The 288,358-nt window shown below is 37.4% G+C and overlaps 4 protein-coding genes across 4 annotated transcripts; 2 read left to right on the forward strand and 2 right to left on the reverse strand.

Annotated features, from left to right (window-relative positions):
* Window positions 1-6,293: 6,293 nt before the first annotated feature.
* PIBF1 (progesterone immunomodulatory binding factor 1) lies at window positions 6,294-123,846 on the reverse strand. The gene is made up of 18 exons (XM_065643125.1): window positions 123,706-123,846; window positions 122,246-122,561; window positions 121,328-121,428; window positions 118,787-118,985; window positions 113,065-113,184; window positions 103,976-104,109; window positions 101,871-101,979; window positions 97,571-97,752; window positions 92,771-92,896; window positions 88,681-88,779; window positions 53,380-53,545; window positions 50,565-50,715; window positions 46,943-47,033; window positions 43,638-43,740; window positions 38,169-38,299; window positions 28,495-28,579; window positions 8,660-8,836; window positions 6,294-6,434 (listed from the first exon to the last, which is right to left on the reverse strand). Exons 2-18 carry the CDS (start codon window positions 122,495-122,497, stop codon window positions 6,378-6,380), a joined length of 2,283 nt encoding a protein of 760 aa, XP_065499197.1. The 5' UTR covers window positions 122,498-122,561; window positions 123,706-123,846; the 3' UTR covers window positions 6,294-6,377.
* An 84-nt stretch (window positions 123,847-123,930) lies between these two features.
* On the forward strand, window positions 123,931-145,408 carry DIS3 (DIS3 homolog, exosome endoribonuclease and 3'-5' exoribonuclease). The gene is made up of 21 exons (XM_065643138.1): window positions 123,931-124,199; window positions 126,538-126,695; window positions 127,421-127,614; window positions 127,730-127,803; window positions 128,945-129,112; window positions 130,038-130,202; window positions 131,138-131,251; window positions 131,340-131,477; window positions 132,562-132,708; window positions 133,944-134,060; window positions 134,875-134,976; window positions 135,538-135,602; window positions 135,701-135,785; window positions 136,400-136,527; window positions 137,025-137,111; window positions 138,124-138,280; window positions 139,935-140,149; window positions 141,186-141,354; window positions 141,904-142,062; window positions 142,446-142,568; window positions 145,084-145,408. The coding sequence occupies exons 1-21, from the start codon at window positions 123,966-123,968 to the stop codon at window positions 145,171-145,173; spliced, it is 2,889 nt and encodes a 962-aa protein (XP_065499210.1). The 5' UTR covers window positions 123,931-123,965; the 3' UTR covers window positions 145,174-145,408.
* A 1,371-nt stretch (window positions 145,409-146,779) lies between these two features.
* BORA (BORA aurora kinase A activator) lies at window positions 146,780-164,088 on the reverse strand. The gene is made up of 12 exons (XM_065656745.1): window positions 163,933-164,088; window positions 162,852-162,958; window positions 158,966-159,011; window positions 157,299-157,380; window positions 156,415-156,480; window positions 155,534-155,590; window positions 153,994-154,211; window positions 152,354-152,507; window positions 150,763-151,346; window positions 150,213-150,344; window positions 148,517-148,694; window positions 146,780-146,823 (listed from the first exon to the last, which is right to left on the reverse strand). The coding sequence occupies exons 1-12, from the start codon at window positions 164,086-164,088 to the stop codon at window positions 146,780-146,782; spliced, it is 1,824 nt and encodes a 607-aa protein (XP_065512817.1).
* Window positions 164,089-165,269: 1,181 nt separating this feature from the next.
* MZT1 (mitotic spindle organizing protein 1) lies at window positions 165,270-172,717 on the forward strand. The gene is made up of 3 exons (XM_065651157.1): window positions 165,270-165,350; window positions 168,714-168,859; window positions 170,354-172,717. The coding sequence occupies exons 1-3, from the start codon at window positions 165,302-165,304 to the stop codon at window positions 170,375-170,377; spliced, it is 219 nt and encodes a 72-aa protein (XP_065507229.1). The 5' UTR covers window positions 165,270-165,301; the 3' UTR covers window positions 170,378-172,717.
* Window positions 172,718-288,358: the final 115,641 nt, after the last annotated feature.

The raw sequence follows: 288,358 nt of genomic DNA on the forward strand, positions 1-288,358 counted from the left end.
AGAAAGAAAGGTAAGCGCCCTCCTGCTGCTGCTAAACACTGTTATTGTTCTCTGCTCCCTGCTGAATGGAACAAATGCAATTCTGCAAAGTTAATTACTGCAATAATGAAAGAAATGACACAAAATGATGAGGAATGTGCTAATTCAGTAAGACTCAAGTCATTGATGTGCTAGTCCCTTTACTGCTTGTTGTTGTTACTTTCAGGCATGTACTCCTCTACTCATAAATACTGAGTGGATTTTGGGGACTTAGTATTTAAGTAATAAGTTAATAAAATAAAGACTAATGTGTAAGAAGTGATGCCTAATGATCTCTTAGGAGTGCTCTCATCAGTACCTGGGACCTGAACACAGATCATCTCTGATGAAGTATCTGAAAAAAAGGACTCAGCCATCCTTGCAGGACTCGCCGCATGTTTCCTTTCCAATGTCCAGGAACGATGACTCACTAGAATTTTATTTATATGCTAAACCAATTTAACTCCTGAGAAGGAAAAGGTGGCAAGTGAATAGACTGCACCAAAATACTGTATTTTTTCCTTGCTTACACTTCCTGCAGTATCACAGAGGAGATGAGTGATATTGATTTTTGTGTGAACACCTTACACGTAGCTTCAGATGACAACCTGTGAATTTCTTTACAGGGCCCCACTGGCAGTGGGAGCTCTATGCTTGGAAACCAGAGGCCAGTGGCACGCAGAGTGACAAGTCTCCTGTGTATGTGGCACTACACCAGTGATGGGGTTTGGGCTCAGAAACGACCCTCTCTCAAGGTCTCGGAGAGAACTCGGTGGGAATACTTCCAGCTCTTTTTAGAAAAGGGCCACAGCACTTAGGTAACAATCCTGTTTTAAAATCCACATATAAATTCTAGATGACAACTCCATCGTAGAAGTCAAGCACTGCCCTGCCAGGCTCCACCTTTTAATAATACAGAAATAAACAAATTCTTCTAAAGAGCTGAATAAGAAAGCAAAAGAGAAAGTCTTGCATGCTGCAATACGTATCTCTAAAATCATGATAAAATCTAGTGCTGGGAATTGCTAACAATTTCAGCTACAACACTGAATAATATAAGTAATGCTGCTTCTATTTAACCAAAAGGAAAAATGAAAAGACTTTCATTGAAATGCAGTCATAAATTCCATCCATGAGACTTTTCCTGCAATTAAGTTACATTTACTGATCCACTACTCCTTAAAAGAAGCATTAACACAAAGACTTCAATTATTCATGGTCAAACAAAGTTGATTCTATTGCTTCAATCAAAGCGGCATTCTCTCTTACAGTGGTTATTTCTGTAGTATCTTCAAAAAGGGCACACAGTCTACGAAAACATGTAAGTTTCTGAGTAAAAGCTATTTCCATGATCAATCGTAACTTTTTTTTTTTTTCATTTAATACTTCTGTCATTTTCTGCTTTCATGGGGATGAAATTTGCTGGGGCTTTTTATACCCTTCATCCTTTAAAGGGTAAGCTGTTTAAAAAAAAAAAAAAAAAGGTATTTATTGCTATGGGAAAACTTATGAAGAAAGAAACCCAGGGAACTCTTCAAAATGAACTCTGTGGAACAAAGTTGGTGGTTCCTGTGCTGTCAGCAGAGGGCTTAAAGAGCTGCCGAGGGTCTCACGTCTGTGAGCCGTACCTACTTCTCCTGCTGCTAAAAGTTCCTGCAATACCCGCCACTCCATAATTCCCAAGTGCTGCCCGTTCCCACCAGCGATGCCACCCCCAAGAGTTTGCACCTTGTCCCGCTGCTGGTGGCTGCCCAGCTTCGGTCTGACATACCCGCACTGGAACTGCCTTAATTAAGCGGCAGAAGTATGTGTTTTAAAGGTCAAGAGTTCCCAATCAATCCCAGGAATTTAAGAAGGGGATAATATTGCCCAAAGACGCTAAGCAAAACTTGATCTTCTAGAGATACTTGTTCCATTTGCAAAGGTCGAGAATGAATGCAGATTCTCCATATTCTTTGGTATAAGAAAATAACACGGATACATTCCTTTGACTCAGTAAATCTGGCACGTGTTCTATTAAATGTAATGTTAACAGGGAGATAAATTCTTTCCTCAGTAGATCTCCCTAATGGGAGCAACCCTGAAAGATGACAGGCAGTTACAGACTCAAACTGCTGTGTATAATTCTGTTTGCAAGTAAACGTGCAACGGATCGACAACTGATCGAGGCACGTACATAATAACATAAAGATTTCTTTAAAAAGTCTTTTTTTTCTAGAAAGTCATGCTCTCTGAGTCATGTCTTCCAAGACACAGCAGTTGATGAATGCACACCAGGAGCAAAAGAATTCGATTGAACCATCTTGCAGATGTCAGAGGTTTAGCAGAGTCAGTGTTCCTTTTTTTTGCTTAAACCAGATATCATACACTAGGATAAGTGAAACAGAAAATAACAGCTAAAGTGTAAGAGGCAGCAAATTGTATCCCAGGGATACCGACAAATATTCAGACAACTAATATTTGAATTTAAAGTTGTTCCTCTTTTATAAGGTTTCACCACTGTTTCGTAAAAGAAGTCTTGAAGGGGAGGAAGACTACAAAACCCAATGAGATACCTTTGATTTGCCGAGGAAATATTTAGAAACTATGATGCCGCCGAAGTGTGACCACAGGATTCAGCAACAAGCCTTAAAAGTTTAAGTCCTTATTTAAAAAAGCAATTTCATGTTTTCAATTTTTTCCTCAAAGTATTTCCTTGATACTTTAGAGCTTCGTTGCTTCTAGCAAGAGACAAAAAGGTGAGAAAGCAATTATACTGTTAGAAAAAAAATCTAACCTGCTGTAAACCAATTGTCCTTCCTTCTTTCCTTTTCAGCTCATATACTTATGAAACTTATCACTTAAGTAACACCAACTTAATGTACCAAGAAATGTAATAGCGCATAGAGATTTTTCTCTCTTTGCTCCCTTTGGTTTGAAAAAGAGGAACTCAGGATGATTATGTGGGTTGGGCACTTAAGTCACAAGTTGCTTACATGCATGACTCCCCTTAGAAATTTCTCTTTACTTCATTATTTTTGACTCATGCATCATTGACACAAGGCCTACTACAATGGGAAACTGCGAAGACCATTTCATGAAGAAGAATTTTGGCATAATTTATTTGACAACTACGTTTGTGGGAAATAACATCAGTAAAAATGATGTACAGGTAATGCAACTCAACCTTTTCATTACTTAAAGAGCAAGAAGGTTCATTAATTTTTGCTGTAAGGCATTTCACATTTGAGTAATTATTTAAGTGACATTCTAGCTTTCACATGAAAAGCTTAGAAGGTCTCCTCCTAGATAATTAATTACAGCCTTAGAGTCTAGTGAGGAGACACAGGAAAAATACAAAGTCTTCAACTGGAAAAAAAAAATTACATACTGAGGAGATCTACACATGGACTGCATGGATTACAAGAATTTACCAACAGCTTTATGCGTTATCAGTATAGGCTCACAAATTACTTTTATTTTTGCAAATTTAAAGATGGACCTTGTTAGCAATTTTCTAAAAAAACCTCTTTGCCAGAATACAGCTCTTTGTCATGTGAAGAACTGTTTAAATAGCAATAAAATTTCACCACAAATCAGCCCGATTTTCTGTCAGCCTTCCTAGAAAATCAGGCTGCCTGGAGGACACAGAAATTTACAATGCACAATTCATTCTGGAAGCATCAGAATGTTCTTGTGTGTTGTATTTCCATGGAAGAATTAAACACTTTGTGTCTTTTGGATGCTAAGAAATAAATGAATATCACTATCTTATATTAGTATATTTAGCAATATTGCCATAGAGTAATTTAGGTTGGACAGGAATTCTGAAGATCAGTCATCTAGTCCATCTCAAAGTCAGGTCCAATTATACCAGGTTGCTCAGGACTTGGTCCAGTTGAGTTCTGAATATGTCCAAGGATGAAGACTCTACCACCTCTCTGGACAACCTCTTCCAATATTTTACCACCTCCACAGTAAAAACATTTTTCATAATAGCTGAATTTTCTAGTGGTCTGTCTTGTGTCCAGTGCCTCTTAGTCTATTTCTGTGCATCTCTGAGAGGAGACTGTCTTTGTACCATCCCATTAGGTAGTTGGAGACTGCAACAAGTTTCCTCCTAACCCCTCTGTTCTTAAGGTTGGACAAGTCCAGTTCTTTCTGTCTCCCCTTCCACATCAGGTGCTCCAGCCCTCGATCATCTTGGGGAATCTCTGCAGGACTCACGTCAATATGTCAATGCCTGTCTCGAACCAGCCCAAAACTGGATGCAACACTCCAGATGTGGTCTCCCATGCACCAAACAGAAGGCAAGGATCACTTCCCTCCATCTGCTGGCCATTCTGTTGTTGATACCAGCCAGGATGGGTGGCATATTGCTGAATCACGTTCCATTTGTTGTCTACTGGACCTTGAGGTCTGTTTCTGCCAAGCTGCTTTCCAGCCAGTACTGGCATACAGGGTTACTTCCTTCTAGATGTAGGGCTACAGTTGCTTTTGTTGAACTTCATGAGGTTCTTGGTGACCCAATTTCCAGCCTGTTGAGGTCCCTCCGAGACCCTGCCCTCCAGTGTACAGCCTACTTCCCCAAATTTAGTGTTGCCTGTGAACTTGTCGAGGGATGTTACTATTCGCTGGTTGCCAGTTGGATGTCACATTGCTGATCACATTTCCTCGAGCTTGGTGTGTCAGCCAATTTTCCACCCACCTTATAGTCCACATCTCACCAATTTGTCTGCAAGGATACTATAGGAGAACAAATTGTGAATCATTAAGATTCCAAACAGTATCTTGCCTAAAATAGCTCACAGTCCTTCTAGATAATACAATTTACTAATTATTGGGTGACAACAGATAAACAGGACAGTTGGGGAAGTTAAACTAGGGACTGTGAATCATATAAAATGTCTATCACAAATTACAAAATTAGTATTTGCATATGGAAGCTGTTTCCCATGAAAGACATGTTAATGATTCTATTCACATAAAAATTCAAGTTAGATAAATCCGTAGACTTCAGGAAACCAAAGTTTATTCAGGAATGTCTGTACAGATAGATTTCCGAGCCCAAAGGTTTGTCTATTTTTTTCCCCAGTGAACACCAGTTAGTCTAATAAAAGATATTAACTCTGTCTATGCACTTGGCCTCCCTCACAGAATGGTGATTTTAATCCTGTGACATGCAATCGCTAGCCTTTTAACCTCATTCTCTCAGAATTAAAAAGAAAATAAAAATTAAAAAATAAAGAAACTGAAGCTTACCTGGAACAGAAAGTACTGCTGTGCTTCAAACTGCTGTTTGGAAAATAAATAAAAGTGCAACTAGGAATCATAAGCTTGATATAGCTCAGTATTATATAGTAAAAAATATTGTTCATGTCCAGGTAGGAACGGCAATTCAGTTGAAGACATATTATAATGGAAAAATGAGGTAAGAAATAAGAGCTTTGTCTTAAACGAAATCTGAGCAGTATTTTCAGTACACAGTCACTTAAACAATATTGTTTATATTTATGTGACATATAGAAATGTACCATACACAGTGAAAAGTGCTTTAAAATATTATCTTTTCTATATTCTAAATAGACGGCGGAGTGGAATAAACAACTAGACTGCGTTCTTGGAACATGTGGCCTATTTTCATACAATTAAATATGGCAAGTTACCCATTTCACCATTACATGCTACAGTATTCACACATCATGGTTTGATTTTCATTATTACACTGATGTAACTATGCAAGAGGAAGTGTATATAGCCCATTAAGTATCCGTGCTGATAATTAAAATGTATTTTATTGCTTCTTTAGAATACTTTTAATGCCTCTTTGGTAGAACAAGCGACATCAAACAACAAACTATACAAATCAAGGCTGATAAGAAATGAACTTTTTTTTCCACCTGACGTGAAATTCCTTCATAGAAAGCAGGATATAGTCTGATGCCAACCAATGTATATTTTTTAAATTTCCATGAGCCAGAATAGTTGCAAGGAATGTGGCATGAAACACAGGATCCAAGAAAAACAATATAAAAAAGCTGAAACGTGCATGAATTTGAACACTCTGAATAACACACCCTTTAACTGCCCAGATTATAAATGTGTACAATATGCTAGTGTTTATTTATGTTTTAAAATTCAAATATATGTTAGTAAAATCATTGCATGCATTATTTCCACACATTTTATTCACATGACAGGTCTAAAAATTATTTTATGAAGCATAAGATCATTTGATAGATATAAAAGAACAGCTAAAAATAAAACAGTTGTTTGCTTTTACAATAAAAAGGGCATCATTATGGTGAAAATAGCTTTCTTCAAAGAAAAGCTCCCCAAAGGATTATTTTGAATAATTTTTGAAAAATTTTGGAAAAATACTATGGTGAAGTTTTCTTCTGTAGTTTCTTGTACCATACGGGTGCCTCTTTATTTGTCTGTAAAATAAATAATGTTTTAATTGTGAGACAGTGAAAGTCAGAAGAAAAACATGCAATCTACACTATGTCTCTTTCCTTCCTATATAGTTAGTTCACAGTGATAACTGAGTTATTTGCTTAAATGCAAATAAATTAAAAACAATTTAAAGTTATTATTACTATATATCTGTATTAAAACCTATTTTTAGGTTATAAAAAGCAGATTATATAGTAAGAAATAAATGATTTGTTTTAAAATATCTATCACAATGAAAACACGCGTCAGCTGTGCTGTAAATAGATTTCATTTGAAATAGCATCATCTGACTTTTCTATTTGAGAACAGGATGGAACTTAGAAAAGAGATCTTAGGTGTGCCATATTGACCAACACTTTATGCAGAAATATAGTTCTTAAAAATATAACTAAAAAGAAAAGAATTCTGCAGTTTTCTGACAGCGTAGAGAGTATTTTTATCACAAATAATTATCTGTGAGGAGCTTAGCCTTGCCTTCATAATCCTATGGGCTACTGCTACACTGTCAGGATTTCATAACATTTTTGTGGCAAATTCAGTGGTTGCTTGTACAGAGAAATACAACTAAAGAAGTGGAGGTGGAACAAGGTAAGGACTATTCTGCTTCAGGGTTGGGTATAATCTCTTGCATTAGTGGGCACTGTATCTTTTGTCTGTTGTCCCTGAACTTGTCCCTTTCCAGTTCTGTTTTCTGTCTGCTCTCTATTTGTTCTTTCCTCCAAGACGAAATAACCATTCAATTTAAAAATTGACTTTATTCAGCTGGCCTTGTGGTGGGGGTTCTCATCACAAGCTCTATCTTTTTCTCATTTAAAGATTTCAGTTACAAAAATAAATCTGCTCTATTTGTCCAAGCTTTTAAAATTCTGGAAACGGCGCTAAACTGGCAGGATTTTCACAGGACTACTAACTTCTTTCCCCATCTAAGCAGAAACCCTGCCATCTGCCTATTTTCGGTCCCCTACTCCAAAGTTTGAAAAGATTAGAACTTCTCAAAGACAAATTGGTCACAATTTCTAAATGTAAAAGCATTCTTTTTCTAGATTCCTACAACATTTCTGTATCCGCAAGAAAGACAGGACAGATCAAACACTGAACCCTGGATCGTCTACACAACCTAATTGTTAGCTCACATATTTGCTCTGGTTTGGACCACTGAGTAGCTCTGTCACAGACAAAGTTCGGACAGTATGAGAAAAGACTGTGGGTGAGACAACACTGAGTATGCCCGTGTTTAGTCTCATAACACTATCCAAGCAAATTTTGAACCCCTAAAATCTCCAAATGCCCTCATATCATGTCCAAGAGGTGCAACCATTTCCTATGTTTTGTATTATAAAAACAATATCTGATGTCCTGCAATAGAAACCTCATATTGTTTAAGACACTGAATTTTAAAGTCTTCATCAGGAAAAAAAAAAAAAAGAATTGTATTTGGTCCAAAACAGCATATATGCAACGCAGTGTGGCTACAAGCACTCTATTCTAGGGAACAGTAGCCTCAAGAAGTGTAAATAATAGTCATGATTTATTTTGTGATTCAGCGTTGCAACTTGGCTCTCTTAAATTTATCAGTTCAGACATAGTCATAGTCAGAAACTTCTAAACCATTTTAATGAAGCTTTCAAATACTAGAGGCACTAAATCTGAAGGAGGCCACTTGAAATGTTTAAATCCAAGCATGTAGTTTCTAAAGGAATAAAAGAGGGTTTTATAATATCAGGCATCCTTAGTAACAGAAGTGATGTCAATACTAGGCATGTATTTTTTAATATCTGTTTAGATGTACACACATATTAATACGCATGTACACATGAATATAATATACATAAATACACCTATTTCCTCACTCCTGCTCCTTAATATATATATATGCACACACTCAACCCACACACAATCAGGGTAGATTTAAAATTGTATACACAGTCTGTGGATTCCTTCAGCTATTAAAATTTTGCCAATATTATAATGTCATTTAAAAAAAAATCTAGTTTGCTCTGAATTTAAGATGCAGAAACTACCAAATAGCTAAGTAACATCATAAACTGTAATTTATCTCCTCAAGATTGACCATTCCCATAGAGAGCTGCAAGTATTCAGCTAAATTAATTATACATTCCCTTGAAGTATGAACCCACATTTTTCTTTTTAAAAAGTGAGAATTATCAAAAAAGCTTATGGCACTTACTCTTAGCATGGTACTTACAAATAATGTTGGCTTAGGTGTAAATACATTTTCTTCCTCATGTTCTGGCAGCAGTTTTACTGAAGGGTTTGATCTGTTTTTTGCAGTCGCACTTTTTACATCAATATGAGACTGAGGTAAATGTTCATAGCGTTTACCATGTAGACTAATTAGAATCTGTTTCATTGTGGCTAGTTCCTATAAAACCACAAAAGAACAATGCTAAGTTATTCAGTAAAATTACATTTGAACCTATTAAATATTTATTTGTTAATAATAAATCTGCATTCAAACTCAACGCACAAGTGGATCAGTAAATCTAACAAGCATGAATATATACTTGCTATAATTAATAAGATTACTAATTGGACACTAGTAAAAGTAAGAAAGCCACATAGGATTTATACAACTCAAATTTTGTATTGCTTAAAGGCTTTAAAAGTGAACATTTACTGTGTAATAAGCAACCCACTATCTCTTTTACCTTAAGCTGCCATTTAATTTAAAAGAATTCTTTTTGATTTGTTTTGTCAGGCTGAGGGAGTTTACAGATCTAATTTCAATGACCATGACAAATTGTACTTTTGAGCGCTAGGTCTTGCACAGAAGTCTTACAAATACATTACCAGAAATATGTGTGTGTGTCTTTATATATAGATCAGAAAAGAAAAACCAATGAAAAACCTTATGAGGACCTACAGCAAAAACGGGATCACAGTGGAAAAGAAATTTTGTGAAAAATGAAAGTTCAAACATGGGAAAAGAAAAACAAAAACATATAGAAGTGCAAACTTTTTCCCATATTCTAATAATTTGCTTTGTAAACAATTTGGATTAATTAAAGAGAAACCTTTTCTTACTACTTAGCTGAACAAAACAGATTACTCAAAATTACAGTAAAGTGAGAAAAAAATCATATTTTGTGACTTTAACTGGACAGCTTCTTTTCTCATCTTGCATCACCACGTGCCAAACGTTCTCTCCCCACACACGTAATGGGTGTAATTACTATAAAACAAGTTACAGAATTTAAAGTATTATTTAGTATTATTATTTATTGTATTATTATTATTTTGAGCACTCATTATTACAGCACTAGAATGGCATTGTCAGTAGAAAAGCCTTTGAAAGTAAATTTTAAGACAATTTTACATTTTTTTAACTATTAATATTTTTGTTTGCTTGCTTTTTACAAATGTTGTCATCTTCAATAAGCAATACTGTTAATGTATTAGCATTCTATATATATAACATTCTATCTTATCTCTCAACCAGAACAGGGTAACTCATATTTCTAGCTGAATGACAAACATTTGTCGTATCTTACCTATTTCTTAATACTTGCCAGAAAATTACATTGATGCACGTTCTGTTTTCATTGCATTATTAGTAACGAGTTCAAAAAACCCCTCAGCCTTTTAAAACATTCTTGCCATACACATTCTCTCTGTCCACTGCTGCCTTTAGTACAAGATATAAAGTCAAAAGAATCATGTTGCTGCCTTTAAACTGTCCCGGGCTAACTCGGTTATATGAATGGACGTTACACACCACAGCCCAGCTTTATCGAGTGTACAAATTGTTCTTGTATCTCAGTCATTTAATATTAACTATTTGCATAATTCAGCCATGTGTGGTGGCATGTTGAAACAGCATGACTGCGGAGCAGCTGTTTGAAAGGACTGCATAGCTGGTGCCAACATGTTTTTCAAAGTTGTAAACTCTGCAAAGATGTTGCCAAAGCGACACATAGACAGAATTTCTTGATGAAAATAACTCCAGCAAGTATACAGCAAGCAAATACACCATCGCAGGAGATTAAAGTGTACCTAAGCGATGTTTTGACAAGTGCTGTTCCTCTACTTAAGCTGTGTTGTTCTGTGGACCAAATAGTTGCACATTTGAATAAGGCAAAACCCAAAAACTGTCACGCAGATTTATTTCAGAAACAGAGCTGAAAGCTGTATGTGTCGGGTCAAATTCTCTTGTGTCAAGATCCACTGGGCAGCCTAAGGTCTTCTCTGCTTCACAGAGTCCGTCCTGTACTTGACGGCCCTGTCTGTTTCCAGACTTGGAGCAGGCTCTGGAGCGGCAGCTCTCACACGAGCTTCCCCTGTGACAGGAGAATTCTCCAATGTGAAGCCACGCGAAGGAATGTCAGGGAGTGGGGATGACAAATTAGCCCACAATGAATAAATTACTCTGGCATCACAGCCAAGTTTATCACAAGAATTTAGCAAAGTTGCCTTGATATTTGTTCTAAGATCCTTCCATGTTTAGTGAGAAAGACCTTAACAAACTTGGCAAAATAGCACAGGAAACACTGAATCCAATCAAATCATTGGTATGTGTACAAGAAAAGAAAATTAGCCCAGCACATTTGCGAGAGATGTGCTGTTTTCAACCAAGGAAATACTGAAAACTTCTGTCTTGAACTGCAATAATTTTACTCATCTCTTTAGATTTCTCTCCTCCTGAACACGATTTCAATTCTTTGCTTTACTTTTAAACTCTAAACAAAGAGTTATTAGCACTACTTGCTACTGTTAGCATGCTACCATGAGTCAATAATACTTTCCAATCCTAAAAACTGGCAAGTTGGTCTAGAAAGCTAGGAAGGAAAAAACAGCTCTGGAGCTTGTGCTTGAAGAAATATGTGAACTTGTGCCAGTGTGAACAGGACCTTGAGAAAAAAAGAGAACATAGGTATGGGGTTCAAAATAGATGGGAAGAATCTTTTGTGCGGAAGAACATGTACTAATTTCAGGATAAGCTAAGGAAAGGAAGATGTGAAATGAATTATTAAAATTTTTATACATTTCTACCATGTCACGTCCACAGTCCTGTGTCCAGGCAGAGCTATGCAAGTTGTTTACTTACAGTATTCACTTCAGTTACTGAGTGCGTTGTAGAAACAGTTTTGGTAAAGCTCTGCATGTCCCAGTTTCTCCGTGGAGGTATTTGGTCCTGGCCACGCTAGCTCCTGGACGTATAAGCAAGCCGTGCTATGCAAGCCACGTCACTCTGTTGAGGCTTCCAGGTCTGAGGGCTTTGGCTTTGGAAAGCCAGACAGCAATCCTTCTTGGGAGGACTATGAGTACTAACACCTCTGAGGGGATTCACCCAGCTCCTCTCTGCGCTGGCTTTACAGCTTCAGTCTCCCTGTCCCAAACTTTGGGAACATAAGCACCCCCTCCTCACTCACACAATATTCTGTGGGGATGTGGCAGTGCAGATACATGGAAAACAATGCAGTTAGCAAGAAAAGGTGGGTTAAGATGAAACAAGGAAAAGATTAAAGTATGCAGCTGGCACAAAACCACTGTTTATGTACGAGTGTCAACCATACAAACAAGTATCAGGGCTATACTGTATTATTAAATGTTTTGAAAGTCTGTCCACAGAAACCTGGTGAATTTTTGTTAAGGATGCTAACCTGCTCTGCCTACCAGCACAAATGCCGAAAAACACGGTAATGAGCTGTGTGACACATTAAATAGGATTTAATTCAAGCTTATAACACCTGCATTTATGTGTCTAAACTTAAGTATCTACACATGAGCTAGGAATCTAATTTTCCATTACAGTCAGTGTATATTGGAAAGTGATTCAACTCATCCAGAAGTGTGTGTCGGCTGAATGGTTTTGGAACAACGCTGCCCATGTTGGTTGGGCTGCTATTGACTATAAAGCGAAGTCAGATGCTTACCTCGCTGCAGCCACCTCCATTTAGGTATCAAAATCTAGCAGTCATAAGCTGAATCCATTTCTCACCTCACCCTCCTTATAATTTACTTTTTTCTCAGCCTTCTGCTTCGCCTAAAACAACTTTCATCCTGAATAGCCAACGTGCAATCATAATTCCCCTCACACACATATCTGAAGTATTGAATTGCTGTGTTAAAAAGAACTGCATTTTTAGAACAAGCATTCACACCACAGATCGTCTGCTCGTGTAAGCTTTCCTAAACATACATAGCTTCATATGTTAGAACAATCCAACATCCTGTATTGCACTTACTATGGACATTAATTCACATTTAATGAAGATTACTTGAACTATAAAAGAATCATTGAAACCTTTGCATACATGACCAGAAATTAGTCAGAATTCAAAATGACGAATGGACTGAGAACAATGCGAGTGAGGTAGCAGGAGGTGAGGTAACATGTATCGCATAGTAAATAGTATCAGAAGAACTTATTTGCTTATTTCCATTTACTTTTGGTACTGTGATATCCAGCAACCTTAGTTAAAAATAGCAAAAGCAATTTTGTGTGCCAATACACAAACGGGGTGATATTTAAGTACTGAGAAAGGATAAGTGCCAATCTTTTCCATGATGTTAATTAATTGAAGTGTTTTCTGTTTGGGGATTTTTCCCTAATTCCACCTTGTTAATTTAGTAGGCTGAATGCTTTCAGTGCTGTTGTTTTGGAACTCTTATAGTCTGCAAAAACTGTATATCTTATTAAAATAATCAAGTTTTAAAACAGTGTTAAAGGAACCAAACCAAAGAAGTCTTAATCATTTTAGAAGGTAAAGTAAAAAAAGGCAAAATAGTTGGATGCTATCTCCTCATATTACTCATATTTCAGAAGAAGATTCTTATGACTATCTTTGAGCTTGAAGCAAGTAAAAATAAGTTATATTTTATCTAAAGTTGCTTTAACCTGTTCATTATGGATAATTGAAATAGTACCTAGAAAAATGGAGACTGGAGATCCTTCTTAGAAGGACAAAATTTGATTCCTTCAACTAGCAATGCAACTAGAAGATAGAGATGAGCAAATGCAAAAATAAGGCAAACAGCAATATGAAATATAAATGTACTTTGAGTTATAGATACTATAAAGGGATCTCTAGTAACACTGTTTTTGTTGTCCTGGATACATGCTCAAACATACATGTACCAGAAAAGCATCTTCTATTTTCCTAATTCAGTACTACAAAAATCCCAAATTAGTAAAATATTAAATATTATACTGAAATAAAAACTTAGATAATCAAAACAAAATGAAAAAATAATTGCCTGATATGGGAAATGATTGAGGCATGGAAAGGAACGGTGTTTTATCAAGTAAATAATTGATGAAGTATATGAAAAAATTGCCTACAATAAGCACAACAGATATTTTATGAAGCTAGTTATTCTGTTTCTTTTCAGTGGATTTTCAACAAGTATGATGACTTTTCTTTTTACTCTCTCTGTCATGTAGCTATAATCAAAGCAAGAAAAATCCTCTCTGTGCACTCAAGAGATCTCAAAGGCACACAACATCATATATGTGTGTATATAATTATAATAAATATTTAAATTTATAAAAGCAGTTAAAATGATATATATTTATATATCATGCTCTGGAAGCAGATGCAAAATAAGTCTCAAGAAAAAGCAACTGGCTTACAGGAATCAATTACATAAATGTCAGTTCTTATGTTCTTATGGCAGGGATGTCGTGCACCTTCAAATAATCTCCATACAATGATCTTAAAAAGATACTTTACATAGATCAAACTGAACAGCTGGAAATTCTCAGTAGGAAGAGACACCTACCTTTCTGGACTGAAGATAATTCCTTCTGGTGGTAAATTTAATGGTTTTTTTTCATATCACAGAAGCCAATGGGTGTTAAGTCCATCTGGCTTGTTCCTCACACAGTGAAGCCCAGGGTTACTGCACTCAGATAAATATCCTCTAAAGCAAAAGTGACCCTAACAATAGCACGTACAGTTAACTGAACCTCTACCTTGACAAACGGTATTCTACTTTTAGCTTTCCATATAGAATTTATAATTGCAACTTCACCTTGGATTAGAACTCCATTTTGAAGCACAGAACTTGTATTGTGGAAGCTGAACAGGAAATCTCTGTCCTAGAAAATGTATCAGGTTCTGGCAGAATCACTGAATTTTGACGACAAGTGTTCCCAGAGAAGAAAACTGCACAAATTCCCAGTAAAAGAATGGAAACACAGAAAAGGTGCTAAATATTATGATCTTTACACAAGAAAACCAATTTCACTGACAAAACCAGAGAAATCAGCCGAAGGTAAGATAAAAACTGAGGTCTGCCTCCCTCAAAGACGCTGATCAAAACTTAAGTTCTCTCAGAATTTTTGAGTCAGGCACTAAGATGACGATTTTAGATGTGTGTCCCCACCCCCAATCTGTACAGTCTTCTGTACTGTTAAGAGTAAAGCATGTATGTTCAGGACCTCCTTTGGAAAACTTGTATTCCTCACTTTAGCTGCCATATGGTCCAAATGTGGTCAAATTATAACCGAAAATAAAAACATGTATCCAGTCTTGAGAAACTTGAGAGATTACAGCACTGTCTTTAGGTTCAAGAAAAGTTGACTGTACAGCCCCCTTTGCATAAAGGGGACTTGGACAAAAAATCGCTTCATGAGGGACTTAGGACATTACACCTTGAGTCCAGAGACTGGACTCTTCTCAACGTGGGAGTCAAATAGCAGGTTTGAGTTCAGCAGCCTGGTGACTATTCTGGCTGTATTAACTTCTAAAATAACAACAACAATAAAAACAATAGCTACGGTAGAACATGCAGGTGAGGGAAGACAGCCGTACTGGGATGAAAGACATGTTGGTGCTAAGTCAATGCAATCTGTCTTCACATGCACATCCTCCCATTTAGGCAGCTATTGTAGTCATCAAACAACAAGTCAGCACAGGGAAAAGCAGAGTTCACAAAATGAGGTTATGGGTATGTTAAAGAATACTGATTTGAGAAACCTAAACCGGCATTTAAGAATGCTATATCCATGTAGTAGTATTTTGTAAAGAGCACATTTCAGAAACGTTTTCTCAGTCTCTCAAGAATTAAAAGTTTGTGTTCAATATACAAATGTTCTTGAGAGAATTCAGAGAAAAAAGAATATACTTCCTATAACTCTCTCTTAAGAGAAAGCGATCTCAAATCTAGAAAATGGTAGGGCAGGGTGGTTCAGAAGGAACCATCTTCACAGTTGTCTGTCTCAGACTGTTCAGTAGGGTCAAGCTTGATGGGCATATAAGGTGATGGCAGAGAAAATACTAAGGATATTTTCCACTATGAAGTCTGTGTGTTTTCTTACTCTCCTCCTAGGCAAGCTCAGGAAGTGCGGGCTGGATGAATGCACGGTGAGATGGATCATGAACTGGCTGGACGGCAGAGCTCAGATGATTGTGATCAACGGTGCAGAGTCTGGTTGGAGGCCTGTAGTTAGTGGGGTTCCCCAGGGGTCAGAACTGAGTCCAGTCCTGTTCAACCTGCTCATCAAGGATCTGGATGAAGACACTGAGTGCACCCTCAGCAAGTTTGCCGATGATACCAAACTGGGAGGAAGGGCTGACACACCAGAAGGCTGTGCTGCCATTCAGTGACACCTGGATAGGCAGAGAAGAACCTGATGAAATTCAACAAGGGCAAGTATAGGGTCCTGCACCTAGGGAGGAATAACCCCAGGCACCAGTACAGGTTAGGGGTGGACTTGCTGGAAAGCAGGATTTCAGCTAAAGACCTGGGAGTTCTGGTTGACAAGAGGTTGACCATAAGCCATCAATGTGTCCTTAAGGCCAATGGATCCTGGGGTGCATTAGGAAAAGTGTGACCAGCAGGTTGAAGGAGGTTCTCCTCCCACTCTAATCTGCCCTGGTGAGGCTGCATCTGGAGTACTGTGTCCAGTTCTGGGCTCCCCAGTTTAAGAAGGACAAGGAATTACTGGAGGGGGTCCAAGCAGTGGGCTACAAAGATGATTAGTGGCCTAGAGCATCCTTCTTATGAAGAGAGACTGAGAGAGCTGGGTCTGTTCAGCCTGGAGAAGAGAAGGCTGAGAGGGGATCTCATCAATGCTTATAAATATCTCAAGGGTGGGTGTCAAGACGATGGGACCAGACTCTTTTCAGTGGTGCCCAATGATAGGATGAGGGGCAACGGGCACAGACTGAAGCACAGGAGGGTCCATCTGAACATGAGGAAAAACTTCGTTACTTTGAGGGTGCCAGAGCCCTGGAACAGGCTGCCCAGAGAGGTTGTGGAGTCTCCTTCTCTGGAGACATTCAAAACCCGCCTGGACACATTCCTGTGCGATCTGCTCTGGGTGAACCTGCTTTAGCTGGTGGGTTGGACTAGAGGATCTCTCTTAAATTCCTACTGCGACTTTCTGTGAAATTAAAGGTGTGTTAAAAATAAAGTTGTATCATTTAACAGCTGATACTAAGATGGAGAGGGATCTTTGTGAGAACTCAGGTTGCAGTCCAGCTTTGGAACATGTGACCTGATATTTCGTTGGACTTCCTAACATCGACCTTTAAATATCTTGAGTAATAATATTTGAGGGGAACTAGCTTGTCTGACTCCTCTATATACCTGTTGGTGACAAATTTATAAGTTACAATGTTTGCTGGTTTTAGATGAGCATTTGGTAAATCACTAGGCGATTTTCAGATGTAGACATCTACACTACAGATCTTTAAAATCCATCAAGATCCATCTCTGCTACTTTGTCACTTGACAAACAACTTCTCGGATCATCTTTACACTGATAACTCTTCAATATCATTGGAATTCACCAGTTAAAATGGAGATAAACAAACAAGAGCCTTCTGTACAGATTGCTGGCACAGAACATCAAGTCACTGACATATTTCTGGAGAACAACAGACCAGAGGACTGAAATAGAAACTGGTTCCACCTTTCAACACATGCAAAGACTTGCATACAGCACTTTGAAGAAAAAGTTTAAGTATGGTACTCTAACTTTGGAGTGTACTTAAAGAAATGAGACATATATGTGTCATTATCAAGGAATGAGAGTCTTGAGCAAAAGTAGTACCTAGAATGTTTTCTCTTTAGAAGTACTGACAATTCACACAAAGAACTATTTTAGAACTGTTCTTCACAGGTTTTATTTCTGCCAAACAGCTAGAAACACACAGCAGAAGGGCTAGAGCCTATAACCTCAAATGAATAATTTGTCTCCCTTTTTTGGCTGAAAGTGGAAAAACGACCAGCACTATTAGCACAGAATTTACAACGCTGGATGTTAATATTAACGATGACAAAGTGTGAAAAGGTAGAAAGACACCACAGAAGCTCAATTTTAATGTGAAAGCAAAATGAAGCAAATAGTAAGTCAGTCCATTCCTACTATTTATGACTGCGGATGGACAGGATGCAATGGCACAAATGGTACAAATTCAGCTTCAATTAAAGGAATGCTCTGGGCTTGTGCCTATCAGAAGCAGAGCCTACCTGCATTACAGAGCTCAAAGAAGATTTTAACAACCACCTAGGCAATTAAGAAAACATCACAAGTCATGGTTCAATCCCTCATGTAAAGCAGAGTGTATTTGACATAGTTGCATCCTCTATTGCAGCTGTACTGAAAATATGAGAAGTCAGCAAGCATCCTGGTGTGAGATTTGCACATATGGTCATCTTAGGCACATGAATATACACTGGAAAGCTGGAAACTAGAAGACAGCATGAAATGTCCTGATCAAACAAATGAACCTGATAACGGGGTGGTGGAAAGATGCCAGACCATATGCAGGATGATGATAGCTCCTCTGCACTACACTTAATTCAGGAGTTCTCTATATCCCAATGCTTATAAAAAATTAAAATGAGCTGACTGTGACTATACGGATCTACAAACTACTTCTAGTTTTATAAGACGAATCCATCAGAGCTGTGGCAACAATAAAATGGCACAGTCTTTGCAGCGAACAGCATCTGTCTTTCTAGATACATAAAAATCTCTGCCTATTTTAGCTGTATCTTGAATTTGGTCTTAACAGTTCAATCTTTTGAAGTTCCTAAGTAAAATGGAAAATAATTTGTCTAACAATTCAGAACTTGCATGACAAATTCTGAAAGTTTTTTTCACTTTTTGTATTAAAGACCAGAAATATATTTGCAATTATAACTAGGACTAAATCTCCTAATTTTTTTTAATCCGAGCCATTGTGACATTCATTTACTCAAATTCAAGTTTAATAAAAACTACGCCTTCTTGAGTAAGTTCTGCTTACAGGAAAAGGATGCTAAACCTGCTAATATGTGAAAACAACCTTACTTGCCTAAATTATTATGTAGAAATTCCTGCATTTTCTGAGAGGGTAGCATTTTAGTTTGATTCTCCCTGTCTTTGGTATTTCTTACAGATTATTTAAATTCGCTTTCCACTTGGTAATATTCAAATGCTGCCATAAAGTGAACAAAAGTAAATTTTTTACACAGGCAGATAAACAGCAGAATGTGATGGAAACATTCACAGCCAATACAGAAAAAATTAACATAACAGAACATCGATTAAATGTTCTGAAAATCTGAACAATTTTAGATTGCTCAACAGCAAACAATTTCTTGTTTAAATGTTTATCATTTTAACTGATTCCAGCTCTCTCAAAGGCAAATAATTTAAAATACACATGCCAATTCCACCCCATAATCCATAAAGAAGTTGCATTTTGCCTATGCAACTTCCTATTTTTGAAAGTGAAAAATATATTTATGTTTGATTTATATTAACTGACATAACTTAACCCTGTGTTATTACCATGTTTTCTAAGATTCTAAAAAAAAAAAAAAGGAAAAAACTGCTGAGTAGAAATCACCATTTAGTACACAATTGTTTAGTGTATACCATTGCAAATGGAAAGATAATTCTTTATCGAATATACACAAATATATGTGAATACTAGCAAGACATTCTGAATAACACAGTTCCAAGAAAAGAATGAATGTACCCAGCTGTTAAGCCCTTCCTCTTCCTAAATTCAGTATTATTTGGAATTTGAGTTTTATTAAAGCTTGGCAGCAACAAAATAGATAACAAAAATGAGAAATACTGCTTAGGAACATATTTTTCCTTGTAAAAAAAGAGCCAGAAACTTCTCTACACTCATTTAGCGATGTAAATGTCACTTTGTTTCTCCAAGCTTTAAGCTGAGAATAGCTCCAGGGCTTACTTGTGATGCAGAAATGTCCCTGTAATCTACTTAGAAAACATGCAGAACATTAATAGAAACTAGAATCTTGGAACATAAACGTAGCATAAGAAAAATGATAATTACTCTGTGGCTTAACATTTAAAAAGAGAGCTAAGCATTGTACATCAGCATTTTTTTTATATAGAACAAGTTGCAGCACATAGATGTGGAGGAAGTCATTCACTTTAGAAACACAAATAATTTTGACATTATCATGTACAATCTTTTACACAGAAAAGAGGGGAGCGAGGCAGAGCTAGAGATTGTTTGAAGGCACCTGTTACCAATCACTTCTTTTCAGTCGTGTCTTCCCAACCCCTGCAGTTACCCCTTCCTTCCCCTCTCCCCCAACAAAGCACTGTTCTGCTTTTATCCACTAAGCGTCCATCCCCGATTAAACACGTACTGCCCTCCCACTTAGGACTCCAAAGCTTTTTATGAGCCTCTGAACTTCTCTCTACCTCTGTTTTTTGCAGATGGCAGCTGTTGCTACTCTCCAGGTTCCTAAATCCTACACAGTGGCTTTTTCTCCTGGGTTACTTCTAGTCAATCTTCTTCAGCATAACTTAATTACAGCTAAGGACAATATTAGCCATACTTTAAAGTTTGACTAATAATGAAATGATGAAAACTCATCTGGAATCCTCGAGGTCGTTGCTGAGATGGAATGAATGTGTGGGCGTAGAGAATTTAGCAGTGAGGGGCATCCCCTAAGTGGAATACAAAAGTAAGATAAAACACAAGAATATAGGAGTAACTGGTCAAAGTGAGGTAAAGCACAGATACTTCAGGAGACCTTGCTTCTCCTCAGAAGAGGAAAAGAAGAATAAAAGCACCTGCTTTTTCTTTTATTTTTGTAGGCCAAATAATGGGATAACTACTAAGAAGTAACAGGGTTTTGTGCAGGATACTGATGTGAGATGAGTATGTTGAAGCACAGAGACTCCTAGATTCTCAGACACTGGAAACACTAAAATTCTGCAACAATGTCATGGCCTAACAGGACTAATTAGTAGCTGTTCCTCATGCTTGATAACGAGGAATTACTCCAATCTTATACACACTTGGAAAAAGCATTTGGCAACCATTTACTAAAAAAAACCCAAAACAACCAAAAATCCCCAAACAACCAAAAATCCCAAACAAACAAAAACCCAAACCAAACAACAACAAAAAGTTAATTTTCTACATTTTAAAGATAATGAAATAACTACTTTCTGTTCTTAACCTCATCTTTCCCTCTCATTTGTTCTGTCTTTTTCTCTGTTCTTATTACCTATGGAATGCTGCCTTATGTTTATCTCCTTTTCTTGCACCCCATCAGATCCTCTGTTTGCTTGGACAAAATAAGCTACACTTTTATTCTCATTCACGTAAGAGATCCAGCCTGCTGTTATTGTTTTTATCTTTTTTTTTTTTCAGAAAATATATCTATATTAAAAAAATCCATTCTACATTTCAACTAAAAAAGTCATTAGATTTCATTTTTGAAAGACTCATGGGACTTTGGAAAGTGGCCTTTTTCAGGAGATGTGGATTAAAAAATGAATATAAATGTAAATTCTTGGAACAATACAAAGTGAAAACATAATTTGTCTGTGAAACTACTTTCAAATTACAATCAGTTCATATATAAGAAGATGACTTAGAGAAATGAATTAATTTCTGTCTAATTAGGACAAATAAACACTAAGGAGATTTTCTTTTCAGGCTTTTGAACCGAAACATGTAAGGAAAGAAGAGCGGCTGTGATTAAGATACTGCATTAGGACACATGAACTCTTAACCTCTACTACGAACTCTGAGAAGTTTTGGGCAAACCATAATTTCTTTCATTGTGGTTTTTACTTCTGCAAAACAGGGACAGTGATACTTTTCTGCTTTAATTTGTGAGGATAATATTCGCGAGGTGTTCACTTACTGTGGTGAAGGTCAGAGAAATATTCAATTACTAAACAAGGTTATTTTGACACAGTTAAGAAACCATGAAAACCTGGAAAGGGGGAAGAGATACATGGTAGTAAAATAAAAACATTAGCTTTACTCATAAAAGGTGTTATACATCACATTTGGGAAGCTTCTGAGCTGCCAACTGGAAAATAAGTTCCACATTAACAGTCACTTAGGCAATTAGCATTTTAATATTAAACTTGTAGACTATTCTCAGCAAGAATAGTTCAATAAGAATTTTATACTTGAATATGTTTTAGAAAGAACAGGAGCTTGCAATGGCTAACCTAAATAAATTTTAAGTCAGTCTAGTTGAAGATTCGTACCAATTCAGCTACACATATTTAGACAGATTTAGCACTCACTTCAGTTAGAGTCACACAACAATTTATTGACATAAGCTGTCTGGATTTAAGTAAACAAATAGCAATCAAACCCCATGTGTCTGTATCCATTTAACTGATCGATATCAAATAGGTTTATTTAAACTACTACTGCACGCTTTCTACTTTATGCCACAGCAGCCAGCCAGAGCCTGGTTTCTGGTTGCCAGTGTCACTTGAAGAGCTTTGGCACAGTAACACATGAACGTGTCAATAAGGCAGGTGACTAGTGCAGCCAGTTGACATTCTATCACTTGTATGCACAGCTGCTCATGTACCGCAAGCACACAGATGTGTAACGGAGATAAAATATCAGCAGGTTTTCATATCTTTTTAACCAGTATATAATATTCATGTGCTGATAACTAATCATGTCTGCATAAACAATTGCGTTATGGGAAATTAATGAGTGTTACAAACAGCCTTCATTTACACCACTTATGTCATAAATTTTACCCTTTTATTTCTTACTACAGTAGTTTCACAGTATTAGTTTTACCTTTATAGATTAAAAAATACTGTATCGCCAGACTGCACCGCATACGGGTGATTTCAAGCAGTTGAAAAAAATTAACTCCCTTATATTCACATAAACTGAAGCTGATCTTAGCGCTTAGAGGAATACTTGTTTAAAGCCTTCTATTGGTGTCTCTTACACCACTGGCTCATTTTCGTTTCTTTTCATGCCTCTGAGAATACTTCTATTTAAAACATAAAAGGAACACTTCCATTTGTTATACTTGCTCTGTTTTTGTTTTCCCCCAAAACCAATGGATTATGAACTCCACATTAGGAACATAAACAACAGTTTGTTAATTTTCAAGATTTGAGAAGTCATTTTCTGCACTCTGTACTTTGAATCAGAAAAGCTAAAATAAATAGATTTAATTGTGCACATTATTGGTTTTCTTTAGTATGATACAGCTGCATCTTAAATATCTGAAGAAATAGTATGATGCCATACATCAAAGCATAGCAAATTTATAACCTCTTAAACGTAACCTCAGAAAATGATTACTAATACTTCTTGCCAAACATCTGAGTGCTGACAGACTGCCCTTCCAAGTTTTCATCTGAAGTTTGCAAGCCAATGGATAAAGTCTAAAATTGCACTTCTGATGTTCCAAAATACTAACAACTGCATCAAGCATGAAAGGCAATGGAAATGCTGAGATCACAGAGCTCATGGTAAATATTTCTTTTAGTCAAAGGCTGACTGTTGGAAGAGAAGGTAAAAAAAACTCCAAACCAACAGATAAAAAGAATCATGGATCAAGAGCTTCAGCTAAAAAGATTCAGTAGATTCATCCCACTTTAGTACTTAACAGAGAACTACACTCTGGTGTCTTTAAGCTATAGATTCCCGTTATATGCACAAAAGGATACAGTTTGGATGCAGATAAAAGACGGCACAGAAGCTTGGTGTGTTGTACTCTACACTTGTGAACACAAAATACCCTCTTTTTCACAGGCAAGTAATAGTGACATACAAATATTTTTACTTGCTCTTTTCCTTGCTGGACCCTTTCCAAAGGTGATTCAAACTGCTAACCCAACAGATAGCAATCCACTTCTTTTTTTCTTTTTTTTTTTTTTTTTTTTTTAAATTTTGTTTGTTTGTTTTGTCTGTCAGGTTAGGTTTCAGTTTAGTGATCTGAATGGTTCCAGTGCAGCATTAAAGATGTGCCAGAGCTGGTGCAAGTGGAGGAGGGAGGAGGAGGATCAGGAGTAAAGATGTAAGACAGTGTTATAGCTGTTGGGTCAACTAGGGCATAATGTATAAATTCATCTTGATTTATGCCTTGAAAGAACATCCTTCTTACTCATGCTCCTCTGTCTATACAAAGACACTAAGACAATGAGGATCCAAATTTGGGGGTAAGTGCTGAAGTTAGAGTGGGAAGAATCAAGACTACAAGCCTTTTTTGTGTGTATGTGTGTTTTGGTTATCCACAGTAAAAGACAGAGGGTCAAAAGTGTAAAGTTCAGCTGACTAAAAAGAGAACACAGACTACAAATAATGATGGAAAAAAAAAACCCCTAGATTTGAAATATCCTTTTAAAAAACCCCCAACAACAACACTGTTTACTAGATGGTTATTAACTGGAGACCCTATTGTTCCTCCAAACAATGTTTTATGCTCTTCTGATGGATCTGGAAAAACAATTAAAAACTCTGTTGGTTATCTTGACAAAACATACAAAATTCCTTAGTCTGAAATCAGCTCAAACATCTGTCTGTGCTAACTGTACTGGCTAGCATGCATTGAGGGGTTTACAAATGGCATCACGATACTGTGTACCCCAGTTCCTCCTGGTAGCTCTGTGAAGGCTCCATTATGAACCCCTAAGAACAAAACCTCAGCATGATCCTGGATACTGGTCCTTCATGACAAAGTCACTGAACTCCCTCTCAAAGAGTGAAGTTTGCATTTATCCACATGAAGAAGATACGAAATTTTACCGTAGCAGTTGATTTACAATGATCTAAATGAGAACCAAGACTTAAAAGTGTCCCACATTCTTTCACTAATTCGGGGGAAAAAAAAAAAAAAAAGAAATAGCAGGTCAAGAAACAAATAAGAATTTGGGCTAAGAATACAGTCCAAAAAAAAAAAAAGATTCGATTTTTCTCCTTCATGGGTGGACTCCACCTTTTAAGAATGTGTATAGTCAAATGACCAATTTTCACTTTAATTTCCCACAGCAAAATATAATAATAATCATCAAATTAGCTGTCTACATAATTTAAAATAATGAACTATTTTATCACATGAATATCTCGTGTCATTTTTTTCCTGTAATAAAAGCGCTCACATAAGAGCCCTCTATAAATTCTTCCAAGATTCATAGTTGAATATTTAACTTTTTCTTCCATAATTAAAATACGTAAAAAGGGAAGTAAGATTAAGTATAAGTTCTTTATTTAATAAGTGTATAAAATGCTATAATTACCTCCAAAGCAAGCATTATGAATCCAGCTGATATCACAAGGAGATAAAAATAAAAAACCCAACCCCTCAAACTCTAACATTTCATTAAAATGTGTTAACTAGTGTCTGAGACCACACAGGCTGGAATACCTTAAGTCAAACCTTGTACTTATTGAAACACGTTGCTGTAAGACAGCATTAACATTGTTTTGGCTTTTTGCTTGTACTTGTAACATACCTAAACTTCATTTTATGGGAACTATGAATATCTTGGGTTTATCTGTTCAAGAATTCTAATGTTTTTACTTGCAAACATGAGGGCAACAAGGTAATTCCTAACAAGACATGACAGTTAAATATGTGCGATGACTAAACAAGACTGATAGCAATCATATAACATGATAGCATGCACAGAACACAGAAACCCATAATTCATATTTTTCAAATTGCATAAATCTGTATTTGCAGATTGCATGTTACTTCTGTTTAAAAACACATACCTTGTCTAAATGAAGCTAAGTCTTTAGTAACCCAAGATTTGAAAATTTGGATTGTTTTTTTCTATTGGCAGAGATAGTTACTGCGAAATTGTGATGTTACTGCATATTTAACTGTTTATTAATATGGCAAAAAAATTCAGCTGAAGACTAACTCACTGTAAACTAAGTTGTCCTATCCTGAACAAAGATTAATTACATGAGATAATTGCCTTTTAGAGAAATTAATAAACTGTAATACTACTGGAAGAGGTCTGCATAAAAAGTAAAAAATGAAAGGCTGGCTGCATTAGGAATAAAAAGGAATAAAAAAAGTTAAATGTACACACGCACGCATACAAAAAAAGCACTACTTGTTATTTTCACATATTTTCCTAACACAACTTCAGTTTATTTTTGTGTTTCTTAGGGTTTTTTTGTGCATTGTACTAGCATTTCATAATTTTCTTCCCCCAAGCATGCAACTTCTAATGTTTCTTTTTTGGTATTTATACCCTTTTCTGCATAGGTGACTTGAAAAAACATTACCGCTATTATGTAAAACAATATGACTAATATGGCTTATTTTTAACATACATTAAAAAATGTCAAAACTGTAATAATTTTGGAAATATTTGCTCCATTTCTTAACATCCAGGGTATGAGGAACATTCAAGATGAAATCTGGTTCAGACGTAAGTATTTGCTTTCTTTTCTCCAAAGCCTGCCTCACTCAGCCTCGCTTGCATTGTTTGCCACAGTCGGAAAATTTTAAGTGAAGAAAAGACACAAAGAACCAAACTGCTGCATATCAGGAACAGCTTGTGAGGGTACTCATCGGGGCAAACATTGTTTGGATGTAACCACGTCACATAGCTCTGAGGTAGAAATTGTACAATTTTCTTGCAAAACATTGTTAAATTTTTCCTTTATCACATTCTACTACTGATTTTCATCAGCTGCAGTGCGTGTTGGTGGACATGACACTACTAAAGCTAGTCACCCAAGGGGTAACTACTTTGAGAGCACAACTACTTGGCAGCAGCACTACTTGGGAGAGAAGGAGTAGGAAGAAGACATTTTGAAATAAATCAATTTGAAATTAGCCTGCCAAGGGCCTATCATATTGGAAATTTAGAAATTTCACTACATGTTCACACAATTAAGTCATGTTTCCTCAGAGTATTTTTCATATCATTAATATAATGATATTACGATGTATCAATACAATGATAAGGTTTACAAAATATCTAGAAATGTTTTAAATGTTTCCTGCTACATCGAGTGGGTCTCATATAAACAAAAAAAATCACCAAAAACCAAAAGGAAAAAGCAACCCCAAATATAACCCAGACTGAACATTAGCTTTTGTCTCAGTCTTGAACTTGAAATTTCAATATATGATGTGGGTACAGACACCAGAAATAAGAGCTATGGAATGTTTACTTCTGATGCACCTACAGATGATTCTGCCAGGTCAATGACACCTGCAGTTCGGGGAAGCATGTTCAATTATTCTCTTCTGTAATTAGACTATTTTAATCTCCATGCATGGAACTTCACAAGCACTACGATCACAAAAACTGTTCTAGGAGGCAATTGCACCAGACAAACATGCAGCACAATTCAGCATAGAAACTAAACAACTCAAGCACTTGTTTTCTTTTTACTTTTAAGGTGATTGTTTCACATTTGAGATCTGCACTCAGGGAACAGAATTAGCACAGTTTTCACTTAAGTTGAGCCTCACTTAGACTCAGCTGTCAGTGAAATTGGTTTGGTATGTTCTAACAAAAAATGGTTTTGTAAATGGTCAGCAGAGACAAACTGGTTGGGACCAGACATGGGTTTTGGTTTACTGTTCTAAGAAAGGAATTTGAGGAAAGAGCAAGGAAAGGAGATGGAGGAGGTACATGGACAGTCAGTTTTCTATTGAAATAATGGTATTAGAATGAGTGATAATGCAATCTCAGGATAATTTAGGGGAGTTGGAGATTCCTTGAGAGGAATCTCCCCTTCTTCTCTCTTCCCAGTCAGAGAATTGAAAGGATATTTTCAGAGAACTATTGATATAATGACTCTATGATGATCCTTCTGAACAGGTAACTGGCTATTTAGGTCCTGTCACTGCATATATATAACGTGTTGTTTTTCCTCACATTTAAAATTTTTAACTCATTAATGTTGGGTATTCTCTGCAAATCCTTGCCAAATCATTCAGCAGCTCTGAGAGATCTGGTCATGGTCAGCTTTTGATTTCATATCATCAGTATTCTGTAGCTTCAGCAAACTTTCCATATTACTGTTCACCCTTTTTCAGATCATGTGTGTATGAGACTCGTTTGGTAAACTTATTTCTATCCTTCGTTTCAGACATTTAATCTGCAAAAAGATTTTCTCTCATACTCCACGACATGTTAGTCTCTTGAGATAGTTTAGACAGAAATCTTGAAAAAGGCCTTGTAGCAATCCCCATATAGAGCATATATGTCTAAAAGGCAAGATTTTGCATACTTTTAGATTTAAGAGTGTACTCCAGTAGCACCCTGACTCCTTGCTTTAATGAATCTCAGGTTAAGTAAATAAAGAAGTACTCTGGTTCTTGTCTGGATGAAACCTGTGTGACTACCGTCCTGTTTCCTCTCCCCAAATCCTATTTTGGAGTTGAAAAGAAACTCAGATGTGCACACTGGAAATAAATTGCCCAACGGTTTGTCCAGGTTTTTTGTCTTGGTGATGGTGGAGCAGGAATTGATCCTGGGGCCCACCATGGCACACGCAGGCCTTGCAGATTATGTATATTAATTTCATGGCTTTTATCTAAATATTTGTTAAATGCTTGCAAATGCCAAGCACTTTGCAAGGCATGTCTGTTGTGTGCATAAGAAAAGAAAGGACAGTGAGAGCAAGTCATTAGAGAGAATTTAGCAACTGAGAGCACAACTGAGAGCCTCCTGAGTGCCTGACAGACACCAGCACTTGTGTTTCTGAAAATGACACAGGCAAAAAAACCCCAACAAATCAAACTAAAGTAAACTGTTTTTTTCCCCCGTGGTTTAAGGCTGAGGAGAGAAAAAACATACTTATGGTAGTAATGCTAAAACAGGAAGATTACCTCACGGTGATTTAGAAGTTTCTCCAAATCTGCTGCCATTTGATTCTTGACCCGCAGCAAAGCTGTCTTTTCTTTCTTTAAAAGACTGGTAGAAAGAGGATAGGAAATACAGTAATAGCAACAGATAATCTCTTTTAATCTTGTATTCTGGCTGAAACACGAATTTTCTAAAGCTAAATACTGGCGACAATGAAAATCTGCTCAAACAATTGTATCGAATGATTCTTCTCTATGTTCAAGCATTGCAATTTTTATAGAGGGGCCTGAACATACCGATATATAAAAAAAAAATCTATTTTAGTCAAACAGAACTACTATTGAAAATCTTCATAAAATATGTGGGGTTTATTTGTTCGGTTTTTATTCTCTGAAGGGTAATTGAAATTATCAGAATCTTCTATTATTATGCCTTGGTTTCTTCTAGGCAAAATGAGATCATTTTATAAGCAAAGGTTCCTTATATCTACACTTCTACATCAAAATGCAGATTTCTTTGTTGCATACATCACTAGTAGCAGAAAACACTGTTCTCTCAGTATCATCTCTTTTTGTACGACTGTGTTTAGAATTTTGAAAATAACTAATACAAAGAAGAACAACATCCAGCTCTCCTTTTTAGCTGTGTAGTTTCTGCAGAAACTGTAAATTTAGTTTTGCTGTTTTTTATTTTATATTCCAGGGCAATGCATGGGATTAAGTTTGTCCTGTGAACCAAGTATGAAAACTGTCTTAGCATGAAGGCATGCTTTTATAGCACAATGTCAAGTTTAATTTTAATTGTTCTTTGTTTTCTTAGTTATAGAATATGAACCTCTGAAATGTTTAGCATACACATTCTGATTCCATGCAGCAATTCTAATATAATTAAACGTATTTTCATATTTAGCCCCAACATCAGTTTCCAACAATAAACTTCAGACTAATGCATGCATAATGCCAGTATATAATCTAGTTTGTTGAAACAGTCACAGCAATTTTCTTGGAAGACCAATGTTATATTTGCCATTAGCATGACTTATCTAAATAGGATGTACAATATCAATTATAATAGATCAACAACTATGCAAAAAACAATTCCGCGTATGGAGTTCAAATATGCAATACTGAATACAGGACAGGAGTTCAAAAGCAAATGTATTAAAATTTTATAAATTGAATGGAGCAAACACAAATTATTTCATATTCCCAGTATTTAATCCAGAAATGATCAACAAAATAAATCAAACTTTTCTTTAATTGGCTGTGTATCATCCACTTGTTTCAAATAAGCAACATCATCCTTTGCCCCAGAGATTTTCTGGCAGTTCCTGCAAGCTCCGTACTGTAAATTATGACTGTCAATTCCTTCTAGGCATTCATTAATTTTCAGAAAAATTGTATGCTTTGGCTAAATTGCTTAGTTGTCTGAGTTATTTAAAAGGAAAATATTAACATTTATGAAAAACTACAAAGATATTTTTATATTTTCAAGAGCTTTACTTTCTATGATATTTTTAATCATGATGAAATTGTTGTACTTTTTTTTTCCTGGGTTCATGTGTTTTAACTTACTGATATGTCAGTTTTTCTTGGATTTCTGTACTTCCTAACAACATAAACCAATCCTTTTAGAGAATGACTCACAAACTTATTACAGAAGCAATAATAAAAGTTCCTTTATGCCTTAAATAGTGCACTAAATAAGCATAAACATCAGTGTTCATGACTAAACCAGACATTCATGTTCAAGGTTCAATTTAATCTACAGAACAGAACCTATTATACTAGTTATATCTTCTGAAACAATATGTCATGACTGATCCATGCTGAGCAAGTCTAATTTTCTTCATTTATGGTCAAATATAGGAATTAGATTGCTACATCATTCAGTAGCACTTGATGTGTTTTCTGCCATACATATGAATACAGAACTACTGAAGCATGTTTAGACTTCAGATTTAGCAGTTTTGCAATAGTTGTGCTTTTTCATCATTGCGGATAGAAGGAAATAATTCATCTACTTCAGAAAGAATAGTGCAAAAGAGACATATATACATTTAACAGAGCGAGAAAGCAGTTACCAAACACAATGATAACAAATTCACACCTGTAATGACCAAGTAAAGCAGAAATATCTTCAGAAGTTCAATTCTGGGAAGAAGACTGACCATTTCAGTCCATTAATGAAAATGTTCTGAACGGGCATGTTGGATATCAGCAGTCAAGGAAGTTTTTGAGCTTTAAACTACCCTCCACTTCCATCAAACACTAGTTTAACCTAATCCACTTTTAATTGGCAGGGTAACAAACGGGAGAGCAGCCTTACAGTTTGTTTCAGCTCACCTGAATGAAAACTGTTGCTGAAACAACATCTTTCCCTGAACACATTCTGGTAACCTGCTCTTTGTGCTGGTACTAGAAAATTTGTGACCACATAAGTAGGTCACTTCACTGACCTGGATGGAAGCGGGATTCTTTTTAAAGGTTATTTTTTCATGTGGATCACCAAAACAAGTTGATTTACCATGTACGGTGGAAACCCACAGCTGAAGGTAAGGATGAGACTGCTTCATTTGGTGACAGAAAGCCTTAACTGCCTTACTGTGCTTCTGAAACCACAATCTAGGAGTCCAGACAAACCAGCTTCTCACACCCGAGCTCAAGGTTTATAACTTTCATCTGAAGAGAAGGGATCTCCTTGACCATCTTTAACCATACTTTTAAGTTTTCATGATCTAGAGATGTATTAAAGTACTAGAGTACTAAACATTAAAAGAAATCTTCCAATGACTTGTTCCAGGATGAAAACATGTGAACACCCAGGAGAAACGGACTGTGTTGAAATGATCTAAAACGCCTGGAGTTATTTAAGAGCACAAACGGCTATTTTCACACTGCAGGACAAATGTTGCTCCACAGTCCTGGTCACTGATTGCTCTATTCTGAGCATGGAGAAGGTGCCCGTTGCGGTGCACCATGTAACTGTGGCCCCAGAAATCCAGGTTGGAGAATGAACTGAAAAGCGGCGTGGCTCCTGCTTTTTTCTGTGTGCCTGGGTTTCCAGAAGAAACCAAAATGTCTGGGAGGAGATTCAGTTTCATTCCATCATGCTTTCAAAACCTAGCCAGGTATGAATCCAGGTACCAGGAATGCAGGACTTACCATGGAATACACTTGTCATATACATTCCCATTGCTCACAGCAACCACCGGCTTGTTCTGTTTCGCTTTACTCAAGATCTCAAGCCAAGGTAGCTTGGATATTGTAAATAAGACATTTATAGGTGACCTGATTTTTCTGGGGAGTGGAAACTAACATTTCCTAGTCTCAGACTTTGAAAGCTTTATGAATTTGGGTAATTAAGCCATCTTTTAAATCTCTGGTCTAAATATACTAGGTACTATCCTGTTCAGAAGCTTGTATTATTAGATACTCTGGATAATACGCTTATGCTGGACATACTAAATAAACATGGTTTTATATATTTATATTACTGGTTTTTATTATTACTTCTGTTCAGTTTGAAAAAAGTAGGTTTCTTTTTCGGTGAACTGTGTACCACAAATACTACAAGAAATAAGGATTGTGCCTCTCTACTTCATGTTACGGCGTGATGAAGTTGAAAACTGAAGTCCAATCTTCTGCTAATTTTTGCATTTTATGTTCTTATACGAATGTTACCATCAAAAAAATCAAACACAGAAATAGTTTATGTGAAGGTTTTGTACTGAATATATAATATATATAAAATATAAACTGAATATATCATATAGGCGTACGGTGCAGCTATCCTTTCTCTGCAAACTACAGATGAATAGCTCAGAGCAGAGCAGAGAGCTAATTTTTGAAGTCTAAGTCAAATTTTCTTTTTAAGTCATGTAGTTATAGAGAGAGGTACAAAAAATTCTGCAAATAAAAGTTATTTAGAAGAGAAAATACATTAAAAAATTGCGATTTCACATTGTGTGGTTAAATAACCACAGATCAGATTTTTAAAGGCATTCAAGAGAATGCTTAGTGATTTTAATTGGACTGATTCAGGTAGCTTAAAACCTCATGTGTGTAGTGTCCAAATTAAAAAGAAATTACTTTTTTAAATAGTAAAAAGAGAAAAAAAACACACCGAAAAACCCCCAACTTTTAAAAAGTTGTAATACACTTCAGAAAATGTTCATTTGTAGGAAAAAATATGTTTCTACAGATCTTGTTTGGAGCATTTCTCTGGTAAACTGCAGTAGCATTGGAACAGATGATGCATATCTCACAGAACGCTAATGTTCTCATAAAAACCTCATGAGAAAACCTCAGTTAACACTGTATGCTGAGCTTTATAATGTTTGGATGGCAATTAGAGAACCCAAAATGTTTAGGTAAGGAACATTTCAGTACATAGCTTCTTAGTGAGCAAAATCCTTGTACTGCTTCTAGATTTGCCACACAGTTAGGCTTTTGAGGAGTGCTTTTGGGTAAGGGAACCACTTTTAAAACCAGCCATTGGTACTGAGAAATTTGAGTAACTGCATTTAAAATAAATACCTTCTCTTTATGAATGAAGTCTTGTCTAATGTCTCCAGTTATTTATAAACCTAGATGTTTTTAGCAAAAAATTATGTACTAAAACTACAATTACTTCACTACACACATAAGAATGAAATTCAGAGATTTGTTTTCCTACAGCATGACATAGTCATAAGGCATTTCTTTTCAAAAGGAGTGCTAAATGTGATGTTTTAATTTCTGGTTAAAGAACTGTATGCTAGAGAGATTTCTTTATAGCAGGAAGGAGTCATCCTCATCCCCTGCTCTTATTAACCATCGCTATTTGCTTTTATTAACAAGAGTGCTATGTGGACTAACATAAATAAGAGGTTACTTAACAGCATATTTTGAGATATGTGGACCACCTATAAATTCACCCCGCAGATGCTCTGTCACTCAAGTCCGAAGGTTTTGTGTAGGAAGCGTATCTGCAGGTGCATGGCTCAGTGCACAAGTACACGTGGTGTTCTGCTCCCAGGGCCACCTTGGGTCTCTCCATGGCCAAGTGCCAGCACAGCCCATGGCCTGCCTGGGTTCTAAGGGGATGGGAAGGAGAGTGGTAGTGGACATCCCTAAACAACCTCTCTTTTTGTGTTTGAGTGATAACACAATTGTGCCTTCACACTTGAACCTAAGCAGTAATGTCACACACCTGTAATAACCTGGAGATGGGTCCCAAAGTCATTGATGCAAATAACTAACAGCAATGACAGCTGCTCAGCTAAGCATCTACCCCAACCACAATGGCTGTTGCAGTTCTTAGTGAAGGTATGGCTGAAGATCCACAGAGCTGGGTGAAAGGCACACTTCTCAGAAAGCCACCAAAGCATCTCCAGCTCTGGTGGAATACACTACTTTAAGGCCTTGATTAGTCTGGTATCTACTTTGACTATTCGTCTCCTTTCAAGGAGAGGTTGGATGGAGCTTTAAGTAACCTGATCTAGTGGAAGATGTCCTTACCCATGGCAGGGGGCATGGAGCTAGATGACCTTTAAAGGTCTCTTCCAAGCCAAACCATTCTGTGATTCTATGATTCGGTTTGACAGCTATTGACATAAGCAACCTTGAGTACTATTTGAATAGTCCTTCCAAGCAAGGAAGACATTTTGATACAAACAGCCTGAAAGACGGCCTTAGCTCCAGAGCAGGGGCGTCAAACTCATTTTCACTGGGGGCCACATCAGCCTCTCCATTGCCTTCCAAGGGCCGAATGTCATTTTAGGACTGTATAAATCTAGGAGTATTTACATTTATAGAGTCCTAAAATGACATTCGGCCTTTGGAAGGCAATCGAGCGGCTGATGTGACCCCCAGTGAAAATGAGTTTGACACCCCTGCTCTAGAGGTGTGATGGTTAAGGATGAAGGCATAAGCTGCTCTGGTTAGAGTGAATTTTAAGACCGCGTTGGAAGGAAACATATAGGTCTGTAGGACTTCTCAAGAGTATTATATCAAAATGATCTGCCTGAATCTGTCCCACTCCTCTTGTGGAAGTAACTGCCGTCAGAAATGACACTCACAGAATGTCACAGTGTGGGGAATTCTGAACACGTCTGTTGCCTGTCAAGGGACTGCATTATAAGTGACTTTAGGTCATTTTGCAAAAAATCGGTAGAAATATGGCACAAGAACACCCACAGCCCTAACTAAGGAGGTTGCTGTCATAGACAGCCTTCCTCACAGTTGCCTTCCTCTTGTGATGATTTCATCAAGACTATTTCATCAAGTCTATTTCATCACAGAGTCAAAACCACATCCAACGGCAACCAACAGCCTTCTCAATAGACAAGGAAATACACAGCACTGCAGGTTGCTGCAAAATATTTATAAGGTTGCAAGAAAGTACTGACTCATCATCCTGGGAAATCTGCTGGAACTTAACCACCCAAGGAGCATGTTCTAAAAAGATTACTGGCCGTCATCACTGTGCATAGAAGCCAATTAAGTCTAAAAAATTAAATTCACTTGCAAATTAGTCCTTGCTGATCCCTCCACACTCAAGTTAAATGAGAGGTGATAGAAAACACTGGCACTGATAACACAGGTGTGACTGCTCTGCTTAGGGAATCCATGATTTACATAATGCAGAACCATCTCTCTTGATGAGCAGATAAGATAAAAACATAAGGCAAAAAGAACACTTCTGAATCATAGATTCTGCACACTAAACATGAAGGAAGGCAAAGCATGATCAAGCATAGGGTAGCTGTGAGGATAAAACGAAGTATTCAGTCTTGATTGGGAGGGTGCAGGCATATCAACACTATGTTAATTTGTTTACAATCTGGTACTCAAATATGAAATTTTTTTAATAATATTTTGAATAGTATTTTTAAATAGTATTTTTGAATAGTATTTTTAAAGGTCTGTCTGAAAACAAGAAATTGAACATTATTTTTCCATTAGCTGGTACTTGTGAAATTGATTTTTAGAAATAAAACTAATGCATGTATTGGATGTAAAATTAAAAAAATTATAATATGCTTTGTGTAACTGTAGTATAAATTAAACCTCAAAGAGGCTACTACTGCAGAACTGCAGTATTAACTATTAATTATAGGTAATGGTTGAAAAAAAATTTCCTTTTGAAATATCTTTACAAATATTAACTTTTTCCCTCAGAGCTAAGATACAGAGAAACCAGGCTTCATAAGCCATGTTTAGTGTTTTCACTATCACTTTTCTAATAGCATCAACATCATCTGCAGAATTTAGGGCCCTCCTTGAGGAGCATTAATTCTCTGAACTCATCCTCTCAAAAATATTCCACACGCAAACCAACAAAATACCATTTAATAAACTGAGAAAGAAGGATAGGAATAGTGGTCTAAATCTTTTGATCCAGAAGAGCTTCACTCAGTATATATTTGGTAGGGATTATCACTAATTTACTTAAATCCCATTCTGATTCAGTTCTGGAATAGCTGGGAGCTAGACTGGTCCACAAAGTAATCTGAAATCACCTAAAGGATATTTTAATTTAAAACTGGCATCAGCAGATTCCAAAAGGCTATCCTCATGACAAAAGACTGCAGGAATGTAATGGTTCTCTGGTGAGAAATCCTGTCCCCTAACGTTCCTCTCACTTATGGGAAAGCAAAGGAGCAACATTATCAATTTTATACTAGCTTATATTTTCTCCTGTGCCCCAGGGAATATCAGCTAACAGTTTAGGACGTTTGATTTGAATGTGGAGTTATGAATAGCAAAATTAGGGACTAGTGATATGTACCAGAAGCCCTAAGACATTAGAATTTCACTGGCCTATGAAACCACGGCAAAGTTGAGGCAAACTTGTGATAGTTGAATGATGAGTATTTTTAGTATACAAGGAATGTTGGAAACTACAGGAAAAAAACTTCTTACCAAAACATTTGATGTGCAAAGTAGGTGTTACTTTTTTGCGACGAAACCATTAAGGATAAAAATATTTTTTTGTTAGACCACACTTTTATTTACAGAAACACGGACTAGTGGTGAGCACACCCCAGCTCACCACAGGACAGTACTGCTGGTATGTTTACCATGAATGCTCGCACTGTGGTGCGGATCCATTTTCTTCCTTAACCTCAGGCACTTTAAAGATGCCAAAAATTCCCTTTATATTTAATGGAGAGTAACAGGCATCTCTAGCAAATGACTCACTCCATCCAAAATCTGAATTGCTTTTTGGAGATGCCACTTCCTCTGTGAACTACTAAGGAAAGCTGATGTGACTAAGTTCCTAATTTAGGTGCCTTAATTTGTAGGCTAAATTTAGGAAGAATATCTGGGCATACAGATTATTTGTAATGAGCCATAAAAACTCAAGAGGATCAATGCTAATAATGCGTTTAAAAGTATTACATATTTTAAAGGCATGAAACATACACTTTCAGAAATGACCTCACCTATTATATTTACTCCCCTTTTTTCTAGCTCTTCAGAGACTTTCGAACTGCTATGTGAATAATGAAAGATGTTTTTGTGTTCCCGTAATCTGAAAATTTAATTTGCTAGTGATCAATTCTTTGATGATTTTTTTCACAATTGGCAAGTAAGATCCTGCATATATAGAGAACATTGTGATTTTTTTGTGTCCTGGAAAAATTTGTAATATATTATTTATAATACAATTTAGAAGTTTCTCTTATATCAAGTCCAGGAAAATATTAAAAGCACTTGATTCTCGAATAAAAAAAATATCTATTCTTACTGAATCAAAGTTCAGCCCAGTGAAAGATATCTTGTCAGGAAGTATGAAAGAATATTTTAGTTTATTTATAAATGTATTGATTTATGTATTTATTTACCTAGATAATAAGCATTTTTAGGTATTCCTCAAGGCATAACAAATACTATCCCAAACCACCAAAACACTCTGAATAGATACATATCTAACAGAGTATGCAGCATAAAGTATTTAGCTATGCTGAGTCCTAATTTTTCTATTTTCATTGCTTCAGCAGCTTTGTCAGAAAAAACCTGTATTTTTCATATAATTGCTTCATAATACAATCACATTAATGTGTCATAATTGTTAACCGTATGCGCTTCCTAAACCAAGATACCACATAAACGCTTAATAGTTAAAATGCTAATTCTTCTGTAGTGCAGTGGGACGCAGCTATTGACTTCCCTGAAAATCAAGGGTTATAACAGTTCACTTGGCAACCACATGTTAAACATAGTCTATAAAGCTACATGACAGTGGCAAATTGCTCAGTGGTCAGAGAATTCTGACAGCTGGATATAACAGCAAATCAGAGTCTCCACTAGAGGAAGTCTGCTCAAGTTAAGCCCAAAATACCCTTTGCTGGTGGACTAGTCTATTATTTTTCTCTGACTTTATTTCTTTATTTTTACTTTGGTACATCTGGTGTGTCATTCTTTCCCATCGCTCTTCTGAACATCCCTCTACTTCATGAGAGCTCTTCTCAACTCCAAACTCACTTTAAACTTGACTGATGTTGCTGCCTTTCCAAACCTTGAGTGACTTTTTTGACAGTATGTGAGAAATCACAGATGCCAGAGTTCCAGCATAAAGACTGGACTTAATCAATGAGGGAGTGTCAACATCTCCTACTTCATGGCCAATAACATAATTGTTTTCTAATGATAAACACATAAGTGATTTTACTTTCAATTTAAAATAAAGAAACAGTGATTTTAATTACCTGACATCTTTTTCAAGTTGTGTAATGTGTTCCTTCTGTAGACTTATTTGAGAATCTCTCTGTTGCACAATTTCAATGAGGTATTTGTATGGCTGTTGTACTTGACTCAACAAAGAATTTGCTCTGTCGAGCTGCCAAAAGAAGAATTATTTCTACTATAAACTTTATAATTCATAAAGTACAATTATTTGATTATTAGTAAATTAGTATTGGATATTATTGATTATTACCCATTGCATAATAATATAAAAACCAAACCTGTTATTTCACAAAAAAAAAAAAAAACAAACCACAACTCAAATTACTATCTAGTATATTATTCTCTCATTTTTCTGTTCCAATCATATGATATTTTCACTGCAATCATGCTACCACTCTCTACACTTCCCTAACCTGCATTTTCAAGAGTTTTCATGTAACAGCTTCCGTTGATGAAAAGAATTAGTATAGACAAGGCATCTGTCTGTTCACCTTATTGACCACAAGTGACTTTTTAAAAACAGTATACCATTACAATAGAATTTTCAGTTTGGAAACTTAATCTAAATGAAAACACAGTAATAATGGAAGAAAAGTCCCCTTTCCTCAATCAATTACTGTATATGAGCAGTGAAATCCAAGGGGATGTTTACAAGAGTATTATAAAATAAGTGTCATACTCATAAGTAGGAAACAAACCTTTCTAGCCCTATTCTCTGAACAAATTAGGATCACTAGGTCTAAAAAGCTTGCATGATATGGCTTGCATCTTGAGCAACATAACAAGATAATGCACTAAAATACGTACAGAATTAAGATCACATATCAAGACTTAGCAGTTTCAGCAGCTGGAGTACATATAAGTCAAGAACACTAATAAAATAAAATTTTATTTAAAAAAAATAAATTAATCTTTTATTAAAATTTTTTTTTTTTATTTTATTAAAAAATAAATTAAAATCTTTTAAAAGTTTAGATACAAACAGGTCTAATGGAACGAATTTAATGGAAAATGGTTAAGCTTTCCAATTAGTTTATAAAATTTCTTGATAGATTAAACAATCTACATTTGCCAAATCTGACTCTGGAGACAGCTTTCTTATTTTATGTTGTTCCACAAAAGCAGAGGAAAAAAAACCCAACCCAACCAACCAACCAAACCCTTCCTATACAACTAGCCCATTTAAATAATATTTCGGGACTTTCCTAAAATCAGATTTCCCTCCTATTCACAATTTTCAAAACATGAGAATGTATTTCCTTTTTTATCTGATGCCATTATATTTTTATTGAAGTTTTACTTTTGCCCTCTATACTGTATCAAATGTGCAAAGAACTTATAATGGTTCACATTTATGAAAAAACAGAATATAGACAAAAGTTTGCTTGCTCACCTTACTAAACTTACTTAAAGGGGAGTTAACTCCATGTTTTAAAAAGTGAAATGAGAGACAATAACATTGTACTTCTTCCAATTAATGCAAATCCTTCAGTATTATTTAAATACACTAGTTCCTTCAGGAAACACCTATTCTAGTTCACAGTGAAAATCCAAGTTTATTGTAGAGAAGTAAATAAAAGAGACAACCATCTTCTTGAAGAAACTCGTTATCTTCAATAAATCGATAAGCAATTTAAAAAGCTATTATTTTTTTTAAGAGTACAAGTTATCAAAAAAGATCTCTTTGAGGAAGACAACGGAGAGTCTTCACATGACAAACTGGTAATTTCAAGACATGGAGTAGTTATCTCTAGGATGGTCTAAAAATTGCAGTATAAAACCTTGAGGCTGCCATTATAGGAGAACATTAATCAAACTGATCTTGTTTGGAATCCTGTTCTTGATAGCCTAAGAACTTTCAAAGGATGCTGTCACTACACTGTGAAGCTCCTCATTGTTCTCACTGATAAGAATTAAAGTACTTCAGTGGGACAAGGGAGGTGGTGTAAGCTTGGTTTGATGCTGCTAAGTCATCTGTTAACTTGCTAACTTTACCAGCTAAAAGCATGTTGCTGTTCTGAAGAAAGGCTGTACCTTCCCTCTCCATGGTGGTGCTTTTTTGCTCATTTGATTCCATAAAATTAAAAGAAGCTGTCATTAAACTTTAATCAATTAAGCATTAAATGCATTTAATGGCTCAATTTTACTAATATACACAAATGTATATAAATTAAGCATTATCCTTGAGCAAAAGCACATTTTTTTGTAGGCAACTTTGATTTCTTCTGCCTTAAAGTACAAGATTTACTTAAGTATTTCTGTGTCATTCTTTTAAGAGACAAATCTGAGACCTTGTAATTGGGCATTTATTATTTACCCCTCAATGGACATCTCTATCAAGCTGAAGGATTTCATCATTGATCTATACTCTCTTTCAGAGCAAGATGAAAACCTGCTTTTGGTAAAAGTGTTTCAATCAAGGCATACGAAAAGCACAAATACAATGTTATGATGAATGCTCGAAAAAGCCATTTAGCAGCAAGCCAAATATATCGGCTTAGCAAAATTCTTTATCTAGGGTATTGCTTTTACTATATACTGACTCGGTATGTGATTTTTAAGCCTCCCAAAGACTATATTAGCCTTCTAGACACAAGGGACTGTCTATCCATCAGTTCCGGCACTGTTCTTCAAAACCTCTGCAAAGTGAATTCATTCCAAAATTTAGATTGGGCACTAAATGTAGTAATTGCAGATCACTACTTTGCAGAAGCTATGTATAGCCTTCCTCTTATTGAGAGTAACACACAGCGAGCTGCAGAGGCAATAAACTGATCTATAACGAGCTGAGGATCATTCTTGTAACAGGTCATTAGAATTCCTTTATTCTGTTTGTCCTAGACATTGTCAACAAACCTTCTGTGGTATGAAATAAGTCTCAATACCTTCTTTGACATTGCAGATCACTGCTATACAAAACAACAGAAAGAGGACTTCAAAGGAAAATTGTTTTCTAATGCTGTGTCACAGACCTGAAAACAGATAGGATCCTGCAGTTAAATAAAGTCTGACAAACTATAATGGGACTAACTGAAGCCCAACAAGTTGCTTTCAACATCTGAGCTTTTCCATTTGGTTCCAACTTTCAAGCAGGCACATTATATCAGACTTCCATCAAATGAATGAAATTATGCAGAAGTCAATATTTTGTCCTTGGTAATGCTTAACTTTCCCAGAGGATCAATATGATCCCTTTCTATAAAGCTCTACAGCAATTAGTTGAAGACAGTCTAAAAAATAATCTTAGAAAGAGCATCACTTGTAGTTATTTGAATGTTTTTCTTTTCCTCCCTAAGAAGTTTTTTTTTTAAAGTTGTATCATAAATACTGCAGTGAAATCCCAGTATTTAATCAAAGTTCGAAAGAAAAGTGTGTCCAATCACTTTGGCATCAGCTTTCAATCCATCCTCTTTTAATCTAGATGACTGAGCAAACTGTCAGCCAAAAGCATAATAATTGGCTACCTGAGCATGCTGTAGTCAACAGGATCTCTATTTTGCCCTTAGAAAATATATACATGTATATCTATATTAAACAAAAAAAAAAGGAAAGACGATAGCTTGGAGTAAAAACCTATCCCAGCTTAGGGGATGCAGTAAAGACAGCGAAGAGAAGTTTAAGAATTTTAACTACATAAGGAAAGATAATAGATAGTAATCAGTATAACATACAAAATCCAGAAAATTTACAAGAGGAGCTACAGGCATAAAACTCTTAGAATAAAAAAAATGGGAGTGAATAAATCCTAGAAACAGTACAACCCATTATGGCAGAGATACGGTAAAACTGTATTAATGCTGAAGAAAATACACAAGTTTTCAATAAAATCTTCTGCCCTCTGTTTGAGAAGAAGTCAGATGATCAGTTCGTACAACAAGAGAATGATGAACTATTTTCCAGACCATTAATAACAATTGTAAAGTCTTTGTGCACATATTGAAGGATGGCAAGCAGAATTTCTTCAGTAATTTATAGCAAACTAAATGGTCTAGAATCATTTGCAAAATTAAAAAAAAGAGGAAGAAAGAAATCTGATTAAGTATTCAGACCTGAATGCCAGACATGAGTTTAATAGCAAGCAGGTCTTAAAAGATTTTACTTAACCTTATGAATTTGATGTTAACAGGCTTAGTAGCTGTGGATTAGCTATCTGCAAGACATTAATGTAACTTAGTACTGGATGACATTCCAATTTAAACTATACAATTATATGACAGAAGATCAAGAAAGGGCTACACAACATGTCATGGGAGAATAAAAATGAGGTGAAGATGTTCTAGTGGAATTTTGCAGGAATTGCAACTAAGGTCACTGGTACTGAATCTTTTATCGGTGATCTAGAAGCAAATATAAAACCACTTTGGGTAAGAAGAAATGTATTGAAATGGAAACCAGACAGATTTAAGTAGGAAATAAAGCATAGATTTTAACTATAGTGAAAGAATAGTGATAGAGAAAATTACCAAGGATAACATTGGATTCACAAATCTCTTGAAAGATACGTTCATCAAATACAAATTACTAGGCTATATCTAAGAAGAATTCATAATAAATTGTAGCAATGATTAAAAAAAACTTTACAAAAACTTCACTGTTCATGTATCTTCCAGTGAAATAATATATACAAAATAATATAAAATACATAAAATTAATGTAATTTTAAAATATATAGAAAATGCAAGTATTTGCATTGTAAAGTACATTGGTGTAGTTATACTAAATTATAATTACCATGGCTTTAAAAAAATCAAACTGTTAACCACATTCCTGAAACAGTCAGCCTAGAAATTCTATATGGTGACAATATCTAATAGCAAATCCAGAAGTTCTTTGGTTCCTAAGAGAAACTTAGAAGACAATCTTAAAAATATTTCCAAAAATTAGTTCGCCCTAATTCTGGGAGATTTCAAGCTGAGTTCTGTTTAGTGTTTGTTCTCTGTGTCAATGTAATAAGTCATTTCAAGTATTATATACAGAATTCTAAAATATCATGAAATCAAACTAATTGCAACAAAGTAAAAAAAAAAATTTAGCTGTTTAAAAAAGCAGCTTATGTTAAACATTCCCTAGATTTGTATATTCAAAAGACTCAGGAACTGAACAATGTAGAAAAGGACTTACAGAAATATCTTAAAAAGTGATTTAAGAGAAGAGCTGTGTAAAAAGTAATGAGGTATTCATTGAACAATTAAGTATCAAACAGAACAAACTAGTTTGGCTAGCTGGTCTCCTCTTCAGAAATCAGAACATTGTCTGTCTGGTTTACATTCTTGTTTAGCCTGTAAAGTAATCCCTCTTTTGATCTTCATTTCAAAATATAATATAAACTTCTTTGAAAAAGTTTAACATAGAGTTTTGGCTAATTATGAGGCCATTTTTTGACATCAAATAGATAATAAACACTTTAGAAAATATTTCATTTTATGAACAGCTGTTCTGCAGTGTTTATAGTCTCTACAGATTTGATTTTTTATGTAGCAGTAATTTACCTCTTGTGAAATCTGTGTTACTTGTTCCTTCTGATGTTCCAGATCTTTTACAAGCAACGAGTTTTGCTTTTCTAGCTGCAGTAACCTCCTTGCCAAGTGAACACTGTTCCAGTAAAAAGGAAGATCAAGTTGAGTTTTTTCCAAAATATGCAAAAGAAATTCCCACATTTATACTTCAGAACTTGATTGCCTTAATTTTTCACCAATGCTTAAATACTAATATATAAAGTACATGGTGAAACATGCATAAAGGTCAGTTAGAAGAACAATGAAAATATTACAAAATTTAGCAGCACTGAAATAGCATTCCCACAGTCATGCCATTGTAATATTTTGCAAAGTAATTACCTATAGAATTCTTACAATACTACACAATTGCAGTAACCAGGCCAAAATGTTTAATTGTGACTATTTACTTTTTAGCAACTTTAGGTAACACTCTAAATGGCTTCTCTTTACATAATTTTTTAAAAATGCATATTAATTTATATTTTGTAGTGGAACACTGAAAAATATAGTATTTTATAATTTTCAAAACAGAGGCACCATTGTTTTGTCTGACTTTTAATACGCTAAATAATTAATGTTCTTGTCACTCAAAAATAAACAAACCAAACCAAACAAACTCCTAAGCAGATCCATAAATTAACTTAGAAGAGAAAGGATTACTGAGTTACTTAAACACCTCAGTTAAAAAATTAGATCCTCAAGCTCTTGCATGTTTCTTGTCCAAAGTCAGAAGAGTTTACAATCAATTCAGCAGCATAGTTCCATAGGCAGCAATGCAAAGATTCTGTACGCAATTGCAGAGCATAATTCCAGACATCTAACCTGGTCTTTCAAGCTGTTCTTAATCACCTCGTCCTATTCCATACAGTCTGTAGAGCCTGACTATATTCCACCGCAATGGACTCCTGGATGGTGAACTGAAATGTACTCCAAACTCCATTGACAGTATTGATTAGAATTGAATTGGTTATAATGGGACATTAGACGTCAAGTCTCTGCATTTAACCTATGATTAGATCTCTAAATGTATATATCTGGTAATGAATCCTGCCATCTTTGTAGGATTCAGCAGCTTGGTGGCTTATTATCAAAATTGTATCTAGAGAACTTATCGCTGTTCCCCTCTGTGTTTAGGTACGCTAGTCACCAGTCTGTTTCATGACATGACATGGGAAATGCAGAGCCCTAAAAATGAGAAAGATATACAGAGCTAATATCCCTTTTTAGTGTGCCTTAACCACTGGACTAATGGCTCTCCACAACAATCTATCCTTCCAGTTAAATGTGTGCCATTTTTCAGAAACTTATATATTGAAGAAAGGGAGAAGTCCCTCCAATTTAGTCTTAGCCTCTGGATGTATACCGTCCATAAACTGAAAATGTAAGACTCTAAGTCTCCAAATAATGGTCAGCAAAGTGTTATCAAGTTCTTCTAAGCTCAGAAAGTGTCTTCCAAGCATATCTGAAGTTCTGGTTTATTCATTGTCAGATTCACCATTCGAAGGTGACTTAGCAGAATTATTTTATGTGTAAATAATAACTGACCCTAATAAGGTGGGGGAAAAGTAGGATCTGAGTTGAAACTGAGAAAAGTTCCCAAACTATTGACAGAGGAGGAAGGAACTGAAGTTTTAGGAAATGATGCTATAGTACTCTCAACAGTCTCCTGAAACAGACGTGCAACAGTATTAGGGAGTTCTGCGCCCCCCCGCCTTTTTTTTTCCTTGAATTTTATGCAATATAAAAAGAAATCTTACAAGTAAACAATCCAAAGAGGCTAAAAAACACGAAAGAGCAAACTAAGCCATGCCAAAGTTAGGTACCACATAAAATCTTTATGATATTTGTCAGCAATATGTAACTCAATGCACAACAGGTCTAATCTGATTGACAATCGTATCAACAACACTTTCTTGAAAAACAAATATAAAGGACAGAAGAAGCAATACGTGGCCCATAAATCTTTGTTGCAACATTAATAGACCATCATTTGCCTGTACTTCTCATTAGTAACTTTTGATGTTAAATAATCTTTGTCATGGAGAAGGTGGAGGCTAAGAGGACAAAAGCAACTAAACTAACAGCTATCTGTGACAAAAAATTCACTTCCAGCTCCTGAATAATAGAAATGTACACTGTGAAGCTCTGGTTACACGTTAGCTGTGTTTTTCTACTCTTTTTGTGTGTCTACCAATGATGGTAGAGTTTCTCAGTTTGCTAGAAGAGAGCATGGTCACAATCTACCAATAACACAAACTATGCAGTTGACTTTCCTGCATTTGAGAAAATTGTAGGCACACTCGAAATGCAAGGAATGAGTCTGATTCTGGGAGAACCACCTTCTTAATTGTGGTGTCTCCTCTGCCAGGCTGGAGAGAGGATTCTGGACAAAAAAAAAAAGAAAAAAAATCGCATTGCTCTGACCTAATATTGTGAAGGATGTGGAATCTCTATCCATAGTTAAAATCAAAACTTAGCTGGACAAGCTGTTGAACAACTGGATTTGCTCTGAGCAGGGTGTTGGACCTGATATTAGCTCTGATATTCCTTCCAACCTAAATCATCCCACTGCTCCATTATAAAAATCTGAGGTTATGTTTTCTTTTTATACTACTTATATCTATTTCAAACAACTGCAAAATAAGTTTTGCTGTGGTCACAGTTTAAAAATAGTATAAATAAATCCTCATTCCCTATACTTCACAGTGGGTTGTAGCCTTTATGCTCACAATGAGCCTTTCAAATGTCACTATTATTTCTTAAAGACAGTGCGTAATATAAATTTATTATTTAAAAATTACTGTGATCAAGAAGTAAGTTATTCAGCCTACGCATCATTTTTATCTATTGATCAAACGGTACCAGAGCAAACTGAAGAAATACAACTGGAATCAGATGCTGTATTTGCAAAGATGAAATAGTGATGCTTGGAAATCTTGGCCGCCTTAATTTCCTGACAGATGTGTTTTTGTTACAATTACATACAATCATTTTTAGGGTATTAAAAACTTATTTCCTATTATATAAATGTAAACCATATAACTAGTCCATTTTTACAGATGTTTAGTTTTATACAATTAAAATTAATCTTTATGAACGACAAGGACCTAGAAAAATATGTATATGCTCACTTACATGCATCAACCACACCAACAGGTCCTAGTCTTCATTCTGTTCCTGTATACTTAAGTCATTAAAAAAATTCTTAATGTTAATCAAACTGGCTGGATTCTAAGACAAAACATAATGCACATATCTTTAATTCGAACAAGTAACTTCAGGAGGCACTTTTTTACCTTTGTTTTAGTCGCCTTTTAGCTGTTGTAGGAACATTAGCACCGTACCCATATGAGAAGAGGACCCTTTCAGCTTCAACTTCATTTTCCACTGCAAAAAATTCCAGAAAGGTACTGTTGAAGAACATAATTACAGTGCAAGAACTTACAAACTTCTAAGCAATTCTATTTATAATTATGCACGAATGTTTTTCTACAAGCTGGATTTTCAGTTGGTATAACATTCTGGACTTCAGTAGAACAATTTTGTTCAGAATTAGCATTAATATAGTGCCATACATTAATTTCTCACAACACTGGCAGGCTTTTCACTTTTTATTTTTCTGATTAACATTACGGAATATGAAAGTAAAGGAAAAGAGTTTGGTGTCCTTGAATATTCATATTACTGGTATAGTCACGAAATACACGTTAATAGTGTAAGTTTAGTTCAGTAGTACAGGGTTAGGTTGCTTAGGGTTTTTTTTCTGAAGAATTAATTTTCTGTGCATGCATGAAGTAGTAGACGAAGATAAAATTAGGGAGTGCTTAAGCCAACTGGACATAAACAAGTCCATGGGACCATAAGAGACACATCTGAGGTTGCTGAGGGAGACGACATCACTGTGAGGCTGCTCACTATCTGTGAAAGACTGTGGTGATCAGAAATTTCTGATAACGTGAGGAAAACAAATGCCATGCTCAGCCTCAGAGAAGGGTAAGAAGGAGATTCTGGGGAATGACAAACCAGTCAGCCTCACATCAGTCTCTGGGAAAGCTATAAAGCAAATCCCCCTCAAAGCTACTTCCAAGCATGGACAAAGAGGTGGTTTGGAACAGCTGGCAAAAACAAATGATGTTTGACTAACTCGGTAGCTTTCTGAGGCCCAGTGACTGGTGGTGTTGGTAAGAAGCAGCAGTGGAAGTTGGACACCTCAGCTAGTGTAAAGACAAAGACATTGACACAGCCTCTCACAGTATCCTCAAAGCCAAACTGGCAAGATATGGAATTCATAAATGGGACAGCGGCTGCATGGAAAATTAGATGGACCCCTGGGCTCAATTAGTGGTTATCAGTCATACAAAGTGCGACGGACAGTCATTTACTATTGGCATCGCTTAGGAGTGAATACTTTTCAACATCGTTACTAACAATGCAGATGATGGGATATTGTGCACCATCAACAAGTTTGAGACAGGCAGCAACCAGACTGGGGTGGGAAGGAAGCACGGGAGACTCGGGGCAGGGCTGCTATTTAGAGGGACATCGACAGTCTGGAAAAATCGGTTGACAAGAACCTCAAATTTTAGCAAAGCAAATGCAGAGTCCTGCATCAGTTGTAGATTATCAAGCCAAAGTAATGTTCTGTGTCAGTGTGTGATTCTCTTGTCTTCTTTTATGTCTTTCCAGGCCCTTCACCTGACTTCATGGCATAAAATATACATTTTACAAGTTAATGGACACTTAATAAAGACAACTTTTTACACTACTCAGCAAAAAAGTACCACTGTGAGGATACAGACAGGTTCAACCTTTTTCTTAAAAAGATACTAACCAACGGAAGCAAGAAAATCGGACAACTAGCCTACAACAAAAATATCCCAAAGTGAACATTTTACTCCGAAAAGGAAGAATAGACAAATAGCCAAGAAAGTTTACTATTGTCATTCATGTGGAAACCAGTCAGATGCTGTAAGGAGTGGCTACATAAATTCTTGATAGTTTCCTGAATATGCTGTTGTTTCAATATTAATGAAGTGAGGCATAATGATGAGGGAATAACAGTCACAATTCACTGATGTCTTCCACATGCACATTCTCCAAAGGAAAAATTAAAAAGCTCATAAGAATATATGACAAAAGCCACCTCACATGTGCAAATACACAGTTTATTAAAAAATCCAGAGAACCCAAACCCCACCAGCACCTCCAAATATTGTAAAAAAGCAGAGGCTTCATAACTCAAGAAAAAAATATTCCATGGTATTGAAATGTAAAGGAGTGACCACAAGACTGAAGAGTAAAATCTTATTGTCACCAAAGTCCATAGAAAATTCTAATTGTCTTCCACACAATGCTTCAGCCTAAATGATATTCTATGAAAGATAGACTGGAGTATTTCCAGAACACATTAAATTTGAAAAATAATTATATTTCCTTCAACTATTTTTCTACCTTTAGCTGTTTATGACACTTAATAATAGTAAGAAAAAACAAAGTTATTAAATAAAAAGTATATTAAAATAATATTGAACTGTAACTCCCTTTTTTCTCCAACAAAATTGGAAAATAAAGTAATTATATTCTAACAGAACAGGCCATTTGGAAACATTCTTTAAGTCATATTCTGTAGCACAGAATATAAATCGTAATTGAAATAAATACTTTAGATGAAGAATTATTTAGTTCTGTTAAAAACTTTGCTGCCATCACAAGATGCATAAGAAAACGTAGATCAGTGTACACAAAACCCAGCATTCTGAACTGTCTTCTCCTTGGACAAAAAAAGAAGGTAAGGTCCAAAAATTCTGTATCAATACATAAATACTCCTTAGGCAAGTTTATATATATACACTTCAAAAAACATGTTACCGACTAAAACATAAGCATGTATTTAGTAAACACGCTTATGGTCAGACTGGAACCTTTGGGTAGTCATGTTATTCTAACAAGTACAAGATGCAGTGTATAAAATTAATAAAGTATGTACAGTCTAATTTCAAAAGATATACACACATCACCGCATTCTAGTAATACATCCTTTGCTCTACATTACTGTTTATATACAAAACTTATGCAGTGATCTTCTACCTGGAAAACATTATTTATAAATTGTGATTATTTTTTGGAGGAGCAAAGAAAGAAAGAAGGACATGGAGATATATGAATTAGTTTGAAATCTTAAAATGTCCTACTCTGTTTACATATAGGCTAAAAGACTTGAAGATTAGAGTCTTAGTTTCAAATTAGAAATTACTTGCTTTGTGGATTCATTTAGGCTGAGAGTCATATCAATAGAGATTTCACAGAAATTTTGCTGTGTTTGAGAACAGATATTGTTATTTTTGCCAACCAGAGACAAAACTTTTCAAGAGTAATCAGGCTTGAATTTAATCCAGGGTTTAGTACTTGGAACAGACAGATCTCCAATAAGCAACTACTTAATGTCTAATTATTATTAATTTAACACAAGAAAAAGGGTTTTTTCCCCGTTCATTCAAAAATTCACATTAATCACTCTATTGTATTATGCAACATAATTGTCTGTCAACAAAGAGGGTTTCTTGATATTCAAAATAAATAATAGGAGAATCCTAAAAAACATATCTAATGATAATGGATAATGAATCTAATGATAAATCCTTAATGAATAACGAAAAGATAAATCAGTGAAAAAGAAACAGAGATGATTTTTAATATCCCAATGTCTAAGTTCATGTTTATTTGATGCATATTTACAAATATATTTAGAAACTGGTCATTAATATTTTCTGTCAAAATAATGACTGGATCTTAACTGTCAGGCATAAGTAGGGAGAATGACAGGCACTGTAACACTTTCCAAGTGCCATGAGAATCAAGACACCTTGTCATAATGCCAGAAACACCTAGAGATACAATATAATTTGTGACAGAACTTACTTTCTGCTGTCTGCAATATTATCTCATCAAGCTCTTTTTCAAGCTTTTCGTAAGTATCTAGCCTTGCTTGAATGTCAGAATTCTGTGTTTGAAGTTCAATAACGCGTGTTTCACTAGAAGACTGAAGACTATAAAATTCCTTAGTAAGCACCTGTGAGAACGAATAGCGGAAAGATCAGGAATTCAGCATTACAGCTACTTATGAAAGATGCAAAATATAATACATGTAAAATGCTTAGCGGTATGATACCACATATTTGATGTAACTTCTCCACAGGAAAGATTAAAATGCTCTAAAAAGTGGTTATTTTTTCAACTATGTTATCTTGCACAGATTACACTCTCAGGTCACATCACTTATGCCTACCTTGTAAGGCCTTAGTAATTCTAAGAATATATCTCTGAAAAAGCTACAAGAATTTTAAAGGAGAGTTAGGAAAAGCAAGGTAACAGATAAAATTAATATACAGCAGTCAAAACAGTGTAAATGCATTTATTTTCATTGTTTTAACTGTATTCAGATTTCAGTTATCAATTTAAAAAAAGAAGGTTCCTTCACAGGATGGTAAATCCACGAATATCAAAGTTTGGTATTTAAGACACTGCAGATTTTTATTATTTACTAATTACTGAAAAGTAACACGCCATTAACATTCAGGACTAATGTAAATACTTAATCCACTAAGCTCAAACAAAATGATACATATTCAAAAGTTATGAAGGTCTGTATAAGAACTAAAGCTTGAAAACAGAAAACAACAGTGACAATATAAATATTATAAAAGGAACTAGAATAAGAAAATCCCTGGTAAGTAGTAATCTACATGTTTCACAGAAAAAAACAAACACACACGCATCAAAACAGGTAAAGTAATAACCAAGTAGTACTGTAGCTAAATTTAATAGTAACTTCCCAAATAAAAATCGTAAACATTCAAAATGATAACTGAATATAGAACTTGAGATACAGAAATATATGTATAGTGTATACAGCAGTAAACTAGATTCACTGTCAAAACCACTAAAGAATGCACGAAGGTTAAAGAAACAAGCCACTTGAATATAAAGAAATTGGTCTAATGTCACAGAACAATAAACGTATAGGTTAAAATTCGGCAACATATAAACCATCTGTTTCCTAGTTTAGCATGCATAAGAAAAGAAACTAGTCTATGCTGAAATCCAAATAAAAGCAAGAGTTGGTTCACACAGCAGTTGTAGCTGAGCCACAAGATACTAGCGACTACGCTATTAATTAAGATCAATATCCTGTAAGAAGGGTAAGAAAAAAACTCTCAGGACCTCAATACTATATATAAGAAAGTAAATTAAAAAAATAAGAATTCAGTCAAAAGGAACAAAAGTAAAAGATTCAGACATCAAATATTTAAATTCTGCAAGAACACTTCTTAATGAAAAAGCACGGGTTTCAAAGCCTCTCTCTAAAAAGAAAAGGAAGTGCCAAAATTCTTAGTAGAACTGAATGCCAAATACTCAAGATGTTATTCAGATCAAATAAATATCCACAAAGAAAATGGAAATGTAACTCAAATTTAACTATCATCTTCTCAAAGTTTAGACATATCTGTGCCAATTAATAATCTGTTCAGCAACCCCAAAGGCCAGCAAAACTGGCACTCTCAGTGCTCGTGACCACAACCAACCTCATCAGCCGGGATCTGAATGTCCTAATACAGACAAAACAAGAAATTACATTTTATCTAAAACTCTCTAATTCTGTTTTTACTCCATAGTTCCTTTTCATAATCACCCTAGGCAGGTTCAGGACTAGAAATTTGGGGACATGAAGAGCAGCATCCTTCCCCAAAAAATGAAGGCTGCCATAGCTGGCACTTCGAAAAAGTTTTTTATTCTGTCCTGTCCAGTTTGTATCCTGACATTCGTTTTAGACATATGCTGCCAATCTCATTTAAATCTTACAAATTGGGCTCAGTAATATGATTTTGGTACTAATTTCACACAGGTGAAGAAATTTTGTTTTAAAGTAAGTTTGCTCTGCTGAATATTGGGAGGGAAGTTAAACCCAGAAGAGAAAGCGGTGGGGAAAGACGTTTTAGTATTTGTCTTTGTTTCTCACCATCCAAATCTATTTCAATTGGTAATGAGTGAAACTAATTTTCCTCAGGTCAAGTCTATTTTGACCATGATGGTAACTGGCAAGTGATCTCCCTATCTTTATATCAACGGAGGAGCTTGTTCAGCTTATTTACCACTCCCAGTCCTCTTGAGGATGGGGAATGAGAGAGTGACCAGGTGGGTGTCTGGCAGCTGGCCAAGGTTAACCCACCACAAGATTAGCAACATTAGGTCTTTTCAATGCTGTATACACCATGCTCCCCTTGACTTCTTTAGCTGTAAAAATTTCTTCCAAAATTGCATATCAATAAAAAGTATTTTTATTACTTAAAAATACTATTACAAATCATAGTTTTAATGATACTGAATTCACCATAGCTGTTCCAGTGTAACTGTCTTCTCTCCCTACAATAATCACATAGACTGACATAAGCAGTTTTGTGATACAAGCATATATATACCACGCATAAACGAGGTACTGTCTTCAACATCTCTCCGTGAGAGATTGTTTTGCCTTCTTCCTCTCCCTAAGTCTTGTTTTCGATTGAACTGATCAAACTTAATAAGCTTTGTCATTCGATTCTGCTTCAGCAGAATTGGGTGGAGATACTAATTCAGCCATGTATGTTCTTTGTTATTTTTTCCCCAAGCTTTTCCATTTACATTCTAATTGAAAACCACTATGTAATGCCCCATAAAATCTCTTTATATGACATACCTCCAGCTTTCTCTGATATTTCTCACATTCCATTTGGCACTGTGAAAGATTCTTAGCTGTTTCTTGTTGCATGAGTTGAATGTGTTCATTTTCAAAGGACTTTAACTTACTTTGGTGAAGAAGTTCAGCTACTTTGCTTTCTGTGCCAAGTTGCATTTGTCTATATCTCAAAGAAAAAAAGAAAAAAAATTGTTGATGATTGAAAAATAAACAAACTTAAAACCCATGCTAGTTCTGTTCATTACAGGTATAAATTTCAGAAATTATTACAGTATTTCTAAGAGTTTAATAAGTATTAGTTTGGTTATCTATGTAACAATTGAACCTGTATTTGAAACTTTATTAGGAAAATTCAATCCTATAATGACAACAAAACATGGAACACTTAGTCCATAGCTTTTCAGAGTATGTAGCTAATGCATAATCAAATCACAATGACCTTACAGTATACCTTATTTTTAAAAAATCTTAGATCAATATGAATCTCTTTCTCAGTACACAATGTGCACTGAAGTCTTTTCATGGAAGAGATACTAAGGAGATGTTGTCTCCTGTCTTCACTACCATGTGTTACACATGATAGGGAGAAGTGGTATTAGACATCGGTGATACCAATGCTGCATTCCTTGGGATATCCCTTTGGGATATCGTGGATATCAGCTACAGTGCTTTTTCCCATACCCAAAGACGTGAAGAAATGTGAGACCACAATGGTGTATTAATTTCCACATTTGGAACCAAAGGTCCTTCTCAAAAAGCAGAAATGAAGTATATTTTTGAGAATATCACTGTAAGGTAATTATAGGTGGACTTCACTCATTTTACTTATATAGGCAACCTCAAATAAGAGGGGTAAAAAAATTTGCTGATAGAATACTAAAATACTGGACTGTAGAAAATGAGGGTGATGCGAAGAACAGTAGAAATCCTTATGAATCTCAGCATTAAATAACATACGAAATTCAAAGGAGATACATGCAAAGTAAATCCCAGGTTGTAAAAATGATCCTAGCCACACGCATAAAATGATCAACTCCTAGCTGACTGTTTTCATTCACGAGTGATATCTTGGGGTTATACCAGATAAATCCATGAACACTTCAGCTCAGTTTTAAATAAAGGTCAAAACCAATATTTTGGGAATTACTGTGAAAGTAATAGAGAAAACACAGAAATCACTGTGTCATTTTACGATTGCATGCTGTTGCCTGGACACTGAATGTTGACCACTGTCCTATTACCTGACCTCACAAGGAATATAATAGAACGGGTAAAGCATCAGAGAAGGGTTATAAGGCTGACCCTTGACAAACAGCAACATCATGCACTTACACAGTTGCATTGTGTGGAAGAAATTACTTAAGCAAACTAAATCTCTACAGCTTGGAAAAGAGATGGCGTTAAGAAAAATGGAGAAGGCTTGTAACATCTTGAGTGGCATGGAAAATGAGAATAGAATCTATTATTTTCCATCAGATAAATGAGAAGGCATCTAACAAAGCTAGCAGATGCAGAACGAAAACAAATAGAAGTTGTTCTTCACGCATGAAAGCTGTGAAATTCCTTACCATGAGATGATGTAGATGCTAAAAATTAACACTTACTCAAGAGGATACTGAATAAACTCAGCAGAGAAATCCTTTGACAACTATTAAATGCAGGATTGTACTTCTCACACAGAAGTCACTTATCAACAAATTGTTCGAATGCCAGACAAACCTTTACACTAACCCAGCATGGCTGTTATGTTAGCTGTCATTTGTCAAATAGCAGTTGCAACACAATTCCATCCTATTTAGCACCTGATCTTTAGGTGGGATTGAGAGCTTTTAACAAAAACAAGGGGATTACTTCAAATATTTTCCCTGAGGATTTCAGATGTAGGAGTGTTTCTAAGGCACAAAGAGGAAGCAATTTTCACTGGAATTAACCTGAACAGAACAAACAGGTGTCATTATGATGCCCTTTATAATCACTCTGTAGACATCCGTGTATGAGTAAACAGTCCAATGCATGAATGAGATTGTTCCCACACAGGCTGTGTGAGCAGAGATTGAAAATTCTGCCTACTGAGCTCAGGAAAAGGTCACTCTTTAAAGAAAAAAATTCTTTTTCAACAGTATGGCATTTGTTCTCAAACAGTTATTGCACTCAAACTGCTAAATGCCAATTATCTATCTGGTTATCGACTACTGCTGTCAATTCTGCTTGAGGATGCTTTTCAAATGCATATATTTTAAGTGTTTCATCACCACTCCCTGACTGTATGTTCCTGTTTTCATTTTACCACACAAAAATAATTTCAGCACTTTTACATTCTCCACACTTCGTACATGATTGGCTGCAGACGTGACACTAAATCTGTTCTGCTCTACACATTGTTTACAACCTTGGGAAGACAGTTTTGTTCCAAAATGAGTAATTCTTCACAAAGACACATGTCATTCAGCCAACTGATGTGCAATGCAACACACAAATGAAATTTAGCTACAAGTCATACTTACTGACTTTTCACAACAAATTCATTATCTTCTGCCTCTATACAAAATAAATGGCAATGCTTTCCTGTACATGGCTTTAGACCTTAAATTAATCTGAGGTTCAACGATCTGTTCTGTGCAGAGTTTACACACTGGAAACATGCATAAACATAGGCTATGCATAATCCTCTGTACCCACTTTCTCTGCTTTCCAGAGAACTTCATGGATCTCTGACGATTTTGTAAGTCTACTCGATCAGCTGGGTGCTTCCAGAACATGCTTATCAACCCCATCATGAACAGTAACTTCAGGGGAAAAAAAAAAAAAGGTATTTTTTTATTTTGGAAATTTGAAGTAGCTTACATGTGTATGATCTGTTTTGTACTGGTGAGGTTATGAAGAGCCAGTTTTCTTTTGACATTACTACACTGTTGAGCTCACTAGTAACTCCTCCACTGTAGCCCCATTCAGAGTTTCTTTGTCATATTTGTATTTACTTGGCCAGATAGTATCTTTGGTTTCTTGGCTACTATTTCAGCACAAGTGTGTGTGCATGTGTGTACGTAGTCATGTAACAACGTCAAAATACATTCCTTAATCTGCCTAGATGGTTTCTAAGGGAAAACAAAAGAAAACAAAACCACTCTATGTCTTAACACTACTATTATGGAAAAAAAAATAAAACAGTGGAATGCGGAGGTACGGGATTTTTCTCCATCAAGAAATTTTAGCAAACTTGATGCAGTGAAAGAGCTCACAGAAGAATGTGGGTTGTGAATGAAAGGGAAATTACAGACTGAGCTAATATAAAAAAGGAAAAAAACCTCACATGTAAGAATCATCTGGAATGAGGTCCCAACTATGTTATGCTTCCGTGCCATTAGGATGATCAGTCAATAATGCCTGAAGTTTGCTAAAGCAGAGTGACACTACGGTTATCAAAAAGGTTATTTCTAGAGTAAAGTAGAAGAGAGAATTTTCAGAGAGGGACTTAAACTCTGGTTTGTAAGGATGGTTTTAAGATTTTTCAGTCAGAGGAGTCTGTTTTTGCAAATGGTGGATAACAATATAATAACTTTTCAAAATCTCCACACAATGAGAGTAAACTGAAAGATTTCATGGTAGTTTGTATAGTGAAGGAAGTACAGCAGCCAACTGGTTTTTGAATGGAGGACCTACAAAAATCCAGCATAGCATAATCTAACACTGATATTCAAAGATTTCTGTCATCTATGTGTGTAAAGAGAGAATCACTTAACATTTCCAACTTGTTATAAGCATCCCATAAGTACTGAGATAGCAACTCTACTCTGTTTTTACTTAACAGAAATAAACTCTCTTTTTTTAGCATTGTCTGTCCCATTGACAAAACTGAGATGTACAGCAGTACTCCTCAAAAGTGTAACTGAACAATGAAGTCCATTAGAAGACAATAAATTTGTAAAATTACCCATTCAAGAAGCAGCAAATTCTAGAATTAAGCTCGTTAATAGGAAAGAATGCCAAGCAAGAAAATACAAATAATACATCTTCCGAAGGAAATCCTACCAAAATTATACAGAACATCAACCCTTTCTAATTTTGCAAACTTGATTATACAAACCCTAATGCTTTTTAGCATACATTTTAGACACTGTTTTCAAGTCTAAAAATTGAAAAAAACCCTGTAAATTGTGAAATCATCCTAACTCCACAGATGGGTCAGTTCCAGATCTAAGACCTTTTAGAGTAATAACAATATACTCTCCTATTTGTACAAATCTCTGCGCTTTGGTTCAGTGCCAGATTTGCAGAGAAACCTAAATGCTACAGACATTTCCTCCATCACCTGTCATATTGCAAACCTCCCACTTCCAGCCCCAACATGTCCCCTAATGTTCCTGTCCTCCTCCCTCTTTGTCCCAGTGCCAATCTCAGATTTCTCCTGATTTCGAATTCTATTTTCATTCTGTCTACTCAGGTTATCTGTTTTTCTTCTCACCTGTGTTCCTAGACTATTCAGCTTCCATTCCTATCCTGTAGCCCTATTTTCTACCTGCTGTTTTTCTTTCTCTCTATTCCTATATCACGCTCACGGTTTGTCATTCTTTGTCAAATCCTGCCCATACTTCTTTCACCATGAGGTTTAAATCCCAGTTTAACTTCCTCATCTTTTGCAACCGAGTCTGGCTACTAAGGCTTCCTCACTTCCAAAGAGCCCAAAGCTAAGTAAAAAAGTACAGAACAGAATTCTCCTTACTCTTCACTGTACTACTTGGAGTTACAGAAGGAGGAACAGCAGCCTAGATGGGCCTAAATTAAATTCAGTCATGTTACAGATGGCACATACGTTGTCCATACATGCAGCAAACTGTGAGACTCCAGTTCAAACATGCACTCAAAGGATCTCGTTTTCACTGGTTCTCTTTTTGATCCTTGGTACTAAAAACTGGTTGGCTTGTTTCTGGGCAATCAAAAATTTCCCATGAATTGAGTTCACATGCTACTCACTAAATAACTGGAAATGTAAGAACTCAGATCCTTAGTTTCAAATGCTTTCATTGCTCAGCTTCTGATGCACTGAATGTAAGTCTGATGCATCATGTATCTGGCTGGTTTCATAAACTGAAAAGTCCGTTTAATATTTACTATAAAATGGGTAAGAAAATTGTCATTCTTCATTTAAATATACATTTTAATGGAGATTGTTACACTAACTTTATACACATTTTCAGTCTTTTGTACCATTTATTGCTTCTCTGATGTCTATCAAATGTGTTAAATTATTTCTAATCTGGACTAAAATAACAATGCACTTAGTAACAACCAATTTAAGTACCTCCAACAAAAGAAAAAAAAAAGCTCTGAGGATAATGATTAAACAGAAGATGAAAGATGTCATCTACAAATTGTTTAAACAATGAAAAATTTGTCTGCTGAAATAGTTTTCGCTTCGAATTTATTTTTCCCCAAATAGCACGCTGAGAATTTTTTTCAGCATGGTGTTCCTGTTTTAGATTGTTATTAAAAAACTACAGAAACATATAGCTCAAATGCTAAAGGGTAAACATGATTTAACATGCAAGTTCTTGCCAGATGTTACATTTGCTTCGTATCAAGTAATTAAACATACAGTACTTTTGCATGTGGTTTAGTAAAATCTGTTTGAAAAAGCTTAGAAGCTTTGATTAAAGCTGCTTGCTTCAAAGCAGATTTTTGTGTTTTGCAGCATTCTAAGCATTTGTTATGTCCTTGCCTCTGATCCTTATTCTGTCGAAACAACTTCCTTGGAGGTAACACTTCCAAATATCCAGATTCAGCAAGATAAACAGCTGGTTTACACTACCTGTAGTTTCAGGACACCAAAATCCAAAATGACCTATGCCAGGGGTGTCAAACTCATTTTCGGCAGGGGCCACATCAGCCTCACAGTTGCCTTCAAAGTGTAGAATGTAATTTTAGGACTGTAACAACTTCTACACTTATACAGTCCTAAAATTACATTCTACACTTTGAAGGCAACTGCGAGGCTGACGTGGCCCCTGCTGAAAATGAATTTGACACCCCTGACCTATGCAATAAGTGGAGTTCTTCAGTACGTAGAACCCATGTTTTCTTGCTACCCTAACCAGACCAATGCCCAGCGTACACTAGATTGGACGCTTGTCCCTAGAGTGTCCCATGACAATGTGCACACTCGACATGTATTCTTGTGCCTTACACCAGAACAAGAAACATGTTGACTGTTGCACATATCTTCTCACTAACCCGTAACGTGAATGACTCATAAAGAGACAAGTTAAAGGTGGGGTTGTAGAATATACATATAAAAGGTACATCTTGAGAAATTACTATAAAGGTAGCTGCTTATCTTTGTGTTTATTCCACTACGACAGCCACAGTGACCTAATGATGAGTGTTCCATCTCTTTTAAGAATTGGAAAAACGAACATTATGAAAATGAGTCTGCTTTCAATATATCTGCTAAATCATGCTGACTGGCTGGGCCTGAAATTCATCGTTTCCTTGTCTCTGGACTATGCAATCATGCTTCCTTTATTTGAGTCTGTGAAACTTAAGATTCATTCCTGCATCGAGACCCAGCTTCAACAGTAAAGGTAGAGGCTGCTTCAGCCTTGCCTGGCCTGTGCTTGGGAGTTAACAGTTCAGTCATGAGAATTTAATAATAAACCTTCACTAGGGAGTGTTCTCTCAGTCCTGGAGCTCTGATGGACATTTAACCCAGCCTTGCACTTCCTGAAAGTGTGCCTTACTTTTGGGCTACTGGAAAAAAAGATGAGCAACTCCTGTCATCTTTTTTTTAAAAACGGAACAGGATGTGGTTGCTCCCCTGTGTTAATTCAATGCTGCTGACGAATGCTTAGTTTGGTCAGAGTCATTTGCCTAGACTGTTGTTACTTGGTTTAAGTAATCAGCATCTACATTGAGTTAACTCTTATTTCATTCAATTAAACAAACACAAGATGTATTCAAATGATCTAACTGAACTTTATCAGTATAGTGACATTATGTCTTGGTTTTGCCTGGGATAGAGTTAATTTTCTTCATAGTAGCTGGTATAGTGCTACGTTTTGGATTTAGTATAAGAATGCTGATAACACACTCGTGTTTTGGTTGTTGCCAAGCAATGTTTACACCAAGTCAAGGACTTTTCAGTGAGGAGGCTGGAGATGTACAAGAAGCTGGGAGGGGACACAGCCAGGACAGCTGACCCAAACTTACCAAAGGGATATTCCACACCATCTGACATCATGCTCAGTATATAAACTAGGAAAAAAGTTAGCCAGGGATCACTGCTCAGGGATGGGCTGTGCATCGATTAGTGGGTGGTGAGCATTGCACTGTGCATCACTTGTCTATTCTGTTATTATTATTGTTATTTTTTCTTCCTTTGCTGTCCTATTGAACTGTATTTATCTCAGCCCATGAGTTTTGCCTTTTTTTTAAAATTTCAATTCTCTGCCCCACCCCACCTGGAGGCACAGGGAGGAATGAATGAGCAGCTGCGTGGTGCTTAGTTGCCAGCTGGGGTTAAACCACTACACATTAATAACAGCATCCTTAACAAAAATAAATTATCTGAAGAAAGCAATACACATATAATAAGGAATAGGATCTAATTCCACCATTTCCTCCACAAAACCTGTTTTTTACATAAATTAATAGGAAGACAGAGTCACCCCAGTAATTTTGAGGAGTCTAATAGTAGTTGTTTTTCTGACTATGCATCTTAGTCAAGATCTATATCCTTGTATTCTCATTATGTTTCTGGGGATGAAGAATTCTAAATCTATGAAAAGCTACAAACTTGAAACATAGATATCATCAGTATACACAGTTGGTCAGAGAACACCTACCAGATCAGGCATTTCAGGAGATGTAGGGCCAAAGATATCTAGTTTGTGAATCCAAAATTGAAATTATCACCTCACAAGATCCCTTGAATAAAATGTCAAAATAACCCCGAAGAAAGATACAAGATTCCTCTTTTTCAAACAGGAAGGCTATTAAATGAGTTTGTTGAAGCCTAGTGAAGAGATAACAAATGAAACAAATTTATAGAATTCCCCTAAGTACAGGACAACAATCTAAAAGGGAACCACAGCCAGGCTAAAGGATGTAGACACCAGCAGCTCTACCTCAAGCCAAAAGAAGTCAGAAGAAGCTGAACAGTTCTATTGTTTCTGGCACAGCCTCAACACACACACAAAGCTATCTTTCGCATCTGTGTGCACCAGCACATAAAATGGCAGAAGTCTCCAATCTTGAAAGAATGAGAAACATGCTGAATTGAGGTGGAATTCATATCTGGACAAATATGATTAGATATCTCATTGCCTAAGCGACATCTTTGCTCAAACAGATAAATACTTTAATTTTTTCTTAATTCACTTTGAAGTGACAGATTTAAAAGGATCCCTTCTCTGCAATATGGTTTTGTCTATTGTACATATTTTAATCCAAGAGCAACAAACCTGAATTACATTTATTAAAACCTCATTATGTCTTTAGTCAAATTTTCTGTGCACACTATTCTCTATTTGATTTCCCACAGCATCCCAAACCATTAACTTTATCAAAGCAATATTTTTATTTCAGTTTACTTCAGTCCTTGCAAAAACTGACATGTTAACAAAGCTGAATTTTGTGCTAAATCAACAAAAAGGGAAGGAATAGTAGAGAGACTTATTCCCCAATAATGTATATTGATTGGTATAGAAAATAATTAATTTGAATTGTAACTGTGAGAGGCTTTGATATGATAAACATATAACAGATCTAAATAAAGAAAATACCAGCAACTTCCTCACTATAAAACACTAAAAAAAAAACCATCAACTTTTAACTCTATATTAAATTTCAACTCTATATTAAATTTCAAATTTGCAACAAACACTTAGAATTCTGTCTTGATCATGTTTTCTGCTCTTCATAATTATTTTTTTAAGCTACCATACAATTTCAGTAACAATTCAACAACTTACCTCCTTAAACCAAGTATTAGCTTTTCCAGTAATATTATTACTTCATGAAAATATTATTTAATAATAGTAATAATAGTACTACTTGTGTTTCTGTAATGTAATTCAAAGAAATCACTATTGTAGCAGATGAAACATACCTGAACAGATTTGGGGGATATAGGAAGCTACAGAAACTGTTCATTACATTTTTATTATTGCACTGTGAACACTGTTCTTCATTGCTCGAGCAAACTAAGAAATTGGATTCATCAGTTACACAAAGACTCTGTTGCTTGAATTGTATTTTCCTTGTGGATAAAACATGTAAAAATGTATCTTTTAAAACTCTCCTCTCCCACTAGTCACAGAAGTTATTTTTCATCAGATATTCATTTAAATTAATATAAATATTTTCAGGTCTTTCTTAAGATTCTGGGTAGGGCGATTATTTCTTGCTAGGCTAATTCAGTGTTCCGAGAGCTGTCAGAGTGCCAGTATGTGCATGCAGTTCTATTTTAATTGGCTCAAATACACTTTGATGTAGCATTACTGACCCTCTGGCTCACAACTGGCCCTTAGCATATCTGCATACATTCCTTTCATTGAATGTTCTAGAGCAGGAATTTTTCAAGATCGTAGGTGAAGCAAATATAAGATCGATACTTACAGAAACTTGACATAACTTTAACTACTGAATTTGCATGAAATTCTTGAGGTAAACAATCAATCGATATTCCCAATATCCTCTCCAGGCAATAGATTTCTTTTCTTTTTCTTTAATTAATCAATCCACATCAGCGCTGTCACCATGAAAAAGAATACTGCATTCAAATATGCATATGCATGTATAAGTATACACACACACACACACACAAAACAAACTCCTAAAAAAATCATAAATTAAAGCTAGTAGATGTTTTGACTAATTTTTTTTTTTGGTTAATATCTTAAGTCACAAACTTTACACCTCTGTAGACACTGAAAAGAAGCTATTGAAAACTTCTGATATATACCTATTCGTCAAATCTAAACCATAAATAAACAAGCGGAAGAGGATTCAATGAAATAAACTCTCCAGATGTTCATGTTGACAAAGTTTGTTACCTTTTCTATTAAAGTACATGATTCACACTGTGAACACACTGATCTCTAAATTGCATATACTTTTGCCTCCAATCCTTTCCCTTTGCTACTTTTCCTACAAACTAGGTTGTATAAGCAGTTTACATCAGAAAATTAAAATTGGACTGCAAAGATATTTAAAAAAAACCACAGACACCTACAAACAGAAGAAAAATGTTTGGAATGCCATATACCTCCTTGAAACAGTCAGAAATGAACATACAGATTTTTAAGTTCTTAATTCCACAAATGTAACTTGTATGTAATTAATAATATCAAACCTAAAATTCTATAGAGTGATGATGAAAAAAGGAGCTTTTTTATCAGCAAGGAAAAAATAAGAAATACTGAAGCTTCCCAGAAAAGGACATGGAGAGAAATGGGAAAGCAGGGACAAATCTTTTGAGAAAGGGCTGACTGGGAGACCATCAGACAAAGCTCCTTCGACATCTGAAAAAGTAAAGATATATGTAACTAGTGTATCAGCAGAGAGACTGCACCCCGCCTCCATTTTCACCCCTGAAAGTCTGGCAGAGTAGGTCAGAATGTCAGAGTTCAAACTGCCATAACTTAGCAAATGATTGGTATGTCCTTTATATCACACATAACAGGTTTGATTTCCTGATAAGGAGAGTTCAAAGTACAGGCGTACCTTGCTATCTGCCGAGGATGTGTTCCTAGCTGTGGTAAGCAGTGATGGACAGCAAAGCAAGTTTTCCCCTAAGAATTAATGTAATGGAGGGTCTTGGTGTCTGCAGTGACTTAACAAATAAGCAACATTTATATACGAGAGGCCAGTATATTGCTGCGTAATTTTCCATTTATTCCCCAGTAAGATTACCTGTTAAAAATAGGACCTCAACAATGCAAATGCAGAGCACTATTACTGAATAGTTCAGGTTGGAAGTGATTTCAGAGGGTATCCAGCATCCTGCTCTGAGCCAGGTCAGCTCTGAAGTCAGACCAGGTTGCTCAAAGCTTTAGCCACTTTAGTCTTGAAAATCCCCAAGGATGGAGACTGCCCACAGTAATGCTTAGCTGCAGTGAAAAAGTTTTTCCTTATAGGAAGTTGGAATCTCCTGTTTCAACGGATGTTCTCTCGTCGTCCCACCATGCTCTGCTGTGAAGGGCCTGGCTCCATCTTCCTGGTGACCTCCTTGTAGGCACTGGGGGTGCTGCTGTCAGATGCCCCAGCAGCCAGACCGAACAACCCCCCCTCAGCCTCTCCTCACGGGACAAGTGCTCCAGCCCTGGCCATTCTGGTGGCCCTCCAATAGATTCACTCCAGTTTATCATGATGTTACTTGTACTGGATGTCCCCAAACTGGTCATCCCTTGATGTCTTGACTATTCTCCTGCAAATACAGCCCAGGATGCTGTCTGGGTACCCTGCTGGCTAATACTGAGTTTGGTGTTTAGAAAAAAACATTTGTTCCCTTTGAAGACAGGAAGGATGATGTGTAGTCACACACAAGATAATTTGCATCTCCTTATTAGCATTTGAATACTACATAAAATCTATTAAAATATTAAAAATCATGTACCAAAGACTACTATAACTGTACTTCCAGTAGTTATTTTAAAAATACACGGATTTCCATCTGTCTTTCAGAACTTAAAGGAACTTCCACTAAGCCTCGTGCAGGATACCAGGCGTGCTTCAGTGCAACTGGGCAGCTCAGGGAAGTTTTTCTTAGAAGAGTGAAGGATGGAAAGACACAATAACAGTAACAGCTATCAGAGATGGGTCTTACATACTCAAAGGATACTAAAATGACTGACAGACAATGAACAGGTAGGGGAGCATTACTGGATCTGTCTTCTCTCATGTCTAAGACGTGAAATATCCTGCAGTGAGAGTAACTAGAACCACATTACCACTAAGAGGAAAACAAAGGAGACGGTGCGAAAACCTCTCTTTATTTGTATGACTTAAAAAAACCAAGCTCATCAATTGCATTTCAGCCTTAGAGACAACTATCAAATAATTAAATGTTGCATACTAGCTAGTTTGTTACAAGTCTTAAGATGGGGCTGTTTAGCCTGGAGACAAGGAGGCTGAGGGGAGATCTTATCACTGTCTACAACTACGTGAAAGGAGGTTGTAGCATGGATGGTGTTGGTTTCTTCTCCCACGTAGCAAGTGATAGGACAAGAGGAAATGGCCTCAAGTTGCACCAGGAGAGGTTTACGTTGGATAACATGAAAAAATTCTTCACGGAAAGTGTTGTCAGGCATTGGAACAGGCTGCCCAGGGCAGTGGTGGAGTGACCATCCCTGAAGGTGTTTAAAAGGCGTTTAGATGAGGTTCTTAGGGACACGGTTTAGTGCTAGAGTTTGGTTAGGTTATGGTTGCACTCAATGATCCTGAGGGTCTCTTCCAACCAAAATAATTCTACGATTCTATGTAGATACCTGTGTGTGTCATTATCCAGAAATGAAACATATATTGCTTCTAGAAACTATTTTCTTGAACTGCACAGGTCCTTCAAATCAATCAGATACTCTTTTCAGATACTGTAAAAACAATAAACACACTTAAACGGCATCAACAGTGTAAAAGAATATGGAAGATACTCTTACAGCCCAAAACAAAAGGAAGGAGCTACAGTACATTCTGCACACTCTTAAAAGCTTCAAGCGGAGTAATATATGAATCCTGAACAGATATATCACCAAGCTGTTTATGAGACTAATAAAACAATCTCATTGCATTTCTAAGCAGGAAAAAGTCCAATTAATCTAACTTTTCTATAAAGCAGCCTATCCCAATAAATTCATCAGTTATCAAATTATCCTACATTACCTGCAGAGGCATGTGAAAAATGGAAATACTTGAAAAATGCAGTAACTTTTTTAAAAAATAATCAGTTAACTCCAAGCTGTCTCTACTCAAACATATTTGCTTTCACAACATACTTTTCCATATTTTATCAGTTGTCTGACAAGTTTAACAAAATTTTTATAGACAGACACAACTTTGCCACAATACAGCTCTTCTACATTTTCTACTACTAAAGTTATTGATTTGAGATGAGTAGTACTGTGGGAAGCCGTTAAAAAAAGAGAAAAACTCCAGAGTTGAAAAGAAGAAAAGGAAGTCAGAATTCATTAATTATGGGGATACTAACAGGCTTTGCAAGAAAAGTTTCAAGCGTACCTTCTAAGAAGAATCTTAGATGTGATACAACCATCACCTGGTTCCTGAGAGACCACAGCAAAACACACCGAAATTTTAGTGCATATAATTCTTAGACTAACTTTTTTGTTTCTCTGCTTCCTCTAATTATGTCCAGCTCTGTTCTCCCTTCCTAAATACCTTTGTCTTAATTTTTATATTGTCCTCCCATCTTCTTCATTCTCTTACCATTCAAACAACTCTTTCTTCAGCTGAACTATCACAGTCCCTGCCATCGCCACATCTGAGAAATACAATTTTTCTTCTTCTTGTAGTGGACTTGAAAACAAATGTTTGTTCTTTCAGGTCTTTTCTCCTAATGGGACCTGTAAACAAGACACTTATCCTTAAGTATTCCTTGTCCCAACTGAGTACCTGGAGATAATAACCTTTTCTTTTTAAATTTTAGATTGTAGAATATCAAAGTAGACATATTTTTACTGTGGAATAGAAAGAGAAAGCTCCTACTACTCTGTGTGTTCAGTGCTTGTATCATTTCATCCCTGTCAACATCCATTCTTTCTGCTAGGAGCCCTAGAATATGGCTCCATCTCTCATGCAATGAATGAAGCCACTGAAGATACAATTCTGGTACTCACTGAGCAGCAGCTGGAAAGTTCCCTCTAACATAGCCATACTATTAACTCCTTTGATAAAATAAAGGAACTCACTCACTGAACAGTATGTTAAAATATGGCTTTAACCCTTTGTATTCTTATGGTTTACAAGAAAGACTTCCATTGACTGGGACTTACATATAGATTGAAAAAGTTCATTTCCCTTTAAAATTTGAAGAATGAACCGTTGCGCTTCAGTCTGACCATGCCGGTTACCAGCTTTGTGTGAATACATAGGTCATGACTGAAAAACAGTCTAGTTACTGCTGCACTTCTGTTAACCTTATTTTGTGTGATGTGCAATTCTTTTGCCTTCTTTATTACAAGAAGGTTTAAGTAGATGGAGGTGTTTAATATTTTCCACAGTATTTTAAACTCTGTTCCACTCTGAGCTCCATTCTCAACATTCCATTCTTCCACTGTTGAAGTCTGAAACAGGTTGGAACCAGACTCTAAGCTTAATCCAAAACCACTCAGTAGGCTAATAGTTCAACTTGCCTTAATTCAAAATGGAGTCAGGCTTTCAGAAAACAAGAAAATCTGCATACTGTCAGCTGTTCTTGAAGATGCAGTGTTTAAAGGCACATGACACTGAAGCATGCTTGTCTTAGCAATACTCATGGGGTACACAGTCTAATATTTTGACTGCTGTTATATAAAGGGGGTGGAGTTTGGCCCATATTTTTACTTCTTCCCAATCTCAGAATTCCTGGTAACCATAAATGGATATCCAAAGGCAAGCAATAAAGAGGGTGAGCTGCAAATGTGCATATAGAAAACACATCTTAAAGAACAGTTATAGGTAAATTTGATTTCTGCTTTAGGATATCCACAATGTTAGTGACTCCAGGCTGTATTCCCCACAAAACCGCCTTGAGTATGGGTAGGGAATCTTCAATAAGAACTACAGAATGATCATCCTGAAAGCAACATAAAGCCTAAGGGTTTCAGGAGTTAAAACATGACAGTGCAGATCTCAGGGGTGAACTTGTGCTGTGAACCATCATTGTGACACAGGCTCTACTAGATTATGATTACAAATATTAGAGCTTTTTCATCCAGTGATAAAGCTCTGAGACATCAAGGTTCCCTAGGATCACTCTGCCACACACGATGAAGTATTTAAAAGTTTTGAGTCCATTAACATCAAATAAAGGCATGTCAGATAAACAAGTGGCGTAGAACTTCACCACAGAAGAGGGAAAGGAATTCTTCTTGTTGCCTGCAGAACTAAAGGGCAAAACATATCAAACTACAGTATGTAATGAAGCGCTAGTCACATTACCTCAAAAAAGGTAATCAACCTAGCTATAAAATAAGTCAAGAATCTGACTGATTCAGCCACACACACATTAATACTTTCTCATATCAGGCTACATACTGCCTGCAATGAGTAGGAAATCTCTACTTCTGACAATCTAGCAGTACTCCTGATAGGGGAGGGATCTGAGGCTTAAATGACAAATCTGATCCAATTTCAAAGCAAAATTTTCAAGAATACTAGCGGTCTCCTCAAGCTCTATGCAGAAAGTCTTCTTATAAGAACTTTATTAGTTACATTTCCATTAGCAGAATCCCCACTGTTACAGGGTGTTGGGGATTTACAGTACAGATGATTCTGGTCAGTAAAAGCAACACAGGAAAAACACTCAGCAGCTTTCCCAGCTAGGAAATAAAAACAAACAAACTAACAGCTTCTCAAATTAATTCCTGACTCATCCAAATTTGAAGAGAAAGATTTACACTTAACTTCCTGCTGGTGTCTAAAGTAAGATGACCAATCTTGTGTTATCTACAAGTTCTTTGAAAATAGCTCTTAAACCATCACTCCTCACTTTAATCTTTTAACTGTGAACAAGCAATCCTGTTTGCTAATGTGTTCAACACTCCTGTCAGTTGATGAACCAATTCCATTTGATCAGTGAGCTCTCATTTTGACTTTTGTTAGTAAATGATATGAAAATACGTGTCACCCCATCATTATTCATATTATGATACAGAACTTAGAGGCAGAGGACTTTGTGAATGTTTTTTTCCCATTCTTAAGTTCCAGAGATATGGAAGTGTAAACTGCCCTCCAGAATGAAGCTTAAGCCTTATATCAGCAGATTACTGGAATGAAGTCCTTAGATGAGGTAAAAGTTCTCTGTCATGGGAGTGGAGATCTTAGGAACTGAAGATCAAACGCACTTAGTCAAAACAGGACCTCCATCCAGGTTTCCTGTTTTTGTCAAGGATCTCATAGACTCGTTCAGAAGAGACTCCTTCTGGAACTTTTAATAACAGGTTTTTTTGTCAAAGTTTTGGACCTTGCACAAATTGTCCATTTTCCCTCTTTAAAACAGAGTAAACAAAAGTCATGAGTGTTAAATCTGAGAAAGTTACCTTCAATGAGAAAGCTACTGGTGGAGGTGACACCCCTGGAGAAGTGAAAAAAAAACCCAACAGAAATCAAATTATAACTCTGGACCTCATGCTTTGTACCCTCAGCTTCGTGTTGAAAGGGACCAAGTATGAGAATGTAGGACTGTTAATTATAAGTGACATGCATGAATACTGATAAACAAAGGAAACTGTCCTTAGACTTGAGTGTATAAATGCACACATGGGCAGACAAACACCTAAGGGAATCAGTATTTCATTTAAAAGTTGTTACTTCTGGATTTATGCTGCTAGGATTTGTAATTCTTTTTGCCACAGCAGGTTTCCAAAAAGAGGTCTGGGCTTTCAATAATGAAGAGCATTTTCCAAGACTCCAGTCAATACATAAGCAGAACAGTAAGTTAGTCTTCACTTAGCTTTGTTCTGAAACTAATCACAGCATACGAGCAGACCTGTATAAAGCTAGATCAGATACATTCAAAACCACAATGAACCGTGTATACGTGGTCTTAGATAGAGCAAAAAGTAACCACAGAATTTGTTTGATCCACATAAACCACAGGACTTTCCTGAATTAATTCAGGAATTAATTCAAATAGGTCGGTAAAAGTATGGAATATCTACTGTAAGAGACATAGTATTTTAGATACGTGTCAAATACTAAACAGGGATTATTTTGAAGTGGTCTATGGCTTAAACTGTTTGAATTTTTTTTTTAACTTTCAAGGGAAATTCTCCCCTTCAGAGTAATAAGAAATATCAAGCTAATTCAACTGTCTGTAACACCACCACTGGGAAGATGTGTAATATTCAACATTTTATCCCATCTTAAAATTGCTTCCTTAAAATCAAAGAAATTCTTCTTTATGGATTTCTGTTCCCTAGTCACAAAGTACAACACAATTCAACAGAACTTGCTTGTTTATATAAAATATATATTTTTAAAGTCAAATAAATTATTGATTATTTGCCACTTACCATCACATACATTATAAATCAATCGAAGAATAAAACTTGTTACAACTGCAGAATCACACCTTTTTCATCCATTATAGATTTTTTTTTTGTCAGTGACAAGAAATATCTTTCCTAAGTTTCTTTGCTGGACTGTAAATAATTACTTGTAAGTTTATAAAGTTAATAACTTTGACAGATTTGAGAAATAATTGCTTCCATGCCATCTTTAGGGGCTTTATAAAATATTCAGAACAATATCCTTCTTATTGAAGTAAAGCTATACACATGTTTAGTATTGTAGAAACCAAAATTGTCATCGCTTAAGTGGAACAGTGTGTGCCAGGATTTTTGGTACATTTAGTGCTACACTGTTGAGTCTGTGCCACTACCTCTCTTGTGTTTCTACAACAATGCTATATAATTCAGTACCTCTGTCTTACTAATACTCTACTTTTCAAATATCTACTTCATTATCTTACATTATTGCTAAAAATGACAATCAAACTCTTATGTGAATTATTCTCTGATGCACATGGAATGAATTTAAAGACTCTAGTTGATCATGTTGACATTAAAATAGGACAAATATGTTGCTTTGGCACAGTAAAGTCAAATCCGGGCCACAAAAGTTTGGATTATGTACAGACAACTCCCCTCTTCACCATTCCTTGGGATGCTATCATTTACACACACTTTACAATATGAAAATACAAACAACAACAACGAAATTGCAAATACATTTACTGAAAATGAAGAATACAAGAAATTAGGCACATCTGAAATCAATAAAAGCAGAGACCAGAACTATTTATTTCATTCAGATGTTGCAGATTTAATGAATTGGAACATAATACTTGACAGTTTGTACAACCAACATCCACACCTCACGTACCTTTAACTCCAGTTTAGATTAAGGCATCTTAAATTCATTTTTTCTACTTTGACCTAAGTTAACTACTGTTTGAGTGTTTTCCTAAAACACTACATTACTCAGCTGCAACAGCATCTGTCATTCTTGGCTTCGAAGCAAACTCTTGTATGAATGTGAGCAATCTTTTTATGCTTCTTTAGAAATGCAGGGTATGTTCAACAACTGTACTATGGATCTATAGGAATCTAAAGCATGTGTTTAAAGGAATTCAATGCATCTCTCAGATCATGATCAAATACAGCATGCAATCTGATTAATAAAATAACAGCATACTGCAGTATTCGGTATTCAAGACAGAAAATAGAACCATAAACTTTGCAGAGAGGAAAGCAATTAAAATATACAGTAGAAGGAGAACTATAACTTGCATATTCATTTATCTTTATGGATTTAAAAGAGAAAAGTCTATTGTTATTGCAAATATTTTTGTCAAGTTTTATACTTTAAATTACAACAACAAAAGTAACAAAGCTTAGTGCTCTGGTACTATTCTCCTATGAACTCCACACCTCTAACATGAACAGCACTTACAATTCCCATTCTTACACTTCTCACTGACTTCAAGTTAGTTTATGCAGCTTCAAAAAAACAGTGGAAGTTGGAATTGTTCAAAAGAATACCAAAGACCGAAATAGATTTAAAAAAAAAAAAGGCAAAAAAAAATTTAAAAAGACAGACCATTTGACATTGAAGTTACTCAAGAACAGAAAAGAAACCTTTCTACAGTACTATTTAAAATATGTTTCTTTCACTCTTTGTGATTGAGAAACCATGTGGCCATTTTTTGCCACTGAGTTTCAATAGTAAAATTGTAAAACTGCGTATATTGTATACATATTTTTGACTGTATTAAAAAGACCTTTTTCTCAAGGCCTTCTCAAAGTTATATTACTTCTTTAAGTGTTATTAGTTCTCCAAGTATTATTATTATTATTAGCATGCAATGAATACGAAATTTCTGAAATTGTAGTGTGAAAAAAGACAAAAATAGCAAAAGGAAGAGGTCTTGAGCACAATTCAGTTGGTAGGACTAGAACTCAGATATTTGTAAAGATCAAGAAAATAATTTATATGCATCAGTGTCGTATGGGCAAAACTATTTTTCATTTGGCACAACCACATTTCAGTTACCTTTTAATTTTGTTTTTCTTATTTTAGGAGATTCTTCTTCAGTATCTTGCCTCAACAGATATCAAACTTAACTTTTATTTTGGAAAATATATAATGGTTCTAATTTTCAAACAAATTTAGTTTAGTATTTCAGAAGACTTTTTAAAAATGATTCATTTACTATTTTAGTATTAATGTGGCCATAACAGAAAATAACTCCTTTCTATTAAAGATAATGGAATTCATATGGAATGTACACACATGCAAGATCAACAATCTTTTTCAGTGATCTTACATTTACATATAAAAATTTATCTGACTTTGTCATTTCATAGGAATGTACTAGTGCACCAATAAATGCTCTATGAGTTTGTAATATGAATCATACATTATAATTTGTACTGCTGGCATCTTGGCAGCAATTTGAATATACAAAGATTTGTTTTGTAGGGTAGTAAGCGGAGTAGAAAGACAAAGGCAAGTAAGTACAAATACTGCTGGAAGTGCAAACATTTTGGAAAAATAAGAAGTACTAATATTGTAAAAGAGAATTTAAGAACTTAAGAAGTGATGCTTAAACATGTCTAATCATTTCACAGATGAGCTATAATACACAGGTAAAGTATGAAAGTGTATCAGGAAAGTGAAAGGTAAACCTATTGTTTGAACTGTAACACAATTTATATCTACTCTCTTCCTTAGACCCAGAGTATATTAAAAAGTTATTTTTACAGATCAAACGTTTTCTGTCTAATAGGACACAGATAGTCCACATAACTAGTAATTAGCAAAACAAATGTGATTAAATCCTACATGTTTCTACAAGACAAAAAACATTAGTCAACATTTTCATAGCAATTAAATCTGGTAGCTGCTAAATAAAATGTACAGAAGAGTTAAAACTTATGCAAGTACAAAACTAGAGAAACCCATGTAATTTGCTTTATGCTTTTTCATAACCAGCTAATACAGAAAAAAAAAATGCCTTGAAAGGTTTGTATGAACTCACAAATGATAAAAACAAGGAACTGATGTACAAGTATTTGCACTTTTCATAAACATTATTTTTCCCCCACGTTTCAGTAATGCAGGTTCACATTGGTTAATATCATACACCAGAGCTACAGTTATAATTTTTGAAACCTCCTTCATTTCTTTTTTTTTAGCAATTCGATATTTCTATGCTATTGACACATCATTGAATACGTGAAGATTTGGAAAAAAAAATTTAAAAAATGTAATCCAGGACTTAGACCAGGGCTGGAAAACTTAAGGTAGTGGCTCTTTTCATCCAGACATTTAGAAGACAGAACAGATTGAGGAAAATGATCTAGTTTAATATTAATTACATGATATCAGGATAACTAAACTGGTAACGTGATCCAGCTATGCAAAAGACATACAGTTCCAGGAATCGCTAAGGTACATCTAGTGGGAACTATGGTATCATACAAGATAGAACAGGAAATTATCTGAAACGTTGTTCAGAATTCCGGTTATCTGTGTTGAAGGAAGGTCAAGATTAAAAGAAATGGTACTTGGATGTTCAAGAGAACAACAAATTTAGCCCATGAGAATTCAAATCAGCTACAACCTAGGAAAATAAAGTCTGACTAAGATTTAAAGTCGGCAAAACCAACAGATATTTAAGGACTAATGCTGGCATCAGAAATCCTTGTTATAAACCAGAAGAAAATAACCTTAGAACAGAAATTAAAGCTCCATCTGAACAGAACAACTAAAACAGCTTCCGCTAGGAATAGCAGAGATCAGAGTTTAATTTATGAAAAGAAGGTTACATGCAATGACAAAGGAATCAATGATCCAAAAGGCTCACTCTCAAAATTATGTTTATAAACCTTATAGGCAACTACTTTATTGCTAATATCCACATTGGTAGGTTTGTTCGTATTTTTTTAATAATGGAAAAAGAAATGCAAAAAGGCAACTACTCTAAAAGTTATATTTTAGTTTACGAGTTGTATTTTAATTGCAGTTTTATAATTTTTTTGAGAATTTGTATAATCTGCTTTTGCTAAAAAAGTCCCCTGAATTTGTTTACTTTTGCTCTTTTGTGGCATTTTGCTTAAGTCATGCATTATATATACCCATATTTATTGCCAATAATTCTGGGCAAATTGACATAACTCCCAGGTAACACCGAAACCTGTTTAAATACTACAGGAGACTGAGAGGGAAAGGATCAAGGTTTTGAATTTCCTGGGCAAATGCTCAAAGCACGTTACAAAAGAGGCAAACTTTGCTGTTACCTCCTCTTCTAACAGTGTTCTGGAGTGAACTCAGTGCTGTTGAACGAGTTAGCCATGATCTAATACAAACAGGCCCTTCAGGGACTTGAACCAAGTTCAAGCACCTCCCTACCAGTATCAAAATAATAAGCACTTAGCTTTTCAAACCAGGAGACTTCCGAGCACGCACAGGGATCTCTACCTAGATGTGCTCCAACTTGGAATGCAGACTGATGTCAAGTGCCTCTGAGGTTAGGTGGTGCTTGAGAACAGGAGGTATTGGTTAAGACTTCAGTGGAATCTAGTCAAGGAAAATCTGCCCTCAGATACCACTATGACAACCTGCTGGAAAGCCATTAGCATGTGCAAAACCTGTACTTCTCAACCATGCGTTACATTTAAATACAGTTATTGTATTTTGTTTAATGCTGCTGTCACATTTAGACCCCAAGAGACTTAGAAACATTTTCTATTATGGAAACAGTATGGTGTATTATCCAATTTTTGTCTGTGTTCTCCCCCCTTTTCTCTAAAAAGACAAATGCAAGCTTCCTCTTGATTTGGATGTGGTATCTCTTCTAAGAGTTACTGTAAAATAGCTAAGATTGAAAATTTTGAAGGGGCGTGGTATCTTCCTACCTTCTGTAGTTTCATTAACCAGATCTAATCCTTTGCATAATTACAACTGTAGACCTACATAATCTCAATGAACTTCTGTCAATCAAAATCTCTTACAAACACAGAAGACAGCAGAGTCCATTAAGAAAAAAAAAAAAAAAGGAGGCTAAACAAAAGCAGCATATAAAGTATATCATACCTCATAAAAAAACCATTGAATTTTATGACCAGCATTTGACAAATGCTTAAAGGATTAAAGATTCCGCACTGGAAGAGGACTCAGTAAGACTGATGGTAAAGCATAAAAGCTCCAAACCCCATGAATTTGTGAAAAGCCTATGTTGAACTCATTTAGCTCAGAAAAGACAGGTGGACTCACCTCACCTAGCTTCAGTTGTTTACAATGTGGGTATCTACATCTGAGCTAGTCATGTAGACTCCCTTATTAAGTCAATGGAAAGAAAGAAGTACTTTATACAGTTTCAACCCAGCACAGGCATTTAGATAAGACTGATGACAGTCACAGTAAAAGCTGTACTGAAATCCATGTTGCATTTACTTTTTTTTCTCAGAAATTAATGTTTGAACTCATCCAAAGTCTAACAGTATATTACATTAAAAAATGCTTTAAAAAGATCACAAAATTCTGAAAGAGTGGTATGAATGAAACCGAGATCTCTGAAAATGGATGTTCAAGGGTTTTCAGTGTTAGAACTGGAAGGAGATGCGCACCTTGTACTGAACAAAATGCATATCAAGTAAGTTACCATCAATAAGATTTACAGTTTCCACCTCTGCAAATAGCTATACAGAACTAACTGGATGGGCAGGATGGAAGAAATGGACTCTGCCACCATCCCCAACACTTCGTTTTCCACTCCCCCAATCCCTTCTCACAACTGTTTTCTTTGCCTGGCTTAGACTACTCTTCCAAAGAGAAAGACTGACAAACTGCACTATATATTCTACACTCAGATGAATCCCACTTAGTAAAGTTTTCATGACTGCTACCTCTTTTGTCTTACCTCTTTTTTTATTCACATTATGCCCTTCCTCACCCCTCGTCTTTTCCCCTTTCCTCTTTTGCCTGTCATCAATCTTCAGCAAGTTTCACAACAACTTAGACTTATTAATTCAAGTTTTAAATGTTTTCCCCATCTTCTGCTCAGTCTAATAAAAAGCTAAACAAATTTTTAAGGGTGGTAATTACAGTAAGAACAACTTACTGATAATGTGGTGTTGCATCGTGGACAACATACAGATGGTTAAAGTTGGAACAGAGGATAATCACAGACTTGCAAAGTTATCCCTACCATGCATATTAAACTGACTAGACAAATGCTGCCAACAATTGGAAAAAATTTAGGGTGGTATCCAAATCCAGACTGCAGAAATGTGTGTCTAAGCATAGGTATCAACATGGGAGCAAACTACCTAAGGTCCCATTATAATAAATGTTCCAGATACCCTGAAGCCAGGACAAGGAAGTTAATATATGAAATATTCTTTAAGTAACAGATAGATGAAAAGAAACCTTCTCACAAATAGAACACTGGTGATTCTGAGTTGGGGTTTTTTGGTCTGGTTTTTGTTTTTCCAGTTGTTTGTTCTTTTAAATCTAAGTAGGCCTGGTCTAACTCCCCCATTTTTGTCTTACTCCACTCCCATCACTCCTAAGTCCCTTTTAATCATACAAACTATTTAGTCTTTTCTAGTATGTGGACTGTAAAGGTAAAATTTTTGGAAACAGATTCAAGGGTGGAATGGTATATACAACCTTAAACAATACCATATTGAAACAGAAATGGCACTATATTTATTCTGAAAAAACTGTAAAATTGTAAAATAAAATAGCATGACATTTTTCAAAATTCGGGTCATATACCTAAAGAAAATTATTACTTGCCTGGCTAAAATACTTCATTTACAACTCTTTGCCTGTAAACCTTAAAGCTTTTTCACTAAAATATTCTCCCTGTTTTACAGGATGGTTAAATCAAAACAAGTTTTAAAAGAAGACCTCTGCAAATGCTTTTAGGCTTATCACAAAGGACACTTCTGCATTCTGAAAAGTCTATTCACAGTCATCATGTTAGTAAAATATTACTTGGAAGCAGTTTCTAAAACTGGATGTAACATTCATTTACATGTATCTGCCAAGTTTTAAAATGTTTTAGAAGCTAAGCTAAAACATGTTGAAAATGACTCATTGTGGTACCAGAATATGTACTGTAGGAAATAAGAACTCATTTACAAGTGGGAGAAATACACTCACACTTCATCTGTGGGAATTCACTACACTTCCCTTCCAGTAAACATTATATTTTAAAATAATCATGGAAAATATGTTTCTTTTAACTGAAGTTTATGAAAAGATTTAGACAGCTGGCATAACAAAAGAAACTTACAAAGATAAACATAAAAACTATCTTTAAAAATAATTCACAAATAATTCTGCCAAAAGATATTGATTTAGCAATAAAAAAAGGTTGCAATTACTTTTGCTTACTCTAATGGATAAACTGAAACTGTTTAATACAGTTGTTCTTTATAAACAGATAACTATTTGAGACAAAGGATAAAAGAAAGATTTGATTATTTTGCAAAGTAAGAAAATGCTGGGTGGAGGGGGTGGGGAGAGCCCTGACAGGCAAACAAATTACCATAAAGTAGCTCTTTTCAAAGTAGCTCTTTTCTAACTTGTAGCATGTCAACTACTTTCTGTTCATTTGCATATTTTAATAACACAAGTACGTTGCAGCAAATGCACTACTTCAAAAAGGGGTTTTTCTTTGAAAAGAGGCATTCATCTGGCACTGAGAAAATACAGCTGAAATGTACTCTATTTATCTACGTGTATAGAATACTTTGAAAAAAGCCCAGAACTTTGAAATAACACAGAAATTAGACCCAGATTTCACAACTTGTGACTGGGAACAGAGTGTCATAAGGGACAAATCTAAAACCAAAAAACCCAGCCCCACTAGCTTCTAAAAGTACACTGCCTGTAAAAACAAAAAATATCCTAGATTAACATGCAACAGACAAAAAGATATAATGTTTCCTCACATGGTTTTACATCTAAAAGTTTTAGAATTAAGGTATCAATCAAGGTTTCACTCCACCTCATTCTGGGCATTTCACAGGGGCATGGGATTTACATCAGTCGCACTGTGCTTGTTCTCTACTGTTTAGAGAAACAGTCTATAGTGAGTACACTCAGAGATTAGAGAGTCAGATAATTGCCTGAAGTGAGGGGCATATGAAGACAAGAGAAGGACCAGGGCTACAAAGTACTTTCATCTCCATTTGTTTCATACCATTTTGCATAACCAAAACTTTCGCCCCTTCCCACAGGGTTTTAAATGGGCCAAATTATTCCCCTCTCTACAACCCACAACAATTCTGTTGATCCCAGCAACGTATCCAAGGTTAAATGGGAACATGTAACTTTTTGAAGCATCTTGAAATTTATAATCTAGATATTTCTGGAAAGGAAAAGGTTAAGATCTTGGAGAAATCAGAGCAAACTCTAAGCAAAATTTCAGAAGGGATGAATCAGTGCACTTCTATATCTGTTTACCCATGGCAACGAACACTTTCCATGAAACAATTAGAATATCCACAAAAACAATTCCAGATGACAAGTTCCACATGAAATCTTAAACTAGATTATATACGTACACATGCAATAGTATTTAAGCTAAAATACCAGCCAACAGTTGAAGCGTTTTGACAATACATCCAGTATTTAAATTTTAGAAGAGATATACAAATAGGCTTGTAAGTGCAAGTATGTACATTTACATTTTACATGTATATTATGAAATCTAACATTTATGAAAAGACTAAAATGACTGACAGATATAAGCATTTTATATAACGCCCAAGCTTCACCTCAAAGGAACCTAGATTATATTTCTAGTACACTTATTTCTAAAACTCTACTGTCCCTTGATAGAAGTTTACTTCCCTTTAAGAGAAAGTTTCTCAAGTTATGCTGCCTCTATTAATATCTATTTTATGGGTGAGATGCTGGCATAAGCTATAGCAATTTTTTGCTTCTGGAATAAGCGGCACACACACACACAATCCCTGCCTTTCTCCATGCTTCATGAAAGGAGTTTGCAACATGGTCAGTGCAACAGCATCTTCAGTCATCAACATTAGTTTCCTTGCAAGCACAAAAACCTGCTAATAAACAGGACTTACAAGAAAGGCTTGGGCAGTGTATGTTCATACGAGCAATATCTTTATGAATCCTGCCTAGTGGGAAGAACTACAGAAGCCCGTTATTGCTTGTAGTAAAGCCCCCTGATTTACTCTTTCGTGTGCAACTCTGTTGGGTTTCTTCAGTTCTCAGGTTCTCTGTCCTTACTGCCTCTCACCACACTCCTCCTACTACAGGATTACAAATCCTCTTACTAATCATCACCAGCTACCATCAGCACCACTCCAGCATATCTACTTTCATGCAGTGCTCCCCTCGGGGGCCCATCCAGAACTTGCTAATGTTCTGTTGGTAACTTTTTTTTTTTTTTAATATGAGTTTACCCTTATATACTCACTGATATAAATAACTCAAAGTAGTATCACTCTCTTGGTGCCTCCACAATTCAAATGTCATGTCACATCTAAGTGCCACTGGCTATATGATGTTCTGTAAAAATGCTGCTAACATGTGACATTACCACCATACAGCTACCCAAGATCAAGGTATTTCTTAGCAAGCTCTTGAACTCCGGTTAACTATGCATTGAACATCAGTTGCACGTTCATTTTGCTGGTTTCACAGAATATTCCTTACAGAGTTACCCAGATAGTCATATAAGAAGACACAATTGTGCCTTTAGATCCTTTAGCTAGAAACACAAACAGCTGTAAAAATTATCTAAATAGCTTTGCACTGAGTAAACTAAAGGACATGGCCTTCCCACTATCCAATATGTGATGCAATACTTCAGTGGTGAAGGCATGTAGTTTCAAAAAAAAAAAAATTTTACTGGTGTCCCTGAATGTAAACAACTCTCTGAACCAACCTTGACAAAGTCTGGGATACATTCTTGAGGAAATCTTATCTAGCAACAAGACCATACAAAAGGGAAGTCAGCCCTCCAACCCTGGTCTTCCCATTCTCTCCTCGCCGAGGCACCGGTCACCAGACAAGACAACCTCATGGAGAGACAAAGCAGCACACAGGCTGCCAAGGACTCGCATGGTTGTTTCATCAGTTGTGAACGGTGGTTTCTTCAGCTGTGAGCACTACATGTAAATATATTATCCCTCTCTCTTGGGAAAGCTTCGATGTGATTAATTAGGCATATTCAATGCTGGACGCCCTAATGCCAAAGGCAAACAGCTCCCTGTGGTTTAGGACCTGACAGTACCTTGGCTCAATGATGTTCACTGTTTTGGTAGTGTGTTCATGAACACAATATGATGGTCCTTCATTTACTCATGGTCCTTCCTTTATTCGTTTACAAACAGACCAGCTACCCTCAATTCCAGAACAACATGCTACCGTTTTCCTTATTACTTGCATGAAACAGGTACCACCACTGTGCGAGTGAGCACTAGGCTGAGAGCAGCAGAGTTGGGCTTCCAGTTATAACTAACATCTTCTCAACACTTCGAATACGATTCTGTAGAGGATAAGCTCTGACCAAAACACAGCCCAAAGCTTGCTCTCATAAATGTAAGTCTTCATAACTAATATTTCAGAGTCTCCCATGGGTTTACTGTGAGGTCCACTAGGTTGCAAAGTTGTAACTTCCTTCTCAAGCCACATAAGCACCTATTTGGACAGACTGTTCTTCAACAGATAGTTACCACATCCTTTTCCAGAGGGTAATCAGAATCTAGCCATAGATTCAGAATCTAATTCCAGAAGAAAATTACAATTAAAAGAAAACTTTTATAGTTTTATTAGGCTGAAATATACTACATAATATTACATAAATAGTCATCATTTGAGTATCAAAATGTTTGTAGAGTCATACAGAAAATACAATTTTCCTGCTTTGAAGAATTTGGCTTTTGAATAGGCATTATAATGTACAGTCTTGGTAGACATATGCATCTAACAACCACTGCATGCATTTACCGTCATATTGTTATTTGTGACTTGTTTTTCTTCCATATTTTAAAAACCATGTACTTGGAGTTTCCTGTAAACAGGTTCTTTTCTCATCTGCCATCGAAGTGTTAATGTTTTGGGCTACCTAAAGCTGCCAGGAGCTTTGCACACAATTTAATCCTTAAAGCTCAGATCATTAGAAACATTCCAGAAATAAAGATTATTTGCATAGATAACCTGATATATGTAACATTATTTTAAAAGAATAAAAATAAAATCACACTAACTTCACACTCAGATAAATGCTTTCATTTATATCTTCTTGTTACATCCAACCTAGACTTTTCAATGGGACACAAAGCACATGCAGTAAACAGGCTGAGAAGTTTCCCAGTGTTTCATAGCTTCTGTTCTGTTCTACGTAGAATAGCTGTACATAATATAGCTGTATTGTAACAGACGAAAGGTCCATGTAGCCTGATAATCCTGTCTCCAGCTGTGGCCAAAAGTGTGTGTTTTGAGAAATGCAAGAAAAACTTCTGCATAGATTGTATTTCTCCCTAATCCTCTGTCACTAGTGTTCTACTATTTCTAGTTCAAGGATTTCCCGAATGGGATGTTGTTTCTCCTTGGTAAGTAATTCTCAAATTTATCTCTGAGCTTTTTCAGTCTCCTTTTGAACCCATATAAACTTTTAGCACCCAAAACATAATTCAGTAATGAATTCCAAAGGACCCCATTTGCTTATCCTGTCAGTGCTCATCACTAATGAGATGCTGAGTGCAGCGAATCACAAAAATGTGTGTATACATGAGGGATGATAACAATCATAGCAAAATCATGGTCTACAGTGGAAGTTTCTACCCTGTGATTCAAGAAATATACGAAGTCTAAGCAGCAGCACCCTTAAATGCCTCTTTGAAGGAATTTATAACTGCTTTCAAAGTTGTTCTCAAAGGACAGGAATACATTTTCAACCTTTCCATGCCAACAAAAAACCTACAGACTTAAAAGAATAAAAAATTTCTTAGGTATTCAGCATAATAGTCATCACAAAATTTTAATGTTTTGTTTTTACTAATCTTAATGTTTTAAGATTAAGGCATTTTGTCTAGCAGGAAATGAACAGGTAAAACAAGAATGTCAAGGCCAGAGGAAAATATTTATCGATATGAGGATATGTTCATATTACAACCTTCCCAAAGCACCCTTAAGAGGCTAACAGTATTCTGTGAGAATTAGTTCTTAGGAGCTGTGGCAAGAGGAACTGAAATAAAAAGATTTCTAGAGCTATAAATATAATCATCGAACATTCCTTGCACAGTAAGAGAACAAACTTCAAAGCCTGTGTTCCAGATGTAATGAAGCTCAGAAAGGTCAGCCATCAACCTCACTTATCATTCCTACGAGTCCTGACATCGATAATTCAAGACATCAAGACAGTTACAGTTACGAGGCGACTGGTTACAGGGCTTAAAGCATTCGTTCTGGAAGAACGCTATCGTAGCTAAGAATGCAAAATTTGGAGATCCTTATTAGGGAACAACCAAAGACAACCAGGCATGCCCTAGCAAGTGTGCAGTCTTCCTAACACTACTACTCATCTGTTTGATGAAATCAGATAATTAGCTTTTCTCCTTCTGTTTATTAAAATGCATTCCAGTTATAGCGCAATCTGAAGTAGGCTTTGAGATACGTCAGACTTCTTCTTATGTAGAATCATCACTGAAAGACAATCGCTCATTAGAGAGCAGCTTAAAATCATCCATTAAGATGTAAACTCCAAATAAACATATCCTCAGAAGAAAAGAGGAAAAGAGTAGGAGCCCTGCTAGTCATTTCAGTAGAAATACAGCATGCACACAAATGTTTTTGTTATGGATTTCAGTACTTTTTCTACAGCTTGGAAACAAACTAGACCCAGTCACCTGGGAAATGGGCTTTTTCTCTGCTGCTTCATAATACTATTGCTCATGGTCCTTTCACTGCCTTCTTTGCGTTGATTCTGGATTTCCATAACATCCACCTTTTCCCTTTTAGCCGCACCTTGTACTTAACTTTCTCATCAGGAGAACACAATGAAGATAGTTCTTACGGGAAATGTGTAGTAGTTACACTGGCTAGGGCTGAAATCTGGACAAGGTCTAAAAATGATAGTGAAGGGCTCGGCTTTATTCTGAAACAAATATTAAAGTTATGAAAATTACATGTACACATCATACTATAGAAGTCAAAATTAATACAGCAGCAGCAAATGATTATTACCAAAAAAAGCATTTTAGAAAACACTAAAGAAGTTAATCGAAACTGAAGATTTAAAGGGGTAATAATTTTCAAGACCTACACAGGTCTTCAAGGGCTCACAAAACTATTCGTATACAAAAGTAGAAGCCATGTCTAGGAACTAAAAGGCTATGGCAGTAGTTTTTATATACGGTCACAGCAGCTTTGGCAAGGAAATATTTTGGCCAGAAGTTTCCAGCATGGATATTTTTTAAATTAATTATTTAAATCCTCATTTTACACAAATACTCTTGAAGAGATAATAGGTCCTCATTTAAATATTAGCAATAAGTCCAGCACACAAATACATTGACTCAATCATTTTAAGATTAGAATCCTGTAATTGCAGTTAGCAACATCTGGATTATAAAAACATGTTAATAGAAGGGGCAAATAATTAATTTTAATGTTTCTATTAACAATTAATATATAATGTAATAAATTCTAATCTAATAATGAGATTCCTGCATACACAGCAGAGATTCTAAATGCAAAGTAGAACATTTATTTATTCGGTAAATGTATCCAATTATCTTCTAGTCTAAAATGGTCCTCTAGGCTTGTCTGCAATTAATAAGATACAGGAATCTTAATCTAATTTAAACACCCATTTTATGAACAGGATTAGTCACCTCTTTCCATCACCTACAAAGTTTAAGACAGATGACTACAATCAGATAGCATTAATCTCACCTCCAAATGAATTCTAAAAAATACTACAGTTACGAAGAACAAAGAAAATAAGGGGGAAAAAAAATTCAGATTATAAAGATCAATGCATAGACTAACAGAAGTCTCCAAAATGTATACACACAAGCTTGCAACTGACTGGAAAGAAAAGCATTAAATAGGTAAACACACACATACAGAGAACTTTTTGCATACTTTTTTAACCTATGAAGCACAGACAAGTGCTATCAAGAAATGTAAACGACTTTTATTCTGTTTTGCTTTTTATTTGAGAAAGGCATTTCTAAATAAAAATATTAGATATGTCTAAACGTAGATACATCTAAAAAAGATTCAGATACATCTAAAGGTATTTCTATCTATAGCAGATTTTCCATTACATATCTAACAGTTTTAAATATCTAAGCTATATACACCAATCCAGAAATGTTTAACTAATAATCCAAAATCCTTTGAAACCTTTACAGAACAAATCTAAGACTCCAAACTTGTTTTTTTTTTGTAGCCATCATCCTCATTTTACTCAAGACAACTATAAAAATATAATTTAAAAATGTTCTTTCAGCATCTGTACATATTCAAACAATAAGGAAAAAAAAGTACATACTTAAAAATATCCTATTACCTCATAGACAGAGGCAGGAATTTAAATGTCCCCAAACTGAGGTTTTTTATAAATACTGCCCACTGCAAAGCTGAAGGAACAGTATTGCCATTACGCAATTTTCTTGAATATTATTTTTCTGTTTACTGCATAGCTACTTTGTTTCTATTCCTTTTTCTACATTTTTCATTTTATCATTACAAAGACGAAAAAAGAAAAATCACCAGAGTACACCATGTGAGCAGCAATCAACTGTAAAAGAGTACAGATTAATTTTTTTATTGTCACTAAGAAAAATAAGATTTTTGTAAAAATCACACATTTCCTTTGCGTTCCCAGTAATTCTGGAATTTTTAAACCAGTTTCCACTGATAGAGCTGAGCTGTACAGTCCTGGAAATTAGACTCCTTCAGCTTTAAAGGAAGTGAACGATCAAAGGCAAGAGCTGACTGTTGCAGGCATTCCCTGAGGTGACCTTGGAGTCCACTTTGAGCAAAGGAACCATTTCAGTTTGACGTTTTGCCTTATATGAAATCAGACTCTTTAATCGGTAGGAAAAAAGCAATAAGAAACCAGGATGCATTTGTTCTATTTTTGGGGGTTGTTTTGTTGGCTTGGATTTTTTTTGGCAAGGAGAAGTGGGTAACAGATTAACAGTCAATAGTTTGAAAGTAACACTCTGGGAATATTGAAGAGAAGGAAAAGTTGGAACCAATTTAGTATCTACATTTTTCTGTCGTAGTAGATGACGATAGAATTGCTCTCCTCATTCAACCCTGAGACGCTTTCGATTGAGGTAATATAGCTTTAAAATTACATAAACATTTTAGTCACATTACCAGCAGTTTAAAACAAATTGAAAATGTTTCCATTCAGTCATAACTTCTTTAGGACACGTGTGACATTAATCACAGTTTAATCCAAAATATGAAATCGGTTGAGTTTTTTTTCATTATCACAGGTAAAGGAAAAGTGGATTCTCACACAGAATTTACAGCCGTATAATACCAGAGAGAGCAACAAAACTTACATCCTGACATCATAGTGACCTATTCTGAGGTTGAAACAGCAAATTCTTTCTCAATATAAATCATATTCGTTTCATGAATATTATCACTTCAGTATTTTCTTGGCATTTGTAAACAGCTGTTTACAAAAAAAGCTATCACAAACATCACTAAGAAAAATGAAAATAACTGCATTTGACTAGAAAATTGGGTATTAGCTACACTTCTGATCACAAGATTTGCCAGGGGCTTTATTTAACTACCAGTCAGGCCAGTCAACATTCCACATACTTCTGAAGCTTTCAAACATGTTTGTTTATACAGATTATGATATCAGTGGTAACTACGATGAGTCACCTTGTTTTCACTAAAGTAGAACGAGTTGTTATAATGACTTAAATAGAGAACTGGACAACACAGGTATTCCTTTTTTATCTTAGGCAGTTTTGGTGATATTAGAAATTGTATTTGTTCCACAGAACTGCCACATGTCAGTCCACAGTAAATTCAGAACTTGGGTCATGCCAGTTTGTTACTTTGCAGTTCATTTAGGTAGATGACTTGGACTGTGGAAAAAGTCGCGGTCTTGCCACCTGTACCATGGTTAGAAAAGAGGTAGTTTTAAGGAGAGACACCTACATCTTAAAGAAGGGAAGTATGGGGTTTCCGTTTTCCCAAGCAGAAGTTTTTTCTCTGAAAAGGATTATCTTCTGAGGAATAATCGACTTCTTTGAACTCCAAAAAACAGTATTAATCAACTTATTAACTTATTTAAATTGAGGAAAGGAGAGTTTTACTTATGTGGAAAGCTTATAGGTAGAAAATGCTACAGGAGGAAAGAAGCATGAGTGTATCAAACAAGGTAACAACAGATAGCGTATTGCTAACTTTCTTTTTTCCCCCTCTAAAGCTCCAAAATCTTCCTATGTTTCTGGTTGCAGGGCAACTTCCCTCCTCAAACAAATCCACAATATGAAAAAATGATAAGATTTTATGAGTAGGAATACAGCAGAATAGAAAAAGATTTTCTTCATGGTTAACATTAAAAGACGTTAAGAATTATAAAGTTGATCTTTTCATTAAAAACAAGAAAGTGTGCATACTCAAATTATTATCATACTCCAGACCTACCTTCCAGAAGAGCTTCCAGTTTGATATGAACTCCCCACATGTAATAGTAAGTTTTATCACAGTGAAAGGCAGGAGTCTCATCAGAAAGAAACACATTGTTGACTCACATTAGGATTTTATTTTAACTCAAGAGATCAGTCTTGAACCAAGCTTCCTGGTTGTCCTCAGTTAACCAGCTTTGATTTCCACATTTTGATTTGCATGGTGGAGCCATCACCTCAGAGTTTGCTAACTTAACTCATTTTTGAGAATCCAAGAACACCTACGACGCACTCTAAACACTAAAAGGCATTGAGCACCCTTGGGCCCATTGAGCCCAAACTAGAATTAATCTGAACTCAAACGTCTTAAAATCAGCGTGGCTATCATGTCCTCTGACTCATTTACTCCAGAACTACCCCTATTGTTCCACTGCCCCTATTGTTAGCACTGACATTTTTTTCAGTCCTTTGTGGCTATGCTGGGGGAGCAATATTGCCACTAGAATTTAGGAGTTACACATTAAAATTAAAAGCTTCAATTACTTTGTGCCTATGCTTAAGCTAACAACATTTTAACAGATTACTACTTATAATTAAAAACAATTCCAAGCAAAACCAGCTCACGTCAAGTACTTTCTTTGAGTAGATGACTAGGTGGCACAGTTGGTTAATGAACTGACCTTTTCATTTGAGAAAAAAGGAGTTGATTAAACAATGAATCAAGTCCAAAATTAAGGACACATGACAAACCCTGAATACCTTTGATTACTGTCCATAGTTTTAAATTACCTCATAACTTACCATAGCTAATATTCTAAATTTACAAAAAGTAATAACAAGGTGCTACAGAGCAGGATAGTGAGACTGCTTGTAAACAGGCAGAAAAATCAACCATGGTTTCCTTCTCCATATGAACAGAATTGTATGTTTGTATAGACACTATTTTTTATACATGAAAGACTGAGAAGAGACAGCAGTAAAAAGAGAAGCATGTAACAAGCATAACTGTTCATGACTACTGCTCTCTATCCACACTTTACAAAAACTATTAATTGAAGTCATCATACAAGATCATTTTCTACTTGCAATTAGATTAAAAAACCCAGCAGAACAGGTTCAGAGTTTGACCACTGCTAATATAAAATATGAAATCCACATTTTTGGTGAGAGATGCATAATTATGTTAGCTTGTCTTTACAAGATTGTAGGATAAGAATCAAACTTTCATATTGTTTCTGCACTCCTAACAGAAAAAAAATACCACTAGAATTAAATCTGTAATTTCATTTAAAAAAAAGTTTGTAATTCAATTTATTCTTTATAAGCAGAAAGGCAAAGCAGTCATTCCTCCTACCTAAAACTGCTTAGATATATAGTTATAGCTTTAGATGTCTTTATTTGCATGTTAAAAGATACTTACTGTTCTAAGAGCTGATCATATTTTCTTAAAGCATCCTTTTCAGCAATAATCGCTCTTTCTTTTTCAGCGACAGCATTATCTCTTGCTTCCCTCAAATTTCTGAAGGAAACAAAAATCATTATGTCAAGAATCTGTTAGAAAAAAAACCTGTTTTGCTTCATGAATTACTACTGACTGATCTTAACTTCAATACCACTTCCTTGAATTCTCATAGAATGATAGAGGGGTCTGTCTACCTATGGGCCTATTCATTACAGAGGCTTTACTTCAGATTGTTACACTTTCATACATACCAGTAAAGTTTCCTGTTCTGAAATTCTAAAACCAATGACCAAATCACTTGTTTATATGTACAAATATATGAATAATTCTAGAATACTAGAACTACATATTACGTATGTTTTGTAGGAATTAAATAAATTCCAATAATATGGCTTGGTATTTCACTAGTAACTAGGGGAATGCTATCTTCCTAGCTGAGATGATTCACAACTTCTATGATAGAGCAGGAGAAGATTAGCTAGGCATTAAAATCCTACTTCCACATACAACTACTTCGCTAGTTAGTCGGATATATAGGTTATTGCATATCATTGATGTCTCCTGGCTTCTATTACTGGCAGCATTTTTGATCTGCACAGAACCATAAAATAACACAAACATTTTGTTGCAGACATTCTACACCTTTTCAATTTTTTATCAAAGATTCAGTCAAGACTTGCAAACGACCTCATTATTATTTCACTGACACATAATCACAGAATGTTAGGGATTGGAAGGGACCTCGAAAGATCATCTAGTCCAATCCCCCTGCCAGAGCAGGAACACCTAGATGAGGTTACAAAAGAGAATAGTATGATATGAAGAATAATACACGTAGTATTTGTGTTAAAAATTTATATAGGTATTAATAGTCTGTTAATCTGTAGTCTGCCTGTAGCACACCACTGCAATACACTGTACTAAGTGGAAGTACTGCTTGGATAGTGCTTATAATCTTTACTGTAATTATTTACTGCAATACAGTAACAGTCAAATCGCAGAGCAAATAGTGGTTGTTGAAGACCAGACACCTACGTTATGACCTTTTTTTAGGATTTTACTTTATTCCTGGTTGGCTCTTGAGACTTGAACACTCACCAGCATTTGGAATATATTAGGTGATCTTAGAGACCCCTTTCAATTTCAGTTCATCTAAAAGGAATCCTGTTCATGTGCTACAAATGTGAGCAAAATATCGCAAATTCAAGCACACTGTGAGGCAAGCAAAAACATGGCAAGCAGCAATGACCAGGGGGTTTTACTTCAAAATCAAGTGTTTCGCCTGAACTGTTAATGTAAATGCAACCAAGCTCTTTCCACTGAAGTTGTTTCTTTCTCCCTTCCCCAGAGGAACAAACTTTTCAAATTAAAGCAAAGCGAAATTATAGTCTCAGGCAAATTTTGAAGAAAAAGTCAAGATACAGAGGTAACGGGAAAATTATTAAGCCCATGTTAATGTTATCCTAGGTCATTTTAGTCAGAATAAAGGTATATATTTTTGGGGTGAAAGACCTTTCTAGACTAAGGAAAGGTTACCAATGGTACTTCTCTGAACTCTGAGTAATTAATATGAATAAAAAATAGTTACTTATGAATAATCAACATCAGAATTAGGTAACAGTTAACTGGCTACGAGAGAAAGATAAAAAAAAATTTCTTTAAAAATTAAGTTACTCTTCAGAGTAGATTCTTTAAAACTGACTCATACCAAAAGATAAGAATATGGCAATTAATAGTGTTAACAGCACTAACATCAAGCATATTGTCTCGACACCTAGTCTGAGAGTAGGAGTGCAATGTTGTACCCTTAAGACTGGTGTAACAGAAGTGGGATAAAAATGAAATGGTAGGAGATACACAGCGACTCAGTCAGATAATAAACTATTTTGCTAAACTGAAGAGCCAATCAGTTGAAAATGCAATAGAAAGAAAACAAACACAAGTGAGGTACTCCTCAACCAACAAGACGACAATCGCAGATTTGATGTAACTTCAGTTGAAATTATTTTCAACAGAACTAGGAAACACACTAGGCTGTGTGACTGCAGTTTTAAAAGAGGTAAAGCACCTATCTGCTGGCTGCACATACAGGCCATACAGACCATCAGGCATCTAGCAAGCCTACCATACACAAGCAAAAGTACCCTTCTAAAGTGGGACAGAAACACTACCTACAGATTCATGAACAGGTAGGGGGAAAAAAAGGTGGGATGAGGGCAGGGGAGGGGAATCAGAAGCACAAAGGCATCCATATCAGCTTTTGAAATAAACCTCTTAGCAACTGCAATTATTGCACATCAGTTCACATCCCTAAACTACTCCAGAGTGCACACACTGGATTCCAGTTCGTTTGAACCAAGTTGGAAGATGTGCTCAGGGAGAGCACCTAACATGCTCAAAACTAAGAAATTGTGTTTGATCTATGGGAACAGACTACAGCTAATCCAAAGTCAAACCTCCTGCAGACAACCAACCAAACAAAACTGATCCCTAATAAATTAAGAATGAAAGTATCACCTTTTCACTGGTTCTGCCCCATTTGAGCTTCTTGAACTGACTCATCTAAGTGTAAAATAAGTGCCAATAAATTCAAGGGAAACATCATGCCCATCAGGCTCGGCAAAGTGCTAAGGAGTAAGAACAATCAAATATTAAATCAGCTTAGCTGTAATACCCTTTCATGCTTTGAGCCTGAAGATGAAACCAGCATCTTCACTTTATTTTCAGTCACAGGCAGCATCTCTTCACATCACAAGTTCATTGCAAACCGCTTTGCTCACAATTTGGGGTTCCATTTGTCTCATTATTGAGAGGCACCTCAGACTGGAAAGCACTGTCTTCTGGTGCAATTTTTTAGTATTTTACAGAAAGAGCATATGCTATTTTTTTTCAAAATATGAAGTAAAATCTAAGGGATTTACATTTCAGAAGTAATTTTTTCAAAATGAGGAACAAAACTTTTGTAAATTAGTTCCAGATACAAATGAAATACCTATCAGTAGCGTTCTCAATGATACACAGACTCTTGTCAAATCTCCATGAACAGTGGAGGTTTAAACTCATACTTTGTAATTCCAAATAGATTTGCATACAGGAAGTGGTGTGTATGTATGTATGTGTGTGTATATATTTTACTGACACTTGCAAAACTACACAACAATGTAATTTTTTTTAATTAGAACCTTTCAGTTGACTGGAAGACAGACAGCAAGAGTCATGTTCTTTTTTCACTCTTCCAAGCAGCAACAAAACGACCTATTAGAGGAACAGATGCTGATGCCACAAATATCTTTTTACTACAGTCATTTCTTTCTCCACACAAGACACTTTCAGGACATCTACAATGAAGTCATAATGAATTATTAAGCACTCCTGCTATTTTAAATGAATAAAAGGGGCAAAAAACAAGCTCAAAGAGAAATCTAGTGTCAGAAATCCAAATCTTTAGATCCCTAAAGGCTTATGTATGTGCCTAACTCTGCATATAATTCCATGGAACTGAACAAGATGACACACAAGACCAGGATCTTCTTCAAGAAAGAATTTTATACTAATTTGTGGGAAATCAATGCTTTTTTGAATCATAATGCTGTAAACAATCTCAAATTGATTTACTTTACAAAGACTTAAGTCTTATTGGTTTCCCTCATTTTTTCTACTTTCTGCATCAACACCTTCTCTCCTGGTTTCCTGGCACAGTTTCAAGATCACCCATATAGGTAAACCAACACATTTTGTATTAATTAACTAGCACTATATAGCTGAACAAACTTCAAACCACTAATGTTTATACAGAACATGAATTTTAATAATACTGTTAACTGACAATGTTGGATGTCCATCATTTAATAATATAACACCATATATTTACTGTACAAGTAAAATTCCATTTTAGTTTTTACATGATTCTTATCAGTTTAATAATTGAACTAAAATTCTCACATTTTGATGACCTCTCAAAGAGCCAGTCAGTTAGGATTGTATCTAAGCAAAAAACTGTACTCAGTTGGTTTTGTCTGAATTAGGTTGTTGCCTGCATGTTATCTACCTGTTTTCACGCTCATACATCTCTTTTGAAGTGCCTCGTAGTTGCTCAATTTCTTGATTTGTTTTCAACCTTATTTGTTCCAACTCTTCATGCAGTCTCTTTTCATATTCTGTTTTATAGTGGTCTCTGTAAATAAACAAATACACAACATGGGAATTTAAAATTAATTGCGCTGGCCAAAATATCAAAACTTCAGGTAGAGCTGTAAAAGTACGGCACAGCACTTCTTTATTTTAGATTTTATTTTAATTCTTACACATTTTCCTCCCAAGATGCTTGAAATACTTATTAGCCTGTGTTGTTATGCAAATTGAGTGAAAATCAGGAATAAATAATATCTAGTTGGGAATAAATAAAAGCTTTCTGCACACTGTTTTATTTTTTAAAGTAATTTGACATTGATTAGTCAAGCAACATTATGCTTAACATTATTCCAGAAATTCTTTGTCAGCCTCTACATGAGAGTTTATATTAATTAACCACATTAAAAAAAAAAATAATTAATTCCCCACTTTCCAAAGTCTTCTAGCTTCTTCATCACTGGGTAAGACTTGATTAACTTGCTAACTTGCAATACTGCCATGCTACTACAAGACTTTGTTGTGTGTTATTGGCACCTCATATGGGGAAAAAACATCACGAGAAACATGGAAGATTACATACTGTGGAGATTTACAAGTCAAAAATCCCCAAGATTTTGGAATTAATTCTGTCAATGTGATATATAAATTAATTTAAATGCACACTTAAGTTTTTAAGCAGCAGATATAAAAAAAAAATCCAGGATAAAATAATTTCATTTCAGAGTAATATTGACATATTTTTATAACTTTGGAAGCCCACGACAGACTGCAAGGAATCCCATGAAGAATTTCTCCTACAAAACTACAAAAAAAGGTTTATGTTGTAAGTACTTAACCACTAAGGAATGTTAACATTTTATAGCATCTAGTTAACGTTCACAAATAGTCAACCAGCAAAGAAGCAACTGGTAGAAATTACTGGTTTGGAAATAAAAACATATTTAGAAAGAAATGAGCATTTACAACTATAAAAGGTTTCAGATTTCTTCTGATTTCCAGTTGTGTGATAGTCCATAATTTTTAGAAATCAGCACCTGAGCCAGCCAAATCTCCTTCATATTAATTAAAAGCCCCAAAATGTTTAAATGTCAGAATGCTTGCTGTCCAGGTATTCCTGTTTTCTTTTTATTGAGACACTGAATTTTAGCAAATCCTTCACGGCAAAAGTAAATTTATCTCCTCTCCTTCCTCAATTGTACCACATTACAGCAAAATAATTTATGAAGATCTTTGGTACAATGAAGAGGTCTATAATTAAAAAAACAAATCAAAACTCTCACACACACCAAAAAAACCTAAAACCAAACCAAACACCCCAAAAAATCCCACACTGCACTGGAATACAAGAATACTGGAATACTGGAATACTATTAGAATCTTTGTGTTCTTTATGTATTATATGGCTCAATATGTAGAAAGAAAAATAAGACTGCTGAAGATCAGGAGCTCAGGATACAATTCTTATGTGCAGAATCAATGACTTAGACAATAAGCTATTACCATTACTACTTGCCAGAAAGAAATTTGTCGTGGCAGAAATTATACCTTCCATTGGATGACAAGACTGCTAAAAGTCAGGAAAGGTCACTGAAAAAAATTAGAAGAATCTGGAAAAGTCTAGAATACCCACCATGATGTCACCAGACGACAGTTCAAAGTGATGCTTATCTTTAAGATGACTAAAATAAACAAATGGTATAGTAAAGGGCATCTTCTGAGTATATAACTTGTCTGACCTGACAATGCCTTTTAATAAACACCGAGTTGCTGCTGAAGGAAAGGACCATAATTTGAGGTTTTTATTCCTGACATGCTGTTACAGTAGTAATCAAAAAAGTTTTTGCCTTATCAAGTTGTTTTGTGTTCCTCAGGCTGCAGGCTTCAACGAGCTTCTTCCTAGGTCTATTATTCATAAGGCTTTACACTGTAAATAAACTAAACGTGATCTGAGCATCTCAGTACAACTATGGATTGTATTTGAAGATTAAATATCTAAAAGCAAATCTTTTGTGGTGGTCTGTCCATATAGATTCCCAAGAGCTGTAGCTATGAGCTGCTGCCATTCATCTTGCCACAATCTCAACCTAATTTGAAGTGTGTCTTTTTTAAAATTTGGTAGGTCAATCCCTCAATTTCCTAAAGCCTGTAATTTTCTAACTATAGCACCCCAATGCCAGCAGTGCTGACAGTGACCAGAAGGTGAATTATTCTTTATTCCTAAAAATAGATACTTGGGTTTATTTTCATTATCTTCATTCCTGAACTACAGCAACCATAAGATGTGAAGCGAGGTTTACAAAGCCTCAAATTCTTCAACAGGTAGCAAACAGAAGCTTATTAGCCAAGCTGATGTCACCTCCAGGTAGCACTGAGGACTGTAGAACATCCATCAGTTGGTACAGTTTTCTCCTAGTCTACCTTTGTACCTCTCTAATTTATCTAACAAATAAATAGGATTCTGTAGAGCTCTCCATAAAAAACCTAATACTAATACTATAGATACTTGATCAGAGATAAGGATGGTTTAAATTACTGAATAGATAGGAATCCCTGCTATGGGATGCTGTCTCAGAAGATGCACCCAAAATCGTACACATGTATGGGAAAATGTGAAGAAGGGATAACTTCTGCAACCTTGCAGATCACATTCAGGTTTTTAAGCACTTTACAAAAGGATGCTATTACCCCCGTTTTACAAAATAAATCTTACATCAACATTTTTATATTTTACATTACATTTTTATGTTATGAAATGACTTATTCAAAGTTCATCAGCAGGTCAGAAGCAGAACTTCTGCTGCCCGAATTGCAGTTCAGTCCTATACATGCTGCTCAATACACTGTCTTCCCTGCTGTGCTACACTGGACCTGCAAAAGACAGTAACACTCACTAGAGGAGAGCAGATGTACCTGCATTATTCATGACAGTTAATATCTGTCCTGTGAAAATTAGCATCATTAAGAGAGTCACCAATACCTATGATGTCAAGACACAGATTTGGTAACAGTACAGTATCCCAATGGCAGTATCGAGACCTCTAAAGGCAAAGTAAGAATCACAGAATTTCTCTTTAGATGGTATCAAAATGTAAGGGATGGAGACCTGTGATACTCCAGAGGACAGTGAAGCAGGCTTGCACAGTATCCCAAATGGTGTAGAGACAAGCTACCTTCCTAGGTTCCTCTAACAGAGACAGCTCTGCAAAAGTGCCTCTACATCATTATTACAGGATAAGGATTTCACAGTAATTTTCTAGAAATAGAAATCTAGCTACAAGAGTCACTACTTACAAGCACATATCTAGAGGAAGACTGCTCAGATCCCTGTGGTTTTCTAAAACCCAATTTAAAAGCAAGTCCTAAAAAATTATTTTAAATTATTTAAAATGCAGTTCCAGATGAACATAGTTCTGAGATATACAGATGTAAACCAAAAATTTTTAAAAAGTTTAAGTGACAGCATTGAAAATAAAAATAGTATTAAAACTGCTCTGATATGGGCTAGGACTCCATAGCTGATAATTTTAGTAGAGTGCTCTTCTATTTTTATTCAGACAACAATTTATCTTTTAGTTGTATTACAGGAGAGTCATATTAGCACACTTTATCTTAGTTATACATGGGCATAAGATTTATAGAAACTGTTTGCAGTTCTTGATTCAAACAGAACGAAGCAGCTGAAGAGAAGCTGAATTTACTTCATACTCTAACCTTATTAATTCAATCCACGGGTGTTTTTTCAAGGACACTACCAAACAAAAAATGGTTTTATGTTCATTAATGAAGTACCTACAGGCAAATATTTGGTGTAACTTTGGGATATATATTGAAATGGGTTTTTTTGGCATGTAGATGTAGGGAAATAACATGAACTGGATAACCTTGAATTCTGAATAAGAAAAATCTAAATGTGGTTTGAAATTTTATGACACTCTTAGTCATATGATTTAGTTTTAGGTAGTCCTGTGAGGAGCAGACAGTTGGACTCAATGCTTCTTATGGGTCACTTCCAACTATGATTCAATGAAATTTTGTAGTATAGCATTACATGTGTAGCAAGACATGTAGCTGAATAGCATAGTGTTTCTTGTTCAACATCTCATACATATAGCTGTACCAATTCAAATAGCATAAGCATTTCACACTGTTTACCATTGTGGATAGCGTACAACGATCACTCTGTTTCTCAAGGCTACATCTAGAGAATTTGCATTTGAGCTCGAGACATGAAAGACTGATAGCTCTCACAGCTGACACAAAACATACTGTGTCCTATTTTAAACATTTGTGAAAATTAAATACATTTTATTCTGCAATAATAATTTAGATTGTCTTTCAAATACTCCTGGTTTTAATAAAGGTCATTTGAGGTGGGGTGGGGAGGTAAGATAATATAACATATGCCCTTTAAAGAGTTTTTATCTCCTTTGTAATTAATTACAGTTACCTCTGTAAATTTCTGTATATCCCTAAGAGAACAGTTGCCATAAACTTTCAATGCTGACATCTTCACTACTATGGTCTTACATCAAAGGTTTAACAAAAATTTTCTCATACACATTAAGACCCAAAAAAGTGTTCTGTTTCTAGTTACACAAATATGGACTAGCTTTCTGAAAGCTGACATTACTTTTAATTAAACAAGACGTGTTCAAGAAACAAAAGAAAACAGTTAAATAACTTGTCTACTGATAGAGGTGAACACACAATAAATTACCTGGATGCAACATATTTTTCATACATTTCTTCCCTAGCTTTTTTGGCATCCTCTAGCTGAATCTGAAGTCTTTCAAGACGGTCTTCTTCATGTGCACAGCGAACACTAAGCTCCATGTTCTGGCGATTAAGATAATCTTTATCTTTTTGCAACAAGTTGAGGGATTGTTGTATGGTTGCCAGCTATAAAAGGCATTAAAAAGAACACTTTAACATGAACTTCAAGATAAGTTTTTAACCTATGTATGCATATTTGCAATTTCAACTCTCCTCTGTGAAACCACATGAACCAAAAAACTCTGTTTACACTTCTGTTTAATGTTAGTAAATTGGTGAAGATTTGTGCTGAAAAAAAGACTTTAATAACTTTATAATTTTATGAGTTTTCATGATTTATTTCTGGTAGTTGGCACCTGAAAAAAAGGTAAAGTGTCCCTTAATGTACCTCATTATCTAAATAGTATTGAAGTATTGAATATTGATAGTACTGAATACTATAATGTCAGAAATACTGATGTCAAGTCTTGGTGCCAATCTGTCATCATACCGGCTACAACATTCTCAAAAACAGAAGTGAAAAGTTTAAGGGCACCGGAGTGATCATTACTCCATGAAGAAACAGTAAAACTGCTAGTTCTGGGGCTGAAGTATATCATGATTGTTGTGGACAAAGTAACGTTCCAGGCCAGCCCCAAGGGCAAAGAGGGTTATGCGTGCTGTGTTTTGACTTTCATTTAGCATGGTTTCGCTACAGAAGGCTGACCTGATGCCAAAGTAGAAACATTAATATCTTGTGAGTCTCTATGACAGTCTTCCCAATCACCAGACTAGTCATCTTTATTGCTCCAAGAAAGTGGTTTGAGAGAGAGTAGCGTCCATCTGTTTGAGGTGAACATTGTCAGAAAGCAGCCACAGAGCATAATGGCGTTGGTGCAGTGGCCCAGCTCCTTACTCACGAGAACAAAATGCACTTTTATTACCTTACATAATTTTGCCATTTAAGCTCCTGAGGATGTCACAGGCCAAGTTCAAAGACAGACAAATTAATAACTTATCAGAAATATGTTGCCCAAAGATATAAAGGCATCATGTACGTGTTTTAGATAGAATTCATCCTCCCTGAGTGACTCAAAGTTACTCAAGGGAGACACACGAGTCAAAGACATGGAACACCCAGTTAAACAGCTGAAAATCTGTGGAAAAAAAAAATGCTCTTTGAGACATGCTTCTCTCCATCTGCCCACTTGCTGAGCATCACAGAGGGTGAGGTACAAATGCCTCTCCTATATTTTGTTTTACTTAAACAAAAAAACCCCACAACTCTCTTCAAGTAACAGGTTATATGTATATCCATAATGAACACAGACATCATGGTTTACAACATCAATACAGAAATCTAGAAGTTACTACACCTCCAACTGCTTCTCCCCTGGAATAAATACTGTGTAAACACTTAGAATTGTATGCTCTTCCAATCCAGAACCTGTGATACCGTATCAGCATACACAAAAACCACCATGGACTTTCCAGGAGATTCCAGTAATCCCACAGTTTTAAGTGGTATTTTAGTTTAAAGTAGTGCTACTTTTATTCCCTCTCAGATTAATTTAGTATAAAGTTCTTGATGAATAAATAGCCTAACAAAGCCTTCAGACTGATATAAAAGAGGTGAATATAAAAGATATTTTCTAATAGAAACTTAGTTTCTTCTCTAGTGTTTCAGAAAATCTCTATGGCTACCTGTAAAATTAGGCAGTGGTAGTTATAAACACTATTTTAGCTGTAACACTGTTAGTGTTCCTTAGTGTTTCTGTATATCTCCTCTGAATTCTCTCCGTCGTAACTAGTCTCATTTGCTCAGCTGCCAAAGTGCTAACACACAAAGATCCTCAATTTGATTCTTGCTTGGACCAGTACGGAAGTCAAGAACAACCTTCTCATGCAGTGCCCCTTTCATATCACATCAAAAATACATTCAGAAATTAATTCAGAACAGCCAATCAATTATTTCTCTACTACTTTTTTGTGTTTCCTGGAAAGATTTCTATACAGAAACACTGCTTAAAAATAGTCTTATTTTTGCATCAAAGTTGTACTGAGCTACAAATCATCTGAAAACTAGTCAAGGATGATACAAACTGAAAAAAGTTTCTTTCCTGAGATTCAGTAAAAGCCTTTTCTCCCTCCTGAAAAGCTGTTGGAAAACTACACCTACATCAGACAGAGGGAAAAATCCCTTATTGATACCCATAATTTAGAATGGTTCCACCCTAACTATCTTACTTAAGGTAAACAATTAATCCTGGAGGTTTAATCCTCCCTATGAACAATTTAGATGCAGAAATGGTGAAAATGGATCCTGAGTAATCCAAGCTTGTACTGGTACAAATCACCAAGAGTCCTATAGATCAAGGCTGTGGACTTAGAAACATTACGTTTGTCTTTGAGTCCCTTGACTCAAAAGTTATCATATATGCTTAGTAAGGCAGCCATCACTCAACACAGTTCGTGACTCTTGCATGAATGAACTACTGAACAGAGAAGCGGGAAGGGATATTTTTCTTGACCTGACAGGCCTCTGGCTCTTGGAATGCTTTGGAGCAGCAGAAACACATTCCCCTGCGCAATATTAGTGCTACCAGAATGGCAATGACTGAGATCTGAGTGAAGTGACTGAGCTAACAGGATCGGGAACTCACCGGAACCCTCACAAACATGAAAACCACTCTGTGCCTGAAGACGCATTTATTCATTTTCCCAGCAGAAAGATTTTCAAAGACTTCTGGAGACAGGTTAGAGAAAAACAGTCCATCAGCCTAGTAGACAGTCCTGCCCAAAAGGGAAGCAGCACTGGAATTCCCCTTGTCAATATGCACCATCATAGAAAGAAGAGGTCCAGAATAGCAGTCTCTCTATTCCTGACACATAAGAGATACAGTAGCTCTGCCCTACTGTCACTATTGCTCAGAAAGAGCTAAAGCAAGTTACAACTAGTTCTGCGTCTTTTTAAAGATGGAGCACGCTCACAGTATTCAGCCTTTACTGGTAAATGTTGCCGTTGGGCCTCCCAGGTTTTGGAGAATATGGGCAGAGTTTGGAAGGCTGAAGCAAAGGAAGACTAAGCTAGAGACCTAGGAGAATGGCATGTACCCAATGCCTAAGGAAAAAGAGAAGGCACATGACCAGTGTTGAGGGAGATAGCCAACACTGCTGTGAGGTTGGTCAGCTGTTTGAAAGATCATAGCAGGTGAGTAAGGCTTTTGATGACCAGAATCCACCTTCAAGGAGGATCCAGGGAACTGTGGGCTGGAAAATCTAGAGTTCAGTCCCTGCAAAGACTGTGAAACAAATCCTCTTGGAAGCCAAATCCATGCATATGGAGGAAAAGGTGACTGAAAACAACTAGCATGGATTTACCAAGGCCAAATTGTGCCTAGCAAACCTGACAAGAATATTGGCTCTATGGACAGGGGGACAGCTGCTTATGTCGTTTACTTGGACTTTTGCGTGGCTTTCAGCCATCTCCCATAACATGTCTGTGGGAAAATTGGCAAATATGGATTAGATAGGCAAATATCAGTTGAGCAAACTAAACATAAGCCAGAAGTGTGACCTGAAAGCAAAGAAGACCAAGTCCCTGCTAGGCTGTATTAGCAACAATGCAGACAATAGGATGAAGGAAATTATTACCCTGTGTTCAGTTCTCATGAGACTCTATTTGGTGTGCCATGTCCCATTCTGAGTTCCTCATAAGGACACACATTAACATACTGGAGCAAGACCAGAAGGGCTCTACCAAGACAGTCATGGACTGCAGCACATGATGTACAAAGGGTTGAGAGACTTTTTTTTTTTCAGCTTTCAGAAGAGAAATCTTGGGATTTCTTTGGTGGGAAAAATCTTATTGTTATCTTCACCTATCCAATTGCCACACACAGAAAGAGCCAGACTCTTGGAAGTGCCTTGGAAGAGGCTACAGAAAAAAATGCAACAACTCTGATTAGATTTTACAAAAACTTTTTTCACAAAGAGGGTGGACAAACAGTGGAACAGACTCTCCAGAAAGGCTGTGGAATCTCCATCCTTGGAGATACTCAAAACTTGACAAAGCACTAAGCAACCTGACCTAAGCTGACTCTGCTCTGTATTGAGAGGGTCTGATCAGCTGGTCTCCTGAGGACTATTCTAACTGAAATTATTCCACTATCCCAGAGGTGATCCTGACAGACTTGACTGGACAAAGAATAAAATTCCTGAGGTGAAGAAACAGACAATTACTGAAATAAGAACTTTACATTTACCTCTTTTGATAAGTCATTTCTTTCTTTAGCTTGTGTTTTGTGTGACACCTCTAGTATTTCATATTTTCTTCTTAGTTCTGACAATTCATGTTCAAATACATCACGTTCACTGTTAAAATAAAGTGAAACTATTAGATGCATAAAATATAATAAACAAGATTCCTTAGCATTTGTAATTTCTCAGTGTTCTTTCAGTTCATGACACCAACTTCTTCCGACTAGTCACTCATACAGCAATTAGCGATAAACTTACCTTTTTGAGTTAACACCTGCAATAGTATCTTATTATATGAAAGAATTTTCTTCATTTCTAAGCATCTAAAATAATACTCAGTTATAATACAATATAATCCTGAATTCCATTCTCTTCTGATTATTCTTCTTTAGTGTAACTTGGGGCTATACATTTCTCCTCTTAGCAATGAACTACGGGTATCCTTGTCCATCGTTTTACCTTTATCAAGCTTTTGATGCTATTTCCCATGACATCCTCTTGAATCTTTCGCAGATATTGGAGTCTGATGAAAAAATAAAGCAACTTAATTCCCACCTTCCTAATCAAACGGAAAGCAACGCATACTTTTCAGTTTCTACTCTCCCTTGTATACAGTCCATTGATACCTGAGGGTGTTGTACTGCTCATGTTTAAAATATACATGACACGGCTGCAAAAATTATGTTAGTGTCCTGAATAAGAGTGCTTTCCATTTACACAAAGAAGCAGCTCTGTGTCTCCACTTTATCTGACCCTGTCAGAACAGTGAAATGAATGAGCCAGTATGAGCTTGCAGTCTGGAAAAAAGTTAACCGGTTTTATATTAAGCATAGCATAGCTTTAAAGCTGAGAAAACTTGTAGTATGCCAGAACTAAAAGATTTGACATAGCATTTTTAAAGGCAGAAATGAGCCTGGAAGTGATTAACTCCTGCAATGCTCCTAAATATCCTCATGCAGTCATGCCAGCAGTGCTCTCCCCTCCCCTTCATCTGTGCCTACCCAGATGAATACAACCTACTCTCTCAAATACAGTTTTGGCACGTTCATTCATGCCTTTTTCAACTCAAGACTATTTTAAATGTATGCTGTTAAACACTGGGGCCATTCACATGAACATTATTACAATTCACTTATTAAGATGCAGTTGCACATGGGAAACAAACCATAGCAGCAATCCATCCTGTTTGCAACAAGTTTCCAGGTAGATTCCAAGGTTGATTTGGTACATACAGCTGTGAACAGGAATCCAGAAGACAAACTCTCCTTCAAATGACTTAGTGGCAAAGTCATTTGTGTCCGTAACTGTGCCTCAGTTCATTCAGTATGAACAACTAAGAAGCTGACAGGGTGTTTTCTATTAATAATCCCCATTTTTTAATCCATTCCCCAACAAACATGCCAAAAGCCAGATTTCTTGTACTTGCAAGCACACTGAAAAAGCTTTTTGGGAGCTGGACTGCAAAGTACATGTCAATGAGTATATTTATAAGAAGTCCACCTTCACTATTTTGCAATTGTTGTTTATAAAAAGGGCATTCGACACGTAGGCTAAAACTGTAACATCTCTGTTTTAAAAATGAAGACAGACACTTGAACTTCCTGCAGCTAAGCTGACTCACTAAGGTAATCCTAACATTCTCTAACGAAGAGTTCTCATAACAGCCCTTTCAAATTTATGGTTACAATGATATGTTAAGTTGTAAATATTAATTCCCAAGGTCCTACCCTCTTAATTCACTGTGTAGGCACCACACAGCAGAGCACAGGGCCTTTTGTTAGATCATTGCTTTTAAACTAGCAAAAAAAGAGTACTTGTTCTAAGATGCTTGGAATCAACAGCTCCCACTACTTTAGTTGCAATGAGACTGGAGGCTCCTTTGAAAATACACTAAATCCCTATAAAGAAAGTTTTAGAAAGATAATTCGATGCATCAGATTTCAAAATGTTGTTTATCTTATGACTGCAATATACTACAGAAGATAATTGAACTATTAGTGGATTGAGGTAAAGAAAAATACCTGTACTGTGCATAAGCCAAAAATCAAATTTAAAATCTCTAGTCAATCAAGGTTGAAGTTTAGAACACCTGAACTATAGAGATACCTACCATTTTACTTTATCATAGTTCTCTCGTCTGTAATCACCTTGCTGAATCATCTGCTTGGTATCAGCCAGTTCCAGTGTTAAACGCTGGCATCTCACCTCAAGTTCTGACCGATTCCTTGTCTCATCTTCATAGCTCTGGAAAGTAAGACATTTCGAAATTATCACAGCTACACTGATATTTACTTAAAGCAATCACTGACTGAGTTTTGTGAAGACCTCTTGTGAATATTCAAGTGGTAGTATTTTCATTTGTCTGAGTGCTTGAAATCTGGCACACATCACAAAGTAATCAGCTATACTTATATTCAACTTATTTTTATCTTATTCTAAATAGTTGATTAATGTACTTATTTTTCCTAATGCATTTGTCCATTATCACAACTTCCAAGACCAGTAATCCTCATATATACAGCCAGTGGTCTACAAACCTATAGTAGGAGCACAAAAGTCACACCACCCTTACAATATTTTCAAACAAGTTTCCTTGTGAAGATACTTGCTGATCCATTTGAAAAAGAGAAAGAGGATTGGTCGTTCAGAAAGTTTGGAAACTTCTGTCATCATATAAAAAAATGCGGCCCAAATTGTATCTGGTAACTTACGTTTGCTGAAACATATCATCCAAAGCTTTGGTTGAGGAATTAAAAACAACAACAACAACAACAAACCAAAAAACAAACCAAAACAAGGTGCTTATCAAAAAAAGGTCTATGAGTATTAATTTCCATTTTATTTTCTTTTTCATCCTCATATACTTTGAGAAACTACTATGGGAACTAGATAAAAGGGGACCATAGCAAGAGAACACACAGAAAGCACTTGTCTTTTAAAACACTGGTTATTCCTTTTGAAGATAAACAGATTTTGTAATCATCATACTCTTCCCTCCCCCTCCCTACAGGAATAGCAGACTTTTCTACCTTAATCCCAAATCTCAACTCTATTTCTCAGATTTTTCTACAAAGTAGGTTTTATTTTCACAAACTTAGCTTACACGCTTGTCCTAAATGCTGTACTACTTAGTAATTTCTCCACAAAAACAACAAAAGAATAATGCTCACCCACCTATACTAGGGGAAACTGATAGACAGCAAAAAGAGTTGCTTGCTAAAAATTTGAAAATGCCCCCCGGGAATCTAGATTTTTTTGGTATATTCTGTTTCTCAGCATACTGCTGAGTTGTGTTTTTTTTTCTGCTAGGGTTGATACATGGCAAGCTTAATGATGGATGCTTGATAAACAGTAACTCCATCTCGTTACCCTGAATGGACATCACAATATTATTCATTGAAAGCGAACACAAAATCAAATAACTGCCTTAAGATGTGATTACTGAACTAATCATTTAGACACTGCAAATTAAATTTATTTTGCAGTGAAGAACACTGTATGAGTGCATAATTTTTCAAAATAAATGGAAAGCTATGCTTAAAAACAGTTCTAAGAGAGGAAGCAGTTGTGTCTAGCTAGCTTTTAATAGACAAGAAAAGTTTAGGACAAGAGCATAAATGTAGTGGATGGCTCCTAAATACAGCTTCCTATGAGGAATGAACACAAGGATAATAATCTAGGATAGAGATGCGAAGATACAAAGAACACTCTGATCAAAATCACAGGCACCATAACTGAAAGACTGACAGAATGCCTTCTTGAAAGAACACTTAAAATGCTTGTAAGACACTACAGAAAACCTCCCTGAGCTACTAAACATACTGTAACTATTCTGTTGATAAGATTTTTTTTGTTTATATTTCACAAATCTAGTAATTGTCATTTTCACTGAAATCACATTAGACCACAATCACAAAATCACAACACTGAGAAAGTTTTCATGAGGACTTTGGATAGTATATCATCAAGAACACATGATCTAAAGACACGATAGTTATTCATTCTAACATATTGGTATATATGGATTATTTTTATGTTTACCCTAATTAATGGATATACATCAAGCACATTTACACTATAGGACACTTGTCTCAAAACAATTAACATGCCATCATTTATAAAGATGGAATTATTGTAATGGTAAAGCCTCTGTCAGATGTTTTTAAAGGTGTTGCCTACAAGTTAGCTAGAGTTTCAAATATGCAACATACAGGTGCAAGTACATCGTTACACAGTTCACACACGACTCATCTTGCAATAGGAAATGGTGGTAAGGGCACTTAACTTTTAAGTGCAAATTGAAAGATTAAGTTTGGATACAATTCCTCTGTGGATATCCTGTGCCATTCTGCTGCTAATACCATGCTGGAAGTCATACGCCCTTCATAGAGCAGGCTATTGAAGCTCTTATAGTATTACATACTTAGCAGCCAGAAGACAACTACCAAAAGTAGAAAATCAAATTGGTTAACCTCTGGACAAATTGGTCATGAACAGCTCTACAGCAACAATTAACAGAACTCTTAAGTATCTACAAAATTAGCTCCTTCTTATACCTGAGACCTAAACTAGGTTTTGAATTTTATTAACAAACCAGTTGTTAATGTCATGTTAATGTCATGTAACAATAGGATAACTCCAGGGAAGGGAAGTTAAATTCTACTTTTGAAAAGTGACACTAGGACACGCCTAAAGTATCAAACTGTTAAACAGATAATTATAAGGTAGTTTGTTTAATTTTGTTTGGTTTTTAAAGATTTATTATAATTCTTGAAGAAATACTAACTCTACTGCATAGGTCACTGTTTTCCAACCACTTAATCTTTTAGGTGTCGAATTTGTATTTTAATCACAGGAAGAAATGTGACAAGGCGAGCTATGAAACAGTCTACAGGGTAACTCACAAAAAACTCTACATGGTATGCATATCTCCAGGTAGCAGATACACAAATTTCTGGATTTTTATAGCAACATATCTTAAAGACATAAAATCAAGCTGCCTGTTCTTAGGAAGAATAAGCCTTGCTTTGCATGTGGTGAAGTTAATTTAGTCTATAACAATGTCGATATACCCTGAAACGACTTGAAGATCTCTGCAATGGAACAGCTTTATCTTTCAACTTATCTTCAAGAGATAGCTTGGAAGTCTTGATGAACAGCTTTGTCCTGCTGAAGCAAAAGAGGAGGGCTTTTAAAAGGATCAAGATACAGAGCACTTTGAAGGACATGAATGAGGTCTGGAAATAACACCAATAAATAAAAATAAACTTAAGCAAGCCCACAAACTTTAAAAAAATTAGAGGACAAACAGTACTTCCCCACATGGGATGTGATTGCGATGATCCTGCCAACAATGCATGGCTTTTCTTCAGGGTCTTACTAATTTTTGCTACTGCAGAGAGTAGCAACTCAGACAGATGGGGTGGTTAAAACAAACCTGTCCTGTGTGAGATGGGCAGGCAAACATTGCCTATAGAAATTGTTAACAGAGCTGTCTGAGAGACCCAGTATTAACCAGTACAGGTGTTTTCTACAGAGCATGTGAATCAGTCCCTACCAAGAAGCACTTCCATTTGGTTTACAAACACTGTCGATGGATGTTTCAAGCAAGAAGATTCTGAACTTGCCTGATCTGCACTATTTAAAACCCAAACTGGTAGAGAAACTAAAGATCTAATGAGAGACCTCAGTTTTATGATATGAAGCTTCACTGTTATCCTCCATTTGGAATGAACAGCAGCTTATTGCAGTCACGGAAATGAATACCTATTATTTCTAAATTATACCTACCTATAATATCTAAATGTCAAGTGCAAAAACTGGGTGACATACTTTTTGAACAAAGTTAGTGACACACAATGCATGGTAGAGATTAGCTGATCTTTCAAAAAGCCTTTAGGGATAAGAAAATAAACAACAGAAATGCAGGGAAAAGATTAATCAGCCAATCAAGCAGAAGTAGCATGACTTCTTCACACAGTCTACAGATAAGCCTGTGGATGAAAGTGATCCTGCTTTTAAAAAGAACAAAGAACATCTTTGAAGGATCACTTACACAAGCCAGCACTTTCTGTTCATATGCTAACGTACCTAAGGGCCATAGGCAAATGTAAAGCTACTATACTATTGTGATGTGGAAACCAGTTCCCTCAAGCTATTTCGATGAGGTACTGCTACTTAGTAAAGACAACGTTTTGCTTCAATCTCTCTACATAGTTTGCATTCAAAAATACATTATTTATTTGAATGTAACTACCCAAATGTCAGGAAGAAGTTATCCATAATTGGATGAATAAGACATCTCTGCTAGTACGTTGATATGAAATTGGAAATCTGTCAAGGACCGTAGATGGGGCACAATCTGCCACTAAAAATTAAAAATAAAAATGCTGAGCTACTTTCAAAACAGGGAAGCTCTGCAAGAAAGTAAGAAAAGGTAAGAAAGAGAAGCTTTGGCCTAAGTGCCTCTATTGGAAAAGAAAGTGGGAGGATAAAAAGCTCTTTCTCTCTGGATCTGAGCTGACTAGAATCTTCAGTGAAATATTCTCAGATGAAAAGGATCCTTGAGATCATTGCACTAGGATTAAGCCATTTGGTACTTCTGAACAATAACTAGCACCCTATATAAGCCATAGCTGTATACCAAAAGAGGTAGAAAGACATCGGATAGAAAAGGGAACTTTCATAGATATGTAAGTTTTATAAGAGTCTTGGAAATGTTAAACTCCTGTACCAAGCTAAAAGTTATTGGTAGACTATTTTTCTTTGCAGCTTTTTTCCTGGACAAGATAAATATTAAAAATAATGAAGGAAAGAAGGCACATTCTCATCTAAGACTGAGTCCTCATCTGTACTTTCTAGAGAGAGATGTAAAGACCAAGCAATCAAAGCACTACTTGAAAGAATTTGTGTCAGGGGGCTGGAGAAGGATTCTAGAGTGCAGTCTTTAATTACAGATGTGCAAACTTCAGAAGAAATCTTGGGGAACACAGTCCTTCTGGAGTAGCAAGGGCAGCCTCAATTTTACAGCATTCAGATACATCTAGTGCCAACTGATCCTTTGAGTGCAAAAGCTTAGTTCATTCTTTGAAGTCTATAGAAACGTTTTTCCTCCAGCTGGGAAACATTATCACAGAGAAAATTGTTAGGTATGTCTAGCAAAACCTGACAGCTACTAATCCGAATTCAGAGATGAGGTCTTAGAAGAGATCTTTGTCCTACATACAACCAGCTTTGTCTTTAGGCTAACCATAGCTTTTAGATAACTGTCATACTATAAATTTGATTGTAAGTCCCAAAGGCAACTTTACAGAAAAAAATAACTAAAGAAAGGAAGCCCTGATAAAACAGTATCAAGACCAAATTCCAGGAAAACATTGCCAAGAAACTCATAGCCAGAAGAAAAAAGCAATACTTCATCTTCTGGAGCTACAAAGAAAAGCAGAATTTCACTCTCTCCCAGCCTTGAGAGAAGCACACAAGTAGTAAATTACATCTGAGGGAACATTCTAACCACTTTGGAAGCAAACAACTCTGAAAATAGTACACTGATATTTAGCATGGGAACACACACATCAGAAGCTAGTTTTGTTTCTGGGAAGCTCCTGGTAATACAACACTATATCTGGACTTTCTTCTCTGTACCTCCAAAGTTGATGGTGCCAACATTGTACTTCAAGTACAGAGCAGTGTAAAAGAAGGACTGAAACGAGTCTGTACCGTACATTTGCTAACAGATCAGTCAGAACTGCCATACAAGAACATCACTTTTACCAGTTCCACTGCCTCCTTCCAGTCTGTTGCTGCTGCACCTAGAATCAGAGGAAGTGCACTGGTCTAAATCACAGATGCGACCACTGAGTACAGAGATCCATCGACCTAGTGGTTAGTACTGCAGAACCACTTATACTGACCACTTTAAAACCAGAAATTGGTGACAAAGATCTTTTGACACTATCTGTGTTTATCAGATTATGTTTCAGTGCTAGAAATCAGGCTTCACACACTGTTCTCTGCTACCAGTCATCACAAACAGCTTCCATCCCTACCGGGTCTGCATTACAGATTCAGCAGGATTTTATTAAGTGCTAACTCAGAACAGCAACAGACAATCAACAAGAGAATTTTGTTACAAAGTCGAAGAGTTTTAGTGGTCTTACTCCTCAGCATACTAAGAATTAAAAGAGTGCTAACAGAGGCTGATACACACTTCTGCCCCTTCTGAACAAACAACATATGTATTTATATACCTAGACTACAAATACAGGTGACAAACATTTGAAAGACATCTTTTCTGCCCTAAAGTCAGAAATAGAAGTTTTTCTAATACAAATGAATTAACTAATTGCCTAGAGATAAACAAAATGTGGATTTGTCAAGTCTTAGGAAATGAGTTTCTACAAGTTTCTACAATTCCACTTTTACAGAACCAACCTTACGAGCTGGTACAGCTGGATGCTCATAAACTCAGTTGGCTGAGAGGCCACAATACCAGGCCACAGCACACACTCCTGTGCCAGGCTAGGTCTGTTGTGCTAACAACGGGTTTTGTTTAGTTTTTTGTTTAGTGGGTTTTTCCCTCCCCAATAAACAAACAAGAAAATAGGACAGCATGTAACAACAAAAGATTTAGTGGGTCTGAAGATGTAACTTCACATGTAACTGATACTGAGCCATATTGGCTCATCGTAATAGTGTTCAGAGAACATAACTGTACAGCTTTCGCTTTCTCACAAAACAGTATATAAAGGTTTATGGGCAGAGAAAACAAAATAACCAATCTGTCTCACATTCACACTCCAAAGCAAGAATTAGTAAAATTAGAGCTCATTTCCTTTGGCCGAACTAAAGGACTGCAGCCATCTAGTCACAAAATAATGAAGCTGATGTTAGGCAATGGTTGTCTTATTTGATGAATTAATTTCACACTTAAATTTTCCTATATTTGGCTTAACATATTACATAAGCTTGGATTTTCCTTTAAACTTTTTCAATTCTTTGTTGGCTAGATAGATTTTCCTATGAGTTTATACCTAATTCTGTCGTATTTCTCATTATTTTATTCCTGGGTAAATGTCTGCATGTATAAAACTTACTCAAAGCTAGTCTGTCAGCCATGAACAACCAGAAAAACCAGCAAAATCCTCCTCCCCCAAGTCATTAGTAGTTAACAGAAAGATTTGGGCTAAGCATGTATGTTAGTTTTTTTCCTTATTCCACAAAGAGGAAAAAAAAAAACATGTTGAAACTCATTAGGAAGAACCTTAATTACCTGCAATATTAGAAAAAAGGAATGCATTGTAGGAAGTGTGATATTCTCACAGAGAAATGAAGTTGTCTTAACTTCAGTGACGACTGTATTTCAAATGTCTGTATTAGTAGCTTCCTAAAGAAGTTTTAAACTCAGAATAGACACTTTGTTGATAAACAGTGTAGAAAACAGAAATATTTCAACCATTGGAAAAAACTTGCGCACCTTGAAACCACTTCTTTGTAAACTGCAAGAGATGCACAGGTTTGTCAGCTTCAGTGCACTAAGTCTCTATGCATAACAGATCGGCTGAAGACTTGGGTTTGTGGGTTTTTTTGGAAAATATGGAAGAACTGTAGTAAGTGATCTTATCTGAAACCAGAGAATCCTAAGGAATAATTTTTATTAACAAGTGCAAGCCTTTTTTTTCTTGTGACATTTCAATATCTGGATGTCTTCCCTGATTTTTTTTTAAATGAGGTATTAATTCTCACTAATTGTCTCTCATTTTATGCATGATTATGCAAACAGAGCATAACCATTCAAAGAACCACCTCAGTTCAACATAGGCAACATTCTAGTGCTTTCTCATCAGCATCAAAAGAAAAGCACAGTCAACTTCAAACCTTGAAAAACGAATCAGTGGGAAAGGTGGACACTGCCCCTATGTGGTATAAAAAGAGAACAAAATTAGAAGTTGCTATCTCAAAAAAGGTTAATGAACCAAGAAAATTGTTTCTAGCACAACTTTAATTATTGTTATCTACTATCCTGTTAAATTGCTGCAGTAAAAATTAACACAGATGTCAGTCAAACCTCAGAAGGCTGAAATCCTCCCATAGAATTTTATTAAATTGGAGCACATTAAAGTACAATGAAGGAAAATGCCCACGTAAATCAAAATTAACAGGATTAATTTAATCTCAATTATGACCAAAGATGATGACACAAAATAATGCTGAAGGACACATATGTGCAAATTTTATTGGCTACTTTTTCTAATTCAATCAAAAGGAGAAATGAAAATAATTTGAATTTCACAAGATAATCCTGTACAATTAATATCTCTTTACACTTGATTCTTCCATAAGTAAATTTTGAGGAGACAAAAAAAGGTGGTAACTGAAGAATAATTTCAGAACTACTAAAATAACAGTGGCACTTAAGTCTCTGCAGCCATGACTTGGATAAATATACTCTGTGTACCTGAAACTGTCTTATCACAACCCCATATTTATGCAGAACTAAGCTAGAACAGAAATCATCCTAGCTTTATACATGCTAAGAATACTATAAATGTTTAAAAATACTTTAAAACCAACATTCTCCTTATATTGTTTCAACTCCTTTACTCTTTGAAAATGAAAATTAAATATATTTAGATAATTTGTTTCTCTGCTTCTGGTGTTTATACATTACCTGAAATCAAATTACCTTTTTCTTTAGTATAGAATGAAATAGGAAAATTAAAATATAAGAGGTTGAAAAGCATGACAGAGAAGATGCAACTCAAAAGAACTATTAAAGAATGCATTTTTATATTATTAAAACAAAAGGTGGAGCAAATTGCCACCAAGACATCACCATCTCAAAAACTATACACTGAACCACCATTGTGTCTTCAACTACTGCTGGATGGATCTCCTGTCTCAGCTTCCCTGCCTTGAAACTTCCCCCAGAAAGCACAACAGAGCTGGTAAGAGTCTATCCTGAATGGTCTCATGAATAAATCTTGCAGGGTTGCCATAAAGTAAAATCAGCTGTTATACAAAAATGTATATAGCATGTTTCCCCTTACCCTCCCTCCCTGCACCTTCCTCCCCCCAGTACTTTTCATACAGCAAAAAAGCTTTTATATCTTATACATGAATAATGATTTGGATAATGTTTTTTTTTGCAGTATATATGTATTTACGGTTTCTTATTTGAGATAATTAAGGTGCACAGACCTCTGTCAGACACTTCAATTGGGATTTGTATCCACTTAGTTCTTCTGTTAGGCTCTCCTTTTTCATCTGTAGATCACTTAGCTCTTTTCTTAAGGAACGGACTACTTCATAGAATCGGATCTAGAAAAACAAGATACATATTCAAAATTGAGACTAGCAAAACTGTAATCACAAAACCACAATCCCAAACCCAAATCAGCTAAATATTTTATGGCAAGAATTCATAAAATAATTTCTAGTGCATGTCAGGAACCTGGTTGGGGGTGGGAGGGGGGACTCTTAAAGCAAAGACAGTGACTTTCTTTAGCCTTTGACAGCAGCAGCTAAGAAATATTCAATTTATGTCTGATACTAAATAAAAAACCAGGAATAAAAGTAAAGATATACATTTCTGTTCAACTACGGCAGTTCTCAGTCAGGCCCCCCGATTAAAAAAAAAATACAGCTGCTAATGGACCGCATGATCCCACCCTCTTACTTGTACCAGCTCTACAGCTTATTAGATTAACAGTGTAAAAAGAAAAAAAAGTGTCTATTTAGCAATAGAACAACTTAACTCGCTAACCTCCCCCAAACCAATATACATTTTTATGGGGTGTGTAGAAATGGAGAGAGATTAGCTTTGTTTTCTGCCATTTCAGTGTGCTGAATCTGCACCAAGAAAAATGCAAGAGCCAGCACAGGACAGGAGAACAGCACATAACCAGAGGAACCGTGAAACACCCCCAGTCAGCAGCACCGTGTTGCTATTCAGCTGCACCATGCAACCAAGCCTCCGAAACAGTCTGCTCTGCCAAATTAGCACTGCAAAAAGCCTTGTAAAAGTATTTTAAAAATAAAATTGAAAAAATAAAAATAGAATAATCTATAACACATGCCCCTCTCTCTTCTTCCACTCCAGTCATAGGCACAGTCTCAGACAAGTGTCTCATATCCATAAAACTTTTCCAGAACATTAATACTGAACAATAAAAATTACTACAAAACACAGTAGTTAAAAAAAGAAAAAAAGACAAAGAACAAAGAGCTTTTTTGATATTCACCCACACACACGTACACAGAGGTTATTGCTCCCAGATTAACCTGATACCTTAAAATGTTTGTTTTGGGGGATGAAAATAATAGATAATTAAGCACTATGTTCATGCAAAAGCTACTCTATCCCCCCATCATTAATGCTTTGTTTGATATATGATTAAAGAAGAAATACAAGCAAGAAAGCACAGATAAAGTAAGCATTCAAGAGCAAGCTGTACTACACTTCCATGCAGAAGGAAGACAGGTCTCTGTTTTGCTACCTGTTAATAGCAGAAGACACAAACGTTCCAAGTATATTCCATACAATTGACAGTATACAACTCTAAAAACCACAGAAGTCATAGAAATTTGTGATGTAAACATAGGTGTAGCTTGCTTTATCCAATAAAGCAGGTGTGCAAGATGACTTGAAGATTAGTATAATAGTAAGGCAGAAAAAGGAAATTTTCTAAGAAGTGGTGGGGTTTTTTGGTTTTTGTTTTCAAGTTTTTCCAAATATTGTGCTTGTTGAAAGTTGCAGTTGTTTGTTTACTCAACAAGAGATCTCCACTTTTCATCCTTACCTTTAGATGCAAAACAAACATAAGCTAAAATGAGACATATGCTATAAAGTATTTTTTATTCAAAAAAATGCAAGCTTTCCCAAAATATAGTTGCCATTTAATTTTTTTTTTAAGATGGTAACAAGGGATTCTCAATTTGTTATGTTACAGATTACACGTAAAATAAACAAAATTAAGGATGTTTTTTAAAACTACAATTCAATTAAACCCAAATAAGCTATGATAATTTTTTTATTCATGTTCTGAAAATTTCAAATGACAAATCGAACCATCAGATGCTACAGTTAAAACTCCCAATTGTCTTTCTATTCTGGGAAGTGAACTAACTGTGTATTATTGCCTTATTTTACTGCTTCATTACTATTTTTTTCTTGCAGTATTCTCTTCCTTCAATATTCGAGGACTTTTTTACGTCCATCTGTGAAATGACATTGATTTCGTGTAAACCCATTAGAAGCAAACAGTGAAGTTAGTTTTGTGGGTTCTTTCTAAGTTCTGAACCACAACAGGCTTCAACTACTTCCTTAGGGGAAAAAAAAAAACCACAACCAAAACAAAAAAACACCAAACCAAAAAAAAAAACCAACCCACCAACCAAACCAAAAACAAACAAAAAACCCACACCAACAAACTTCAGAAATGTGCATGCAAAGCAGTGAGTACAATTTTAGTCTCTTAACGACAGCTTCTGCTGACTACAGTTTTGTCTATCTGGATTCTTTAAGAACTTGTCTGATTACATCCGAAACCAAGCAATAAAATTTGAATCAAATCCTTTTTTCCTCCCCAAAAAAGTGACATATTTCCTCCTGCCAAATCAATATAGCAGAAACAAAAATTACTGTAATGGCATTTCAGAAACAACTGCATATAATAAAAATTATAAATTCATACAGATTGAATACAAATTTATATAGATACATATAGATTACCTTTCCAGGCAATTTTAAAAAAACTCTTAGCATGTGTCCATCACTTTTAAAGGAAAACTAGATTTAAGATAAAAACGGCTCAGTGCAGAGAAAGATAAAGTTGGCTTCTGTTAGATGAAGTTATGTGAAAGTAGTTGCATCAGTTAACTGCCTTCTTAAACAAAGGGCAACTAAGCTCTGGTTTGCAAAATGATACAACTGAAAGACATGGCAATTACAATTAGATCAAACAGAATTCACAGACACCATTTTTAAACAACTTGGTGAAAAAGTTTTACAGAAGAGTACACAATAGGTTCACTTTACTGAACAAATCAAGTTGACTGGGCTGCCAAGCACCAGTTCAAATGACCTGAAGTCCTTTAAAATTTTGCACATACTCTTTCTAAAAACTCATTCTTATAAACGGTTAAAAAAAGAAATCTAAATTTTCACATGTAAGTTCAAAACAAAAGCGCGATTTTAAGAGAAAGATGCTTAAAACATCATTTTTCATTCATCATCATCATGAACATTAAACATTGCCTAGTCTTTGCTCTAACATGTAACTATTGCACCCCTTTGTGGAAGAACAGTGAAAAGCATCTCACATTTGTTTTAATTCTAGTATTTAAATCTTGCAATATCTCTAAATAGAAAACCTGTATTTAAGCAGTTTCTGCTGTTTGTCCAGTATACCAGATTTCAAACAAAGTGTAAGCATTACATATACATTTACTTCTATCCTGGAGAACTGTAAGGCGGTATTTTAAAACTGATAAATAGAAGCCTGGAAGGGTCTGGAAATGTCTTGCTCAAGTTTTCTGTAAACAGAACTCATTCTCAACAAGAATTTTACCCTAATATCAGCAGACTATACTATTAGTCTGCACACAGATCTGGACCCAGAGATTTTATCTGCCTGAGAAATACACAATTCCTCCTTAGGTAAGCAAAGCAGAAAACTGCATCAGAAAAACTACTTTTTCCTTCAACATCCTTTTCCTAGCCTTCAGAAGCCAAATGGATGCATAGACAAGATACGCAAAACAGTTCTGTGGCCTCCTAGCATCTGCATCATCTGAATATCTCAATGATAAAAAAATCACTGAGCTTAACTGATACTGTCAGGTTCACACTGATCCTGTTGCCAAAAGAAGTTGAGAGAAGCAGCATAAACAGCATCTTACTACAGTATATCTGTAACACAAAAATCTGACCAAAAAAAGGACTTATTTCAAAAGAAAAAAAGTGATATGTGTAAAGAGGAAAGGGGCTCCATCGAACACATAAGTAATGGAGTTTGAGTCACAGATAAAAGCAAAATTTACTGGTTGAATACAAGAGGAAAAGAAAGGTACATTAGGGATAGAAGGTGGCTGTTACTTTTCCTGCTCCACATCTTTTTTAGAGCCCCTTTCTACTCACAAATATAATCTAAGCACTCTATTTGTGCTGTGATAGCTTCACTTAAAGCAGCTGGCAAGGTTACGAACTCCTGGTATCTGAGTCACTCGGTTACAGATTTTTTTGTACTGACTGCCAATCAACTCCTGAAGTCCTTGAGCTTCCTGCACATCAATTTCAAGTAAGCTGACATGGATTTCAGTTTGTGTTAAAAATCTGCTTTGTCAGTCATGGTGGCGCAGGAATCAACAAAAATACCTCAAATACTTCTACAAAGAACAGTAGGTATTGTAGACAGCTAGAGGGTAATAACCTAATAAGCCCTAAGCTAAGTGTTCTTGTTTATCACTCAGAGCCTTAAGAGTTTCCTAGTACTTTCAGAAGTTCAAGTTTTGGAACTTTTGAAAAGATGTTCCCAAGAATATCCTTTAGATAAGTATGACAAGTTTTACTCCTCTGTACTTGTCTAGAGCACAATATACCATGACTTTCATCCAGCAAGAGAACTCATTCACACAGCATTTATACCTCAACAAATGCACCGGGTTTTTTACCATAATATATTTACAGCTTCCTTAATAACTAGCTCTGTAGAGAAGTACAATGCTAGTACTTTGGTGAATTAAGGTTAACGTGTCTAAACCCTCTTCATTCCCAGAAGTGAGCCAGGATGCTCTGGACATGTCCCACAGTCTGTGAAAGCATTGTCTTTTTATTGCAAGCAGAGTACCCCTCTGTCCCTCCATCTACCCATAAGCCAAAATTAACAAACTTCTCAAATCAATAAATGAGTCTTAAAGTATACTTTAAGGTACAATTTATCTTCTGCATTTAGTCAGATAGGAAAAGGCCAGATGCAAAGCATGGGGGAAAGGTAAGGGATATTTGCAAGAGCCATGTCAACATGTGGTTCTGGCAAGCAGAGTTTCAAATTCCTGTTTTCAGCCTGCAGTGTTTCATATTGTCAATATGTGCCCACTATTTAATTGTAACACCCCATCTGCTTAACCTTCTTAAAATACATACTCTCTTTAAGACATCAGAGCCTGGGATTTAAAGGTTCCCCTCTTTACTGGAATCCAGTCATAACAGACTGATCCAGAAGCGCGTCTGCCTCTGAAGGTCCTTCATCTCTAGTTGGGGAAGAATAAGAATTCTAGGAGTACAGACTGGCTTCTACCATATGCACATCCCTTTAATTCTAAACAAAGCACTTTACAGCTTGTGGTGGGCTGATCCTGGCCAGCAGCCAAGCACCCATATGGCTGCCCACTCGCTGCCTCCAGTAGGAGGAGCAGGACAGAGCAGAAAGTGGGAAAAACAAAAGCAACAAAACTCTCAACGGTTTAATCAGTGAAGAAAAGAGAGAGGTGAATTTAAACAAACAAAAAAAACCCCCTAAACACACAAAGAAAATCACTGACCAATCACTCACGACCTCCCACAAGCAGACGGATGCCCAGCCACTCTCTGAGCAGTAACCACCTCGGAAGCCGCCCCTGCACTTCCTCTTTCTTCCTTTACCTCCAGTTTATATCACTGAGCATGATGTTAGATGGTATGGAATATTCCTTTGGCCAACTGGGGTCAGCTGTCCAGCTGTGTCCCCTCTCAATCTCATGACCACCCGCAGCCTGCTCACTGAGGACAAGGGGAAGCAGGGTGGAGAAAAGAGGAAGCCTTGATGCTGTGCGCTGTCCTGCAACAGCCAAAACACTGGTGTGTTACCACCACTGAGAACTCCAACCCAGGCAGACCAAGGATACAGCTATATTTTAAACCAATACAAAACACACTACTCACAGAAACATATTCAGGGATAGAAAGCTGATCTTCAGGAAGAGACTTAAGCTTCTCATAGCAATCATCTGTTAATTCCAAGTCTCGCAAGCTACGACGGATATCTCCAGCCCTCTCCCTTAACTGATGATTCGTTTCCTCCAGTTGCTTCTGTCTCAATAAAATAGTTTCCATTTCTTGTTTCATTAGAGCCTGATGTTTCCTTCAAGATTGATTTGAAAACAGAAGACATTAAGCAGTGCGTAACTCACGTGACAAAGCTTCACAATATCTTGGAAAGAGTGAGTTATGCTCATTTTGTAGAGGGGAAAATTTACAGAGAGATTAGGTAATTAGCACAAGAGTGTATACTGCCATAGTTATACAATCATGTCAGACACAGTATATATAAAAATCCAGGAACTTCATAGCCATTGACAAAACAAAGCTGAATCTGAGAAGTGACAATCTCCACATATGCTGACTTGAATTTATAAATTACTCTTAATTTACCAATTAAAGGATTAAAAACATGAAAAAGCAGAATGTATTTCCACACAAACCCCAAAGAACTAGCAAATCACCAAATAAAGCAATATTAACTTCAATTTGTGTCTTGCCAAGTTTCAACAGATACACGCTTATGGCCTATTCCACACACAATCCTTCATTTTCTACCCAGTGTAACGAGACCATTAAAAAAACCCAAAAAAACAAAACCCAAAAAAACCACAAACAAACAAACAAACAAAACAAAAACCAAACAAAAAAACCCAACCCAAAACAAAACAAACAAACAAACCAAACAAAAAACCCCCACAAACACCACTACACTTAAACAAGCAAGCTTACTTCCGGACTTAAAACATTATCATTACTATTATCACCAGTGACAAGGTACTATAAGGTGAGATAAAATGCACATCACCTACAGATGTTTCAAAGTGCTTTATGTTATTTTATTATTTTATGTATTTTATTTACATCAAATGTGACCGACCTACTTCTTTGGAGGTTCTAGATGTAACTCTTGAAAACATGTTCAATTTAAGTCTTTCTTCAAAATTCAATAATTTCTAAATTATTTAAAAAGCAATATTACAAATAGTAGCTCTGCTAGTACCACAAGGCAATGTCTGCCCGTCTTGTTGCAAAAACACAAAAGAAAATCCCAGGTCAGCAAAGCAGCCACACAAGGACATAGTCTGTACATATGCACATAGTGTACAAGCCTGTTAAATGGGGATGAAAAGGGAGGGTGACAGACAAGAAAAATAATGAAAAGACTGGAGAAAGTAGTTCAGTCTTTTTATGCCCACTAATAACATTTTGCACATCAGTACTTTTTTTTTTCTGAGCACTCCTCAGATAACTTAAGTATGGCCAACATAAAAATAGTGTACCCTGGTGCAAATAAGCATATAGAATGAGAGACATTTTCCTGCTCTTGGTTGAAAGATTTTTCTGTAATTAATCTCAGGTCTGTCTTCATGTCCCTAAATCTGTTCCAGGCTGACTACAGATGATGACTGAATTAGTCACATCCTGTAAGCAGGTGCATATTCTACCATAACATGAGAATATTAAGTAATGCTCTTCCTTTACAGCCTTACTACAGGTATTAAAACATTTAATTGTAAGTAATTGTAAGTAATTTGGAGAAGCCTGCTAGCCAGTCTGTTTTCAGCTATAGGTTAATTCAAAGTGTTTCAGAAAAGCCAGGAAAAAAGTAAGTTTCTGCATCATTATGAGGAGCGGCTAAAGTCACTTGGTTTGTTCAGCCTGGAGGAGACTGAGGGGAGACCTTGTCATGGTCTAGACCTTCCTCATAAGGGGAGGAGGAAGGGCAGGCGCTGATCTCTCTGGCAACCAATGACAGAACCCGAGGGAATGGCACGAAAATGTGCCAGGAGAGGTTTAGGTTGGACATTAGGAAAACGTTCTTCACCCAGGGGGTGGTGGAGCACTGGAACAGGCTCCCCAGAGAGATGTCACGGCCCCAAGCCTGACAGTGTTCAAGAAGAGACTGGACAAGGCCCTCAGACACATGGTGTGAAATGTGGGGTTGTCATATGCAGGGACAGGAGTTGGACTCGATGATCCTTGTGGGTCCCTTCCAACTCAGGACATTCTGTGATTCTAATTGAAAGCATTTCTGACCAATAAGCAATCCTAAATGGAGGTGCTAAGCATTATCCCCTTACCTTTCCCAAGTCACCCAGGCTGCAGGGTTATTAAAAATGTCCTTTAAGTTGATGGAAAGTCTGCCTCCTCTACCTACTCCTTTTGTTCTTTACTGGTTTTAAGAACTCCAAGTTCCTATTAAATTTTGAATCCAGGTAACAATAAAACCTAAACCACAAACTTCCGCAAATGAGAGCTTACTTCAGATTTATTTATACATAAATTGAATAAATTCCATTTTTAAGATGGAAATACTAATATAATCTGCAAAAGAAATCCTACTCCTGTAATTCATAATCATCACTTTCCATTAACTACCCATTAATCTGAATTCATATTAATAAAGTTATTAAAGATTAAGTTGTTTTATTTCCATCATACCTAGCATCTTCCTGCTGTAATGCCAGCTGACTATCCAGTCGTAAAGACAACAGCTGCTTTTGATGGATTGCATCATTAAGCTTCTCTTCTAGCTCTTCAATCTAAACACAATTACAAACATAAAATGAAGAAAAGAAGTTACCTTAGTAATTTTAAAAATATGTTTGACACTAAGAACAACTTGAAAGAAAAAAGTGGAGAGCCCAATGCACTGAGAAGTACAATAACAATAGTCTAACAAGAACTCTATGCTAAGGCTTCATAAAATACAACATAGATTTTGCTCTGATGAAGTAGAAATAAAAAAGACTTAGTTCTACAATTCATCTTTTTCAGCCAAATAGCTACTTGTTCAGCTGATTTCAAACTAGGCTTAAACTGAGAACAGCAAGCCAATGAAAGCCACAGTTAGCATACAGTAGGTTGTAAATGTGGACAGCACACAAATGTGGCAAAGCTTTTACACCTTTCTTAATTTCATATCTTAGTGGAAACTGTGCAAACAAAACATAGTATCAGTATATTGGTATAGTCTAGACACATCTTCATTAATAGGTCATTGAGTAGCATACAGATGACTTTCTAGTGTTCCGCAAGTTCAGGTTAAAAGCTCTATTTAAGTTGCTTACATCAGTGACAAAATTATTCATCATTTCTGAAAGAATACAAGTCTTTTCCCTTTGTTTTTGGAAAAGGAAAAACAAATTCAATCTCCCTTATCCATTTATAATACGTTGGACAAATCAGCTATGTTTTACACATCTTTGTTTCCTCCTTTTCTCATTTAATAAAAGGCAGCCAAGTAGGCTTCCAGTATGTAATTCACAGGAATTCTTTTCAGAATGGAAGCTGCTACCATACTCTAAAAGCACGAGAAACAAGAAAAGATTATACAACAGAAGAAGCAACATTTCTTACCTTGGTTAAATATTCTACTTTCAAGTTGTCAATCATCAAGTTTTTCTGAGACAATTCTATTTTAAGCAGCTGAAGATTATGGAGCAACTCCTTCCGCTCGATCAGCTGCTTAGTGATTTTAACAGTACCTTCTCTTTCTTCAGAGGACGAAACATCATCGGTTGGTATTGTGGTTTCTAAGCTAATATCTTCAGACTCCAAGGAGCTAGAAATGTTTACTTTCCTGATTTCCTTAGAGCTTTTCTGTGACATTTTGTTTCACTATTTGTAAAGCTTTTCAGAGTTGTACTTCAAGACAAGCCCACGGAAGAATCAACTGCAAAAATCAAAACAATTAAATGAAAGGCATTATGTCATTACAAAAAACTAACCAGTTAAACAAAACCACTAATCAATACTTCTCAGCATCATGTGGTTATATGTTTTTGCTTACCCAAGAAAAACATTTCAAGAAGCTCAGAAGAGGGCGGTTGCCTAAGGACTCTATTTTTAAATAAGTAACAAGGGTTTTGACTGCAATATGCTAGACAGTGATGCGAGTCAAGCTTACTAGTAAGATGTTATAGCTCTTATAAATAAAGATGTGCACCTGCCATTCGCATTGTCAGAAGAGCATGCACCAAGAACTTATGAGACCCATGAGGCATACAGTGCAGGAGAACATCCAATAAAGGGCATAACAACACTAGATAGACAGTAAAGGAACAGTTTGATGTCCACCTTTGTCTCCTCTGAAGAAGTAGCTCCTTTGCTCTTACCAGGCTAACTTACTTAATAGTCACGCATACTTTTACAGCCACTTGGTACAGATCAGAGCTTTTACTTAAGAGATGCACAGACGTTCGCTGTTCAAAGCCCTGCAGGGAGAGGAGATGCTGCACCCGGAGCCCAGGCCAGCGCCAAGCCGGGCTGCCCTACTGCGGGAGGGTGCGGGGCCCGAAGGGGACAAGGGGCAATGGGTACAAAGTGGAACACAGGAGGCTCCACTTAAATATGAGAAGAAACTTCTTCACAGTGAGGGTGCCAGAGCACTGGAACAGGCTGCCCAGGGAGGTTGTGGAGTCTCCTCTGGAGACATTCAAAACCCGCCTGGACGCCTTCCTGTGTAACCTCATCTGGGTGTTCCTGCTCCGGTGGGGGGATTGGACCAGATGATCTTTTGAGGTCCTCTCCAATCCCTAACATTCTGTGATTCTGTGATCCTCCCGGGCCGCAGCCGCCTCCACAGGGCAGCGCCGCCGGGCAGCTCGGCGGCGGCGATGCTGCTGCATCCGCCGGACGCCCAGCTCTGCGGAACGCAGCGAGCAGCTGCCCAACCGGTAACGGCACACAGCGCCGGGACAGGGGAGGGGGGGAGCGGAGCCCGGCCCGCCGATCCCCGCGCACGCCGGGCGGGGAGGAAGGAGCCCGGGCAGCGCCACGTACCGCGGCCCCGGCCCCGCCAGCCGCTCATGCCTCACCTCACCCGGCGGCCGCCGCCCCGCTGGCGCACGCGCGCCCTTCCGCTCGCCTCAGGGCGCCGAGGCGGAGGCCGCGCGGCGCCGTCACCACGGCGACCGGGGAGGGCCTCCGCCGCCGCCGCGCGCCGCTTCCCGCGCTCCGCCGCGCGGCACCATGGGCCAGGCGTCAGCGGCCCCGTCCAGTCTCCGCCTCCTCCGTCTCTTCCCGCGGTGCATGCCGGGAAGGCGGCGGGGCGGCGGCGGCAGGCGCGGCGCGCGCCATGCTGACCTCGCGGATGTTCCTGAAGCGCACGCGGGCGGGCGCGGTGGTGAAGGTGGTGCGCGAGCACTACCTGCGCGAGGACATCCCGTGCGGCGCCGCCGGCTGCGGCCGCTGCCCCCCCCGCCCCGCCGGGCCCGGGCTCGGCCTGGAGGCCCGGCCCAGCGGCGCCGCCAGCAGCCTCTGCCCCGGCCCGCACTACCTCCTGCCCGACACCAACCTGCTCCTGCACCAGGTGAGCGGCCGCCGCTTCGGCGGAGACACGCGCCTCTGGGGCCGGCCGTGCCCCCTGCGGAGCCCTGAGCCCCGCTTCAGCCTTGATTGAATCCGTGTGGGTGGGATGCGCCCTGCTGCCGTTAGGCGTGGGGTTTAGGCGTCGCTCCTGGACGGGGCGGGTTTAGCAGTGTGCTGTCTTCCCGGTGTTGCTTATGTCTGCCTGATCCCTGCCTAGGTTGTCTTTTCTTTCCCTGCCAGCTATTGAGGAGGCCTTCAGCTGGGTCTCTTTAGCTTGGAGAAGAGGAGACTGAGGGGTGACCTCATTAATGTTTATAAATATGTAGAGTGTGAGTGTCATGAGGATGGAGCCAGGTTCTTCTCGGGGACAACCGATGGTAAGACAAGGGGCAATGGGTGCAAACTGGAACACAGGAGGTTCCACTTAAATTTGAGAAGAAACTTCTTCTCAGTGAGGATGACAGAGCACTGGAACAGGCTGCCCAGGGAGATTGTGGAGTCTCCTTCTCTGGAGACATTCAAAACCCGCCTGGACGCCTTCCTGTGAAACCTCATCTGGGTGTTCCTGCTCTGGCAGGGGGATTGGACTAGATGATCTTTTGAGGTCCCTTCCAATCCCTAACATTCTGTGATCACCAAGGTTTGCCTGGTTTTAGGCTATATTTGGGTTATATATTTTGCTGCCTGAACAATAGAAATAAAGAAATAGTAGGGTTTTTGTGTTTGTTTGTCGTGGCCGGATATGAGTATAGAAGGTCACACAAGGAGAGTGAATAGACCTTGAAGCAGTGATTGGGATCTCCAGGTAGTCACTGAATTTTCCTGCCAACCTCAATTTCCTGTTGTAGGTTCAGGTTCTTTAAACTGTGATGTTGTTTACAGGTAATGAGTGAAGGGCTCAAAATCATCCCCTGTACAATTCTGGTAGCATGGGATGAATTTTACTTTGCAGCCCATCACTAGTTGTGCGAAGGCTTGAGTCTGAGCAGTGCAGACAGTAGAGCTCCAGGCTGAGAGGCAGTGAATTCCCAAGCTTGATGTTTGACTTTTTTTTTTTTTTTGATTGCTTTTGAACACATCTGTGGGAAGTAGAATAGCTCTGTGCAGATATTGGAGACTGGAAGTAATTAATGAATCCTAACATTAATTACTCAGGAGAGGGGCACAACACTCACAAGTTTTAGTAGGTACTCATCCCAAAAGTTGTAAGTAATGATTTTCTTCCCAAAGCAGCAAGTCAAAGAATGTTTTCAGCCTGTTACCCATGGACTTCTTGGTGTCTGTTGGCAAAGTTCATATACACATACTATAGACCACTCAGGTTGTATGTCAGGGTACACTGCTGTGAAGCGGAGCAGGGGGGAATTAGGAAGTCTTGTTAACAGTAGGAAGGGGTTTTGCCTAGCAACTGGAGCAGGATTGCAACAGTAAGACTTGGCCTGATAATTCAGCTTGTGCATAGAATAATATTGGATTTCTTGCCCTATGAACATAGCTCGAAATCTTTTAGGTCATCTGAACATCAAGTGCTGAGAACCTTGGTCTGGCATTGCTTTTAATTCTTTTAGCCATGCCCTCTAGAGCCTTATTGCTATCTCGTTTTGGAGATGGGCTTGCCCAGTTCCTTGCCACAAGCTTAGAAAATTAAGCTTACCTTTTTCTTCTGACAGGAGCATAGATTTTTGTTGTACATTTTTCTCTCTTGCACACCACAGCTGTTAGGAGTTGACATAGAAAAGTGTTGAAAAATTCTTAACAAATTTCCTAAAAAAAAAAAAGTCTTTGAAAAGGTGAAGAGCAGTTAACAGAATTCCAATTGATTTGAATCTGTGGAAATTAAAATTGCAGTGCAAGAGTGGGGTTATTTTTGGAGAATTTAAGCTTACACATCCACAGGCATGTCTGTATTAGCTGTGTAACAGTGATCAGATGCTATTTTATGGTTTGCATTGCCCTCAAAGACATACGCCAGGCAGCCTTTAAATTATGTTGGATTACTGCCAAATTGTGTGTAGATGTATTTTGTTTATAAAGACTAAAATTTACAAGAACACATCTTATGTAAACAAAATTTCTAGTGTACACTAGTGTATTTGGTGGAAGTCACAAGAAGTCCTTATCTTGATTTCAGCAAAATTCAGGTCACAGGCTAGAAAATCCTATTTGAACTTTTTGCCCACAAGCAGGGGGAAGCAGCTTAATATACTGTTCAGTTTCCCAATGGTGAGAGAAAAAGGCAGTAGTGCAACTCATTACATATTAACCAAACAAACATTTGAAGTCCTGTTATTGGATAGAATTAAACAACAATTTCGATTAATTTCCATTTTGTTCCTCAGATTGATATACTCGAAGATCCTGTTATTAAGAATGTCATTGTGCTACAGACAGTCTTACAAGAAGTCAGGAATCGCAGTGCACCAGTATACAAGCGAATTAGGGACGTGATTCAAAACCCTGAAAAACATTTCTATTCTTTCACCAATGAACATCATAGGTAAGGTGTGCAATATGGTGTAACAAAATTGTACTGATTTCTAATAAAAGACATGGAAACAGACTGGAACATGTGAACTAGGAAAAAAAAGATAGACTGGGGTGCATAGGACTGTATTCTTCTAAGGGATCCTATTGGGAAATAGTTGCATGTTCCAGGAGCATATATATTATGAAAATGTGATTAGAATATTGAGTAACGTTTACAGACAAGACTGTTAACTTGAGGAATGGAATAATGCTTTTCCATTTTAGTGTCTCTTTTAAGCATATTCCAGTGCTTTATTAATATTGCCAGCTAAGTCTGTAGCAGAATTAAAAAATCTGTTAGGCAGCTATGTAAAACAGAAAGTTTTAAGAAATGAAGATGCAATTAATTTGCCTTTTTTTTTTTTTTTTTTTTTGCTCACAAGTAGTTTCCAATACTGCAGTATTGTAGTTCTAGGAATCTTGATTCCATAGTGCTAGCATCTTGAATGTAGTCCTCTTCAAATGTCAGTGGGAAAGCTGTGTTAGAAATTAGTGCTTCCTTCCTATGTTTCTTTACCCTTCTGTCTCCTGACCCTTCAGTGGCCTACAGAGTGTTACACATTATAAAAATTGGTACAGCAATGATTCTTTTGACCTCACAGTCTTGATCTTGTTTTTCTGAAAAAAGATTTAAGTATGGATAGATATTGGGATTTGCTGTGTTTTGTTTCCCCCCCTCCCTTGAAATTTATGTAGAGAAACATACATAGAGCAAGAGCAAGGAGAATCTTCCAATGACCGCAATGACAGAGCCATTCGGGTAGCAGTAAAATGGTACAATGAACACTTGAAGAAAATAGAGGATGAGGAGAAGATTCAAGTTATCTTTTTAACAAATGACAGAGCTAATAAAGAGAAAGCTCTAGAGGAAGGAATAACTGCTTATACATGTAAGTGAAGTGGTATATATGTTTAACTTGTTGCTCAGATAAACAATCTCAGTATGTTTTCATACCTAAATCCTTTGCATCTCTTGCATAAATATTTATGTATGTGCTTTTGTAGGTGAGGAGTACATAAAAAGCTTGGTAGCTAATCCTGATCTTGTAGATCGTCTTGCTTGTGTATCTGATGAAGGGGTATGTTTTTATTTTCTTTTTATAAAATAAATCACAAATGGTTTGCAGTATATTATTGGACAACATATGTCAGGCTATTAGTATCAGTTTAGAATATGAGGACTCTGGACTTTACGCCATTTTGGCAATATAACTTTTTGACAAGAAATATTGCAGCTGTTTTTTACTGCTGCTTATATGCCAATTAGTAGGTATCTAGTTATTTATAGGAACCTGATATTTATAGGTAACTGATATGAAGATAAAAGTAATAACACTTGGTTGAAGAAAGTGTATAAATATTAGAAATAAAGGAAACAAAATGAAAACTATGAAAGTATGTATTGCAGACCATTTAGATCTTTGTTTTCTGTCTATTATTTGAAAGTTTTTGTTAACTTATTATTGATTGAAAGTGTTTTCTATCAAAAGTTCTGATTTTTGTGGTCAGTTGAGTTGACATAAGTGCAGGCTGCAGCTCAAAGATGAGCTACATCCTCTTCTATTTCCTTGTGCTTTAAGTTTGTCAGTAACCAGACTTAAATTTTCATATAAGTTTGATATAGCTGAAAAATAACACCACCAAAAAATGGAAAGGTTGATTTCATCAGCTTATTCTAACAGAATGGAGTGGGACATGCGAGCATGGGAAGAAAGTGGAGGGGTCAGCTGATCTTTTCAGTAGTTAGCTGTAGTTCATTCCATGTTAACTAACTGCTCCAAAGTTCAGGGACAGTAATGTGTTTTCATAATGTTCCATATATCTTACGGTATATGCTTACACTATGTGCTGTACTCTTTACTATGTAGTACTTTGCAAATATTTTATTCACTAAGTGTATGCGTAGTCAGTATATCCAAATCAATGTAAAATTGTATGTCACTTGCGCAGTACCTTTTGAGTAACTGCAGGCAAACAGGAAAAGAAAAATAGGCATTCCTAGAATTGTCATGTTTCTGTGTTCTACACACTTTTTATGCTTCATTAGAAAAATACTTCTTAATAGTAGTTTTTCATTATTATGTGCATATTCATACCTAGTTAAATTTTAAGAGTTTGCTGGCTTCAGTGTCATGTTCCTGACCTTGCTTTTGTGGAATAGTTATGAATACAAAAGACTGAAAATGTCCTTTATTTTTTTCTTTTTTTTCCTAATTAAAGAAAGAAATAGAAAGTGGAAAAATAATTTTTCCAGAACATATTCCTCTTAGCAAACTGCAGCAAGGAATAAAATCTGGTATTTACGTCCAAGGAACTTACAGGGCAAGCAGAGATAATTACCTTGAAGCTACCGTTTGGGTTCATGGAGATGCTGAAGAAAACAGAGAGGTGAGTTTTTCATTTTGACTTCATGCTGTGAACTTTAATTAGCCTCAGTAATGACTTAAAATGTAGTTCTTTCATGGTGATATATGTTGTTAAAAGGGAGCATTATACTATTTTTTCCTCTTCCATGTTTTTCTGACTTTTTTGCTTTGCTTTTGTTTGTTTATTTATATGGATATAGACTACTGAAATGTTGACTATGCTCTTTCTGAAAAGAGAATAACGTGTTTAAAATGATAATTTGTGCTTCGATAAAGTAATTGATAAAATAAAGCTGAATCCCAGTTGTTAATAGTTTTTCAATTGACTCAAATATAACACTTTTTCCTTTTTTTAAAAAAAATTAGTTTGAAATATACGATGAAAGACAGAGAAACAAGTTTGTGGGAGGATTTTTAGCAAAACTGTGGTGAGCCCTTGTGGGGCTCTCTTGCTTTATTTTCCCTGGTGATGAGTAGAGTGGCTGTTCCCCTCTGAGCAGTTAACCAAGCTGTGCCTGCTGGATTTGCTGTTGGTGCAGTTGTACAGACGCTGTTTCCAAGGAGCAGCAGTTGCCTCCTTGTTCCCTATTTGTGGTGGCAGCTGGAGGTGCTTCTCTAGCTCTCAGTATCTTTTATTCCTATCTCCCAGTAGTCTGTGGACTCCTCTAGTCCGCAAAAATAGAAGGATTGTCCGATATTTAAAAAAAAAAGGTCTGTGGAAAGCATCTTATTTTTATAGAGGCAATTGGAATCCTGAAGTAATATCATCAGTACTGGAAGAAACCTCGGCAGAGGAAGAAAATGCCTCACAAACATTCCATAAAATGTTCTTTAGAGTGCAGAGCCTCTTATACATGGATACTCTTCTATTATACTGCTTTGATTTGAGTCTTCTGTTGCTATCATGAATGTTTGCATTTTCATTTTTCGTTTTCTAAAAAATCCAGATAATTATACAGGGACTGAAACATTTAAACCGAGCAGTTCATGAAGATATTGTAGCTGTGGAGTTGTTGGCAAAAGATGAATGGGTGGCACCATCCTCGGTGGTCTTACAGGATGATGGCCAGAATGAAGATGACATTGAAAATGAAGAGGAGAAAGAAAACATTGTATGAAATAAGTTATTTTTTACTTAACTCATGTTAAGAGAAAGATGAAATCTGCAATAACCTGCCAGTGTTGTTAGGCTTTAGATTTATACATGTTTTTTATACTGACTCATAAAGGCTATTGTGAATATGGAAATTATAAAACTTAATTGTAGTCCTAAAGTTGCATTAAATATATGAATACGTATAAAATGGATACTTTAAAAAATTGTAAATTAATCCTAATCAGAAATTCCCATATTAGCTTTGTTAATAAATCTAAAAGTTATTGAGTGGTAGTCGGGTAATAACACAAAGCCATATATTGATGTGCAGATTAGGATTTGTTAGAATAGGAGCAGATGTTGTATCACAGTGACAGTCAGCTTTTATAGGCAATGCATACATTTGGAAACAGTTGTAAAATATTCTAAAGCATCTTGCATTCTGCTTAATGTGCATGCAGTGTGCACCCATGTATGCTCTGTCCAACACATAATAGCATTTCTTGAGACACGTGATCTTCCCATTGAATTCCATGGGAATGATTTTTAATAACTGTGTTTACAATTAATGGAGAATTTTCAAGCAACATAAAAGGGCTTCTAAAATTATAATAGCTTGGAAAAGAAAATGGAGATAGTTGTGGAGTAAGCAGAGACAGTGGGACAAGGTAATGTCTCTTCAGAGTCTTTTTCTGCTGTTCTTTGTTTCTCTGAAACAATGTCCATTTAGAAAACAAAGCTAGCAAAGTAGTCATGTTGCACACTAAAAATCTTAAAACTCATTCAAAGCACAGGGAGACATCGTTCTCTTTATGAAGTCATGATAGAATTTACAGCCCTGTAGTGACACATAGGTTGTTACCACCGAGGTTTGAGATACATACGGTAGTCAGACACGTTAATGTGAGCTCAAAACATTTTTGTGGTTTTAACCTCTATGTTTTCCACCAGCTGAAGACTTCTGTTAGCAAGGACATGCTGAGACCTACAGGAAGAGTAGTGGGCATTATAAAACGAAACTGGCGACCGTTTTGTGGCATGCTTTCCAAATCACAGATCAAAGAGGTGAGGAAATAATCAAGTTATTCTAAGTGCATATTTTCTTTTTTCCTTTACTTAGAAATTATTTCTTCCTTTTTCTGGCTGTTAATAGGCAAGGCGCCATTTGTTTACACCAGCTGATCGCAGAATTCCTCGCATTCGAATAGAAACAAGACAAGCAGATACACTAGAAGGACAAAGAATAATTGTTGCTATTGACGGTTGGCCCAGGAATTCCAGGTATCCTAATGTAAGTTTAAGTGTTCTCTTCTGAACTTCTATCTGTCTGATTTTTATGTGTTTATTAGGTAAGATGTGTATTATTACCTGCAACGCTGAGTAACTTGAAAAAGCGTTGACATGAATTTTAAGTTCTTCGAGTGCTTTTCTTTCATGGTTCAAATTTAGGAAGTGCTTAAATGATTTAGTTCCTCTTACCCCAAAGAAACGGATATGGGTTATATTTAAAAAGCTTGGTCCACAGGTTCTGCGGTGAATATACATGTGCTAGCTAAGGTACTTCAGACTAAGTAGGGACTGCCTTGTTTTAGTCCAGGTTCCTAGAGCTGTGAACCTTTTGCGGTGGTTTTGCTCATCCACACACTGATCACCATCCTGGCAAGTAGTTTCAAACACATTGGACAAATTCAGTCAAATTGCCAGTGGGGCAGAGTTACAGGTAATTAAGTTCTTAAAAGTTCTTGGTAAATAAACAGAAGGATATAAGAGGAATTGAGGACAGTAGCTTCAATTTGTGTTGACCACTAACTGAGTTTTAAAGAGGCTGCTGTTGGCTTGTGTAGGAATGCGTAGCTTGTAATGAATGAGAGTACAGCTGTCTCACCCATGTTAAGAGAAATGAAAGGAATTTGGAATATATGGAAGGAGTGTTAAGATAAAGACAGCATTACTGGGGAGAATGAGAGACATGAGAAAGGCAGTAAAGTTAATTGGTGTTAGGAAGTGGGGTATGGGGTGCAACACAAACCCATAGAGAAATTAGACGTTATTAGTTTTGCTGCTTATGCAGCAATGTGTTTTCTTTCCCGTAAAAATGAACTGCTATGTTTACAATTTTTACAGTCTTAAATATGGCAAATTTAGTGCCATTCTGGGAAAAGAGGGGGAAGTACAAAGTTCAGACTTAATCAATTAAATGTTTGAAATTAAATTGCTCTCCTAAAGATGAGAAAGTTAAGTGAAGGAGATTACTCCTTCTGTGTAGTTTAATAAAGTAATAACCTATGAGGTAATGGTCTCAAATACTTATTTTTGAGGAAACAATGCTTGATGTGTGTGTGTATGTATTTCAGTGTATGTATATTGTTTCTCAGGGTCATTTTGTAAAGAACTTGGGAAGTGCTGGAGACAAAGAGACTGAGACAGAAGTTCTTTTGCTTGAACATGATGTCCCTCATCAGCCTTTCTCCCAGAGTGTCCTTAGTTTCTTACCAAAAATGCCATGGAGCATTACAGAACAGGTAATAATTTTTTATTTTGTTGTAGTCATTACTCTGCCTTCTCCTTCACATCAAACTGTGACATTCTTGGATATCCCAGTGAACCAAAAAAGAGGCAAAATGTTGTCCAAACCCATTTTGTCTTAGGGTAGACTTTCAGCTGGATTTCCTATGGAAACAAGGCCTCTGCAAGTTTTTAGGTTTTGACTAAAACTGTGTTTCTTAGGGATAGAAATTTTAAGATAAAGATCATATTACAGGTTTCATTAAGAATATATAAGAAGGATTTTTCTCAAAGGAGACTACAGTTCAAATAATTGTAAGATCATGTCTTAGAGTTTCTTATCTTGCTAAACAGCTTTGTGACTAAATGTGGCAGCCTATGTCATTGCTAAAATAATTTGAGGAGACTTTCATATATCCCACTATAATCCAGTAAAGTAGTTAGAGAAACTGGTGTTTGCAGATGTTTTAAATGCTGTTAGTGAACTTCAGGTTCTCCTCAGTAACTTAAATAGGAGAAGTGGTTGCTTTAGAACGTGTGGGAAAATGTCAGCATGATATGTTTTTATCTTGGGCTGGGTTAATATTTTTTGTTTTGTGTTGGGCCGGGCTGAGTGTTTTTGTTTGTGAGTTTTTTGTATTTTAATTTCTTTGTGCGGGGCTACTTTTATTATAATTTATTACTGACTCCTATTTCTTTTGAACATGGAAGCTGAAGGAGGGATCTTTGTGTAAATTAGCTGTCTAAAAGTCATTTGTCTAGTCTAAGATACCTATCTGAGATCTTTTTGTAGCCATGTTACAAAGGTAAATACCTCTGAACTGTGCAGTTCCTTTCAACTGTCTAGATATCTAAACCTTAGAAAGCTAAAGTTAATTGAGAGCAGTCATATCCTAAACAATTTGTCCAGCTGGACATCTGTCAAAATTTCGCTTAAAATATCTTGATTCCTGGTCCTGCTAATTCTGAGATTGTGGGTTTATTCTATTTCTCTTTCTTTTTGCTGTAAAACAGAAAAATTCTCAGTAATCGATAATCTTCCATCTTATTCTATCACTGCGTGTCTGCTTTTATCTTATTACTGCAATATTACTGCAAATCTTGATGTAAGACAAAAAAAGCAGCTCTCTGAAAATATTTAGTTGCTTTGGAAGGTCTTAGGCAAAGTGCCTTTCTTAAATGATTGTTTTTACTTTGATATGGAAGGTGTTCTTGAAAACAACTTCTTTGTTTGTTTTTGTTTTAATTTCAGGATATGAAATATAGGGAGGACCTAAGGCATCTGTGTGTTTGTAGTGTTGATCCTCCTGGCTGTACAGATATTGATGATGCATTACATTGTAGAGAAGTAGAAAATGGAAATATAGAGGTATTGTTTCTTTTGTTTTTTAATCAAGTCAGTCATTTCTTTATTTACCTCTTCCTTTATTTTACAAACAGTGTGGTACTGGTAGTAGTAAATGACATGAGCAAAGCTACAAATCTGTTGTAAAACAAATCAATGTTTTTTGTACAACTGTGAGAGAGTAATAAAGAAAGGGAGTTGATTTTGCATTATATCAGTGTCAGAACTGGGAATTTAATGTTGTCTAAATTCACCTGCTTTCTGCTTATTTGGCATGGGAAATTAAAATAGAATTTGTTTACTCTTTCAGTTTAGTATAAACGTGGATATCTACAGCTGGAATAAGGAGCAGTCACTAGAAAAAGTGAAGCTACTGCTGTGCTGCCTAAGGCATGAGAATTTTATTTAAAAAAAAAAAAAAAGTATTAAAAAGCTATAGACTTAACACCAGCTCTCTATGCCCTTATATCTGATTTAGTTAGGCTTTCTTTGTTATAAATTAATTTGTAATTGTAATAGCAGAGTGTGCTAAAATAGAAGGTCTAGCAAACAAAAAAAGCAAAACCAAATTTTCAGTGAGCCTTGAAGATGAAAGAGACTGTTTGAGCTGCCCAGCAAGAAGAGTTGCATTGATAATGCGTATAACTTTCAACTAAATGTATGCATGCCCTTATTTTGCATAATTCCTGCAACTGCTCATTTTATTAATATCAGTATGATAGGCATTAATTATTCCTTCTACTATTGAATATAGGAGCTGCTGAAGGGAACTGGTAATAGGTAAATTGGTTTGTAAATAAAAACTTGAGAAAGTTTCAATGTGATGCTTGTTTTTTAGGTTGGTGTACATATCGCAGATGTCAGTCATTTCATTCGCCCAGGAAATGCTTTGGACGAGGAGTCAGCAAAACGAGGAACAACAGTATACCTGTGTGAAAAAGTAATTGTCTTCTATATAGAAAGACTCTGGGCTGCACTTAATTTGTCTAAGACTATCAAAATGAAGGTGCTTTCTGTCATTCAGCCTGCACAGCAAGGGAGAACTTTTTTTTTCTTCTTATTTTTTTTAATCCACTATCTAGAGAATATCCGTTTCAACTCCTGGTTGATGCGATAATACCATGTAGTTCTGAAACTGGAGTACTGTTTTCATATCTCTCTGCAGTTGCAAAATTTAGCCTTGTTTTGCCTTTTCCATTGTTTTTTCTTGTGGTAGCAAAATCTCTTATTGTTTCCTATGGTTCGTATTACAACTGTGCACTTAGTCCTACTTATTTTAACTTATTTCTCACAGACCACAGTTTCTTTTCGGGAATAACTTACTAAAAACCTGATAACTAAAGTGAATCTGGGAGTGAATTCCCTCTGAAGTAGCTTACTTTTCTTTCTGAAATCTGAGCTTTCTTAGCAAAAAAAATAAAGTAATTATTATTTCCAAGCTTTTAGTATATTTAAAATATGTAGTTATAATTACTCACTATTTATATTCTTTATTTTGCAGAGGATTGATATGGTTCCAGAGCTACTTAGTTCCAATTTATGCTCTTTGAGATCTAATGTGGACAGGTATACGTATACGATTCATACTTGGATCCTGACACTAAACTCCAAATGTTCTTTATATGTGGATTTTAACAGATTTCCCATCTTTCTCCCTCTCATAGGCTTGCATTTTCATGTATATGGGAGATGAACCATAAGGCTGAAATTCTAAAAACCAGATTTACGAAGAGTATTATTAATTCCAAGGTTAGTCACAAACATGTTGTTATACTTCTGAAAAAAGCTGGTCACCTTTTTATACAAAAAAGAAGATCAACAGAGTTGATAATAAAGTTTTCTTCTTTCTGTTTATTGATTTCTATTTTCTTAGAATTAGAAAATGATGTGTAAATTCTAAACATAAAGTTTTATTCTGCACTGCCCCTTTAAACGTCTAAGGCTGCAATTTTTTTTGTGTCGTTACTTTGTTATATTTCATTTAAAAAGCATAAATGTATTGACAAATATATTGGACATGGTTGGTATACACCAGCTAGTCATAATTTTCAGTTAAATTCACTGGACTTTGTAGGTGTTTAACATATTTCTGAAAATTAGACCTCCAATGTATAAAACACGTTTATTATCAGCACAAAAAACACTATAAATGCCTGGTATTTCTTAGTATCTTGCACAGATCTGTATTGTTTTGTTCGGTTTTCTTTGAGAATGACATGCATTTAGGTGTTGAATGTAAAGCTTTGTGTTATTGTGAACCAACTTTGACAGGAAGCTGCGGTATCAGAAAGACAGAACTATATTTTCCTTTTCAGTATTGAGTCATGATCGTGATCTCTTTTTTTTTTTTTAACCTCTTCGAGGCTTCTCTTACATATGCGGAAGCACAGATGAGAATTGATTCAGCAGCTATGAATGATGATATCACTATCAGCCTACGTGGACTAAACAAACTAGCAAAAATTCTGAAGAAGAGAAGAATTGATAATGGGTAAACCATGCAGTGTCCCTGTTACCTTTTTTCCCCCCTTTTTATTTATTTTTTTCTTCTGGCTGTTTTTTGCAGTCAAACTGTATGATGGTCATCTTCGTCATTTTTCCAGTGAAAATCTTTTGAATGAGAAGTGTTTTGCCATTTTGATTTGCATAAAAATGACTGTCTTCATTTCCCCAAAAATATAAACTCGAAATGTTAACTTTTCCTTCACAAGATCAATCAATATGGATTTCTTGTAGTCATTATGAAAGCACAACCAGACGAGTAACGTTTGAAATTTTAGGAGCTAACATTGATACATGTCAGCATAATAATTTCTGCTAATTTGAACATTAATTTCACAGTCTTATTTTAAATTTTGCTAATTTTTAAAAGTTTTGCTGATTTTCAATTACAGTTTGGTGATAAACCCGGATGTTGCATACAGGCTTGTAACTCAGCTTCTGTTTCTGCTTTACTGTCATTTGTTAATATCAGTTGCTGTCTTCCAGAGCCTTGTTGCTTTCCTCACCAGAAGTTCGTTTCCATATGGACAGTGAAACTCATGATCCCATTGATCTCCAGACTAAGGAGCTCAAGTATGCCTTTTATTTTCCTCAATTAGTTAATTTAGGGCAGGGAAGGAATTAAAAGCATGTTTAAGTAGCAACATTTACGTAACAGTTTACAAAGTTAAAGTAATAGCGCAGGAAAATCATGGAATCAGAATGGTTTGGGTTGGAAGGGACCTTAAAAATCATCTAGTCCAACCCCCCTGCCATGGGCAGGGACACTTCGTACCAGACCAGGTTGCTCAAAGCTCCACTCAACCTGGGCTTGAACACTCCCAGGGATGGGGCATACACAACTCTGGGCAACCTGATCCTAAAAAAGATAATTTCTCTATTTTACTGCACTATTTATGAAGCAAGTTTTGAACTGTATGCTTCATATATGAACGTTAAGTCTTTACTACTGATTTAATGGGGCACTAAAGTCCAAGCTCTCTACATCCCACTGGCCTTTTTGTGATGTTCTTCTCCTGGTGTTAACAAAGGAGAGAAAGTAGAACTTGGAGTTCCAGATGACTGAAACCTTAAGAACAACAGAGCAGTTATTGCACATATGTTAAGTCATACAGACAGTATTACCAAGGGGTTGTAGAAACAGAGCTACTGATTTGATTTTTGAAGCTAGATATTTACTTTCCTACTATTTAGTTTCTGTTCTAAAATCTACTCTCGGTTATGTATACTGTTGCAGCTTCATGATGTGCAGCGTAGTGCTTTCAGACTTCAAATACACAATATTTGAACAGTACTCTTAGAAACCAGGAGCCTTATTTTTTGGTCTTTCAGGGCATTTTAGGAGCACTTTTCTTTAATACAATTTGTTATTTTAGAATAGGGGTTTTTTCCTTCTCATTCCGTATTTGAAACTTAGTAAATATTTGGGTTTAGTCTTAAAAATGTTTGCCTAATTGTATAAATGTTCAAAACCATTAGTTAATGTTACATCATGTTATTAGGGTGGTGCAATGTTTCTTCATTAGGCACTCTAAATATATAATTTAATGCTTTTCTAACAATACAAAATATTTTATGTTGACAGAGAAACAAATTCCATGGTTGAAGAGTTCATGTTGCTTGCCAATGTCTCTGTAGCACAAAAAATTTACGATGAGTTCCCAGAGTTTGCCTTGCTCCGGAAGCATCCTGCTCCTCCCCCATCTAATTATGACATCCTTGTGAAGGCCGCAAAGTCCCAGGCAAGTTTGTACCATGCTAATTAAGTTAATTATAAAATGCTGTATTTTCTCTCGTTTGGCCACTTAACCAAGAATAAGGTTTGGAGAGCAGTATTTCGAAAGTCTAAACAGCTACACTTCAAAATTGTTGGTACTTGTAGCAAGATATGTGTGCCTGCAGGTGACAGGAAGAACCTTGTGCTTTTTAAAATCCCTTTCTTAGGTAAAGAAAGCAGATCACTCTTTAAGTCTTTTGTAGTTTAACATTTGCGCGCTGTGAATGTTCCTCTTCTCCAAGCCACGTGTGATTTTTTTGAGCTAGTTTTTGGCTTCAGATCACATACATTATTGATGTACTTAAAAATTGGTCAGTCACATCAAATAACATGTCTCTGTTAAAGTCAGGAAGTAAGAAAATGTGTTCCTATGTGTTTGTAGTTTCCATCCTCTCCTTAGATCAACTAGAGGTTAATTTAGCCTGAAACAAGTCTGATCTAATTAACAAGTCTGAACTGAAAAATTATCTTTCCAGTATCAGGTTCTTTTATTTGAGCTAAACTTTTAAAAGTCAAGTTTCTAGACAGTGCGATATGCATTCATATTTCATTTCCCTTCAACTCGTCCCTTCCCCCTTTTATTTTCTACAAGCAAGCAAGAAACTCCCAAATTCTATCAGTGTAAGATTAATAGATGAGCCCAAACCCAGACCATTTCATTTTCCACTGCTGTAAAAGTGAAATAATTATCATGATTTGATTTTGTACTCTGAAAATTATTTTTCAAGTACTGTTTTATTTGAGAACCTAAGTTCCTGTGCATAGACAAACATTCTTTTAATAAACCAAAATGGCTTTTTACTACTCTGACAGGACCATCACAACTGGGTATTTATATGCTATATTTTTCTTACACTTTTAAAGTAAATATCTGATTATTTTACCATGATACAGCATAATTTGATTTTTAGATTTTCTAGGCATACTTTGTTGTCAGTGGTGTACATGAAGGAAAGAACATTCAACTAATCTTGTGATGAAATTTACTTTGTGTAACTGGAAAATAAAAATGCATTATTTATTTTCACTCTACCTGAATTTTTATCAGGGAACACTGGCAAACAAGGAAGAAACTTAATGTTATACAGTACTAATTTTACAAATCACTTTTCCAAATATAAGTTTTAATTTGTGGAGGAAATACAAGAAGGCTGACTACACATTGTGCTTGGATGAGCATGTTTGTGTAGCATAAATACTTCTTTCTTGTTTGTTTTTTTTTTTAATTATTCCTTCTGACTTATTCAATAAAGAGGTGGAAAAATCAAACCAAAGGAAATAAAAAAACTCGTTAATGTTATCATAAAGTGTTTCTTAGTTCTGAATGGATGTCTCTTCTGAATTCCTAGGCTACTGACTTAGCTTTTCGTTGTTTGCACAGATCACTAGTAATAATGAGGGAGGGATCTGTGCATGGGTGGACTTTTGGGGTTTTGTTTGGTTTTGGGTTTTTTTCTTTGTTTTGTTGTTTTTGTTTGTTGTTTGTTGTACTAGTGGCATTCCATTAAGTTATTAAGTGTGATACCTGTGCTAGTTCCTAAAATCAGCATGGATTTCTACTTATACTCTGTTGATGTTTGCTAGTAATACGTGATTTAAAATTTTTTTTTCCCCTGCAGAATTTGGAAATTAAGACAGATTCAGCAAAGGCTTTAGCTGAATCATTAGACAAAGCTGAATCTCCAGCGTTCCCCTATCTCAATACGCTGTTGCGAATTATGGCCACTCGCTGCATGATGCAAGCTGTTTATTTCTGCTCTGGAATGGATAATGACTTTCATCACTATGGTTTAGCCTCACCTATTTATACCCACTTTACCTCACCCATTAGAAGGTACTTTTATGAAGGTTTCAGAGAGCCAGAAATGACATATTTGTGGAGAAATTCTGTTTTAAATTCTGGTGTTGTCCATTTAAAACAAAACACTAAAAGACAGTAGTGGTTTTACATGGTGATCCACCTTCGTCTAAGCACTGTCTACGACTGCTAAGCTCTGATGAAAATTTTTTAAAGACTCATAAGAGAAATACATTCCTAATGCATATCTAGTATAGAAATGCATTTTGGGATCAGTTAGCATTGTATAAGTCAAACAGAGACTGAGGCTGAGGTTGGCCAGTCATTTTTCAGGTGGAAGCTGTGTTAAAATTTTGAGGAGACTGTATTTTAAGTATTAAAAACATTGCTAGTTTGAAACTTGCTATTGTGGCTGTTGCACTGCAATGAAATCGTACATCTTGGAAAATTAGTTGTTTTTTTCTTTTAACCAAGAAGTGTCTAAGTTTCGAGGAAAATAATTGTAGTCATGTTTGCTCCTTGGAAACATTGCAAGTGAAATCTCTTACAGGTAGATTAAAATTCCCATGCATTTGTGTGAATAATTCGTGGAACTTCTAGGAGTCCTAATAGTAAATTTTAATTGCTAACAGGTGTGTTAAAAAGTTCTAATAAATGTTACATATGTTCAAGTATGATTATGCTTTGCAGATCAATGGCATTGACATACCATTCTACACCAAATTTGTCTAGTTCATGGGAAAGGGAAGAGGGAGCGGCTTAAGCTGCCATGGTGAAACATCATTCTTTAGGCCAAAAATAAAATTCTGTTTCTTCTTTCTAAACATTCAACAATACAGGCTCTATTGGTAGAACATAGTAAATAATTTCTCTAAAAAACAGTACAGTTCATTCTGCCCCTGCAGAGTGTACCTTTGGTCATCAAAAGAGAGTGATCTTGAATTAATACAGGGGTTTATCAGCAGACAAAAAACTTTTTGATTGATAAGTTTTCTAAAACCAAAATTATACTCAAACTTTTTTTAAAGTTATGTTTTGATATGTCATTGATCATTTAATCTCATCTTTGCAGGTATGCTGACATTATAGTACATCGACTTTTGGCAGTGGCCATCGGAGCAGACAGTACTTACCCAGAACTTACAGATAAACATAAACTAGCAGATATGTGTAAAAATCTCAATTACCGACATAAAATGGCTCAATATGCACAAAGAGCATCTGTTGCATTCCATACACAGGTGAGTAGTTCTGAGATGTGAGGAGGGAGGGAACGCTGCATTGTAGCACAAAATCAAGTCTGCAGGAATGATTAAGAATAAGGGATGCCTCTTTGAGGAAAAGCTTCAACATTGCATTGCTGGTTCTGAAAAATGAGGAATAATGGCATCTCGAGGGTTCTTTTTACTTGGTGTTTTTTATAAATATGATGAATGCTTAATACTACAGTAATGTTATAAACAGCTTCTAGAATTTTTTCATTGGCTGTGAAAATACGGTATGTAATTATCACTAAGTATAGATTTGTATTTGAATGTTTTTATTTTTTTTAAGCCAGTGTGTTTGTAATCCAAAAGAGAATCATAGAATAGTTTGGGCTGGAAAGGACCTTCAAAGGTCATCTAGTCCAATCCTTCTGCAATGAGCAGGGACATCTTCAACTAGATCAGGTTGCTCAGAGCCCCGTCCAGCCTGGCCTGGAATGTCTCCGGAGATGAGGCATCTACCACTTGAATGGTAGCTATTCTAGTGGGCTTTTTTCTCATTCATGTATTCTACTTTTGTTACAGCTGTTCTTCAAAAGCAAAGGAGTAGTGAATGAAGATGCATACATATTATTTGTAAGAAAAAATGCAGTTGTGGTTCTGATTCCCAAGTACGGGTTAGAAGGAACAGTCTTCTTTGAAGAAAAAGATAAACCAACACCAAGACTGGATTACAACAATGAGGTATGTTTCATAAGGTTTGTTCTTAAGTACCTGTATTTTTTTACATGGTAAGTGAGCACAATGACTAAAATCTATTCTGGTTGGATTTAGAAGGGTAAGAAAGGCTTTTCTAAATGCAGATTTATTGATCTATAGTAGTAGTGCCACTATGGTTTTCTAAGTCTAAATAAACAAGTTCTGACAGGAATTGGTTTCTGTAATAGATACTACTAATACCGCAAAAATGTATATACCACATATTATGACACTGAACATTCAGGACAGTAATTTGTGTTTGTTTTTATTGATGCGTAACATTAATAATTTCCTGCAAAAATACTTATTTGTATAAAAACATAAGACATTGTAAGCAGTGATCATTTATACAAAATTTGAACTTCCAGGTACCATCACTTACTGTGGAAGACACAACATTACGTGTATTTGATAAAGTTAAAGTGAACGTTACGTTAGATGCTTCCAACATCCAACATCAGAAAATTCGGATGGTGTTGGTAGAACCAAAGGTAAGGCACAAGATTTGTGATTCTTAGAATCATATTACTCTTCAGTAATCTTTAAAAAAATCAGCAGATGGTAAAATTGAAATTTAACGTGGAAGAAAAAAATAATTTAGCAGCAGATTGTAGCTGTTGCTTTATATCTATTCTCATTAAAACATGGATCCGCTTTCACTGACTGTTGAAAAGAATAAAGGGCTCTAAATTAAAATTCCCTTCTGGGCCCATTAGGGATATTTCCACTGATGGGAAAGATGATGATCTGCTGAAGGTAATGACTTTTGAATTTCACGGTTCTGTAATCAAACCTCCCTTTTGAAAATCTGCCAAAACTCGGTGGGATGATCTTTTTGCTCCAGTAAATGATGGTCTAATTGTAATGGGTGGCTCAGAAGGAAACGCTGTATTGCTGCCTGTAAATGGCAGTCCTTTCTTACCACTTCCACAATATAAATATTCTCTCTTAATGATGTTGTAAGAACTGTAATAACATAATAACTGTGTCTCTAGTCTTAAGACTTTTCAATTCTAGCTGCTTAGTGCATCTGGAACACTGGGGTTTCCACATGGTGTCACACCTCAGGCCTGCTGAGTACTTTGCCTGCCATTACAAGACTGTCCTTTCAATGTTACATGTGACTTTTTTGGTAAACAGATGGTTGCAGTGATATCCGTAATGATGGCAGAAAAAGAAAAGCCAAAATAAACAAATCCTTGTTTATACAGTCAAACACCATTATTTCTTTTTTCTGAGAAATCATCTGTTTCCCAACACATGTAAATATTTCGTACTAACTCAAGTTGAAGGCAGTCTTCATGATTTCAAAGAGGGAGAGAAGATAATGAAATCTGTAGCAGAAAGAAGCCTTGCGTCCTGCTGTGCATTAACATGCTGAGCTGCCTGCTGCTTGTGCTCACCAACTACTTTGTCAGAGCTGCTGTTGTGGGCGTAACTCAGGAGCACTCCTGTTGCAATGACACTTTGTTCCTTGAAAATAGACACAAAATAAGGCCAATGCCAGCTGATATTATTTTCCTTCCCTTCTGCTTCTTGTACTGATTTCTGTGAAGGTCCTTGCTCTACAATGAAGCAAATACCATAATTTTAGATTATCCCTTGACAGAGGAATGGCTGTACTGGTTAATCCAAAATACTGTCACCCTAAACATCAGGTACTAGTCCTCCTTGCTGATGAGGAATGAGTATAGGAGTAAGATACACATACAGTGGTCATTCCCCTTCTGTCTATTCAAAGCTTCCAGCAATTTACAACTTGAGTACTGTCTCACCCAGAGACACACATCTTTGTGTTCAGTAGATAGTCTTGTTCTACTGTTTTTAACTGTTCCTTGAAATTCTGTTGATAAATGACATTTTTATTCTAAGTCTAATACTCCTCTTAAATTCCATCTCACTACTGAAAGCATTTTACCTTTTTGCAACCCCCTTTAGTAAAATCTTCATTAAATTCCTTATTATTGCTTATGTAATGCATTTTAAGGCTTGGGGTTTTTCTACCATAGCAATGTTGTTTGTTCTCACAGCCCCTGATACTCCTCAGCATGTCATAGTTACTGCCACTATCATTAGCTGACCAAAACCAACCTTCAGCTGATGGCAGTGGGTTGTATTCCAGTATAGGTGCCTGTGTTACGCTAATGCAGTTAAATGATTCTTCCACTAGTCTATGCTGTTGTCACTTTCACATAATGTATAACCTGGTATTAAAATTGTAGTCATCAGCTTCCTGGCATCAAGCTTCTGAGGTGCCTGTTACCTCCTCTCATCAGACATGACCATTTGCCCATAGACTCCAGTGTAGAGGAGCAAGACGTGTGTCTGGTCTTGGTCCAGTTGTTCTATGAACCCTGCATAAATGAACTGTTTCATCAGCCTGCTTCACTCTGGATGCTGCTCATTTCCATAAAGAAAGCACAACACACTTCTTGATGATGTCTTCCTCAAGGACCAGTCATTCTCTCTAAGTATGCAGGCTTTTCTTTATAAGGCAAAGAAGGAACAGGAATCAAGTCTCTTTTCCCTTTTTTTTTTTTCCCCCCCAAAAGTTCTTCCAGTTTCTACCAAAGCTAAATGCCTTTTTGCTGCCCGGTATCCTGAGCTTGACAGGAGCAGCACTTCAGAAAACACTGCAGTGGTGACTGTTTTAAAAGCAAAATGGAAATTGTTAGGTTTAAGACCCCTTGTGACCCCTTTCACTTGTATCCCCTGCCTTATAAGCATTTGTTAAGGCACAGCAAACAACTGAGAATGTGACAGGTAAAATCTGGTGCAAAAGGAACTGCTGACCATGCACTCAGAAGAGGTGCTGCTGCTTGTATTTCATCTTTTTCCAGGTTTTACTTCATCTAAACCCTTCTTTAGATGACCACTAACAGAATTTTCTGACGGAGACGCAGTATTTGTAAAAGTCCTGTACAAGTAAACTAAAGTTTTATCAGAATAGTATAAACTAAAATTGAGTTAAAAGTGTACTAACTTCTAATTCTTTTCTTACTGTAGATACTAGGAAATGATGTGCCTGCAAATCTGTCTACAGACATAAGCAGCAAGAATGAACCGGAGAAAAAGAAAAAGAAGCTACAAAAATAGCTGGATATTAAAGTTTACAGGAAGTCATGGATGAGTTAGTTGTATTTACTGTTTTTCCCTATGGGCAAAATGCTAGAAACAGATTGTTTACTTTTAAATACACATTTTAATAATTTGTAACACTGACTTTTTTTTTAAAAAAAACCCTTTTTATGAATATATGTAAGCAAGAGAACAATAGTTTTAAAACCCAGTTTATGTCTACAGTTTTGTCTTGTGGGTGAAAATAAATGTTTCTGCAAAGTGAAGAAAGAGTTGTAAAATTTTTTTTTAAAACAGCCTTAAGGCCATTCAAGAGCCTGACAAAAGTCAGTCTTTTCAGTCTTCACCAGCCCATTCTCTTTAGCACCTCAGGTAACTGTGCTAGTTACTGGTCTTAAGTGCTAACAGAACTTACTCTTGAGAAATAAATTCCACAGACTTATGCTTCCTTCTGGCAAAGTTCTCTCTCACACCAGATTATCTGCATATCATGCATATATACACACAGCTAAAGAAACTATACCAGAAAAGTACATTAGCCTGCCTTAAAGCAATTTAAAATTGCTGCTTAGCCTCTGATGAACTGCTTTAAAAAAAGGATGGAAACCATCAATTATATGTATTACACAAAAATCCACAAGTAACTACAAGTTTTGCTGCAAAGAAGCTGGGGAGTTAGAATTCTGAGTTAGAATTCTCAAAAAGACCACAAACATTTTTTGCCTTGAATTGCACTGTTACAGTCAAGCTACATCCTTGGGTAATCACTGGGTCACAGTTGATCAGGACATGACTGTCACTTGGCAATACTGACTCAGCTTGCTGTATGCTGTCATTGTGAATGATTGGATCACATTTATCAAGTACATACTTAGAGCAAAAGGAGACAACATGTTTAACTGATTGATGTTTTAATCCTGTCACCACTACTCTAAAAGGCCTATTCAGAAACATTAAAAATAAAAACGTAGCTTCAAGAAGGATGTGCAGAGTACTGGATCTATAACTGGTACTGCACTTTTAATTCAGCATCAAATAATAGAGTAACTGGAACCATTTTTTAACTTGCCAGGCTCCCTGCCTGATCTTGCTCTGTTCCCCCCGGCTACCCCACCCAAACAATACAGACTACACCTGTTACAGGCAGCACTCAGACAAAAGATGCTGCAAATTATAACAAAGAAAATAATACAATCTAGGTAAGAAAGAGATGTCTTTATTCTGTTTCACTACTCAATTTACATTTATGCACATTAAAGGACTCTCGTTAAAACTACTGAAATTAATTTAATGTAAACAATGACCGTTTTGTGCAATGTGTGCCAACCAATGCATTAAGTACAACTAGAGAAATAGAATGGTCAAATGACTCCCACAATAATTTGCAAAATAGGTTTCCTCTGCAAAGCAATTATACAAACATAATAAAAAATATGCACGTTTTCATAAAATAAATAATTTCCTTAAATGGAAGACTATAAAAAACAGGACAGAAAATACCACCAATTTCTTTGGGGGTGGGATCCGTAATTTTCATGTTCACCCATTTCTGCCGTTACTTTTCCCTTGCCTATAAGAAAATACTTATACAGGATGCAATTAAATGTTTTAGTGATTTTTTTTTTTATTTGTGAATACTCTGAAAGCCTCTGATCATTGAATATATCATTATAAAGAATCAAAATATATTAATTAAAAAATTAAAACCAAATCTTAATTATACATATGCTGAATATTGCAGAAACGGACCACAGTTTGGACAACTCTGTTTATCAACGTGCCCTTTACATTAACATTAGTACTATTTTTAGTTATCACACTTGCAAAAATTAATCTTTGAACAGTCCAGAAATCTGAAATTCACCCTCTCAATTGATTATTGTTAAACAGAATTACCATGAGAATCAGAAAAGATGCACGGTCATAACTTTTAAATCTCAGACAACTTGGGTCTTGCTTTTGAGCTACAAACCTTATCAACTAAAGCTAAGACAATTTTGAATGCCCTATTCAATAAATTCATTTTCCAGAAGTCTAAATTCATTCTCTAACAAAATTCATCCCCTAGAAGTTACCAATTCAGTGCATTTCCAGCTTTTAGTAGGGCACCGTTTAGAGATCATGAAATAGGTAATTGAGGATGTTAGGTTCAATTACTGTCAATCAGACATGTAACAGAAACTGATTAAATTGTTATGGAAGTAAAAATACTATATGTCATGTTTCCTCATTAGAAATCTAAAGGGTTTTTTTTAGTATTCTTATTATTTTTGCAATGTGAAAACTAAACCCAATAGTACATCTTTCTTAAGTACATGGTAAAGCTAACTGACTGATAAGTGGTTTTAAGAGTAAGAACTGCTTGTTTAGGGGGAAGAGATTCTGTTTTCCTATTAAGAGGTTTCTGTCAAACCAAGGAAAAAAACTGATCAAAGAATTGCTAAAAGGCTTCTTCTGACACATGGGTTATTACTTAGAGAATGAAATTTGTTTTTTCAATTGTGGAAAAGTCTATCATTTCCATAAATGGAATGGAGCTTTCATTCAGCTGTTCACAAGGGTAACTTAATTAAAAGGACTAACCTGGTATTAAAATCAAAGCACTCAATTTTAACAGTTTGCAGTCTACTATAAATCATACACGTATTCCAGGGACACATTTCTGGAACCCTGTATTTTTCTTCTTTTCTCGTGAAAGTCACAGCTGAATTTCATCACTCTCACTTCAGACTGATACTGACAGACACTCACCCCAATCCTCCTTCCCCAGCCCTGTTCTCATCACATCCCCAGCAGTTCTTTTCTGGTCTTTGTTGGTACCAGTGCTAATAATTCCTGAAGCAGCATGATAAATCTGATCAGGGAAAAGCAATCCAAATCAAAACTAATGCTCCTTTCCTTTCTTTCCCTCCGCAAAGAAAAATTTCCCTCATGCCTTTAGGAGTTGTGTGTTAAAATGTAGGTGTGTTTGCAGTTAATTAGCTCCTATGCAAGTTACCCTAGGTTTGCTCAGTCTTCCTAAAATATTCCTCTTGAAGTTATATCCAAACTTGGAAAACAAGTCTCCTCGTGGAATCTGCCCTCATCACAGAAGGAACAGAATTCTGAAAAAACACTATGGTTTCTTTGCACCAAGATTAGCTGCCTTAATTTTCAAAATAATCACTTAAGGATACCAATAAATTTGTTAAGACGACCTGAAAACCCCACATTATTTAAAAACTCCCTTCATATGTAGCAGACAATTTATTACATTTGCATTAAAAAAAATCAAAATGGTATGTATAATCCAGGTAACTGAGGTCATATATGTAAACATTTATTAGACAACACAGCTGAAGTTGTCCAGACAACTACATACCATTTTTGTGAAATCCCTGAACTTGATTTTCATTTTTATGTTTCCAGGCAGAAATGTTGCAAGTTGCATTTTGACCAAATGCTGTGCTATGTGTTTTTGCTTTTTGGAAACAGGATTGCTTCTCCGGAGATTTTGCTCTCAGCAACTGATTGTCCTTATGGTTTAAAACAGAACACTCCTAGGCAAATAAGGAAAAGTTAATTTTAAAACCATTTTCACAAAATTTCCCAAAAAGAAACAAGACCCAAACTTACTATCTGAACATTTCAAGTTACAATTAGGACCTTAGCCTCTCATCTCTCCCCTTCTGAAATGAAAAAGAAATACAATGTTTTCCCTGCACAGATCTTGGAGATGTGCTGTCAGCAAGAACATATTTTCAGAGCACACATGCCCTGAATGAGCCAGAGTGGATTCTTTCTGCGAGTTATGTCCATGCTTTTTTCTTTCCATTTTCTGTCGGTTCTCCGTTGTGAGAGCTGCATGAAGTACTTCATGCCTCCACACTTAAATCATAATCCAAAATGCAAAATTTGGCTTAGTTGGGATCTAGCAATCGAAAGACGAGCAGTGGGAGGAAATAGCTGCATGACATTGGTGAATCTCTAGGGCAGGTTTGATATTAGACAATTGACTCTGACAAAAACATTCACATGTATAATCCATATCCAACAGGGCGACTGGGGCAAGACCTCAGAGTAGATGGGTATTTCTAGACGTTTAAGACAAAATATCCATCTATTCCTCTGTAGGGGCACAGTTATACTAATCTCAAATGAGCAGAGTTCGAACTTTGATGTCAACGGTCTGTAAGACACCACCAGCCTGCTCTTCACCTTGGCAGAGAGGCAGCTGTTAGCATGTCAGATATGGAAGCGAAGTCAGGGCTGAACGGGCTTCAGACGTTTTGTAATCTGGTACTAGTTACTTGTCAGTAACCTCTCCCCTTCAAAGACTGTCAACAACACCAAGTAGTAGACTAGATAAACTACTACATTTATAAGATGGTAAGACCATAATTACTAAGTGAGATGAGATGATTTTTGCTCTCTCCTCCAGATAATCTAGGCTTTTTTCCTATTCTCTGGAAGAAGCACAACTCACAAGATTAAGAGCTTGAGAGCCTTGCTAGATACGTATTGTCTTCTGCAGTTGTTTTCTTTTTATGATGGGTGATCAAAGGGCTTGTAATCAAAAGACTGTACTCAAGCAGAAAGTTCAGCACCAAATCAGCATGCCAGGTATGGTCTAAGAAACTTGAGGCTAGTTTATGAAAAGAAGTGGTGGTCAATTTTTCCCCAAAAATATGCTTCTCTACAAGCACACATTTAAAAACTTAGCAACAAAAAAGAATAATAAAAAAAAAGAGCAAGAACAACAGAAACAAAAATAAAAGACAGACTACATCAGGAGCCATGAGCAGCCTCAGAACCTTTCACGCAAATATTTCAGTTTCCTCTGGAACTCCCTTTGCCTTTGTCATGGAACACATTGCTTTTGTTGCCAGCTTACAAATTTGTCCTACATTCATTCTTTGTTTTCAACACAATACTTGAAATGATGCTACGTAACATGCTCTCTATTATCACCTGACAGTCTCTCCCCTCGCTCAGGCTCCCTGAAACTGAATAAAATAGGGCACGGATGCTTTAGATGGGAAGCCTATCATCAATTTGCATCACAATTTAACTCCTACCTTTGTTCTAAGAAGCTGAGATTTATTCTGGAACACGTTGGTATTTGCATCATTTTCTCGGCAACTGTTTTCAGCCCCCACAGTATCCATAATGCTGCTTCCACAAGTCTGTGTATTATAACCACTGTCCACCTGAAATCAAGAAGCGGGGCTTTATAAATGTACCGCAATTTATCACAAGTCAACTCCTTAGATGCTCATACCTGATAGGACTTGCATTTGATTAACAGAACTTAATCCAACAAACCAGCTATCATCAGTCAATAACAAAAGCAAATTGTAAACTGGTCCCTCAGAATTAGTTTGGATTAAGTTAAATGTGTTATTGTACATAGTAACAAAAAAATCATTTATAATTGCTATGCTGACTCCACTGAAAGAGGAAAAAGGGGATAAGGGGGAAGGAATAAAAATCACAATACAACTTGCACGCTCCGTTCAGTAAAAAAAAAAAACACACAGGCAATTCCTTCCAGAATGGTATACATATTAAAAGTTCATATGTCGAGCTCAGTTTTACAGAGAAGCAAAAAAAGATTTTTATTTTTACCTGAATACTACTGTTGTCACAAGGAATTACGCTGCTCTCTGCAAGGGGTGACATGCATATGCGGGAGTTTTCAATACTGAAGGTAATCCCCGTCATAAAGCTGGTCATTGGTGCATTGCTATTGCCAATTGTTTCTTTTATCCAAGTGTTTTCCTCTGACACTTCAGCTGCATCGGCCATATCTACAGTGTTATTTTCCTTTGAGCCTTCCATGTCCTGAAATGACGACAACCTTTGACGACAAGCTTCCGAGTGATCTGATGCAATAGACACAGTTGCTACAACGAGGTGTGTACCATGTGCAAACGCATCGCTTTCTTGCTGACGTAAGTTTATTCCATTCTCTTCTGCTGGAGAAGCATTTTCCTTGTCTTCCTCATCCTCACCACAGTTTTCAACTGCAATTGGTATTCTAATGACAGAAGTCTGATACTGGGCAGTTCCTCTACATGCTCCGAGTCTCATAGGAGAACAATTTTTAATAGGAGAACAACCATCTATATAAGGACTTCTTGTACTTGGAGGTGTCATTCTATTAGAGGATGACGGAATATCTGGAGAACAAAATGTAAGTTTTCTTTGGTCTGCCCACAGAAGGAACAAACAAACAAACAAACAAAAAGAACAAAGTTATTCTATCAGATACCAGATGGAGTTAAAGTTATCATCCTCAAAACCTTACAGTCCTTCAAATAATCATAGCCAGCTACATGGTATTTCACTGAGCATGGCCTCCCAACTCCAAAGGGGAGTTCAAACTGCATGTAAACGATCACGGTAAAGGCAAGCTTTTATCACGTTTTTACCACAAATTTGTTTCCTATGACACAATTTGTTTTATCCAGAGGCCTTGCATTTTCAAATGGCAATACCACACACTGTTCACAGGAAAAATGCGTGACAGCTGGTTCTGCAGCTTTCTTCGGAAAAATTATTACACTTATTCTATAGGCATTCAAAAAAATCTAGGGTAGCAACAAAATGTTGAAGAAAATCAAACTTATGCAATCTCCATATATAACAATGCTGAAACACCACAAGGCTCATCAGAGCAGAGTCGTGTATAAATGTGGTGTTACGTCCTGCCAGGCAATGGATGAAACATGAAATACTGACATTTTCTAGAGCAAGAAGGACACAAGATCTTCATGATTTCTTCACTATTCTGTTTTCTTTCAAATAATCTTGATGATCACATGATTTGAAAACTCAAGCTAAACAGCCTTTGTCCAATTAAAATGCTTCAGTTTAAGCTAAACCAGAATTGTAGTCTGACTTAGTTCAGGCATAGGGCTTTAAAGCCCCTTCCTCACACTAGATTAATCCTTTAATTTTTTTTCATTCCCATTAGGTTTCAATTCCTCTTCTAAAACATTTTCCCTAGTTGATTTTTCACAAGCAGATACAGTTCACTGTTTCACATCATTAAGATATTTCACTGCTAAATAGTAAGCGTGTCATATAGGAGGAGACTGCTGGTCTGCCAAGCGCAGGAACTTGTCTCCGAACAAAAAGAAGTTCCAGTACAAATGCATCAGTTTTTATAATTGAAATATATAAATCAAGAAAGAGTAATACAATTAAACCATACCTGACAGTGGTGTCTTTCTTATGTGAAAAGCAATCGGTGAAAATGTAGGAGAACCATTGTGTGCAGGAGACCCCTCTGGAAACGTGGGACTGGTTATACTTCCCAGACTGTAAGTCCTTGTGCCTCCCCGAATAGGACTTGAGGAAAACTGACCCTTCAGTAAAAAAACCCACAAACAAACAAAAAACCACAAACACAACATATTTTCATAACAAACTTTGACTAATATGTATATATAAAAAGCATTCTAATTAAAAAAAAAGCTTAATATGGCAGCACTGAGAAAAATTAATCCTGTACAACTGCACAATAATCATCTGTCATTAGTTCCGCTTAAATACACCAGTTGCAACTCTTCACTTGGACTTTATGCCTCCACACAGGAAAAGAGCAATGGACTCACACTGTCACATAATACCAACTAAGACTATAATATCCATTATATTTAAGAACTATGAAAGGCCTAAACAGAGAATTAATGCTATCTGTGTGTGAAGTCAAGTATTTAATCTCAGTTTCTTATTCTTAACAATGCAGATGAAAGCCAGCCACTATTTATATTTTAATTGAATCTGTATTATCTGAATTATTTAACTTACCAGCAGACAAAATACTTTTCTTTAAGAAAAAAAAAAAATAGTGGTTGTAATCTTGCTTAAGAGTATGGTACAAAAGGAAAAGTCACTTCAGGCATTGTAATTATGTTGTAGGAATTCTCTACTAAGTTACCATAGCGAGGACTGTTTTTTTTTTTTAAAGCCACACTCTTGCTGGGATACCTTTTTTCCATGCACCATATCACTTAAACCAGTTCAGCTGTGCTATGTCCACCTGGGAATAAGATTCATCTTGCTTCATTTAAAAAACAGACATTATGTTCTGTATTCTAATAAATGTCTATTTACCTGAAATCTCTAGCTAAAGAAAAAATAAAAAGAAAAACAAAAAAATCCAAACAGTCCCCCCCCCAAAAAGAAAAAAACCAAACACCACAAACATTTTTAACACTGCATTCAAAGATCCACAAGTCGTTTCTGCCACCATGAGTTCATGAGCTATAAGGGAAATAATTATATCAACTGTTCACATCAAGTAGTATTTTAGATAGCAATTCATGGATTTAAACAGGCCTGTTTTTTATTGTATGCACGTTTTATGAAAAAATGGTTTGAATACGCTTTCAGCAAGTCTTGCATATGTATCAATTCCTACTTCCTTCTCATAACATAAAATTAAAGCATAATTCCTTCTATACCAGGCCTGTCAAACTCATTTTTACTGGGGGCCACATCAGCCTGGCGGTTGCCTTCAAAAGGCCAAACGTCATTTTAAGACTGTATAAATGTAACTACTCCTCACCACCTGGTCTATACGAAAGAATAGCACCATAACATCACAATTTGATATAATAAAAAGTCAGTAACCTTTCTAGACTTCTTTTTTTCTCCTGAATTTGGAATTTGAACAAAAATCCCCACCTTTGGTCTAATACCTACTCTCTCATAAAGCAGTTGTAGCTTATTAAAAACATGATTGTCCATCTTGTGGGGTCTTAGAAGACAGAATCGGTACAGCCTGCTTTAAGAACTCTCGTGCCAGCTAATTCACATCCCATCCAGCCCCCAAAACAGGGTACTCACTGAACTAGATGTTTCCAGAGGACTTCTGCACCGGACTGGAGATATATCAATTGAACAAAGCACTCCAAGTGGTTGACTACCGCATGGACTCCGCAAAGAAGGGGACAAACACTCGGACACACTTCCATTTTCTTCTAAAAACAGCTTTCTTCTGAGTGATGAAGAGCTCAGATTTTCCTGAGACTGATCTGCAAATTCATCAGTTCTAAAATATTCACCTAGAAATGGGGAGAAGTTGTTTCCAATAAGAATGCGAGAAACAAAAATATCTCCCACTACAGAGACATATGTAACTAAATTGAAACACTTAATCCAATTTACCAATACAGCAAGTAATTAATCTAATTTAGGCACCTATCCCAAAGGATCACTTGTTATCATTACAAAAAAATTGATTCTGTCTACTAAGGTTCCACTTCTGCCTATCATCTTTTAACACCCAAATCTGCATTTAAAAAAAAATTAGATATTGTTTAGCATCTGCTTACTGGCCTTCTCCCAAAATTGTATTATTCTTCACATTTGAGTTGTGAAAAAGGGGTTGTTATACTACCCAAGCAAAACTAGACCCTTTTTCAGGTCTCCCATATGCTTTGATGGTCATCGTGATACATCTAAAGGCAAACCACATTCAACTTGAAGAAAGTCAAAGCAGTTAGGAGTTTAGAGCAGCAAAGCATACAGATGTTAACAAAGACCCATTAAAATACACTGACCTCGCAGATTTAGTCTCTTGCTCTGTTCTAACTGGCTATTTCTTGTCCAGGGAATCATTCATGAATTCACAAGCTTTGCATTGTTGGAAGCATTTGTTAAGATGAAACATGAAAACAATACATGTGGTTTTGTTTCACTGGTTTAATTTTGATGATCCACAATCAGGGTTGTGAACTTCAATACCGGGATAGGAGCAGGCAGCCAAAAACCTGAGCTGGCTATACCCACTATTCCCGTATTTGAACTGTTAAGAACAGGCCTTTCCACCCCGCTTGCCTGAGAAACTGGCAACAACTGCTTGATAAAGCAGTTATAATCAGACAGCCCATTTGGACTCTTGTCTCCCACTCAGCAGTCATGGCTTTTTTTGCTACTACGCAACTTCTAGTCACCCCCATGGCTTCAGTTAAATTGAAGGCTCAGAATCAGAGCATAGCTTTGCTTTGTTCAATGCAAGGTTGGGCTCTGAGCCTCATGACCAGCAATCTGTAAGTCTAACAGCTCCGCTAAGCTAAATAACTGCTTTATTTGGGGGAGTCAGAGGGTGTCTTCCGCTGACTACCTTCTGTGCATTCAGAATTGTGAATCAATTTCCAATTGTCCTCCATATCCCTCCTCTTATCTTTACATCTACACTCAAATCGTATCACTTAAATCAGATGTTTCATGCAAGATGCAGTAACTGTATTTAGAACACGTACTTAAAACTTTCATTCATAGATTAGGTTTTCAATATTTCATAAGACAAAAAAACAGCTAACAATGCAAACACAAGTTTTCTATTCAGACATTCATAATTAAATGTATATATTACAAGACATACCTAGTATTTTCTCTAAATTAAAATCCACTGGCAAAGACAGTACTGTCTGACAAGCAGCTGCAATTAATAAAACCAACAAAATTAGCTTGCAGTGACCTTTTACTAAAACTGTAGAAACAAAAATTTACTTTCAAATTGCATTGCAATTGAGCTATTTAAGTTACAGTTGAAATAACGAAAAGTGTTAATTAAAGCTAAGATTCTGGCTTGGAAATACTATAGGCAGCACACTTGGGCCTAGAGATTAAAACAAAACAAAACGAAAACAAAAACCAACCAACCAAAAAGCAACACAAACAAAACAAAAAACCCACCACAACAAATCACCACAAACCAAAGAATGTAACATAAAAGCCTCCTGAGAGGCATTCTTAAATAAAGGGAGAGGTCTCTGAAGAAAGGAAGGATTAAAAAAGAAATGGAAGAAAGATCATCAAAATACTCTGGGGAAAAACACTACCACTATTTATCTAAAATAAAACAGTTTAAAAGATGTCTTAAAACTTCTACTATTTATTTGGCAGAAAAAACAATCAAGATTCTATAACATGACTCAACACATTAAAAGTTTCTTGAAACTGTAATTTACCCATAAAGCTGAGGCTTATATTAACTTTTTAATCCAGAAAAAGTGCACACATTGAGTTGGAAAAAAAACCACTCTACAGTCTACAGAGGACTTCTGTTTTTACCTCTGAAAATAATATGAAAGAGGATAATAGAATTAAATTACTAGGAGAAATGGATATTAAAAATCAGTGGTACCATATAAAAGTATTTCTACAGGAATATCAACAAAAAATTTTTCCCTTTTGAAATTAAAAAATGCGTTACTTTGCTTCAGAGAAAGCCTGTAATTTCAGACATCGCCTGTTACCCACCATTGCTCTTTCCAGGCTGCAAAGCTAGCTGTCTTCCAATTGGAGAAATAGTATTTAGATCTATGGCTGTAAAACAGATAGAACATTAATTCGAGCATGCGTTGCACATAGAATTTTAAAATCTAGCAGTAAGAATATTTAATGCAACTAAACAAAATTTTTGCATCAAAGTTTGGAAGAGATTAGAAAGGAGTACTGAAGAAAGGTTACCATTATAGCTCATTAAGAGAATTTCAGCACCACTATTCCCGTATTTGAACTGTTAAGGACAGGCTTTTCTACCCCACTTGCCTGAGAAACTGGCAACAACTGCTTGATAAAGTGGTTATAATCAGACAGTTCATTTGGACTCGTGTCCCGCTCAGCAGTCATGGCTTTTTTTGCCACTACACAACTTCTAGTCACCCCCGTGACTAGAAAAAGCTTACTGAAGGAGCATCAACTTTGCCCAAATCTTTGTCTCCTGCAGCCTCCTCTACATTACACAGACTTAAAACAAACCCAGTTCATGCTTAGCCAAACAGGCTGCATTCAAGTAAAGCACATTTCCAGAAGATCATGAAGTCTGGACTTGCAGACAAAGGAATCCACCACTCCACCCTTTTCACACAGCTACAGAACAAATCAGACCATTTTCTTTCACCACTGACTCACTTTGCCAGGTCTAGGATTGTGACTTATATTCTTTGTCCAAGAAGTGATAATTTTACAATTGACAATTAAAAAACATGCTTTCCAGAGCTGATAAAGTTTCATAAAGCATTTTAACAGTTTAGCCTCTTCTAAATCTTGCAAAAATTCCCAAACATTTATTCAAGAATATTTTACTTGATAATTTCTCCAAAAGCTAGATAATTTTGGGCAGACACACAAAAGCAACTTACATTTAGTTGAGTTAAGCAGAGAAACTTGCTTGCCTTGATGCTCAGTCCAAGGAGAAGGAACTATGAGTCTTTTTGTGAAAAACTAGAGTAAAATAGAAAGAAACCATCTAAGCATTTTTAAAAATTGGAGACTCTCAACTTAAATTTAGATTAGTACCCTGAACAAGAAAAATTGAAGTCATACCTTTTGCTACTCACAGATCAATATTTTAAGAATTTTAACTCTTCCTTCCCCCAAACCTATAGTCATCCCTTATACCCAAAACACATTTCATTATTTCAGGCCCAGAGAGGTTAAAGAAAAACAATTTGATTTGAAGATCACCCCATGTTCTTTATGACACATACCACCTCAGAACTTTCAATTCTAAAGAGTGAAAATTGTACACAAGTTTCATTTAACACTAAGTACTCATTTAAAAAATGGAATTGTCTCTACCATACTCTTGCACAGTAGTTTAAAGTAACTCTCTTCAATTTTAGTTTGTTAAATTTGTGTATTTTAAGAACTGAGCTGTTTCACAGAAATGCTGAACAGACACTGCAGTAACAGTAAAAGAAGTGGACAACCAAGGCTTTTTGCAATATTATTAGTGTATTTGGATAAATCAGTTAGTGGTGAAACACATAACGAGTACGGGCTCTTCAGTCTTTTTCTCTGAACCAGAAACTATATCTGCTATCACAGCTGCACTCGAGAACACCCTGATACTGAGAAGATGAACACTATTACATAGCTTCAAGAAGTACACGGCAAATCCTGTTCTCACAATAAAAGCAAGACTCAAAGCAAATGAAAAAAAACTCAGCCTGAAACACCCAACTATTATAGGAATAATTTTTATCAGAGACATGGTTTCAAGCTGTTCCGCTGCATAATCCATTAGCTTATGCCTCACAAAGAAGAAATATCCTTTTTAATGCAGATTTAGAACAACAGAGTATCTTAGCTGCAGGTCAGCTACATGGAATCATAAAACATATATTTTGTCTATAGAGACAGAAACTGATAACAGCGTGATGCAATATAAAAAGGCCAATAACACTAAGGAAAACTTGCCTATCAGAGCCTTTATTTTATTTTCTTAAATTGAAACTACATTGAAGATTTCTCTAGTGGAGATTTGAAACACTTTACTTTTCCTTCTCTGCTAGATAAATGGATAGTAAAAAATAAAATGAAAAAAAATTGATAGAAATAATTACAAGACAGCAGAAGAAAGTCTTGCCTCCAACTAAGCAGACTTTGGAAGAAGAAGAGAAAAAAAAAAAAAAAAAAAAATCACCCAAGTTCCGCTATATTTTTAAAGAAGCAAGAAAGAAACTAAGCTATCTACCACTAACAGTTACAGTACAACCCCAAATAATCATTATTTTTAACCTTAAATTAACTACTTAAAATAGTTATCTTACAGCTCCGTCCCCACTAGCCAAGCCACACAAAAGAAACAAAATCTGCTGTTTTGACCTATGGGTGTGTGAAAGAAGATGGGAAGAAAAAGACCATGTGGATTCCAACTACAACCGCAAGGGATGAGGACCAAGAATTACTTTATTACAGACCTGTAAAGCATAATAGGCTTCTGGGTTTTGAAATCCTATAATAGATATGGATGTTTTTTGTAGGTATGTAGCTAAAACAAATCAATACTTGAAAGTTTTATTACCTCCTCAATGGCTTTTTGCCTTCTGTCTTCTGTCTCCTTATCAATTCTAAGTAATAAATGAAAAACAGCTCAATTATCAAAGCCATCACATAATTGGAAAAAACCAAAGAGTAAAGTCCGAGCATGTAATCTTTTAATCTTTTACAGATGATTAAGAGAAACATTATAAATGAAATTGCACTAAACCCTAAATCTTATGACGTTTTTACTATCATGTGCAATAATCTCATACTATACATTTAGAAATAAGTGCACTTCTCAGTTACTTCAGTTCCTTTGAAAATGATCTGTTCCATTACAAGCACAGATTTGCGAATCTATTTACTCCTTGTATCAGCAAGCATTTTTATCTGAACAAAAACTCAGTCACAATTGATTTTCAAAAATAATCCATTTAGTTATGTTGAATTTGTCATATGAATAGGTTTTACTATAAAAATTGCCATGAGGTTAGGCTTACGAAGAATCTCACTATGGGATCAAGCAGAATAAAGCACTGAGCTGTAAGGAACAAAAGGGCAACAAAAGATACTCATAAAATGTTTGCATGCTTAAATTCCTGACACAGCCCTCTTTCCCAGCACATGGTTCTCCCTCTCAAACAGCTGGTCTGTCATATTTTCTCCAGTTCAGGATACAATACCGTATTTCAGTTTGAATAAATTAACACATTCCCTTATGCAGCTTTTAACCTAGTTTTTTTAAAAACTATTGTAGTTACTTTAGGCATCTTCAGATGATGTGTGAAACCCCACATTTATACTTCCTTTAAATAACCTTCAATTCTCACTTTGTTACTTCTATGTAGTTCATAAGCTCCAAAAACTTTACAATTAATATTGATCATTATGTTAACCGAATCACATAATACTTTCATGCATTATTAGCATACCTGAATTACCCTTGAATAATTTTAGAAGTCAGTCAGATAACATATAATTAGCTACACAAACACACATAGATGTACCTATACACACAGTAACTTTCCCTCATAGCCCTTTCTTTGATGGTGATCAGACTGAATAGGTGGGAAACACTTGGACATGCCATTTTCAACTTTGTCTGCCTAAATGACAGTTCTATGAAGACACTCGCACAATATTCAGTTATTGCACCAAAAAAAAGCATATAATCATCATATATTCGTAGATAGTGGATCAAGAGTAATAAGCATCTCTTACAAGCCAGATTCCAAAGGAGAACCAGGAGAACTGGCTGCCACTGAAAGTCCTACTTAGTGCAGAAGAGGTTTTTTCTTTAGTGAATAACTCCAGGAAAATAACAAAGTGAAAACATCATACGTATTTAGCAAGAATAAGAACAAGCCAGTGCTGTATGCAGCTTCAAGCAACAGAGCACTTGCAACCATGACACAATATGCAAGACAAAGTACAGATTTTTTTTTTTTTAATACTTAACGTATAATAGCATAGTATCCAATTTAGAAACATTCAATTTCTACCAGTAGAAACAAAAAAAGAGGAAAGTTTATGGATGAGACTATGTTGTGTTAGCAAAATGCAGCTCTGCTCAATTACTGACAGACTTCCCATTTTTCATTAACACAGTCTGCCAGAAAGAAGTTCTAATCATTTTATAAGCAGTGCAATAAACACACAGCACATAGATGGTGCCCAGTTTATGGAAAGAGTAACACTGTGCAAAATTAAGTCTACACGTGATACACACTTAGACTTTGCAAAGTGCTCATGAGCTTTTACACAATGCTGCTACCCAAAGTGTTTTCGCTACATCATGGATAATTAACAGTTTGAAATATTTATATACCAAATTTCTTATGTTTATTGGTCTTTGCAACTAATTGAGAAAATTACTTGTTAACAAGCATTATTAAAATGGAGTATATGTGTAACATTCTACATGGGCTTCAAAAACTCAATTCACTTATCAGGAACTTTTAACGATAAGAGCTGTATTTATGACACTTTAGTTTCTATAAAGCAGTATTTTAAAATGTAAATTAAAATCAGTTGCCATACAAAATCTTATACACATGCACATATATTTATATGCATTTAATCATGTATAGTTTGCAGCCACCAAAAGTAACCACCTTAGTCTGTACTACACTGAAACATCCAAGCATGGAGACAGCAAACCTACACACAGAAAAACTATCCTCTTTCTAGTCATAGCAAATGATTTAAAAAAAAAAATCACAGTGGGTATGAAACAGTGGGAGATTGAAAGGACCCCCTAAGAAAACTCACATTTATATCTGTAGATCATGCCAGTGATCATCATTGGAATGGTTACTGAAGTCATTTAAATTAAAGCTAGTTTGTGTCTGTCCTCATAGGCTTCCAGAAACAATGTAATCAAGTCCCTAAAACACAGGGCTTGAAGCTTTATAACACATCAAAAACATTAGAGCCTGAAACCTGCTGAGTGCTAGAGGAAGGCCAGGAAACAAGACGATGTTAAGAAAAATATTATCAACAGTAAGACACGGCAATTCACAGATACAGCTGAGAACTGGTTTTTTTTTTTTTTTTTACAACTCTGCTGTAGCAAGAAATTAATATTCCTTCTTATACTTCTTCCTGTTCAAAAAGAGATGCAGGTACAGTCAGACAGTAAGAACGAGAGGTCTAATTCACAATATTGGGAGGCCTCTTGCCCAACCAGCCCTTTATCCATGTTTCATTTCACTAACAGGACTTGACAGCTCTATAGGCATAAACAGGATGGAGGACTGTTTTGTTATTCTATTGTTGTGGTGCTTCATGCCACGAGGTACAATTCTTTGTGCAAGTTCACATCTGAGAAGTGTATGAGAGTGTTTACAAGATTCACCACTTGTGGCCTTCCCTCAACCACCTTCACCTGGCATGTTGTTCTGTACTCTAAGACTGTCCGTCCCTCAAGGTGAGTTGTGAATACCAAGTCTGTTCTACTTATGTTTTCCCCGTGGAAGTTATTTTCAGAGAAAGGAAAAAGATCATGATCCCAAAAATTATTTTAAGTAACTAGCAATCTCCTTCTCCTCAAAGACAGCAAGCTTACTGGTGTTCCCTCCTTCCCATTAAGTCCAATCTATACCTTTCAAAACAAGTACTGGCTTCCAGAGTGGTTGTGGTTGGAAGGAACCTCTGGAGATCATCTAGTCCAATCCACCTGCTAAAGCAGGTTCACCCAGCGCAGATCACACAGGAATGTGTCCAGGCGGGTTTTGAATGTCTCCAGAGAAGGAGACTCCACAACCTCTCTGGGCAGTCTGTTTCCAGGGCTCTGGCACCCTTAAAGCAAAGAAGTTTTTCCTCACATTCCGATGGAACCTCCTGTGGTTCAGTCTGTGCCCATTGCCCCTCATCCCATTGTTGGGCACCACTGGAAAGAGTCTGGTCCCATCCTCTTGACACCCACCCTTGAGATATTTATAAACACTGATGAGATCCCCTCTCAGCCTTCTCCAGGCTGAACAGACCCAGCTCTCTCAGTCTCTCCAGATAAGATGCTTCCTAGGCAGCTTTCCCAGCTCTACCCTTCTGCAGGAGTCCTAAAGACCAAAGAAGCTTACACTTCATAGGTCTCAGTATGGAACACACCAGGAAGATTGTGTTGCAACAAGGAGCAGGAGAGGCGGCTTGGTAACAATCATTGGCAAGCCATTTTCTTGCTTCCACTGACTGCTTTTATCTGGCTGTCTTCTACACTGCAATCCGTGGATCGGCAGTTCTTAACATTAACCAAGAGCGACTCAGCCTCACAAAAGTACTGTACCCACATCAAGGACACATAAAAAGTTACATTAAAAGATTTTAATAGGAAATCTTTAATGCTGTGTTGAGATGTCAATAAAGCAAAAGAAGAGTGTTCTAGTATTCAAGCTAAGTTAACTGCATAAAAACAGATGGTAAGTTACCTGGCGTGACTCAAATACATTGCTTGGCGTCGAACATCTTCCGAGTCAATTTCCACAGGATTTATTAGAGCCAGCTGATCAATAGACCATCTAAATTTTCCTGGTGTCTAAAAAAAAGAAATGGACATCTTAATGCTTGCTAGTCTAAAAAGATAAAAATGAAACCACAGGATAAATCTCAGCGGAACAATCATAACTTCCATATAGTTTCTGTCAAAAACAATGAAAAGAGTTTAAGTGATCTACTTAAAAAAAGAGTCAGTCAATCAGGCTTCTTTTTCCTGATAGCAGTATTACAAAGATTTACAAGATTATTATAAAGTGGGAGCTAATATTTACAAACTCAGGTGTCAATTTCTTCTCAGTTTCTAAGGACAGATCTACTAAAGATATAGAACTTTGGACAAAATATAGTTGCTTCTACATTTCCATAATCAAAATTATGGCTCCATGAAAACCCCATGTCTGTATCTAACCCAAGTTATCAAAATAATAGAGCAGCCTTCCTTTCACCTCACATTTCCAAGAAGACTTAGGAGTTGCCAGCCCATACGCATCACCCAAAGTCTCACCCCTAATGCCATGTACAGTTCCCAACAAAACCCAATTCAGAAATAAAGCAGCTTCACCCCTTTATTTAACACTCAATTACAGAATACTGTTCAAATATCTATTTGAAAAATAGAAGTACAATTAAGTTCTATTTGCATCCAGCCTGCTTAGCATGTAAGTATGAACTGGTTTTGTTCCACTTTAAGTAGGACACGATGACCACATAAAACAACTGCCCTTTATCTACTTTTGACTGTTTTTGGCACTTAGAGGGTATATGCTAATATACTGATGCACCTAATACCTAAAGAAAAAAAGTAAATAAAAAAACAACCAGGAAGGTAAGAAGACTAAGTGACAACATCAGCATTGAAAGCGGCATACTCCTGCAATCAGAACATCAAAGGCCACCAAAATTATTTGGCTTAGTATATACATTAAAGTATGCTAAATAAAATACACTTTTTAATGCAATTCAAAACATTAACACTACATCTGTATAGTTACACAACTGAAGACTAGATCTTACAGATGAGGACTTTGTTGATTTAAAGACTGAAGGACTGGAGACAATCTGCTCCTGAAGAGTATAATAATCACTGGGACTTTCAAAAGGATTCAAGAATGTGACTCGTCCTGGAGTTTCTGGTGTTATCTGCATTTTAGCTTCTTTTGTATCACCCATAACACTGAGCTATACCTAGAAAAGAGAGAAGGAGAGGAAACACACGGGGGGAAAAAAGGAAATTATAATTTTGACTTTTTAGGGTCACCTTGAAGCTTTTGGGAGGAGTTGACAAATCATTCTTAAGGAGCCAGAAACATTTAAAAGACTAAGAAAAACCAAGTTAGTTTTGGCTTGGACCTACTGACATGTGAAGCTAACAAACAGAACCTATGAAGAGGAGATAAGGAAGGCCACTGAAAAGGCAATTAAAAAATAAAAAAAAAAAAAAGAAACAAAACACAACAAACAAGAACAAAAAAAACTACCAGAAAAAACAAAACGGCGATGAAGCCGAATTCGATCCTGGAGGACAGCTCGCATCCCCAACGTGAGGGCTCAGAAATGCAGCGGTGTTACCGGACGGTGGGCACCAATGGGACGATCGCCCCGGGTGCCCCCAGCCCCGCGTTACCCACAAGCTCAGCAGCAGGGCCCGAGGGAACCGCAGGGCAGGGCCGGGCCGGGCAGCCCTTCCGCACCGGGCAGCCGTAGAAGGTTCTGGTCGGAGGCCGCTGACCCCGGGGGCGGGAGGCGGCCGTGCCGGCCGCTGGGTAACAACGGCCTCGGCCCAGTCCCGCTTTGCTCGGGCGCTAAAATCGCACTCCCCCGCCTCCATAAGCCAAATCCACTCCAGGAGGCGCCACCGCTCCTTCCCGCAACGGATGCGGGGAGAGGGGCCGGCGGGGCGGCTGTTCCCGCCTCGGGCTGTGCCCCGGCGGCTGCCTCGCCGAAGACAGCGAAGGGGCCGGGAGCTCCGGGGAGATACCCCCGCTCAGCCCCCTCGCACAGGCCCGTGTCACCGAGCCACTCGCCCCGCGCAGCAGGTACCTGCCGCCGCCACCGGGACGCCGCTGCGCCCGCTCACACGCAGATCACAACTCCCGCCTCCGCCGCGCCGGGCGGCTCTTTAACTAACCACGCCCTCTCCCGGGCTCTGCCCAATCACGACGCGCAGTCTCCACCGCCAGGCCAATGGAAGGAGCGGCCGGTCTCGAACGCGCCAATCGCCGGGGGAGCCGCTACACAAATTCGAAAGAAATCCCGCCCTCCGCCTGCTTGCTGTTGGGGATTTGAACGATGTTGGTCCGAGGGAGGGAACAGGGGAAACGGCGGAGGGGGCTCGTTCCGGTTCCGGTTCCGGGTGGGAGGTGAGGGGCGGTGCCGGGTCGCCATGGCGAGCAACGCCGCCAGCCTCAACGCGGTGCGGGAGACCATGGACGGTGCGTGACAGAGGCGGTGTTCGGGGCGGGGGGACTCCCAGGGGAGGCTTAATTAGCCCAGGCGCCTGTGCTGTGAAAGGGGTTACGGTTTGCAATTGCTGGAGGGTTTAGTGCGTTGCGATTTCTTGTTACTTAGTGTTGCACGTAATGTCTGAAACGCTTCAAATTAAGCGTGTGGTCTTGGGGCCTCCTGTGACCTCCGTTGGTTGGTTGTTATAATTACCTGTAAAGCATTTGATTCAGAATAACTTTTTTTTAATATTTATAAATATATACCTATCAATATATATCTATCTACCTTTGCTATTATTTGTCATTGTTCGAAATGGTTAACGCCAGTTAATATTGTTTTACCTGGCTCTGTGCGTCTGGGATTTAAACTGGAGGTGAATGAAGCGCAATGGGAGGGAGAGGAAGGATCAGCCCTGCGGTCCTGTAAGTGGCAGCGCCGGAACTGATCTTAACCCAGATATCTTGTACCTGAACTGATCTTAACCCCCGTATCTTGTTCTGGTGGACTGCTGATGTTGGAAAACCAAAGTAAAAAAAAAAAAAAAAAAAACAGTGAAAAAGTTTTGAGTGGCAGTTGGTGTTACAAAATTAGAGTAGTTTCTGATAGCAAAAAAATGCAGCTATTTTGGAATAGGCGGCGTGAGAGAAGTGGCGTTGGGAAGAGTTGAAATATTTTGGAGATTTATAAGCCGTAAGAAATGTGAGCAGGGTGAATAAAGATCAGGAGTTGACTTTCTCTTCCAGCCTGACTGTGAGGAATCAAAGCTGGCATGTTCAGGGGATGTTTCTGAGTAATGTGCAGTGTAAAACTCTGGAGATCCACGGAATGGCTACAACAGAAGCTCATATGGATTTTAGGCAGAGTGGAAAGTTGCCTGAGGGTTGTTAATTATGAGGACTTTCTCTGGAAATGCCCTAATGAGGGACTAGGGATGAGGGAGAGTGTCCAGGGGGGTATTGCTTTGCGTTTGTTATTTTGTCACAATCTTCTGTTGTATTATAGTTATGGCTACTGTCACACAAGGATTCTTTAGCAAAGACTTTCTTGAGTTGAACTGGTGTAAAAATTAGTGTTTTCAGCTGCCAATCTACCCACTGTGACCTGCTGCTGGAGGTAAGGCAGAATTAGCAGGATTGTTATGGCTGCTCAGATGCTTCAAGAGAATAAGACTGTTCTGTGCAGATGGAGAGAGATTTGTTAGGGAAGGACAGTGATTCTACATTCTTGTAACTGTACTTGACAGCTACCCTCTCTCCACTTCTGCAAGAATGTTTTAGATGGGAAGGATGATATGCAGGTTTAAAGATGAAGGCTTTTGAGAAGTGCTATAGATTAACTGACTTCAGATATAGGAGCCCAGGCCTCCTGTGTAACTGTGTGTATTTTATTTAGGATAGACTTTCATAATTTAATCTCTTTCTGAGGTCAGGTGTTTTTAGAATAAAACAATTTTCCATTAGCTTAAAAATACACTTTAAAGACTTACTTAAAGAGACTCTTAGAAATAATAAAATTTTGTTGTTGGTTTTGTTTTTGTTTTTGATTTGTTTGTTTTTTCTGTTCAAAATAACATTAATATTTTCAAATTTCCATTATAAGAATATTAACTTAAAGTGCTTTGGTGAAGTAACTGACCATGTAAAGCACTGTGATAGCTGTATCCATGTAATTAGATTTTTCTTGATGAGGGTCCATCAGTATGAGTAGAAAAAATATTTGTAGGATAATTTTTTTTAGACCTTTTCAGATAGAACATGAAACCTGTGTTGCATCTTAACTTACTGTGTTAGAAGTAGGCACCAATTGGAAGTTAGTGGGTTGGTATTAAAAATGTGGTTTATATTTTTAGTAGTTTGGAAAAGTAAAATGCTTAATCTGGAATGTCAGATATTAATATTTAGCAGCTGTCCTGGGCAGAATTGTTGTTAAGAGCTCAGATTTTTTGTGGAGAAACTGTGGCACCTCTCTGCCAAAGATGCTGCCTCAACACCTAAAGATATTTTCTATTATAAACTAATGACCACATGCTGACATAGGAAACTGGAATTTATCTTTAGTTAGAGTTATTGTTCTACCTTTGAATATGTCACTTGCTTAGGAATTTTTATTATTAAATGGTTAATAAAGTAAGAATTGTTTATTTCTGGGAAGCTGTAAGTCTGTCTTAGTTCTGTAGCTTTTCATGTTCACTGGCATTTTATTGCAAGTGCATCAATTTGTTGTTGCTTTATCTGGCTGCTGCTGCTGCTTTCGTGCAGACAGGGTGGGCGATTGGAAAGGCTTTTGCTTTCAAGCCAGTGGGACCAGAAAGCCTTGTCGTGGAGAAGGAAGCTTCTCTTGTGGCTCGTAGCCACCGCTTTGGTCTGACAAACTGCTTCAGTATCTTAAACTGTGCGTGTTCTTAATGTCTCGGCCTGGGTAAGTGTGACTCTGAGAGTATGGCTTTGGTAAACCAAAGTAGAATATTTTCATAGCTGTCAAGTGGACAGTTGTCACTTGCCATACTGGTTTTACATGGTAAGAAAGATCATCTACTTCACTTTCTTCTAATTTGGGGGAGGTTTGATTACAGAAAGAGTGTGAAGAACATCTGTTCAAAATCAACCTGTATTTCTAGAGGCTTAGCCTCAGGATGGAGATCACTGTAGTAACCAGAAATAAAATCTCAGTGCATTGTTCTGTTACATATATAACAAACTGTTTAAAAGAATCAAAGAAGAGGGGCCTCCCAGGGGTGGTTTGGAAGGGGAGAGAGAGGGATCTTGGTTTCTGCACAAAGCTTAATGGAATCTCCTTTTCCAAAAGGTTTCATACTGACACGTGGCACTGCTCTTGATTCAGGTCACGTAAAAAATCGCATGGTATTGTTTATCCTCAAACCAGTGTTAATGTCAGACCTGAAGCCAGGTATAGTTATGGGACAAAGGGGCTAGAAAACTCCTGAAATTCTCTGTAAAAGCTTTAAGAGTGTGCTTGTAGTTTGTTATAGTACAACTTTGTTGGTATCTGGAGTTCAAAAGCATGGATTATTCTTATAGCCAACCTTTTGCATAATTGGCAAGCCTGTTAATTATCGAATTCTTCACTTATTTTTTTATATTTCAAACCCCATTATCCAGTATTAAGTCTGTTGACCCAGAAAAGCATGGTGTTTTTGTTAGAAGTTGTGACTTCTGGTTATGCTGGAAAGCTGAACGTGAATGCTGTTGTTGAGGTTCAGACTGCAAGAGCTTTCCACAACTGCCATGTTCACAGACGCTGCTGTAGCAATTAAATGTTGATGAATATCATTTTCGATCATTGAAATTTCATAGTCTGTAGGGACTAAAGTGCAGTTTTTTCTGTTGCAGTTCTGTTTGAAATTTCAAGAATATTAAACACCGGCTTGGATATGGAGACATTGTCTATTTGTGTGCGGCTTTGTGAACAAGGGATAAATCCAGAAGCATTATCATCTGTTATTAAAGAACTACGTAAGGCTACAGAAGCTCTAAAGGTAATGCTTTTGCTTAAAATGCTTATAAATTTGTTTTTAAGAGTCAGATGTATGTTCAACTTGCTATACTTCAGTTTGTAAATTGTACTTTAAGATATGACTCATTTTGAAATCAAGGAAATTGATGTTACATAGAAAAGACAATGAATACAACTGAATGGAGCATGAAACAAGAAATGGTATGAATAAAATATTTTCAGAAATAATTAAATTAACTCTTTCGAAGGAAAAACAAACAAAATCACAACACCAATTTATTCTGGGCATTTGGAGGCACGATTTGCCCCCTTATCTGCATCATACCACAAATAAATTGCTACTTTCTACTTTAAACTATATCACCTTATTTCTACAACCTCAGGCCTAATAGTATGCAGCAGTACTTCTAAACAGGTACATGCAGCTTGCTAATGTAATCTTCACATATTGCTTTTACCACATTAACCTGTGCTTTGAATCTCTCCAAAGACAAACATGAGAGGATTTCATGGTGTGTGTGTGTATATATAAAGCTTTTAATACTTTAGCATTTACCTGTTTAACTAGTAGAGTCTACCTAAAACATCATCATTTATCTTCCACTGTATCTTATATTTGTTTATTTCTGGGGTGGTGGAGGAGAAACCTCTATCTAGCCTGCCTGTCTGTGTTCTGGAAGACTGATTTTTTTTTTTTTTTTTTTTTTTTTTTTTTTTTAAGAATCAGAATGCAACTTACAGATTTTTGACTAGATGGATGCTAATCATGGCTATTTTTCACCAGTTTTTTTTTTTTTTGCTTAATTTTTAGCTTAACATTTTTCTGTACTCATGCATATTTTATATTTGTGTACATGCTTAAATGCGTGTGTACATTTATGATTAACAAGTAATTGAGGGCTGTTTTACTTCTTCATTTGCTTTTACTGCTTTATCATTCCTGTTGCTATCCTTTGCCTGTTTGTCCCATAACTGGCTTAAAATCTACCAATGTCAATCTGCAACAATTGTACTTTGTTTGTTGCGTGGGTTGAGTTATTCAGTAATAAAAATACTTACTGTTGACCATGATCAAATAATTGGCAGTTGTGATTAGTGTCATTCTTTTAAGTTTTGTATCGATAATTTATTTGTATGAGTGGGAATAAAACATACTGTAAATTGTATAAAGAAGTAAACTCAAAAGGAAAAATAATTTGTGCATTTGAGCACTTCTTAAAAGCATTAGGGTAAAATGTGCAGTATACAAGCTGCTCAGATATAGGATATACAGTTTAATACAAGCAGACATTAATGGTTATGTTAATTAAGGCTAATGGCAGTTGACAGTATTATTTAAAAAAAAATAGAAGTATTTATTAGAGAACAACACTACATATCTTATTTTCCTAAGTAGTTTATTTTTAGACTTAAGTTCTCTAGGTATATTAATAAAATAGTTACAAGGAAAGATTAAATTTAATCTACATGGTGTCTACTTCTGGTGACTTGCAGTAAATATCTTTTCTGTTTCTAGGCCGCTGAAAATATGACAGGCTGACATAGGAGGAGATTTCTGCATGACAAGAATGCCAAATTAAAACTAACAGAGGCTTTGAAGATTTCACTTTTCCTCAACAGTGGCAATGAGTGTGTGTGCAAAGGTTTCAGAATATTTCTGTAAACTTCTTGAAAAGGATGATGTATAGAATAGCTTTGAAAGGTTTTTTAATAAGTTCACCAATAATTTCATTACTTGGTATTTTTGTGAACTATTTGTGAATATAGTGCAATTGTTCTTTGGCATCCAGTATTTTTTAAACCATGTCAGATACTGCACTCTTGCTGAACTTACTAGTGTGTAGCACCAAATATTGAGCATAACTTGTTAATGCATCCTTTAGAACTGCTGGTATATCCTGGTTTTTATCTCTTGCTTTGAAAAACTACATGTACCATTTTAGTTTTGCTTTGTGGACCAGATAGGAATGAAGCCCATCCTTACTTTATTTTAATTACAGTGAGGATAGTGACTTAAGTCTCAATCTGAAAGTAAGAAATAAAGCACTTTTGATAATGTAGGGAATGACTTGTCCTTTTGATTCAAATTGCTAGAATAAGTGTTTTTTAACTTGGGTAACGAAAGAGCTTCAGTTATCCATGTAGAAATGTATGTAAATTTGTATTTTAGATTATATGGGATATTTTATGGAGTTCAAATGTTACATTTGTTCTGACTACTAGACCTAAAAGTATTAAGACTATATTGTTACTTCCTAGTCAAAGCATATATGAGAAGCATCAGATTTGGTTGATGGGAATCAATGAGTCTTAAAAAGCCATTTGCTACAGGAATGTCTGCTCATTCAGCACTAGGAATCTTCACTGATGCCAAAACAAGTGTTCATACAGTAAATTGTTTATCATGTTACTTTCCAGTAAATATCCTTGCATCCAGGAATTTTACTTCAGAAAAAAAAAGGTTTGAGTATTCTTCATCTGCTTGCTGTTTAAGCTTTTTCTTTCTTTTTTTTTAGCCTGGCTACAAGGTGTAGAGTTAATGGGACCTAAAGTAGCTTCCAGGGTTAGTAGGGTGGAGCACACTTGTAAATGAACCTGGAATTTTAGTTAAGCCAAACTTTGTCTATGTAAAGAAAAAAAAAGTTCTTTCTACTGTAAGAGTTTACATCATGTGCACTCTAGGTCATAGCTCTACAAAAAGTCATCAAGGAGGCTAAATACTTCATATTGCTGGCAGGGAGAGTAGAAAAATATTTATATTGCACTGAATCACTTACCATTATTTCCCGTTAGCCTGGCCAAAAAGTCATTCCAGGAGGATGCTGTGAACTTCTGGATAACCAAGCGAGGGGACACTTAAGTGCTATGTTTGCTCACTCATATGAACATTTAAAATCCCTTGTAAATTGGTGTTGTAAATTCAGATTTATAACCTTTAAATACAATGTAATGTTTTCAAAAAACATTAAGGTATCCCTCGTATGAAACATATATTTCTACTCTCAACAATGAAATTTATCCTAGGAAATCTGAAAAGTCAGTAAAACATCAAGAAAACATCAGGTCAGATCAACGCAAATTAGGAGTTAGCTCTTCTACTTATCTACACTCAGTGCTATATGTCAAAAATGAAAAAGGACTGGGAAGCATTCTTGCCGTTTTCAGGAGCCACATCTGAGTTGTCACTTATGAAACTTAATATCTGAAAATTTTGTGTAAACTGTAGCAAATGTGCCCAAAATAATTATGAAATCCTATTAAAGTGCATGTTTCTGCTGGTGCTTTTTCTTTTCCTCCATTACCAGATCTTTGGACAATACAGGAATTCTGATGACTTCCCTTGAACATCACTCTCTTGATTACTTTGTATTTATGTATTTCCAGGGGGTTTTCTAACTTATTAGTTTGATTTCAGTTTTGGTTCTGTGTCTTTGAAATGCTTAAAAGCAGCTTGCAAACGCAGTATGAGAATAATTTAGATGTATATCTTGATCTGTCCATTAAGTTGCACCCAGCATTTTACCATCAATAAACTTACTGTTTTTATGCACTTGGACATTTGCTGGCAGACCATTTGTCATGCAGAATTATTGAAGCAGGACATGTTTTTGATGTTCAGAAACCTAATTTGCTGGGTATAAAGCAAAAAAATGCATAGTTATTTTTATTACATGGAACTAAATAGTAACATTGGTTATATTTAATAGTTCATATTTACCAAATGAAATGCAAATCTTATAAGGTTGACCATTTAGCATATTTGGGCTGAAAGCAGGAAGAGATATTTCTTAAAACTGGCAGATCTGTGGTTACCTAGAAAGTCTATGTACTTTTCCTCAGCACACTTGTCAAAGTTTCTTTCAAAATAATGGGCAGAACAAACGTGCTTAGGAATTGGTACAACAGGACTCCTTATTGCATTTGATTTGGGGTACCATCTAGAACAAATACAAGAAAACTTATTTTTTTTCTTTCTCCTGGTAAAAAAGGAAGAAGATCCCTCTAGTAGGAAGTTTGATACTGGACATGTTTCTGTGCTGTAAAATGAAAGTCTGTCACTTTATTTACATCCCCACTCTGAACGTGAGCGCTCAGACTTGACATTGATGGCTGAGGAGCCTTGGCTGCGTTCGTAACACACACCACCTTCTACCGCATTTACTTGTGAGAAGCCAAGCACATAGCACGTGCTTTTCCTCCATGCTCTTTACTTACACGGTCTTGGAACTTTTGAAAAGATAAACATAGGAATTAGTTATAGAGGTCCTGAGCAAAAGTTTTTCGAACACAATAGTCTCTTTGGTAGTCAACAGCAGATGCCTGAGGAAGGATAAGAACAATGCATGCACATTTGGTTCTTTTCTGTATATGATCTTCTAGCTTCCAACTGTCTTCTATTCCAGGTTTTCCTGAACATCATATGGTTTATCTATTTAGTAATTCCCAATGCTTTTTCCAGCACTTGTCCAGTTTCCCTTGGACCATATGCACTCCTGAATAACAGCAGGCTTTGTGAATTGATGCTTGTTGCATAAAGAATTGCCACTTCTTGTTTATTTTGAACTTGGTTTTCCCTAGCTTAATTTAATGTTCCCTGCACAGTAAGCCGTTACTGATCATGCTTGTGCCAGTCATGACTCTGCAGATGTATAACATATTCACCATTAAATTTCCTCTTTTCTAAGCTGAAATGTGTTAGTTAACATATTCCTTGGATGACTAAAAGCATAGGGTATCTTCTGTATTTATTGTCCTTTAAAACCTTTCTGGATCTCATACGTTATTTTCTGAGAAGGGAACCAAAACTGCACGGAGCATTAGCTGTGTGGTTAAGTACTGACCTGTTTGTTTACTTTCTTGTTCTTTATTCCTTTCCTAGTAATTCCTAATTTTTGACCTGCTTTTTAAATTAGAACTGAGCACTGAGCTGTTTTCACAGCATTATTTATCATAACCACAGGATCTCACTCTTGAGTGGTAATAAGCTCAGAGGCTATTGTTTCACATGTGAAACCACAGTTATTTATCTCCATGTGTATCATTTTTAATTTATCTGTGCTGAATTGCCTCTGCCATTTTATTTCCTAATCAGTCTTACTTGTCTTTCTGCAGTTCTTCACAGTTTGCCAGTAGTCCTACTACCCTTGCCAACTTTATCATTGGGAAGTTTTGGCTCTTTGTCCCTTTTTGAGATTAATTATGATTAGATCAAGCAGCACACAAACTAGCAAAGACTGCAGAATGCCACTGGTGACCTATGGCAGGAACTGACTTTATTCCCATTCCTTTTCAGTGACTGTGAATAAAATGAAGTCCTGCCCACCACTTGCGGTTTCTCATTCTTATACCAAGTATCTTTAGTGTCACATACAGCACATTTGTGAGATCTTAAGCACAATCATGAATGCAGTCCTTCAGAGAGCATGGCATTCTAGATAATTTTCAGAATTGCTGACATTTGTAACTATATAATTACATTTTAGAAATATGAGCTTAAGTAAGAAAATAACTTTACAGGAGACTGTAGAGAACTAGAACAAAAAGACAAATATGTTATCCTGACATTAGGGAGTTTTTGTTCATGTTAGCCAAAAGTCTGTTGATGAGGAAAAAAAAAATGCTGGATGATGATCAGGCCAAGACACTTGACCTAATAGAACTGTATCCATGAAAAGTGCATGTATGTTTGTCAGCTGATGTTCTTTTCCCCACCTGCTGGTCTCCAGCTGAGCAAATACTGTTTTAATCATAGATTTGCTTCTTGAGTCAATCAGCCAGTTCCCTCTGAGATGAACCTGAATGCTGTTGTGGGCATGCTTTACTTCAGGGACTGCTCCCAGCAGGCTGCACCAGGTTGGGTTCTTCCATTTTTCCAAACACTTTCCACTTTCAAGCGCTCCCATCTACTTCTGCATGCTTATAGTTTCATGTTATGGAAATCCCACAGCCCTCATTATTTGAATGTACATTGAATGAAAATAAAAAGTACAAAAAAATGACAATAACCTAACAATCAGCAGTGACCCATGAGAAAATGCTGTGTAGTGTGGATGTAGACAACCTGCTTTAAAGAGAGCTAATGCTGAACAGTGGAGCTTTGCATTGCAATGTGTGATCTGAGCTTGGGGCTTGGGCATGCCTTTAGTAGTGGATATTCAAGTCTTTGAACCACAAATATTGCTTTTAATTAAAAGTTTGGAAAGCAGAACTCTGAAGAATGAAAGATGTGCAAAAGTAATTTCAACCTTTAATAGAGCAGAGGTGATAACAGAGAACTGAAGACCAGTCACCTAGCGTCAGCACTGGTGAACTTGGGATTTTATCAGCAAAAAATGAAAGACCAAAAAATACACTGAATTCCATTGGAATGTTGCTTGGTAGAAATGTTAGTGGGCTAATTTTTCATTATTTATGGGTTTATATGCACAATGTTGATGTAGTATACTTCAATCTATGCAGGACAATTTCCATTTAAAACACACCATTGGCATACTTCAGTAAAAACACAAAGGTACGGTGTTGTCACCTGTTTCGCTGTCTTGTTACCTTGGGAGTGAGATTTGGAAAAAAAAAAAAAAAAAGCTTTGAAAATGTAAAAAATCAAAATCTCATTTATTGAAAAATGGTAAATTGAGAAGGATTTTTGAAGCACCGTAAACAGCTACTTCACTGTGAGGGTTTCATGAAGTTGTACAAAGAGGTCGTGTTAGATACAGAAAATAGATCTACTTGAGTAGAAACAGTGAAGTAAAACCATAGTGCTGTCTGATTACTGCTTCCAGGCCTAGTGTTTATACTTTGAGAACGTTGTAGAGACACAAGGATAATTTAAATGAAAGCCATAAAATTGTTTCGAGACCAAAGAACAAGCCTGATGGGGTCCAAAAGAACTCGGGAGCCGGCAGATTCTCAAAGAAAAGTTGCGAAGAGACACAATGACCATGGGTATGCCCTTGAACGTAGATGGATGTCTTCTACCTACATCTTTTTACTGATAGAAAAAAAACATACTTTAAAAAATACTTTAAATATAAGGCACAACTTCCCAGGAGTGAAGGTAAGTAAACTTTGATATGGCATAATAGGGAAATGGCAAACTAGCTACTGCTTGATGTTAAATTAAGAGTATTTCTAAAAGACACAGTTTAATCCAGTTTTTGGGGAAAAGTCTACAATACTTCTCTGCAGGGTGTCAGGCGTGCTGGCTGTAGCAGTTACTTCTGACTGCAGAGTCCATGAAGGGCAGCGCAAAACAACACTAAGTAAAAGTAACGTGAAGAAAATTAGGAATATTTAGGATGAATATCAGTGACGTTTCTGTCAGTAAGATAAATGGAAGCTTGGTTTCTGAGACATTTAAATGTTACCTGATAAAAAAAACCCCAAACAACATAACTATTAATTATCTGAACTGGCAATCTGGAATATATTGGGTCTGAGCACTTCTATTATCGCTTTATAAATATTCCTATTTTCTCGCCTCTGATTGTTACATGTAAGGAGAGACCAGCTCATGAAAATGGATCTCTGAAAGAGTTCAATGGTGTCATTACATGAGCAAGTGGGTGTTTAATGCTCGAATGTAACTTTTGGTGAAGGAGATGGAAAATGCGGGAGCGGAGGAGATGGCGCTTGGCCATGCTGTGGTTCCCCAGGGGGGCAGCTGGGAGCACCCCTGAGCAGGGAAGAGGAGGAAGGAGGCCATGGGAGGGTGAAGAGGCTGAGGGACATCCCAACTTGATTTTATTTGCTTATTTTATTTGTACACCGGACCCAAAATTGGCATGTTTGAAGACAGTGACGCGTCTTCCTATTTAATGGACAGGAGAGACCAGGGTTGATAGGTGGTCGTATTGCCCTCCTCCCTATCCACAGGTTCAATCCCTTTAACAACAGGCTTTTTTGAAGGAGGTGGTATTGTTTATTAACTGCTCTCAGCAAAGCTGAAGCTGCGCCAGGGCTCCCTGAGGGCGGTGGGGCCCCCCGACGAGGTCCGTGAGGCCGGGGCCTGGCAGTCCAGGCCCATCCCACCACCTCAGCCAGGGAGCCATGGCCAGGTCCAGTGAGGGGAACCGGGGTTAGATGCAGCCCTGGGGTGGCCGCGCTAAAACATTTTGGACTGTTCCAGTGGGTTTTTTGGCCTTAAAGCTGGCAGTGGTGAGACAAAGAGGCCACTGACCCCCTTGACCATCACTGCATGCTGGCAAAGCTTGTGAGGATGCTACTGGAAGGAGACCACTTGTCAGCTATTGCCCCATCCCATTTTGTCAGCTATCGTTCCATCCCATCTCGTCAACTATCGCTCCGTCCTGCTTCTCTAGGCTCCCAGAAAAGCCCCTCATGACATTTCTTCCCACCTTCTTGGAAGGCTGCTTGGTGCACCCCCTGGTTTTGTTCCCAAGCCAGTTTATAGGGACAGATGACTGTGAACAGGATGAATTATAATTTTGGGAGGGGACAGCTAATCAAGGACAGAGAAATAGTCTCATTCCTGTGACCGGCAAACTTGTGTTGAACTCAGAGTGTATCATAAACAGCAGAGGATGATTTTCTGTTTGTGATTTACAGCTGTTTTAGCAGCAGCCATTCAATTTTTAAATGTGTTGGGACAAATTCTGCATTGACTTGCACTCTGTGAAGTTTTGTTGAAGTTAATGAAGTAACAGTGGAGGACATGAACCGATACGGGTATTGTTCATTTTAACTGTGACATAAAGATAATTTTGATTGGGCAGATCCTTTAGCTTTCCCATGGGAGGGCATTCTAGTCAAAATAGGTTGTTTTCCTTCATCGAAATATAAAAAAAAAATTTAAAAATGAAAATAATTTTCCTAACGCTCCAAAGATTTTTCTTCAGCATAGTATCATAATCTGTCATTCTACGTCTTGTGCTCCCATTTCTCTTCTGTGAGCTGGGTTTTCTGCCAACTACGTCTGACACAATTCACCATTTTCCTCTCTCCCCTCAATTTTAATTCTCTCATTAGAGCGGGTCAGGCTTCAATGTTTTCTAATTTTTCAGCAGTCATTTCTACAATATCTCCCCAAGACAGTCAGGTACTGTTCTGTCAAGAGTCTTCTTGGTGACTCATTTTACTCCTGGAGACCATTTTGATAGGATTATTTCAATTGATCATAATATGTGCATAACTATTAGACTGTAGTCGCACAATATTCTGCATGGCCAAATATACTCTGTGTCCTGGTGTACAAACTTCTGTATTTATGTATCCCTAAAATACCTTTAGAGTGTTACGGTGTGCAGTGTAGGTATCCAATGCCTGGGGATTTGTATGCCAATCTTGTTTGTAGGGGTAGCACACCAATATCAGGGATATCCTTCATTCTTCTAAAATACAACTTTTATCTGCTTTTTATTATTACTGTCCTGTGCTCTGTCAAATACTTGGTAGCTGACTCACATTTGACATCTGTTTATAGATTTAGATTTTGCAAAAAAATCTCTAGGAAAAAATCTCAGGCAGAAGAAAAAACAGAGCTTTGCCCTGTTTTCAACATATTTGTCTTTTTCTATCCCAGCTTCTATGGTAATGGGCTGACACAACCTGATTTATGTTACAGACCTTTGTATCCACAAAGCTGACTATTTTGTCTTTGCAGTAATTAAAGTTTGTTGTTTAAGAATTTTAGGAGGTGTGCCATTATTCCTTCCTGCTTTTCATGCTTACTTCTGTAATTTTTTTTTTTAAGAACTTCCAATATTTGTAAAACACAAAACAGGATGATGAAAACATTAGTGAAAGCTGTTGCATATTCCACTAGATGGCACACAAACATTTGCAACCACTACTGCAGCTTTGCAAAATACCCCTCTGTTAGTTTTGCATGAATTCTAATAAACAGTATTTTAGGATCAATTTCCAGCTTCATGAAAGATTGGTGCAATTCAACCTTTTGATTTATTTTTGAAAACATTTTAAAACTAGAAGGAAGAACAAAAAAGCGTGCTATTGATTGCATGACATTCGCTCACAAAAGAGAACTGAAGTTTAGGCACTTAACATTTTGTATTTTATGCATTTAACTTTTAATCAAATGGGATATACCAGTGGTAAAATAGCCACAACAGAGAGTTTTCAGCATAGAAAATATGTAGTGGCATCTTTTTGCTTTCATTCGGAATAATAAAATTTACACAAACTGTCTTGGAAACTGCACCAAAGGAAGTTCTGCAGCCCTCTGTACTTCATAACCACTTCAGCTTTTCCCTTTCAGTGTTTATGTACTTTCTGGCAGTTAGTCAACAATCTACAACGTTTAAGACAAGAATCATAGAATCATAGGATCATTTTTGTTCAAAAAGACATTTAAGATCATTGACTCCAACCATTAACGTAACACTAGCACTAAACCACATCACTAAGAACCTCATCTCTGCATCTTTCAAACCCCTCCAGGGATGGTGACTCCACCACTGCCCTGGGCAGCCTGTTCCAATGCCTGACAACCCTTCCTGTGGAAGAATTTTTTCCTAATATCCAATCTAAACCTCCCCTGGTGCAACTTGAAGAAGGTTCATTTAAAATATGGCAGCACATAGACTAACTATAGTGTCAGAAGATATGCCTCCCTGGTGAGGATAAACCAGTGGAGGTACTGATACCAATAGCAGCATCACAGTTTAAAATAAATGCCACATAAATAGCCACATTTATTAGATGTGGTAGATCAGGTAAGAATCACGACAACTCCTACCACTTCCAGCACTGAAAAAAGAAAGTAGAGGCAGGATGAATTCCCTCACCTGCCCTCTGGCCGGGAGCTTGTTTCTGTCTACCAAATAAGTTTCTGGATCTGTTGCTTGTCTGTGGTCTCCAAAATGAGAGGGGAATGGAGGTAGCACGGAGATTTCCTAAAGTAGTTATTTTTAAGGGGATGGGAAAGAAATGCCACGTTAATCTTCAGCCTCTTGCCGTAGGTGATAATCTCTCAGGGACAAACTGTAGCTCCCATCTTAACCAGATTAGGTTACCAAGGGTTAATTAGTGAAAAGACACCTGTCCCCATCCCGATCCTCCCTGCAGTTCACCCGATAAGCCCTTCCCGAAATATTTAATATTATTGTAATTTTATACTTCAGGGTGATAGTATTTTAGTGAAAAACCCAGATGATTTCAACTACCCATAAACCTCTGTTTTTCTCTGCATTCAGTGGAGAGAGGCAAGCTCTTGGTGGAGGGGGGCAAATTGGAGCACTAAAGTTATTCTTCGTCTCTGAATTGCTCCCTAAAGGAAACCATTGACTGAAGAGGTAACCTAAGGAGACTGGTATCCTGAGGCTAAGATTAGTCTTTGCAAATATTCCCATGAGGTCATCTGCTCTGACTTCCTGTATTTCACAAGCCTTTGAATTTCACCCAACAGCCTCTCTATTGAGTTCAATAACTTGTGTTTAGATAAAGCATATCTAAAAAGACACTTATTCTTGAGTTGAAGACATTAATAGAGATAGTGTATCCACTGCTTCCTTTGTTGGTTTGTTCCATAGTTAATCATCTCTGCTATTAAACTTTGTGTGCCTTATTTCTTGTTTTAATTTATCTGGCTTGAGCTCAGTACACAGCTGCTTGTTATGTTTTTTCCTTCTTAACTAAAGAATTCTTTAGTCTATGGGATTTTCTCCTAAGGGAGCTATTACAATCAAGTCACCACTCTATCTTCTTTTTGATAGACTGAAAGGGTTTTCCTTTCTGTAAAGCATTTTTCTTCTTCTTCTCTCCAGTGCTCATTCTGGTCTTCTCTGCAGCCTGTGGGTTTTTTTTTGCCTTCTCTTGTGTCTGATAGCAATCTTAACTGTGCTGCATTTGGAGATAAGATCGGTCTATCCTAGTCACTGTTTTGCTCCAGTATTACACTCATGATTCCCTTTGAATTATGCTTTCTCGGTGATCCTGTAAGTCCTTTCAGGAGTTACTGTTTTGCAGAACATGGTCCTCCGCTTTTCAGGTCTGGCCCAACTTGTTCCCAGTTGCTTGGCTTTTCATGTGTCTGCGTTAAAATGGATTTCATTTGAATTGGTCCACCTTTCTCAACAGTTCAAAATCCCTCTTTCTGTCTGTCTTGCCTTTACATTCACCGCTCTTCAGGTTTTTGTGTAATCTACACACTGTATCAGCAACAATTTTTTCATTTAGTTCCATGTTATCAATGACAGTATCAGCTGAGCTACCAAACCTTGCAGCACCCTGCTAAAATCAGGGTGAGTGCTCCTGCTTGTGTGTGCTCCTGCATTATATAATATGGCCATAGCATGTACTTACATATATGTCCTGTCCTTATTTAAAACAAGTCTCAACAATTTCTTTGCTATTAGAAACTGATTTTTGGAAGATTTAGCCATTTCTGAATCCTGTGAAAGGAGTTTTTCCTGAGATTGTTTAGGCCATTAAAAAAAGCTGCCAGGCTTTCTACAGAATCATAGAATCATTTTGGTTGGAAGAGACCCTCAGGATCATCGAGTCCAACCATAACCTAACCAACTCTAGCACTAAACTATGTCCCTAAGAACCTCATCTAAACACCTTTTAAACACCTCCGGGGATGGTGACTCCACCATTTCCCAAAGTCAAAACTCCCTATGAAAGTCCAAAACTATGCAGTTACAGATAGAGTGGTGACTTGATTATAAACCAATTTAATAATCCCATCAAAGAATGAAGTAATTTTTATTTAACAAGATCTATTTTCTACAAAACCGTGTTGACCATCATTAATTACATTCATTCCTTTAATTTTGTATTAATTGAATCCCACGTCAGCTTATTAGCTTCTCCATTAATTTTCCCCGGGTTTTTTGTGATGGTTACTGGCCTTAAGTTACCTGGGTCATTGTAGTTGCCCTTTCAGAAGAATGGTACAATATTAGTGCTAATTCAAGTTTTATCTTATTTCTCCAGATTTTTAAATGTATAGCACTAAAGATCTTTTGCTTAAATTTTCCTTCATCCCACTATTTTCATTAACTGTACATAACTAGCTCCTTTGTATTCCAAGTATGTGTATATTAACTGATGGTGCAATATATTAATGTTTTTATTTTCTATAATTTTGTATGTCTTACTCTTTTGACTGCTGTTAATGAATACAGAAAGTAAAAAGAGCATTTCCCTAACCTCAGACACTATCCAAGTATGGAAATTCATTTGTTGTTTACTGGTTAGAATAAGAATGAAAACATTCCTAATTATTGTGGGTATCTTTTGTGCTACAGACTTACAACTGTTGAAAATTAATCCTTTTATTAGGGCTGATTACATGGGAGTCACCAGATGGCACTATTGCAAGCGTCTTGTTGATTCTTTCGTCTAGAGGAGGCTATATATATAAAAATAGGCCTTGAAAGATCTACTTATTTGTTATTTATTTTTCCCTTACAGTAGCACAGCCCAAATCTATCGCAAGATAAATATTTTCTCACAGGCATTGTAGTAGTCCAAAGGTTTTGCCCATTAACAGGCTAAACATACACTCGGACTAGGAACCTCACAAGAACCAGGCAGCCTAAGTGGGACTCTGATGTTCTTCAATTGTCCAAAATGTTTTTGGAAAGCAAGAGTCATTCTGTGGAGTGTGGGAAGTTTAAGCAGCTCCTGCACAGTCTAGCAACATTTAAAGCATCCTGAACTATGAAATTACTGGGGAAAACATTCTGTTATTTGCTGCTCTGAGTCAGACAGAAAGGTAGGGACATTTATAATGTTTCATTATCTGAATCGACAAGAAAAAGGGGGAGTGATAAAGTTATTTTAATGTAACGCAGCTTCTGATGAAGTTCTGAAAAAGTCCACAAGCCAATATCAAATCCGACACACAGGGAAGTGTAGCAAGACAGAGAACTGCCAAAGACAGTGGCAGTAAAAGTGTGTGTCTGTAATGAAGCTCATACAGCTCTTACACTGATTTACTTGTCAAACTGCTCATTCTTGTAAATTAATATAAAGCATAAAATTTGCGGAAAGATATGGAATACCATTGCAACTGCACATGCCACTATGGTGGGGTTTGCATTGCATATTTCCTACAAAATTATTTTCATGTGTTAGTAAAGCTGTGAATCTAGCTCCACTTCTTTAGATCCTGTACACTTAAGCCTTATTTATTTATCTGTTTTGCTACTCAGTACAAGAATTATGCCTGGTTACACACACATGAAATATACCTATTTAATCTTTATTTTGTAGCATACAAATTAGAAGTGTGGAGCTTAGTGTTTGACACTTATTCAGAACCTGGTTAAACACAATTAAACTACTTGACACTGAATGTGTGATGATATTTTCTCAATTAAAATGCCTGCTGGCATTCAGTAGAATAAGGATAATCAGTTTTAGGGGGAATGTCCCTACAAAACACCTGTCCAGGTGTAACCTATGCCAGTGAAGCAAAAATAAATTGTATCTGTATTTATCAAAATGCATAATCTTTGTATTTTATGTGTTATATTTCTATAATGGTTTAAGTTAGACACAGCATGTCCAGCATATTTTCCTGAGGAAATATTATTTGGTACGTCGGCACTCAGCAAATCCTTGTTCGTACAAAGCAAAGCACAGGAAAGTTAGTAATATACATTTAACATAAGCTTCAGGTTTTAAAGTCGTGTCCAGAATATTTGCCCTGTAAGCAGCACAGAGTACGGTTTCTTTCACTAGAAGACGTAGGCCTAACCAATGCTGCCAGACTTGTGCAAGTGCTTCCTGGAGTGCAAATGTTTAAGGTGGAATGTTAAACAAATACTTAAGTTGCTTCTGTGAGCCTATCCATAGCCACTTCAAATCCCAGTTCACTTGCTTATTATTTTTTCTGTCCTGTTTCCCACTTTTTTAAGGAGGCAGCTATGTTACACACCAGTGACTTTGCTACATCTCCTTTTGCAATCTTTATGCAAAGAGGTAAGAACTGTTATTAGAAAGCAGTGCCGAACTACATACGATAAAGAAAAATCTCTCCTTATTCATGTCAGGAGCAAAGGTAGGGGGAATAACTCCTTTTGGGGCCACAGCAACTACCTAACATCTCCTGAGTAATAGGAATCACCCTCTATCTTACTAGGCGCTGGCTAGAGTTTTCTGGCTCTCCTGAATGTATCTCAAATTGCTGGTTTAAATGCATTGATGAATAAGGGCCTTCACATAAAGGTACAAAGGTGTTTCAGATACTATGGAGATAAAAGCCACATGTAAGAGCTTCAAGGGATTCTTTGTCTGTAGCCACATTTTTCCCCATATCCCTTGCCAGAGATAATCATAGTCATCTCACTCTCTTCTTTAGTGGTCATTTACATGCTATCCTCACTACACTTTTTACTCAGTTATGTGCTTGCTGTTGCTAGGTTGAGGATAATATTTTCTCAGGCCACTGCTGAAATGCTAATCCATATAGTACTACTGTCACCTCCAAGGTGGATTATTGTAATTCCTTTCTGGTGTCTACCTGACTGTAAAACTTCACAAGTTCTGTTTTACATAAAATACTGCAGCTGACATGCTTATTCATCTTAAACCAAATTAGCATATCACTGTGGTCTTTTGATCCATGCTACGGCTGCCAGGTAGAGTCGTGCTTCCTTCCGACACAACCTGGCATGCATTGACACATGGTGGTGGATTCCGACCACAAGTATTAACACAAGCATGTAGCTTGGACAGGAAAATACTGCCTTGCTCCTTTTGCACTCTTTAAATTGCCCTTTTCTTTGCTTTATATGTATGTGCTAACACTTCTAACAGCCATGTTTAAGAATAATTAATACATTCCTAGATAGTAGGAATGGGAACAGACTCCTCAGGCATTCCGGTTGAAGTCAAGTGTCCTTTAGCTGCAGAAAGTCATACTGTAGGGGTGCTCTTCTAAATGAGGCTTTTGCTAGACAAACAGGACCCCGCTGTTTTGATAGCAGATTGAAGTACTTTCATGAATTAGTACATAGGAAATACGGGACTACATAACCCTGTGTCTGCATGGCTTCATATGGAATAGCACAGTAAGGGAAGGAGTTCATGAGCAGCTTTCCCCAGACTCTATCCAGGGTTTGGAAGTCCTTAGCAATGTAGGGAATGAAGCCCAAATGTCATTTTCCTTGAAATAGAAATATGCCCATGGCGAGTAGTAACACTGAAGCACAATGCTGTTCATATTTTATATCTACAGGAAAACAAATATGAATTTTGCTATTGAGAATATAATTAATAAACTACTATTATTTGAAGTGAACCTATTTAAGAAAGTTTGATGATAAGGAATGCATGGCTCAAACTGTTAGTGGATTCTTTCATACCTATATAGCCCATGAAAGCGTGCGTCTAGTTCCTGATTTGGTTTACAATCCTCTCTTGAATATATTTATTTTTCCCTTAGGAGTTACAGAAGGATTCCCATGCACTTGGATAGTTTGGGAGGGAGACTCATTTCCCTCATGCTAGAACCTGACTTTGCAGATATTTAGCTTGGAGATTCACCTTGTCTTAACTTCACATTTGTCATAATGAGGTCTGCTGCTGAGCTAGTTGCCTTAGGCATGTTTATTTGTTGGTGGAGAGATGTATTTTTGGGGCACAGTCTGACTTGTTTTAGACTACTGTTATGGATAAATCAAATTATATTGATCTGCTAATTATCTAGATTAAATTAGACACAGCCTTTTATTATTGATCAGATGAATTCCATTCTTAGAGACACAACTACCATCTTTCATGTAGTATTTTTGCTGTGTGCAGTGGAACACGTCTTATGTATAAATGTTCAGATAGCTGAGGACCTTGTACTACAAATATCTGCAAGTTATCTGATTTGGAAAATGTCAGTAAATCACATAGTAGTTAAAAGACACCAAAAGAAATTTTCAGCCATCATTATCTTCTGATAGCTGTTCAGTGCTTTCACCCTACTTGCAAGGCAATTGCATCTTTATTAGGTAAGGAAAAGAATAAAACCCCAAGGCAGAGTGCATATATACATACGTGTACACACAGTAAAAAATACGTTATCTGCGTACATAATACTGTACATTTTTTATTCAACTCTATAGATTGAAGAAAAAACACAACACAGAGGGATGTAGTAACTTGGTATACAACATGGGTCACATTCTCCTTGTCTGACATGAATACACACATGAATCATGAGACGTGTTTTGGGGCCTTCTCTAGTAGCAGAACTAAAATTAAAGAGAAGAGCTTCTTGCAGTCCTTCCACTATAATGCTGTTCATCTCAGCATACTTTAGAAAGCTGCATGATCCTGCAGACAGTATTTTTATACTTCTTTTAGGTATAATTATTTGAAAAATTGAATTGATGTTTAGCTTGAAAAAACTAGTAAAATAGGCTTGTTATTTAGTAAAACAATTACATTATTTCAGTTAGATTGGCCATGCTCCATCAGTAGTGAACATTTAATATTTTACTTTCTGCAAAGAAAATTAAACAATTATGTTTTCTAAGCAAGTACAACATATCGCGTTATTTGCCTATTAAGTTTTCTCATATGCAGTGCTATTTAATGATGAAAGCAGAGGAAGACCAAAAAAGTAAGAATTATACATGTAGTAAATCATAGGTTGAAATTCCTGAAATGTCTAACTTAAAGAGGTACCACTGGAAAGTTATTGTGTATTTTTTCTTAAATAAGCACACACACACACACATATGCTTAAATATGCACCAGATAATTAGATGTCTTTGTACTGTTACGTAAAGACTGTAGTGCACTGAAATAGCTAATATTTAGCCTGTTTGCTATAAATATTAAATCTTGATTTATTCATAGCACTGCGATGAAATATGAACATGTATACACATATACGTACCACCACTTATAAAAACTGATATACACGGTGGAATATTCTAATGGGTTGGTCCTCTGTTTATTCTCAAAATTCTTTCCCTCAGGCTCCATTTCTGCTACTGTACCATCTCAAGTGGATTTGAATTTGAAAGCATTCTCTAGTTTTAATGTTAATGGATGTCATTGCACTATGGCTCTACAAGGAGGAAGAATATTACTATCAAATAAAAAGACAACAAGTTCTGAGGAAGATGTTTTTAAAGTCATAGTTCTGATAAAAATAAGGATGCTTTCATTTTTGCACATGAAAACAAATTAATCTTGCTATATAAATAAAGGAAATTTATTTATTTATGCAGAAAGCATACTAAAACTTGTTTAAATGTGCAAAGTAATGGGATGAAATTATTATTGGTAAGAAATGATAATTCATATTATGTTAACACCCTGAAGAAGGTCAAGACCTATTCTGGGTTCTGCATAGAATGGAATAAAATTGTTACATCTTTTCTTAAAATTTGACTTATGCTAGTAATGAATATATATAAAAAATGAATATCTAGCCAGTAATCTATCCTCAGTGAAGATTCAGCTAAATCTTCTAACAGAAATTGCTTTTTGGTTCAGACTATTTGTTTTAAATCTAGAACTCTCTTTGAGATCTTAGAAGAAAGCAATTTTTTATGGAGATTGCAGTGTAATAGATTAAGTGATAGCAGTGTTTGTTTATGTAAGATTTGGTAGAAGGAAGATGTCTGAGTTCGTACCAAAAATATCAACAAGTTGTATGCTATACTGTAAATCATGCTGTACACATTAAAAGCTCTCACATATCCAAATGAAATTTGTCTAAAGTAGTTATTTTCAGAAACCAGCACTAGGGCGATGGCACATAGGTCATTCATTTGTTTTTTATTTTCTTTTCCTTCAACTAGTCTTTCTATATTATCACTTTTTTTCTTTTTTTTTTTTTTCTTTAATTTGATATTAAAAAGTAATGCAAATTGTTAGCCATCTTGCATTTCAAGAGTTTGGGGTCTGAAAATTTTAGTCCTTACTTTTATGAACATTTCTTATTGCCACAGACAGGTCTGCTAGTATCTATGACATTCTGAATGAAGGTAATGCTCATTTTTTAAAAAATGTAAGAATTATACCTTTAGACCTCACAAATATGAAAACTAAGATGTAAGAGAAATCAGAATAATTCAGATTTTCTGGAAGTTTTCAAAAGTATGGCAGGGAAAATCTAATAAGATTCAATGTGTTGCTCACTGTGATGAAAGAAGTAACAACGATCTGAGAACTTTGTTGGCATTCACACGTAGTGAATTAATGCTAGAATCCATAAAATGTTCTGTTCTGCTTATTTGCTGGTAAAAGCCTGGGCAGCTAATGGTTCAGTTATTCAATATATTAAATAAGAAGTTACGTAAGCATGGCTTTCCAGCTCTCTCTCTCCTTGATCTTTGAAGTGTGTCACTCTTTCATTTTGCCATTCAACAGCCTGACATGCAAAAGCTTTGTTCAGACAGTTTAATTTAATCACTGCCACTGGTTCAACAAGATGATAAAATCCCCTGTGCTGTACAACATCCAACATCCAGCTCACTGTTATCTGATCCTGTTTGAAGCTCCTCTCATGAATGTATGCTGATAACACAAGAACTCCAAACGTGTCATAAACAATATATTAATACCCTTGATTGAATTCCATTAGAATAAGAACGAGATGAAGTTTAGGCCGGCCAGGCAGGCCAGTGTAATAAAATGTAATTTGGACTAATCTTTCCAAAGAATGCCTTGTGTTTGAAGCTGACAGTCTCCCATCACAAGCAGAAGTAATTGCTTGTTGAATACACTGAGAACTCCTTTGAATTCTGGCCTTTGTACTCTGGGCACCTTCCAGGTGTCTCCTGCCGCAGACAATGTCCCCTTTTGTTTCAGTGGAGAGATGGCAGGACTGCAAATAATAAAATAGGCAGTGTTTGTTTTAATGAACGACGGAGAGCTGGATGGAATTTCTAGGAGCTTAAGACTAGAAGGGGGCAGAAACAAAGCAAAGGACTTAATAGGTAACATTAACTCACATAGTCTGTTTCCTTACTTTGAACAGGGAAGAGACAGGGAGATATTTTACTCAATGCACACCTACAGATATCAGAGACTGTATAGGTTAATCTGTCTCTGGAAGAGCTCATTTCATGATGAAGGAGCAACACCAAAAATATTTTGAGTCAAAAAACTTGACTGGGTCAAACTGGAATTTTAGTGGTGTGTAAATGTGTTAAATTGATACGGTTTACATGTAAAACATTTTCTTTTGCCTTTATTAATTAGAAAGAATCTCTTGGGTTATTTCAGAAGTAGTAAACAAAAAATATCAGCACTATTACTTTGTTATTAATTTGTTTATTTGTAGCAATTACTACTTTTTATTCAAAAAATGCCAGATACTGACAATATTCTTCCTGCTGTAGAAAACATATGAAGGCATATGAAGGATTTTAGAAATGTTTAAAGAGAAAAATAAAAGAGAGGAGACTGTTTAGAAGAGGAAATAGCTTTGGGGTTTCTCTGCCTATTTTCTGTTTAGTACTGCTTGGTCACTTCTAAATCTCAGGAACTGTGGGACAAGGACAGCCCAAACCACAACGTCATAGGAAACTAAGTGTCTGGACAGTAGCCAGTGCAAAAGGGTTGCAAGTTAATCCATAGATCTGTTCCATGAACATTTCTACTGTACTCAACAACGCTTTACAATCTGGTCCAGTAAATGATTTTTCAGTCCTTTTTCTCTAAAAAAAAAAATCAGAATTATGTCATCATGGTTATGTACGGAGACTATTTGTCCACTGCCCAAGAAATATTTAAATCCAGATGAGGAAGAGGATACTCTCACTGTGGGAAGCTGAGCTTGGACTTGTCCCTGTTAGAAAGCAGACTGCTGCCACGGGAGCTCTACCTTGTAGCCCAAACACAGAATTTTCATTCTGCTGCTTGCAGAACTACTCTTTCACATGCATGCTGTTCTAAATCTCTCTCTGCTCTCAAAAGATAGGTTGGTACTATTTCCCCATACAGACTTTATTTTTTCTACCATTTACTGAGCGCTTAGCTCTGTTGTGTGAAGACCAAAATATCAACCGAGACCACTGAGATTGCTTTTGTGGAAATACTTGACCTAGACAACAAAATTCAAAAGCCTCTTGACGCCTACTCCCTCTTAGCAGTTTGTAACGGTGGAGTAAATTAACTTATTTTTTTCTCTCCCTCTGCCATAACTGAGGAGATGCAATATTGTCTTTGGCAGAAGAATAGTTTCAAGGTTGTTCTGTTTGTCTCAGTAAATACATGTAGTTCTTAATGCTATCATGATGGCACTTTCACCATTTCCTACTCTCTTTCCGGGAGGCTGCAAAACGCAGCTACTTGAGGACGGGGATTAATTAAGCTGCGATCTTAATTTGGAGCAATTTAAAATAAATACAGCTGGCATCGCACACAGATAAACTCTGATTGTGACAGAATTGTTTTCTGTAATATCTCAGCTTCTTTTTCGGCTAGAATCTGCCAACACATATGCTTAAGTTAAAACGTGTGAAATCAGCCGGGCCTCACTGCGTTCAGTGAAGCTACTTGTCTGTTTGGGGGAAGCAAGTGCAAAATGTTGGCGGTATTAAGACCTTCAGCGCTGCGTTTAGGATTTTTGCGATATGCACAACACACATCGCCTGCCATTAAAATATGTTTCAGGAAAGAATTCGAGAGATTGATTGTTTCTTCAAAAACGACTCAAAAAAATCAATCAGAACCGGTTTAGAAATATGCCTACTATGCACCAAGATCTAGTTTTCTTTTGTTTTTGAAGCAAAATTTGTCAATTGATTAAAGAGGAGACAAGTAAACAAAAATGAATTGTCATTCGTGTTATTTTATTAGTGTCACATGAGATTACAGCATATTATTGACTTTAAGAATATTTTACCCAAGGAGACTTGTTTTAACATGCACGAATCAGGATCAATACTGGATATGCGTTAATTTTCATAAAAAGCTGCAAGGCATTATTTTTTTTACAAATCCCATGATTATACTTATATTTCTATTAAAAAAATTATCATTGTGACCAAATGAGGGCCTAGCTAAGATTTAATTATTAAAAAATGGATTATTATTTGCATTGTTGCTTACTTTCCCAGGTGTACAATTTACTGATCAAATGTAATTTATGTGCTCACCCAGTTATAGAGTGAAGTTAGATCGCCTGTGCAATTTTTGCTGACTTTGCTGCCTTAGCTTGCTTTATCAATTCCTTTTTTTTCTCCTCTTTTTTTTTTTTTTTCATTAGAGATCACATATAGTTTAAAAGCTGTAATCTGAAACCTTGCGGCTCTAGTGGATACTTAAAAGACTCAGTGATACACTTTGAAACCTAGTCAATTGGACAGCATTAGCAACAGCAGCATCTAGCCATTAGGCTATTAGGATCATTTGCCGAGGCACTAAAATTAAATATAGGGACTCTAGCAATTCCCCAATTATATTGTGTTAGTATAATGGCAGTGAAAAGGATATTATTTTAGTCAGCTCAGTGCCACTATTGCAAGAACCAAGATGCTTTCCATTTTGTGGATGTAGACATGTATTGGCCAGGAGACTTTGACATTAATTTGATTCCCTTTGCAGGCAGAATAGATCAACACCATGGACAAGATTCAAATCCCGCAAGTCAACGGCAGCTTTTCACAGGCCCCAGTTTTGTTGTTGCTGTTGTTGTTTTCTCAGCATTTAAAATGATACATGTAGATCAAAATACCATCTAGAAAAAGATTCATATTGCGGAGGTGTAGTAAATGGAGCAGAGTCAAGGGAAGGAAATCCTTAGCTGCCTCCTACAGCTGTGACCCTTTTGGTTGAGCCTCCCACATGAAGCTTATGTCTTCACAGACCCCTGGAGAGAGAGATTCCAGAGAGAATCTGATCCAGAATCATAAAAAAGAAAGATAAGTGAAGTTCTAGTGTAGGGCTAGGAGTCAGCTATAAACACATTTCATCCAGTTTTGAATTCTGTGCAGTCCTCTGTTGCAGTAAGAGAGAAGGAAACTATTAGAAGTTCGGTCATTGTGCGTTATTTGTATTTTCCAGTATACACTGAAGCCACGTTGTACTAAAATTAAGTGGCGCAAATAGCAATATAAGAATTGTTGTATTGCGCTGAAGCAGAAATCCCATTAGTCCAGTTCCAACACAGCCAAAAGCTAGTGCCCAGAAAAGTATATGCAGTGATACGTGCCTTACACTGATTTGCCACTCCGAAACTTTTAGACATAACAGTCATGTTTTTGTCCTTGCTAGACTTTGATTTTTCCTTCATTAGTTTCTCCATTTGCTTTTTGAACTCATGTAACCACTAAGCATCCACAAAATTCTTGTGGTTAAGTGTTCTGCAGTTTAAGTATGATTTATGAGAAACAAAAAGAGTCCTATGTTTGACTGTGTGATCTGCTAATTTCATGGAAGGCTCTTTCCACCTTTTATTAAGAAGAACAAAATGAAATTGCCTTATTTTTCCATGCCACTTAGGATTTAAAGACCCTGTTGCATATCTTTTCAGTGCTGAAGAATCTTAGTGTATTTGCACGGGAACTGTTCTATAACTTCTTATGTTTGTCATTCTTCTCTGTTTTTTAGTGCTACTGTATCCTTTTAGACACGGGGGTCCAGAGCTATGTATACTATTTGGGATGTGCATCCATCAGTGTCTTAGCAATATTACAGTTTTCTTCTTTCCCTCCTACAACTCATGCATCCAGAAGCTTATCCTTTTTTTCCAGTTGTACTAGTTAGTTAGCCTAATAATTTTATTACCTCTGTGTACAGAACGAGATCATGGCCACAACAGTGCTATTAGTAACATCTAACATACATTTATCGGAGCATAAGATGATGTTTTCATATCTGTATTACTGAATTTAGATACTTGCTGCTATACTAATAGATGGTTTTCACCAACTGTTCCTGAATTAAGAAATAGCACTACTTTAGATTTTGTTTCAGTAAAAAATAAAAACATCATGGAAAAGCTGGGTTTGGATCAAGGAATCACAATTTGATACAAATGAAATTAATGGAGCGGAAAGATGAAGTATATCTATAGTGGCGTATCTTAATCTAAAAAATACAGCCTTGAATAATCTCAAGTTAGGGTAATGAAGTCAGTTAAATGTGGATTTGGGCGGTCAAATCTACAGGAGACTTGGAATTTCCTTTGGTTAAAAATACAGAAATTGGAATTTGTATGCAAAGAACACAGGGACACATGTAGGAAAATCTCCCAATCTGACAGGAAAGATTATATATCTTGAAAAAAATAATTTAGGGACAAGCAGAAAATGTAAGTGATATGTAAAATTCATTTTCAAGGAAAGAAGCACAAAGTGAAAGTGAATTCTGAAAGCACAGGAGCCATTTTCCCAGTAGTAAGTACCTACATGTGGGATAGCAGAAAGCTGGACTTAATAACTCCTGTCATTCCTTCTATTTCTGTTTTCCTTACTAGTGCTGTTATTCCTACTTTTCTATTGCTGCTTCTCTCCTATACTTTTTTACATCTCTATGACACTCTTCCTGTATTGTTTATTATTATTATATGTTATTATTTCAACACTCATGCAGGTTAGGCACCTGTACTGAATTTTGGCAAGGAGTTAACTTTCTTCTTTCAATCCAAAATAATTTATTTGCCATCTTGTAGTTCTATGTCATTCTTCCTCCTCTCCTTTGTCACTACCTTAATTCAGTAGCTTAAGGAAATGTATTCTTCTTTTGTGCCACTTCAGACTTCTTCATGAAGTCCTGTTGGTTACAATCGCTTTCCACATTATTACTGTAGTTAACAACTTTTTTTATTCTGGTATTTGGGAATTTTGGCTCAGAAAATCCTTTGCCTCTTTTGTAAAACACATTTGCCCAGGAGATGATGCTTTCTGAATGCTACTTTCATTTCTAACCTCCTCTTCCTCAAAATACTTGAGAAGATACAGCTTTCTCATATGAGCAGTCATCTCTCCAAATAGCATTGGAATAAAACAAAAAAGACGGTTTTCAGCATTTTCAGCTAAATGAAGAGTTTATAGAAAGAAGCTTCGAAAGGCTTTGTTGAAGTGAGGAAATCCTGGAGCAAGAGAAAAGGGAGATCTGAGACAGTGAGATGACCCAATGTAAGAAAGTGCCCCCCTGCATGTGAAACTGGGCACAGGGTGAGTAGCCGAAAGTGATGGGGTGCAGAAGTTACACCAGGAACTAAGCCTAGTCTGGTGCTTTTTAAAGTGAACTGATATTCAAGCAGCAGCAACAAAAATCCAGATTTTGACCTTGGTTCTTTTAGCACAGTTTTGTCAATTTTCAAGGCACTGTGTGAAAAAAGGACTCTTCTGATTACTAAAATAACAGCTTACTTTTTCAGACATTTGAGAGCAAGGCATCACTTTTTCTTTGTATTTACATTACAGTTTGACATATTACTTAATGTTTTAATCTGTCCTGAGATTGTGAATGAAAATGGTGGATGGCAAGCTATAAGGCAAGTTGAAATGCCATTCCGCTGCGGTGTGGATAAGCAGTATGCTTTCTATTGTTTGAAAATTTACAACAGCTCTGAGTTTTCATGAAGTATGTAATCAACCTGTGGAGCAAGGAAGCAATAGAAATGTCTGGATCAATGTTTCTGAGTTTAGTGCAGGGTTTTGGAAAAAGAACATGGGGCTTTTATGTCAGGAGAGAAATATTGCCCTTGTAGCAGACAGCTTTTCATGACACTTTGCAGCTTTATTTTTCTTTTATTCTCCTTTGCAGTGTAAAAATAATATTTCTTCCTACAAACACAAGTCAAGCATGCTTTCTAGACAAAAGCTAAATTAAAAACCTTAAAAAGCAAAATGAAAATAAACTTTAGTGGCCAATGTTTATATACAATGTACAATATTTTTCCGTCTACCCTTAATGGGCTTGCCAAATCTTCAAGAGCAACCAATGCAAACCTTGGAATTATGAAATTAGTTCAGAATAGATCAATGTACTGTGGTAACAGCAGTGAATTTTTCTTCATCAGCAGCTGAATCACATTGCCCACAGCATTTGCTGGACACAGTGCTCATGAACTAGATTGCTGTTTCACAATCATGCACTATTAACTTTTGCTGTAAATGTGTTTTTGCCACTTGGTAATTGGATTTAAAAAAAAAAAAAAAAGCTGGCAAACCTTTATTGAGGTTTTTGAACTCTGTACAGACTAGTGAAATTCCCTTCCACTAACCTACAGTATGGCATACACTGAAATGGGTTAAGTGTGCACAGCTACAGTTATAATAATTCTGTAATGAGGTATAAAGCAAGCATGAGAATCTACAATGGATATTTTGATTCCATCATGCCCCAAAAGTAAATTGGTACTGAGTCCCAGCCAATTGTGCCATCTACTGATAATATTCCAACTGCATCAACTAGCAAGCTAAAGGCATGATACATGGCAAAAGACCAGCAGGATGGTGGTCATTTCTGCATTGGATGTGTATACATTTTGTTCTATTGTGAGACAGCATGATATATGTATTTTTTTAATAGAAACTAATAATGTTATTGTAAAAATCTGTTTGCCAATAGATTTTTGCAGAAAACATTTAAAGGGATTTTACTTTACAATCATGGGTAGCAGAGATCGGTGCACACACAAAAAGGCATCTTAGACGTGAAAAAAGAAGCATTTCAGTGAAATATTTGTGACATTTTTCTACTCTTGCTTTTTGACTGGGTTTGTAAAACGTGCAAAAGACGATACAGAGTAGTGGCTGCAGTATTAGCCAAAAATGCCAGAAGTACCTGTATTGTAGTCCAGGCCTCCTACTGAGTAACAGCAGTCAAGGTCTGCTTCTCTGACAAACATATGAAAAAATGAAAACTTTGCTATCATTTTTGTGTTTTCTAAGTCTTAACAACCAGATAACAGGATTTTGGATGTAATCTTGTAAATGGTATTGTGTGACAGTATCTGAATCTGAAGTCTCCCTATTTTATTCTTTTTTGTAAATAGCCTAGTACATAGCTTACATGAACCTTGGCTATGAACATTTCTATGTATTTTAGTAACCAAAACAATTTAGTGATGGCCTGTTTTCCAGGTATGCCGTATTACTTAATAAAATGCACCAGTCAAAAGGTGTTCTTGTCCTTAAAAATTCAATCTTAATAAATCTGTGTTGCGTGGAATTGTATTGAGAATTAAATACACATTAACGAAGTTAGAACCCAGAATATTCTTCTCTTTCTTTACCTTCAACATTTGTATCGGCACCAGTAAACTAAACAGGTTTGGGGCCCGGGCTTTGGCGTTTTCCAGAATCACTCATCTTGTCCAAGGAGTGCAAACAAGGAACCATCGCTATCAGTCTCTAATGATAGCTGGGCAGAGTTCTGCACGAGCCAAGGGCTCTTCTCAGTAAGAAGCAGAGACAAGGCAATTTTGTTTGGAGCCAAAGGGATTTTAGATGTATAGATGCAAACAGCAGCACGCCTCTTGCCTACAGGGCCAAATAATTGGTCCTATAATGTGTTATTTACTTTTATGTATGCAACCACAGGCATTTCTCTTGACTGCTGATAGTAGAAGGGGAATAACTGCAAGACATAGCTCTTGCATGGGCATAGTTTGCTACTGCATTGACCCCTCGACTGGCTGCTGTCAGGTTGAAGTGACTCAAAGGCCAAGATCCATCTTAAGTACCAACATATACATCTACACCTGACCTAGTCGTCCTAGCTGCTTTTGTACTCAGTGGAGAGCAATAGGTATTTTTAATGGCATAAGTTACTTATTTCAGCATGGGATTAGTCAGACCCTTTTTCTTTCTGTTGATTGTACAGCCAGCTTGCTCAGATACAGCTGCAAATGTCCAGGTCAGACAAAACTTAGGTTCACTCACTCTCATGACTCCCTAAGTCCTTGGGCTAAAGGAGCTGAACTGCTTTTCAGGCAAGATGTGATTATCCAAAGTGCCCGTGCAGAGATGGATTTGAGGAGGCCAAGACTTCAGTTCCTTCCCCCATAATTAGTCCCTAATGTGGTATATGTACCACAGGTCACTTGGTGTGCTGGGGAACCCCCTCCAACCTGGTCATGCCTGCATTTGGCTGGGGCCATATTGCGTACAATTGTCATCTAGCAACAAACCCACCCACAGAAGAGCCCAGCAAATGTGCAATATTACTCCGGAGAGTCCAGAAAATCTGCTGAGCTGGGACGGTGTGTGAATACTTGGCTTCCTTTAGCTGTTATGACGCGTAAGAACCTGTTCCTCCATTGGCCCTGATAGCATGAGCTTCTTTGCCCCTATGTAAAAAATGGAATAACTGGTTTCATCTCTCTCTGTTTGGAGTATGTTCTGTATTCAGTCAATTAAATTACGTGACCAATTGTAGCACGCTATTAAATATTAAGAGAAAGGGAAATTAAGTAACACTTCACCCTTCTTAATAATTTATTAGCCCACCTAACCTTAATGGCGAATTTGAGTAGGATGCGATGTGTTAGGCAGATTTAACGCAGAGCAGGATTTACACTCGGCTGCTGCGAAAGCAAGTCAGCGCTAACCAGACGTGGGCAGGCTGGGGCAGATGATGTGAACCCTTCATGGCCAGGAGAAACTCATCTAGAAAGGGAGCTAAGGCAGTTCCAGCCTGATTCTTTTTAATGTCACAGTTCATTTGCAGAACCATAACTGGAATCAAGAATTAAAAAGCCTTGTATAAAAGTCAGTAACATTAAACCTTTAAGACTCATGTTTCATGTGTCATAAAAAGTCTATGAAAGGATTTTATATTCTGTACAGTGTTTTAGCACTTTCAATCATTTTTTTTCCAACATAACTTTTGTGAACACTTTTATAGCCTCTAAATGAAAAACTAAACTATGTGTCATTCAAAAAAAGGTTTTATGGATCACAGAATTTAATATAAGTTCTGCACCATAACAGGGAACTGATAAACCTATATTAGAATTAATTTAAAATGCTGGAAACTGTTTTAGAAGATCGTGCGTCACACATTGTGGTAAACAACACTAGTGACTGGAAAAATTTGTTGTATACACGCACTCTTCGACAGTGAACTGTAATGACTTAAAATAACTGAAACGTTAGTAGTTAAAAATTATCTTTATGTCAGGTAGATTAAAATCACAAATTTTCATGTAAATGAAAATCTTTTCCATAAGTGGAATGGAATCAACTAAAAAAAAAATCATCAACTGTACATGATAATAAAAAACAAGTTGAAACTGTGTCAAAGAATATACAATATGATATAAGGCCTAATTGTTCTCCAAGGAAAAGACTGTTACTCCCCAGTGTCATTAACATTTATGAATTAAGGCTTCTTTATGAAATGGCAAAATTAAAATTATATTCTTCAGGTGCTAACCCTATATTATACATCTGTTTTACACTAATGAGGAATCTCTTCTTTCTTTAATACATGATGGTTTAATGCTGATATCAAAGAAAGAAGGTATCATAGGAAACACATATAAAAGTAGAAATTTGCACATTTCATCCCCTGTAAAATGCTGCACAGACTTAAACAGTAATTTTCCAAAGACTTTTGCGAGTTAGGAAAGTATAATCTACCCAATATACAGACTGTAAAATCTCATTGATTTTCCCTGTTCCTCATGCTGTTTCTGTTCAGGCCTACCTGTTCCTGCTGCAAGAGGGCCAAAGGGACCTCTCTTCTACACTTTCTGTTCAGAGGGGCTTTCTCTTCTGGGACTATTTTTCTGCCGTTCGCCATGAATATAACTCCATAGAACCAGACCAGTAATATAAACTGTAGCAATACATTACGAGTGACAACCAAGAAGTGCATAAAATTAAGCATCACATGAATTCCTCCTAGCTTTAGCTGTTCAAGAGCTAGTCATCGAGGCTTTGTTTGTGGTTAATAAGGAAGCAGTTGTTCATTAGGGCTGAAACTGAACCTGTTCATTCACCGTTCCCTCCTGGGCTGTGGAGTTCTGGATGTTCCCAGCAGCAGACAGTCTTTTTGGAGGCCAGTTTTTGTAAGCGATGGACAGTTTGATGTTGGCTAACTAGATCTTACCAAAGAAATAGGAAGTGTAGGAGTCACCTCGAGATTCTGCTATCCAAATGCCTACATTGCAGGCATCTGCACATAAGCCAGGTGTTTAAGCTCACAGTATAGTCATTCGCCACATTCATATGCCATACATACATGTCCAGCTCCTTTTCAGGTGAGACCTTCTGAAGCAGCAGCGTGAGATTCACTGGGATGTTCCAGAGTGACTCAGGTGGCACCAGAAGCTGCCACATATGCCATTGATTCAAGCCCCGAATCTTTCTGTTGACTGCGATTGGAACTTGGACACCTAGCTCTCAAGTAGATGCCTACGTGGGATGAGATTAAATTTAAATGAGTGAATCTGAAGCAAAATCCTACTCAATCCTACCCCGTGTCAATGGGACGAAGATCAGCTATACAAGGAGGAGCATACCAGAATACCAGGAACATGTGCCATATTGTTAGCATTGCATGATGGTGATCCTAGTACAATGACAAAAAATTTCTTGACTTACTATGGAGTTTCCTTTATTTAAGTGTTAAAACCTTATTGGTGGTGTTGCCTGTGGTTTGATACATCTTTTCTTGTACTGACATGATCTGCCCCATTCCTGAATTTCCTTTTGCTATCTTTGAGAAGGTCAGGGACACTACCTATTTTTTATTATTTCTATAAAGTACAGTTTGGTGATTTTGCCACTCACATAGCTTGTAACTGGTTCACTGCCTTCACATTTTGAACACAGGAATGGCAGGCACAAATTGGTCGAGAGAAGAAAGCAGTGAGTATATGTACTGCTTGTCCTTGGCTTTGCTGTCTACCTCTGCAGACTGTGAAGAAGCAGTAAATTAGCTCACATATTATCTTTGTCAAACTTTGCCAGGGAGCCACATACTTTCTTGTGCTTGTTCTATCCTTTTTGATGCTGTGGTGCACCCAAGGAGTCTCAGGTCCAGTCATCACAACACGTGAATTCGGATGTATATTTCACATTTTTGTCCATCTCGCATTTGCATTAATATAGCTAGGAGTTATTTCTGCTAAGGAAATACCTATTGAAGCTAACCACTCAGTACTTCTTACATTAAACATGCAAGCATGTGCTTAAATTGAAACATATGTCTACGGCTTTCCTGTTCAGCGAGGTATTTAAACACATGTTTAACTTCTGGGCCTAAAGAGTGCTCTGAAAGGCTTTATTGAATTAGTGCCTAAATGAACTGTTTTGCTAGTTACAGCTTCTTGTTTTGTTTACTCCACATCAATAGCAATAATTTCAATTTGCCATGTGTCTAGCTTCTGCTAGCTAGTTTTAATTCACAGGCATTTCGTTAGATGTGAGTTGACTTTAAAAGAAATAGCCTTGTGGCTTTGTGAATCTTCTAGGGAATTTAAGCAACAGGCTCATTGGCAATGTGTTACTTCCCTCAAAAGTCAACCTTTCAACTTGCATAACTATGCCTAACGTTAGCAATACTTTCAAAATTATTTGTACACACATCAGCTTCCCTACACGTTTTGACAAATGACATATTTCCTTTGGTGCTTCTTTGTGGGTAACAGCGTGTGAGGATATGGTAGTGGCAAAATTTATTACAGTTATTTTGTAGTTGATATTAAAGAACATGATGTATTATATCAGGTGTCTGACCTTTAAAGATCTTAAGACCCAATTCATTACAACATAAAATTTACATATTATTCAACATTCTACAGTCCTTTTATGAAGAAGTCATGACACATACGGACATGAGATTTAAGGCACACAACTATCCCTGCACATCAAAGACATAGAGATTGAAGACAATGTGAAATAAAAAATATCGTAGGCTGGAAAAATTCACTTTTTTAACCCGTGAAATGGATTACTCTGGCTACACCTTTTTGTACAAAGTCTTAGGAAAAATAAGTGGAGTGCACAGAGGCAATGCTGTATTGGATACGAGCTGTGTTACTGTGTCTTTTGTAAATCCTGACATGACCTACCTGTCTCTGTTTTTGCGTTTGATGAAGTTTTCCACTGATCTGATATACGAAGAGTCAGCCTGGGGAACTTCATCAGTGAGAAACGGGTGAGTTTTTCTGTGCATTGTGTTTGCGCATACTCAGCCAGAGCCCACTCTGAACACGGCAGCAGCTTTCCTACCTTTCGTGCTCTGCTCTGTTGTTCTGATTTCAGTGATGTGAACACACACTCTCTGCCACGGGAGGTAGCAGCAGCTGCAGGCTACCACCTTCTGGAGCTGATACACCTCAGGTGTGTAGCTGATGTTGTGCACCTGGTTGTTGTGCAGTTGGTTGTGGTTATCTGGAGATGCACCAGGTGTTCAGACCAGCGTAAGTGAGCTTATTTTTATGCTACATCTGTGCCAGTGCTCTAAGATCTTCCTGTTGGAGAGCGCCCTATCATTTTATACTGGTAAAAGTACAAAGGCAACATATGGAGTTGTCTGAGACACTTGATAAAGCACCTGTAAATTGTCCAAGCTGCAAAATCCACATGGAGGGGTAATGACAAATAAGCAGTACACATTTACTTTTGTTTGAAGTTGGATAGCTCTTTCATTCCAAGCATTCAGGTGTAATCTCTTCTTAAGGTTGTGCTGGCTTCTTTACCGATTTTTATGACTTTGTTGACATTTATGGCATCTTGGGCCAGCCTTCTCCACAGCATCAGAATTTATAGACAGATTTCAGTGTTGTGTCAAGATCATAGGTTCAACATGGTTTTCGCTCAGAGAAGGCTGGATCAAGCAGTATTTTTTGTTATTCTAAGGGTCTGACTCCAGGTGTGGAGTAAGATCCAGATGCCTAGATTTAAAACCATCTATTTTTCTCCATTAGTCAGACAGAGAACATAGGAACATACAATAGAACCGATTTACTAGACTCCCCAAAATTTGGATTCAAGCTCAGCGATGTTGTGGCCTGTCTTACCTAAGGGTTACTAGTCGTGTAGCCTTTAGCAAAGAGTTGGACCTGGGCTTTGAATTTGAACTGTTTCTCTGTGGATCGAAAATTCCACCCTCTATTATGATGTGGAATGTGGGTTCCTTTATTACTATCACAAAATGTGACAATACAGGCAGTAATGTGCATAAGAGATGACAAGGAGGACTGAGACAAGGACATGCCCTGCCTGAGTTAAGCAGGGTTTTACTTGCAAAACCAATGTTGAAAGAATGTGACTACTTCCAGAAGCTATATAGACTGATATAAGGCTGGGATTATGGCTTAATTTACCCCCACCGGACATATGCATTATGACACTATTTTTATTGATATGCTTCACATATGTAACTTTTGCTGTATATAGTTAAAAGAGTGAACCTTGGCACTGGGTGTTTATCAGATTTTTGTGAAGGATGCTGCTGTCTATTTATTTTCTTACAGAAAAAAAGTCATGCTGGGACGGATTTATTTTACCTTAAGTTAGCCTTCTGAATGCTGGGTGTTTATTCTAAACTAGTCTGAATTCTGTCTGTAGTCAGTGGGAAAAGATGGGCACCTACTCTCCCATTCCATTTATCCTGACAGAGTTTTAGTGATTCAGTCAGTCATCTCCCTATTGTCAATGGAGAGGCACGGTGACCTGCTCAGGGCTAACTTCTAGGTAGTTCAAGTTCGATGAAATAATCCCATGTATAGAGGCCAAGATAAGAGACTGCAAAAAAAGGAAAAGGAGGTGTCATGGTTAAGGGAGCTGAATGCAACCATAGGGAATTTCACTCTATCTGCGCATCTGTCAGGGAATTCCTGTGGGATGCTTGGCAAGTCACTGAACAGGTGGTCAATAATCGTGTGTTTCTTGTGTTATGGGTGTCTGGAGTCTGATTTACAGAAGCAATAAGCACTCACAACTGAAATTGAAGTAAATTGTAATTTTATTGTAGAATGCTACATGCTCATAAATACTAGGTCCTGTTGTTCTTAAACTGAACATCCCAAACTGGTGAATATTTTGGGCCCCACATTCTTTGTGCCATTATTCCCAACTGTAAAATGGGAGTAATAACACTCATCTCCCAGAGGCTTTAGGAAAGTGTACTCACTACTATCTAGGAAATGTATAGGAAAGTTTTACAAAGAAGCCCTTGGGGAAATTTATAATTCTGTGTTCAGAGCAGGATTTGGATGGTGTGCAGCAAGACCTTGGACCACGCACTGGGTAGTGGTGAGGCAACAATATTGAATATCTGTTTGCTAACTGAGCATTAGTCTTAACATGAATTGAATGAAGCAAAGGGAAAAAACAGGTTGTGATGATGCCAATTGAAAGACTTGTTAAAATACAGGCACAGGGGCAAATGAAAATTCTGAGAGGTTAACTTAATTTTGATGTTTCACAGTCTTTGAGTGGCTGACTTTTGTAAAGTTCTTTTACCACATTTTGGTTTATTTCTAAGACAATAAACTGAAAAAAATCTCACCCAGAAGTGTCATCTTATGTCATATAAACAGCCATCAGTAGTGCTTTCTGGATGGTGGACATCAATCACATAAACATTAGCCACTTGAGTTAATGGGTAGGAATACTCGATCATTGTGTTCATCTTGTTAGCTCAGCCAGTTCATCCTCTTCACTGAGTACATCAAGAGTTACATGGGGCATACAAATACAGATGGTTTCACAGTGTGCGTGTCTGGTTGGGGCAATACGGTAGATTTCATAGATATTGGCTCTCAACAGAACTGGGAGTATTGAGTTTCCTTCCACTCTCTAGAAGGACTGTACGATGGGTACAAACTGTGCCTTGTCTTCACCCCTAGTCTGGGTTTATATTATCCTCTTCCTCCAAGCTGCACTTTTCTGCATCATTTTAACACCAGTTCCACATCCAGCTCCCCGTTTTCTCAACAATTCATGCTCAGCCTCTTCCCCTCAGGCTTTTCGGCAACAGATTGAGTGAATCCCATTTTCCCACCATCCAACTTCTTGTCCAAACTCTTCTCCCAAAGTGCCTGCCCAGCATCCCTATCTCCAGCTCCTCTCAGTGCCCCTCCCAGTATCTTTTCACATAGTCCTTATCCCAATTGTCTCCTCGTTTCCTTCCAACAGACTTACTTACACGGGTACAGCTGCAGTGTAGATACCTGCATTTAGATAACCTGAATACCAATTCCACTTGCAAGGAAAGCCCTTTTCAGTTGTGTTGGGGCATGTCTGGCATGGAGACAATCTCTCAGGAATTAATTTGACAAGTCTTAGTCTCTTATAAGCATTTTTGACATAGTTTCAGAGATTTGAAATTCATTCAAATTTGAGGTAAGCTTACTGAGAGTGAAAGTCTGGGCTCCAATGGTAAACTGGAGCTTTGTAAAAGCCCTCAAAAATGTCTGCTTAGGATTATGCTTGCAACAATCCTCCCTCCACCCTGCTGCAAACCTGCTGTACCATGTCCCTGCAGACTGTGCCTTACGGCCCCAGACAAAAGCCTCAGTCTGCAACAGGCACTGAGAACAGCCCCATGCAGTTCCCCTGTCCAGTGCAGAAATGGATTTCTATCGTTCTTCAAGAACATCTTTGTCATATGCCAAAGGTGACGGGAGAGTTTCCCCACAGCCCCTCAGAGTTGTGCTTCTGCATGCAGAGGATGCGAGCTGAAAGAGGAAGGATAAAGCACAGCAGTGGCGACAAGAATCTTGGCACCAAAATTTTCACCCTAAAAAAATAATTTTGTTCTCACCAGCAAAAGTGTCTTGACTGGAGAAGTTTTGGGTAACCTTCTTAACAGATAGTGCCACCATGCCACCTAAAAGGTCCTCATCTCCTCAGGGAGTTGTGCTTGTTCAATACTTTTAAATTTGTTTTAGATCCTTCAATGAAAGATGCTAAGTATGTTTTATGCAAATAATCAATATCTTTGTCTAAAAATATGGACATAAACCCTATGTAAATGGTCCTAAAGGCATATGCTCTCTATACTTCTGCTGATCTTTGCAACTATAGCATGCAACACATCTTTTTTCCCCAGTCATTATAGTATTTTTTTAGTTTGAGAAAAATAAAGTGAGCACCTAAACAACAAGGAAATTAAATGAATGAGCATTTAAACACAAGAAAATACAAAATATTATAATAGTTTTTATTGAAATAGTGTAAACCGACAACAAAGCTCACAGTACAAGTTTGCAAGGCATCTTAGAACATGTAAGTACTACAGAAAATCTACTGATAATGCAAGACATTATTTCTGTAACCAGGGGAATAAATTGTCACACAGAAGCCATTTCAGGTTTTGATGTATTAGCTGTGGTGTAAGGACAGTGTATGAGCAGGCATTTTATAGACGAAATGTCCATTTATGTCCTATTACAGACTCTTGTGATCTAAAGAACTTTGCTTTTAAGATCTATGCACAACTTGCAATTCGGTAACCTTCATCTGAGCCAGCAAGGTGTTTCTCGGCTCTGAGCCCGTAGCCATGTTGTGAGCACAAAGATCGCTACAGCCAAGACGCTTCGACTCCCTAGAAAATATTGGCCATTATTCTGATTTCACTTCTGTCAGATTAGCACCAGCGAAACCGAACTACAGGGCATTTCAAAGAGATGGACTCAGTTTCAAAGCAGTATGTTGCCGAATTGGGTCCATCCTTTTGAAACACCCTGTATTTCAGATCATTGGCTCTGACCGGATAGAAACGTGAAGGAAAATCATGCGTGCGAAACCATGGCAGGGAAAATGAAGGAAACTGCTGTGAAAAATAAATGTAAGAAATATGTTACTTTTTGAGAAAAGGATTGATGAAATGACATGAATGTGAATCCCTTATTCCACTGCCGACTACACCTGCCTAGGACAGAGACCTAGAAATCCGTGTCCTTTTGTAAGTAAAATATTTTCTGTCATTCTACTACTCCATCAGCTTGGGATATCCAAGGATATCCTTTGATCTGGATTCTCCTCATCAATCAGCTGATCATCTACGTGCCACCAAGGGGATTTCTCTCCTTGACCGAATGACATTTCTTTGGTGCTGGCCGTGGAACCTGTGTCTTCGTGTCAGTGAAAGCCTCTTGCTGCAGGAATCTGACCACAGGATCTGGCCTGGATGAATATGCACAAAACTTTGTTAAACTTCAGCTCAGCGCTAAATCAGACTCCTTGGCTACGAACAGGTTTAACTCATGAGCCCTGAAAGGAAATGATTAAATAAATACACAAAAACTGTCCCTGCTGTGCAAAATCAACAAAAAAGAGAAAAATTAAAAAGTTGTTTCTCAGCAGTGCCGGCTGCTGGGATTTTTAATCATTGTTTTATCACAGCAGTTTTTAAGGAAAACTTCTTTCACAGAATTACTTTTAAACTCTGCATGTACAGAGAAAATAATACTAGCCCTTCTGAGCCACTGGCTCCTTTTTTTCTCCACTACTAGGAAAAAACAAAGACAATTTGTGTGGTGTGTGCGCACGCATGCACGTGTGACAAGTGGAGTCCTCAAGAAAAAAAAACCACAAACCCACTCATTACTTTAGTCTTACAAAGAAAAAAAAGTTTCAAAATAAAAAAAAATACTGTGCCAGCTGATAATTGTAGTAAAGATTTGTTCTCCAGAAATGAAAGGACTTGCACTGTCCTACACAGTACGGAAAAATCGAGAAAAGAAGACTATCAAAGACGAAACAAACCAACAAAAAAACCTAAGTAAAATTTAAATTTAACAGAAACCTGTGAAAAGAAGCTGGAGGAGAGGGAATTGTTCCAGACAGCAATTTTTGATGAAAACATCTTTGAAAGCTGCTGAGAACGAGATGCAAGGCATACTTGGGCCGTAGGTGTCTGGGGGTCTGTTGGCAGAAGCGAGGTGGCTGCTGGAGCCACAGGGAAGAGGGAACCGGGTCTGGCTGCTGGATTTGCGGGGTGCAGGGTGGCCGTCTGGAAGAGGGGACAGCACAGTTACATGATGGGGAAGATCCAGCACAGGCTGATGTGCTAAAAGTTTGCAGTCTCTGCAGGGATCAGCTGCCGCTGGGAAGTGGGTGAGTGTGGAGAGGAGAGCGATGGTCCCAGCTGGTGTCCCGGGTGGGACGAGGACCAGCTTCTTGCAGAAGACAAGTGCAGCACACGGAACACCCTGAGCGCTTGTTTAGTCCCCGAAGTTCAACAAAGCAGTATGGGTTCGTGGGAGTCAGTACTTTATTGTGTAAGAATATTTCAGAGAAAATACAGGCTGTAAAAATGCGAGCTATAGAATAAATGCAAATAATGTGGGAATTATCTGGTGCGAGATAAGCACCACATTTCAAACCCACATCACAAATTGGCCTTGTCTTGCAGCCGCTGTGTTTCCATGTCCCATTGTCTAATTACAGCAAGTTTGTTTTAACTGAGTACCTGTGTTTGATTCACTTATTATTTTCTTTTTTGTTAGAAAGCTCGTGCAGCTCTGTTGCAATTTGTAGCTTTTTTCTTTTTTTTTTCCCCAATGTTCCCAGCTAAGTGTTCAAGACTTGATAAAAATAAAACAAAGGCAGAAAAATTAAAAAAAAAAAAAGAATGTTTTTTAGATTTCAGTTCATGTTGGGCAGCGGTACTTGGCTGGTGGGATTTCGGCAGGTTGCCCTCAGCAGAGGGTGCTGTCTTCTCACGCTAGCGCCGGCTGAACGAGAAGGTCACTCAGCCTATTGATAAATCACTGTGCCGTGATTCCTAACTGACAGCTCAAACTAACATCAAGCTGGATGAGAGAGAACAAAAGGCCATCAAGCAGCCATTTTCTTGACACTTTTATTCAATCACCAGCAGATTGCTTACGACAGCAATAGCAGCTGTTTTGTCTTCATCTTTCCACATTTGATAAAAGGTGTCAACTCAAATTTTTGTAAATAATTCACTTACCCCTACTGCACACACCAGCACTGTTCAGCATATGTATTCTGTGCGAGCAGATCACTGAGGCAGGTCAGGGCTCAATGATATCAGCTGAAGGTCATCTGTGATCTAAAAGGAAGCACTGATAAAACTACAGTCCCTCAAGGTCAAAGATAAGAACTACACTGAGATTTTTGTAATGCGGACAAAAGGTTAAACAATAGAGAGAAAAGTGTGGTATTGTTTCAGTTAACACACTAATGATTTTTCTATTGTTCTTTAGGAAACACTGTTTCAGGGGATTCAGACGGTTAACCCTTCCTGAGTGAGGTGTATATTTAAGTGCTGGATGTAGGCAATTAGAGAATATCACTTCCCAAAGTTGGTAACGATAAGCAGCAGCTCACAGCCTTAATATGCTGCTGCTAAGACGTCTGAAGTGCAAAACGGAGCTACAGCAATTTTTATTACAGGCACTGAAAAGAAAAAAAAAAACAAACCTGGATGGTGTATCAAACAATAATGGCTTAAAAGATCAATGCATTTAAGTAAAATACAGTTTACCTCGAATTTCTACTTAAAATAAACTTAGGTCGTGGATCTGAGGAGAATTAGAGAATGTGCCCAACATTAGCTGTTGTAAAAGCTTCATTTACTTTGAAGGCTTAGAGAAACTAATAGGGAGGTCTTTGAATTATTGCAAAATGACAGTCTATCTGATGTTGGCAGTAGCCAAAGCACTGAGATTAAAAATGATACATCCTTCAATTCTGGGTTGGGTTTTTTTTCACCCAGTTATATTACTCAAAAATAAATCTAAACAACAAATAGTCACTGTTTATCACTATTTGGTTTATACTTTCTAATAGCCAAAGTATATGTGCGTTTGAGATGCTGTTCGTGCTCAAACAGCAGGAAATTTATTGCATGTAATTGATGTACATGAAGATCAGAGCACAGTTGCCTTACATTTTCCCATTCTTTCTGCCTCAGTGCTGTGGTAAAAGCAAGTCTCCTTATTCCAGTGTATTTGTGATAAAGAAATAACAAGATCTGAATACAAGAAGGTCTCTTATTTTTAGCTAAGCAAGGTGGTACAGGAATACTTTCTTATTGAAAGCGGGAATCCTGTCTGCATCAATATTATTCCTTACTTATCCAGTTGTATATGAAGTAACAGAAACAGTTTTAACTAGAATGATGCAAATGATTTTCAGCAACTCATTTTATTTGTGGACATCGCCTTGTTTTCTTCTTGTGGATTATTCACATTGCAGTTTCTTCAAAGGTACTTTTGTCAACTTGCTTAATATTCTTCGTGATTTGAAAGGTCTTAGTGAATCGATTAGGAGAGGATTTTGGTGAGTTTATACCTAAAAACCAAATTGTGCTTTATGGCATGGACTGGCCAAGTAGTTCACATGGCATTATCTCCCTCTGCTGCCTGCTGTGTCCTAGAAACAAAAGGATGGCTTGAAAAAAACGCTACGTTTTTAAATCTCTCATCAAGTACGCAAGATTAAAAACTTCAGAAAACTTTCCAGTTTTGGTCTTACTACTGTCTTGCTCAAAGTGTCATTCTTACCAGAAAGTAAACCACTAAAAATTAGTGTCTGTATGAAGAATTAAAATGTGATGTTCTTTCATCACAAAGCCATTGCTTGTGAATGCATACTCATAGCGGTGAAGGGTGCTGTTATATCAGTTAATTGTCATTGTGGAAAAGCACTAGTAAAGATTTATGGGGACACTGATCATTTGTTTTAAATTGTATTATGTTATGTAAAAGCAATCAATGTATTCCATTTACCAGTTTACTAATTCTGCATTTACCAGTCTATAGCTCCTGACATGTAATAACTGTAGAGAATAATCTGTGTGCTTTAGATTTTCGCGTCCTTAATATTAGCTTAAACCTATTATTCCTCAAGCATTAATGCAGGCAAACCTGCATCAGTCTTATTAACTTGTGTTTACTTTCCATGAGCATATAAGATGTGCCTATATGAAGTAAATCCATGATATATATAATTTTACAAATAGTCACAAAATTATTTTTCTGACATTTACTTCTGGAGCCAGCTACGTATTATGAAACTGTAGTCAATATGAGTAAATATGTCTGAAATTATCCTCCTGCCCAAGACCAGTTTCATAGAATTGTAGAATCATAGAATGGCCTGATTTGGGAGTGACCCACAAGGATCATCGAGTCAAAGTCCCGTCCCTGCATATGACAATCCCGAAATTCACACCATGTGTCTGAGTTTCACTGCCTACACCTCACCTTGACCAGAACCTGCCCATCTCCCTGGAATTTCACTTGCTGTGTATTATACAGAATTTCAGAGAAAAAATTTACAGGAACAATTTTGAAGTTCTGAGGCCAGTTCCTTAGCTTGTATAAATCAACGTGTTGTTTCAAAGTAAAAGAAGGAAGAGGGTGAAGATTTGTTATTGAATCTTGGACTGACGTATGAGGAGAGATAATGGAAAAGAGCATGTAGAGAAATGGCAAGAGAACACAAGAGTGCTGAAGAGTGAAGGAAAGAAACATTTGAGGAGCAGAGGTATCGAAATGAACATGGAAGATGCTGTGGGACATGGAGAATGGATACAGGAGACTGAGGGTCTGACTAAGAGAGTAGGGCACAGCAGAGGACATAGTGAGATGAAATCTTCCTTCCTTGTATTGAACTTTAACTTTTTTTTTTTTAAATAAATCTAAAACTATAGGCACTTTAAAAGAGCCAGGTATTGTAAATTTATTGCAAGTAATGTGATTTTGGCCATGACTGTTGGAGCATTTGTGATAATTGATTCTGGATGAAAATGCCTCTTTCTTATCCCTTAACTTGCACCCAAGGTTAAGACTTGCACTGAGCTCCAAGCCAAGAGATATTTTTACTCCATTCTATGGCCTCCATAATCTTTATTATTAAATATCTCTCCAGGTAACTATCTCTCACCCATTTGCCAAATAAGAAAAATAAGAGCTTGACAGTGTCACTGAATTAAGTCTATAACAGAATGTATCTTGTAGTATAGCAGACCCAAATGCCATTTACTGTACTGCAAGTAATATCAAAAGGAATAAACTAAATGCTCTGCATATGTAGCACATACTGTTTGCATAGTTTTTTGTTAACAGAGTGGATCACGGTGCCTAGCAAAAAAGCACCATGAGCGCTTATGGTTTTAAATCCCAAACTCCAGGTTTTACCCTTGCAGAAGGTCAAGCTTGCCTATGATGTCTGCAATCCTTAGTTCTCAATTTGCTTCCAAAAGAAAAAAAAGTGTCCCATATTCATTCTGCTGCCTTTTAAATACTCTTGTAACCTTAAAAGAGAAGTCTGTGTTGTGTCTTTCCAAGACCAAATCTAAAATAGTAAATTTTAAATATTTTTAGGACTGCCCTCTGGCACCAAGGCTAGCTGACATAGAATGGCTGACATCTATGCTGTTAAAATCCTCATCCTCCAAAACAGGGTAGACACACGTAAGTTGCTACCATTCATTCATGGTCCTTGGCACTTGGTAACTCCTAAATTATGCCTGGGAATGTCTGGGACGAAGTTGTTTGGCCTGGGCCAAAACCACAGCAAAATCTGTTCTGATGGTTCAGCAATGTGAAGAACCAAGATCTAGGGCCTGGGAATATTTCTGGGCAGGAACGGTTCCTGAGAAAGCACAGCAGAGTGCTGCTCTCCTTCCTAGCTCTCCACACACTTATGGTGCCTCTCAAACCTGAAAACATAAAATCTTGTGCGACTGGAAACATAAAATCTTGTGTGACTGCTGTGCCTGTGTACAAAAAATACAGAAGTTAATACCAGGTCCTTGCAAAATTGCATGAACTTTTTACTTGCAATACACACTTACAAAGCAACCTACGCTAATACTTTTTGCAATGCTTGTTTACTACTTAACGGGAGTGCATCCTTTAGGAAGAGGCTGAAATATTTTATTGTAGAACATTGTCTGGGATTGAGAGCAAAGTACGCACGAGATATTACCTTTGTGTCCAGGGGGTGGACAACCTTGCCTGAGTGCTCAATAAAGGTCAAAAATTGAATTAATAAGCTTATCTTTCCAGAAAACAAGCTTGATTCTAGAAGGCATAATATTACTGCTTACCGGGCTGCCCTAGGGAATCACTAATGATGTACAAAGCTTTCTACCTATAGGTCACTGATTTTAATCCAACCCAGCTCAGCAAAGACTAATTTTTCTTATTAATGCCTTGTGGGTTACGTGTAAGTTGAGTGGGTTTTCCAGATAGTGAGACTACAACATATAAACTTCTAATCTGAAGCATGCTTGTCTTGCATAATAGATGCTTTAAAGTTTTTCCAAGTGGCTTCTACATCAAACCTATAACTTTTGGATAGCTAATGATTTTTTTCAGAAAGTATCTAATTTATATGTGAAGCTTTCAAGTGATAGTGTGTCAGCAACATCTCTGAAGAAATTGTGCCATTAGTTAATTAATCTCATTTTTAAAAATACCTTATTTCTAATTAGAATTGGTTGTGAGAAAGAAGGTTATAAGTTCAAGTCCCAAATCACAAACTCACCTCCTGTCTTTGGTCTGTGCTGTTAGGTTGGGACACTAGTTGCCTTGTCTCCAATGTGTCTATAAAATACCTAGTGGAAAACCCCGTATCAGGAACCCTCAACACTTAATCTATATAAACTTACGAGTAGGAAACAAGCAGTCCAGGACATCTCCAGAGAGCATTGGAGGCAACTTAACGCAGATGCTGGGTAGGGTGATGCCCTGATGGAAGAAGCAGCTGGGGATGTGACAGTCGGTGGTAGACTTGGGTGGAGCTACCATTAAGCAACACATTTCAACATCCTAAAGGAAGTGAGGAGGGGAAGCAGCGCAATACAGACCATGGGCTTAAGGTGACCAGACTGTGGTTTACTCAGGACAGTGGCAGGTGGGATCTTGTGGGAGGCAGGCCTAAAGGGCAAAGGAGCTTAGGAAAGCCACAGGTCTTTAAGAGCATCCACCTCTAAGCTCAAGAAAAGTCCACCCTGAGGCTCAGGGAAGCTGGCAGATGTATCAGGAGACTGGCTTGGCTGCAGCTAGAACTCATGACTGAATTCCAGTGCAAAAAGATAGTATAACAGGTGGGGTTAGTGAGGACGGGGTACAAATAAGAACACAGAAACGCCGTGCAGAAACATTGTGCATTTGAAACGGGCAAAGTGCATCGACAGCAACAAGTGGAGCTTCTGCCACCACCTGCTCCACTACTGGGGGTCTTGGAGACCGAAGGGGCTAGACCTGAGTCAATGTTGTGCCCTGGCAGTGGTGGAGGCTAACAGCACCCTGGGCTGTGGCAGCAGGAGTGCAGACAGCCAATCAAGGGAAATGATTACTCTCCGATTTTTCAGCAATCATTAACCTATGTTTGGAGTACTGCAGCCAGGTTTGGGCCCCCACCCCGTTCAGGAAAGACGTTAATAAGCTGAGCCGAGCTCAGTGGAGGGCCACCAAGATTGCTGGGCCTTGTGAAAGAGAATGTGATGGACCAGGTCTTGCTCAGCCTCAGTAAGAGGCAGCTGCAGGGGCACCTAGCAGCCCTCCAGTGCCTATGGGGAGGTCTTGGAGGGGATGGAGCTAGACCCTTCACAGAGGGGTATGGTGGCAAAAGGACATAAATCGAAGCAGAGGAAGTTCCAGCTAGGTGTGAGGAAAGAATTTGCAGTCTGAGGAGAACCAAACATTTGAGCAGGTTGCCTTGAGAAAACATGTAGTGTCCTCCCTTAGAGCTTTTAGAGATTTGACTGGATAAACCCCTGAGCAACCTGGGCTGACCTCTGAGGAGGCTCTGCTCTGAGCAGGAGCTTGGACCAGAGATATCCTGAGGTCCTTCATGCTTAAATGGTTCTGTGATAGTGCCAGTAGAGCTGGCATTTCTTGAATTGTCAGTTGTGATAGCGTTCAAAGCTTTGAAGATAGAAGTAAACCTCAGTCCAATTTCTTAAGAATATTAGAGAGTTTTGAGGCATTTACAGTATGATTTTATAGTTCTGAGCAACAATCTAGTAAATATGAGTTGGACAGTGTACCAAAGTGACATCTGAACACTCTTGGTCTTTAGTTTGAATAACAAATATTATTTGTCACCAATTATTATTACCTGCTCACATTAGAACAAGCTGCAGCTGGCACATAGTTCAATAATCTCTACTGAGAAATCTGAGAGCTGAATGGTCAGGATGCAAAAAGAGCAGCTTCTAGTCTCCAAACAAGTGCATTTGATGCTTATTATTGAGACAGCGTGGGAAAAATGTGCTCAGCCAGTTCTGGTGATGTACCTGTACTGTGGTTTAATAGAGTACTTCAGTCTTCGAGGCTGTCAATTTCATAAGGACTAAATTTACTTAAAAAAATAACTGACAGATGAATTTAGAGAGCATTTTGTTGCTCCAGCCCTGGAGTAGGGACCAGGAGACCTGGGTTCTATTCCCATGTCTGTCACAGACTTCCTGGACCATCGTCTTACATCTTTGTTTCTCAGTTTCCCCTTGGGCATAATGTGGATAATACTTACTCACTTTATAGGGCTTAATTCATTAATGTCTGTAAGGTACCTTGAGATCTGTGTGCACAAGGCACATTAGCACTGCAAAGCATTTAGTATATTATTTTATTATTTAAGACATCTGGGACCGTTTTCACTGATGTGCTCTATCCATTTTGCACTGCTTTGGTGTTGCAAAGCAGCCATATCCCTCTTTAACAGGCCGGCAAGGCTGAGTTTATGAGTAGCTTAAAATATCAGCCATCCAAAGCATCTGAAACCTACTATCAAATATGGCTCTTCTTTTTCTATCAGTTTGCTGAATTGATGACTACTGTGGTATGCAGTGATTGTTTGTTTGCTTGGTTGGGTTTTTTGGGGGGGGCGGGTTTGGAGGGGGATCTGTGGGGGATTTTTCTTGTTTAATGATGGACATTATTCCAATAGTGGTAGAATATTGCGACAAAGTGAAACACAGGAATGACATCGGTGCAAACATGACTGCCCTGTATATATGCTTGGTAACTTCTAAAGGTTAGCTATCCTGAAGCTCTGGTATGGCCAAGAACATGACATCTTCTGGCAATCTGGGATTGGCCTGGAAAAACAGTGAAGCACACTGGTACAAACCCTGGTAAGTTCGTTGCACCATTCTCATTAAAATAATAAATACTAATTCTACTTTATACATGTTTATTCACACACATAAGCACATACACGCATGCACACATTTATGTGTTCAGTGTGAGATACAAAAGGAGAGACCTAAATATCAATTAGCCACTCCTAGGTCCTCTCAATGATAAAATTGTCATTCATTTATTTAAAATGACAATAAAAAGGATGGTTTAGCAGGGGTTTTACCCTTTTGTGGGACGCATGGAATCGAGCCCAAGTTGCAGCACAATCTTGATATTGATCTCTCAGAGAGAGAGTTAATTTGTCAATGACTGTAATTTGCCAAGCTTTATGAATCCATTCTTCTTCCTTTGGAGGAATATTTCTCTTCTAGATCTGTGCTATTACTTTTTTTTTTAATGCAATAAAGATAAAAAATGACATAAATCTCTAAAGTCTTTAATATACATAGAAACAAGTACAGAACTGGTAAAACAACATGGAACTGGAAGGCATACTGGCAGTCCTCTGTCCATCTCCTTGCTTTTAAGGGCACCGTGCCATGTAATATCAGTTGTTAACCTACCATATTCCCTTCAGAAACAAGTAAAAGGTTTTGCCCTTACTCCTTCTCTAAGGAGGCAACTCCAAAAGCTCAGTACTCAGAAGGGTTCAACTTCTTCCCTGAATTAAATCACATACCATTCACATCCATGTTAGTCTTCCTAATCCTCTTCTTCCATGCCCACACTTACCCTGGGCGAATTCCCAGGGAGCGATGCTGGTGGGTCAGGGGGTCCGAGTCCCCCAGCAGGGTAGGCAGTACTATAACACACAGCCAGGAACAGCACATGGCTGAGCTGCTGCTGGCAGAAATGGTGTGTGGACGTGCGACCGCAGCTTCAGTCTCCGTTCTGCTCTCCTCCTCATTTCCCTGACTGTTTTATTAGCCTTTCTCTAGACTTTTTTTCCATCTGAATTAATCTTTCCTGGATAAACAGAACTGCACATAGTATTCCAGGTGAAATATGAACTGATTGTGATGACATTAATATTTTCCTATCTCTGCTGGGTATATCTTCCCTGACATGCTCTGGGAACTGGCTTTTTGCAGGTAAAACACACATAAGTATTCTGTGATTTACTGACACAGCCTGTTCTTTCTCTTCTGTCATTTCCAGTTTATAAACTCCCAGCTCATAATCCAAATTCTTGTTACTAGTCCTCATTTGTGTTACCTTCCATTTTTTGCAGTAATCCATTTTGGCCTGTTTCTTGTGTTCCAGCACTGAAGGTCACCCAATCACTCCTGCAGGATATTTCAGTTCTCCAGCCTGGAGACATCCTCTGCCATGGATGTTGAGCCAGGTGGGACAGCTGAGATTCAGTTCTTCTCAAAAACGTGCGGCTGAGGCTCGGCTCTGCAGCTCAGAGGGTACAAGAGCTGTACCCGTTGATCCAAGCCACCACAATGTGCTACTGGGGTCCTAAAGAAGCTCATAAAGGTGCTATAGTCACTACAGTCTGGACAGGTAGGTAAACTGAATCTATAGAAATTATCTTCACCTTGTGTTTTGACTAACACATGAATCATTTTTCAGCTATTAAAATCGGTGAGTAGACACTTGCATAGAAAATGTTGCCTTAAGCCAACACCAAGAAAGATTTTGAAATGGCGTTTGAAGTTATATTTGGAATATACTCTCTGATAACCAAACCATTAAAATATTGGATTTGTCTTGGACTTGCCTAAATCCAGACAGGACTGTAAGACCAAATAGATTCCAGCCATGTAATCTGGTCACAAATTCATACCTGGTGTGTACCTGAGTGCTCTTTACGTGGATAATATTGTCAGGCAGCACTCAAGGATGCAAGAAGTAGTTATTGATTGGTTTACCTACGTGAATGAATCTTTCCACACTAATTTTTGTCTATATTTGAATATGATCAGACAGGTAAATATTACTGAATTTTTGTTGTGATATTTGCTGACCAGGGTGGTCCCTTTTGATCTTGACTGTAAATTTAAGTTTATATCTCTATCTTTGACAGATGCTTGTTGCAGTTTTACTTCAAGCACTTCCTTTTCTTTTATTTCCAAAGGTCCTGAAAATACTGATCTTTAAAAGCAACAACAATTCATAAGCCTATTTTCATGTCTGTGTAAATGGAGATAAACTTCAACCCTGATAGGTTAGTCTACGTTTCTTTATATTTTCAAAGGTAGATATTTGCAAACAAAAGGTCTGGAAATCTGGTTATTAAAACTTGACACTAACTATAATATTTTTCAGACCTTTGAATGAAGATGAAGGGTTTTGATAGCTGTACATTTTTTATTTATGTTATGAGAAGCAACTACTCTAATCACATCTCACAATCTCCATAACAAAAAAGTCTGATGAACTGTAAAGCGGTGAAAGGGCAAATGTGACTGACTTTGACCAGTGAGTCAGCTCTTGTCTTGATGTAGACTGTCAGCATGGAAAGAACAGATACTTAGCAACCACAATCATTAGACATAACCTTCAAAGTCATGCAGCAACACTGGCTCTCAGTCCCTGAAGCCCACATGTTACTGGTTTTAGAATGAAGAAATTGTTGTTGACTCGTGATCTTGTAAAATAACACTTTATTTTTGAGAGCTTTCAGGATATATTGTTCAAAGAAATGCATGGAACTTTTTATACTAGTCTAATGCAGCACAGCAATTAGAAACACTGTTTTGAGACATGGTATTGATGTTTGGCTGACATCAAGTAAGTCTATCCCTTGCTTGAAAGTGAACATTGATAAGGACAATAAACAGACACGAGACTAGGTGCCTTCCTCCGAGTAATGATTTAGCAGTTACACAGTATTAGATGCAACATATTTTTACAAAACAGAAATGGATGCAAAGGAGATCAGATGGTAGTACTTGAATCTGCCTGTTTGTCCCTTATCAAAAGATGAACTGCAGTAATGTAATTACATACAGATACATTATATATTTGGTAACCATAACGAGACTGTTGATAATGACCAGCAAGTTGAGGGTCAATGTGGAAAGAACGACAGTTTTAGGGGCAGAGCTGATCACATCACTGTATATAGATGCATGCGCTTTGCTTCTTACCTTTAAGGACTTGCACACTTGGTGCAGTTTTTCACTGAGATGGGATGATGCTTTGTCTGAACTGCAGCAAGATTTGGGTTAGGCTGTCACCCAAATTCGATTTCCAGTGTTTTGTGCAGTTGCCACAGCTGAGCTTGAATATATCTCCCCATGCAGTTGCCACAGCTGAGCTTGAATATATCTCCCCATGCACATATCAGCTGCTGGCTAGGATGCACACAAAAAATAAACACTTGAGGCTGAAGTTTTAAAATGGATAGATGCACTTACAGTAATTTTCAACTTCACTGAAAGCACTGCAGTTAATACCTTCTCACCTCCACATCAGAGAGGCAGAGAGTTTCATGAACTTGTGTGACATAGCCTCCTTACTATATAAGCAGTATTCAGGGTGATTCTTCTCTCTAAGATTCAGTTCCCCTACTCTTACCTCGCTTTTATTCTTGCAGGAATTTAAAAAAAAAAGACGGAAGTGTTCAACAGTTTGTAGATATTTAAGACCAGGCTTAGCTGCCCACACACAGATGTGCATTTACCTCAGATATCCCACCATTTACCTGAGAATTTGGACTCTAGCAGCTGTGCCAGATGGACCTGGGTTTCCCATAGGTCCTGTGTAATTTCTGTCAGCCCCGTGTCAGTGTTTAACATACCTCAAAAGGGACTGGATGCCTATGAGTGAGCAGTTGATCCATGTCTATGGTGTTCACAGTGTGTGGTATCTAGGCTGCCACTGTGCTCAAAGAAGGTTTATGGTGGGATTCATGCCTAAAAATATGTTTATACTGTCATTTTAGATATGGTGAGGTATTTCACTTAATTCCAGTTTCTGCGCCAGAAGGGTACAGGTCTCCCAAAAGTCCTGTGTCATATCTACCAGCCCTGTGAGGTTCTTTCAGATTCATGAGGGGCTTTGCAATAACCACAGGTGACTTTCTTTAGGCAACTGAATTTCACCTAGCATATCCGTTCTAGAGTAAGCCAAATACCTCTCTGGTTTCTGCAGGCTACACCTGTACTGACTGTAAAGAGAGCTCAGACACCTAGGACAGGAGAAAGTTGTCTGGAAAGTGGTGTCTCGTGCCCTTGGAGACACCCTTGGCATGCACACAGGGCTGGCACAAGTGACATAGCACCCATGGGAGACCTGAGCACCTCTGGAACAGCAGCTGGTTCTTCCAACCCAGAAGCAGTTCAAATGGCACCAGATATTGACTTTTAGACTGAAATGAGTTGAGCCGCTAGCATAGGCGGAGATACCTACACATAGACACTGGCGTGGACAACACCTGATCCCAAACTGAATCCCACCGTACGAGCAAAATTTAGCTGCCGGAATGTGAGACTGCTGTCACTGCAGGCAACCCGGGTTTTCTGTTTAGTCTCCAGCTGCCAATCCAGACTGGGCTTCCCACAAATTGTGTGTCATACCTGCCAGCCCTGTAATGTTTCTTAGATATCTCGGGGCATCTCAGGTGGCTCTTGGTGCCTGCCTTGAGTGACTGAATGGTGTTGAACCCTTGCTGTTCAACCTCTTTTTCCTTCAGTCTATAAAAATCACCAGCTTTTTCCTTAATCTTACATTTGTCCCTTTCAAGTCCCTGACTCTCACTATACACCAGCAACAAGTTGAAATGAAATTTTACAGGTAAGTTTTACAGATATTTTTAACTTTGAGGTCTTCATGATCTAGAGCTGGACCACTATGATGCATCTAGGAAAGCAAAAATACAAAACAAAATATCACCCAAACCCTTCACAAGATCAATGAATCTTCACAGAAAAAAAAAAATCCTTATTCCTCAAATTGCTAATCTGTTCAGCAGAGAGAAGTGGAGAAATCTTTTCCTTCTGTGATTTGACATGCAATCTTGATAAAGGAGGAGGCTCTTAAGGAAATGAGCCAGGATATCCTTTTCCTGTTTCCACTCAGGCAAAATATTCTGCTTCTCTATGCAAAAATCTCTTCTTCCGTGCATTGAGATAAGGCAAAATCATTTATTCTTACCAACTAACTTCATGCAAGTAACCAATCTGCAAAGCTATCTGAAAAATATCCCTTAATTGGTATCAAAAAGAGGCAAATGGTAAAAATGGAGACATTTAAGACAGTGTATTAAGGACATGTCAGCATCTCAGAGGTTCATACCTTAAGCATAATAATTTGCTCCAGACTGAAACTTGGCATGGAAGGCTGCCATATTTGTAAGTAGGTTATTTAATTTTAGGTTACATTACTAATATACTAATGCATTGGGAGCTGTTATATTTATTAACCTCCATTGTTGTTTTGGTTTTTCTTTCCTTAAAAAAGGAAAAAACATTATCTTCTTGAACAGGTGGAAAGGAGATAGATGAAGCTAGAACTTGCCTCCGTATGTGTCAGCCTGAGGGAGGAAATAGGAAGTAAAGACTTATTTATTTCATACAGAAATAAAGGAAAAATCCAGCAAGTATTTGTTTTCAGATTTGATTCAGGCGTATTGTAAATGAATAGTGACCCTTTTAACTCTATGTAATTGAAAAATTTAGAGCTCTGTAGGCAGAATTTTCTGCATAGAAAAGCTCAAACCTTGTTTTCAAATGATGTGGAATATCAGGATCCACTATTAACTTTTGCAAGATTTTTATTTTGGGGAAAAACTTTTTTTTTTTTTTTTTTGAGAAGATACCAAAACAAGCATGACGAAATAGGAGCTTCTAATGATGTCAAAGTGGTCGTTAAATCCTTAAAAATCTCAGTTTTGGATTATTTACTGGTCAATATTGAAATACATCATCTACAGCAGATTTCTGAGGAAGGAAAAAAGAATACAGAATTTTCTGGGACTTGTGTAGAGTTCTCTAAATATTTAATCTCCTTCCAAAACACAGGCCAACTGCTTCTCCTAAAGATTTGTCTGGTGCAGAAACCTTGCCAGAGTGTAATTTTGGTGAAATTTCTGTCACTGTTCCCTGTCATGAATATTTATTTACTTCCCAATGGAAATCATTGCTCATCTGAAAGGGAGTTAACAGTTCTTAATAGCCTTTTCTGATTTGATTGATGTTTTTGTCACTTCCTCCAGTAAATAGGTTTCTATTAGCATACCAAATATGCTATCTGTCCTTTTGCTTCTGCAGGCACTTAACTGACCACTTACTTAAGATTTAAATATCCCACCTAGGGGTTTTCTGTCAGTTCAGGATCGGGTTTTCTGCACTAGCAAGTGAAGGACTTTTTGCTGTGAGCTTGGCTACTGTTTCTGACCTTACACAGCAAAGACATCGGGTCTATTCAGACTTGCTATTTGGAAGAATTCTGTAAAACTGACAGAAATTTGTCCATACCTTGTACTACAGAATCCTGAGGAGGATAATATTAGTAGGTGAACAGTGTTCAGGGACTTGTAATCATATATTTATATTTCAATTGTCTAAACATATAACGGGATGATCTTTCATAGGCAGAGCAGCAGCTGGAATAGGTTTTTCATGGAAATACGCCCCGAAGTCATATATCATTTATATGCCACATGCTAACTTTGAAAAAGAAGTGTTGAGAGCTAGCAGTGTAGCATTGCTGCTAACAAATAAACTCTTTCCATTATTATCCACTGTTTTCAGGGCTGCAGGCTCCTGGTTCCAAAACAAATGCCTCAATGTTTATCAAGTGATTTTAGTACTGCAAATAATGTAAATTTTGTGTATGGTAGTTGGGATAGTGGAACTGACATTTGGGTCTCTTCCTTGTAAAACACTCATTTGTGTGTGGCCCAAATGAGTAAATTGCTGCTTATATGTTAAGTAGAGAGATCTTCTGGATGCTCTGGACAAATCAAAGGGGAAGAATTTCCTCTTTTATTAGTGTGAGGCGGAGGGAGGACTTACATTAACAAGTGGTTTAAAGTTCAGCTGCCTACTATCTCATGTAAATATTACTATTATGCTGTAAACCTATGTTCTAGTGAAGATACAGGAACAGAGGAAAAATATTTACAGAAATATAAAATAGGATATATGATTATTGGAGACACTAACTTTTGAATTGTTCTTATTATTTAATAATTTTCTGCCTCAGAAATTCATTTCTTGATTGCAAGCAGAGGCCTGGTTTTTCTCTGTGAGGAACATATAAGGCAAGATGCAACAAAAAAAATCGAATGCCTTTTGAAGGGCTCTAGTGGAAAGTAGGTATCTAAACCCCAGAAAAGGAAGCACAAGACCACTGTCTAGTGCTTAAAAGTCCACGTGTACTCAAGTACATACTAATAAAGTCATCTAGGCACCCTCACTTCACAAGGTCCAAAGGTGCTACCATGTTGCCTGAACTGAGAGCCTGGTTCCTAACCAAGGGGTTCATAGTTAATATTCTCAGGTCTGTCTTTACCAAATCCTTCACTGTGTAAATCACTTCTTCGAACTAGTCGTAATCTAAAGGAATAGTTAGGAAAATATAATGGTATACTTTACGAGCAGTGGAAATCCAACTTCACCTGAACACAGCTAGTGCAAGAAGAAAAAAGACTGTAGGTAGTTCCATTTCTTCCTGGAAGTGGCAGAAGTGTTTTATGCTGTTGTGGTTTATTATTACAGTGAAAGCAAGAATAATATGAATTTCATGTAACAGAATGAGAAATTAACATCAGTCCTGAAAATTATATGCATACTCCTGCGATATACCTACTGTTGCCCCTCAGTCTAGGTTAGACCACACCAACTGTCTCTAAGATAATTTCTTGTGAAGAAGTACGGTCTAAGTGGTCCATGGCACTTGGCTTTGGAGCAAAGCATTGCTTCCTGACCCAATATTATGTAGTGGTATGGATATTGTTTTGTTCCTCACTTTTTGGCCAATGTTTGGATCAAACCCTTTTTGCTTTACTGTTCTAGATTAGGGATGGGTTGGCTGTGGCAAAAGGGGAGACTTAGTCCTTGAATACTAGCACTACCTGATTTCATACTCCCCCTATTTACAGTTGCGTCCAGCGCTGCACATGGCCTTGATCAATTAAGCAGAGAAATTTTCATAAACTAAACTCTCCTCAGATAGGGAAAGAAATATTTTTTTTCTTTCATTAATTCTGCATTTGTTTAAGACACATAAGGGCATTGTATTTATTGTTAATATGGTATTTATTCTTTTAGGCTGGAGATAAACAGGATTACCAAATTGCTTGAGTTAACTGTGGGCAATTGGGTACTGCCAGCACCAATGGCTATTGACAATTTTCACGACTTCCTAAACTCACATTGTGTTTGCTAAATCAAGCCTTTAGCTAGATTATAGTCCGATACTTTTTTGCTGAATTATGAAAATTAAAAAATACACATCTCTCATACATTTTTAACAGAAGGAAAAAACAATCCTTGGTAGTTTACAGTCATACCAAATTTCAGTGCATTATGGTTTTATTTGGCCAATATAAAACCAGAAAACACTAAACAGTCTTTCACTGTACCAGTGCCACAGCAGCATTGTAATATTTTCTGCACTTTAGTGTTTTTCCAGTGGAAACACTAGCAAGCAGTGCTGAGGTTAAAATATAATCCTATCATTTTTACATAAAATATTGATAAAGAATAAATACTTAGTATCCCTGGTGTGAATTCACTGGACTTCACGAAAGCCTAATATATGGATTAAGAAAAGTTAACATAATCCTTTTATGGGAACTAAAATCAATTACATGTCAGCTTTGTAGTATTATAAATGTATTTAGTCAGCATAGAATTTTTCCAGCAGTGCTTGTTGCAGATTGAAATTGACTAACCAGATGTTAAATATTAAATAGAACTAATCAAAGTATGGTTCAAGAGATTTTAAAAACAATGATCAAAGAGAGCTATTTATTACCTGATTCATGTTTCTATTCAAACACTGCTCCTATGATGTTTTATCTACCTGAATTTAGTTTGCTGCAAGCTCTTAATTTTTTTCAGTTTAACCTCAATGAGAAATATAATTCAATAAAAGTATGTTAATGCAGTACCACAGGCAGAAAGGCACAAAGCTCAGGGAATTACAGGCAAAATTTTCTTGAGCAAAGTGTATGCTAGAAACGAAATGAACCTTAGGTCTGATCTGAAGATGACCTAATGTATATTCTTTGTATTGACTACACAAGGTTTATCTTAGGCCCACTGTGTAAAAAGTCAGTTTTATACTACTTACATGATAAATTTAATTCATAAGTTAAGCAATACAGTAACAACAGCAAGCATAGCCTCTGGCTCTGATGTTTAAACAGGAGGGGCCTAGTCATTGCGAAAGGAAATGATTGGTTTTGCTTGATTGCAGGATCGTTTTAACATATAATACGCAAGTTTGGGCTCCTAAATCCACAAGAATTCACAGAATTGGCCTGTTTTTCAGGGGGGGCTGAGCACGTCCCAGTGCCACGGAAGCCAGGAGAATTGCAGGTGAGGAGCTGGCTGCTACCCTCCGTTTCACTGCACAAGGACAAAGGAGCTCTCAACGCAGTCAAAGAGCAACATTTAAAATGGATCAAAGGAAATGTTCTTTTACACAATGCATAATTAATATGTGAAACTCATTATCATCAGAGATGACGAGGGCCAAGGTCTTGGTACTCATTGCAAGAATATTACTTTAAAAGAGTAGTTCCATGAAAAGGTTGTGTGTTCTGTTGTGTTTGATAAAACAATTTTATAGTGTCTGTCCCTATCCATTTTATTGTTTAAAGTACAAGTCATCAGAGATGACAGAAAAACTTGCTTTCCAGAGGAAATTTTCTAACTGTCCGTTCGTGAGTTCACGTCTTGATTTAACCAGCAGTAGATGCTATCAAAGGCAGATGACTCAAACAGATGGAATGCTGTGGTGATTGCGTGTGTCTTTTCCTGGGCTGTAATGAGGGGCCGGTCCCTGGCTTCCGCACACAGTCACACACACCACATCAGGAAAAATCATAGTGAATATCAAGCAATTGTCTGTCATTTCTTCTTCTCGGCGCCCCTTTCCCTTTTGAAACACAGTGGTGAGTCAGGAACGTGGCACCGCGCATAGTCCTCTAGGTCCGTAGCCAAAGGCGCTTTGTGTTGCTGAGAGGAAAAAAATGACTCACGGATCCCTAAAGTCTCTCTCTTCCTTCTTTTGTGTTGCAGAGAGCTAACTGGGCAGCCAGCTTGAGGAGACTGCAGCAGAGCCGAGAGCTCCGCCAGCAGCTGAGGGACAGATGCAGATCGCGGACCAGAGCAGGGACTCTTGGACGTGGAGGGCAGCAGGACCTGGGTTCAGCCAGGTCCTTGCGGTGGGGCGGCGATGCAGTGAGCATGCCAAGATGCACCGCTGGGCTTCCAGTTGGTAGAGCTTGGTTTGGTTAAAATACATAATAGTAACCTGAAAAAAAATCATTCTGCTCTTAAAGAGTTTATTCAGTGGTGGATTCCCCAACACTGGACGTGTTTAACATTCAGCTGGACAGGGTGCTGGGCCACCTCGTCTAGACTGTGCTTTTGCCAAGAAAGGTTGGACCAGACGATCCTTGTGGTCCCTTCCAACCTGGTATTCCATGATTCCATTATTCCTTAGGGAGATTATTCCAGTGGCTAATTGTTCTCATTGTGAAATATTTTCCTCTTGTGTCCAACTGGAATCTCTATAGGAGTAACTTGTATGCATAAATGTCAAGCAGCTTTCATTCTAGATGGCTCTACTTTTGCCGGCAGTGCAGCAATTCTCTAGCTATCTTTGCACTGAAAAGCATTTTACAATTTTCAGTCTTCATTATTAGCCAGAAAATAATTTATCTTCTGAGTAAAAGATCATTTTAGACTGAGATTTATGGCTAAACAGATTATATGCACTTTTTTGTGTTATTCTCTCTTTTAGAGTTCGGAAATAATATTAAGTAATGGATTTTTTTTTCAAATATTGTGGTAAACCTACTTAGTCAAACCTCAGTACTCCTTGTGAGGTAAAAAGCAAACTAACCACTATTCCTAAAAGCTACAAAATAATTTACTTTTATTACGCTTGCACAAAAAGGCCTCAAAGCCTCAGAGATATGATTCTCCAAATCACTGCTTTCTAAGATTGACTGATTGATTTAAAATCTTGCAAGAGATTTATAATGATTCACTGTGTAAGCCACTGATTTTTTATTTAAGTCAGAAGACTGCTTTTAAATGACAAAAAATTTTAAACCTAACATTGGACTCAGCAGGTGATCCAGTGTTTGCTCAGAATTAAAATGGCAGCATTTCGCTGGCACAAGTGTTTGAAGTGGAGTTTTGAAGCACGCACACAATGCATTTTATCTAAGATTATTGCAGAAAGCATTGAAATCTATGCCAGAATTTTCAAAGCTTCCCCTCGCTGCGTTTAATGTAGTAGGTATGCAAATAGCTGGATGATCAGTATTTTTCCACAGGTATTCTCAAAGATAATTTTAAGCACCTGTCTTTTGAGATTCTGTACAGATGGCCAGAATTTGAAACAAGATTAATTACTCCAGTAATTTTGTGTTGGTCTAGGAGCAGAATTAGTTTCACAGGCTGGTTGACTGTGAAGTAAAGAAACAAAAGGAGGCTCTGCTGTACAGTGGATGTGACAAACCATCTACACTGTAGTACTCATGAGTTAGTGGAAGCAGAAAAGAGAGTAGAGGAGGATGGAATGAGGGAAGAGAAAAGTCCTGTGAGGTAGGCTCAAGGATTTTTTAAAAACAACTTAAAAAATATTATCCTCGAGTGTAAAATCGTGATAACATCTTTAAACTAGTTTGCAAACTGAATGGAAATAAGTCGAAATGCCACATATTTTTGTGATTAAAACCTGAATTTTCTATTTTACATTCATCTGACTGTTCAAAAAGACCTATGACACAGGGAGGTACAAAGCAAACTATCCAGAACACATTTCAGCACCTTCTCTGGTTTTTGCCTCCTGCATGTTGTGTGTTTGGGAGATACTTAGATGAGTGTGCTGCTGCGTCTCAGGTGTCCCCCATCTTCATCAGGACGACAAGAAAATATTTGACCTCAACACTCAGTTCAAACAGGAGTTACTAGCGGCAGCCCCTGCTGACTGTCCACCTGCCCCTTCTTCTATATTCACGAAAGTGAATATTGGCATCACTGCCAGACTGGAATGAAGAGACATCCTGTACCACACCAATATAATAAATCTGTCATCAAATACCTAGAAGCTTTTCTGTATTGTTTCTACAGGACATTCTTCCTATTCTTCCCCTTCACTCTTCAGGCAAAGACCTTGCCCCTGAGGTCTCAGTGTCTGCAGTTCTGGGTCAAGTGAGTTGCTGGGAGACTCCATCATGGGCATCTGCTTGATATTTCTTTACCCAAGACAGCTATAAGCAAGGTAGAGATTTTCTTCCAGGTTTAGGGCTGTAAGTGCAGGCTGGAAAATTAAGCCATACACTGTAATTTTGAAAGGAGTTTTAAATGTTTTCGGGAACTCTTTCGTGAAAAGTAACATGAGTTTTGAATAATTAGTGGATGAGATCTTTTACAGACAATAAAAGTTTTGATTCTTGAGATGCACGTGTGTGGGTGGTGTACCATTTCTTCCACTTAGATGACTTTCTCTGTACAGAGGAACATTTTCTAGACTTTTCTAAGAACAGCAAAAAAAGAGATTCCCTGCAATATTGATCCCATCGCAACACATCAGACATGCTTGGGAATGACAATACAGCCATACAGAAACACACCCTACCCGACAGTATGGCCCTCGGTAGTTGTGATACATAGAGAAACACTGTTTTATTGCTTTACATATCAAAGTGCTACTTATTTTCTCTTTTCCTGACACAAACATTGAGGATTGGGGTCTTTGTTTTGGTTTCATTTATCCTTAACTTATTGCAACAGAGTAAGGCAGGTTGCCTCTCTATTAGCTCATAGTAGCTACTCGCTGACAGGTTTGCTCAGATAATTTCAGGTTGAGGGCCTCTGTACACTTTGAAAGATGAAATAGGCATGTTCTGTTATCTTTTGGCCAGATATGACCTCCTACCCTCAACATTCATGCTATAAGTGAGGCAGGGTAGGAAGTCTGGAGAAAATAATGTAATATTTATCTGGCCTGTAACAAGGCAACAGGTCTCTGTAGTCTGACAGGTACAGACTGACAGACTAGGAATAGTCTTGGAAGGGAAGGGCCTGGTTGCGATTCCCTGTGCATCACTGAAAATGGGTCTTCAAAGCAAAATGTGTCAACAAAGTGATGACAGCAGGGACCAGAGTTCTGGGCCATAGGCGTGAAGTCCTGAGCTGGATGAGGCCGTGAGCAGGCAAAGCAACACTCCTGTGCTACCTCTTTCTTGTATTTAATTCCTCAGCAGGTGGCAAAATCCTAACCATAGCCACCTATTTCTTCTTGACTATTCTTTCTAGCTGATTTAACATTTTCTAGATTTTTTTTTTCCCCAACTGTTCTTTTCTGTAACCCAGCCGTCAAAACATCATAGAAAGATCTTATTCTGGCCATTTCATGACTTGATGTCACTGGTATCTCATTTTTACCTGTGGTACCTTTCAGCTTGTAAGTAACTGATATACGTTTAGTTCTCAGTTTGCCTTATTCTGAGAATCTGATGTAAAGGCACAGACTATTAATCTCCCTACAAATTGGCTGCAATATCTTTTTCTTTAGAAGGCAGATTTTGGTGCTTTTATCCCTTTTTAACCTAGGGAGTACTATTTTATATTTAAAACTTAAAAGCTGAAAAATGAAAGCCTAGATTTAAATGCTTCTGGAAAATCTGGAGAGAACTGAGTATTTTTTGTCTAAATTCAAGAGCTTTGTATTTTCTAAAATGTTTATAAAATGTTTTCTGCCTATGACCCTCCACCCCAAAAGTGAGTCAATGCTAAGACTTGTTAGTGCTACATTATACATACTTACTCAGAAAAAAACGAAACCAAAACAAAAACCAAATCACTATGAGAATTATCTACATCAACTGTTTCTTGTTGATAGTTTTTCCTTTTCCTTGTTTAATGTTGCATGTCTGATAGAAGAGATGTCTGAAACAACAGTTGAGAGCCTGTCATTATTTCAATCCAGTTTTTAATCTTTTTTCTTATTTGGGTAGTATTTGAGACAGGAAGGCAGTCTTCTTATGTATCTGAGGTAATTCTCCTACAGTCACATCCCAATCCTCATTTGTTTTTGAACACTACAGCAATACAAAAAATACAAAGCATTTCTTAAATTACAATTCAAGTTTCAAGTTGCAAATGATTTGCATTATAGCCATTAGCATAGGCTAGATTTACAGCAAACACATTAAAATAATTAGCATTATTCTTAAGTATGAGTCAGTAGAATTGAAAGTGACAGATACTAAGCTGATGAAGGTAATAAAAAAACCTTAATCTAGTTGAGAGTGCCTGAGCAATAAAAAAATATACCTTTGCAGAGAGCAAATGTTTCGTGCCTGTGAGTCTGCAGAGAGAGCGTGTCCTGGGTGTATTTAGTTTGGTCAGACGCAGACACCTCTGCACCAGCCCAGGGCTAAGTCCAGGCTCCCTCTGAGCCGACCCAGCCTTCGTATATTTGCAGATCCTCAGGAAAAATGATGGCACAGAGCTGCTCAAAAGGCTCTATCCTTGCTGCGTCTTGGATCAATACCTGTTTTCAGTGGGCTTTGAGGCACACCGTGAGCTACAGGGCCGGAGAGGGAATAAAGCTGAGTTGTCAGTTACTTGAGGACAAGGAGACCTGTGATAGATGGCATCTGGTTTGTGCATTCGCCTGCTGGTTTTTCATCAATGTGTGTCATCTTCCTTTTAAAGATGTAGCCAAGAGAGACAGCTGAAAAAGAAGGCTTCTCTTTCCTCTGTTTTGGTGGACGCACGGTAGTTGTGGGGCGCTTGGCTCACCCCTGGGAGCGAATTCTGGGAAAGCTTTCCTGGGTGCTTCAGCGGGCAGGCAGGAGTGAGCGGGACGGCGGGGAGGGAGCCTGGGGTGCTGGGGATGGTGAGTGCCCAAGGAGGGAGGGGAGTCAAAACACAGTCAGAGTGCTGAACGTGGGAAAAACCCTCCGGATTTCCCCTAAGGACCTGGGAAGACACACAGAGCTTGCTGCAATATAAAAGCTGTTGGACAAAGTACAAGCCTGAATAAAATAATGCATCCTGCAAGTGGGCAAGGAGGATAACAGTTTGTCAACCGTTTCATTTCTATTCTCTGTCATTTCCAGTGTTTTTATTTGAAAAAAGTCAATACAGCCTGGGTTTGGAATTTGAAAAACCTTTGTCTATCTACCTACCTATCTATCTGTCTATCACTTTCTGAGGTGGAAAAAAATGGCTTACAAACATTTACCTGAAAGGCTCTGGGTGAGTTGGGGTCCTGCTGCAGGGCTGTATTGGTTAGGAAGGGCAGACATCCTTTATATGATAATTTTTAAGTTTGTTTTTTTTTTAATGTCAGACTTTTACTTATTTGAATGTTTATGTGCAGTGTTGCTGCATAGTAGCTTCGCACAGAATACATAAGGACGGGACTTTGGGCCCATAAATAGCATTATATGTAAAACTCTGTTAATGCTACTGTGCAGAAGCTGCACTGCCCTATCCTATTGTCCCATCTATATTGTCCTTTCTTGCTGCATGGACCTCCTTTCCCAAAGACAGCAGCATATTCATACTGCCACCTGGAGAGGTGCAGTACAAACCAGGTTTTGAGCTGGTTCATCCCAGATAAAGCATGAGTAGAGACAGGTGACAGTCACATCTTAGCATGAAACAGAAAAACATGGCAGAGTCCAGACTTGCTTTTTTCCTGCTGCTTGTTATGCTTTAACTTAAATAACAACAAACATGAGGAGTGTGCCAGAGGTTTTGCTTCTGAACTGGGCTGCATTGAGGATTTCTTTCTTTGTTCTTTCTAGATTTCTCTGATGAAAAAAATAACCCAAATGCCTCGGTATCCGTCTGGTGTAAATACACCGGGGTTGATCTAACACAAGCGAACAGCTCAAGATCCAAACACCTGATAGCAAGGAGAACTGCTGTGGGAGTCTTTCATATCTGTGTAGATGTTAGAGGCTGATATTGCACGGCGTGAGCCAGGAACAGGTGCACCTATAATGGAAAGGCTCCACGGAGACTTCCCCGGCTTATCTCACCTGTGCAGAGGTACGAACACTTGCAGCAGATGCTGACTGTGAGGTCTGAGAACGGCTTCCTCTCTATGATCAAACACAGAGCGCAAACCACTCACACTTTTGCTATGTTTTCACATGCACCTAAAAAGTCTAGAAGGAGCTTTGCTAACTGTGGCTAAGTTTCAGCAATAAGGGAGAGTAGCTACAGTTTTAAGATCAACCAAAAATATGCATGAAGGAGTGTGGAGGCAACCAAGTAATTCTAATTACAAGGATAGGTTATGGCTTCTGTCAGCTGTTTAGGAACTCAGTCTGTGGGATTTGAACAGTTAATGAGAAACATAGAAAGGAGCTATGAGTCTGTGAAAGACATGGTTTTGAGATCCATTTCAATGTACTTTTCAGCAGTACAGAAAAAAAAAATGGTGAATTTTGAAGGTAAAATTGATCTTAAATTCACGTTCTTTTTTGCTGCATGATGTCACCATAACCCCTAGGTGGTATTCAAACTTTATAAATCAAATTTCTCTGTTAGTTATTCTATTTGTTATGCGTTTGATGTGTAGTGCAATTTTCAGAGATTAAAATGATATATCCCTAATTCTTGGATGCTCTTTGATCATGTTTATTCCTTAACTCCTTTAAACATTGCTGAATAATTGTATATGCATACAGTGGCTGACAAGTACATTCCCTGTTTGATGGGCTAATTACAGAGAGACACCAGTGTCTTCATAGTTAAGTTTGTAACTAGCTTTGAGCTGTAAGGCCAGGTTTGATCTCTCTTCTAACTATACTAGATTAAATCTATGCAGTAAAAACTTGAGATGCATGCTACAGTTGGAGAAAAATTCATGAAGTTTTGTGGTTGTTGTGTGTTTCTATGTTGCACCAGAAATGACTTAATATTTTACTATTGGAAAATTATTTTCCACATTATTGACCTCTCAGAAATATTGCTTATCTCTGTGCTGGGAAAGTACCTCATGTTAATTTTGGTGCTACTACATATGTTTAGCCTGATTCTGAAGGACTTTGGGAGAGACTGTTAAATAGATCATTCACAGGGAGGGGACTTTCAGCATATCACTAGTAATCTTTTGAGGATTTTGTCCAAGTTTCTGCTAGATTCCAAAGAACAGCAAGCACCCAGACTCCACAGGGTGGGTTATTTTCCTGTACGATGCCCCTGTCTTTGTATGGAGTTATACCTCACAGATCATGGAAAAGAAAAAATAAATAAACCTTCTATTAATAGAAATGAATTCAGCATAGCAGTGTCACAGAAAAACATTCAATATCCTTGGAAATTCCAAAATAAAAGAGTTATTAAGGCACAGCTGTGTGAGCAGAGCCAGCCCTGAGTATGTACCTGCTAAGAGACGTGCTGCTTGGCTAAATGAGGATGCTGTAGCTGTATTTAACAGCTGTTCATCTCCCTGGGGTAAAACCAGCTAATGGTGCTGGCAAAGTTGGATCTCACCTGGGAATAATATCTTCTAATGTGGTATATAGTAACAGCCATATTTCCTCTGATCCGTCAAAAGGGACTCTGCTGAGACAGGAGATACAGCAAGACAGGAACGATTTAAGGTGCAGAAACGTGTTCCCTGTCCTGCTATATATATATATATGTATATATATATATATGTATAAATATATATGCTCAGGATTCACCTGCTGGTGTCCTAGCGGGTTGCAGAGCCCTTGGGGCCCTGCCAACCTCCTCACACAGCAGAGCTGCCCAAGATTGCAGGAACGCTCATTTAAATACCGACAAAACCAGACCTGCTGGGTGCTGAGTAGAAGGCAAAAAAAACCCCCAAACTACACAGAGCAGTTTGTTGGTATGGAAAAAACCCTTCCCATCCCTCACACCTGGCAATCAGCCTTTCCTTCTGCAGCACAAGAAAACCGGCAATTAGATGCAGGGAGAGGCTGAAGCAGGCAATGGTGAGCAGCAAACCTTTTGAGGATAGGGGCTCCTGTCAGGAAACTCACTGAAGGGAAACCAGTAACCGGTCCAACAGGGTAAAACTGTTTCTGAGACCCTTCATCTCAGCCTAACATTGTAATTCTGGTATTGTACAAGGCTCCGCTTCCCCTCGAAATCTGTGTTTCTCTGTTACCTGGTGGAGGGGGCGTCTTTATTTTGTGCTAATATACTGATGCAATTTAACTATGGATGCAATTATGTATACACATATGGTAAATGTATGTGTTTATATGCATATATGTAGAGTATCCATATATAAACTTCTGTATCGGGTCAATCTTTTTTCACTCTGTAATGAACGATGTCATGCTGGTATACACATGCACACAGGTATATATTCCAATTGCATTCACGCTAGGATGGAGGCTATACTAGAAACTTTGTCTTGTATTTTGTGCTGGTCAGAATGTGATTTTACTTCTCACAGTATTTCCATTTTGGCAGAAGATGATGTGTAGAGGCAGTGACAACACCAAAGGAAAAAAACAAAACAAAACAAAACTGGTCTCACGGGTAGAAGTCCTGCTTGAAGAGCTGCTTAAGAAATTTTACTAAGTAAAGCACTCTTTTGCCAGCATAAGCCAAATTTATACTGGAAAGGCTTAGTGGAACAAAACAACAAACCATACATGATCTGGAAACCCCACTAGGGGTTGCACCACTTCTGTTAGTGTAGCTTTTCTGGGAAGAGAAATCCCAGGTGCGGTATTCTTTCATGCTTCTGGACAGGAAGGTTTAATGAAAAAGAGGTATGTGTGGGTCAGTTGGCTTGACACTGATAAAACACCTATCTAATTAGCTTTAATATAGTTTTCCTCATTCTTTTAACCATTTTTGTGTCAAATTAAGTGGTTTATTCCACAGACCTTCTAGCTGCTTTCTACTAGCCTGTTTGCAAACCCCATTGTTCCTTTCGAGGAGAGTAAATTTAAAAAAAAAAAAAAAATTAAAAAATCAGTTTTCCAAGTTGCAATGTCATTCTGACACAATGTTCATTAATACAGAGTGTGGTGGTGTGGTAAGAGCTATTAATTCAATTTTTTTCTTATGGCCTTTTTTTTCGTTTTCCAGAGAAGCTCAGTCTGTTTTGTCTTTTGAAAGTCTAAATACGTATTTTGAATGGGTTGGAACTATAAATCTAGTATTGCTAAATCCTACAGAAGAAAAAAATTGCTTATGAAATATATTGATTACAACTGATAATGATTTTTCCCCCTCTCTTCACTGGAAGCAAATAAATAGCTACGGATGTACGATGGAATCATCATGGCTGGAGCTTTTGCTTTAGTACTTTATAGAAGCCTGTGAATACCCCTAGCAATAAGCCTTATTTTTCAGTGTGATGAAGTCCATTGTCTGTGCTTCTAAGTTCTTACTGATTTTGATAGTGAATGCGAGCGATTAACAATTACATGTCCTCAGAATTCCTGATTTGTTTCCTGTGTCAGCACTGCGAGTCTATTAAGAAGCGATTAGGGAGGATCTCCTTCAAGTCTCCTTCACATCAGGATTCTCCCTTTTTTGGTTCAGTTAACTTGAAGTGGGAGTTGCCTGTGATATTTTCTACGTTTCACCTTCTGAGGTTATGGGCACTATTCATATGCCAGATCTCCCTCTGAGATGAATAAGTACGACTTTTATGAATTTTTCTTCACTTGTAGAATTTAATTTACATGAATAATTAGAGAGAGATGAGTTAAAACTCCTATTTAAAGAGGTAGCACCCTTTTGTTAGCCTATCGTCCAACTTTGGAACCCAATTGTTTTAAAAAGCATCTGGGCTCTTCTCCATAGGGCTTTTCCTCTTTGTAGTTTTGCCTTGATCTAAATCAGCCTGCTGTAAAGCAGATTTTGGGATGAGGCTTGACAAAGAAGAACTGTTGTTATCTAGACAACTAAAGAGACTTTCAGTTTTCCCTCGGAAACGTTTGCTGGCTTCTTTTTCTGATGCGGCCAGGATTTGCTACCAGATACATGGCAATGTTGTTTAATTCATACATCAAAATAAATAAATGAAGCGCTTAACTTCATTTAATTCTTTGCGCCGTTTCCTGTGCTGTTAGGGTTTTAATGAGCCCAGCTGCTCTGTAGAGTTGCTGAGGGTGGAAGCTGGTCTGGGAGGGGAAGGAACAGCTTCTCTTTGAAGTGCTGTTGTGGCAGGATCACTAAAGCAAGGCTTTGAAGAGGAAATTCCTGTTTCCCTTCCTATTCTAATTCAGTGGGCTTTATGGCAGCAGTTAAATTAGGGAGCTGAGCTGAGGCTTTCAGGTTCAGCTTCTTGGACATTTGATGCCAAGCTTCAAATGGGAACTGTGGGGAAAGAAAAGGAAAGGAAAAAAAAAGGGGAAAAATGGAGGGAGGAGCAAAATCACAGAATCATAAAATCACAGAATCATAGAATTATAGAATCATAGTGGTTGGAAGAGACCCTCAAGATCATTGAGTCCAACCATTAACCTAACACTGTCACTAAGCCATGTCCCTAAGAACCACATCTACATGCCTTTTAAACACCTCCAGGGATGGTGACTCAACCACTTCCCCGGGCAGCCTGTTCCGATGCCTGACAACCCTTTCTATGAAGAAACTTTTCCTAGTATCCAATCTAAACCTCTCCTGGTGCGACTTGACGACGTTTCCTCTCATCCTGTCACTTGCTACTTGGGAGAAGAGACCCACACCCTCCATGCTACAACCTCCTTTCAGGTGGTTGCAGACAGCGATCAGGTCTCCCCTCAGCCTCCTTTTCTCCAGGCTGAACAGCCCCAGCTCTCTCAAGTGCTCCTCATAAGACTTGTGCTCTGGATGTAAAGGGCTCTTTACCTGCACCCATCCCAGAACAGCACCCACCTGCACCCTCTGTGCCCATCCAACACACAGTATTGGAGTTGGGAATGCTAAGGTTACCTATATTTGTCAAAATTTGGTTTTCTAACAACACTGAAAGTAGCCACTGGTCTCAGGCCATGAAAGGAGAGGCGGCACAGCTTTAGTTGTGTTAGGTATGGGAAGAGTAAAGTGACTACTCATGGTAAGTGGCATCTCATTGGCATTCTGAGGGCCACACAGTGTTTCATGAACGTTCTAGAGTCAGATGTTAATACCAGTTAAATTCAGTTACAGCAATTCTTCTTATCTCCCCCCCGTAAAGTATTTGCTGAAAAGTTATGGCCAAAGCCATTCACAGTCTTGTATTTGCCCAGTGAAGTTATCTACATGTGCATGTATATGTGAACCAAGTCACATATAAGACAGAGAGAGACTCTGGATTACTTTCGCCTCCTCTCCCACCCTTCAAATTTGGAAATGATATGCAAGAACCTGACCTTCAGCACTACTCAGCAGATGGCCAAAAATTTGGTCCACATAAAGATTGCCTTCAATGGGTCCCCTTCCCTATCTGTCCTGTGCATTCATTTTAGGGTGACTCACCTTCTGAAGGTGCTTTTCCTGCTTATAATTAATAAGAAGATTCTAGGTAGCCATCTCAGGTAAGAAATTCGATTTTCAGATAGCTGAAGTTAGCTGAGATAAATCCCTGTAATAGCACCAGTCCTGGAGAGGCAAAGCTGTAATGTTGAATCAGCCATGCTCAGGAAAGTACCTTCAGAAGGTTGCTTCTTACATGTCAGAATAGAAAAACTATCCCACTGTTGTGGAGGAAAGGAAGGAAAGTAAACAAGAGAATGTCAGGTGTCTGCTGAGGAACCTCAGCAGGGCCTTCCTTCTTTTTATTGAAGATGGTCATTTTCTTGGGCACCTGCAAAACAGGTGTTAAGCAATAATAGTATCTTACTACAGGGAGACTTTTTAAAATTTTAAACTTTAAAATGTAAGTTTTTAATGCACTCTAAAATTCTACCATAGCCATAGAGCAGAGTGCACTTATTCTTACAGTCTTTAAAATATTGTCTGTACTGGGACTGTGTGTCCTATTTAAATATTTAGAACTAAACCGACCACTGGATTTAAGAACAACAATCAATTTTTTTTTCTCTTAGGAACAATGTTTCAGGTAGAGATGGGTTATTTTTTACCTCTCTGTAGCAAGTTTCATGACCAATTTTCTAGGAGCATGTAGGTAGGTATATTGGCTGTGTCCCTGCTGTTTGGAGAGGCGTAGAACTCTGGTGGATCTCATCCTCCTTCTCGGACACTTTTGTGCTGATTTGAATAAAAATGAGTTAATTTTCTTCATGCAGTTAGAAACATTTCTCTTTTTTTGTAGCTAGCATGGTCGTTGTTTGGATTTAGTTTGAGAACAAGAGATAACACCCCACGACAGAGTTAATGTTTTTAGTTACTCTGGTCTGAGAGCCAAGGGCTCTGAGCTCTGCCCACAGGTGTGAGGCAGCTGGAAAGGGGGGGCATGGATGGGGCAGAGCGTGACTGGCATCCAGACTGATCAATAAGAGTATTCCATCCCATTAGTTCACGCTTCATATTTAAGGAGAGTCGGAATCTTCCTGCTAGTCTGGGAGCAGCTCGGAATCGGGACAGAGACCTGTTCAGGGGAGTCCTGTTTGGGACTTTCGTTAGCTTGGTCTTTTGCCATTCTGCCATTTTGCAGAAGCCTCTGGACCTTTCTGCCTTTTTCTCTTTTGTCTTTCTGGGATCGGCTGTTGGGACCAGGCACTGCTGCCAGGGACCGACTGCTCGGTGCGGATGGAGTTCATGAGGAATTGCATTGATTATCTTTTATTTTATTTTATTTTGATTTTACATGTATTATTATTAGTAGTAGTAGTAGTATATTAGTGTTATTTTATTAAACTGTGTTTATCTCAACCCACAAGATTCTCCCTTCCCTTTTGATTCTTCTCCCTATTTGGTAGTTTGAGGAGTGAGCGAATGGCTGTCATGGTTATATTGGTAGCTCGGGTTAAACCACGACAACATTATAGCTTTGGTTGCACTTCAGGTTTACAATTTATGACATGGGAAAGGGAACTGTTCTGTGACCTGTTGAGTGTCATGGTTTCAGAGCAGATGCCCAGCAGACCTCCTTGAATCCAATATCTGCTGCCCACAACTGCAGGCATTTGGACTCGGTGACCTGCCTGGTCCCTTCTAGTTCTGTGCTCCTAGAACCAGATAGCTGCATTAATACTACTGAACTGATGCCTCTTTTCTGATACATATATTGGTTATGTTTAAACACATGCTAAGTATGGATCACTTTGGAGTTGTTGCATGAGTCTTCTGTATGTGAAAGATGACAATTTTTTTGCTTGCTTGTGTTCTGTAAAATTGTAGAGTAGCATTGGCAATTCTTGTGTTCTTTCTAACCACTTTCATAGTCAAACAAACCCTCGGAGTGCTTGGTTACATAGCCAAGATAGTGTAAGATAATTTGCATCATTTCAAATAAAACACACTTCTTGTGTGCTTCACTTTGCAAAGCTAAGAGATCTAAAATACTCTTTTAATCTTAAGCATTTTTACATTAAATTTGTTCATCAGTAAATTTTGGTGCCTTTTTTTTTTAAAGAACAACTGTTATAAATATCAAATTGCTCCCAATGGAATATTGCTAACTGATCCTTCTAAGGGACTTCTGTCTTCTAATGGAAAGACTTAGCAGCATTCTGAAAGCTCAAAGGAGTGAATGGAAGCTCTTTTTCTTTGATTTTTTTACACATCTGTAATATCAAAAACTACTCAGCTCATTCTTTATTCACCTAAGTTTGCCCAAGAATCATAGAAGATACCTTAAATATATTATTTTACCTGAATTAAAATATGGATAATACTCTGAAATACAGTATGCTTCGCAACACAATAACCAGGTAGCATCATTGGTTTTGCCATACGTGAGTGTACAAGTCTCTATCTTTTTTTTTCCTCTAATTCTTTGTTTCTCTAGAAACAATGAATGTTATTTTTGCATGCTCATGTGATGCATACAGGTTTTGAGAATTTTAACTGGGAGCTTCTTCCTGACTCATTTTGCTCCTTGCTACTTTTAAGGCAAAGGGAAAAAGTAATGTGTCATGTATTTTTTTCCTCCCTCAGAACTTCAGACAACAGAGTAAAGAAGTTAATCGCTACCTTATAAATGTTTTTATTATTTGGGAAGGGAAAATGAACAAAAGCACTCAGTTTCTTTCATCATAGGTTTGCTATTTCTTCCCTGGACTTTTGTTGCAACACCTGTCTGTTTCTACAGTAGCCTACAAAAAAAAATACCAGTGGTACCTGCCAGGATCTCCTTTCATTTTAGTTTTTCTCTTTTTTTACTAGCAATGTTTCTTATCACTCCGCTGTCTTATTTTATGACCTGTTGACATTTCCCATGTACAGGATCTTTGGTCTTGGCTTCATCCTTAGGTTCTCAACATCTTCTTGAAATCTCCGTGTGGCATCTACTAACCATTTCCATTATTTTCAATTATCCTTATCCTACTGGAGAAAAGGAACAGTTTCTGAAATCTGCTAGCTGTACACCTCTTTCAGCAAACCTGTCTTCTTTCTCTATATCCAAACCTGTTGAATACCACATTTGCAGCTGCTATATGAGTCTTCATTCCTTCGCTTACATTATATCTCCTTTTGGTCCAGTGGGACTGTTTACTTGTACAACTGTAACCTTTGATTATCTCTACTTTTTTGATAATTTCCATAGGTCTAGCTTCCAAGTTGTTTCGATACCCCGTATGTCTTTGCCACTTCAGTCATGGTTGGACACATCCTCAATTTCCACCTCAGCGGCCTGGCCTTTCTTGACCCTCTTAACTGTTAGTTCATTACCTGCATATGCTGAGACACATCCTTGACTCTCATATCTGAAACTTCTTAAAGTCTAAAGCTCTTATTTCCTCTCAAAAAAAGTAATGCTGCTCTACCTCCTTCCACCTAGAGATAAAATTCTTGCTTTACAACAAGAACAGATTCTCTTTGCTATCTACACAGGTTCAATGCATGGCATTAGATAACCATTGGCACAGTCTCTTATGCATGTGTTACGTCTTGAGTTGGTGGTTGTAGCTGCAACATTAATGTCTAACAGTTCTAAACCACTTTTCTTCCATGATTTCATGTAATTGGTTTTAAAACTCTTCTGTTCTAATGTGGCTTTGTTTTGATGTGGCTTCTGCAACATTCAGTTGTAAAACTGTTATGTGAAAGAATACTTCCTTTTTGGTTTGTTTTTTGTCACATTGTCAAAAAAATTTAAAAATGGCCCAACACATCAACACTGTGATTAAGCCTAGACAGAAAATACATAACTTGCTGTGACATTATGAAGGGCGCATTTGGTCAAATATTCAGTAACATTTTTGTGTTATTTTAGTTTTTAAAATTCTCTAACAGGATATTGTAAATAATAATTCCAGTTAAAAATCAATTGAAGGTCATAATTTGTGGTCAAGTTAAAAACTTCTAAAAATAGGTCCAACAGAGCATTAACTGCTTCAGGAACTGATACTATATACCAGTTAACCACTGATTGTCTTTAGACAAAAAGAAAAGAAAGAGATAAATCAGCCATCACACAATGAAAATTAAACCTAGCAGAAACTGAGAGTCTTTTGAAGTCTCTTTGGAGGTATGACAATGAGGAGTAGAAACAGCTGAATTTTTTAAAGATTATTTATGAAAAATTTAAAGAGGAAAAAATGGCTACAAGTAAATGTATCAAGCAGGAAGATACTGATAATGGAAACACTTGTTTGGGTTAAAAAATCATCTGCTTTTAGGTTTTGTGTGGGGTTTTTTGTTTGTTTTTAAACAAATGTATGTACTTGCATCCTTGTACTTCAGCAGCAAGTGGATTCATTATGATCATTAGTTTCCTGTGGTGGTGTTACATCAGGTACATTTTCATCAGTACTGCTGCTAGTATCATCAGCTAATGTGAAGATTAAGATAAAAAGAAGATTTATCCTTGTATAGTCAATATGAGTCTTAATTTCAGTGAAGATAAAGAGCCAAATCCCAGGAGATCCTAAGCACCTACACCTCCCATTGACTCATCCTTTTCAGCCCCTCTCAGGATCTGGGTATAATGATGCTACTTGCATTGCTACTTAGATCTGAATGCAATGTGTTAATAGTCTTAGTTCATCAGCAAATATTTTTTTTTCTTCGTTCTAGTTTAACCTTTTCAGTACTTTTGGTTCATTACTGAGTCAGGAACATCATTGTCTAGTGTATTTCCTCACTGCCTGCTATCTCTTCCTCTTGCATTTAAAGAAATAGTTACTGATTCATTATAATCATTGACATTTCCTCTGCTTTCACTTGTTTCTGTACCACTAGCTGTTTCCTCAATTTCATTATTATCAAACAGCTCTTTGGTGATAGACTGCTGCTCCTCATCTTTATATTGATAATTTTATTTTCACATGCATCATCCTGATTTTCAACATCTTCAGTGCAGTTCTCAGAAGATGAGTCATTTGCAAAAGACAGATTTTCATTACTGGAGTCATCTTTAGAGTCAGAATGTGTTGGTCTATTCTCAGGGATATTGTTTGCTCCTCTGTTCCTTTCATTATCTCTTGGAAGGGATGTGCCTGATGTACTTGCTTGGTTATTATCCAGATAATTAAAATCAAATGTACTTATTTTGTAGATTAAACAAGAACATTTTTTATTATGATTGTTTGTCTTTGAAGCTTTAAAAACATCTTAGTATAAATGTTGAACTTACTTTCACTGGCTATTTAAACATTTAATGTAAGAAATCTTTTCATTCAATAGGTAAAACAATGTTAATTTTTAATAGATGTGCTTCATGGAAATAAATATGTTGACACAGCATAATTTTGTAAAAAGTGGAGGAAGATACATAAAAGTGCAGGTTCTGGCGGTTTCTGTACAGAGATTGTTATTTGCGTACATTACAGCAGTTACTGGTAAAGGACAGAAATGGTAGATGGTAAGAAAGTTAAGCATGGCTGCAAGCTGTGTGTGGGTAACATTTCTACCAGGTAGAAGGCACAAGGAAAAAGGCATAAATTAGATTGGGCAGAGTCTGAGACCATGCCAGATAACTTGCCCAGCCTAAGTTAGTAATGTTGACTCCCTGCACAGTCCATGGAGAAAACTTCCTGGGTGAATGTCAGTCCACATGTTGTAGGTGTCTGAGCAGAAGACAAATTGAGTTATTTCTCTCCGTACAGGGATTAGGGATTGAGCCTACACTTCCAATTGACAAAGCTAGGTGATAAGTATCCTTCCCAAAGGCATGTTAGACAAATGGGTGGATCTTGCTTATGCAGAAGTCCATTCCTACCCAGTTGCTTTTGAGGGATGTGTTCAGACACCAGCTCCTGGGAGGTCAGCTCTATCGACTAGATACTGTTAGATATACTTTCATATTTATATCACACCAAGCTTTTTCTATAAATGACATGAGGCACTTAATACAGCTTTTCCTCTTTTTCAGTAACTGTGTTGTCACTCTAATTGCCAGTAATTTTATTTTAATTCCCAAGTATTTTAGAAATAATTTTAGTCAAAAGATCAGTTTCCTACTAGATAAGTTTGGCACCTTCTTAGAAATATGTTCTCTGCTTTTTGACACAGTGAACATCACAGAGAACTAGAACAAATTACAATCTCTTCAACTACGGCTTCTTGCAAATGGCAATATTTATGCTAAATCCTATTAAGAGCCCATGCAAAGTTTTACAACTTTATGTTTATAGCATACCCATCACTTCAGCATCCAGGCACCAAGTGCACCAATTAATTAATTAATAATAATAAAATTGATCTAGTAGTGGATTATGGGAAAAAAATTATATTATCTGGCTTTTGTTATGTTTCTTTCATAGACTCACAGAATCATAGAAACACAGCTTGGAAGGGTCCTCAAGAATCATCTGGTCCAACCTTTCTTGGCAAAAGCACAGTCTAGATGAGATGGCCCAGCATCCTGTCCAGCTGAATCTTAAACGTGTCCAATGTTGGGGAATCCACCACTTCCCTGGGGAGATTATTCCACTGGCTGATTGTTCTCATTGTGACAAATTTCCCTCTTGTGTCCAGCCAGAATGTCCCAGGAGTAACTTGTACCCATTACCCCTCACCTTTCCCATGTGACCCCTTGTAAAAAGGGAGTCTCCATCTTCTTTGTAGCCACCCTTGAAATACTGGAACATAGTGATGAGGTTTCTCCTAAGCCTTCTTTTCTCCAGGCTGAACAAGCCCAGGTCTCTCAGCCTTTCCCCATACAGCAGCTTCCCAGTTTTTGATCACCTTTGTGGCCCTTCTCTGAACCCTCTCCAACCTGTCCACAGCTTTTTTGAATAGCGAGGACTAAAACTGAACACAGTATTACAGGTGTGACCTGACAAGTGCAGAGTACAGCAGGATGACGACTTCTTTGTCCCTGCTGGTGACGCCCTTGTTGAAGTAGCCCAGCATCCTGTTGGCCTTTGCCACAGCAACACACTGGTCACTCATATTGAGCTTATTGTCCACAAGGGCCCCCAGGTCCCTTTCCACAGAGCTGCTCCCCAGCTGGGTATGTCCCAGCCTGTGCTGCACTCCTGGATTATGTTTCCCCAGGTGCAAGACCTTACACTTGTCCTTGTTGAAAATCATAAAGTTCTGCTCTTCTTCGCCCACTCTTCCATCCTGTCCAGGTCTTCCTGTGGGGTGGCTTTCCCTTCTGGAGTATCCACTTCCTCACTCAGTTTGGTATTATCAGCAAACTTCTTCAGGATACACTTGATCCCATCATTCTGATCACTTCTGAAGATGTTAAACAGTGTTGAGTTCAATATTGATCTCTGGGGGACCCCACTTGTGATAGGTTACCAGTTTGAAAAGGAGCCATTTACCACTACCCTCTGACTATGGCCTGTCAGCCAGTTCCCCACCCACCACACAGACCACTTGTCTAGACTGTAACACATCAATTTCCCTTGGAGGATGCCATGGGAAACTGTATTCAAAGTCTTGGAGAAATCCAGGTAGACAACGTCCACTGCTGACCCACATCAGCCCAGCGGCTTACTTTGTCAAAGGAGGCAATGAGGTTTGTCATGCAGCATTTGTCCTCCATGAATCCATGTGGGCTTTTCCCAATCACATGCTTCATTTAACTCGTCATAGCCCCCAGGAGGATTCGCTCTATAACTTTCCCAAGGACTAAAGTAAGGCTGTTGATCCTATAATTTCTTGGATCCTCCTTTAAGCCCTTCTTGTAGATGGGGGTGACGTTAGCCATCTTCCAGCCTTCTGGGACACTTCCAGATGTCCATGACTTCTCAAAGATTATGGAGAGCAGCCTTGCAATGGTGTCAGCCAGCTCTCAGCACCCTTGTGTGGATATTGTCAGGGTCCACCAATTTGTACAGGTCAAGTTCCTGTAATCTTTCCCTTACCAACTCTTCCTTCACTGATGGTGGGTCTGTGTTAGCATCAACCTGGATTTGTGTTCCCAAGGCCTGGGGTCCAACATTGCTGGTAAAAGCAGCGACAAAGAAAGTGTTGAGAACCTCTGCCTCTTCAGCATTGTTGGTGACCAATTCACCTCTTTGTTGCTTTTGTTGGCATTTTGAAGTCTGGGGAAGCAGATTTAACCTATGGAATTTTATTATGTATATCTGTAACACTGTTATTAAATTTGAATAAATATGTTCTGTAGTACTTAATTCCCATCAATGTCAGCCTCTCTAAAATTACTGTGCTTGTATTTTTTATACATATTGTGTCTTCCTGACTTAATATTTCTAATACTGTTTGTACAAGATGTTCTGTAGATGCAGCCTTATGGTGCTAATCATGTTTGGCTCATTCCCTTGAACTGGATCCAGAATAACCTCATTTTGCATTAGGGTTATCCTCTTTGAAGAGTCCTTACATACGGTGGAGGGATTTAGAGTCTCAAAGAATATGATCTAGTTAAGGCCATCCCTCTTAATGTTTTTACATAAAGTAGGGAGGGAATTAAAGCACCATAAAGTTTAAGTTAACGAAGGGAATTAGTAGATTGCAGTAAGTTTTGCAAGCATTACCATATTGTTTTACTTTTGGATATCTCAGTCATTTTTCATCTTCTTCTTGTTCACCAGATTCCTTTTGTGTGTTTTCCTGGCCTCTTTTTTTAAACAAAACCAGACTAAAACCAAAACCACCACCACCACCGCAACCCAAAACCCTAAAAAAAACCAACCCTTCCCCTGCCCCCCCCCCCAAACAACAAAACACCAAAAAAACCCCTAAACAAACCACAAAAACCAACAGCTTAGGATCTCTATAGTTTCCTTTAAAACAGGACAAAAGATTATTCTGTGCCCCTTAAAGTTAATCACCATCCTGATTTGGCTCCTAGGAAAAACATATACTACGGATTGTGAGAATGAGTTCTCCTGTCTTGAGGTTCCAATACACATTTTGAAGAAGAGTGGTCATTTCTGTATTCAGATACCAAGTTTTGAAGCAGGTTTCTGCCAGCCTCTCTTGAGTTTTTGCACACAGGCTTACTCTTCTGAAAAACAGATATTTAATTTTTCCTTCTCTATTTTACTGTCTAAAAATCTGTGTTATCTGATTCTTTGTGGGTTATGTATAAGTAAATATAAATGTAAAGATGGCGTAACCGAGAGTAGTGATGTAAAGAAATCAAGCTCACGGCATTCACAGTGCCTGAGAATTACCAACAGACCTTTTGTTTTCACTGTGTCATCTTCAGTAATACAACTGTTATCCTACTCTGAAAATAATGTATAATTCAGGGAAAGAAGGGGACATTATCTTTGGAAATGTGCAAAACTAAAACAATATCATTTTTGGCAATAATAAACTCTCTGAGAAAAGCCAAAAACTGTTACTGAATTTGGTAAATGAAATTGGAAAAAAAATTTAAACAAATAAAAAAGAAAAAAGTTTTTACTGTTTTTATTATCTCCCATTTTTAAATTTCAGACCTTTGGAATAAGAATTTGTTTCTATCAAAAAAAAAAGTTAAAAGAAAGAGAGGTAAGAGAATAAAAAATTGGAACCTGAACCAATTGAGCCAAAATAATTTGCACAGCTCTAGTTACAAGTCAAAACTGAGTCCAATTGTGTAGTAACTATGAATTGTTTTTACATGAAAGCTGATCAAAGGCATCTGAAGGTCACTTCTTTCCAATCTGGACAGTATACGTGACTCCAAAATACTCTGCTGGCATTGTCAGGCCAATCTGGCCAAACAATCTGGTCTAATGCAAAGGTTTAGCTTTCAGCTTTGTTTGAGAAGTTGCTCTAGAGCAAGTCATGGACATTTTGGCAGGTTAACATGAATAAGACATGCAAGATTCAGCACCTAGTTCCAAATTTTTGTGCTACTAGCATTTAAAACATCCCAAAAGGCTAAAGTCATTTGGCATCTTCTTTCCTCTCTGTCTCTCAGAAAGGGTGACTACATCCAAAATAATACTGGAAATGCTTCCTAGTAGATGGTCCTTCTATGTGTTATTCTTGAGAGCAATCCCTTTCAGAGTCTCGAAGGCGCCAAGGTATATCGTGAAAGCTTGAGCTTTTGTGTTGGACTCATTTTATTCACTAGCAGCGAGATATCTACTATCTCTGGGGCAAAAATCAGTCTTAAAGGTGGAGAACATTGCTGTCTTGACCTTTTTGACTGGTTGAGTATGCAAGGGAATTAGGGGCTTAGAGACCTATTTCTAGGTAGGATTTTATATGTCCAGAGAGAGAATGTGGAAACCAGATGGAATTCTGTCCTATGTGGTACTACAAAAACTTTATCAGGTGGCTGTTGGTTGTTTTAGTGGAAAAGTCCCCAGGAAGGGGGACTCAAGATCTCAAGAAGGAGGTCTTGTGTTCAGACAGTGACATTGGGGAGGGAGGAGCTGGCTTTGAAAGGAGTTTCTTGTTTTGATGAATGTTCCTTTCTTATCATTCTGCAGCTGGCTTTGCTAAAGGAACCTGATTTGATGACTGGTCCAGCACTTGGGAGTGCCTGGATAAAGGCAGTACAATACAAGTGCAAGATATTCTGAACAGATGACTTTGTGCATCTCCTTCATTATCCTCCAAATCCATGCTTCACTTGGGAAAGGAAATTATTTTCATATGACTAGTGAGATGATTGATTTTCACCTGTGTGTGAAAATTTCATACATTTTTGGGAAATGAAAAATAAAATACTTTCCATGATGGTCTGCTGTAAAACATTGCAGCTACTTGCCATGATGTTGATTTTCAATAACTGAAAATTAAAGGTCTACTGAAATCATTTTGCTCCCCAGTGATTTAAAGACCCAGTCTCACCATAATTTAGAGTCAACTTTTCGTCCCCGCACAGTTCCATGATTTGCAAGCTGTTTCTGGCAGCCATCGTTGTCAAACCAATGATATTTCTTCTTCTCCTCCTCACTTTTTGGCCCTTTTCCCTCATAATTAACTTCTTTGTCAGATTTACAGCAATTTAGGTCTACCTTTCTAAGGGATATAAACTCCTGAATGAAAATACTGTGGTAAGAGTACTTTTTTTAACCATTTCCTTGCTTGACATGATTGTATTTTTAATGTACAAAATACAAATGTAAAATGTCTTTACTCACAAATGTACCATTTTATTTCATGTACCCATATTCTTAGATGAAGTAAAAATAAGGTTTCACATCCTCAAATTTCAGAGTAAACTGCATGTTAATAAGATTTAATAATGCAATTATTTTTGCTCATGCACATCCTTTAACAGCAAATTGCTGCTAGTTTTTAGGCAAAAAAAATGAGGAAAACATTAAGTTAACGCTGCAGCTTGGATCAAAGTGTTTGGGAAATGTCGTTTAATCTTGTTGTATGTCTTCATAGTAAGCAAGTAGCCTAATGCACTTATTACAAACAAGTGGTGTTCTCTATTTGCTGCTCTCTCTTCTCTCCCTCAGGTAATACCTAGAGCTTCCCATATCTTCATAGGGTTTTGTGTTTCAAAATGGTAAAAAGAAAGTAGATCAATCTAGGTTAAAATGAACATTAAATCTGATAGGGAAAGGACAAGTAAGTCTTTTGGGGATGTTTTTTTCTGTACCTATAGAAAGGCCTTACCTTTCCCTACAGTCGTACCCTGCTTTTTCCCTTTGAGACCTCCAGCAAATTTCTAGACCCAAACCTATTGCTCTCCCCTGAAACGAGTTACTGGATTCATGTTCCCAGCATTTATATTGCCAGCTATGTGAGGCTAGCTGCTTCCTGAGGTCCTCAAGGGCCCCTGTAGGCTCTGTTCCGCATCCTTATTGAGAAGGAACACATCTTCGAGATTTAAAAACTTGTATTTTCTTTATGCAGATGTTCATTTCCATCAAGAGAATGTGATCTAATCAACTGTGAAATAAATCTGATAATTCCACTTTAGGTGATGCTCTTGAACACAGCTTATTTCAGAAAAATCTACTTCTGTAAGGTCTGTTTTGCCACCAAACTCAGTGGAAACTGCTGCTCAAGGGTACATATCATATGATACAATCTTACTGAATAATTCTGCTGAGATGGAGAGCTTTAAGACCATTCCACAGTGACCAACACTCTTGTTAATCTCACTCAGCATCGTTTGGTACCTTACAACTTTCATTAACAGTCCTTCAAATTTAACAAGTAAGATGTCTTACCAAGATACAAAGTTGGATTAAGAGACAGAAGTCTTAATCTGTTTTCCGTCCTTGGAGGTGGTAGCATGCGTGTTCTGTAATCTAAAAATAGAGTGCTTATAATCTCATAGACAGTGTAAGAAATAAAACTACAGTTTGTTCTCATAGCCATGAAAAACCTGTGTTCTCTCCCCCTGATTTGAATGACTATCAAGCACTGCCATGAATCACGTCCCAGTTGTGCAAAGTGCTAGACAAATCCAGAACAAAAAGTCAGTGACGTATATAACAAATTCTGAATCAAAACTAAAAAACCACAACAGATTGATATAGAAAGATGAGGGAGTAGAAGGAAACAATAAGTCAGTGTGAAGAGAAGTGTTGCCAGCACCACCAACCTAACGGATGTCAGGTCTTTCATAGGCCTTGCAGCAAATGGATTTGAAGGTGGGTGTTTATGGAGAGCTGCCAAGCATGAAGGGTAGCACGAAAGAAAGTGTTTGAGGATGCAACAAATGAATGATGGGCATCGGCATTGTTCACTGGCTGGTGCTGGGAGCTGACGCTCTGAAACAGAAGGAAAAAATAGCATGGGGGCTGGACCATGAAGGGCCTGGGTAGAAAAATATGTGGTTAGGGGAGGGATTCATAAAAAGAGGTGATATCATCAAAACAGCAACCTAGAAAAATGGAAGGCTTGCATTTGTCGTGAGAAGTTGCTGTAATCAAAGACTTAGACAATGAAACCACAGGCAAAAATTACTAATTGTATGAATATATGAGGAAGGCTGTGTCTTAAAGAAGATATGCATAGAAAATCTGCACAATATAAGTATAACTTTCACCAGATCAATAAGCATGATATTTGGTTTATAGTCTAAAGTACTGTCCAGAGAAGCTGAAAAGTAATAGTAGAGAAAGAATAAGAATGTTTTAGCCCTGTTGAACTGACATGACAGAAAGCCATTTAGAAAGTGTTGTTGGAAAGAGGAAAATCAGTTTTGCTGGCAAGACATGCTGGCTGTGACTTACCTGCATACACCTCATCACTGAATTTGCATTTGTGCGTGAGATTTTCTTAAAGCAAAGGTATCAGGGGCCCACATACCTTTATAATCCTTCTCCATCCCCAAAGTTAAAGGCTGAATGAGAGATTCTAAAGAAAAGAAAACAGACTAGAAAGACAACTAAAGAAATATGAGAACTAACACAGCAAAGTGTCTGGGTGATTAGGGGAAGATGTGATTTGAAGATCTTCGAGGAGTGAACAAAGGTTGAGTCTGAACTTTGCTGGTTAGAAAACAGAGGCCAAGGGGAAAGAAATTTCAACAGAAGGCAATTTTAGAGGTCTAACATGAGTTTAGAAGAAAATTCTCAATGGTGACTGTAAACACTATGTTAGGTGGGGTTAGAGATGAAGAGGAAGAGCAATGCCAGGCAGAGATGAGTGGGAGGCATAAGACGTGAGAAGTTTCAGCACTGGTGACTACCTGTCACAGCAGTTCAATGGAAGCCTTAGATGTGGTCATGTTCAGGTAGAAACACACACTAATTCTTGTTGCAGCAGGTTGCAGCTGGCTTTGCTCTGTTCAGACCCTGATCCCACAGCAATCCCAAGGGAAATTAAATTGTCTAAGATGTGCATGCTGTTAAGGAAAACAGGTTTTCTGAACCAAATATGGAAATATTGTAATGTGCTAGCAATTCAATAATAGTACATTATCCTTTCTCTTTATAGCTTCACTATATTTTTTTTTCAGAGCTTTATTGAGAAAGCTAGGCTTAGTGGGATCATCTATCCTTGTCTCATTTTATTTCACAATAAATACACTTAAAATTTCTGCTTCCCATAGAACAACTTAAAAAATAATATCTTAAAACTGCTAAAAAAAGGGAAACATTTTTTCTCTTGCAAAAAATTCAAAAAGCCAATTTAAAAGATCACTGCACTGAAGTTATACAATTAGCAGCTTTCAGTTTGACATATTTCATACTTGGAGATGTTTCCTTGAATTTTTTTAAAAAACATTTTATATAACAAGTTAAAAATAAAACTTCATGCTGATTTAGAACCATGAACTGAGATTAAAACTTCAAAGACAATTGTAAATGTGATGCAGTTACTGAACATGTGACTCTTTGAAAACATCGTCCCGTAATATCAGAGTTAAATGTCAGAGCTCTGTATTTACCCTTGAATAGTATAGTTGGCCCATGTTCAATGACACTAAGGGAACAATGCTTCATTGTATCATTTAAAATACATTTTCCTTGTGTTCCACTTCCCCCGCCCCTTAAACATTCAGCACTAAACAGGCCTATTACTGTATGGTAAAAGCCTGCTAATGTGAAATGTACAATGAACTAAAACTCCCACCTTATTTCTGGGAACAAAATAATGAACTAAGAAGTTAAGGCAGTGTTCAAGATAAGGGATTTGCCAGTTGAATAACTGGCTTGATAAACTACTGCTGAATACACATTGCCAAAGAAAACCTAACAATGCCAAATATAAATTAAAACAAAAGCTATGTAGTTTTTTTCCAATTTGCTTTTGAATTTTCAGGAATGGTACAAATGCATGTATACTTTGTTATCTACAGGTTTGGTGTTTGCTTGTTTTGGTTTGTTTTGGGTTTTTTGCTTTATTATGGGCCTGGATTGCTGCTTTCTATCTGGGAACACTGAGTGCAGCTTCTGCAATGATAATAGTTGAGAAATAGATGTGACAACATTTCCTCAAAGTCACCTCTTGAGAGATCAAATTTATGTACTTCACTGCTTGTCATGCTAAGGATTTCTGTCTTCTTTGTAACATCCAAGTTTAGCGTGCAAATATTGGGGGGTAAGGACAAAAGCTGAGGAGCCTTCCTTCCCTTCCTCCTTTTGAAGGAATTTCCTGATCTTCTTTTGGTGCATAGATACTGTTCATTTTCTTTCCACTTGCTGTTCCACCCCACAAATTCCTTTGCAGTGTTATGTCTTAGCAGAGAATGATTTAAGGTCACGACATTTCTGCTTTGTTCAGGCAAAGGAACCCAAGTGCAGATGTTCCCTGGTTGGCGTCTTCACTGCTTTGAAATCATTACATGACTTTCTGCCACATCATGTCACCAGAAAGATTTGGACTCCAGGGCTGGGCAAAGCCACCAGCTGTGCAAATCAGTAGCAGCGTCAAGCAAGAGGCTCACTCCAGCTGTTGGGCACTGGGCACAGGGCGATAGCTCACTGGTACCTGTCTGTCCCACCCCAGTAAATCAACACTTGCAGATTCTGGTCTCGTGGATACATTGGATAATTACCAATCTGTCTTTCCACTTCTTTGCATGAGCCTGAAAGGGAAGATGGCCAAGCATGTGGATTTCATAAACCATACTCACCGATTTTTCTCCTGTTTAGCATCTTCATAGTAATATCTCCTCAAAACACCACCCAGCCTCTTAGGTCCAGGCAGGTTTTCTAAGAGGCTGTCAGTCAGGTTTGTGTATCAGACTTCACATCTCATACTGCAGCACATATTCCTGAAATACGACAGACAGCATTAGGCCAGTAAGGTTCACAACATGTTTTCTTGTCTCCTTCATCCCTTTATAACAGATGTGACAGACACTTTATTTGCTTCTCCATATGCATTGAATAGAGGAAGTCGAGGAAGACTATTCAATAGAAATTGCAGAGTGAAAATTATAAAAATAGAGCCCAAAGTATTAATAATGAGGATATGATTGTTCAAGGAACTGAACATTTCTGTTTCCCATTGATACCACTGACACACGTATACCATTTGCTCAGTATCCATGACTCTTACGAAAGCTCACTTTTTGCTGCAATTTAGAACATAGACTCTTTTGCTCGTATATCATTCTGCTCTTTTATAAGTGCCTTGAAAGATGGCCTTACATTGATAAAAATAATGGGTAATGAGGATGGGACATAATACTTCCTGTTGAATGTCTAATTTCCACCCCTTCTATCTGCACCTCAACTACCTCCTCATCACTGGTCTAACTATTAATACTTATCATACTACTAGCCAGAAGGGGAGAGAAAGGGATGACACTTGGCCCCTTCCCCTCTTGTGTAAACATGCACATGTACTCATCCATAATCTGTTCTTTTATATGGAGTATTATTATTATTATTATTCTACCTAATGAACCTGAAATCTGTGCCCTCAGCACTAATGAGCTTGCTTGCTGGAGACTCAAATGTTGCTTTGTGTTATTATCTTATATTTGCAGTTTTTCCTCAGAAGTGGAAATTCTGGAACTGAAATTCTCTTTGGAGCTAATAAGTGCATTGGCCACGGACAGTAAAGCATTTTGTCCTACTGGTGCAACCAATGTTTTTGGTCAGTGTCCCTTGCCTTTCCTGAAAGAATGATTACACTGCACCATTGCAATTTCTGCACAGGTTGACTTCTGTGTAATATTTCTGAAGCTGATATAGAGCTTGTAGTACTTCTGTGACTGTGATAATAAAAGAGGTCGGGTTTGCACAATAGCTACATTGATTTCCATCATTTGCTCTGAATCCAAAATACAGGAGAGGGCACACAGAACAGTAAGGGAAATAGACCTTTCGAGAGTTTATTCTCTTTACTGTGTTGTTCTTACTGTCTGCCTGCCAGAATCCTAAACCCTATCTCCTAGTGAAAATCTCTGCCTAGTAGCTGGATTCACTGGGAAATAATCCCACATATCATTCAAGCCACTATTTTAATAAGCTTCTATGTCATTGATTAGCAAATCTGTCCTGTGTAGGTTCTTAATTCAAATTCACCATGAGTATATCCAGGCACAGTAAGTGGTACTAACAACTGCCATACATTGTTTTTGTCATAATTTTTAAGAAAGAGAAGTCAATGAATGCGAGAAAAGTTTTAAAATGTTTTTAAATAGTATTCCTGTATTCATAAGTATATTAGCTTATGTCAGAACACGTACATCAGTGAAGATAAACTCGCATTTGACTGAAGAAGGTGAAATCCGTGGCGGTTCTTCTGTCTACAGATCCTGTTTTATGATTCTGGAACTGCCTGAAGACTTCTGAGAAGTGAAGTTTTACACATGTTGAAGGAAATTTGATTGTGCCAAAGAGGAAAACTGTCTTCATCCATTCGCTTTACATGATATTGTAGTATGCCTAAATCTGAACGATAAAGTAGGAAGCAGCAGAAACATAAAAAGTATTTCCAGTGAGTAACACGTGTTGTTACACACCTTTTGGACTTAGGTGCTGAAGTCTTTATGCCCAAGTATCACATTGCTGTAGTGCAGGCAAAATGTGACAAATGTGAATAATTGAGGCCAAGCCACAATTTTCTAGGACGAAATGGAGTCACTGAGCCAGCTGGAGAGGGAAGAAAGCATTTTTCACGAGCTTTGCCAGACAGGCTGTAAGGAAGCTTCCCTGAAGCTGCACCAGGAGCCATAAATGTCTTTGCTGGAAGATAAGACTTTGAGTATCTTATACCAACCCTCTTCAATCATCATCCACACTGCCAACCATGAGCATTTAAAAAATCATGAATCAAACCCCAAAACAACCTGTAACTGACTTAAAAATTAGAATATACGGCGAATAAAATGGTGTTTATGTGTCTTACTGAGCTTCTAGGTTCTTTCATGATTCTCTTTCCTTTATCTTTGTTTAAGGGGCTTGGATTTCATTAAAAGAAAAAGAAGAATAGCATTATTTTATGATACTCTAGGTTCATGAGAAAACCCAAGAGTTTTGGAGGGTGGAGGGAAAAATATGGGGTTCACTGGCACCACAAAGGGTCTTGCAGAGATCTGACTTCTCTGCAGTCTAGTCTTTGAGTGGACAGCCCAGGGAAAGAGAAGTGGAGCTGTGAAAATAACAGGTAGGGAACGGCTACTCGCTTGGAGGGCATAAAAATTTCTATTGCTTTTCTTTCACAAATTTTATCACTAGGTGAACAAGGGTCGAAGAGCTGGATGAACATGTTCCAGCATCTCTAACGCATTCAGGCTTCTGCCACATCATTTGAAGCAATCTAGCAGATGCTGAATTATATGAAAACTTATTGTCATGACAAAGACCATAAAAAATGGAAAATGAGACAATTAAAGACCCCATGACAAATTTTATAACGAGTATAGAAAATAACACAAAGATAATCCATAGTATTATCTTTTCAAGGTTCTTCTTAGATGTTGTAAATAGGATTTATAGTACTAGCTATTTTTTTTTGCTACTTTGCCATCAATCACCCTGAGGCATTACTAAACGGTTACTTATCTGCTGACAGGTAAACCAAAACTTTAGTGCTAATATTACTGAAGTTTTATTAGTGAGCATCAAGAGCTCAATAGTAACCAAGAGAGAAAAAAAGCAAACTTTGTTAAAATATGATACTGAAATTTTTAGATTTCTCACTTTTCTTCTCATAGCTTTTTTTTTTGCTTGAATCTTTTGAACTGTCTGGAAAGGGAAGATAATTGACCTTTCTGTCGCCAGTCATGGCTGACAATTTTTGTTGGTTTGGGTTGGTTATCTGAGTAAGCATTTTGGTTTACTGTTACCTGATACCTAGAGAAACTTCAAGTTTCGGACAAATACTCTCTTATATTTGGTATATAATTGTTGTGGGGTTATTTAGGTTTCCAGTGTGTAAATTCTAGGCACAGGAAAATGTTACAGTACTCGACAATTAATAATTTTAAATTAAGATATTTTTATGTCATGATTTCTTATTACTAAATCAACAGATTTCTCCAAGAATTGTAAGTTTCTCTTTTTGTACTAACTTGGATAACAACTACAAAGAAGATAACATTATCTCAAAGGTAGGTATTACAAAGAACAACAGTGGTTTAAATATTGCCACCAAGTCAGGAAGCACCCTGAGACTGTGAATTGTTAAAATGGGGGTGAATTGCTAATTGTAACCATCCAGGTTACCTGTTGGTAAAGGTACCCTCTAAAATATATCTTGCCCAATCTTCTTATCTAGTTCAGCACAAAATGAAGCTGGCTGAATTTCACCATATTCTGTCTCTGCAAGCATAAATTGTAAATACATCGAAGCTTTATTTTTGCTTCATATTTTTCTCCGAATAAAGAAGGCCAAAAATCAATCATATATCTGGGATTTAGCTGCTTCAAATAGAGGTCAACTGAATAAGAGCTGGCTTCGTATTAAAGATAATCTACAATGTCAAGGTAAATGTTTAAAGCAAGCAGTTTTTAAAATACTGATTTTAATAAGATGCGTGACCCTGATGCCTGTTATTTAGTCTTGCACATCTTGCTAACATTAGCTTTTCTAGACTCGGCCTGCAGAGAAGCTACTGTCATTTGCTTTGGCAGCAGATGTACGGATTAAATTTCTACATATAACAATTTCTTAGCATACTAAAGTGCTGTTCTCCTGCTTGATCCAGTGACAGGCTCAGCCTGCTACTATATCTAACTGAGAATTAAAATTATTTTAGTACTTCATTCTAGAAGTTCAGATTTAACAAGTGTACTTGTTCTTTTGTAATTTACTAGTGATATGCACATATGATATGTTGTAGCCCTTACAATAATGTTTTTTACCTTTGACTTCTGGTGCTTATGAAGGCATGAAAGTATATATATCTCACAGACAATACTAAATTGAGATGGCATATGAAACTCAGCATGTATAGAACACAAAAACAAAGAATGATACAGTGGTTCAAGTATCAGTAGGAAGTAAAATTAAATTAATCTTGTAAAAATTGGTTTGAAAGATAAAAATAGTCCAAAATACGTGGATGAGAAGACAATTCAGTTAAAATCCTGAGAATGCTGAATTCTGTAGGAGCTTTGCCATTTAATCAACTCAGCCAATATTTAGCCCCTGGCAAGTAATACTCAAGGAGATCAAGGGGTGGTAGATGGCAATAAACTAAGTATGAAGTTGTTGTTTGAAAAAGTTTGCTTATGTAGGCATGTTGATATGTTGGATGTGTAAATGTCTCTGTTAAAGAATCCAATCCAAAGCCACATATTCTGTAGTTGGTACCCCATTGCACTTTAGCTCCTGTGTGCTATTTTTTGTGATTCATACAGAAAAGGGTGACACTGCAGTTAGTTTGGATGTGCCAAGCACAGCAGTGTGAAGAGGACTGCACAGACCTGACGTGGTCAGTGCTTCCTACCACAACACTGGCAGAGCCTTTTGAAGTAATTCACCTTTTGTGCTTTTCCTGATGGAGGACTTGAGGTTTCTATTCACAGAAACCTGTGGTTTCCCTCGCGTGACGTTCTGCTACTCCTTGTTTGCACCTGAATGCTCAAAAGTCCTTGAAGGCCTTCCCTTGAGGCCCATCCCTTTACAGCTGTGCCTTGTTTCCCAGATACACTCAAAGCAAATATATAAATATATTGGTGATGGAATTACTCTGCATGATCAGTGCACCTTCTGTACAACATCCAGCTCTCCCATGGATAGTGCCATGAAAGAAGCACAACATAAAAGATGCACTACATCAAAGATGCGCTTACTTGTAGGATTTTTAAAGCAGGAATTGCATCAATGAATACAGAGGACTGGAAATATTCCTCATTTTTGTTTGTTCATTTTTCTTTTCGTGAAAAGGCTTTAGTCTCTCATAGGCAGAAGTTCTTACAGTGATCAAAAGGTTTTTTATTGGGAAAAATTTCCTGGAAGTAAAATTTGTTGTGAAAACAAGGGAATGAAAAGACACCTTGTTTGAGATCTAGGGGACAAATATTGTCTTCTCCTCAGCTAGACAGAGCCTTTTACAATGTAAGCCAAATTTCTTCAAGTCTGAGGACCGAAAAGTCCGAGGACAGTTTTCCCTGAAAACTTAGCAGGGATAGAGGCCTGGTAGGATGGTAAGATGAAAGAAGTGCTGTCATCTTCTTTTGCTGGACAGAGATAATAGAAGGATGAAATGAGGAAATCTGAGTAAGCCTTATTTCCACATATGTCTTTAAATATTTTGGGATGTATTCTATTAAAAACAACTAGATGATAAACATAGAAACACAGTGAGATCTCTGGGCACGTTGGAGAATACATGGGCAAATCGAATTTGCCTGTCATGCCCAGACTGTATATTGACTCATGCTGCTTACATCCTTGGGCTGAGGAAGAATTGAGTAAACTTTTGTTGTTGTTGTTGTTATTGTCTTCTTTAAAAGAAAAAGGAAAGAGTCTGTTTGCACTTGTTTGTGCAAAGACACCTTCATGTCATAGTCCCATACCATAAGTATTGAGTCCTTAAGGTGGTCTAGTAACCAGTAGTAGAAATAGTCCAGAGCAGTTGTGTTAAGCTCAGCAAGCAGGAGCAGCTAGTAGTGATCACATGCAGGGGAAATAACTATTTAAAATGGCGTAGATATTTATGCCTGCTAAAATGTATTTTCTGGCTGCTCATTTTTCTAAAAGGATTTGAACCAGTGCCAGGTTTTTTTTAAGTGCTTCACTCTGCCCCCTGAAACTAAACCTGCAGAACTGACTGAGAAGATTCACAAAACTTTTCTGAAAGAGACTCCTACCTCATGACAGTCAGCACAGTAGGTAGGATGCTCCTTTGAAATAAAAGTCACTGCATTAAGGTGTAGGTTAGAATTTCAGAAAATGCCATGATTCCTAGGAAGATTCCTTAGCCACCAGGCTCTTGGGCTGTTTTCTGTGATTAGCATTTTACTTTGAGAAGGAGGAGGGAACCTAAAATGGTATGGGATATGTTGAATTTTTAGCAGCTAAAAAAACCCCATTTTATTTCTTCTTTTACCTGAGTAGAGGTAGGATTTAATCTCTTAGATCTTAAAAAATGAGTGTTTGGGCTATTTGTATAATGCATCACTTGATTCAGCAGCGTAATCAATAAGAAATACCCTTGCGCAGTAGTTCAAATAATCTATTTCATATTGGAAGTCTACATAAGAAAGATACAAAACAATCGAACAGCATAGATTATAAAGATAAATTAATTTTGGAAGCTGAAAATGCTATGTGTTGCTTGGAACATAACATCTTGAAATAACTGTTGGATTCACCAGCAGCTCAAACTTAATGTCTTATGCTAGGGCCATGAAAAGATTTAGGTGTGTCTTGTGCCTTTTTTTGACAAGTCAGAAGTATATCAACTGTGTGCCTGAGCAGGACCAGATTAGAGATACTAAGAGCCTAACCCACGGAATGATTTGAGGTCCCCACCTGTAAAAATGAAAATGCATAAGTGTCGTAACTCTTCCTGCGCTCTGTAGCAGGGGCAGCTCCACTGCAGTACCTCACCCTGCCGTTTACTGTTGGATACGTCCAACCTGCCTCAACTGTCCAGTATCTTGCTGTGATTCATTTCCTTAGTATGTGTTTGTCCTCACATGCAATTTTGCTGCTTTACATAGAAAAGCAGTTCTTTCCCCTGCTGAGATACAAATACTAGAAAATCTGAAGTGTAAAAAATGTATTCCGATAGTGCAATTAATCAGTATATTCTGTACTTTGCTTGTGAGAACAATTAGGGTTTTACACATCGTAAATGCGTAGAGGTGTTCTGTTTTTTGCATCCTGTTTGGATAGCTCTGTGATTCTCATTTTTCCCTCTACCTTTATATAACGTCTCAACATTGGCTTCAGTTGTAGACTGACTTTTCCTTGCCTTCAGAATTGACATGCATCTGCTTGTTTTCCGTTTCCCTCATTACCCACCTTAGCTGTTCCAAATATTACTTCCTTTATAGGTCTGAGAAATGTTATATTTTTTCTAGCACAATCTTTGTGGTGATCAGGGCTTTTCTTAAGTGTCAGGTTCTTACATTCAAACTCTTATGAGCAGATCTTAATTTTCGTTCCTGTTACTTAAAAAGAAAAATGAAGGAAATAAAAGAGTGAGTTTTCAGCACTTAGGAATACAGAGTAAAATTGGAAACTGCAAGTTAAAGAAGGTATAAACCTGAAGTTTATAAAGAAAACCAAGAGGTATAGATAGACTAAGGTGCCCTTGATCCTAATCAACTAGAATGGAGACCTATACAAAGCATACTGCAATTCCTTCCAACAGAGGTGCCTGTGAGTTCTTCCAGCAGAAACAAAGTCCACTGGGAAAGAAAGGAAAAAAACCCATTCACTCATGTCTTGCCTTCATAAAAGTTTGGAATATGGCTGACCATGGAGTTGCTCCCAGATGCCACTTAATACTTAGCCAAAAGTTGCCACCTATACCCTCACATAGATCTCTTGCTGTTGTCCTCACCACCACTGCCACCAGTCCCTGCCACGATCCCTTCCAACCTCCCAGTTACCCCCACACCTAGTGCTTGTCCTAAACATCTTTACCCACATCTCCTGACATTGAAATCTCCTTTACTTTAAATGAGTTTAAAATTCAAATGGCTTCTTAATAGATGCTAGTGAAATGCAATATTGTCACCATTTGTCTTTGGTAAAACACCATTTGTCATTATTGCTAAGGCCTCTCTTCCTCCTCCCCAAAGTCTGCTGACAGGAAGATGTTATTGCTGCCTTTGCTTCTGTCACATGTGTTTCGTTGTTGTTGTTGGGGTTTTTTTGTTTGTTTGTGGGGGTTTTTTTGTTATTTTTGTTGTGTAGGGGTGGGGGGTTTTGTTTGTTTGTTTGTTTGTTTATTTTTAATATTCTCACCTTTATGTCTTGCTCAGGTGATGCCTGAGGGTAACACTTCTGCAGGGCCCTTTATTTCATCCACCCCCAAAGCTGTTGAGAGACTGAGAGAAGCAGAACCCATTCTTTCTTTGCTAACGCTTTGCCCTTCACAAAATACAGAGGCGGAGCAGCACAGTAATTGTCATATTCTTGAGCATTTTAATACTGCCCTCAGATGTGAGAAAATCAGTTCCTCTACCGACTTTTACCCCAGGGACTGATCTCTTAAAAGCCAGTACACTGCAAGAAGAACGAGGGAGCTCTCTGACTTGCTTTGTCCACCCAGCTGCCCAGGGCTCTTTGTGGTTTTTGTTAGTGTATTTTTACACAGAAAAACATATGATCACTAGCAAATAGTAACTTAGGCTAGGCACCTTAGGTCTCTGTTTACTTTGGGAAAATCTTCACAATTCGGCAGTAGTAAATGGGTTTTTTAAGGCAGTTGCTGCAGCAGTGTCTTTTCTTTTCCCTGAGGGAAACAGCCCATAGAATCATTCTGTTAATTTATCTTGAGGTTCCTGGCTAAGGCAACTTCAGTGAAGATTTAGTGTTTTATAGAGACAAAGGTTTCAGACTGAAGTACTTTGAGTAGAAAAATGAAACATTCTTGAACATATATAAAGAAAACACAGGAGAGTGAGGTTTTAAAAGAATAATTTTTCAGTTTTCCCAGATACTGTTTTCAGTATAAACCCATTTTTGAAATAAAAGAATCCAGGCAATGTTTGTGAGAGCTCAGAAAAGCCAGATCAGGAAATTTATAGGTATATCTGTATCTACAACCAGAACATGGCTGGAGAGCTTGGATTTTCTTCTTTTATTCAGGTATGTCTTTTACAGTGTTCGGCTAACTGAAGTTAACAAGATACTCCCACCGATTTCACTATGTGATGGCTTGAGCCCCAAGGGCTCTTCATGGTTGTGTGGTCAGGTACTGACTAGCTGTGTGTGTCTGCTAGTTTATTGGTTTTTTTTACCCATCTAACCTTGCCACACAGAGAGTATTGGTAAACCACATAATGGAAGGCATGTAAAACTAGTTTTCAGTAGAATATAGCCCTTGTGGGTGAATAATTTAACTCTCCTACCCCAAGTACTGTGTTAGAAACAATATTCAGCATAGGCTGATTGTATAGATAGCCTGATTGTAAAGTAAGATTAATATGAAAAGGCAAGAAGTCTGCAATAAAACCTACTAACTTAAATCATCCGCATTTGTGTACAAGCATTCATATTTAGCAACAGTCCCAAGGCTGAGATTAAAGCTGTTTGGTAGGTTACTTCAAGGCCTTTTTATTGCTAAATCTTATTATGTCTCTAAAATGTAGAAATTAATCACCTGTCATCAAAGCTACAGTGGATTATTGACTTCTAAATGTCTCTACAAAGTGATTCATGACAGAATGAAACAGGAGACTGAACTAGCACTGAAATTCTTTTTGCATGTGATAAAAAGGGCCTATTAAAAGTGTTTGAACAAACGCTGGCTATTAGGTAATCATCACAAAGGATTTTGTTATCAAAACCTGGTGCTTCTTGAATAACCCTATTCAGTTACATAGATTTGCAACACCAATCCTGTAATTGGGAAGTTATCTAGAGAATTTAGATTGCTATTCTGAAAAGTCTGACATTAGGTAAATTGCAGCAGGATTTTCTGAACTGCCTGCAAACCAGTGATGGTGAAGTGTTATTTGCACTTGCTCCCAGGGATTTTAACCTAAAATCATGCAGGTATTCCAATTCAGAATCATTGGGTTGTGACAGGAAAATTTCTTATGATTTGGATATTTTGGTGCATATTTAATGTCAGTTTTTCTTTGAAACATGTCAAAAAAATACCAAGAGGATACCCTGCTGAGGGGAAGAACAGTCTGGCTTTTGATTAAGTCAAAGCATAAGGATTAATAATGGTCCTGATTCAGTTATAGCTATCGTGCAGCTGGACAGCTGTGACTGTGTGGTGTGATCTGGGGATGTAAGCTGCACTGGCTGGTGTTTCTGGGAGAAGTCTACAGATCCCAGACTGCTCCTGATAACACCTGTGTTTGTCCTACTCAGAGCTGCTTCTGGCAATCAGAAGGGAAGTCCTCAGTAAAGGTGTGCTGATACACATTTCTTCTCTGTAAAGGGAACCACTAAAATTATTTACTAAGAAAATCAGTATGGAGAGCATGGAGATTCTGGATGAATACTCTAGGTATTCTGCTATAAATATTAGAAGGCCAGGTTTACAATAAATATCTTTAGAAAGGTAATTTTTTAATGGATTTTCAGAGATTCCATCAGTCACATTATGGGTCTGCAGAGCATGCCTCAGTTTTCTGCTTTCCACAGGCAGGGTGTTAGGCTGACGGGAACTTCCTCCCCAAAATTTCACAGCCTGTGCTCTCACATTAACTCTTTGGAGGCTGGCAACAAGTATACCCTAGTTTGTCTGTTCCTTACATGCGTTATAAGACAGACGCTCACTGAATTTTCACTTAAAGTCGGTCTGCTGTCTAATACAAGTTAGCAGAAAATGAAGGAAAGATATATTTAGCAAGAGTGACCATTATGCTTTTAGGTATGGGATTGGGAAAAGAGAAGTTATGATTGCAAAAAATAATGAAACAGCAGGTTTTTTAATGGATGTGCAAGCCCAGAATTTCTCTCTAGCTATTTATAGTATCCCTCACCTGCAAGTTGTTGGGCATGTCCTAGCTGTGAAAGCCAAGAGTCAACAGTCTGGAGTTCCTACAGTCATCCTGCCTTGCGATGGCTTTCACAGGCTCAGTAACCACATCTTCCTCTACGCTTGCTTCTATTCTCCACATTGATTTTTGCAGAAAAATGGTGACATTGATTTGGATAAAAATGAAAATGCTTTTGATGGCACCATGTGGAGTCAGGCAATTTGGGCACTTAAAATGATTACCCTTGTTCAATCTGACCTGCTCAGATGGGGATTTGTGTGTGCATGTATCTGTGTTTGTCTGCTTCCTCTGTGCTACAAATGGCTCTTTTTGTCAGCCTTGGGGTGTATAGAGGGTTTTCTCCCTTTGCTCCTTGTCAGCTTGCTTCCTCTGTCCTCACTGTCCTAGCTGGGCTGTTAATTCTGAATTCCTATGGCTTTGTTGTGACTAAGAATATTACAAGAGACCTCCTCAGATGTGTGTACATGCTGTGCATGCATACTATGTGCTCATGGTTCCTGCAGAGAATCGAGATTATTGAAACAGAGAATATAAACAAGTTGTTCCACTGGACATGCCAGGGCAAGCAAATGCTTATTCCTCTCCCCCTCCATTTTAACTGACATTCCTGTGTTCAATAGTTAAATACATTAAAACATTGCTGTGACTGAATTCTTAGGAAGGTGTTTGCAGCCTTCCCAGCTGATGCACACTTTCAGCAGTCACAGAAACGATGTGAGAGTCACAGACATGTTGGCTGGAAGGAAATCTGGTGATCATCTAATGCAAACTCCTGCTCCAAGTGTGGCTATCACCAATGCTGATGCACATCAGCCAGGGTTGTGTCTCACTGAGTACTGAAGACCTCTGGACATGGAGGTGCTACAACCACTCTGGGCAACTCGTTTCCTTTGAACAAAGTTTTTTTCCTTAGTACCCATCTGGAAATTCACAAGCTACAACTTGTGGCATTTGGCCTTTGTTATTGTCTGCCACTGACAGAAGAGTCTGGCTTCCTTGTCTTCGTAACTACTCTTCAGGTAACTGAGGGCTACTGCTTGATCACCACTTTAATGTCCTCTTCACCAGACTACACAAGTCTACCCCCTCAGTCTCTCTTCATAAACTGTGAGCTGTAGGTCCCCGACCATCTTCATAGACCTTCTGCTGCCACCTTGAGATCCTTCTTCAGTTTCTGCATGTCATAGAATCATAGAATACTCTGGGTTGGAATGGACCTTCAAAGGTCATCTAGTCCAACCCCCCTGCAATAAGCAAGGACATCTTCAACTAGATCAGGTTGGTCAGCCTGTCCTTGAATGTTTCCGGGGATGGGGCAGATTCTGCAAGTCCCCCCTGAGCCGGGGGGCACACATAGGACACTGCATTCCAGGTGCAGCCCTCACCTGCTGTGCAGAGGGACACACTGCAGGACACACTCCTCCTCATGCACCTTACTTGGGGTGAACCGTGCTGCTGGCTCTTATTAGTAGTGTCTACTGTAATTAACTCAGCATTAGATATCTGCAGGGCTTTCTGCTGGACAGTCACAGCCCGACTTGTACTGGTGCATGGGGTTATTCACCCAGGTCCAGAACCTTTCAGGTTTCCTTGATGAGCTTCATGAGCTTTTTGTTGGTCCAGTCTTCAAGTTTCTCAAAGTGTCTCTGGGCCAAAGCTCAGCCATTCATCGTGTCAGCCACCACCCTCTAAATTCAGCATTGTCTGCAGACTTGCTGAGAGTGGAATCTGTATCATCCTCCACCACAGTGTGGACATTAACATTAACGAAGATGATGAAAAATACAGGCCCCAGTATTGACCCCTGGGGTACTTTCCTTGATACTGGATACCAGCCATATGTTGAAACATTGATCACTACTCTTTGAGCCTGGCAGTACAACCAATTTTCAACCTACTTGACATGTCATCCCACCCAGCACTGCGATTAATATAGAGTAATGTATCCTTTGTCTGTTTGTTTCATTTTAGAATAGATAGTAATGCAGAAATGTGACAGGTGTGGCCAGCGATAAAATCACAGTCTGCTTGGCCTCACACTGTATTCAGTGCAGTTTTGTAACAGTGCCACCTTAAAGTGACTATGAATAACCTCTTTTTAGTTTTCAGGTTTTTTTAAAAAAGATTTATTAGCTGTGAAGATGGCACCCTTGTTATTTTATTTTTTTCCTAGCACTTGGAGTCCAGTTAAGATGAATAGAAGCTTGCCTGAACTAGCGATATAGCTAGGTCATCCTAAAATCTTTATCATTAGTATTTGCAAATGCCTTGTGGCACTGCTGTGGAAATATAGGTGAAAGCAAATGTTATTAAGATTCGAGATGACTGAAACACACATGTATATGTATAGGAAATACAGATATTCTTGAAATACAGGCCTCTGCCATTTGAAATAAAACACTGTAATCCTGTCTGAAAAGCCTCATACTGATGGTTCCAACTTCTTGTGCACTTTCAGACTGAAAAATGGAAGGATTCTCTGCTATTTTGAATTATCTTCTATTCCTATGTTAGAAATATGTTGCTGCTTATCTTATGAAGATATGATTTTTATTTTAACTTGACCTTAACTTTTATTCAAAACGTCGTTGAAGAAATTTTCAGCATAAAGGTAGAGGTGGGAATTCAGTATTGGTCTTAGTCTATGATTATACAGATGCAATAACGTGATGTGCTCAACACTGGCTTTGTCTCTTTGCCACAGACCAGCTAGAGATCTTGGCCTAAGACGAGCATGCAGCTTAAGAAATTCAGAGGTGCAGGTAACTGCAGAGACTCTGTCACTATCTCCAGGTCTCTTAGGGTCTTTTAGGGTCTTCTGTAGGTTTTCCTTTCTGCTAGGCACCCTCTTTCCTGTCTTTTGATTCCTCTTTCCTGTAGATGCCAACAAAATTCAGGGAAGAAGTAGGAAAGAAGAAAACACAGACTTCTCTTAAGTGTCCCCTCAGCCCACCTGCAATCACACACCTATGAGACAGGGAAAAAAAGCAGTTATTGAAAAAAGGACTTAAGAAAAGAGAATGAGGATGATAATAACAGTGTTGATGACTCCTGAAGTTTTCATCACTGGGTGGATGTACACGCATGAGTGTGTATCTGTCAGGGGAACAGGACATGCTTGTTCCTCTAAAACATTTGTATACCAGGCATATGATTGTACTTAAAATTGCCTGTGCTGAGAATGACAGGAAATGCCTTTTCAGCGTTGCATGTGAAAATGAGGACAGTGAAAGCTTATCGTGCTGTGTTCTCTAACGCCAATATTATTGCTAATGTGTGTATGAAAAAATGGCACAGGTAGTGACACTTGTTGAAATTCTGTGTTTTGAACTAATTTGTTTTAAAAAAAATTGTAAAATACCTTGCATGTGGAATATTTAGTTGCACTGTTGTGATCTTTAAGGCATTAGTTTCAGTACAGTGTGTGAGTATCTTGGGAAGAGAATTACAAACAGAGGTTGCTCTGAGGAAAAATTTCTTCACGGAAAGGGCTGTCAGGCATTGGAACAGGCTGCCCAGGGAAGTGGTGGAGTCACCATCCCTGGAGATGTTTAAAAGGAGTTTAGATGAGGTTCTTAGGGACATGGTTTAGTGCTAGAATTAGGTTAGGTTATGGTTGGACTCGGTGATCCTGAGGGTCTCTTCCAACTGATATGATTCTATGATTCTTTGGTGCAAAAGGTACCTGCAGAGTTGCACTAAATTCCAAACAGTATTCAGTGGCCAGATTCCCTGTTAGTCAATGACTAAGGCAGGCACTCCAGAGAGCCTTTCAAGCCCTTCTCTTCTGCATCATTGTCTTCTTCGGCTAAAGAAGTACCTAGACTCCTATATAACATGAGAAACTTTCTCAGACTTTGTCTATCTGAAATAAGAGGTGAGCATCTTTGTAGCATGGAGGACATTCAAGGCACACCTTTTTCCTCTGATCCTAAAATGGTAACTAGGAAAAGTGTTATATGAGAGCCTCTAAATCACCATGATCCTTAACTATGGTATATCTATCTCAGTCTGGATACAGCACTTTTGCAAAGAGAATCTGCTGGCAGTGCAGCACAAAGGTGCAGTTTATGAATGGCTTTACTGAATGCAATGCTATTATGCTGGTGTAAAATATGTATAAGTGAGATCATGATTAGGTTCATTAAATTAACTAATAGCTATCCTAACATCTCATAGTCCCATGGCATCTGGCACTTAGATACATGTTTTATTAGATAAGTCAAGGGTGGGGATGTGTTTGTCTGTTTACTCATAGTTCAGTAGTTCAAAGGAGAATTTCCTTGAATATGTTGTATATATTTGTGCCCCCCGAGGCACATCTCCTTTGTTTCCCCTTCACTAATCCACTGTAACATCTCTGACATTTCTTGTTCGGAGACTGGTGTTTTCTGCTGTATACTGGATTTACAGAGAGCAAAATCTGGGCTCTCATCCTTACATTCTTTGCTTTATTTCTTTTCAAGTTAACTTCTTGCTTCACTTTCGGTAGCACAGTTGGTGATCCCCAAATCCTTTTGCAGAGCTACATTTTCACTAGTAGCATATGGCTATCTAACAGGTGGAGCAGACGCTGTACAAATGAGAATTTGCCTTTGGGTCTTTTCATACTTTAGCTTCTGTGAATTTGGCTGTTGCATTTACTATTCTGAACTCAGTTATTTTTTTACTCATCTTCAGCATATTTCTGATGCATCTGCACAAGTTTAAAAGATGGCAAAAAACTGAAAAGCCCCCATGCACAACTTTATGTGTCTTACTCCTCTTACCGTTCCTCCTCCTCCCTGATCATGTTGGTTTGGCTTGTGATAGTCTTTTAGATGTGTCGGTACCTTTTTCTTGTCTCCTGCCAAGCTATCTAGGCTCCTTCCTCAATGTCTTTGATCTGTGTGAGCTACGTGCCTTGCCTCAAGGGTAGATCACCATTTGGATGCAGCGTACTTGCCTTGTCTCTTACATCTTTGCAACAGGAAACATAGACGAGACCCTGAATGTCTCACCAATAGCTCCGAGAAGCCACTGACCTCACCAGACAGGCTAAATAAGGTGGATTAAGAACTACTTTGCATTGGCAGACTCACGCTAAACAACCACTGAATCTGGGCCGCTATTTTTATATGTGCGTACAGCACCAAGCACACTATTGGGACTCAACAGACAATAAGATAATGGATGTGTTAAAAATACCTATGACAAATTCAATACAAGAATTGAAATATGGGGTAAGTGGAAAGGTGAAGTGTTGGTGAAAGTCTTAAATCTCAAGCTGACCTTTTTTTTTACCCACAGGACTTGCCATTGCAACTTCTGTGCTGCTCCGTGGTTGCTTTAATTTATATGACTAATGACATGAAAGATGTAAAATCTGTAAAAATATAGTGTTTGGCTGCTTAAATTAATTTTATGAGTTTTCCTTAAGCCTGCCAAACAACTTAAATATTTCATGGCTTTCACAGGCTACAGTTCTAATATTTATAACTCTTGTGTGCAGATTTCAAAAATTATAATTACAACTCCCAGGATCCCAGATATAGCAGATGTTCAATATTTTGTACGATGTTGGCAGAAATGCTTTTCATGCTCTTTTTGATCTCAGTACCCCATGTATTGTATCTGCTACAACAAGCTGTTGATAAGAGAGTTTATTGTTATTTCCCTGTAAAAGACTCTGTAGGGCAGATTCGGGATGGCATAAAAAGCAGAATGAATGGAGATTCAGCCCTAATGAATAGTGAGGAAACCTGTGCAGTGTTTTCTTTCAAATGCTGCCCTAGTAAATGGCATATAGGATGTTTCTCATTGCATAGATCCACACAGGACTTTTGGAATTACTGTGACCCTTTCATTTTAGGCTATACATCCTTGCCCCAGTCCCCTGTATTGATGAATTACGTCATCTTCCATTCTCACTTGTATATTCACCCCCATGGTGCCTGTGTTCCCTCTATGAGAGTGCAAGAATGGCCTTATCTGAGTCAGATCCCAAGCCCACATATATGTTTTAATCAGAGAGTCGATGTGTGAGATAAAATTATGGCACTGACTCTCTGATTTTTCTAACGATCTTCTTGCATGAGGAGAAATGAGCTTTAAACAGCTGGGCTTGTCTCAAGTCTTGCCACGTTTTACTTATACTGTATTCCTTATTATTGTAATTGGGTTTTTTTTCTTACAACCACATTGGGTACTCATTAGGTAATCAGTTAAACAGTTAAACTTCATTGCCACTCAAATGATTGCCCCAAATTGACAACACTAACTGTAATCACACTCCACCCTTTACAAGTAGATTTTAATGCAGAGGTCCAAAAAAAAAAAAAAGAAAAAAATATCATCATAGTAGGTTAATACGATATCCTACAGTATTGCTGTAAATGTGTAACAGCAGCAAGTAGTAGAGGTCATTATATAAAGGAAATTAAGTCATTTTAATTAAGCAATCATTCATTTAGACCACAATCAGAAATGTATGGAAGATATTAAAATTCACACTATGTTTTAAGAATAGCTTGTCAAAAGTTCAAATTAGGTATCTGGCATTTGTTCTTCAGTATTAGCTTAAAAATATCCATGCAAATATAAAAATTAGGTTGAAAACATAATGAAACTTAAAACAAAGAATCATTTAGTGATATATGGACCTCTCCATTATTAATGTTTATAGTACCACCATAAGAAAATTAATATACCATGATTTCAGGAAGATATTTAGTTATTTGCTTTGAAGGTGGTGGTTGGTGGTGGTGGTGGTTTAGGGATGAGGTTTTTTTAGAGTTGTTCAAACAATGGCCAATTCAAACAAGGAGAAATGTTGCCATTTTCTGTTTGCATATAAGGAATCTACCAAAATAACATTTCTACTGTAGATAAACTCCAAATATAAGATGGAACTAGTATGGTAAACTCTTGAAGCTTAACGAGGTTTTCTGGAGCAGCAGATGATGACTATGTCAAAGGACATTTCCAAAATGGTTACTTAAGATCTGATAAAACTACTCTGAACGACAAACAGCTATAGGTGATCATATGATAGTTAACATATGGATAATTTTGTGAATTTGAACACCTCTACACAGATAGTATTAATAGATTTAAAGTTGTTTTACTTTGGGAATGTTCAAGGGGAACATTTTATATATTAAATGTGAGCTGAGTTTAAAAGAGTGGTTTCAGTGACTGTAGATGTCCAAGGAAGTGAATCCAGTTACATATTTTGTACTTTTCTGTTAACAGGACAATATAGAAATCAACACTGTGTTGAGGAACTGGATATCTGGAACCATAGCAAAGCTTTTTAGCGTCTTGATCAAACACCCTTTCACTATTTTCACTTTCTCATCACCACTTCGTTAAGCCTCTTGGAAGTTCAGTGCACTTATTACCTTTCACATGTATGGAATAGGTGCTCCTTTTGCTTCTCCGAGCTAACAAAGTGTTTCCAGCACAGATCTAAACATCAGTGTTTGCTTTGGCACAGTTGCAGTACTTTTAGTTCTGTGATTTTAGTATTCAGTATTTGTAGGAGAAAAAGGTAACTTCTGAGATGGGAGCACTGGGTTCTCCTGCAAACTCTGGGTTACAAAAGCGTGTTTAACTCTGTGTCTCTCCAGAAGATACATTACCATCCACAACTGATGCAGAGGAGTTACTCAAAAGCCTGTAAAATTAATAGCATAGCCATGGGCAGTGGAGTGAAAATGCTAATTAATGTAGCATCGTGGACTGTGGGATGAGGCAAGATTCATTATGTCCTGGCTCTGCCACTTAGTTCAGTTCTGGTGCTCTTGTATTTTAATCTAACTGGGCCTATGTATCTGGATGAACTTTGTTAAACGGTCTGTTCTGAGAGCATTTTCACATACTTTTGTGGAGATTAAATGCCTTACAGAAGCTTCTAATTTTCCCCGGATAAAGTTGTTATTTATGGGCACCATTAAACCCATGCTTCACTCTAGCAAATGATATTGTTTTCACATTTCATCTTTGTCCAATTCTTAGTTACCACTCTCAGTTGATTATTATACAAGACTAGAATTTCCTGGGCTGTTTTTTGCCCAAAAGCGAGTTTGTCTGGGATGTCAGAGTAGAAAAAGTTCAGATATCTTTAAAAACCCAGACATTGATTTTTTTATTTATACTTTAGTATAATACTTTAATACTTTACCTAAGATACAATCTTATACTCTCTGTGGACTGATGTCTTATGTCAGTAAATGATTAATAGGAGTTGACATTTGGAAAGGAATAAGTCACGTTTTGTGTCTTTTTAGGATCTTCAAAACGTATTTCTTGATGCACTGTACTTTTAACAGCAGATCTCTCATTTGCTACAAATGCTATGTTAGTAATAGTAAACATATGCAGTATCTGGGGAAGTCTACGAGTTCTGCTATATTTTTGACTACTGAAAATGTGCAGATCTGAAAAATGTGGTTAGAGGATTGTGAAGGAAGGGTCTTCCTTGCACTTGCCGTCAAAAGGACCATCTCAAATAAAGCAGATACTGTGTTTCGATGGAGCAAACAATTGAAAATGCAGATTGCATTCCTGTCCTCCAAAGTTTTGTAAGCATGCATGCATCCATTAATGTTTGTGAGGTTTTCTGACACTTTTTAGATGTGTCATAAAAACTAATATACTTGTTTTCAAGGTGGGGTTGGATGTTGCTTGGTAAATGAGGCATGGGACTGTATTCTGGCCTATGAGGCCAACAGGAAACACAGAACAGCTGTCTCACTCATGGAGCATTGTCCATCTTGTAGACCAAATGTGTCAGTTTTTCCTATGGAAAAACATTGTGCAACTGTACAATAAAAGACTCATTAAAATAAAGATGCCAAAAGAAACAATTATTTTTTTGTTAGGATTTATTTCCTGACTTTTGATGATTTCTCTTTGCAACTCTAAAGTAAAATTTATCATAAGAAAAATAGCCCTCTGAAAACTGCCTCCCAAATGGGTGAAGCTGGTGTAACCAGTTAGGCTTGTTTCTTGGAGAGGTATTCAGCCCTTCACGGAACATACTCAATTGTTGTGGAGATTCCACATTCCTTTGCTCCAGATAGTACTTAATCATGATTTTGCAGCTCCTTTTTAATTATGTGATTGATGATTTCTGATTTGTCAAGAGAAAATGAAACAAATGGAAATCAATTGGAAAATGAAACTGGAAAAAAAATAACAATACTGTGTGCACTCAGGGTACTGCATGGAAGCAGAAGGGGTGAAGGATGAGATATGTTTTTACATCAGATAGATAGAATTCTTCTGTTATTATAAGGGTAATAGCTAAAAGTTAGAATTGCAGCTAATTAAAGTCCTTGTCTTCTCATGGCTGTAATCCCAGTTTGTGTAGACAAGCTTGTTCCTCACGCCTATGATTACAACCTAATGAGTGACAAAGCATTATATGGCATGAGGGACCTGTCTGGAACCTTTAAATATTAATATCAGGGGGTTTTTTAACATTCTTTCTCCCTACCCTCCTCTTCCATCTCCACTCTGAGACTGTAATGAGACTGCTGTTGAGTGTTAGTTGACTCTGCTCTAACATATTTTCATTGTTAGCTTTAAAAGAAATGTTGGGAATGTTTATCTATTGTGCCCAGGAGAGGGACTACGTTATATGGTAATGGGTGAACTCTCTTTACTCTGGGAAACAAGATTAATAACTCCCAGAGTGAAAATAGGAAGAGTTTTGTATATGATGAACTTTGGAGAGCAAGTAATACGAAGCTCATGAATGCAAGAAATTGGAATGAGGCTGTATCCCAGGGAGCAAAAGAGAGGCCAGCAGAGCCATTGTTGGTTTGACAATGTGATCCTTAAATGCAGAGGAGAAGAGGCAGTTCAGGATGCTGGACACATGTTGTGCTCTCTGTTTCTCACAAGAGCGTTGAGAGAGAGATGAAGGAAAACAAAAAAAGAGTAGAGGTCACAGAGACCACTGTGCACACCACAGCTAGAAAGCAAGCAAAGGCAGAAGTACAAAAGGCCACTGACAGGGCACATTTTTCTGTTTCTAAAGAGGAGGGTAGAAGTGATGAGCAGCAGGAGTCTCATAGTTGTGGGGCAGTGACCAGCAGAAGGAAGGGACCCAGGTCTGGATGAAATGGGAATCATCAGCTGGGCAGTCAAGCTATTTTACAGTCTGCTAGGAGGTCTGGCCTCCTCTTTCATCTTTGGGACCTTGTAAGAATAGTTCTGAAAAAAAATATAACTGGACAGAGAGGTTACAAAGTCCTTCATCAGTTCTTCAGGGACTGCTTTACCTTGTTGTCATGGTTTAACCCCAGCCAGCAACTAAGCCCCACACAGCTGCTCACTCATTCTGCTGCAGTGGGATGGAAGGGTAAAAGTGACAAAACTCGTGAGTTCAGATGAAGACAATTTAATAGGTAAAGCAAAAGCCGTTCACGCAAGCAAAGCAAAACAAGGAATTCATTCACCACTTCCCGTCGGCAGGCAGGTGTTCAGCCATCTCTAGGAAAGCTCTCCATCACATGTAACAGTTACTTGGGAAGACAAAATGCCATCACTCCAAACGTCCCCTCCTTCCTTCTTCTTCTCCCAGCTTTTCTTGCTGAGCATGATGTCATATGATGTGGAAAATCTCTTTGGTCAGTTGGGATCAGCTGTCATGGCTGTATCCCCTCCCAGCTGCTTGTGCTCCCCCAGCCCACTTGCTGGTGGAGTGGTGTGAGGAGCAGAAAAGGCCTTGACTCTGTGGGAGCCTTGATCAGCAGTAATGAAAACATCCTTATATTATCAACACTGCATTCAGCACAAATCCAAAACATAGCCCCATACTAGCTACTAGGAAGAAAAGTAACTCTACTCCAGCTGAAATCAGCACTTTTGGGTTTTTTTGTGGGTTTGGTGGTTTTGTTGTTGTTGGTTGGTTGGTTGATTATTTGTTGGGTTTTTTTTGTTTGGTTGGGTTTTTTGGGGGAGAGATGATTTGTGATGCTGTTATTTTTCCTTTCTTCCTCCTCCAAGGTAACCTAGAACCTTGATACGAGATTTGAATCATGCTTTGGAAAAATACAAATTTAATATGCCTATATCTATGTTTATTTCTATAAGCCGGTGTGTTCTGAACGTTCCTGCTGACACACAAAACTTGTGCCTAGCTTGGAGGAAATTTGATTCAAACCGTTCACTTTACTATTTAGATGATACTATCAGTGGTTTCACAAGAAAAAAAATTTAAATGGCTGTATAAATCTCATAAATGGGAAAACAGTTGCTCTGATTTGTACTTGGTATAACAGTAGATATTCTGTGAATAAAGAGATTGCTTTGCTACAGGGTAGATATCAGATCATTGACATTTAACCCAGTGACTCTTGAGCCTAATAGTAGGTCACTGATGAAAACATATTTGGTAATTTCAGCTTATCTTCTTTCTGGTGGAAGCTTATATCATCCAAAACAATTACACATATACTGAGTGTATATGCACAGCTGGCATAAAGTTACACACAAAGATGACTCTGAGAATACTCTAAATTGGAAAAGTCTACAATAGCAATAAAACTTTATCATTGTGTGTCATTGGCCTAGTGCTAATGTTGGAGACTATTTGAAGGACTGGAAGGCTCAGGGGATCTGTAATAGACAGAAAAGTCTCTCATCCATAACTCATCGTTTCAATCAGCCCAGGTCAGCTGCAGAGAAAAGTCGTCACTTGATGCATTTCTGTGGTAGTCAGCGTACAATGAGCTGATGTTGTTCTTTCAGTCATGCAAAGCAAAACCCATCACCAGTAAGCCAAACCCTGCTGGCCCCACCCATCTGAAGATGTGAACAGTCCCACCACCGTCAGAGGGACTGCACAAGCTGGCAGCTGAGGTGTAGTATTAAGAGTCTCCGCAGTTGTAGTCTGGGCAAACCCCGCAAAGCCAGGCTTCTGCAGACCTGTGTCTCCTGACTCGTTCTCCAAGATCCAGCAATTTGGGAGCTGCTTTTCTTGTGGCTGGAGCAGTCCTCGCAGCAGTCTCCAATGTGGAGTCTTAGTGCTTAATGGGGATAAATTCCCCTTCTAAACTTGTCCTTAATGCAGGCGCTAATACTGATTGTTTTCCATCTGAATGTAAACTCTAGGAGCCTAGTGTCTTTAGAACTACTACTTGTCAGATCAAATTTGATTGAAACTGCCAGTGGCTCCAAACATCTATGAGTCTGGGTAGCAAGGACTCACGCTGATACGCAGATTAGATAGACCATTCTTCTTTTAGATATTGAAATAAAAAATGTCCATTTCACAAGACTGGAAGTATACTGGCAAGGAATAGTGAGAGAGATTGAACTTCTCTGGATTTTGTCAGGCCTTTCTGTCATCTGTAGAGATGTTTCTTCTGTCGTTTAATTCAAGTGGAATTGCACAGAAGGACTCTGGGCTCCTCTCAGCGGGAAGTAAACATGAGGTGCAGTGGTTTCAACTAACTGGTGTCACTTTGCACGGGAGTAAGAAACTTTACATCTCAGCTGATAAATGGTATCTGCAAGCTGATGAAACTGCATTTTCTTTAAGGCCTACAAGGCAGATTGCTGGTATTTACCCTCCAGCTTTACTTCTGGGGAAATAAGGTGAATCCAGAGGAATGGAGAGGGAAGATCGGTGTATCGGGCTACCTGGTTGTGAGGGAATAGTGTAAGTCAATTTGACTCCTCACAAGGGCAGATTTTCTAATTATTAAAATGAAATAACTGGAGCTGCTGAAATTCTCTTGACTGGACAACAGTTGTAAAAGTCAAAAATAGCCAATAGCTGGTTTGACGACAGAAGCCAGAGGTAGTGTAGCTAAAGATGGTGAGAAACAGCAAAGCAGAAATGGTAGTAACTCATAAGAGGTTTGTAGCCATCAGTTCCCAAGGTGTAAAATATAAAAATTGAGCTAGATGGCGGCAGCATTATATGGCTTGCTTGCATTATGCTAGATTAGAGAAGGTGGCATAGAAAGTGAGTTTGGAGAAAAAATGGTTTTGGAGAAAGTTGCCAGCTTGGAGTTGGCACTGAGGGTTGAATTCAGGTCACAACTTGATAGCTAAATGTAGGTAAACAGGAGTGAGGTGTCTGAGCTTCTGCTACAGCCAAACTATCACTACAGTCAGTAGCCTCTACGGTGGCAGCCAATGCCTTTTGAGACATCTCAAGATATTTCTCCAGTCATTGGCTGTGTCTCCATAAGCATATGGGTCTCCCGTAGGTCCTATGCCATATCTGCCAATCCCAAGCAATTGTCCTGAGCTATGTACGGTGTCCACAAGCATCTTTGTTTAAGGAAACACATAAATGCTTGTCCTTCACTGGGAGTTTAGACACCTAGATCATGTGTAGATACCTAACGTAGGTGACTACACCTGGGAGCCGATTTCTACCCCTTTTTACTTAAAACCAAGCAAGCAGTTTTCTCGGACGTAGGAGTGGGGTTGGAAATTTCCCTGCTACGGAGTCCAAGGGGAAAAGGGAGTATAGTTTGGTTGTCAGAGAAACATCGCTCAGTGATGTTTACATGGGCAGATGGTAAAACTAAGGATGTGATCTCTTGTTGTGAGTAAGCTAACGCACTGTTGAGCTGCTCTAAAAGGGGCAGTTGTTTCCTGGCCCTGACTGTGTTATGGGTTTATCTTTCTCTAATTTAAGTGAATCAAATTACTGTATCTGCAGAGTGTATTTGTTCAGCAGGCTGAGAGGACAGAAAGCTACATATTTTTAAACTTTGATTTTTCAGTGTTTGTTTTCCACTCGATCACCATGAAGTGAACCAATTCACCCTGCAGCCACTTGGTTATCCAGGGGGAGAAAAAGGAGGAGGAGGAAATCACAGGCTTTCCTGCAGCACCTTGGACTTTTTGGCTTAACTGTAATGTTTGCATTGAGACAGAGGGAAAAGAACTTATAACATCTAGGTAATACTACCACTTATGTGTAGCTGTATTTTCCCAAATTCACTCTTTCTTTCATACACACTCAGTATTTATCATAGAGGAAGGACTACCTCTTAGAGATGCTCAGAAAGGCATTTATTTTTCCACAGGTTGTTGAGTAAGCTAGAGTGTATGTGTGTGTTCACTTCAGGATGAATCTGAGGATGCTTGAACCCACTACTTCCTCCTGGTGTTCATACCATCAGACACATATATTATAAAGACAAATATTTTAAAATAAATGGGTTTTTTTGTATTAGCCATTTTTAAATATCAGTAAAACATTTAATATATTATGGGGCGGGGTTTTTTAGCAGTTTAAAGGAATTTTTAGTCTTTTCAGTAAAACTCAAATTATTTTAACATTATTTTGTCTTTTCTGTGTGTGTTCCCATCCTCATTCTGGCAGTATGCAAAGTATTTAAGAATACAAACAACGAAACATTTTTTTTCCCCATCTTCTTTTCAGGTCTTGGGGCAAATAGCTTAGCTATGTTAAGATACTTGTTTGTGTTTTAAGTGTTTTGTGAATCTGTTTGAAGAAAATATCAAAGGAAACCTGAATAAATGAAAGGCGATTTGATGTAGCAGAAGGGATCTAATGGTTGTGATCTGTGTTTACGTGTCTAACCAAAGAAAGAAAAACCAAAGGAAATGAGATGAAGCCAATAGCTCCCTGCTAATGTCTTTGCTTATGTATCAATATCTTCTTTAATGAAAAATCAAAGCTGCTATTGCAGCTGGAGGAATAGTGATTTTGGGGACAAAAGGAAAACACAGAAACCAACATTTTTTTGGAGAAGATTTAAGAAGAACAAACATAGATTTAAAATTCAGTGCTAGTTTTTAAGCACACACTTGGGGTCTTAAAATTTCCAAGGTAACAAACATTCCTTCACATTCAGATAATTTTATGACCTACGTATCAACCAAACTTTGGAACCAGACTGCTTGGTAAAGAATGTTTGCAAAGATAGATAAAGGTACGGTGTTGCTTTCATCACAGTCTGAGGTGCAGAAAATGCAATCCAGGCTTGAATGTATGAGAAAAGAGACCTTCAAATCTGTTGTAAAATAGTTATTTTTACTGCAATTTATAACTCCCTCTCCTTTTTTTTTTATCTTTCTATCTAGATAGCCTACTGCTTTTACAATATGTTGATCCCTTCATGTGCTAGAATATAGCTGAAGAATAGAGTTATGCATATTTTCATCACAGCGCTCTGAAGAACTCTTTTAATCATATTTTGTTAGCTGTCTTGGGGAAAATTTCCATAATCTTTGTTGTTAAATTGGTATTTGATAAATTGGTAATCATGGCTATCTTGATTAAAACATGATTAAAATACTCTTCAAAGTAGGGAAAAATATGTATATTTTCATGGCTTACGTTGCCTATACATTTTAAGATCATTTAACAGGAAATCAGTTTCACCTCCTGAAAAATCCATGGTAATGTATTGCATATTATTACACATCATTATGCTCAGCTGTGTTCATTATAGTCATGGGATTCATGAACACTAAAGATCTCCAACATGTTCAAGTGCATGGCTCTCTTCACATACAGAACTGCATAGAACTGGGCTGTACAAAATGATATGAACTTTTGAAGTATGACCTAAGGTAGCGAAACTTGTTAATTGCAGGTTGTCCTTGTGTTAATCTCTCCCTGGTCCTACAAACACTTCAGGATACAAACTAGATGAATTGCAAAAGAGAGTTCGAGAGATCCAAATTTTGAAGTAGCCAATGCAATGGAGATGAGGAAATGGAAGATCTGGTAATGCATCCATAGCTTTGTTATTCAGTTATTTTAGGAGAGCCTCTCCATTGTTGCTTCTGTAGCCACACCTAAAGTAACAAATGAAACTGTCCTTGATGTTTCATCATGATTCCTATCCACATGGCAATAGACATCGCCTCTTTTCCCACTCCATACCAAAAACTCCAAAGTGACTATGCTTGTACTGAGGTCTGTGGCCCTCCTCTCTCACAAAACAGATGTGACAATTGCTTGGTAAAACTCTGCTTGGGATAAATCAAACTCTTGATTTTGATGATTCGTTGTGGACAAGACCCAGCCACTTGCTGTGTGGCTCAATCAGCAGTCAACCTGCTGACCATGGCTTCTGTCCTTAACCTCCTACCAGCCTTTAGGTTCCTGGATATTTTCTCTGAGCCAGTCATACGGTACTCTTTGGCTGGCAGGATGATCAGAGGCAGGTGAGAAATGGGAAATATGTGGGAAAAAAAGGTGAGAGTCCCTGAAACTGGGAAACTGAAGGAAGTCCCAGAAAGTACCAGGGGAAAAAAAAAATCTATCAACTCAACTGAAAATAAGTTAGCAAACTAGACACCAAAGTTCCACTTGACCTAAACTATCAGCAACAATGAAAGCTGTGTACTCACATTATAGACTATGCCCTTATGCACAGTATTCTGTATGGAAGATACTGTAGCAGTCACATTGTAAAAGACCTAGATCAACTTAAAAAAATAAAACCCAATAGAATGATTACAGCCGCTGCATAGAATGACAAGTATTATCAACAAAAATTAATCAGGCGCATCTTTTAGTGAACTCAATTAATAATGTGCAACAACAGGGTCTCTTTTCTTAAGATGAAAATTAATTAGTGGAGGGAAGGTCACTTGGAGATGCTGACATCACTCATCAGAATGCTCTGGCAGCTCTAATTATTTGTCTTCCAGGCTTGGGTGATCAGAAATTATTGCAATACCTGAGCAACATTTTGAAAAAGCTTTGTGCATGGCTCTTTTAATTAGACCTGGTATTTGATTAATGCAGTGGAAGCATTTAGATCAGCCTCTTATCATTGAGTGACTTAGAAGTTTTAGGGAATTATACTGTTCAAGACAGGGTCACTACAGTAGATTTTTAATTCAGACCTAAAAAAAAAAAACAGCTTTAACAATTCAGATGATCATATATCGCTTTTCCCTCCTTTAGTTTATCATTATCCAGAATGAAATTACATCTTTTTCAGCACCAAATGAGGTAAACTGCACACTGCGTGAAAATGTAATTTGTGTGTGCATAATAATACATGATTTACATTTATGTATATAAATTTAAGAGCACCTGCTAAATCCATGCAAGCTGGATTTATGTAAGATTGTAGCAAAGCAGAACATTGAGCTACACTGTGCAATCTATATTGCATTGACTTTTTATTCATTTTGGTTTTATTTATATACAGAAACACACACACTTGTATGTATGTATGCATAAACATGTAAGAATGATTTCCAGTTAGAACTGTGTGAATAATTTAGAGCAATTTTCAGAGTCTTTGAGGCCAGGAATTGGCTCTTGTGCTACTGAACCTGTCTGGTGGTACAGGCCATACAGATAATGGAGTAGTAGGCAAACGCAAAGAATGTGAACGTTACTAAATACAGTAAGCACAATGATGAATAAATAAAAAGATTACACAGCCAGAATAAGAGAACAGTAATTAAAATAATACTCATCAAATGTCGAAGTTAAACAATAAAAAGCCACCATGGGCACTTAGGGATCACAAACACCATTAGTAGATGGCAGCTCTCCACCTTCTGTACCTCTTAAGACCTGCTGGTTAGTCTGGAAATGCAACTTGTTTTTTCTGTCCAGGGCTCGACTCTGGCCAACAAATTTAATTGTAAAGAGTTCCTAGAGCAAGTCAGAGCTTCCAATCTACCGATTGTTGCAAGCACTCAAAATTTGCGAAAATATATTGTTTATTTTTCTAACTTGTTCTTTTTATTAATCAGTTTGATTAGAAATGAATTTTAAATGTAAAGCATATACAGAATACCAGTTCATAGGCAAACAAGAAAGCAAACCAGTAGTATATTTCCCCTTGTTTTTAAAACAAAATAAATTCTCAAATGAGCACAATTCTATGGAAGTGAATGTAATTGTTCTGGCTGAAAACTAGATTTGGCCCATTATGTTGCATTCTCTCTCTGATTTCCTCGTAGCATGGTTTTATTATGACATGGTTTTAAATCATAAACTTATTCACTCTGAGAGACTATAAAATAGAGTAATCAATTTTTATTTTTGATGTATTTGGTTATTTACAGCTTCATTGTCCAGCTAGGGAATATACAGCACTGACATACCACCACTGACTTCAAGAGAATTATACTCTTTTATACTGAGGCTGAATTTGGCAATAACAGCTGAAAATGAACATATCCAGAAAAGGTAATAAATTGTAATTTCTCACAAAACTCTGTGAAATAAATTGCTTGGAAACTCCTGTTTCTTAAGGTTCTAAAAAATATACTGTACTGTATCAGGTTTATTAGTAACACTCAGATAATAAAAGGCCTAGAAATTACTTTCTGGGTGGAAGGGATCATATCCTGAAACAAAAATACTAGTGCGGAATAACCTTAAGATCAGTCAAGACCACAGAGGGTAGTTTACCTTGAAGTTTATTTTGTGGTAAGTCTGTTTTGTTTGACTTGCCAGTTGAGCTGACTTTCAGGTTGAAGGGGTATTCTTCTGTCGCTGGAATCTGCAAAATTGTTCCAAACATTGATTTCTCATTGTCCGCAAGAGCTATTATCATAAAGCAAGTATAGTACTTCTCTACAGCAAGGCTGATACTAATGAATAGACTTTAGTGAGCTCTAAATTTATTTTCTGTGGTCAAAATTTAGTATTGAAATAAAGTCTTATCCTATGAAATTAATACATATTGAAAATATCAAGAAGATTTTCAGATCCAACTAGTGCTTTAAGACTTATTTTCTATGAGGTAAGAAGATCTTTCTGGTAATTTTATTTTGCATTACAACGTATACGAATTGGGAACAGATGTCTGGCTTTTTAGACAGTGCCCTGTTAAATTTCATAAACACTTGTGAGGCACATTCTGGAAGATTTCATATTAAATGATGCAAAACATAAACATTTCTTTTTTTCTTCATGTGGGCAGGTGCTAAAAAAAAGATACTAAGATGTGTTAAAAGTTATCTTTGAATTAACAGAGCAAAGCAAAGAGAAATGTGGTGAAAGAACACAATTTAATTTCTCTTCACTTACAATTTTGAGCAATTTAAGATTGATCCTTGATTTGTGAACAAGTTAATTAGGCAGCTTACCTGGATTCCACTGCTTTGCTATTAGAAAGAGTATGTTTTACTCTCCTACCAGTTTTAAGTTAATGTAATTCTCCAAGTAGTATGCAGTCACACCTGTTTGCATGAAACCTGTTTCAAATTAATGGGTGGAATTCATCACACCCGAGTAGGGGCATGTTTTAGTTGATTACTCAGAGGAGTCTAATGTCATGCGAGGAGCCCTGTGCTATCTCCTCCACCTCCAGCTGCAATTCCTGCACATCACTGTTTGTACCACAACTCTTGGCCCAGGGAGATGCAGGCATTTGGGGTATCCTCCTTCAAATGGTATTGGGTTTGTGTGCTAAAGCAACCCAGTCATTCTCTAGCTGTCCTGGATGACAAAGTCAGCATCTTAGCATGGACAGGTCTAGCCTATGTGATCACCCATAGTACACTTAAGCGCTTAGGTATAGCAAGTAGGTCCATCCTAAGGTAAGTGAATGAGTTTGTTCCTTGAAGTGCCTGTTTCTCATCATTGGCTTCAGAACTCAGGTTAGATCCCTGGCAGTTAGCTGAAATTACATGAGGTAAATCCCGCATCATATCTGTCTTTTATTTTTCTGTGTATGGGGTCTGAACTTGAAGAGAATGAAAATTCATAAGTAAATGTTGAAAGTATACCAAATTCCAGCACCGTTTGACATTTCAGGACAAGTCAGTTAAGGAAATCTCTGTGATCTGCAGAGAAAACGATGTCAAGTCCTTGCAAACTCAGATAGATTTTTATGGCAGTTCTGTTTAGCAGTTTTTCCCAGTCATTTTGTATTTAGAAATACATTGTACATCTTTATTCATTTGTAGTTATGTTATTAATTTATTTTCTTTATCATTTCCTACTAAGAAGACAAACTCCCAGTGCTTTATGGCTAAATATTGCTGCCAGTTTACTTAGGGAAATTCTGGGATAAAATGAATCTAATTTACAACAGTAAACTAGAGAACAAAAACTAATCTCAATAATGTGGAGAACTTCATAGGCATGTAACAATAAAAAATAAATGTAGGAAAGTCAACTGGAGTTAGCCAAACACTTGGGTTCATTTTACAATCAATTATCAAAGTTAATTTTTCCGCCCCCAACATACCTGTTCACGAGCAGATAAATTTTATAGAAAACCATACTTGTAGATTTTTTATGAAAAATAGTTGTATATAAAATATTGTTACTTCTAGATTTTGATATGTCATAGCTGAACTTGGCACATATTTATATGAATGTACATTTTGATGCCTTCTTGAAGTAAGACTCTATGAAATTTTTTAAAGGACTGGATTTTCTTGTTGTTTAAAATGAGTTCCTTTGTACCAGATGCCTGGTGCAATTTATGTTAATGTTAATTAACAATATTTGAAGCAAATCATGATAAATAGATGCCCCCCCAAACATTATGCATCTAGTTGTCTAAGTAATCTGATGAGTAACGAATCAAATTAGCACAAGCTTTGCCAGTGTTAAGACATAGGTCTTTATTAGAAAAAGTATACATCATTCCAGCTGTGATATTTCTTATGCTTATTATTTTGATCAAACTTGAATCACAAAATTACACTAAAGAAATTTACTGCCTTTGGAAACCCCATTTATCTCTGATGCTGGATGGTAAGCTTTATTTCTCCTTCTTGTAAATACAAGGTTAAAAGAACTCTACATTTAAAATATCCAAGTACTTTGTTTTATACAAACCTGTTGTTAAAAAGGCCCTTAGTTTTCAAAATAACAGTAAAATCAGATTTAACAATCTATATATAAAATAAACAGAAGTCTCTTCTCGAACTGTTTAGCAACACAACTATATCATGAAACTAAATTTTTATGTGTTTTGATTTTGACCTCCATACCAAATACTAACTGACGGACGAAGGGAAGGTACACGTATATATTAAAGTTGTGTCAGTATTGCATTTTATAGCAAATAACTAAATATTAGACGAATTCCTACCACCCTTTGTTTAGCTATATGGGGCTCAGCTGTGTTGCTTCTAACCCTAACTACATCACTTCAAATTACCAGTAAATTAACAGAGTAACACTTTCAACCTCAGAGCAGATTTGATCCAAATAGTCTTTAAATGCCATTTCTGTTCCTATTAACCTAAAGATCGGCATAGCAGATATTTTCGTAAGGCTGCCCAGCAATACAGGGCATTAATGGCTAAGTTGTGACAGCACTTTTCATGATGATTTATGATTCAGTGTTTAACTTGATTACTCCACTGCTGACTCTGAATACTATTTCAATTAGTGCACAGAAGGTCACATCACAAATATTCCTCTATAATCTATTCCTATTAACACTAATACACAGAGTAACCAAATCTTTTCACCCTTGTTGATTCAAATCATGCATAGCACTAACTGCAGGCTTGTTTACCAGTTTACTGCTCTGGACACATCCGAAATGGTAATTTTCAGTCCTTTGAGTATCATTAATAGCTGTACCATGACATCGTGAATAAAGCATCCCTCTGCTGCTGTGTGTGCATTAATAATTATAAAAGGCTCACATATTTTAAACAGAAAGTACACTTTCAAAAAGAACTCCCATCTAAATAATTATTTCACAGCTAATTGTGAAGGGGAAAATAACAAGAGCAGATACGAAACATAACAGGAGAAGTCAGTAAGTAAAATTTGGGATGATGGGTATCTAGCACGTTCCTACATTCACCTCTAGTGTTATACGCAGTAAAAGAGGAGCAATTTAATCTTGGAAACCTAAAAAGGGAAGCATGAGAAAGCTGGTCAGCTCAGCCAGAAACCCGGAGTCTCCTAGACCTGCTCACACCTGCCTGCTCCCTAACTCTAAGAGGCTTGAAAAAGTACTTTAGTGCCCCAGGCTTCACTAGGAGAGGCCTGCTAAGTGCTTCCAGTTTTGTTTCTGGATACCTCACTTTTGGCAAGATGGGCTATCTTGTATCTGTTTCATATTTAAGCTTTGTTGGGATCATTTAAGTGAATTTTTCTCCTTGTATCTTCCCCAAGGGGCATCCACTAGTGGACATTTTTAACAAGCAAGTATCAGTCTTCACCAAAACCACAGCAAGAGCTGCTGCCCCATGTTATTTTGAAAATATAACCAGCTGATTTAGTGCTACTACTTTAATAACTCAGGGGTTAAAGTGCTCAACTAGACAATGGGAAATTAAAGTGCAAATCATGTGTCTGCTACAGAAAATGCAAGAAATCCCCCTCCCAGCAGAGCATCCTCTTTGACAGGCTGTGGAGAACATTCCTTGCCCAAACTTCAGCCATCCAGGTGCTACATCTCTCTTCTGGGTTAGCTCCCTTTTTCCTCTCATAGCCAAGTGAGACAGTAGTGAGACTGTGAGGGTAATGCATGCCTCGCTAAAATAATTCCCAGCTATTTAATGTCACTGTAGGTGCCTAGAGGTGTCCTCTCCAGGCCACTATCTACCACTTCAGTAGGGTGCAGGTCTCCTCTGCTGCCTATACTACTCCTGATAGTCCTGAATGCCTTGGATCCTCTGAGACACTTTGAATGGTAATGACCACCAGTGTTCAGGCAGCTGAATCCCAGTCAAGATTCCTAGCTTTTTGTTGTTCCAGGTGAAGTGAGATGATTGGCTTTGCAGAGATGATACAAGCTCTCTAGACGAAGGTCTACATTACACAAACGGTTACGTTTTTTGGTGAGCAGAAAAGGGAATAGGTTTCCCTAATGCCATGGGCAGGGCATTAACTGAGCAGTAGGGTGGGACTGCTTCCCAGCTTCTGTTCCACAGACCATTGATGTGTTTAATACAAGTTGATATCATGTTAACATTAAGTAGGATTAGACATGCTTATGGAAATAACCTGAATTTCTAGCCTTTCAGGAGTTTTAAAGATGCAAATATAGATATTATTAGTGTTGTTTTGAAGAATAAATTTACAGTCTTATTTCTTGAAGAAATTTTTTCTGGGTCTGGGAACAGACAATATTTTGAGTTGGCTGACTTTAGTGGATGTGATTGCATTAATTTTTTAATTCCAATCAGTAATACAGTTCTAAAGTCAGTATCCAAATTGTTCCCACTTTCCATGGTTGGTACCCTCAGCAAGTTTGCTGGTGATGCCAAACTGTGTAGTGCAGTCAACTCACTGGAGGGAAGGGGTGCCATCCAGAAGGACCTTGACAGGTTCAAGAGGTGGGCCTGTGAGTATCTCATGAAGTTCAACAAGGCCAAGTGTAAGGTCCAGTACATGGGTCGGGGCAATCCCAAGCACAAATACAGGCCGTGCAGAGAATAGATTGAGAGCAGCCCTGAGGAGAAGGACTTGGGAGTGTCGGTTGATGAGAAGCTCAATATGACCCAGCAATGTGCACTTGCAGCTCAGAAGGCGAACCGTATCCTGGGCTGCATCAAAAGAAGCATGACCAGCAGATCGAGGGAGGTGACTCTGTCCCACTACTCTGCTCTCGTGAGACCTCACCTGGAGTACTGAGATCAGCTCTGGTGCCACCATCATAAGAAGGACATGGGCCTGTTAGGGCGAGTCCAGCAGAGGGACATGAAGATGATCAGAGGCTGAAGCGCCTCTCCAATGAAGACAAGCTGAGAGAGTTGGGGTTGTTCAGAAGAGCAGACTCCACAGACAACTTAAAGCAGCCTTCCAGTACCTAAAGGGAGCCTACAAGAAAGCTGGAGAAGGACTCTTTACAAGACCATGTACTGATAGGACATGGGGTATTGGCTTTAAACTGAAAGAGGGTAGATTTAGATTAGATATAGGGAAGAAATTATTCACTATGAGAGTGGTGAGGCACTGGAACAGGCTGCCCAGAGAAGTTGTGGATGCCCCATTCCTGGAAGTGTTCAAGACCAGGCTAGATGGGGCTTTGAGCAACCTGGTCCTTCCCATGGCAGAGGAGTTGAAACTAGATGACCTTTATAGTCCCTTCCAACCCAAACCATTATATGATTCTTTTGCAGAGCAGTTTTAGAGTGTGTGAACTGGATTCCCTTTTGGGTTAAAATTCCAAGAAAGAATGTGATCTAGGAGCCACCTAATAAACTCCAGTTGATAGTTTATATTCATCTTGTGGACCAGGTTAAAACAAGTCCAAAATAAAATCCCACCTAAATGTTTCTGTATGTGTCAGGTCCTTAGTATTGGCTGTTTTGCTCTAAAGACATTGTGTTGAGGGCAAAACAAGGGTGTCTTTAGCCATTAAAAACCCAAGTATAAAACTTGAAGTTAGTAATTAATTCTTTAATTTGTCAGCAATGTTTACACCTGGAAGATAATAAGAATGTTTTGAAATTGAATTAAATTACTTCATTACTACACTCATTATTTTATATGTAAGTTTCTTTTCCTTCCTTCCCCCCCGCCCCAATATAGCATTCACAACTAGCTTACACAAATCTGTTGTTAATTTGCACACAGATGTCACTCTCTGCAGGACATAAAAACAAAGCAGAGATAGCCAGCAGTACTATTTGTTGTGGCATCATACTTACAGAAGCAGCCTGGCTTTCATGTGTGTTTTTTACAAAAAAAAAAAAAAAAAAGCAAGCTGTCCAGACAGAAAATGTACAAAGCTCTGATTTTCAGTTCACGTACATTTATGTAGGTATCTATTTATTTGCTTAGTGCATATGCCCTTTTGAAAAACATAATATTCCTGAAAACTGAAGTGCTGGAATTGTTTCTAGAGAAATGGTACTGTTTCCCACTGTGTTGCAAAATGTGCCTGACTACAATTTTGGACAATATTTTTCATGGGAAGAAAATGGTGAGTTTTTCTTTTCCAAGTTTTATCATGCTGAAACTTCAAGAAAATATTTTAAAATGAACCATGCTGACAACCTCTTTTCTCACGTGGCTGGTAGGAACTGCATTGAGACCTAGTAGTTTACACGGATATCTGAGAGTTGTAAGAGAAGAATACACTTTCAAGAATTACTGCTTGGGAATAGAGGTTTAGTGGTGACTTGCAGACATAGGTTTATAGTAGTCATCTACTGACTTATAACTCTGGTGAAATGCAAGTAAGCTTAAACTAATTTCTTTAAGTCCCAAATCTATAGGTAAACATAAATCTAGTTATAGCCTGAACTTCCAGCATCTAAGGATGCAGAAATACAAAATTGTGCTAATTACTACGTGGAATAACATTTCCTTATCTCTGCTCTAAGAATTATTTTTCTACCACAATTAGTGTGAACGAGTATTTGACAGCATAAACAATGCAATTTTGTTGTATTTCACCTCTAATATTTTTGTTCATAGTGCAGAGTACAAGACACTTGGAGAAGTATTAAAGGAATGGTGTGCCTTAATAACCACAGAAACTATAAGAGGAAAGGTCTGCCTTGTGTGAGAGGAGTTTTCCCCTGACACACTGATTACAAGTACATAGGAATATGTGCAATGTTGTTACACGCATGACTCAAATATCACATTGTTCCATTTGTTATTCCATTTT

This window comes from Caloenas nicobarica, chromosome 1 (assembly GCF_036013445.1).
Source record: "Caloenas nicobarica isolate bCalNic1 chromosome 1, bCalNic1.hap1, whole genome shotgun sequence".
In the NCBI taxonomy this organism is placed as follows: Eukaryota; Metazoa; Chordata; class Aves; order Columbiformes; family Columbidae; genus Caloenas; species Caloenas nicobarica.

Excerpts from the sequence above, each read along its gene's own strand:
- PIBF1 (XM_065643125.1), bottom strand. The coding sequence starts at position 122,497 with ATGTCACAGAAAAGCTCTAAGGAAATCAGGAAAGTAAACATTTCTAGC. Across the intron at positions 88,780-92,770 it reads ATGTATGAGCGTGAAAACAG|AAATTTGAGGGAAGCAAGAG; the intron begins GTAGATAACATG and ends TGTTTCCTTCAG. Across the intron at positions 8,837-28,494 it reads AACTTCTAAATCACCGTGAG|GAACTAGCCACAATGAAACA; the intron begins GTAATCTTCCTG and ends GTGGTTTTATAG.
- MZT1 (XM_065651157.1), top strand. The coding sequence starts at position 165,302 with ATGGCGAGCAACGCCGCCAGCCTCAACGCGGTGCGGGAGACCATGGAC. Across the intron at positions 165,351-168,713 it reads GGTGCGGGAGACCATGGACG|TTCTGTTTGAAATTTCAAGA; the intron begins GTGCGTGACAGA and ends TTTCTGTTGCAG. Across the intron at positions 168,860-170,353 it reads AGGCTACAGAAGCTCTAAAG|GCCGCTGAAAATATGACAGG; the intron begins GTAATGCTTTTG and ends TTCTGTTTCTAG.
- DIS3 (XM_065643138.1), top strand. The coding sequence starts at position 123,966 with ATGCTGACCTCGCGGATGTTCCTGAAGCGCACGCGGGCGGGCGCGGTG. Across the intron at positions 126,696-127,420 it reads TTCACCAATGAACATCATAG|AGAAACATACATAGAGCAAG; the intron begins GTAAGGTGTGCA and ends AAATTTATGTAG. Across the intron at positions 127,615-127,729 it reads AGGAATAACTGCTTATACAT|GTGAGGAGTACATAAAAAGC; the intron begins GTAAGTGAAGTG and ends GTGCTTTTGTAG.
- BORA (XM_065656745.1), bottom strand. The coding sequence starts at position 164,088 with ATGGGTGATACAAAAGAAGCTAAAATGCAGATAACACCAGAAACTCCA. Across the intron at positions 157,381-158,965 it reads GGCAAAAAGCCATTGAGGAG|TTTTTCACAAAAAGACTCAT; the intron begins GTAATAAAACTT and ends ATTTTACTCTAG. Across the intron at positions 154,212-155,533 it reads TAATTTAGAGAAAATACTAG|GTGAATATTTTAGAACTGAT; the intron begins GTATGTCTTGTA and ends CCCCATTTCTAG.